The sequence below is a fragment of the Pleurodeles waltl genome, chromosome 5, assembly GCF_031143425.1.
Source record: "Pleurodeles waltl isolate 20211129_DDA chromosome 5, aPleWal1.hap1.20221129, whole genome shotgun sequence".
NCBI classification, from domain to species: domain Eukaryota; kingdom Metazoa; phylum Chordata; class Amphibia; order Caudata; family Salamandridae; genus Pleurodeles; species Pleurodeles waltl.
This window is the reverse complement of record NC_090444.1, coordinates 158,720,116-159,008,473: the sequence shown is the minus strand read 5'-3', so window position 1 is coordinate 159,008,473 and position 288,358 is coordinate 158,720,116. Positions and strand designations below refer to the sequence as shown.

The 288,358-nt window shown below is 44.5% G+C and overlaps 1 protein-coding gene and 1 long non-coding RNA gene across 3 annotated transcripts; both read left to right on the top strand.

Annotated features, from left to right (window-relative positions):
- Positions 1-51,919: 51,919 nt before the first annotated feature.
- On the top strand, positions 51,920-59,547 carry LOC138295503 (uncharacterized). The gene is made up of 3 exons (XR_011203609.1): positions 51,920-52,089; positions 58,088-58,469; positions 59,181-59,547. It is a non-coding gene; the product is annotated as an uncharacterized lncRNA (long non-coding RNA).
- A 28,524-nt stretch (positions 59,548-88,071) lies between these two features.
- Positions 88,072-281,667, top strand: BROX (BRO1 domain and CAAX motif containing). 2 transcript variants are annotated; one of them, XM_069233848.1, is made up of 13 exons: positions 88,072-88,391; positions 112,416-112,558; positions 158,652-158,758; positions 160,833-160,929; positions 169,445-169,540; positions 189,237-189,309; positions 221,149-221,254; positions 221,855-221,944; positions 227,556-227,641; positions 260,477-260,558; positions 265,146-265,296; positions 269,828-269,993; positions 279,442-281,667. In XM_069233848.1, exons 2-13 carry the CDS (start codon positions 112,458-112,460, stop codon positions 279,532-279,534), a joined length of 1,248 nt encoding a protein of 415 aa, XP_069089949.1. In that variant the 5' UTR covers positions 88,072-88,391; positions 112,416-112,457; the 3' UTR covers positions 279,535-281,667. The 2 variants fall into 2 exon arrangements, with proteins under 2 accessions (XP_069089949.1, XP_069089950.1); XM_069233849.1 differs by lacking the exon at positions 88,072-88,391 and having other exon boundaries at positions 112,433-112,558; positions 158,632-158,758.
- Positions 281,668-288,358: the final 6,691 nt, after the last annotated feature.

Here is a 288,358-nt window from a genome sequence, read left to right as displayed (position 1 = left end):
CAGGAGTTGACCTTACATCAAAAGGGATGCAACCATCCTAGCACGAAACCTTGAGATAAGTGTATTAGTCATTTCTACTGGAAAAAATACAACCTTTAAATGAAATAATATGCTTTTGTTAGTGCAAGTGAAAACCACGCAGTTGAATTTGAGACCAGGCGACTAGGCCAAAGCCTCTACTAAATTTAAGCTAAGCATAAAACAGTTTCAATCAAGAAAATCATAAAACACATTTACAATTATGACGGATTACTACATTTGTCAATTCTTCCTGATTAATTAGGCTTGTTTATAATAATGGCAAACTACTCCGTGGGCACAATTTCCCATGTACATTATTTGTCTTTGCTAAAATCACACTACCTTATACGATTTTGTTACATGATATATGAATATATGTTAGTCCTTCTTTTTCTGCGTCATCAACAGTCATTACACATGAAGTGATCCTCACCTCTGACATGAGAAAGAACATGGAGTTCAAAAACAGCTCCACCACCCTCTAGCTGGACAAGGCTAGTAGGCCATGTGCACTTTCCGTAAATAACAAGCCTTTGAAGTCCAGTAAAAACAGGGGGGGGTGGAGTTGAATTGACAGTGACGAGGACGTAACGGACTACGGAGAATACAATTTACTGGTTAATAATATGGCACTATCCCTATGTCCTACGTCCTCACCGTAGACATTAAACATGAGTCATACCAAAGCTTTAACTGGCTTTCAGATAAACAATCATGAATAAGTGACATCTTCACACAGGTAATTTTGCAGAACAAATCACCCAAACTTATTAAAGAGACTACTTATCCAAAACTGAGGTCAAGACCTACCGACCAAACAGTTTTGCACCCAATCCAACACCTTCCATCCTATAGTGTGTAGAGGTCCAAGACACCACTCTACAAATTACAATCAATGTAACCACCTGTACCTTTACTCAGGATGCAGAGACGTGGTCCTACCCTGTTCCCCTCCAGTATCAGTACATCTGATGAAGGATGGGTCAGTGTTACAGTATCACAAATTCATCTGATGATGGAAACGTAAGAGGCTTGGTGACCCTGATATCGCCATCTTTACGACCAATAGATGCCATAACTGCTCATCCTTAGAAGAAGAATTAGGGAAAAAGTTGGTAACAACACCTCCTGTTTCATATGAATTTTGGAAACAACCTTTGAAAAAAAAGGCAGGATTAGGATTTAAATTATTCCATTTTCGATTAGTTTCAAAAAAAGGAAATTTAAAATGTAATGCTGCTACCTACCCTACCCTTCTAGTGAAAGTTAGCACCATTAGAAAGATCACCTACATTGTCAGATACTTTAAATTTACAGAGGCTACCGATACAAATGGGACCCCCACAAAGATTTTTAAACTAGTTGGAGATCCTAAGCCAGTACATAACACACACCAAAGAGGCGAAAGAGGAGCCACTCCGTATCCGTCTTCCCAGATACTGACACTAACATGTACAATAAAGGACAAGGAGGAGAGAGGGTACTTTGTAAAACTCATCAAGGTTCCGTTCTAGTGGGAAAACACGTTGGATTCTTAAAATGCCTTCACCCACTGGCATGCTTCATCATCGGGCTCTATTGCTTCAACATCCCCACAATTGCCAACGTCTGGGATGGAGCAAACAAGGGAGGGGTGTAGACTATACATAACATAAACCTAGGGATCTTCTCCACAGAACATATATACATTAAAACTATCTCATGGGTACCTTATATATTTATTCATGGGTCCCCTAGATAGTGTTAAAAACCTTCTATTATGGTAGAGACACTGGGGAATTATCACCCATTCACCTCTGTCATCTGCTATTGTGACAACATGTTTCGGTCTTTCCACTCTGCCCTTATAGGTCTGACGGCCTTCATCAGGACATTGGATCCCTCTAACATCACCCCGTACCTGATTTTGTATATTATTTTGCAAAAGGATTTGTTGGACTCAATGGTCCCTTACCAGTACACACACACAGGAAGTACCTAAAAAAGAGGAATAAACAAATAAATATGTACAAACATAAAGAACCAACGTGTTTTCACCCATAAGTAATATGCCCTCATATGGCAATCTTATCACCTCATCATAGGCATTGGACCTGGAGAATCCCCCATCCAGATTCTACTCTGTTCACTACTCCATCATCTCCATTGTGACCAACACTCTGTCTCCATGGCACATCACCCAGTCAAAATCAGTGAGAAAATCATGCTGTCGGTGGTGGCTTACCGAGTTTCATTGCCCCTGTCTATAAAACTGGAGTCCCGGTGGGAGTACTTCCCTGTAGTTGCACACTATTACAAAGATCAAAAGACATTGTTTTCATAGCATTTTCGTCAAAGTATTAATTTGGTCTGTGCGATGTAATATGCGCTTGTTCCCCAGAGATCCCAAATCACAGCGGTCCAGTGACCATTAATCATATATTCAAAAGGCTCATGTGTTATTTACCGGATGCCTGGTCATATATCTGGTCTATCTCATGTACCGCTTATAATCATCCACTGTCAATCCCTCGACTGACAGCTCCCGCCATTTCTCTTGTATTCGAGCCATTCAGGTCATATCTACTGGATGCCTGGTTTCCTATTAAATGTGTCCCAAGTACTGCTTATGGTCATCCCAAGCAAGTAACAATGGCTTTACCTTTGGTGTGGAGATTGAAAAACTCCTCAAACGTTTAGCCACTAGTTCTTCATGTGGAAGAAATACCACATCAGCAGTTCTGAAAGCCCTCAGAGCTGCCCATTGGACTCTGAAAATGGAAAAATTGCTAAGTTCTTGTTAAAGCCATCCTGGAGGAATTGCAAGATTTTGTAGAACTATACAGCCCACAGCTGAAACAGAATTTGAAAAACACCTGAGTTCAAAATGTCTCCAGTACTTTGTTTATGATTTCAGTGTAGGGGAAGATGAGATTTCTGGATGATTTCTGCCAGGTGTTGAGGAATCCATCTTCTCTGAAGGCCTACACTCTCAATTTCCAAACTGCGAGAGGCAGCCGTGCCAGAGGAAGGCTCCCCTGAAGTTGAAGCGGAGGAGGAGAAAGAGGAATCCTCCAACCAGTTTCCACTGCCATTTCCTTCAACCAAGGAAATCAGGCCCTTCGTGGCCAGAGTGGTACTACTACCAACACCTTTGCTCTTTCCCTTTTGATTTTTAGGAGGAAGCGTGGTGTTAGCGGAAATTGTGGGAAGACCTACAGAAGTCAGTGATGAAGCCACAGTATAGAACGGGCATTCACTTCCAAAGGCCCAAGAGTTGGAAAGTGAGAAAATAATCTGGGAATTTGTTTGTACAAAAGAGAGGCAAACAAAAGCAGCAGAGGAGTCCCAAAACTTTTGCAATCTTGGCAAGTGTTACTTTTGTCAGAGACATAACTCAAGAAGACTGAAACACCCTACTCAAATTATCTGCTTCCAAATCGCCCTTTTCTCTTATGCAGATCGTTTTGAAAGACAAAAGTTGTCTCTCTCCCCACAACCCCATCTTCGTTGCCAGCAGATTGAAGGCCACAGATTTTGAACCGCCATGTCTGTTCACATAAGACAGAGCTGTCCTGTTGTCAGTCTTTTTCAGCACATTCTGGTGAGTTCTCAGCTCTGAAATCCCAACAGCGCACTGAACATTGGGGACACTTCTCTCCAATTTGAGGATTTGCTCTGCTCCCTGATGGCTCATTTTCTCTGAATTGTATGAAAACTTAAAGTTGCTCCCCAGCTTTATTGGCTGGCATTCCTAGTTATGATCACTGGAGGATCATGATTAAGCAGGAACCCTTGTTCCATTGAAGATTGAATTAGCCACCAAAGAAGACCTGAGTTGATCTGTTCTGTGATTTATATTGTCTCCTCCTGGTAGATACAGGGTGGTTTCCAATATTTGAGCAGATCCATAACTACCTGCCTCAGATGAAGATGAGTCCATGGCACTAGAAAAACACAAGACACCATGTCACTCTGCACACAGAGCCAGAATCTTGCTGATGCATAACTGCTCTCCAGTAGCTGCTGCACTACTAACTTTTGTTTTTCTGTTCTCGTCTTTGGAAGAAAAATCATGCCCAACTAGGCTCCTATAAAAGTTCTGTCCTGTGCTAGGATAATTTGAGATTTCTGAAGGCATTTGAGTAAGCCATGCTCCGGAAGACACTGATGAATTGTTGTCCAACCTCTGAGAATTTCCTACCTTAAAGCAGCCTGGAGAAACCGATTGTCCAGATATGGATAAAGCTTCCAACCTACCGGGTGAAGAGAGGTCACTGAATTATTGAAGCTGATCTTTTCTCAAACGTAAGAACCTGGAACTAGAAATGGTGACCCCCCCCCCCACAGACCAAATCAAAGGAACTTCTGATGAAGACAGAACATTGGCATGCGGAGGTAAGCATCTTCTAAATCCACCATGTTCAGGAAGTCTCCTTTCATGATGAGTGCAATGACATTCTGAAGAGTTTCTATTTTGAAAATAAATTTTCTCAAAAGATTTGTTGATTCTCATAAAATTGAAATTAAAACTGGCCCAAACAAGCATGCTCCTATTAAAGGCATACAAACAGCAACTGACTTTTAAGAAGCATCCGTGCCCCACTCTCTAAGGAACAAATTCCTGCCAGCAGCCATAATAGCACCTTCTGTTAAAACAGAGGCATGAACTACTTGAAAGGTAATATCCAATAAAAACTCTGCCTGTTTTTCAATTGCCTCCGACAATCTAGAGTAGTCAGACTGATCCTAGATTGCCTTAAATAGCTTCTTGATATCAGAAATGAGGGATCGACTGGTATCAGCCCAGTAGATACTAGCTCTTATGGACAAATGTGCTCCAGCATAACTCTTTTTCAGTGCAAAGTCAAACTTTTTGCCTGATAGATCTTTCAGAGTTGTGTCTTCGGAGATCGATGTATGTCCTACCAGACTGGCGACTACACAATCCACAATAAGTGCCTCTAGTATGTTTTCCACCCGCTTGTGCATGAGCATGCCAAAAACATGCGGGTAAACTCAATGATGGAATTTTAACGACCTGCCTGAGAACATTATGTGAAGATGCTGACACTGCATTATCCACAAGTAATCCTATATTACTGCAGATTCTGGTGATGGTATCTGATATTTTCCCTTCATTTGTCGAGAAGACTTCTCCAACTCCTCCTCGGACACAGAATCTGAACAGGAGAGAGGTGAAGGAAACTTGGTTTTGAAGGGAGCTTTTGAAGGAGGCTGACTGGCAGACATAGCCTCTAGAACAATCCTCCTTACTGTATCTTTCAAGTCATCATTCTCCTCATGCTGCTGTTCCTTAGGAGGAGGGGAGTAAGATCCTGAAGAGGAATCATCCTCTACAAAGGTTTTCTTAGCTGAATGTTTCCCCATTACAGCAGCAAGGGAAATTCAAGCAGTGAAACAGTAGCATTACACTACGAGAGCTTCAGTTACAATGTAACATTTACCAAACCAAAGAGACATGCTTAAATAATTGTGCCAAATTCGCCCCTCAGCACGCATGCGTCAGACAGCATTAAATAGCACGTGTGGAGTATAATGCAATACGAATTGCACGGAGTACACCTCAATGCCCATGTGCCTAAGTATTGTAGAGAAAAGAGCCGCACACTCCCAGAGTCAGTGAGACCCACATCAGCGCTCTCTAAATATACAACAGGACAACTTTTTACTCACCTCCGATGCAAGTAAGTACCTGGAATAAGCAACGGACACCCAGAGTTTAATTTGTAAATAAAAATGTGCCGGTGCTCGGAGCTCTCCTCTGAAACATGCAGCTGCTGCAATTAAATGTGCGAGCACGGACTACTGAGGCAGTGTAATCCTGAAGCCAATCTGTGCCTCATCAATACATTTACAGCCACTCCCTGCCCCTCCAGCTCACTCTTGCAGCTTTCTGCTTTCTCCCATTGTGACGCGTTTTCGTTTTGTCTCTTCCTCCGTCTTTCCGAAATGTGTTTTTTGTTCACAGAAAATGCTTGAGGAAAAAGATCAAGTGCCATCCCTCAAAAATAAGTACCAGTGCTCAGCACTGTAAAACAACAAGCACAAATTAAGCACTGAGGACACAACTGCATACTAACAGCCAGTCTCCAGTATCCAAAGTGTTAGAAATGGGGTTTCTGGTTGGCTAGGGTATGCACCTAAGCCAGGCAGAACCTACCCACTCTAGTCAGGGCAAGGGAGTTACACATCCAAGATAACCCCTGCTCACCCCCTTGGTAGCTTGGCACGAGCAGTCAGGGCTAACCCGGAGGCAATGTGTAAAGCGTTTGCACAACACACGCAACACACGTGAAGCAAGATGTACACCACAAAGTAAACACAACACTGAGCTATGTAAAAATAAACTGTATTGCACAAAACATAATTAGACCAAACATTACATGTCAGAAATACCCTGCTACCTTAGCAATTGTCAGAACGTTACACAAGTTACTAATACTCTGCAAGAATGAGCAGTTGTCACATTAGAACACGTAAGTACTCAGGATTCTACAACATAAGCAGTAGTCAGGAATTACAATAAAGAATTATATGTACTTATCATGAACACATCATAAATATCCATAAAAGGAACATTAGAGCACATATGGCAAGTCATAAAAACATATATCAGCATGTCATGCCAATAAATGGAACATCAGCACATATATGTGACATCATAAAAACAGGTCTGTATAACAATTCTATCCAATCCAGTATATGCAAATAAGAATCACGTTATGCTGGTGAGAAAGTACCTGTTTTAGGATGTAAACGGCACTTCCAGTGCCAAGAGGATCACTAGGGGGGGGGCCGGCGGTCCTAGGTGCAAAGCGGGGGCCACGTGTCGATTCTGGGGGAGGCAGGTGGTATGCACCCCCTCCGGTGATGAGTGTTGGGCCCTCTCTTGGGGCCCGTGCCTGAATCAGGTGCCAACACGTTTAGTGGGCCCCTCCTCATCCCTTGCGGGGTAGGAGGGGCCCACTAGAAAACGGATGCCCAAAAAGTTGCCGGGGCATCCGCGCCCCTAAGGCAGTGGCCGGGGGAAAAGGAACTCTCTTTCCGCCCCCATACTTTACGAAGTTGGAGGCAGCCGGCTGCCTAAGTAAAGAGTGGAGCAGGGGCCTCCAATGAGGCTTCCCTCCTGCTCCGTGACGGCCGCACCCGACACGGTGTGAGAGCCGCTCTTCTGCCCTTCCCGGGCTGCTGCGGTGTGCAGGCACCAAGGAAGGTGCCTGCTGGTGCCCCGGGGGGGCATCTTAGAGAGCGATTCACCCCGGGGGCACGGTTGGAGTGCGCTCGCTCCTTTCTTTCTTCTGTTGGTGCCCTGGGGGCACTTGGTGGAGCGTGACGCGCTCGTAGGCTAAAAAACAATCGGGCTGCAGCGGTGATCCTCGAGCCCTGACCAGCGCTTCTCAGCACGGGGCAGGTCTCTTAGCGCCCAGGCCGGGGCGGTGACTTTTAGCAGCAAGGGAGCGCTTTTTGAAGCGCTAGGACACACAGGAGCGGTCTTTACAGCAATGTGCCCTGGAAGCACCAGATGCTATAGGGAGTCACAGGCAAGCGCCCTCCAAGCGCAATATGACAAAATGAAGCACTCCTTGTGCTGGAAAGTTTACAGGGGTCAGGGGCCACAGCACCCTGCTCCTGGATACAAGAAAGGGTGGAGGGAGCACCGGGTTGGCAGGCCCAATAACAAGTCAGCACAAGGGGTGCGGGTGATGGCAGTTTCTCCTAGTGACCAGACAGGTCACAGGTCAGCACAGCAGCAGCAGTCCAAGGTGGTCCTGGTGAGTCCATTCAGCAGCGTCCTGTGTCCAGTCTCAAGTAAGTTTTCTGGAGTCCCAATAATGTCTCTTCATGTCTAAATTGTGGGGGGAAATCCCCTGTACTTATACTCAGTTTACAGTGTGTTTTACAATGAGGAGGAGAGGGTGTTTCAACCAGTTACAACTGGTTCTGGGAGTGCCCCCTTCTCTTCTCCAGCACAGGCGCCAGACATCAGTGGGAGGGCAACCAACCCTATTGTGTGAGGCCAGGGCTCAGCCTTTACAAATGCAGGGGTGCCCTGCCTCTCCCTTCTCTCAGCCCAGGAAGACTATTCAGTATGTAGATGCACCTCTGTGACATCTCCACCTCCGTGTGTACAGGCTGTCTGGAACGTATGTCACAAAGCCCAACTGCCAGTCTGCCCAGACGTGGATTGGAGTCAAGCTGCAAAATACCAGAGTCAAAAGCACAGCTAAATGCTCACTTTCTAGAAGGGGCATTTCTGTAATAGTAATAAAAAATACACCTACACCAGTCAGCAGAATTTCTTACCACCATTACAACCATACCAAACATGCCTACGGTACCCCTCGTAAATCAGACAATACCCCTTACACATAAGGCAGGGCATCTCCAATGCAATCCTATGAGGAGGCAGCACTCACAGCAGTGAGACAGCAGGTTAGGCTGTTTGTCACTACCAGGACAGGCCACCTCACTAGGCACATGTCCTGCCTTCTACATACATGGCACCCTGCCCATAGGGCTAGCTAAGGCGTACCTTAGGGGTGACTTACATGTAGTAAAAGGGGAGTTCTGGGCCTGGCAAGTAAATTTAGATGCCAGGTCCCTGTGACAGAAAACTGCGCACACAGGCCCTGTGCTAGCAGGCCTGATACAGGTTTGAAAGGCTACTTCAGTGGGTGGCGCAAGCAGCGCTGCAGGCCCACTAGTAGCATTTAATTTACAGGCCCTGGGTTTAGGGATACAACTTTACAAGGGACTTATAGGTAAATTAAATATGCCATTTAGATTTAAGCCAATCATACCAATATTACAAGGGAGAGCACATGCACTTTAGCACTGATTAGCAATGAAAAAGTGCTCACAGTTATAACGTCAGCCAACAAGGGTCAGAAAAATAAGGAGGAAAAAGGCAAAATGTCTGGGGAATAACCCTGTAAAAGTGCCAGGTCCAACACAAAGCATATTACAGTGAGAATCTGCTTTCCACACCCTCAAATTTATGCTGTCCATGTTCTGTCCCCTCCCCTCCGTAGCCCTGCACAGAATAAACTCTGGGCACACCGGGGGAGGTCCATGCCCTGGCTGCAGGGACCCCCAACGTCCTACTGTAGTCCCAGTCAGGACATAAAAGAACAGACAAAAACAACTGGGCATACTAGCCTTATATTGTTAGAGGGGAGTGGAACATTTTTAACTTCCTGTCCTTTCTCATGTCGGAGAATGGGCACAAGGACATAGGAATAATGCATGATCTAAAGCATCTGGCCCTGCCATGGAGTTGCGATTTTTTACCCAAAACCATATTTTAAATTTTTTCATGCTTTAAACTTCTTCAACTTCAATGCAAGTGTGTAAATTACATTCATCCAACTTTTGTGTTATAAAGAATCTCATGTCTTCCCAAATTTTGGCACATATGTATATCATGCGCAAGAGGGTCTTCTAGCTTTCCTTTTGTTCTTTACATTCTGATACTTATCGTTTTGACGGTATTGTTACGGTATTGTCATGCGCGAGAGGGTCTTCTAGCTTTCCTTTTGTTCTTTACATTCTGATACTTATCGTTTTGACGGTATTGTTACAAACGCTGGACTATAAACACCTGCATGCACTATAAAATGCGGGACTGCCTTAGCTCATACCTGACATGGGACAATCTGAGAGCTTTGCACTGAACCAGTTCTTCGCCCAGTTGCCAAGATTGCCCCAATTTCATATCGGTAATGTTCACTACTCCTACTCTTCATTACTCGTTCTCGCCACAGTCATTACACCAGGTGGGTGGCTCCTCAGGAGAATTTTAGCAAGCCCTATCCACCCGCCAGGGCATCACATAAGGCATGGCTTACCCAGAATCCTTCCGTAGTATTCAAGCAAAATCAAAGGCTCGTATGGAGGACTCGTAATGACTGTGATGAGGCGAGTAGTACTAAGAGTAATGAAGGCTACCAGTAAGTAATCAGGACATTATCTATGCCCCTTGTCCTCATCCAGTCATTACACCATGGCACATGCCTAATTATAAGCTTCTGATAGAAACACCTTACACAACAAAGGATGCACACCCAGTGGTTTAGTGCAGACTGAAACTCAGCTCAACATGGCTGCACAGGTCAATGCAGTGAGCTCCCCCTACTTCCATATACATCAGATGCTTCACAAGAGCTTCAAGTGGTTACCCTAGAATACCAGACGAACCGTCACAAAAGCCCTCATCAAAAGTGGACTAGACTATGGTGATGAACTCTACACCAGAATCTCCAACCATCTCCTCCACCGACTCCAGACCATTGGGAATGCTGCAGCAATATTCATCTTCAACCTCCTGTCACACTCCCACATCACACCACATCTCAGAGACCTCCACTGTCTCCTAATACATAAATGACATCCCATATGAGTAAAAAAAAAAAGGGGAGGTCTATCATTCTTCTACGTAACACCCAAAACATTGGGTGACCTGTCTCTACATATCAGGGGCTGCTCCTCCTCGCTTCTTGAATTCCACGAGAAGCTTGAGATCTGGCTCTTCAACTAATTCGCCTAGGTTGACTCCTTACACCCTCAGTCCCATGCCTATTCGCCTGCTCCAGCCCCTGGACAGGGCCAGCTATAGGGCGATGTGATCAGTGCAGCTGCACCTGGTGTTAACCTTGTGGGGGTTGGCGGGAACGCTGTTTTTACAGATAACATGTGTCACAGTATCCTTTCCTCGGGATCTGCACGTCGCTGAACAAAAGGCCCACCTTCCGGTGTCACCAACTCAGAAAGCTATTATAGCACAGTGTTATGATGAAGCCAGTCGGGGGGAATGGAATTAGGGTAGGGAACAGCAGGGACAGAGATCTGAAAAGAAAAGGTTAGAACAAGTATGCATTTACTCATTCATAGAAATATAACTCATCAATAGACTCTTGACTCAAATGCATCTCCGATATCTGATGGAGACCCCTTTTGAAATGAGAGCAAAGCCCCTTCTTTGAATCATGGAACAAGAATAAACGACGACCTCAGAACCAAGAGATGGCAAGAGCTTTGGACTATGATTATACTCAGAATATAAATCCTGTATCATCTATGCATTCATAACATAAACCTTTGATCATGACCTAGAAAATCTCAAAGAATTAAATATGCTTTTCACATATTATGCTTTCCAAAAACAATGAAAACTATGATTTGCTTATCTCCAGAAATACTTTCACATTCACAACTATAAAGGCCGAAAAATGTTTACTCATTGAACTTGAAGCGCTTTACTTATAACACCAGAAAACACTTTTACTTGTCTTGCTCGAAGCGCTACACTCGTTATGCTAAGGGGGCGCTTTATTCATGTGCCCTGAATCACTTTGATTGTTGTACCAAGAGCCTTTTACTCCTGTGGATTGAAGCGCTTTGATTGCAGTGCCAAGAACGCTTTTCATCTGTGAACTGAAGCCCTTGAATTGCCGTGCCAAGAGCGCTTTACACCTATGGACTGAGCGCTTGAATTGCTGTGCCAAGAGCGCTTTACATCTGTGGACAGAAGCGCTTGAATTGCTATGCCAAGAGCGCTTTACATCTGTGAACTGAAGCGCTTGAATTGCCGTGCCAAGAGCGCTTTACACCTGTGGACTGAAGGGCCTGAACTGCCGTGCCAAGGGCGCTTTACATCTGTGGACTGAAGCGCCTGAATTGTCGTGCCAAGAGTGCTTTACACCTGTGGACTGAAGCGCTTGAATTGTCATGCCAAGAGCGCTTTACGCCTGTGGACTGAAGCGCTTGAATTGCCGTGCCTAGAGCGCTTTACATCTTTGGACTGAAACGCCTTTGATCATCGCGCCAAGGCCGCTGTAACCTGGAAACTGAAAACGCTTTGCTCGTTGTGCTAAGGGGCGCTTTACTTCTGGAAGTAATGACTTCCTCCAAAATTGAAGTCATCAAGGCCTTACCGCTACGAGTACGACCTACTCATTTTTTAATTCACCACGGAAACAAGGATACTTCGATCAGATGCCACTCTGCCATGCAGGAACTCTGCTCTTCTTTGAAGATCCCCCTCGAGGTCTGACTGCTTCGAAGTCTTCAAAATAGTGAGCAACGTGCTTGGTTGTGGCTGGGCTTTATAGGCCTGCCACACCCCATGATGGCTGCTGCCTCTAAAAACATGGGAATTGTAGTCCCTTCATGGAATAGCACTGATAAGTGCATCTTGTCCACCAATGTCCTGAACCTGCAGCTCTATGAGCTTTGCCACAGGGCAGACGACGCTGATGGCCACCTTTGGAGCAAGAGGGGAAGACAAGTGGTGCGCAGAAAGCTCCGCAGAGTCTGTATCATTTCCAGGACACCAAGGGCCAGATGTAGCAAAATTTTGCGAGTCGCAAATGGCCCGATTCGCAATTTGCGACACCGCAAAATCGGAAATGGGATGCAAAAATCGCATTTCCGAAGTGCAAATTGCGATGCGAGCAATTACCGACTCGCAAAAATAGCGACCTGATTTAGCGACCAGCAAATAGGAAGTCGCAATTTGCGAGTCGCAAATCATATGAAAAAGCCAGTCGCAAATTGCGACTAGTCGCAAAAAAGCCCATTTTGCATACCCAAATTACCACTAAGTCAGAGCAGGTGGTAACCAGAACCAAAGTATAAAAGGAGACCCAGAAGGCATCTGGGTTACTCAACATGGCTGAAATATATGTGACAGCAAGGAGGAGGAGAGTCCACGCCGCCCAGCAGAATAGGAGGAGGAGCCAGAGACAGGAGAGGATATACAGAACCAGGCAGACACTTTTCCAACAAACTGAGGAGGAGATTTATGACAAATACAGACACAGCAGTGCAGCAATATTAGAATTAATTGAACTACTCAATCCGCAGCTTCAACGCCAGACAATGCGCCGCAGCGCCATCCCCACACATGTGCAAGTGCTATGCTCACTACACCTCTTGGCCTCGGGTAGCTATCAGGGTTTTTTTGCAGTGGCAGGTGGGGTATCCCAAAGTGCACTCTCACGATTCCTCAGATGTTTCCTAGATGCCATACTCACACACATGTCCAGATATATATACCTACCCATGAGGCAGAAATTAACCCCTTAGCTGCTGGGCCTTTTCCCCCCCAGTGCTGAGCCCTTTTTTGGCTATTTGGGGTAGTTCGCGCTTAGGGCTTCATAACTTTTTGTCCACATAAGCTAACCACGCCAAATTTGCGTCCTTTTTTCCAACATCCTAGGGATTCCAATGGTACCCAGAGTTTGTGGTTTCCCCTGGAGGAGACCAAGAAAATAGCCAAAATACAGTGAAAATTTCGTTTTTTCCAAAAAAAATGGGAAAAAAGGGCTGCCGAAGAAGGCTTGTGGTTTTTTCCCTGAAAATGCTATCAACAAAGGGTTTCTGGTGCTGAAATCACTATCTTCCCACCTTTCAGGAACGGGCAGACTTGAATCAGAAAACCACATTTTCCAACACAAATTTGGCATTTTACTGGGACATACCCCATTTTTACTATTTTTGGTGTTTTCAACCTCCTTCCAGTTAGTGACAGGAATGGGTGTGAAACCAATGCTGGATCCCGGAAAGCTAAACGTTTCTGAAAACTAGACAAAATTCGGAATTCAGCAAGGGGTCATTTGTGTAGATCCTACAAGGTTTTCCTACAGAAAATAACAGCTGAAATAAAAAAATATTGAAATTGAGCTGAAAACAACAGCCATTTTTCTTTATGTTTTACTCTGTAACTTTTTCCTGCGATGTCAGATTTCTGAAAGCAATATACCGTTTTGTCGGCTGGACTCTTCTGGTTGCGGGGATATACAGGGCTTGTAGGTTCATCAAGAACCCTAGGTACCCAGAGCCAATAAATGAGCTGCACCCTGCAGTTGGTTTCCATTCTATACTGGGTATACAGCAATTCATTTGCTGAAATATGAAGAGTGAAAAAGAGGTATCAAGAAAACCTTTGCATTTCCAAAATGGGATCAAGATAAGGTTTTGAGGAGCAGTGGTTATTTGCACATCTCTGAATTCCGAGGTGCCCATACTAGCATGTGAATTGCAGGGCGTTTCTCAAATAGACGTCTTTTTTACACACTCTCTTATATTTGGAAGGAAAAAATGTAGAGAAAGCTAAGGGGCAATAACACTTGTTTTGCTATTCTATGTTCCCCCAAGTCTCCCGATAAAAATGATACCTCACTTGTGTGGGTAGGCCTAGCGCCCGCGACAGGAAATGCCCCAAAACACAACGTGGACACATCCCATTTTTTGACAAAATACAGAGCTGTTTTTTGCAAAGTGCCTACCTGTAGATTTTGGCCTCTAGCTCAGCCGGCACATAGGGAAACCTACCAAACCTGTGCATTTTTTAAAACTAGAGACCTAGGGGAATCCAAGATGGGGTGACTCGTGGGTCTCTGACCAGGTTCTGTTACCCAGAATCCTTTGCAAACCTCAAAAAGTGGCTAAAAAAACAAGTTTTCCTCACATTTCAGTGACAGAAAGTTCAGGAATCTGAGAGGAGCCACAAATTTCCTTCCACGCAGCGTTCCCCCAAGTCTCCCGATAAAAATGATACCTCACTTGTGTGGGTAGGCCTAGCGCCCACGACAGGAAATGCCCCAAAACACAACGTGGACACATCCCATTTTTTGACAAAATACAGAGCTGTTTTTTGCAAAGTGCCTACCTGTAGATTTTGGCCTCTAGCTCAACCGGCACATAGGGAAACCTACCAAACCTGTGCATTTTTGAAAACTAGAGGCCTAGGGGAATCCAAGATGGGGTGACTCGTGGGGCTCTGACTAGGTTCTGTTACCCAGAATCCTTTGCAAACCTCAAAAAGTGGCTAAAAAAACAAGTTTTCCTCACATTTCGGTGACAGAAAGTTCAGGAATCTGAGAGGAGCCACAAATTTCCTTCCACCCAGCGTTCCCCCAAGTCTCCCGATAAAAATGATACCTCACTTGTGTGGGTAGGCCTAGCGCCCGCGACAGGAAATGCCCCAAAACACAACGTGGACACATCCCATTTTTTGACAAAATACAGAGCTGTTTTTTGCAAAGTGCCTACCTGTAGATTTTGGCCTCTAGCTCAGCCGGCACATAGAGAAACCTACCAAACCTGTGCATTTTTGAAAACTAGAGACCTAGGGGAATCCAAGATGGGGTGACTCATGGGGCTCTCACCAGGTTCTGTTACCCAGAAACCTTTGCAAACCTCAAAAAGTGGCTAAAAAAACAAGTTTTCCTCACATTTTGGTGACAGAAAGTTCTGGAATCTGAGAGGAGCCACAAATTTCCTTCCACCCAGCGTTCCCCCAAGTCTCCCGATAAAAATGATACCTCACTTGTGTGGGTAGGCATAGCGCCCGCGACAGGAAATGCCCCAAAACTCAACGTGGACACATCCCATTTTTTGACAAAATACAGAGCTGTTTTTTGCAAAGTGCCTACCTGTAGATTTTGGCCTCTAGCTCAGCCGGCACATAGGGAAACCTACCAAACCTGTGCATTGTTGAAAACTAGAGACCTAGGGGAATCCAAGATGGGGTGACTCGTGGGGCTCTCACCAGGTTCTGTTACCCAGAATCCTTTGCAAACCTCAAAAAGTGGCTAAAAAAACAAGTTTTCCTCACATTTCGGTGACAGAAAGTTCTGGAATCTAAGAGGAGCCACAAATTTCCTTCCACCCAGCATTCCCCCAAGTCTCCCGATAAAAATGATACCTCACTTGTGTGGGTAGGCCTAGCGCCCGCCACAGGAAATGCCCCAAAACTCAACGTGGACACATCCAATTTTTTGACAAAATACAGATCTGTTTTTTGCAAAGTGCCTACCTGTAGATTTTGGCCTCTAGCTCAGCCGGCACATAGGGAAACCTACCAAACCTGTGCATTTTTTAAAACTAGAGACCTAGGGGAATCCAAGATGGGGTGACTCATGGGGCTCTCACCAGGTTCTGTTACCCAGAAACCTTTGCAAACCTCAAAAAGTGGCTAAAAAAACAAGTTTTCCTCACATTTTGGTGACAGAAAGTTCTGGAATCTGAGAGGAGCCACAAATTTCCTTCCACCCAGCGTTCCCCCAAGTCTCCCGATAAAAATGATACCTCACTTGTGTGGGTAGGCCTAGCGCCCGCGACAGGAAATGCCCCAAAACTCAACGTGGACACATCCCATTTTTTGACAAAATACAGATCTGTTTTTTGCAAAGTGCCTACCTGTAGATTTTGGCCTCTAGCTCAGCCGGCACATAGGGAAACCTACCAAACCTGTGCATTTTTTAAAACTAGAGACCTAGGGGAATCCAAGACGGGGTGACTCGTGGGGCTCTCACCAGGTTCTGTTACCCAGAATCCTTTGCAAACCTCAAAAAGTGGCTAAAAAAACAAGTTTTCCTCACATTTCGGTGACAGAAAGTTCTGGAATCTGAGAGGAGCCACAAATTTCCTTCTATCCAGCGTTCCCCCAAGTCTCCCGATAAAAATGATACCTCACTTGTGTGGGTAGGCCTAGCGCCCGCCACAGGAAATACCCCAAAACTCAACGTGGACACATCCCATTTTTTGACAAAATACAGAGCTGTTTTTTGCAAAGTGCCTACCTGTAGATTTTGGCCTCTAGCTCAGCCGGCACATAGGGAAACCTACCAAACCTGTGCATTTTTGAAAACTAGAGACCTAGGGAAATCCAAGATGGGGTGACTCATGGGGCTCTCACCAGGTTCTGTTACCCAGAAACCTTTGCAAACCTCAAAAAGTGGCTAAAAAAACAAGTTTTCCTCACATTTCGGTGACAGAAAGTTCTGGAATCTGAGAGGAGCCACAAATTTCCTTCCACCCAGCGTTCCCCCAAGTCTCCCGATAAAAATGATACCTCACTTGTGTGGGTAGGCCTGGCGCCCGCCACAGGAAATGCCCCAAAACACAACGTGGACACATCCCATTTTTTTACAAAATACAGAGCTGTTTTTTGCAAAGTGCCTACCTGTAGATTTTGGCCTCTAGCTCATCTGGCACATAGGGAAACCTACCAAACCTGTGCATTTCTGAAAACTAGAGACCTAGGGGAATCCAAGATGGGGTGACTCGTGGGGCTCTGACCAGGTTCTGTTACCCAGAATCCTTTGCAAACCTCAAAATGTGGCTAAAATAACACGTTTTCCTCACATTTCGTGACAGAAAGTTCTGGAATCTGAGAGGAGCCACAAATTTCCTTCCACCCAGCGTTCCCCAAAGTCTCCCGATAAATATGATACCTCACTTGTGTGGTTAGGCCTGGTGCCCGCGACAGGAATAGATCACACAACGGTCAATGTTGGTCCTTACGTGAGGCAGCTGTTGACCCTGGGGTGATCCATTCCTGACACAGGCACTAGGTGTAGGCACTCAAGTGGGGTAGTGTTTTTATCAGGACAGGTGAGGAGTCACTGGGTGGTAGGAATGTTGTGGATCCCAGCATATTCCTGTAGTTTGTGTGACAGAAATGCAAGAAAAATTGAGGTTTTTTTCCAACATTTCAGCTTTGCAGGGTATTCTGGGTAAGAAAACTTTGGGGAATCCACACAAGTCACACCTCTGTGGACTCCCCCGAATGTCTAGTTTCCAGAAATGTTTCGGTTTAGTGTGTTCCTCAATATGGCCGCCGAATCCAGGACCAAAAACACAGGTGCCTGCCTTACAAAACCAGTTTGTTTTGCCATAGATAATTTTGATGTCTCCACAATATGTTTGGGTGGTGGAATTTGGGGCTGAACTAAATTGGGGAGCTCCCAAGAGAGCACTCTCTCTCTCTCTCTCGCTGCTTGCCACCGCACTCACCTGCTCTCTGGGTTGGCCTAACCCACTATTACCCAGTTGCACGAACAGCTTGCGAAGGGACAGCAGGACTGTCCTCATCACCTCCCTCATAATGTACTGGAAGAGGAGTTATCGAATGGGACTCCTCTGACTGAAAAAGCACTCCCAGAGTCTGCGCCATTGTCCTATCCCTCAGATGCTGTCTCAGTATCTGATGTCTCAGTCTCTGATCCTATGTCAGAGCGGTCCTCTATAACCCGAGTGCAGGCAGCAGTCATCCATCAGGATGCCATCTCTGCTATTGGCTAAACTGTTGCTCTAAAACACTAGCCTACGTAGACAGTCACAAAATCGATGGCGTGTGTGAGATACGTGCAACAGTAGAGGCCACCTTACCTGCGCTTCTTTCCTCAATCAGCACGTACTTTCAAGACACTCAAAAAACACCTTGTCACATACCATTCGTCACAGTCTTTAGCACCTCCTGCGCCCAGTCCAACAATCATTATTGGTGCTCCCACTCCCTCCTCCTCGGATTCCCTCATTACCACCCAGCAAAAGTGCCCTTCATCTCTCCATAGCCGCCCTCCATCCCGCACATACATTTCATTGGTATTATAGCGCAGGTAATGGCTGACTTTACTAATGTACTCAGCTATTTACATAAAATACAGATTTGCTCTTTGCAGTAGGCATATAAACCTTCTGCGCTTCTTTATGGCACTAAAACTGCCACTAGACAAGTCGGACCCTTTTCCCCCCAGGGAAACCACACACATATTGACAAAAGTGATATATATTTGACAGCCAACCACCTGAAACTCAACTCAAGCAAAACCGAAATAATCCTCTTTGGCCCACACAAAAACACCTGGGACCCCTCATGGTGGCCCACCACGCTAGGCCCTGCACCCACCCCGCCAACCACCCACGCAACCTCAGCATCATCCTAGACTCCTCCCTCTCGATGACCCAACAAATCAATGCTCTCACCTCCTCATGCTTCAACACACTCCGTATACTGAAAAACATTCAAATGGATCCCCACAGAGACCAGAAACACTGTCACTCACGCACTCATCAGCAGCAGGCTTGATTACAGAAACGCCCTCTACGCCGGCACCACTCTAAAACTCAAGCGCAAACTACGCGCATCCAGAACTCAGCAGCACGACTCATCCTCGACCTCCCCCGACACGAACACATCTCTTCACACCTCAAATCCCTCCACTGGCTCCCCACTGACAAAAGGATCACCTTCAAGATCCTCATCCTTGCACACAAATCACTCCACAACACAGGCCCTGCCTACCTCAACGAGAGTCACCTTCCACACCCCCACACGAAACGTCTGCTCAGCTGACCTCTCTCTCGCCTCTGTCCCCCGCATCAAACACACCACCACCGGGGACAGATCATTCTCCTACCTTGCACCCAAAACCTGGAACGCCCTCACAACCCACCTTCACAAGACCCAAAACCTACTTCTTTTCAGGAAGGGCCTCAAAACCTGGCTTTTCGAACAGTGAACCTCCCAGCCCCTTTCCCTCCCCCCGTTCCCCCCTCCAGTGCCATGAGACCCTCACGGGTGAGTAGCGCGCTTTATAAATCTTTGATTGATATATATAGATCTACCTCTATATATATATATATATATATATATATATATATATATATCTATCTACATAGATATATCTATAGATATATATCAATGTACATAGATATATCTATCTACATAGATATATATATATAGATCTATATATACATCTATTTTTTTTAGTTGTTGTATGGTTTCCTTGGGGGCCAAAATGTCCCCCAGGGAAACCCTACAACATCTAAAAAAAAAGAATTGCCCCCACAGGGGGTCACCCTGCCCACGGGCGACCCCCTGTCATTTTTTTTTTCTTTTTTTTCTTTTTGGGAAAAAAAAAATCCCCTGGGGGGGGCGTGATCACGCCCCCCCCCCCCCCCCTGGGGGCACCTACCTTTTTTTTTAATAAAAAATATGCCCGGGGGGGCGGCCCGTTTTCCGAGGGGGCCGCCCCCCCAAAGTGTAATCCCTGGCATCTAGTGGTGTTTCCTGGCCCCCAATCGCTGCTGTGCTGCGATCGGGGGCCAGGAAACACTTTCAGAAGGCCTCGTAAGAAAGGGGAGACTCTCCCCTTTCTTACGAGGCCTTCCCGAACGTGGGAAAGGCCGTTTTCCCCATCAAAGCAGGAAGCGGCCGCAAGGCTGCTTCCTGCTTTGATGGGGAAAACACCTTTGAAACGTCAGCGCGCCTCGCGGCGCGCTGACGTCACAAAGGGGCGGGTGGGGGGTGGGGGGGAGACACGGAAGCTTCCGTGTCTCCCGGGGGAAGGTTAAAAAAAAAACAAATCCTCGGGTGCGACGCACCCGAGGATTTATTAATACCCTTCCTGGTATCGGCCACTGGTCGTGACCCGCACCAGGGAGGGTGTGCATCAAAAAGGTTAACAGCACCAAGTTGGACTTCTACAGAATTGCCGACTTCCCCCATGTTATAGGGTGTGTGGATGGGACACATATACAAATTTGCCCTCCTGCAAATCTGGAATATCTGTTCCGCAATAGGAAATGTACCCACTCACTGAACATCCAGGTGGTATGTGACGCCCATAATGTCATCACAGACATTGTAGCCAAATTTCCAGGGAGTACACATGACTCATACATATTCAGGCACAGTGGGATACACCAACGCCTAGAACGTGGGGAGTTTGGAGACGGATATCTATTAGGTATTGCTGAATACACCCTGAAGCCATACACACAGGTCACTGTAGAAACCATCCATGCCCTGCTAACATTGCTTATTTTTGCCAAACAGGTGACAGTGCATATGCGCTAAGACCATGGATACTTACCCCGTACCTAACACCTGGCACTGAGAATGAGAGGCGATATACAAGACGGAGGTCCTCATCCTCGGACCCACCCCCTCCGCCTGGGACGACTCCTGGTGGCCCACCGCACTAGGAACCCCACCGACACCGTCCGACCACGCTCGCAACCTGGGCTTCATCCTCGACTCCTCCCTCACTTTGTCTAAACAGGTCAACGCAGTCTCCTCCTCCTGCTACAACACACTCCGCATGCTCCGCAGAATCTACAAGTGGATCTGACAGAAACAAGAAGAACAGTGACACAGGCCCTCGTCAGCAGCAGGCTGGACTACGGCAACGCACTCTACACAGGCATCCCAGCAAAAGACCTACTACGCCTCCAACGCTTCCAAAACGCCTCCGCCCGGCTGATCCTCAACGTACCCCGCCACAGCCACATCTCCCACCACCTGAGAAACCTTCACTGGCTCCCCGTGGCAAAAGGATCACTTTCAAGCTTCTTACCCACGCTCACAAAGCGCTCCACAAGACCGGACCAGCCTACCTAAACAGCAGACTCAGCTTCTACACCCCCACCCGTCAGCTCCGCTCCACTAACCTCGCCCTCGCCGTCATCCCCCGCATCCGAAGAAAGACCTCCGGCGGCAGATCCTTCTCATACCTCGCCGCCAAAACCTGGAACACCCTCCCCACCAACCTGCGACAGACTCAAGACCTACTCACCTTCAGAAGACTCCTCAAGACCTGGCTCTTCAACCAGTAACAACAGCTCCACCCCCCCACACCCCCCCCAGCGCCTTGAAATCCTCACGGGTACGTAGTGCGCTTTATAAATCCAATGATTGATTGATTGATATAACAGTGCACATCGGCGGACCAGAAATGTCATTGAGAGGACCTTTGGACTGTTAAAGGCAAGATTCAGATGCCTCCACAGAAGTGGAGATGCGCTCCAGTATGCCCCAATAACAGCATTCAAGATAGTTGGCTCATGCGCAATACTACACAACATTGCCACCAGACGTGGGCTACATCTCACCCCTGAAGACCCAGATTCGGAGGATGAGGAGCAAGAGCTACCACATCGCCAGCCTGGAGATAGAAGCATTGCAAATCAAGGCAGACAGAGACGGGACCACATTGCAACCCAATACTTTGGAAGGTACGTTGGAACTGTCACCACACTCACTAATGTCACACAAAAAGAGCCCAGTTGTGTAGTGGAACAAACAAAACTGTTTAATTTGTGAACCAAATGTCGAAATAACATAACTGTCTGTAAGGGGCTGCACATGTCCACCCTTTATGAGGACACATTAACTGCATGTGCCTCACGAGTCCTGCTGTGTTCTGGCCTACACCCTCCTCCTGGTTCGCCCAGCATGGCTCGTCCCTGGTGGGTCTGCTGACCCCTGCCATGCACTTCCACTCCTTAGCACACGTGAGTCAGTGGCTGACACACTGCTAATAGTGGACCCCTCCTCACTGTCCTGAGGGGTCTCACCCGTGCCCCTTGCCACCTGCCTGGCCTCCAACATGTCCACTGCGTGGCTAATGCGGCCCAGTCCCCGTGCCACATCCCCTGCAAAGTGGCCCCGTTCGACCTGCAGACTCACGGTCCGTCTTGACAGGCCTGCAGTGTTCGTGGCAAGACGGCCAATGGACGCTGCCATGCAGTCAAATCTAGTAACTAGGTGGCGCTCCCGGCGCCTTGCGCTGTGTCTATCAGCCACCAGTTCGTCAGTAGTTGGCGGATTGACTGTGTAAGTTCGCTCACATTGTCATTTAGTCTTGTGAACTGTGAGGTCACATCAGCCAGGCCATGTGTCCTATTATTTTCCAGTCTGTGCAATGCACCTGATATTATCCGTAATTGCCTTGTTTGCAGGCGCTGACCGGTAAGGAGGGTTGCCTCGACTGCAGACATTGCTGCCTCCCCTATCTCCTCCTGGGGCACCGTCTGGACTTGGCATCTGCGCCTGCGACGCGGTTGTGCTGCTGGCTCTGGATGTCTCACTGTGTGGCTGGGGCCAGGGGTCGTGTTTTCTTCCTCCATGTCCTGTACTTCTTCTGGAGGGGACTGTGGTGGTGTCGTGCTGGGCCCTGGAATAGCTGCTGCAGCCTCCTGCACTGCCTGTGGCCTGCTGTCTTCTCCCTGGATGGTGTGGCTGGTGGGGGTGTCGTGTGGGAGACCTGTGGGACATAGGGAACACACTGTCAGTCTCTAACATCTGTTGTATGCCTCATAATAAACATTTGCCTATATGCTGACTACTGTACTACATTGCCCATAATGCACCATTCTGGTGGTTGCTAGTCTGGAATGGAGCTAGTCTGGTTGTGCCTGCTGCTGTGTACTGGGAGAGTGTGGATACTGCATTTGTAGGTGTACATGTATATTTCATGGTGCTCACTTTTGGATGTCCCTTGCTCAGAAGTGTCCAATGCTCCCATTCCTGACACAGCCTCAGGCTCCAGTGTCTGCTCCACCAATTCCTCCATGGCTGTGGGTGGTGGGATGGTGGATGGGCCTCCTCCTGTGCCCCTCATTTCCCTGAGGCGCTCTGCCACCCTCTCCTTTGTTCTGGAGCGCAGGTCGTACCACCTTCTTTTTATTTCATCCAGGATTCGGTGGCTCACCCCAATGGCATTGATCGTCTCCTGGATTTGCAGCCAGATCTTCCTCTTCTCAGTGTCTGGGACACTCAGGGCTGCCTTGCCAAAAAGTTGGTCATGGTGCTGGCAGCATTCTTCTGTTAGCACCTCAAGTTCTTTTTCTGAAAACTTGAGTTTCCTTTTCCTTCCTGAACTGCCTGTGTCTTCCATGGTAGCAGCAGCTCCTCTCTCCTGGTAGTTGCACAGCAGTTCGAAAAGGGTGTGGTCCTCCCTCCTCCCAGGTGTATTTGATGACTTCCTGGTTCTGATGTCATCAGCAAGAGCCAGGAAGTGTTTTTCCAACTGTTTTGCTGCACCTGCATGCAATTTGCGGGCCAGTCGAAAATTGCGACACTTGACTCGCAAATTGCGAGTTCGCTTTTAGTGAGGTCGCAAAAAGTGACCTCGCTAAAAGCGGACTCGCAATCTGCGGTACGACATCATTTGCGAGTCGCAATTTGATGTCGCTTTTTTTTCTTGGATCCCATTTTGCGAGTCGGAAATTGCGATTCGCATTGACTCGCAATTTCTGACTCGCTAAATTTTTCCTACCTACATCTGGCCCCAAGTACCAAAGGGAAGACCCCCTATATTTAGAGTCTAAAATAGATCGCACCTCATACTCCCAATGACCTTGGACTAATAGAGGAGCAGGTTGTGTGACGCTTGAAGGCGAAGCAGGTTTAAGAAGCGAAGTGTGAAACACCGGATGAATTTTCAAAGACAATGGTAATTTTAGCTTATATGTTACTGGGTTTACTTGTCGTAGTACTTCATAGGGCCCTATGAACTTTGGATGAAACATATTTTTATTTTTGAATACAAAGTTTTTCGTGGATAACCAAACTCTATCTTTGTTTGTATACTGAGGACCAGGCTGGTGTTTTTTGTCATATTGCATTTTATATTTTTTCTTTGCTTGATGAAGATTTGTTTGCAATTGTGAATGTACCAGTCCATGACTGCTTGAGTGGTTTGAGTAGAGGCAGGTAACATAACTGGCAAAATGTGCGGATGACGCCCATATAAACCATAGAAAGGAGTTTAGTTTTTTGAAGAGTGGTGAGAGTTATTATAAGCCAGTTCTGCAAGCCACAAAAGATCCAGCCAGGTTTTAGGTGACTTTGTTGCGTAACAACGTAAATATTGTTTCAGAGTTTGGTTTAGTCTCTCTGTTTGACCATCTGTTTGTGGATGATAACTAGTAGACAAAGTCAAATCAATTCATAAAGCTTTGCACCATTGTTGCCAAAAACGTGCAGAAAATTGTGTTTCTCTATCAGAGAGGATAACTCTTGGGAGTCCGTGAAGATGAACTATATTTTCTAAGATGATAGTCGCTAAGGTGTCAGAAGTTGGGAGTCCTTTACAGGCAATGAAGTGACCATACTTGGTAAGGCTGTCTACTACCACTAGAATGGTTGTAAATTGTTTTATTTGAGGAAGACCAGTAATAAAATTCATAGAGATATGTTCCCATGGATGATTGGGAACGGGTAGAGGTATCAGGAAACCTTTGGGCTTGCTATGTTCGCTTTTGCATCTTGTACATACTTCTCATGATTGTAGCATTTGCTTAAGGTCATGAATGAATGTAGGCCACCAAAAATACCTTTTCATGAGTTCTATTGTTTTTTGAGGACCTGAGTGACCTGCCAGAGGATGACTGTGTAACCAATGAAAAGCTGTCTCTCTTAACTCCTCTGTAGGCAGGAATACGCAAGATTCATGTAGAGGTAAGCCTTGTTGAAGAGACCTCTTGGTGTCTTGTTGTAGCCACTCTTGCCACTTAGTAATGTGAAAACGTTTACGTATGAGATCAAAGAATTTCTCGGCAGCTAGTAAACACAACACTTTTGAAGGCGTTATAATAGGCATGGGTTTTTGTTCAGTAGGTGTGATTGAAGAATCTTGTCTAGCTAATGCATCGGCCTTACGATTATCTACTCCTGGTCTAAAAGTCACTATGAAATCAAATTCTGCAAAGAATAGCATCCATCTTAGTTGCCTAGGAGTTAGTAGTCTGGCAGAACTCATAAATTGTAAATTTCTATGATCAGAATATACAGTTATGGTGTGTTTCGCTCCCAATAGATAATGTCTCCATTCTTTAAAAGCATTACGAATTGCTAGTAATTCCTTTTCTGCTATGGTGTAATTCTGTTCTGCTTCATTCAATGTTCTTGATGCATATGCTATCAGGTGTAATTGTCCAGTTTCTCGATGTCGTTGAGACAGGATGGCCCCAACAGCAACATCAGATGCATCGGCTTCCACAATGAATGGTTCCTCCACATTAGGGTGAGCTAGAATGGGAACAGTAGTAAAGGCGTTTTTTAAATCTTGAAAAGCTTCCTCTGTCTCCTGGGACCAGTTAAAAACGGCCTTTTTCCTTAGCAATTTGGTGATTGGTGCCACCTTCTGGGAGAAGTGATAGATGAAGCGTCAATAAAAATTTTCAAAACCCCAAAAACATTGAATATCACATACTGATTTTGGTGTGGACCATTCAGATACAGCTTGAATTTTTCTTTCAGTCATTTGCATGCCGTCAGGTGTTAAAATGACTCCTAGAAATTCAACTTCTTTGGTATGGAATTCGCATTTACTTATCTTACAAAACAAATTATGTTTTTGTAGAGTTTTTAATACCTTTTTAACATGTTCTTCATGTATATCTTCAGAATTTGAATAAATTAATATATCATCAATATAAACGATGACAAAGATGTCTGGATATTCTCCCAGAACATTGTTTAGGAACTATTGAAAGGCTGCTGGGGCATTACATAGACCGAACGGCATCACTAGATATTCAAAGAGGCCATAACGAGTCTTAAAAGCCGTTTTCCACTCATCTCCCTCTCGAATTCGAACTAGGTGATAAGCACCTCGTAAGTCAAGTTAGGTATAGATAACGGCGGATTTTACCTGGTCTAACAAGTCTGGTATGAGAGGTAGTGGATATTTATTTTTAACTGTGATCTTATTTATCGCTCTAAAGTCAATACAAGGCCTCAAATCACCATTAGCTTTAGGTACGAAAAACAGTGGAGAAGCCGCTGGAGATCGTGATGGCCGAATTAGCTTGTTGGCTTAATATTGATCAAGGTATTCTCGTAGGACTTGATTTTCTTTCTCTGATAGTACATAGATTCTACAATTTGGTATATTGGCACCAGGTACAAGGTCGATCTGACAATCGTACGGCCTGTGAGGTGGTAATGAGCTTGCTTTCTTCTCACTGAAAACATCAGTATATTCTGTAACTGTGATAGACTGTGTAAGTTCGCTCACATTGTCATTTAGTCTTGTGAACTGTGAGGTCACATCAGCCAGGCCATGTGTCATATTATTTTCCAGTCTGTGCAATGCACCTGATATTATCCGTAATTGCCTTGTTTGCAGGCCCTGACCGGTAAGGAGGGATGCCTCGACTGCAGACATTGCTGCCTCCCCTATCTCCTCCTGGGGCACCGTCTGGACTTGGCATCTGCGCCTGCGACGCGGTTGTGCTGCTGGCTCTGGATATCTCACTGTGTGGCTGGGGCCAGGGGTCGTGTTTTCTTCCTCCATGTCCTGTACTTCTTCTGGAGGGGACTGTGGTGGTGTTGTGCTGGGCCCTGGAATAGCTGCTGCAGCCTCCTGCACTGCCTGTGGCCTGCTGTCTTCTCCCTGGATGGTGTGGCTGGTGGGGGTGTCGTGTGGGAGACCTGTGGGACATAGGGAACACACTGTCAGTCTCTAACATCTGTTGTATGCCTCATAATAAACATTTGTCTGTATGCTGACTACTGTACTACATTGTCCATAATGTACCATTCTGGTGGTTGCTAGTCTGGAATGGAGCTAGTCTGGTTGTGCCTGCTGCTGTGTACTGGGAGAGTGTGGATACTGCATTTGTAGGTGTACATGCATATTTCATGGTACTCACTTTTGGATGTCCCTTGCGCAGAAGTGTCCAATGCTCCCATTCCTGACACAGCCTCAGGCTCCAGTGTCTGCTCCACCAATTCCTCTATGGCTGTGGGTGGTGGGATGGTGGATGGGCCTCCTCCTCTGCCCCTCTTTTCCCTGAGGATTCAGTGGCTCACCCCAATGGCATTGATCCTCTCCTGGATTTGCAGCCAGATCTTGCTCTTCTCAGTGTCTGGGACACTCAGGGCTGCCTTGCCATAAAGTTGGTCATGGTGCTGGCAGCATTCTTCTGTTACCACCTCAAGTTCTTTTTCTGAAAACTTGAGTTTCCTTTTCCTTCCTGCACTGCCTGTGTCTTCCATGGTAGCAGCAGATCCTCTCTCCTGGTAGTTGCACAGCAGTTCGAAAAGGGTGTGGTCCTCCCTCCTCCCAGGTGTATTTGATGACTTCCTGGTTCTGATGTGATCAGCAAGAGCCAGGAAGTGTTTTTCCAACTGTTTTGCTGCACCTGCATGCAATTTGCGGGCCAATCGAAGATTGCGACACCCGACTCGCAAATTGCGAGTTCGCTTTTAGTGAGGTCGCAAAAAGTGACCTCGCTAAAAGCGGAACCGCAATCTGCGGTACAACATCATTTGCGAGTCGCAATTTGATGTCGCTTTTTTTTCTTGGATCCCATTTTGCGAGTCGGAAATTGCGATTCGCATTGACTCGCAATTTCCGACTCGCTAAATTTTTCCTACCTACATCTGGCCCCAAGTACCAAAGGGAAGACCCCCTATATTTAGAGTCTAAAATAGATCGCACCTCATACTCCCAATTACCTTGGACTAATAGAGGAGCAGGTTGTGTGACGCTTGAAGGCGAAGCAGGTTTAAGAAGCGAAGTGTGAAACACCGGATGAATTTTCAAAGACAATGGTAATTTTAGCTTATATGTTACTGGGTTTACTTGTCGTAGTACTTCATAGGGCCCTATGAACTTTGGATGAAACATATTTTTATTTTTGAATACAAAGTTTTTCGTGGATAACCAAACTCTATCTTTGTTTGTATACTGAGGACCAGGCTGGTGTTTTTTGTCATATTGCATTTTATATTTTTTCTTTGCTTGATGAAGATTTGTTTGCAATTGTGAATGCACCAGTCCATGACTGCTTGAGTGGTTTGAGTAGAGGCAGGTAACATAACTGGCAAAATGTGTGGATGACGCCCATATAAACCATAGAAAGGAGTTTCGTTTTTTGAAGAGTGGTGAGAGTTATTATAAGCCAGTTCTGCAAGCCACAAAAGATCCAGCCAGGTTTTAGGAGACTTTGTTGCATAACAACGTAAATATTGTTTCAGAGTTTGGTTTAGTCTCTCTGTTTGACCATCTGTTTGTGGATGATAACTAGTAGACAAAGTCAAATCAATTCGTAAAGCTTTGCACCATTGTTGCCAAAAACGTACAGAAAATTGTGTTTCTCTATCAGAGAGGATAACTCTTGGGAGTCAGTGAAGATGAACTATATTTTCTAAGATGATAGTCGCTAAGGTGTCGGAAGTTGGGAGTCCTTTACAGGCAATGAAGTGACCATACTTGGTAAGGCTGTCTACTACCACTAGAATGGTTGTAAATTGTTTTATTTGAGGAAGACCAGTAATAAAATTCATAGAGATATGTTCCCATGGATGATTGGGAACGGGTAGAGGTATCAGGAAACCTTTGGGCTTGCTATGTTCGCTTTTGCATCTTGTACATACTTCTCATGATTGTAGCATTTGCTTAAGGTCATGAATGAATGTAGGCCACCAAAAATACCTTTTCATGAGTTCTATTGTTTTTTGAGGACCTGAGTGACCTGCAAGAGGATGACTGTGTAACCAATGAAAAGCTGTCTCTCTTAACTCCTCAGTAGGCAGGAATACGCAAGATTCATGTAGAGGTAAGCCTTGTTGAATAGACCTCTTGGTGTCTTGTTGTAGCCACTCTTGCCACTTAGTAATGTGAAAATGTTTACGTATGAGATCAAAGAATTTCTCGGCAGCTAGTAAACACAACACTTCTGAAGGCGTTATAATAGGCATGGGTTTTTGTTCAGTGGGTGTGATTGAAGAATCTTGTCTAGCTAATGCATCGGCCTTACGATTATCTACTCCTGGTCTAAAAGTCACTATGAAATCAAATTCTGCAAAGAATAGCATCCATCTTAGTTGCCTAGGAGTTAGTAGTCTGGCAGAACTCATAAATTGTAAATTTCTATGATCAGAATCTACAGTTATGGTGTGTTTCGCTCCCAATAGATAATGTCTCCATTCTTTAAAAGCATTACGAATTGCTAGTAATTCTTTTTCTGCTATGGTGTAATTCTGTTCTGCTTCATTCAATTTTCTTGATGCATATGCTATCAGGTGTAATTGTCCAGTTTCTCGATGTCGTTGAGACAGGATGGCCCCAACAGCAACATCAGATGCATCGGCTTCCACAATGAATGGTTCCTCCACATTAGGGTGAGCTAGAATGGGAGCAGTAGTAAAGGCGTTTTTTAAATCTTGAAAAGCTTCCTCTGTCTCCTGGGACCAGTTAAATATGGCCTTTTTCCTTAGCAATTTGGTGATTGGTCCACCTTCTGGGAGAAGTGATAGATGAAGCGTCAATAAAAATTTGCAAAACCCAAAAAACATTGAATATCACGTACTGATTTTGGTGTGGACCATTCAGATACAGCTTGAATTTTTCTTTCAGTCATTTGCATGCCGTCAGGTGTTAAAATGACTCCTAGAAATTCAACTTCTTTGGTATGGAATTCGTATTTACTTATCTTACAAAACCAATTATGTTTTTGTAGAGTTTTAATACCTTTTTAACATGTTCTTCATGTATATCTTCAGAATTTGAATAAATTAATATATCATCAATATAAAGGATGACAAAGATGTCTGAATATTCTCCCAGAACATCGTTTAGGAACTATTGAAAGGCTGCTGGGGCATTACATAGACCGAACGGCATCACTAGATATTCAAAGAGGCCATAACGTGTCTTAAAAGCCGTTTTCCACTCATCTCCCTCTCGAATTCAAACTAGGTGATAAGCACCTCGTAAGTTAGGTATAGATAACGGCGGATTTTACCTGGTCTAACAAGACTGGTATGAGAGGTAGTGGATATTTATTTTTAACTGTGATCTTATTTATCGCTCTAAAGTCAATACAAGGCCTCAAATCACCATTAGCTTTAGGTCCGAAAAACAGTGGAGAAGCCGCTGGAGATCGTGATGGCCGAATTAGCTTGTTGGCTTAATATTGATCAAGGTATTCTCGTAGGACTTGATTTTCTTTCTCTGATAGTACATAGATTCTACAATTTGGTATATTGGCACCAGGTACAAGGTCGATCTGACAATCGTACGGCCTGTGAGGTGGTAATGAGCTTGCTTTCTTCTCACTGAAAACATCAGTATATTCTGAATACTGTGATGGCAGATCAATTTCCTTCTCAACTGCAGTAGCAATAGAGTGTTGATGATTTCCTCCTTTGTTTCGTCTTGATTGAAAATATTTATTTGCACAAGAAGAAAAAAGCAAAACTGGTTGCGCCAGTCTATGCAAGGATTATGTAACATTAACCATGGCATTCCTAAAATAAAACCATATTGAGGTGCTTGGATTATATCAAAGCAAATTATCTCATAGTGGTTCTGATTCTCATCATCTTTGCAAATCATTTGTATTCGTGAGGTTTGTTTAGTAACAGGACCTCCTGCCAACTCACTACCATCAACTGCATACACAACTTCTGGGACCTTTTTCTTGACACTGGGTATATGCAAGTCTAGTGCAGTTTGTTGGTCCACAAAATTTCCTGTTGCCCCTGAATCAATTAGAACTTGTACATTATGGCCCTCATTACAACATTGGCGGTAAAAGCCGCTTACAGCCGTGCAGAAGACCGCCAACACACCGCTGCGGCCGCGGAAATCCGCCACAGCTATTATGACCCACAGCACGGAATCTGCCAAAATTCAGACACCCACACAAGTCCGCCACACCAAAGGTCAGTGATAAACTGGCGATAACAAAACCTCCACCGTCACGCCAACAGAAATACGCCCACACTATCACGAACCCACGCAGGGGTCTTTCAACTGCAGTATTCCATTGGTGGTACACACCGCCGCGCTCAAGATACACACACTTTTACAAAACACAGCCACATTGGACAATTCAAAATACACACACCTGATACACATACACACACCACTCCCACACACCCAATACAATATAAAACACACACCCACATCACCCACAAACCCTTACGACAAAAACACCGAAAGAAGGCCAGAGAGAGACACTACAAACTACTACCAAGCATCCACAGGCACACCGGACCATCACCCACATAACTTCCACGCACCTCACACAACACACCACTACATATCAGCACATTTACCACCACACACACCACCCCACACATCACCCACACTACCCCATGGCACGGCAAAGACACCCCAGGTTCTCGGAGGAGGCGCTCAGGGTAATGGTGGAGGAAATCGTCCGGGTAGAGCCACAGCTATTCGGATCACAGGTGCAGCACACCTCCATTGCAAGGAAGATGGAGCTATGGCGAAGAATAGTGGACAGGGTCAACGCAGTGGGACAGCACCCAAGAAATCGGGATGACATCAGGAAGAGGTGGAACGACCTACGGGGGAAGGTGCTTTCCGTGGTCTCAAGACACCACCTTGCGGTTCGGCAGACTGGCGCAACCCCCATCTCCTCCCCCACAACTAACAACATGGGAGGAGCAGGTCTTGGCGATTCTGCATCCTGAGGGCCTCGCAGGAGTAGATGGCGGAATGGACTCTGGTAAGTCAAATCTTAACTATTACATCCCCCACCCTACCTGCATGCCATCACATACCCCCACCCTCACCCCCATCACTCCAACTCCTCACAAATGTCGCAACATCACAAACCACACATCCCAACACCAAGCCCTGCATGCAACACCAAAGCATGGATAGCCATCACCAAAGCATGCCCACTGCACATACCCATACACCCCCCAAACCATCATCACACAAGGTCCCACACAGGAATGCAAGCACTGGGGTACACGGTCACCCACCCATTGCACACCATGGCACACACAGATGTAATAAACATCCTTTTATACCCCTGCAGGACCCCTACCCAACGTCACCGGACAGGAGGGTCCACACATGTCCACACCACCAACAGAAGAGGCCCACAGTGATGACAGCAGCTCTGTCCAACTGGATCTAGATGACCAGCCCGGCCCATCGGGGACCTCGGGACAGTCGGTTCCCATCACACAGTCACAGGCCACTACAGAGCTTTCCCCCTCTGAAACACCAGCACAGCACCCAGCCAGCGGGCCCATACCTCTGTCCCCAGGACACGTCAATCAGCAGTGTGTCCACCACTACAGGGAACCCAGGCTAACCCACCACCTCAACAACAACAGGGACCTGGGGGCAGTGGCAGTGGGCACACGGTCCAGGGGACGGAGGCGCAGGAACACAGGGGAACTGGGAGGGCTGCTGTGCGACAGGCGAGGACGGGCCCAGGGAACCCACTCTCCACAAGGCCCTCTCCTCCATCATGGGAGCCTACCACCACTCCCAGGAGACGATGACAACAGTACTGGTCAAGTTTCAGGAGACCCAGCGCCTGCAGGAGGAACAGTATATGGGCTTCAGGGAGGAACTCAGAACCATCAATTCCACCCTGGGCACCATCGTAGGGGTGCTGAAGCAAGTATTCAACACCAGTAGGGACAATGTGGCACAACAAGGGGCCCCTGACACTAGCATGGACGATGAACTGCCCACCACCTCCGCCGACGCTAGTGGACAGGAGGCACCGCCACAGGACCACCACACCAGCACCCCACCCCCTGCAGAGGGAGAACCACCCCGCAAACGATCCCTGAGATCCAGGACAAGACAGAGAACGATGCCAAGACCCCCGCCAAGAAATGAGACCACCCTGAATGTCATCCTTCTGTCCCACTTTGTCACCCTGTCCATCCTTAAACTGCCAAAGCTCCACTTCCTATGCCCATTTGGGCAATGCACCTGTGAGACTAATAGACTGGACTCTACCATGGACATTCCTCCACCATTACCCCTCACCATTTTCCAACCCCCTCCAATATTGAGCACTTAAATAAACACCATTGAAGCACAAAACAATCTGGAGTCAGTCTGTGATTTTGGAATAGTGTATTAGCAAAAAGCTCTTTCAATTGTAATGTCAACATACCTATGTCACACAGCTCTAGTCCATAAGGAATCAAAGCAGATGTCACATCTGTGAAATCATAAGGGAAAGTGACAACTCAGTGACCATACACTGGGTGAAAACGACAGACAGTAGAGAGGTAGTAGTGTTAAAGTACATGTAGTAGGCAGGTTTGTATTCTTACCTGTGTCTCACTGGAAATATTGCAGGATCACTGAGTTCCTGTTGTCCATGTCCTCTTCTTCTGCTTCCTCGTCTTCACTGTCCACAGGCTCCACAGCTGCAACAACACTGCCATCTGGACCATCCTCCTGCAGAAAAGGTACCTGTCGTCGCAAAGCTAAGTTGTGAAGCATACAGCAGGCCATGATGATCTGGCACACCTTCTTTGGTGAGTAGAAGAGGGATCCACCTGTCATATGGAAGCACCTGAACCTGGCCTTCAGGAGCCCGAAGGTCTGCTGTATTATCCGCCGTGTTCGCCCATGGGCCTCATTGTAGCGTTCCTCTGCCCTTGTCCTGGGATTCCTCACTGGGGTCAGTAGCCATGACAGGTTGGGGTAACCAGAGTCACCTGCAAATGGCGAGGGACAACTGTTAGACACACACTAACCTGTAGGGATAACTCCAGACCCAGACAACCATTCCCACTGTCTTGCTTCCAGGTGCTCACCTAATAGCCACACACAGTACCTCTGGAGTTGACCCATCACATAAGGGATGCTGCTATTCCGCAGGATGTAGGCGTCATGCACTGAGCCAGGGAACTTGGCATTCACATGGGAGATGTACTGGTCTGCCAAACACACCATCTGCACATTCATGGAATGATAACTCTTCCGGTTTCTGTACACCTATTCACTCCTGCGGGGGGGTACCAAAGCCACATGTGTCCCATCAATGGCACCTATGATGTTGGGGATATGTCCCAGGGCATAGAAATCACCTTTCACTGAAGGCAAATCCTCCACCTGAGGGAAAACGATGTAGCTCCGCGTGTGTTTCAGCAGGGCAGACAACACTCTGGACAACACGTTGGAAAACATAGGCTGGGACATCCCTGATGCTATGGCCACTGTTGTTTGAAATGACCGAATTTGCAAGGAAATGGAGCACTGACAGCTCCTGCACTTGAGGGGGGATTCCTGTGGGATGGTGGATAGCTGACATCAGGTCTGGCTCCAGCTGGGTGCACAGTTCCTGGATTGTGGCACGGTCAAGCATGTATGTGATGATCACATGTCTTTCCTCCATTGTCGACAGGTCCACCAGCGGTTTGTACACCGGAGGATGCCGGCATCTCCTCACATGTCCCAGCGGACGGTGCCTATGAAGGACAAAAGCGAGCACAGAGTCAACCAACTCAGAGGTACGTACCCACAGCTTACACAGAACACAAATCCTAATCCGAAAAGTGGCCTGTATGTGTGTTGAGTCTAGGCCTAGGTATGTGTGACGCAGTTAAAAATGAAGCCATGTGGGCCCCTGAAATGGCGGCTGCCTGACCTGTAAAGTGGGACAATGGGATATGAGGTAACTCCACTGGCGTTGTACACCGTCGCTGTAGGCGGTCGAAGACCGCGGCGCAATGCTGCATTGGTTAACCTTGGACCCTATGGGTCCCAGAAGCCAATGACGATGTATGCCGGCTGTGACGGTACGCACGCCGTGGACGTGACCGCCATTTTCTATCTGTTCAATCACTCGATACCTGATCTTCGACAGGAGAGGACCTACACTGCAAGTGCTGCTATGAACTCGGTCTGGAAGAGACAATGGCTCGAGTGTCTGGGGAAAGGGCCCCTGCCTTCACATTGGAGGAGTTGGAGAAACACGTGGACGGGGTCCTCCCCCAGTACACGCTACTCTACGGTCCTCCAGACAAACAGGTAAGTACACTGGGAGCATGCTGTATGGGCTATGCCTGTGTGGAGTGGGGTGAATGTAAGATGGGGGGGGAGATTGCGGGCTGCATGAAATGACGGTGAGTGCATGTGCCACATGGCAAGGGTAGGGATGGGGGCCAATGACTGTGATGGTGCAGTTGGTAATAAGTTTCTCTTCCCCCTGTACAATTCATGTAGGTCAGCGGCCACCAGAAAAAAGATATTTGGCGTGCCATCGTCAAGGACGTCCGGACCCTGGGGGTCTACCACAGACGGAGCACCCACTGCCCGAAAAGATGGGAGGACATTCGCCGCTGGAGCAGGAAGACGGCGGAGGCTCAGCTGGGGATGGCCTCCCAATGTGGGAGGGGTGCCCGTCGCACCATGACCCCCCTGATGTTCAGGATCCTGGCGGTGGCGTACCCGGAGTTGGATGGGCGCTTGAGGGCATCACAGCAGCCACAAGGGGGTGAGTATACTCTCATCCTGCTGATTTTGCGCGCAGTGGAGGTGTCTGGGTGGGGGAGGTGGGCTGTGGGTTTCCCTAGGTCAGGGCGAGTTTAGTAGGCAAGGTCCCTCCGTAAGGCAGGCCATGTGGCACCCCACCCCACCTCTGTAGAGTGCCAAGTACACCTAGTCATGCCCCTGTGTCAACCATGTGTGCAGATGTCGTCCATAGCCTTGTAGCCATTTCTCAGGGATTGAACAGTAGAGCCCAAGAGCACGGCGTAGTGCAGGGGGCTTCTGTGTCTGTCGTGTCCGCCAACTGTAGCGGTAATGCATGCACTGAACATGTCTTTCTTCTGTCGTCCCCCCCCTTTTTGTGGTCTCCCTGTTCTTGTGTGCATTAGCATCATCAGGTGGAGGAGCAGTGGCACCGGAGCACGAGGGAGCTGCATTCCACATGGCCCTGGAGGGCGAGACAATGGACTCGGAGTTCACCAGTGGGACGGAGGGTGAGGGGAGCTCCACGGCAGGGACAGGAGCTGACACCAAATCAAATCATCATCAAATCATAAATATTTATAAAGCGCGCTACTCACCCGTGCGGGTCTTAAGGCGCTAGGGGGAAGGGGTTACTGCTGCTCGAAGAGCCAGGTCTTGAGTAGTCTCCGGAAAGCGGAGTGGTCCTGGGTGGTCCTGAGGATGGTGGGGAGGGAGTTCCATGTCTTGGCCGCCAGGTAGGAGAAGGACCTCCCACCCGCCGTGGTGCGGCGGATGCGAGGGACGGCGGCGAGAGCGAGGTTGGCGGAGCGAAGAGGACAGGTGGGAGTGTAGAAGCTGAGGCGGCGGTTGAGGAGTTCGGTTCCCTTGTTGTGGAGGGCGTTGTGTGCGTGGGTGAGGAGTCGGAAGGTGATCCTTTTCTTGACCAGCGACACGGACTCGTCCTCTGATGGCAGCTCCCTTGTGGTGGCGGCAACATCTGTGCCCCCCGCATCTACAGGTACAGCCGCCACCCCCCCTACCAGCACCGCCCTCCCAGCAGACCCTCAGCCTTTGCCCCGTGCCCGCTCACCCAGGAGGGTGGGCATCACCTTCGCCCCAGGCACCTCAGGCCCTGCCCCAGTCACCCCTGCTGCCCTCAGTGAGGAGGCCATTGACCTCCTCAGGTCCCTCACTGATTGCAGCCATTGTCCCTGTCTCTAGCCTCTCCCCTCCAACTTCCTCCACCCAGACCCAATCCCCTGTACCCCAGCCTATCCCAAGCACACATTCAGACCAGCATGCACACACGTCAACACACACAGGAAGCTCAGGCAAACATAAGCACCACACATCCCACAGGCACTCATGCAAGCATTACACACATGCATACACACAAACATCCACTGCCTCCACTGTGTCCCCCTCCTCCTCGTCTCCCTCCTCACTCCCAGTCTCGTCTACACTCACACTCTGCATGCACTACATCTACAGCCACTACTGCCATCACCAGCACACACACCACCACACCCCGCTCACGTGCAGTCACCACCCTCACTACCATTCACACGTCCCCTGTGTCCTCTCCCAGTGTGTCTGAGACGCCACCTCCCAAGATACACAAACGCAGGCACGCACCCACCCAACAGCCACCCACCTCACGACAGCCTCCAGCGCATGCACCTTCACCCAAAGTCACCAAACGAACACCTCCTACAACCACAACCTCTTCCTCCGCTCCCAAACCCCTCCAGCTACCCGTCCCAGTGTCTCCAAAAAACTTTTCCTGTCCAACCCTGACCTCTTTCCAACACCTCCCCCACCCCATCTGTCTCCTAGGGCCCGACTCTCCAGGTCCCAACCTAGCACCTCAGCCACAACATCTCCGGGACCAGTGGTGCCTGTAGTCACCGGAACCTGGAGTGCACCGGCCACCAGGGCAGCCAGTGTGGCACAGAGCCACAGCACGGACAGTCCCCCACCTGTCAAGCATCAAAAGTTGGCCAGTGCCCGGTGGGAGAGGGGGAAGACTCCAGCCACCAAAGCCGCTCCCAGGGGTCCCGGTGGGAGTGTGGAGTCAGCTGTGACACCTTCCAAGGTGGGGAAAGGCCACAAGAAACCCGGCAAGTCTGGGAACAGCAGCACGGCGGAGGAGACCGCCATCATCCCCGCTGCCCAGGAGGCCACCGCCATCATCCCCGCTGCCCAGGAGGCTACCGCCATCATCCCCGCTGCCCAGGAGGCCACCGCCAGCACCTGCCCTGCTGCCCAGGATGCCACCGCCAGCACAAGCCCCGCTGGGCTAGAGAGGACCGCCAGCACAAGCCCCGCTGGGACAGAGAGGACCGCCAGTACACGCCCCGCTGGGACAGAGAGAACCGCCAGCACAAGCCCCGCTGGGCTAGAGAGGACCCCCAGCGCAAGCCCCGCTGGGACAGAGAGGACCGCCAGCACAAGCCCAGCTGGAACAGAGAGGACCGCCAGCAGCTGAGTCACTGCAAAGGAGCCCGCCGCCTCAAGCACTGCTGAACAGGGCACCGCCGCGTCAAGCACTGCTGAACAGGGCACCGCCAACTCAAGCACCGCTGAACAGGTCACCGCTGCTACAAGCACAGCTGAACAGGGCACCGCCGCCTCAAGCACAGCTGAACAGGGCAACGCCGCCTCAAGCACCGCTGAACAGGGCACCGCCGCCTCAAGCACCGCTGAACAGGGCACCGCCGCTACAAGCACCGCTGAACAGGGCACCGCCGCCTCAATCACCGCTGAACAGGACACTGCCGCTACAAGCACAGCTGAACAGGGCACCGCCGGCCAATGAGCGCCAAGGGCACTGACGCTACTGAGTCTGTCGCAAGCAGGATCAAGCACTCTGGGCACAGAGCCCCCTCCAGAACCAGTGGAGAGATACATCCACTACCTCTGTCCTCAGAAGGATGAAACACTCTAGGCACCAGGCCCCCTCCAGAACCAGTGGAGACTGTCATCCACTACCTCTGTCCTTAGCAGGATGAAGCACTCTGGGCACCATGCCCCCTCCAGAACCAGTGGAGACTGTCATCCACTTGAGAGACTGTGGCATTGCACTCCCCAGGATGGAACAGTGGGCAACCCACCCACTGTATAGACTTGGGAGACTGTGGCTTTGCACTCCCCAGGATTGAACAGTGGGCAAACCACCTACTGTATAGACTTGAGAGACTGTGGCTTTGCACTCCCCAGGATTGAAGAGTGGCCAAACCCCCCACTGTATAGACTTGAGAGACTGTGGCTTTGCACTCCCCAGGATGGAACAGTGGGCAACCCACCCACTGTATAGACTTGAGAGACTGTTGCTTTGCACTCCCCAGGATTGAACAGTGGTCAAACCACCCACTGTATAGACTTGAGAGACTGTGGCTTTGCACTCCCCAGGATTGAACAGTGGGCAAACCACCCACTGTATAGACTTGAGAGACTGTGGCTTTGCACTCCCCAGGATGGAACAGTGGGCAACCCACCCACTGTATAGACTTGAGAGACTGTGGCTTTGCACTCCCCAGGATTGAACAGTGGGCATGTGGCCCTCTCCTGGATTTGGCGTCGTGCACTCAACCGGCTGAGGTGCCCCCCTTTCCCTCCCCCTGAGGTGTCTGTTTTCTTGCTCTCTGATGCCCCTGCAGTGTTCTCTCCATCATGGTCGGGGATCTTGTGTTGGCCTCGCCCATACCGTGTGGGCCCAGTGTTCCACGGACTTCATTGGAGCACTACCTGGACTTCTAAGCTTGGTGTATATTTTGTTTTTGGTGTAGATATATATTTTTGCGTACTTGATTTTAATATATTACAATGGTTACACTAATTTCCTTTTGTCTTTGCATTCTTCCAGGGGGGTGGGGGTGTAACTATAATGTATAAATATGTGTTAGTGTGTGTGTTGTAGTGGGTGAGGGTGGGGGTGGGGGTGTTGCGTGTGTGTGTCCCTGTTTTTTCCCTCCCCCTCCCCTGTGTCGTAAGTCAGGATTCACCGTTGTCTTCGCCGCCGGCGTTTGTGCTCCTGGTAGAGGAGCAAGAAGATGAGGGCTGGCAGGATGTGCAGCTCGGGTTCCATGGCGTCCGGATTCCTCGTGGGGTGTGTAGAGGTGAGCGTTTTCCCTTCGAAGTCCTGTTTCCGCCGTGTTTTTGTCCGCGGTGAATCCGCCCCGGAAAAGGTGGCGGATTGGTAGGTTGTGATATTGTGGGCAGTACTTTGTCTTCCGCCTGTCTGTTGGCGGTGACCGCCAAGCTGTTTGTCTGTACCGCCGTGGCGGTCGGAGTGGTAAAGTGGCTGTCTTTGTTGGCGGTTTCCGCCACGGTCGTAATTCCATTTTTTTTACCGCCGGCCTGTTGGCGGTCTTACCGCCGCTTTAACACCATCCGTCAGGGTTGTAATGACCACCTATGTCTTTTTCCCCGCACAGTCATTTGTACTAAAATTCGAAAATGTTTGAGATAACGATTTGTGCAAGAGCACACTGAAGGGATTGTCAATTTGCCCAAGAGGTCCCCTTCGTTTTTTCTTGGGCACTTTAGTTTTCCTGTGAATTTTCCAAAGCAACCGCTATCTTTTTCTTTGTCACAAATGTTGGATCAATTTTACCTTTGGGTTTCTTTTGACATTCTTATACGAAATGACCCTTTTTTCCACAATACAGACACTGACCATTTTTTCGTCGCATGTCTTTCTTCTCTTTGGTCAGTGGTGGGCGGACAGTTCCGATATCCATCGGTTCTATCATAGGATCCGAAGACAATTGAAGGTGTCTGGATCTTTCCATTCGCCAATTGGGTTTTTCCCATTTTTTCCTTACTCCTTTTCTTTCAGAAAGTCTGTGATCTATCCGTAGGGTTAGATTAATTAAATCAGTGCAAGTTTCTGGTTGTGGTTCAACTTGCGCCAATACATCTTTTAGTTCGTCTTTTAGCCCTTGATAAAATACTGCTGACCTTTTTTCCTCAGGCCAAGCGGTTTCCACTACTAACCAGTTGAAGTGTGACAAATACGTTATCAGGTCTATGTTTCCTTGACGTAATTCTAGTAGCTCTTTGTCTGCAGACATAGTTATTGCGTGTCTGTCAAAAAACCTTTACAAATTCCTCTACAAAACGACACCAGTTATATAAAAGAGGACTGTCTAATCAGACTAATGGTACTGCCCAAGTAGCTGCATCACCATTCAGATATGATATAATGAATGCGATTCTAGATTGTGCATCCGGAAAGGCACTAGGCCGACACGTAAAATGTAGTTCCACCTGTGTGAGAAAAATTTGAACCTTATTGGGGCCTCCAGAAAATCTCTCTGGTGCAGCTAAAGGAATCTGTGTTGGCACATTCACAGCTATGTTAGTAGGTGCTGAAGGCGTATGACGAGACTCAGATTCTGAACCATCCACCTTACTCTGTAACTGAGTTACTTTATTAACCAAATCAGCTGCAACATTTTTTGAGTCTGTCAAATCCCTTTGCATCTGAGTGACTACTTGCATAAGGGCATCTAGGGTGGCCATTTTGCGCAGCTCACGTACAGACCAAGAGGAAAGTATAAAACTCATGGACTCACTATTCTGTCACAGTGTCCTTTCCTCTGGATCTGCACATTGCTGAACAAAAGGCCCACCTTCCGGCGTCACCAACTAAAAAAGTTATTATAGCACCGAGTTATGATGAAGCCAGTCGGGGGGAAGGGAACCTAGAAAATCTCAAAGAATTAAATATGCTTTTCACATATTATGCTTTCACATTCACAATTATAAAGGCCGAAAAGGTTTTACTCATTGAACTTGAAGCGCTTTACTTGTAACACCAGAAAGCGCTTTTACTTGTCTTGCCCGAAGCGCTACACTCGTTATGCTAAGGGGGCGCTTTACTCATGTGGCCTGAATCACTTTGATTGTTGTACCAAGAGCCTTTTACTCCTGTGGATTGAAGCGCTTTGATTGCCGTGCCAAGAGCGGTATTCATCTGTGAACTGAAACGCTTGAATTGCCGTGCCAAGAGCGCTTTAAACCTATGGACTAAAGCGCTTGAATTGCTGTGCCAAGAGTGCTTTACATCTGTGGACTGAAGCGCTTGAATTGCCGTGCCAAGAGCACTTTACATCTGTGGACTGAAGCTCTTGAATTGCCGTACCAAGAGCGCTTTACATCTGTGGACTGAAGCGCATGAACTGCTGTGCCAAGAGTGATTTACATCGGTGGACTGGAGCACCTGAATTGTCTTGCCAAGAGAGCTTTACATCTGTGGACTGAAGCGCCTGAATTGTCGTGCCAAGAGCGCTTTACATCTGTGGACTGAAGCGCTTGAATTGCCGTGCCAAGAGCGCTTTACACCAGTGGACTGAAGTGCCTGAACTGCTGTGTTAAGAGCTCTTTACATCTGTGGACTCAAGCGCCTGAATGGTCCTGCCAAGAGCGCTTTACACCTGTGGACTGAAGCGCTTGAATTGTCGTGCCAAGAGCGCTTTACACCTGTGGACTGAAACGCCTTTGATCATCGCGCCTAGGCCGCTGAAACCTGGAAACTGAAAACGCTTTGCTCGTTGTGCTAAGGGGCGCTTTACTCCTGGAAGTAATGACTTCCTCCAAAATTGAAGTCATCAAGGCCTTACCGCTATGAGTACGACCTACTCGTTTTTGAATTCACCATGGAAACAAGGATACTTCGATCGGATGCCACTCTGCCATGCAGGAACTCTGCTCTTCTTCGGAGAATCCCCCACGAGGTCTGACTGCATCGAAGTCTTCAAAATAGTGAGCAACGTGCTTGGGTGTGGCTGGGCTTTATAGGCCTGTCACACCCCAAGATGGCTTGGGATTTGTAGTCCCTTCATGGAATTGCACTGATAAGTGCAACTTGTCCACCAATTTCCTGAACCTGCAGCTCTATGAGCTTTGCCACATGGCAGACGACGCTGATGGCCACCTTTGGAGCAAGAGGGGATGACAAGTGGTGCGCAGAAAGTGCTGCAGAGCCTCGCAGCAGAGTTTTGGGAGGGACCTGGACCGCGCATGGTCTTATTCCTGACAACATGAGTTTTAATGCACTGCTGCAGAGTTCCTTGTGTGTCCAGCAGTATTCAGGCAATATTAACAATATCAAGATAATGTTAGTGATTAATTTCCTGCTGGAGAGAGATTGAGTTTTGTCTATTGGCAGTTTTGACTCATCCTAAAGTAGCCCAGAGGAATAATGTGCCAGCTGCAAAGAAGACGTACCATGCAGATCATGGAATTGAGTGTGGGTGAACTATGAGCAGCATTATAAAAAGATTAAATGTATGTCAAAGAGCAGCTATAGAGACATGAGCATACTGTTGGAGGGTGGTATTGGGGGAATTTGTAGAGAAGGAGGTTATTGGGGAGCGGTGCCAAAAAGATTGTTGCACCGTGCGTCACTAGTGCCTACCCGGTGATAAGCCTTGATTTACAAATCTACATAACATAACAACATAACATAACACGCTGTGAAAACAATAATGGTTAAATCAATGTAATTCACTGAAGAACTAAGTTTAACACCTCCCAACCAATTTTTTTGTGCAGTGCAGAACCTTACTCTCTCTCGTAGTATCTCACAAATATATAGTCTGAGGACCATATGACTGCTCTGCAAATCTCCGGAAAAGAAACTTGCTGGAAATCTGCCCAGGAGGCATTCACACCCCTTGTAGACCTTCCCTCAATCAAGTCACCTCCAGAAGAGCCCTGCTAGGCCTGCATGATAGTATCCTTCAATGAACTACTTAATTTGCCTCTAGTTGCAGTACTGCCTTGTCCTGCCTGCCCAAAGGTCACAAAAAGTCAATCAGTCACCCTGAACACTTGAGACCTGTTAAAATAAATGAAAACGGCATGTTTAACATCCAAAGAGTGAAGAAATGTTTCCTCTTCTGAGGAAGAAGAGAGAAAGAAAGAGACCTAACCTACAAAAACCTAAAGGAAGAGTTGACTTTTGGAAGAAAAGAAGGATACAGTCAGAGAATGACCCTACCCTCAAAATATCTGAGAAAAGGAGGATGACCGAGTACAGCAAAGTTACCCAGTCCTTCAAACAGAAGTGATAGCCAACAGAAAAAGAACTTTATAAGAAATAAATTTCAACTCAACTCCCTCTACAGGTCTGTAAAGATCTGAGAACAGTGCGCAAATAAAAGTAGGAGAAGACTTCATCATAGGTCTCGAAATAGAGGAACTCCTAATCCGAGTATCACTTTCACCTTGATGTTCAGTAAACTCGATAGTCTTTCACTAAAAACTGCAAGACTAAAGAGAAAGGGCAGGAAGATGCCAAGATATCATGCTGAGAACACCATCTGTGGGAAATATCCCAATGTCCATAGTAAGCTTTGAGCATCAAAGGCTGTCAGCAACTCTGAATGGTCTCAACCAAAACTGCCTGGGGACCCTTACTAAGAAGGCCAAGAGAACAAAACATAGATGTTGAGGGCAAGGAGTCTTTAAAGGAGACAGAGTTCACAGGAGAATCAAGGGAGGAGAAGTCACCATTCTGTGTGAAAGAGGAAAAAAAGATCTTCTTGGCCAGAACAGGGCTACTGGTATCACTTCTGCTCTTGCCCACTGAATTTTCATCAAAGTTCTTGTGATTAGAGGAAATGGATGGAAAGCATAGAGCAGATTATGTGGCCAATTCACCAGGAAAGAGTCCATGCCCCATGCTCCCTCTTCTAGGAATTTGGAAGAAAATCTCAGAACCTTGGAGTTGCTCCTTGAAGTGAACATATCCAGAAATGGATTGCCAAACTTCCTGCCGAACTGGTGGAAGGTCCTGTGAGACAATGACAGATTAAGCAATGAAACAAATGGCCTGCTGATATTATCTGCTTGAGTGCTGTTCACACATTTGATATGAGATGCTGTTAGACTCAGAAGCTTGGATTCTGCCCAGCAACCAATCAATGTCGCCACTTGAATCAAAGTCTTAGATCTGATGCTCCCCTGATGGTTTGTGTAGGGAATGGAGACCGTATTGTCTGATCTCACCAGCACAACCCTTTACCTGATGAGAGCCAGGAAATGCATGAGTACTCTGTAGATCACCATGAGTTCCCTCCAGTTTGACCACCTCTTTTGCTCCAACCATGATCATTTCTGCTGATATGACTTACTGAGACATGTGGCTTCCCAACCGATCTTGCTGGCATCTGTGGTTAAAACCAGGGGTTGTTCCACCCACATTTTCATAACCTTGATAAGGTTGTGCGTATCCATCTACCACTCCAGCTCCTGTTTATCCTGACTGGAGAGAAGAACTAAGTGATCCAGACACAGACTTTGGGAGTATAGCTTGTGTAGATGCCAAAGTAAAGGACACAGATGTAGAAGTGTCCAGGAAACTATGAACATACATGGTGCCATAAGCCCCTGTACCTTCAGACACAGCCGGAACCTCTGTACTGGAAAGGAACAACTTGATCAGGCTCTGCATACATATGATCCTGTCTTGAGGAAGAAAAATTCTTGCCAAATCTGTCCTGAATATGGCTCCTGTGAATCTGATCTTCTGGAAGGGTGCCTGCTGATAATGGGAAGATTGAGGAGACGGCCCAGTCTGTTCAATACTCCCTTTGTGTGTTCCAAAAGTTCCAAAGTCTCCTAAATGAAGAATGCATTAAGATGCCAGTTGTTGCGACAAGGGTAAACTGGAATCTCCTGTATATGAAGATGAACTACTGGAGCCATAATTTTTATAAATACCCTGGGAGATGATGTTATGCCACAGTCGAGGACCATAAACTGCCAATGATGACTCCCTACTGCAAATCCCAGGAATCTCCAATCCTCCTTTGCAACAGGAATATGTAGATAGGCATCCATTAAATCAACTGTGATCATAGAACTTTCAAATGGAATTAATGGGACAATCCTCCGAAGGATCTCCATCTTGAATTTGACATCCAGAATAAGGAGATTCAGATTCTTTAAGTCTATTACCATATGATATCCCATGGAGGATTTCTTGACCAGGACCAGGAAAACAACTGAATAGGTCCCAAACCCAAACTCCTTCTTTGGTACTGGACGAATCATTTTCTTCTGTAGGAGAGAAGCAACTTCCTCCATCAGGGCTTGGTGTTTGATGCATCTTGGGAGCAGTGGTTTGTATCATTCCTGACAAAGATGGAGGAGACTGCAATTCTGTCTGATAAACTCTCTTGAAGATGCTGACAACCCACTTGTCTGAGGCTATCATAATCCATTTGAAAAAAACTGCCTTATCCTTCCTCAGACCTGTTAGGGGGTCTGCCCCCGGCATAGTCAGGAATTCTGCATTTTGGATCCTACATCCACTTTCTGTTTTCTGAAATACCAAAACGAAGATTCATGTTTGTCCTGGAGACCGGAAGAAGAATCAGAGGTTTGCCTCCTCCAAGGCTGCCTTAAAGACTTCCATTGAGATGACATGGAAGTCTTAAGCTCTTGTTTATTAAAATACGCGGAGTGCTTTCTCTCCTTGGAGAGAAAATGGAGTATTCCTCCTCCAATTCTGCTCCAAGCATTTCTAGCCTTTGAAAGGCATCTTTAGGGGTATTGTTTTCTAGACTTCATCAGTATTCCAGCCTTTTAAATACATATTCTGCCTGCCCAAAATAGATGCTCCAGCCACAAAAACTGAGGATCTAACCAAAGTCTGAAAAAACTCAATCTTCTGTGACAATAATTCTATAAGAGGGAGACAATCCTTTTCTTCTTATGAATAACAATGTAAAGTCTGCAATCAAAGATTAAGCTATGTACGTCCATTAACTCCAGTTCTGAGCACAATCTAAGATCCAGAGAAAACTTTCTTTAAGGAAGAGTCCAATTTCTTTTCCACTAGGTCTTCAAGTCTATTCTCTTCTGCCATGGAAGAACAGCCCACAAAATGGCCACAACGGAATCTAACTAGACAGAATTCAGCAAAACATTCTCAATATCTTCCAAAGGATAAAGTTTTGTCATGAATCTTGGCAGTGATATCTTCTCAGGATTGTTCTACTCACTTCTAATGACAGCCAAAATAAATTGTTGAACTGAAAGACCCACATTATGAGGTTTGCAAAAGTGCTGCAACAAATTGTCCTGAGAAGAGGAAGGCTTTTCCACCACCAGAAACCCTATGTTCTCCCGAACATGAGAAAGAATATCCTGCAAAAATATCCTTTGACATATATTTCCCTTGAGATCTAGAGAAAGCAGATAATTCTCACTGTCTGAAGACATGTCTGATGCTGAAAGGGATTTCCAATGGACTTCTGAACATTCACCTTGGAACTCTACTTCCCGTAATCATCTTTAAAAGCCTTCAAAGTCTCCAGGACTATTCAGTGAATTCTCTCCTCCTTATCCTCCACTCCACCCTGCAAATGTCTCTTAGGGGTCAGAGAAGAGGTCTCTTCCCAGAAAAAAGAGGGAGACCTAGAAAGATAGATATGATGCCTGTTGGAAGTATGCTTCCCCATAGCAAATTTCTATAATGACTGGCCCTGGCAGCAGATAGGCACAGAAAAAGGCAAAAAGTACTCAAAAATTCCTTTAAATATGCCCCCAAACACAGTCAGCAAAACAAGGCTTACCTGCCTGCAGGCCTGCCATTAAATAATGTCCAAAAGATCTCCTTACACCAGTGGCGGCTGGCTTGTATTTACAATGGGGGGTGGGGGAGGTACAACAATAATAAGATAAAAAACAGCACTTAACTTACAGCGTCCTCCTCTCCTTGCGTCCTCCCTCCTTTCCTGGAAGCTCCAGCACGGGACCCAGGAAATTGCACTAACCAATCCTAGTGCTGCTTTCATGCTAGGAAATAGCATGAAATCAGGATTGAAGGGAGTGGCCTCTCTCAGTGCTCACAAGAGCACTGGAGGCCTGTGCTTTCTCTAACCCAGCTGTCTTAAGACAGTTGGGTAAGAAAAGTTTAAAGTGCGCATGTCAGGCTGGCCGTCACAAGACGGTCAGCCAAAGGGGCATTCACACTTAGTGCACAGCTCCCTGCTGCCACTCAGCAGCAACTGCTCCGCCCTGTCCTGACACACAGCTCAGGGCGGGGTGCTGAAAAATAAAATGGTAATATATAAAGTTTATTACCATTTTATGTTTCAGTTCTGGGGTGTTTTTTTAGTGGGCAATGCTCCTCTGCGCTCGTGGAGGGGCCATCCCTACCTTACCCCCAAAACACGAAAAAGGACGTACATATTCAGATGCCTCAGACTCCGAGTATGTGCACACCCTGTTGTTTTCCCGATGTGGCCACTAATTTCCTGCTTCCTGAAACTGACATCAGAAGCAGGAGGAAAATGAAGGCACAGAGATGACATATGCCCCCACCACAACATGGCCTGAATTGCACCCTGCTCCGTGGCCCGGACTAGGAGTCCTACAGCAGGACGTGCCCCATGGGCAATCATTACAGTTGATGCAGGTGCCATTGGCATGTGGCGTTTGCCTCTCGATCCTTGACCGTAATGGAACGGAATTACTCAGTGATCAAAAGAGAGACCTTGGCTGCTACATGGGCGATTGAGTATTTTAGAACCTATGTGTAGGGATGCAAAATTACTCTTCGCACAGACAACAAACCACTATTAAGAGTGTTATTGCCGGGAGGTATAGGTATGGTCTCAGCAAGATTGGCCAGGTTGGCAGCTCATCTGCAGGAGTATTGGATTGATGTTAAGTATATTCAGGGTTGGCGTAATGTTAGGGCAGATTGTCTGTCCCGCCTACCACAAGATTGGCAAAAAGTAGATAGAGAGGGAGTGCAAGAGTGTGAGGAAGAAGGAGCAGTGGCACGTATTAAGGATGCATTAGAGTGTACTCAGGGCACAATTTCTTAAAAAGAATGGTGTAAAAGTATGGAAAATGATGTTGTTATGAATGGTGTGGTTAAACTGACCAAGGAAGAAGGGAGAAGAGAGAGAGTACACTTAGGCCCTCATTATGAGATTGGCGGCAAATGCCGGCCACAGCGACAGCCGCCAACACACCGTCGCCGTGGCTACTGACCGTCCATGCCATTATGACCGTAGCCGAAATTCCGCCAGAAGGCTGGCGGAATTCCAGCGACAGTCATGGTGGCGGACGGCAGTAAGGTGGCGCTTCTGGCAGCAGCAGCGCCACGCCAGCAAAACACTGCCTACCGTATCATGTTCCATGATACGGCCTGGCGGTGTTTTGCTGGCAGACGCTGCTGCTGGCAGCAGCGCTGCGTCCCGTCTCCTGCCAGAGGACCCCCTGCAAGCAGGTAAGTCAGGTGCTCCGACAGGGGAAGGGGGTGTTGTGTGCGTGTGTGGGGGGGTGTGTGACTGTGTTTGAATGCGTGCATGCGTGTGTGTGTGTGTACGTGCATGTTGTGTTGTGTGCTTGCGTGTGTGCCAGGATGTATGTTTGTAAGTTTTGCAGTGAGTGTGTATGTATGTATGCATGCGTGGGTGAATGTGTGTATGCATGTGTGTATGGGTGTGTATGTATGTGCGTGTATGTGTGTATATGTGGGAAGGGGGGGTCAGGAGGGAAATGGGGAGGGTGGGGCAGGACTTTGGGGAGGGGAAGAGGGCGGGGGACACCTCTATCAGTGCCAGGGAAGGAATTCCCTGGCATTGATAGTGCCTACCGCCATGGTTTCCGTGGCGGTACAGAAACCACGGAAACCATGGCTGTGGTGGGGTCAAAATGCCATGTCGTTACCGCCGTGGCGGTCGGTGTGTTGACTTGGCAGTTTGGCTTTGGCCAAACCGCCAGTGTCATAATAGTGGAGGTAGGTACCACCAGCCTGTTGGCGGTAATACCTCCACCATAGCACCGACCGCTGGGGTCGTAATGACCCCCTTTGTGTTCAAATACGCCCATTTGTGAAGGTGTTGGAGGAGTTGTCATTGACATCTAATAACATTGGGCCAGACGTATCATCAAGGCCCTTTGCGAGTCGGAAATAGCGATTTTTAAGAAATCGCTATTTCCGACTCGCAAAGTGCCATGTATCACATTTGCGATTCGGTAATAGCGATTTATTAAAAATCGCAAATGCTATTACCGAATCGCAAATTGCGATACCGGCCCCATTCGCAGCTATGGGCCTGTTGGCCCATATCTGCGAATTTCTTTCATTTCCAAAATTGCGATTTCTGAACCAGAAATCGCAATTTTGGAAATGCAAAAGTCCAGGGTGCTGGGGGCCTAAGGCCCCCTCTGCTGCACCCCAAAAATGTTTTGGGGGACATGTAAGGTGCACACATGCCAAAGGGGCATGTGTGCTTTACATGTTCAATTTAAAAATGCATTTTAAATGCATTTTTACATTTTGCACCAGGTTACCACCTGGTTTCATTTCATGGTATTTTGCATGTGCAAAATGCCGTTCTGCGAAATATCGCAATTTGTGATTTTTTGCAGCATCGCCTTGCGATGTGGATTTTGCGAATCGCAAATTGCGACTCGCAAAACCAGGTTGCAACGCAAGAAATCGCAATTTTAGCGATTTCTTATTTGTGGTCTGCGAATGCCTTTCATGCATCGCAGACCACTTTTTTGCACTCGCAAACGGCCGAATTTTGCGATTCGCACCGTTTGCGAGTGCAAAAAGATTTCATACATCTGGCCCATTGTTTTGAGAGGTGACAGATTTTTTCCCCCCGAGGATTTAAGACTCAAATTGTATAAGTTAGCACATGAGAGTCATTTAGGTCAAACCCTAACCAAAGAAGATTGAGGGAACATTTCTGGTGGCCAGGAAATGTATAGATTGTAAGGAGGGTGAAAAGAGGTAAAAGGTTGGGAGACAAAGTGTTGTTGGAGTGATACCAGACTCTGGGAAAGCGTGGCACACAATGTGTATGTACTTTATTGGCCCGCTTGGAGGAGTTACCCCGAATTTGAGATGTGCATTGGTTATGGTGGATGTCCATTCAAGATGGTTGACAGTAAAAAATTTAAGGGAGATCACTACCAGTAGTACAATTAGAGCGATGAAAGAAATATTTCTGGAGAAAGGGCGTCCTGTAAAAGTCATTACAGATAATGGGACACAATTAACCTCTGTCGAGATGGAAAGTTTTTAAAAATCGTGTGGGATATGCCATTCTCACACTTCCTTTTACAATCCACAAGCAAATGATATAGTAGAGAGGAGTAACTGCATGGTGAAAGGTATCATCCAAATGGCATTGAGTAGTGGCAAAGATGTACGTGATATGATGAATGACTTAGTTTGGGCATATAGAACGACTGAGAACGTGGGGAAAGGTAAAATACCCTTCATGGTGATGAAAGGCAGGGAGGCTGGGACAAAATTTAATCCCTCATGGATTACTATGTTTATAGAGAAGAGGGAGGTATTCAAGGATAAAGGGGGAGTTCCCACATCAAATGTTGGAAACATTTTAAGGAAAGGCGATTTTGTGAAAATGAGATCTGGATGCGTTAATGGAGGTCTTACGAAATTTTGTGTACCATATAAGGTGGGGAAGTTCACGATTGTCATGTCGTGTTGGAGAATGGTCAACGAAAGGAAAGTTGCCTTTTATAGTAGAGGGGATGAGGAGAGGGATGGTGACATTGATGGTGAAAGTGGTGGGGGATGCAACAGATTTTTACTCACATCAGATGAGGAGTTGTTAAAGGACAATCACGTTTTAAGGGAAAGTGATTGTCAGACATCGAACACCGGTTGTGATACCTAAACGTGTGGTTTGGGTCCTAGATGTCAGGGGTGTTTTTTTCATGAGGGCGTAGGGGCTCCGCCCAGGCCATATTTGCTATCTTCTATCTTGTTTATATTATTATTTTCATGGTACAGTACGTGTGTACAGGTTCATCAGGCAGGGTCAGGCAAGCTTCACTGGCACATGTGCTTAGTGCGCATGTGCCACTTGTCGCAGGTTTAACAGGGCTTACATTCTCCTAGCCCTGGTCCTCTTTGGGCTTCTACACCATAAAGCCACACCCCTCTGTGATGAAAGGCATGTTTCGCTGATTGAACACAGCGTGGGCGCCTTAGGCTTAAGCCCTGTGCTGCCCAAGACTGTGTGTCAATCAGCAAGGCTGTCAGAGGGCGGGCTTCATATTAAGCTGGCGCTTCTTTATGACACAGTTCATTCAAGTCCACTGACTCTCCGCTTGATCAGCAGGAGCTGTGACATCATGTGGGGCCCACGCGCTGACATGGAGGCAGCAGATGAAGACTTGGCTAAGCACCAGCCCCGCTTTCCTTGACATAACGTTGGAGGGCCTGCTTGCAGCTTGGAAATGTTGCTACGCCAGTACAACTACCATGGTATGTGGCTTTACACTTATAAATTGAGATGTTTGTGTTTGTGAATTGCCCCGTCTGTGGGTGGAAGACAGAACGTGAAAATGAGTGTGTGTTCTAGGTTTTGGTGTGCTGTAGTCAGTGGTACTGAGTCCCATTGTTATGTCAAACACATCTATATTGTTCTGAGTGGAAAATAAATGAGTGACAGTCTGTGTGTATCTGAGTGTGTGGGTGTTACTCTTTGGGTGTGCGTGCACGTGTTACTGTGTGTGTAGTAGCTGAAGGTTAGTATGTGTGTGTATTTGCCTGCGTGCCTGCCTAAGGTCACAAGTCTCAGCGCAGATTCTGTATATCTCTGTGTGTGGCTTCTGTGTAGGATAGAGTACGTGTGTGTTAATCTGTGTATGCGCATGCGTGTTACTGTCTGTGTATGTGTTAGCATGTGTGGGCTAGTATGTGTCTGTGTGTATTTGCATGCGCGCCTGCCTAAGGTCACAAGCCTCAGCACACATCATAGATACCTGCGTGTAGCTGCTGTCTAGGATAGCGTGTGTGTGTTGGTATGTCTGTGTCAAAGGGGTTGTTGTTGTTGGTGGTGGTGACCGGTGTTTGCCTGGGAGGTCATCAGGGTTACCCAGTCAATTCTTTGGTCTCTTACCAGGACCTGAACAGGCCGAGCGGGTCCGTTGAAAGCTCAGAAGCCATCCTGCTCGACGAATATGTTTAAAGCACAGATGCACTCTTGCCTTCTAGACTGGCTCATTTCTCGTCTGGTGTCACCTGGTGCTGAAATGCCCACCTCTTTCCGATCCCTCAGACTGGGGTGTACTTGTGGGTTTCATTTCAACCCCCCTTTGGTGTGTTTAACTAGGTAAAACAGCAGCCTTGTTTCTGCCTGCAAGGGAACGTTTCAGGACATAAACTTTCTTAATGTGTAAAATGTTCGAATCCGGAAGATGGGAGTTAAATCATTAGTTATGTCATGGTAATCCGGGTGACCTGTTTCTGGTGGCGCCGCTCATGGCACTGGAAGTAGTGCTGACCGTCTATGGCTGTCCAAGGAGGGGTCTGTGCATGTCCTTTCATTAGTCTCCTGTGTCATACAGCACACACACAGTCTGCCAGCTGTCATCTGTGGACAAGGGGCACTGGTGACTTGTGCACATCCTTGAACTGTTGGACACAGTGACGTGCCACCTCTGCCTGGGAGCGTCCAGCTCCCCCAGTCCCATACGTGCAGATGGGAGCCAGCTGCTTCTGTGGACTAGGGAATCAGGTGGTCTCTGCACATCCTTTCACAGTTGGACACCGTGGGAGCCAGCTTCTCTCTGGCATAAGGGACAAGACACCTGGCATTTACACGTCCTTGAACTGTTGGACACACTGACGCGTCATTTCCTCCGGGGGACATTAAAACTTTTCCAGTATTATAAGTGTAGAAGGGAGCCAGCTTCTCTCTGGGATAAGGGACACAACACCTGGCATTTACACGTCCTTGCACTGTTGGCCACATTGACGTGCCATCTCCTCCCAGGGACATTAAAACTTCCCCAGTATTATTAGTGCAGAGGGGAGCCAGCTCCTCTCTGGGATAAGGGGCATGCATGGCCTTTGCATGTCCTGGCACTGCTGCACACACTGACATGCCATCTGCTTCAGGGGACATTAAAATTCCCCCCAGTTTATAACTGCAGAGGGTAGCCAGCTTCTCTCTGGGATAAAGGGCCACGTGACCATTGCATGTCCTTGCACTGCTGGACACAGACATGCCATCTGCACCGGGGGACATTAAAACCCACCCCGTACCCTGCCTGGGTCTGGCTTTTTCTGTACCCTACAGGGCACAGGGCTCGACCTCCCAGTCTCAATCCTACCCCTGTGTGGCACTCCCTCCTTCCCTTCCATTAGGGATCCATGAATGAATTCACCTCTTCCAGCATCCATTCCATCCATCTTGCCATCAAAACTATTTATTTGACCATCCGTTCATTCATCAATCCATGCCATATTTCAATTCACCAGTTTGTCCATCCTTCCACAACACCATCTTTTCTTCTATCTAATTCATCCATCCACCCCTTCCTTCCATTCGCCCAACAACCTCATCCATCCTTCCATCCATCCATGACCCACCCATTCATTCATTAACCCATCAACATATTTTCTTATTCATTCATTTCAAACACAACCATCCCCTCACCCATCCATCCACATCACCAGTCATCCATCCATACATAAAGACCTGTATGCATCCACCAATCCATCCATCCACAACTGGCAAATAACACTGATCAATTTCTGAACAAATGAATGCATAAAACGTTAAGGTATTCAATGGTAGTGATTTAGTTCCTGTTTATATTTCGCATGTTTTACTTAATCTTGCATTCCTTAAGAGTGCTCACTATTTCCAGGATGTTGTATTTCTGTATTTTTTGTGTAGCCTATTTCTATGTACAGTGCATACTCTGAACTAAGTTGCCCTCAAGCATTTTTAATGGGCCACCATTGAGAGTTCTGAAGCAAAGGCTGAAGGCACTACGAATTTCTCACAGTACCTGTCAATGGGTCTATGGCCTCTCTACTGAACAAACAGAGTAACAGTCACTTATTCCAGTTGCAATTGTGATTCTGTGCAACTGTGTGCGAAGGAGGTGCACAGTTACCAAAATATTGAGAAGGCAAAAGTAAATACAAATATAGTGCTTACAGGCGAGTTGGTGTGTTTGGGGGCTGTGAAGTGAAAGTCCCTGATTATACCGAATAAGCAGCTACCTACGTCATTATCATATGGAATCTCTTTATTGATGTCATAATAACATTCACAATTGCTTTATTAACCTTCTTGCTTTCAGATTTGCTTGAAAATGTACCATTTGCCCACTCTTCTTTCAAACATTTCCCAGGGGAGAACCCCCCCCCCACCCCAGCCCCTCTTGTGACGGTCGGGCTCACTCACTACGCATGCTCACCACTGGGCACTCATCCCGCACTATTATGCCCCACCACTTTCAAATGTCACCAGCCGCCATTGCTAGATGTCAGAAAAATCCAAGATATTTCCAAGATTATATTATGTAATCTTTTGTTATGCATTATGTGTGTTAATGTTCTTATTTTATATTCTAATTGGTACTTTTGTTTTATTTGTATAAAGGGAGTGGATATGTTGTATTCATGGAATTGTCGGCACGCTCCTCATGCCTAGTGGACGGTTCTGTGGGCAGTTATGGAACAGCTGACATGGAGCCAGACACTAGCAAAGGAGTTCTGATTTTTTTCTGCGTCTGCATGAACCTGCATTAAACGCTGTGTCAAAAATATACCGGATCCGACTATTTGTTACCTTACAACATGTTACTACAGACCGTGTTAGATTTTGGTTAGTGCGCTGAACTTTCAGGTGCATCATTATCAATATTTACTTGTAACGTTTCAATGTCACCTGTTGTCTCCATCAAAGCACTTGGCAAACTTTCATCCGTATAAACATTGTTTAGTTATTCTTTGATAAACCAATCAACACATTTGCTTGTATTTTATGGTTTGTCTACTTTGTAAACGGAAAAAAAAGAAATTGCTGCTAAGTAGCAGTAATGAGTGTAGCACACTGAGGCACAAATAGCTCACATAGGGCCAGATGTAGGAAGCGTTTTGCATGGTGCAAACACCGAATTTCGCTGTTTGTGCCATGCAAAACGCACATCGCGATGCTCATTCCCATTTTGCGAGTCAGTAACCAGGTTACCAACTCGCAAAATGGGAATGCGACTCGCAAAAAGGAAGGGGTGTTCCCTTCCTATTTGCAATTCGCATCCGATGTAGAATTGCTTTGTGACCACGAACGCGGTTGCAAAGCAATTCGCATTTAGCACCCATTCCCAAAAGGGAAGGGGTCCCCAGGGGACCCCTTCCCCTTTGTGAAGGGCCCTGAAAACATTTTTTCAGAGCAGGCAGTGGTCCTATGGACCACTGCCTGCTCTGAAAAAATTAAACACAAACGTTTCATTTTTTCGTTTGTGTTGCAACTTGTTTTCCTTTAGGGAAAACGGGCTGCAATACAAAAAAAAATCTGTTTTATTATCAAAGCAGTCACAGACATGGTGGTCTGCTGTCTCCAGCAGGCCACCATCCCTGTGAGTGCTGCGAATCGGAAGGGGGTCGCAAATTGGGACCCACCTCATTAATATTAATGAGGTGGGTCTTTGCGACCCCCTTGCGATTCACAGATGGTGTCAGGGACACCATCCTGCATCCGATTTTGCGACTTGCAAATTGCGAGTCGGCCAGACTAGCAATTTGCAAGTCGCAAAATCGGATTTTCCCACATGTTAGTGCATCACTAAAACCCCCTGTTGTTCGTTGGAGCTTAAATAACTGTACCCCCTCAGCTAAGCACATCAGGTCCATGCAGTAGGCGCTCAACCAGCTGAGCCGTTCTGTAGCTTCAGACACAATGCCTGTGCAAGTCCTTAATTAAGGTGTGGAACAGTGGGCCTTTCAGGTGTGTGTTTAATGTGCACAGCCCAATGTAATAAATCTAGGCTTGGGCACAGACAGTGAATTCTCGTTAGCGCTGGAACGGGAACACAAAAAATGCTTTGGGCTGATAAGGAGAGCATTAAGCAAGTTAGATTTCTTTCCTGATACTGCCCGATATTTTGGCAAATATTTGAACTGAGGTCAGTCCAAAGGGAAATGCTTTGGACAGATAAGGGGAACATTAAGTAAGTTAGAGATCTTTCCTATTACCGCCCGATGATTTGTCAGACAATGAAACTGACTTACTCACAAGGTCGTTTTGGTCCCTGGGTGTTATCTCTACGAGGTGGTACCGTTTCTGCCTCTCCTGTGGCAAGTATTCTGCATCCGTGTTTACGCACATACAGATTGAGACTATGGGCCAGATGTAGCAAAATTTTGCGAGTCGCAAATGGCCCGAATCGCTATTTGCGACCCCGCAAAATCGGAAATGGGATGCAAAAACCCCATTTCCGAATTGCAAATAGCGACGCGAGCCATTACCGACTCGCAAAATTTGCGACCCCATAGTGCGACCCGCAAATAGGAAGTCGCAATTTGCGAATCGCAAACCATATGAAAAAGCCACTCGCAAATTGCGACTAGTCGCAAAAAGCCCATTTTGCACACTCAAATTACCACTAACTCAGAGCAGGTGGTAACCAGAACCAAACTATATAAGGAGACCCAGAAGGCACCTGGGTTACTCAAGATGGCAGAGATATATGTGATAGCAAGGAGGAGGAGAGTCCACGCCGCACAGCAGAGGAGGAGGAGGAGCCAGAGACAGGAGAGGATATACAGAACCAGGCAGACACTTTTCCAACAAACAGAGGAGGAGATATATGATAAATACAGACTCAGCAGTGCAGCAATATTAGAATTAATAGATCTACTCAATCCGCAGCTTCAACGCCAGACTGTGCGCGGCAGCGCCATCCCCACACATGTGCAAGTGCTATGCTCACTGCACCTCTTGGCCTCGGGTAGCTATCAGGGGGTCATTGCTGTGGCAGGTGGGGTATCCCTAAGTGCACTCTCACGGTTTTTCAGATGTTTCTTAGATGCCATACTCACACACATGTCCAGATACATATACCTACCCAGGAATGAGGCAGAAATCAACAGCACCAAGTTGGAATTCTACAGGATTGACAACTTCCCTCATGTAATAGGGTGTGTAGACGGGACACATATACAAATCTGCCCTCCTGCAAATCTGGAATATCTGTTCCGAAACCGTAAGTGTACCCACTCACTGAACATCCAGGTGGTATGTGACGCCCATTATGTCATCACTGACATGGTAGCCAAATTTCCTGGGAGTACACATGACTCCTACATTTTCAGGCACAGTGGGATACACCAACGCCTAGAATGTGGGGAGTTTGGAGATGGATATCTCTTAGGTATTGCTGAATACACCCTGAAGACATACACACAGGTCCCTGTGGAAGCCATCCATGCCCTGCTAACATTGTCCATTTTTGCCAAACAGGTGACAGTGCATATGCGCTACGACCATGGACACTTACCCTGTACTTAACACCCAGCAATGAGACTGAGAAGCGATACAACTGAGCCCATAGGAGGACCCAAAATGTTATAGAGAGGACCTTTGGACTGGTGAAGGCAAGATTCCGATGCCTCCACAGAAGTGGAGGTGCGCTCCAGTATGCCCCAATAACAGCATTCAAGATCGTTGGCGCATGTGCTATACTGCACAACATTGCCACCAGACGTGGGCTACATCTCACCCCTGAAGACCCAGATTCGGAGGATGACGAGCAAGAGCTACCACATCGCCATCATGGGGCTAGAAGCATTGCAAATCAAGGCAGACGGAGACGGGACCACATTGCAAACCAACACTTTGGAAGGTATGTGCTACCTGTCACCACACACACTAATGTCACACACAAAGAGCCCAGTTGTGAAGTGGAACAAACAAGTGAACCTAAATAATTATGAACTGAACTGTTGGTCAGGGGCTGTAAATGTCCACCTGCAATGAGGACACATTCACCTCATGTGCCTCAATTGTCCGCAAGTGCATAGCTCAACTCCTCCGCCTGGGACGCCCAGCATGGCTAGTGCTTGGAGTGTCAGCAGATCCCTGACGTGCACTGCCACTCCGCAATACCCTTGTGTCCGTGGCAGAGGCACTACTGACGGTGGAGCCCTCCTCACTATCTTGAGGTGTGTCTGCCGTGCCCCTAGCCACCTGTCTTGCCTCCATCATGTCCACAGCATGGCTAATCTGATCCAGTCCTCGAGCCACATCCCCTGCAAAGTGGCCCAAGTCTACCTGCAAACTGACTGTACGGCGTGAGAGCCCTGTTGTATTGACTGCCAGGCGGACGATTGAGGCAGCCATGCGGTCCAAACGGTGTATGAGTTGCCGCTCACGGCGCCTTGCACTCTCTCTCTGACATAAGTTCAGTTACTAGTTGAAGGATGGAGAGTGCAAGGTCACCGACATGATTGCTCAGGCTTTGGAAGTCTGTGTGCACCTGTGCCAGCCCTGTGGTGAAATTCCGCTCCATACGCTGCATGGCCCCTGATATAACTCTCATCTGCCTTGTTTGCAGGCGCTGACCACTGATGAGAGCTGCCTCGGCGGCGCACATGGAAGAGTCCCCTACATCCTCCTGGGACACTGCAGGGACATGGACTCGGCATCTGCGACGCGGTGGAGCACCAGGGTCCTGTTGTATGGCACTGTGGCTGGGACCGGGTGCTGGGTCGATCTCCCCAGTGTCCATTGGTGCAGCTGGAGGGGACTGTGGTTGGGTGGTGCTGGGCCCTGTAGTGGCTGCTCCTGACTCCTGTGCTGCCTGTTGGCTGCCTTCTGCACCCTGGACGGACTGGGTGATGTGGATGTCTTGTTGGAGACCTGTGGGACATAGGGAACACACTGTCAGTATCTAACATCTGTTGTATGCTTCCTAATAAACTGTTGCCTAGCAGCTGACTACTGAACTACATTGCCCATAATGCACCATTCTGGTGGTTGCTAGTCTGGAATGGAGCTAATTTGGTTGTGCATGCTGCTGTGTACTGGGTGGGTGGGGATATGGCAGATATGGGTGTACATGCATGTTTCATGGTACTCACTTGTTGATGTTCCTGGCGCTGACGTGTCCAGCTCTCCCATTCCAGCCACTGCCTCTGGCTCAAGGGTCTGTTCCACACGTTCCTCCATGGGTGTGGGTGGTGGGACGGTGGATGGGCCTCCTCCTGTGCCCCTCATCTCCCGGAGGCGCTCTGCCACCCTCTCCTTGGTCCTGGAGCGCAGGTCGTACCATCTCTTTTTGAGCTCTTCGATGCTCCTGTGGCTCACCCCTATGGCGTTGACCTTCTCCTGGATGTCATTCTAAATCCTCCTTTTGTCAGTCTCTGGCACACTCAGGGCAGCCCTTCCAAATAGCTGGTCATGGTGCTGGCAGCATTCATCTGTCAGCACCCCCAGTTCCTTCTCTGAAAACTTAAGTTTTCTCTTCCTGCCAGCGTCCTCCATTCTTGCTGCTGTTCCTCCTGGTGCTTGCTCAGCAGTTGGAAAAGGGTGTGGTCCTCCCTCCTCCCAGGTGTATTTGTAAACTTCCTGGCTGTGATGTCATCAGCAAGAGCCAGGAAGTGTTTTCCAGACTGTTCTGCTGCACCTGCATGCAATTTGCGGCACAGTCGCAATTTGCGACACCCACTCGCATTTTGCGTGTTCGTTTTTAGCGAGGTCGCAAAAAGCGACCTCGCAAACAGCGGACTCGCAATCTGCAGTGCGACTTCATTTGCGAGTCGCAAAATGAAGTTGCTTTTTCTTGTTGGATACCTGTTTGCGAGTCGGAAATTGGGAGTCGCAACGACTCACAATTTCCGACTCGCTATTTTTTAGCTACCTACATCTGCCCCTATGTTAGCACTTTTCGTGGTTTATGTGACTTGAAGCTGCAGACATATTTATGTGCTAATAATCAGGTGCCAATGGCGACCGAAGGTTTTGTGGCTTGGTTTGTGTCACCTGCTTTTGTCAGAGGGGGGTTTTATGTTGCAAGGCGTTGATAACGCCAGTTCAAGTGAAAGCCAACGCTCCTGAAACATCATGTAAAGATGACGTTTAAATGTTTACAACAAGAAGCAGAAAACGAACAATAGAAACGAGGGGAGCATAATTGTGTACTAAATGCAGATAAAACATAACGAAAAGGACAATGTAAACAAAACATCATGGGGTAGAGGCGTAACTGCCAGAGCTGCTGCCTTTGGAGCTGAGGATCCAGTTTCAAGTCTTTGGTATCGGCTCAGCATCCCTTGATCCTGGGCAAATCACCTACTAGGGCCAGATGTATGAAAGCTTTTTGCATTCGCAAACGGTGCGAATGCCCATTTGCGAATGCAAAAAGCCATTTCAGAATGTATTAAAGGCATTCTGAAAGCAATTTTAAGGAATCGCTACAATAGCGATTCCTTAAAATTGCAACCCTGTTTAGAGAGTCGCAAATTGCGACTCTCTAAATAAGAAATCGCAAATAAGGATTCCTTATTTGCGATTTCTAAGCACATGTAAGAAGCAATTCCTTAATGCGAATTGGGCATTAAGGAATCGCTATTTACCACCAAGCTGAACTTGGTGGTAACCATGTGCAAATTTTAAAAATGCATTTAAAATGCATTTTTAAAATGTATATGTAAAGCATACATGCCCTTTTGCCATGTGTGCACCTTACACTTCCTAAAAACTTTTTGGGGTGCAGCAGAGGGGGCCTTAGGCCCCCAGCACCCCGGGGTTTTGCATTTCCAAAATTGCGATTTCCAGATAAGAAATCGCAATTTTGAAAATGCAAACAAATTGCAAATATGGGTCTACAGGCCCATAGGTGCGAATGGGGCCGGTATTGCAATTTGCGATTCGGTAATAGCATTTGCGATTTTTAAGAAATCGCTATTACCGAATCGCAACTGTGACACATTGCATTTTGCGAATCCTAAATAGTGATTTCTTAAAAATCGCTATTTCCGACTCGCAAAAGGCCTTCTTGGTACATCTGGCCCCTACTCCCCCCATGCCTATCGAAAAGGAATGTGTCCTTGTGTAACGTAACTGGGTCTCATGTAAAGCGCTCCAATACCTTCGGGTCAAGTCCACGCTATAAAAAATGGCTATAACTAAATAAATAAAAGAGTTGAAGCAGCAACCAAATCAAAATGTGGATTCAAAATGTAACAAGGCCCTGGAAAATCTAACGTGGCAAAATACGCTAAAGGCGACCCTGGATATGGACGTACCAAGCAGGCAGCATGATTATTATTGTATGTTAACATAATTCATATTGTTATTTATAACATTGCTAATGTGGCAGCCTTCATTATTACAATATTCTAATGAACTGAGCCATGGGCTGCCAACATCTGTACAAAAGCAGTGGGACGGCAGGCTGCAGAGGCGGAGTGCAGGCATGCTGGCATTAGGAAGAACAGCGCTTCTTTATCAGATGCGCTAGAGCACCAGCGTTGATGCCACACATAACATAATGAACAAGCGGAGTGGTTTTAGTAATAGGTCTTCAGAGATAGCCAGGCGAACGATTCCAGGCGCAGGTGCATGTCTAGATAACGGATCCAGCATATTAGATGGGAAGTGAAGGGACAAATATACGTTACATGCAACAAGAATTTGGAACTGGATCTTGGAAATGTTTCAGTAAAGTGCCATTAACTACTGGGAGAGATATAGGACAGCATCCAGCCATATTACGGCAGTAGTTTGATCGGTATGTCAATTTGGACACCAACATGTGAGGGATGGGCTGTTAACTAGAATATTGATGATAACAACCTCATATATCCTGCTGCTGTGCTGGTAGTCAGTATGCCGAGTAAGATTTAGATGGTTAATCTGGCAGAGACACTAACTCACTGTTCAGTCCAGGCGCAGTTGCACAGGCAGGCAGCTGCTGGGGAGCATCTGAGCACTCTAACAGAAGATCTAGTGTGGGACATGTGGTGCTGTGCTTACATTGTCAGATTAACTGCAATCCTGATAGCAGCAGGAGATTTCCCCTTGTAATGCTGTGTTTTACTAATAATCTCCAATGATAGCTAGGGACATTAAACACAATAACAATAAACTGGTGTGCTGAGAAGTACCAGTTAGCATTTCAAGGTAATTGGCAGGTATGCCGGGTATACTTTCAGCCATACTTTTCTCTGCAGCGGAATGTCTGCATGCACAGGCTCACAGGCCACCCTGGAAAAGTTAACAGAAAGAAATATTTGTACTTACATGTGCGAGCTGTCATGGGCGTCAGTTAAGCAGATGTTTTGGTTTGGTGACAGTGTGTTGCACCGATCCTCGAAAACAGGTATCTGACTGTCCCCCCGTTTTTCTTTCTTGTATGACATCTGCGAGTGGAAACAACGTACCAAGAGGCCGAAGAGGATCCCTGAATGCCCGGGCATAGCTGTGAGGATGGAGCGGAGCACTTTCGGTGTGTGTGGGGGAATATAACCGAGGGAGCCCAGCATACTTCTCCCTCCCTCAGCCACAGCTATTATTGCTAAACCAGCATTTGATTTTGTGTAAGGGCTTTCCCCGTTAACAAGGGAGTAACTGCTGACAACTCGACAGGGACCATCAGTCATTGTATAAGGATACCGAGAGGAGGGTAATCTAGGCAGCAGGAGAGGGCTGCGTGCACACGGCAAAGAATAAGTTGGAACTTTAGGACTTCCCCAGTCTATAATGATCTTAAGATCACACAAAAATGGGTCAGTAGGGTATAAATACATCCCTTTGTATCAGCCATTTCCATCTAGGGTGTAACTTTAAATCCTGAGCTTGGGCTTCGCCTGGCACTCCTTAATTACAAGGGCATATGGAGGAAGAAGGTGTATGACACATTGGAGTCCTTCTTTATCTTATGTAACATTTCCCATACACTGATTAATCAATATAGACTCTATTGTCTCTATATAATACACAGGTGACAGGGAGGGCTCAGACACCCTACTGGGTTACGAGCTGTGGCAGAGATGAGGAAGCAGGGTCATTGGGGTTTGGGAGGCACCACCATCACTGAAGCTGACCCCTGGCAGCAGCCTATAAAGCCAAGTCTTAATACTTAAGGGCAATGAAGTCACTACAAGTTAAACAAGCATTTACAATGCATCGGGTCTCGCGTTTGCTCGTGTTAGAGCCGATCGCGTTGTAAACTCCTAACCCGACTTTTCACCTATCGGGCAAAAGTGCATTTATGCACATAACCCGAAAAAGTGAAATCAAGTAGGTAAAGCGCTCGACTTCTGCCAAGCGAGATCGGGCTCGTAAATTAGTTTTAAAAAAAGTCCACCAGCCGGATGGAAAACAGCGAGCCTCGCATGTTTTCTGTACTTGGTCGCTGCGCTCGAGGAGGGCTAGCCACCGGAAAAGGCATGACCTATGCGTGCCTTCGACTAATGAAAGCAAGCCGATTTAATTAGGGAAGCCCACGAACCAATAAAAAGCACTGACGTGAAGTTGACAGGGCTCGGAGCCCTTTTCTAAATACTAAAGAGTCTCCCTGCTATACGCATGCGTGAGCGCATGCAAAGCAGGCTCGACCCTAAAAAGGAGTGGTGATATCCCATGCAATATGTAACACTCCCCAAATGACTAACAGTACTAACGGGAGTGACCTGGCCATTGAAGGCTTACCTCACCCACAGGGATAATTACCCCTAGCTCTCACATAATAGGGTGATTTGAGCAGAAAGGGAGCAATGAAGAGAAGTGAAGGCAGTATCACAGATATCACCCATGTCTCCTGTAATGCAATATTAACAAAGGCTTGGGGCCCCGACCGCTTCACGCGGCTCCGGGAGCATAACTGGGTGTGGTCCAACCCTTTAATATTGGTATGCCTGGGCAGGGGAGAACGGTCCCCAATAAAACTCATTGGGGTGAGGCAAAAATAGGTCGGTTGAAGTACCTGAGAGGAGGATGGAACACAACTAGTTCCGATAAGCAGGGGCAACAGGAAAACTGAGTATTAGGATCACCACATGCCTGATAAGGACAACTGCTGTTGGTTATCTCCTCCTTCTAGCCAGGGATAGGGCACTGGGAACAAAAGCAATGGTCCCTGGTGCCGCGTTCAGGAGGTTATATTCTGCCATGTGGACAGCCAGGGTTACAATGGGGGGCCCTTGGTTAGGCAGCTTAGCCAGGCCCGTAAGGCCTGCTGCTGAACAAGTACCAGTCACCAGACAGAATACAACAGTCTTTGTTGAGGCCAGGACAAGGTACCTCAGCCCCAAAGATCCTAGAGGCATTGAGTTAATCTAAGCTAATGAGTACAGGCTCACAAGAGAAGGCAAAAGTCGGGAGACCACTGCCAGGGTGGGGGAGACAGCACCTGTAAACAGTTCTGTAAAGCATAAAAGCCCCCAGTAGGCTGTCAGAAAGGAAGGCATTGCCATAACAGTGATCTTTGGGAGGCCTTATGGCCGGGACACTGAGCTACACTGTTGAAAGTCAGACTAGAAAGCCGAGGGTGGCATTGAAAGGAGGAAGAAGGAGTAAAGGATGAAAGGGGGAGCCGCCCAGGGACGTGAGCCCCACAAGTGGCGTGGCAGTAAAAGGGGTACGTTGGTTGGTAAAGGAGGCACACCGGAGGGCAGTGTGCCAGGAGAAGACAACTTACCTTGAGATGCCTTACAGCAGGGTTAGTAGGCCGACGGGGGAGTAAGTGGAGCACGGCACTCGCAGCCCGAAACTCCCTGTTGGCAGGTCACAAAATGGACAGACAAGGTAGGGAGTTGAGCCTAACAGCAGTAAGAGACTACTCCCCTCATGATCAGAGAAAGGACCAACATACGACCAACAAAACTTTATGACCCTAAAAAGAGGCATGGAGAATGGCCTCAACAGCAAAAGGTGTCAGAAATATGATGAGCAAATGACAAGAACTTGATTGATATATGGCAGAGATGATTTAGGACATGTCAATCATTGATGTTTATAACCTGTCATGGATCAGAGCTTTAGGATCTTGTCAAAATGATTTTTACATGGCAGAGGTGATGTATGACCTGTCAACACCTATCGACCGTAATTTATGGCCTGTCTACTAATTACGATTTATGATCCTGTCAAGAACAATGGGTGGCACTCAGAATGAGTTATGACACTGTAATATTGTTTTATAGTGTTGTCATTGTAATTTGTGACTGACTACTGTGAATTACGAGGACAAGGATGTAACGTAAGAGTCCATGCATGTGATAAAACTACGGCCAAATATTCCCACAGAAAAAGGCAAAACACACAGCAGTGGTAAGTTAATTAATGGATGTATATGTAACATTGTATGAATTGGAGTGGGCCAAGTGTGGGTGTTATAGCAGAGACCGCCCCCAAAGGGGGTATCAGGTGCCGGCACAATAACAGCTGCCGGAGACCTGGAAATTACTGGCTTCAGTCACCGTAGTGGCAAACTAACACAGGGAGGGGTATCCCGCTCCCCCCTCAAGGGGAAGAAAAGAGCACCAAGGTTTGAGTGAAGATACTGGGCCAAAGAGAGCCCAGTAAGGGCAATTCATGTTTAAACCCCCTATAGGGGGACACCACCGCACCCTCAGCTGTGGCATGGGGGTTAAAAGGACTGCGCTGCCCCACAGAAGAGACCTTCTGGTGTCTCCTGGCGCCCTGGGGCCATCGCTCCAGACCCGCAGGAGTTGGAGGACTCTGGCTCAGATATGTTTGAACCTGAGGGCATTTACCACCCCAGGTCATCGGAGTGGCGACCAGAACGCAAGGTGGCTGAGTATGTAGCTGGTAAGATCAGGCAACCTCTGCACAAGGATGTTAGGGTCAGTCTTAAGGCAGAATGTCCGCGTCCTACATTACCGGACAAGGTGGCGGCCACGCCAGACATTGACCCGAATATGTGCACTTTTTTCACCAGGACAAGCTTCTGGATGTGTTAGGACCCCTAACACAAATTATCCAACTGGCAGAACACGCCAGACGTACTGACACCCCTTTGCCCACGGATGTCGTGGCTGGGTGGGCCCAGAGGGCAGTTTGTCTTCTGGGTAATGCGAATTGCTCCATCTCGGCGGAGAGGCGCCGCTCCCTTTTTATAATAATAGACCCCAAGTTAGGGGAGTTGGCCAATTCAGAGGCAGGGGCAATCGCCCAGGGCAACTTATTCAGATACCCTTTTGTGAAGGAGTTGGGTAAATTTGTCCCCACCTTTTCAGCTCTGGATAAGGTGCAATCATCCATAAAAAATATTTTTCCCGGCAAGGTTTTTGGAGGGGCCGGACAAGGGAGGTGTCGCTCCTCCTGCCATCTCTCCCAACAAGGCTCCAGTTCCTACGGCTTCAGGAACAACGGCTGGCGAGATGGTCGCCAGGGTGCCTTCTTCCCCATTCAGGGTAGAGGGAAAGGCTGAGCCGGCATAACCGGCCGCAGATTGGCGAACGCCCCAGGAGGCCCTTCTGGTAAGGATTACCCTTTCTTCCCCTCAATGTATAGGAGGGAGACTTCAGTTATTCAGACATTCCTGGGCATGTATAACTTTGGATTCTTGGGTGTTGCAGAGTGTGTCAGGGTTCCACATAGAGTTCTGGGGAACGCCGGTTCAGGAACAGCCTCCAAGACCATTGATTTTCTCAGCTGCGAAATCGACCCTCATAGATACAGAAGTCCACGATCTTCTTCGGAAAGGGGCCATCCTTCTGTCCTTTCTTCATCCCAGGGGTTTTCTGAGCAATCTCTTTCTTTTCCAGAAGAAGGACAAAGGGTTTCGCCCAGTTATCAATCTCAGGGACTTCAACGAATGGGTGGTCTACCGGCATTTCAAGATGGAGGGCATTCATATGCTCAGAGACCTTCTCCTTCAGGGGGACTGGATGATCCGTCTGGATCTCAAGGATGCTTATCTGACGATCCCCATTTTCCCCCTGATTGCAGATTCCTGCAATTCCTTGGAGGGGTCAGGTTTTCTAGTTTACGTCCCTCCTGTTCGGCCTTTCTTCGGCTCCGTGGTGTTTCACCAAACTGCTCAAACCAGTGGTGGAATACCTTCACTCTTGGGGGATCCGTATAATAATTTACCTGAACGATATCCTTCTTATGGATCAGTCTTGGTCGCAACTCTTGTCCAACGCGACCACGACTGTTGCTCTCCTTCAGGATCTAGGGTTTGTGATAAATCAGCAGCAATCAGAACTACTGCCATTGCAATCGATGATATTTCTGGGTTTCCTCATAGATTCCCAGTCAGCGACCCTCAGTCTTCCCTCTGCGAAGATCTCCAAGATCAAGAAGGAACTAATAAAGGTTTTGAGAAGCGACAGAATATCTCTCAGACAGCTAGCCCATGTAGTGGGCTACTCTCATCATCGATCCAGGCCATTTTTCCAGGCCCTCTTCTTTATCGAGCGCTCCAGCGCCTGAAGGCTCATCACCTCAGACACGGCCTCACCTACTCCGAGCTCATTTTTCTTACGCTGGAGGCGAAAACTGAGCTTTATTGGTGGCTGGAGCACATGGAGGCGTGGAATGGCAGGGCCATTTTGGGGCATCCCCAGACCCTGTCATAGAATCAGATGCCAGCCGACATGGCTGGGGAGCCCGATGCGGAAACGTCTCCTTCGGGGGTCGGTGCACCTCACAGGAACTCAAGTTGCATATCAATTGCCTGGAATTTTCGGCGGGTTCTTTTGTAATCAGGTCGATGACTCGGAACAGGGTCTCTTGTGTGGTTCTCTTGAGGATGGACAATGTGTCGGCAGTGCAGGGCATAAATCGCCTGGGGGGCACGCGTTTGAAGGCCCTTGCAGAATTAGCGAAAGAGTTTTGGCATTTTTGTCTCCAACATCAGATTTCAGTGATGGCGGAATATCTTCCGGGATCCCAGAATACACTAGCAGACTGGAACTCCAGATTTCTGGGAGACTCCAGCGATTGGCGCCTGGACTGGGTAGTCTTTGAGGCACTCATGGAGTGATGGGGACCATTCTCAGTGGACCTTTTTGCATCCAGATGGAATGCCCAAGTGCTGACATACTTCAGTTGGTGCCCGGACCCCGGGGCATCAGCAGTGGATGCTTCCCTTCAGGATTGGGAGAATCACTCGGGGTACGCGTTTCCCCCATTCGTTCTGATTCCGAGAGTGGCGACCGAGGTCCGTCGTCAGAGAGCTACAGTGGTCCTGATAACCCCATTGTGGAGATCCCAGGTATGGTTTCTGTCCCTGCTGGAGCTCTCTTGCGATTTCCCCATCCTCCTTCCGAGCTCTCCATCGATTCTCTCGGATCCTCTGAGACAGTTTCATCCCCTGGTCCTTCAAGGTCACCTCCCACTAGTTGCGTGGAACATTTCCAAGCTAGTTGGGAAGACGGATGACTTTCACAGGAAGCTCGGAGTCTCATCAATCAGGCCTGGGCTCCGGGAACTTGTAAACGGTACAAGTCTGCGTGGCATCGATGGGCTCGTTGGTGTTTGGGAAAACAAATCTATCCCATGGGGGACCACATTACGGATGTCATAAATTTCCTCACGGAGTTGGCGGAATCGGGTTTGTCTTATTGTTCTATCAATTCCTTCAGGTCAGCAATTTCGGCAGGCCACCCCCCTCTCCACAATCGGCTATTGGGGGAGCATCCTTGGGTGTGCAAATTGCTTAAGGGTATCAGACTTTCTAAACCCCCAGAGCCTAGGTACTTGGAACTGTGGGATGTCAACCAGGTCTTACACTTATTATCTTTGTGGCAGGATAACCAGTATCTTTCTAAGAAGGAATTGTCGGCTAAACTAGCCATTCTACTGTGTCTTATTTCTTGCAAGAGGGTGTCTGATGTCAGGGCATTAGATGTCTCTGCCAGGGTTTTTTCCCTGGAAGGGGTCACATTCATTGGTTCCAGAAGGACCAAGTGCAATATCAGGTCGGTAACCTATCCAGCTTTTCCTCATGCTCCGAAACTTTGCGTAGTATATTGCCTCAAGGCTTATGAGGAGGTGATGGCTGAGCTTCGGCCTCCCGGGGAACAACATTTGTTGATTTTGTTAAAGAAAGCCTTTAAGGCAGTATCATCCCCTTTCATAGCTAGATGGGTCAGATGGATTTTGGCAGAGGCAGGTATTAACGTGTGTGTATTTGGCGCACACTCTACTCTGGGTGTTATGGCCTCAAAGGCTATCCAGGTAGGCGGCAGGTTGGAGGATATCATGAATGCCGCAGATTGGTCATCGGAGTCGACTTTCAAAAATGTTTACTGTAAACCTATTCATGAAGCCACCGGGTTGGTGGTAAGTAAGCTTTGAACACGCATAATCCTCGCCTCCGTTCCTGCCATAGAATGAGAAATTTCCTAGCTATTGTGAAGGAAAGTTTCAATTCTATTAAGGACACTGAGGCGAGGATTATCCCTCCTGTCACATGGAATGTTTCTCCCATCCAGGACTTACACAAGATGTCTACGTTTTCTGGTGGTATCTATGTTTAGAACTTTGATATTGGAACTTTTTTATTTTTTTTTGTCCTCATTCAACCCCGCTTACTGAGCCACCTCTTAGTTCCTGTAACCTTCTCACCCTCTGACCAAGAAGAGAGACTCGAGTCAAGGGATGCACCTTTGTATCTCCCGGTCTGCCTAGGCAAACCTGCAGGAGCATCAAACGGTGGCTAATCATTGGACTAAACCGAGAAAACAACCAACCCAACATCGCATAGACACAAAGTGGCAGATATTAACAGGAAAACAGATTCAAACTACACCCTCCCATTCTAATAATGATGACCACAGTTCTACGTTTCTCTTAAAGCCCTGCACATTTAGATCCATATTCGCCGCACGAAGAACTGCATTAAACCCATCTGTATAGCTCGGAGGGTGCTCCTTCATCCAATTTTTGCAGATTTCATTCCGGCCCAACACAATTACATAAAACAAGAATGAGCGATTAGCTTTATTCACCCTGCTCCATATACCCTCATCCTGAAGCTGCCCAAATATTATCAGTGGGAGTGATACATTAATTTTCCAGCCTAGCATAGATGATAATGCCCTGAAAACCTCCTCCCAAAACAACCGAATAGCGGGGCAATCCCAGAACATATGTATATCCGTTGCTCCTGGCTCGCCACATTTCGGACATTTAATCACCTCCCCCTTCTTAAACTTGGCAAGTTTTGCCGGAGATATATACGCTCTGTGTAGAGTATAAAGATGGTTTTTCCTTAATGGGGCAGGCTTCACTACTTCATACAGATTCACAAACGACTTCTTCCACCATGACCCAATCTTGACGCCTGACCTCGCCTTGCCCCATAGCTTGTTTGGTAGGACAAAATTCTCATCAAGAGTTTCTAATATTTCCCAAAACCAAACCGCCAACCTCTTCACAGGTGCCGAGTCCGCCAGATCTAAAAAAGTATCCTCCAAAGCATTTACCACTCCCAATCCCCCCTTAATTCCTTTTTCCCACTCTCTTATCTGTAGATATTTTAACCTGGACAGTGATCCATCCGTTATTCTTACCAAATCATCCCAAAAAAGTAAAATACCCTCTCGCGCAAGCTCACCCCACCTTTCCACACCTGCCCTTTTGAGTGGCAATGCTAGGATATCTTGACAGCATTCTGGGGTGCCCGGGGAATCCCAGATAGGGGCCTGATTGCTGTAATAGTGAACACCCAACCGTCGTCTCAGCTGATACCAGCTCCTTGCCATTCCTTGCAGTACTTTTAGTTTAACTTTTTTGAAACATTTAGGGTCGCCGAATTTAAATAGAAAAGACTTTGAGGCCCCTTTCACAGATAAAACCATTGCCTTATACATTCTGCCCACTGCTGAACCGTCTGGGGACAGAAACAACATCCTTGATTTTTTAAACAAGAAAGCCTACGCATAATATGTCAAATCAGGTAGAGCCAGCCCTCTCTTTTCCCTTCTTCTGCATAGTTTTTTCCATGATATCCTCGGCCCCTTTGAATTCCAAATAAAACTACTTATTGCTTGCTGCATTTTATCCAGGTATCTCTTATGCATTGCCAAAGGTATAGCTGAAAACACAAAATTCCATTTGGGCAGAATAAACATCTTAATTAAATTTATCCTCCCGAGAATCGTCAAAGGGAGATATGCCCATTTTTGTAGCATAGCTTTACATTCCAGTAATAACTTTCGTGCGTTCCTTTCCACTAAGTCCTTCAAATTTTGGGTCACTAAAATGCCCAAATACCGTATTTCCTGCTTGTTTGATATTGACCCTACTTCCATATTCCCCTGCATAGTTTCTGTTTTCCCCACATTAATCCGATACCCTGATATCCTTCCTGATTGTTCGGCAAGATCTTTAACTGTGTTAAAAGCTAAAGGCAGGTTATTAGTATATATCAGTAAGTCGTCTGCATATAAAGAGATTTTCTTTTCCCAGCCATTGGAGCAAAAGGGCGAGATAAGAGGATTTTGTCTGATTTTTCTAGCAAACGGCTCAATATACAGATTAAACAATACAGGCGACAGGGGGCAACCCTGCCTAGTACCTCTTGAGATTGTAATGGGGTCCGTAAGTTTCCCATTCACCAGAATCTTAGCACGAGGTGATGTATAGATCCGGTCAATAACCCCACAAAACTTAGATCCTAAGTTGGCCCGCCTCAAGACCGATTTCAAAAAGTTCCAATTTACTTGGTCAAAGGCCTTCATTGCATCTAAGATAATAATTGCCAATGGCGACCCAAACGTTGTAGCCATATCTATTGCCCCGATCAGTTCAAAAGTTAATTCATGCAGATATCTGCCTCTAGAAAAGCCTTTTTGATCCGGGTGCACTAAATTATTCGCTATCTTACTCAGTCTATCCGCTAGAATCTTAGCTAGCAATTTATAATCGCTGTTCAGCAATGATATAGGCCTGCAAGAAGCACATTTCGCTGGATTTTTATCCGGTTTCAAAATTAAAGAGATCACCGCCTCCTTCCACGAAAGAGGAATGTCATTACCACATTCCAGAATCCCCCCAAACAACTCAGTCAGTACTGGGATAATTGAGTCCCCTAATACCTTATAAACTTCCACTGGGATACCATCCGGGCCTGGCGCCGTCCCCGATTTACTACTAATCAAGGTTCTCCTAATTTCCTCAGCCGTTATTGGAGCATTCAATGCTTCCCTCTCCTGCAACGATAAACCTAAAGATATATCAGCCCCCATCCAATCCGTTACCATACCTTCATCCACCTCTAACCCCTCCGAATATAGTTGTGCAAAAAAGTTTCGAAAAGCCGATTCTATTGCTGCCTCATCCGTACTTTTTTCTCCTGAATGCTCCATTTCAACCTCCTTGATGTAGTTCCTGACACGATCTGTTTTGCCTTTCCAGGCTAACAATTTCCCCGCATTTCCCCATGTTCAAAATGAGCCAATTTGCTTGCCTCCCATTTCCTTTGAATTCTTCCCTGTAGTATCTTCTCCAACTGGCTTCTCAACCCATCCAAGCTGTCCCTCAAAGCCTCGGTCTCCCCTGCTTCTATTATTTCGACTATATGTTTTCGCATTTCCTGCTCTAGCGCATTAATCTCGTCTCTCTGCTGTTTATGTTTCTGGATGGAACTACTCCTTATCTCCCCGCGAATAACTGCTTTAAACGTATCCCATACTACTGATAAAGGTGCGGAGCCCAAATTTACACTAAAAAAAAATTCGGATTCCTTACGCAGCTTTAACAACACCTCCTGATCTAATAACAAGGACCGATCAATCGTCCACCGATTACTGAAACTTGTCTGCCGAAAAATCATTTTTAACACCACCGCTGAGTGATCTGATAAATGCGAGGGCAGATACGCTATATTCTTCACCTCCTCTCTCAGACGTGTATCTAATAAAAAATAATCTATTCTAGAGGCATGTCTATATTTCTTATTAAAAAAAGAAAAATCCCTGCTATTCCCCACCCTTTGTCTCCAGATATCGCATAGGCCAAATTCCTTCATCATCCTCCTTAAATATTGTTGCGACTTAGGCGTGCCTCGTGATTTGCAGTTATGCCTATCCAGCTCATTGTCTAACACCACATTGAAATCACCCATCAAAATAACCGGGTCCGAAAATTCAAGAAGCTGGGAAAAGAGATGCTTTAAAGATTCTATATCGTCGCAGTTGGGGCCATAGTATCCTGCTAAAACCAGATTACGACCCCCAAATTGTATTTTGACTATCACCCATCACCCATCGCCCTGCTATATCTGATCTAGATTCCAAAATTGCCATACCCCCCTGCTGTGAATATTTAACTAAGATTGCCACCCCTTTATTATGATAGTTGTGTTCTGTACATGAAAATGTTTGAACCCATCTCAGCTTTTGTATTATATTAATGCACTCCGCCTTTGTTAAATGCGTTTCCTGCAAAACTAAAAATTGCGCCGTAGAATCCTGCAGATACTGTAATATTCGTTCCCTTCTTCCTCGCACCCTCAAGCCATTAACATTCCATGAAAGGATTTGCAGTGATATATTCTGCACCCCCTGCCTTCTCTCCCTACTAGCTATTAATCAATCTTAGGTAACAGATGACTGGGTTGAAAGAGGCACTACTTTTGACTTTTTTCCCACTCTCCCTCCCCAACCCTAAACCTACCTCCCTCTCCCCGTCCCCTTCCCCCCCCTACCCCACCCGTGGAGAACCCCCCCCCCCGACTAAGGACCATAATGATCCAAATTTTAGAGCGCCCCGTGTTCCTGGGAGAATTTCAACATTAAACATTAAACGCAACCTAATTCGGTGGACTGCCCTTTTTTTACCACTACCAATAACTCATCAGCCTCACTTATATCTCTGATATTGTACATTTTGTTATTGTACATGACCCTGAGGAAGGCTGGAAATTTCAACTGGGCCGAGACCCCCAGAGATTTGAAAATCTCCAAACGTTTCCCCAGTTCCCACTGCCTATCCATAGTAACCCTGGATAGATCAGACCTAATCTCAAAAACAATATCATTCACTCTTAAAGACTTTTGTTTCAATGCTCTAGATAAAATCTTTTCTTTCATCTGGTATGACAAAAAGTTTATCAAAATTTTCCGAGGTCTACTGCTGTTCATTCGCAGCTTAAAGGGGTCTCGATGGATTCTCTGAATTTCCTTCCCGATTTCCTCCTCAGTCTCCTCCAGATCCACCGCTGACTTGATTAGTGATACTACAAAGGCCTTAAGATCATTCCCTTCTATACCTTCAGGCACTTTCAAAAGTTTTAAATTATTTCTTCTTGAATAATTTTCCAGCTGCTCAACCCTGTTTTTTAAGGCCTGTTCGCTCCCCTTCAGTGTATCGATCTCACCCTTATGCTGTGCCAATTCCTCCTTCATACCCCGCTTCTTCCAGGGCCTGTGTTCTTTCCATTACGCCATCAATTGTCTTTTCTAAATTAGCACAAACCTCTCTTATCTCCCCTTGATTTACCTCTGAGTTCGCAAAACCTTTTTTTACATCCTCAGAAATAGACAAAATTAACGCCTCCAACGAAGAACTCAGTGAAGGAGAGATAACAGAAGCGGTTTGAGGGGGTTCCACAGCTACCGACTTAGTCGCGGAGACTTGAACCTCTGCGGGCATAGCGTCTGGGATCTGAACTTGCACTGGGGCCGTCTGTTCTTCTCCTGGCAGGGGCGGGGGGGGCCTCGCCCACCCCCTGCCCTCACTGGCACCATTATCCGACTGCCTGGCGGTAACCTCCATTGCCACTCTGGCCTGCCCAGGGGTTAGCTTAATTACCTCTGGTCTCACTTTAAAAAAAGACCTTAGGGAGGGCGTTAACTTATCTCTCCCCTTAAGCTTGCTTTCCCCCACCTTCCTCACCGCAATCCTTCCTCCTTCCCCAGCTTTAGATTTCGGATTTTTTTTGGCTGACCCCCCCTTGTCTCCCTTCTCCTCGACACTCGCAGCCAAATTGTCCCGAAGCCACTGATCAGTCCCCTCCACTGTTGTTAAGAAAAGCGGGGGGGAAGGGAAATCACCCCCACACTGCATCACCGTTTTTCTCCTAGCTCCCTTCTCCAAATTTTCTTTAGATTGTACTCCTTGCCGCAACTTCTCGGCTGCTGCTCCACCCGTTCCGCTGCTGCAGCTGCTGCTGCCGCTATTCCCCCGAAGGGGAATTCGCGCCACGCCTTTCCGAGCCCGGCGCAGCTCCAGCGCGGCCCGGCCCGGCGCCACCAGACAGCCCCCGCTGCCCTCCAGTCTGCCTCAGACTCCAAACATTGCGGCGCGCACATCCGTGTGCCTACAGCCGCAATCCGCTCGGCAGCCGCGTCCTGCCGCGCCCCCCAGGAACCGGAACCGGAAGCGCCCTAGCGCGCTACGGGAACTCCGCAGCCCGCCATGTTCTCCTCCCCTTTGGATTTTTTCGATATTGGAACTTTAATGACTGGTTTCTCTTATATGTTATGCCTTGCATTTCTTCATAGGATTTGGACATCTCAAGTGAGTTTACATGCAATGTTTTGTTTTCGATTGTTCAATTTTTTCTTGATTTCGATTTTTTCCTTCGTTGAATATATGATCTCATTTTCGTAGGTTCGGAGATGACAACAACCTGAGTGCGCTGAACTTTCCCTTCACAGTGAAGTCGGTGAAGTCGGGAGGCGGCTAAGGATATTTATATCACCGTCGGAACTGCTGTTGATTGGACTTTGGTCATCATGGGAACGTTGTCCCATGGGAAATATAGTTTTCTGTTTGTTTGATCTTTGAACTTGCTGCATTTAATAAAAATTGAAGAAAGACGTGCATAATCCTCGCCTCCGTGTCCTTAACAGAATTGAAACTTTCCTTCACGATAGCTAGGAAATTTCTCATTATAAAGAAACCTAAGATATAGAAAAGTTTGTATGTGAATGATAGTAATTATTTTCTATATATTTATTTGCTTTTTTTTTTCGAAGGAATGGGGAAAAGGGGTGTATGTTTTCTGTTAGGGTTTTAAGTTGTATTTTTATTTTAAAGGAAGGGGATGAGTAGTAATTAGTATTTATTGTTTGTGTTTCCACTAAGTACAGTTGTAGAATGCATAGGATGTTATGTGTTCTGGTATTTATGTGATGTAATAGAATGCAGTGGGACAGTAGCAGATGGTGCATAGCAGAGGACAAGCTGTGCAAATCCTTGTATGGAGATTCATACATTAAAATACATTTGGATTATTCATCTGCATGATCGTCTTCACTACAGGGTGTTTATCTAAAGTGCTCCAATACCTTTGAGTCGTGTTTGCGCTATACAAAAACTGCTGAAAAGTGCACAAAAAGGTTAAAAAAAAATCTTAACATAAGGAATGTTGATCTATAATAATCTGTGCTCACAACAGAGTTTACCTGACAATTGCCTTTACTTAGTTTACTAATCGTTAATATTTAAAAATTATCTCTTTTAATATAGTACTTCTTAGTGCCGTGCTATGATGCAATATATTGATGTCAAAGCTTCCACATGCTAAAACCATCAACTTTTTGAATTCTGAAGGGACGTTATCATATTTTACGTAATGTTTGGTCTATGATGAGAAATTTCCTAGCTAACGTAAAGGAAAGTTTCATTTCTATTAAGGACACGGAGGCGAGGATTATGCAGTTTCTTTCTTCACTCTTTATTAAAACAGCAGGTTCAAAGTTCAACAAAAACATAAGAACCACAAATCCCATGAGTCCGTAGTCATGGCAACCATAGTCCAATGAACACTGATAATGCTGACAGTATAAATGCCCAAAGTAACGTCACTCTCCCTCAACTTCACTGCAAAGGGACATCTGTACATCAAGTGGCCCCTGTCTCTGGTCCTATGAAAGATTATAAAACATTAGACCACCACAAAACAGGAATCCTAAGGACTTAAAATTTGAATTCAGATAAGAAAACATGTTGTAGCCATCAGAAAAAAATAATCTGTAGACATATACAATACATTAATTGAAAAACCAAGTGCAAGGTCCATACACCTGAGGTATAGAAAATGCAATGTAGATTGTAGGAGGCTGTCCTGGCTTATAGTGGGTATCTTGTGGTACTTCCACCTTGTGCCAGGTCCAGTTATCCCTTATTAGTAGAATAGAGGTGTTTCTAGCAACTTAGGCTGTTAGAGGTAGCTATGGCAAAGCAGCTTAGGCTGAACTAGGAGACATGCAAAGCTCCTACTACACCACTTATATCATATAGCACAATATCATAAGAAAACACAATACTCAGAGTTACTAAAAATAAAGGTACTTTATTTTAGTGACAATATGCCAAAAGTATCTCAGAGAATACCCTCACTTAGGAGGTAAGTAATATACACAAATTATATGTACACAAACCAGAATCACGTAAGTAACAGTAAGAAAAGTAGTGCAAACAATGTAGAATCACAATAGGATGCAATAGGTAGACATAGGCCTAGGGGCAACACAAACCATATACTCCAAAAGTGGAATGCGAGTCACAAATGGACCCCAGGCCTATGGGAGGTTGTAGAGGGTCGCTGGGACTGTGAGAAAACAGTAAAGGTGTCCAAAATATCCCACCCCAAGACCCTGAAAAGTAGAAGTAAAATTACCCTACTACCCCAGAAAGACACTATAGTCGAGATAGGGGATTCTGCAAGAACCACAACTGCTACCAAAGCACTGAAGACGGATTCCTGGACCTGAGGACCTGTAAAGGAAGGAGACCAAGTTCAAGAGTCACGCAAGTGTCCGGGGGGGCAGGAGCCCACTAAACCCCGGATGAAGGTGCAAAAAGGCTGCCTCCGGGTGGAAGAAGCCGAAGATTCTGCAACAACGGAAGGTGCCAGGTACTTCTCCTTTGGTTAGAAGATGTCCCACGGCATGCTGGAGCATGCAGGAGTGTTTCTACGCAGAAATACCGCAAACAAGCTTTGCTAGCTGCAAGAGTTACGGTTGAGGATTTTGGGTGCTGCTGGGGACCAGGAAGGACCAGGATGTCGCCCCTTGGAGGAGGAGACAGGGGGGGGCGCTCAGCAACTCAGAGAGCCCCCGCAGAAGTAGGCAGCACCCACAGAAGTACCGGAACAGGCACTTAGAAGATGTGAGGACAGCGGTCGACTCAGAGCCACAAAGGAGGGTCCCACGACAATGGAGTCCAACTCAGCGAGTTGGGCAATGCAGGACAGAGTGCTGGGGACCCAGGCTAGGCTGTGCACAAAGGAATCCTTGGAAAAGTGCACAGAAGCTGGAGCAGCTGCAGATCACGCAGTACACAGGATTACTGTCTGGGGTAGGAAGGCAAGAACTTAACTCCACCAAATTTGGACAGAAGGGACACTGGACTGTGGGAGATACGTGGACCCTGGCTACTGAGATAGGATGCTTGGCTACTGAGAGAGGTAAGCACCTATCAGGAGGGGTCTCTGATGTCACCTGCTGGCACTGGCTACTCAGAGCTGTCCATTGTGCCCCAACACCTCTGAATCCAAGATGGCAGAGGTCTGGCACACACTGGAGGAGCTCTGGGCACCTCCCCTGGGAGGTGCTGGTCAGGGGAGTGGTCACTCCCCTTTCCTTTGACCAGTTTCGCGCCAGAGCAGGACTGGGGGATCCCTGACCCGGTATAGACTGGCTTATGCAGAGATGGGCACCATCTGTGCCCATCAAAGCATTTCCAGAGGCTGGGGGAGGCTACTCCTCCCCAGCCCTTCACACCTATTTCCAAAGGGAGAGGCTGTAACACACTCTCTCAGAGGAAATTCTTTGTTCTGCCTTCCTGGGACCAGGCTGACCAGGCCCCAGGGGGGCAGAAACCTGTCTGAGGGGTTGGCAGCAGCAGTAGTGGAGACCCCGGAAAGCAAGTTTGGCAGTACCCGGGTGCTACTCCGCCGTGACTGATATCTGGTGCACCAGGCAAAAGTGCCAAAAATCCTTCGCCAAGTCGGGCAGGGCCCTTGACCGAGTGCCCTCAAGGCGGTTGATGTACTACACCGCTGACACGTTGTCCACCCAAAGGAGCACAACACAAGAGACCTTGTCCCGAGTCAGGGACTTGATCGCAAATGAATCCACTAGGAGTTCCAAGCAATTGATATGCATGCTGAGTTCCTGAGGGGTCCACCGTCCCCCGAAGGATAAATCCCCGCAGCGGGCTCCCCAGCCATGAAGACTGGCATCCGACTCTATGACTAGGTTGGGGGAGGTACCAAAGATGGCCCTGCCATTCCATGACTCCATGTGGTCCATCCACCACTGTAACTCCATCCCGGCCTCCAGGTTGAGCAAGATCATTTCGGAGTAGGAGAGACCCCGGGGAAGGTGATGAGCCTTGAGGCGCTGGAGAGCCCTGTAATGAAGTGGGCTTGGAAAAATGGCCTTAAGCGATGAGGAAAGTAATCCCACTACTCTGGCCAGTTGACGAAGTGAAATCCTGTCCCGTCTCAAAACTATCCTCAGCTCCTTCTTGATTTTCGCAATCTTCTGGAGTGGAAGACTCAGGGAGGCTGCCTGGGAATCTGTGAGAAAACCCAGAAAGACCATGGACTGCGAGGGAACCAGCTCGGACTTCTGGTGGTTGATCACAAACCCCAGATCCTGCAATAACGCAATAGTCATGTTCACGTTGGATACGAGTTGGAATTCGGACTGGTCCATCAAAAGGATATCGTCCAGGTAAATGATGAGGCGAATCCCCCGAGAACGGAGGAATTCCACCACCGGTTTGAGGAGCTTGGTAAAGCACCAAGGGGCTCACGATAGTCCGAACGGGAGAGAGGTGAACTCGAACATCTGACCTTTCCACAGAAATTGCAGGAACCTGCGGTGAGGGGGAAAGATGGGAACCGTGAGGTACGTGTCCTTGAGATCCAGACGGACCATCCAATCTCCCCGTAGTAAGATATCCCTCAGCAGATGTATGCCCTCCATTTTGAAGTGTCGATATACCACCCAATTGTTGAAGGAGCGAAGATTGATCACCAGACGAAAACCTTTGTCTTTCTTTTTGACCAGGAAAAGATTGCTGACAAAGCCTCTTGGGTGGAGAGATGCAGGACATATAGCGCCTATAGCTCTTGGACCTCCGTGTCTATGAGGATGGAGTCTGATGCCGAGAAGACTATAGGCCTGGGAAGAACCTCCTGAACCAGAGTCCCCCAGAACTCTATGTGGAAGCCTGACACCGTCTGCAAGACCCATGCATCTGAGGTTAGACGTTCCCAATTTCGTCTGAATAAACGCAGTGGCCCCCGCCCCCCCAGTTCTTAAGGGAAAGAAGGGGTAATCCTTACCTGAAGCTCCTCCTGGGGCGTTGGCTGCTACTCTGGCTCCTCTACTCGATCTGCCTTTTCCCTTGCCCCTGTTGGGGAAGAAGGTTCCCTGGCGACCGTCTCGCAGTCAGTTTGTCGGTAAGAGCCAGGGCCTTGTTGGAATTGACAGCCGGAAGAGCGACCCTTTCCTCGCCGAGTCCCACCAAAAACCTTTCCGGGAAAAATATTTTTTATTGATGATTGGGCCTTAATAAAGGGCCGAAAAAGTGGCCACGAATTTGCTGAGCTCCTTGACAAAAGGGTCTCCAAACAAATTACCCTGTGCCACCGCCTCTGCCTCTGAAGATGATAACTCCCCTAACTTGGGGTCTATCTTAATAAGCAGGGAACTGCGCCTCTCGGCTGAGATGGCACAGTTGGCATTGCCGAGAAGACATAACGCCCTCTGGGCTCATCCCGCCACGACATCCATTTGGAGAGGTGTATTTGACAGTTTGGCACGTTCTGCCAATTGAATAATTTGGGTTAAGGGCTCTACGACGTCCAGGAGCTTATCCTGACACGCCCGCCAAGACTTGTCTATCCCTTTCTTAGGGTCCTTAATGTACTTTGCGAAGAAAGTACACATTTTTGGGTCGATATCAGGGGTGGCCGCCACCTTGTCGGGAAGAGTAGGTCTAGGACTTTCGGCCCTCAGATGTGCCCGCACCTCTTTGTCAAGAGGTTGGAGAATTTTACTCGCCACATACTCCGCCACCTTCTGATCCGGGTGTCATTCAGACGAGCAGGGATGATAGATTCCCTCGGTTCGAACATGTCCGAATCCGACTCTCCCGGGTCCTGCGAATCCGGAAGGGAAGCGCCAGGATGCCAAGGACGACCCGTTTCCACCTCCTCAACCGAGGAAGAGCCTCCCGCAGAATCTCCAACCATGCCCAAAGATGAACCCATAGTTAGGACCAATTTGTGGTGAAACTTGTCACCAGTAACACCGGGTATGAAGCCCTCCCTGGAGGGTAAATGCAGCTGCGCGCGCGCACACTTACTGGGGAGCGCGGCAAAAGGCTTGACGTCCCCAAGGTGCCCTGCTGCACGCTTGTGCGATTTCTTGGGGGAGGCCTCACGGGCAACCCCAGTAACCCCAAGCATGCCCGGCCCTTTAGAGACCTGTTCAGCAAGCTGCGCCATGCTCTCCTTAATAGGAGCAAAAGCCTGAGCGATGGCCTGCGACAGGAAGGCATCCACCCCAGGGGGAAGGACACGGTGCGAAGGGCCCTCGCCAGGGAACATGAGGGAAAAGAAGTCTTGCTCCTGGGTGGGTCCTTGTAAGGACAGGAGAAAAACGCCCCAAAAAACTCCAGGGGTAGCCCCTCCCCACACTCCTGTCAACTATTGAGCCTATCTAGGCCCACAAGCCTGAAAGAAAAAACGGACGCACTTGCGCGTGTGCCCGAGGCTTGTAAGAGCGCACTTCCCGCTCTGGGTGCAGCCAACCGCAATGCAGTATCAAGTGGGGGATTGGAGGGGCGGACTGGAGCCAAACTCCTAAAACGCCCCTAGCGTGTTAGGAAATGCAACACCAAGCACAAATTGACTCGCGCATTGCGAACACAGAGAAATCTGTGACACAGGCCTGACGCGTCACTGAATGAAAATGCGCTTGGGCTGTCAAAACCTACCGGGCGTGTAGCAACAGCATTGTGTTGTAATGTTATTGTAGAGCGCGCTCGGGAGGGGCGCGTGAGCTCTGGAGGAGCGCGAGCTCATGACGGTTCCGATGCCGGGTTGCCACGGAGACGAGTCCGTGTTGCAGTGGCAGTTACGGGGAGCCGGCAAGAGGGAAGCGCTGATCCTTGTCATTGAAATAAACTCTACATCTATCAACTTTGGCTTAACTTGGTTATATTACTACATTTTGGCGACGAGTTGCTGGCTCTGGAAATCAGTGGCAAGGCATCAGCAGATGTGAACTACGCGTGTTGTAGCTCTTTGACGGCGTTGCTCTCATTTTAAAGGTAACGAAGGCTGTGTTCATTACCTGTGCAGGTTGCTGAAGATATCTTGACTGCCTCGAACGAGAACTAATTTTAGAGGGAAGTACCCAGTGAAGAATTTATCTAGTGAAAGGATTAAAGGATTATAAAAGGAAAATCCAGAGAGATATTAGATGAAAGTAATAAGGAGGAGATTTGAAAGTCTTGAATGCGATTAAAGGTACAAACTGTACATTGATCTAAGAAATATGGATATGCCAACAATCACAGCACCTCCTCCATTCTTGTCAATACCAGGGCGGCCAGCAATAGAGTGGGAGGAATGGCTGGACATTTTTGATAATTACTTAGAAGCCTTGGATGGACAAAGATTCCGCCCTAGTAGGAAAAAAGCTATTTTATTAAATGCTTTAGGAAAAGAAGGTCAACACATTTATAAATACCTGCCAGATTTACAACTTCAGGGTGACGAAGTAGAAGTGGATGTGTACGCAGATGCCAGGAAAAAATTAGATTTAAGATTTGCTAAGGCTCAAAATGTTGTGATGAGGCGACACAAATTTTATACTCAACCTCAAAGAGATGGAGAATCGATAGATGATTTTATATCTAGGTTGAGAGAGTTAGCGGTCAAGTGTCAATTTGGTCAGATGGAGGATGAAATGATTCGTGATCAATTGATCGTCCAATGTAAAAGCAGGAAGATACAAGAGAGGTTATGGGCAGCAAGGAATCCTACTTTGAAGGATGCAGTTGACTTGGCCAAAGTTGTGGAAGAATCGGAATATTGTATGAGAGCAATGGAGAAACAGGAGACAAAGGATGAGGTAGCAGCTATAAGCAAGCGACAGGACAGTTTTTCAAGCAAAGTCAGAATTGGCAACAGTAAACCTATAAGAGAAGCAGAGAGTAAAAGATGTAACAAATGTGGAAGTTTCAATCACACGTCGGAAGCAAAGTTTTGTTTTGCTATTGGGAAGGAGTGTAGGAAGTGCGGGCTCAGGGGTCACTTTGCAAGAATGTGTCAGGGTTTGAGGAGAAATAAGAACGTGGCAACACTCTTGCAAGAAGAGGTGGATGATAGCCTGTGTGAGACAAATATAAGTTCAGACAGGATATTGGCTGTTGGGGATGAAGGATGGAAAAAACAAAGACCCAAGGCACAATTTGTGATTCGAGGAAAACCAGTTGAGTTGATGGTGGATTCCGGATCCTTATATACCATTATTCCAAGAAGTTTGTTCACTTCTGAATGGCCACAAGTAAGATTATTGCCTAGAGATATAAGTCCTGGAGGATATCAAGGCGAGAAGATAGATCTTATTGGTTATATGATGGCTGATATCAAATTTGGAGGAAGAAGCACTAAAGGAAAAGTGTATGTAGCTGAATCGGGTCCACCAATCCTGGGATGGATTCATCAATATGATCTTCATATCATCATCAATCCTCGAGCTAAAACACAAATATTGGTTGTAGAGGAAGTAACATTACAAGATATTCTCAGAGAGGCGAATGATGTTTTTCGAGAGGAAATGGGGCAACTAAAGGGGTATTGTCACAAAATTAACCTCAAAGACGGTGCAATTCCTGTACGACATAAAGTCAGGAGAATACCAATATTGGCTAGAGGACAGGTCAAAGACTTGATAAGAGAAATGCTGTTTTATGGAGTCATTGAGCCTGTTGAGGCATCAAATTGGGTATCTCCAGTTGTGATAACGAGGAAGTCTGATGGAAAGCTTCGTTTTTGTGTTGATTTGAGAAGCTTGAATCAGAATGTGGTGATGGACAGTTTTCCTCTACCTAACATCAATGAACTTGTTTTGATGCTGAAAGGGGGAAAGTTTTTTTCAAAATTAGACTTGAAGCATGCTTATCATCAAGTAAAATTACATCCTGAGTCAAAAATCTTGACAACATTTATCACAATGGAGGGCACGTTTCAGTTTACCAGAATGCCTTTTGGTTTGTGCTCAGCCGCAAGTGTCTTTCAGAGAGTGATGAATGACTTACTCAAAGAAATTCCGAATGTCATATACTTTCAGGATGACATACTAATTTTTGGAGATACAGTGGAAAATCATAATTTGACTTTGAGACTGGTTCTAGATAAAATTTTAAAATCAGGCTTAACACTGAGAAAAGAGAAGTGCATATTTTTAGCCAAGGAAGTGGAATATCTGGGTCACACATTGTCGCAAGATGGAGTGAAGCCAAAGAGAGATTTATTGAGAGCCATCAAATTGGCACCATGTCCTGTGAATAAAGACCAGTTGAAATCGTTTTTGGGATTAGTAGAGTACTACTCCAAGTTCGTGGAGAATTTTGCTTCGAAGACGGAGGATCTTAAAAAATTACTGAGAAAAGGTGTGGTTTTTGATTGGGGCACAGCACAAGAACGGTGTTTTGAATCAATCAAGAAGGAAATTTGTGAAGCTGACATTCTGGTGCCTTTTGATGGGGAAAAAGAATCGATTATTACAGTAGATGCTAGCGCCACAGGTATTGGTGCAATTTTATCACAAAAACAGGGTTCAAAGGAAAGTACAATTGCGTTTGCATCACGTTCTTTGACACCGACAGAGCGCAACTACTCGGTAATAGAGAAGGAGGCATTAGCTGCGACTTGGAGCATGGAACATTTCAGAATGTACATTTGGGGAAAACGATTCAAGTTGCGAATCGATCACAAACCTCTGGTGAAGGTGTTGACCCCAGGTGGAGCTGAAAAAGTTTCTTCTAGACTGATAAGACTGGCTGCGAGGTCTCAGGAGTACAATTATACTGTAGAGTATATACCAGGATGGAGAAATGTACAAGCTGACTGTCTTTCACGCCTATCACAAGACTGGGAAATGTTGGATGAAGAGTATGGTAGTATTCAAGCGTGTGAGGATCTAGTTGCAAGTGTCGGAGATGTAGTGCAATGGTCATTGGGAGCATTAAGTAAAGAGGAATGGTGTCAGGCTATGGCATGTGATGAGGAGATGAGGGAAGTGATCAATATGATTGTGAGTGGTAGACGTAGAGAGAGTACACTGCCAAAAAACTTATGGACGTATGGTAAGATATTAAATGAACTCTCATGTGTGGGTGAACATATTGTTGTTCGTGGCGAAAAGTTTGTTCCTCCTGTAAGTGTGAGGAGGAAATTTTTTGATATTGCACATGAGGGACATTTAGGGCAAACGTTGATGAAGAGGAGACTCAGAGAAAATTTTTGGTGGCCAGGGATGGATGATGACATTGTACACTGGGTGGAGAGATGTGATGTGTGTGTACGCAGTGAAAAGAGTCTGAAAGTAGGCAAACAATCCTTGATGGGTCACATTGAGGATCCTGGTCAAGCATGGCATACGGTATGTGGAGACTTCATTGGTCCTTTAGGTGGAGTAAAACACACGTCTAGGTTTGCATTTGTTTTGATTGATGTTCATTCGAAATGGATTATAGTGAAATTTATGTCAGAGATAACCACAGCATCTACAGTAAGAGTTTTGTCTGAAATATTTAAGGAAGAAGGATGCCCGGTATGTTTGGTGACGGATAATGGTACGCAACTTACTTCTCATGAAATGAGAGAGTTTTTATTATTGATGGGTGTTAAACATTCAAGAACTGCATTATATAATCCGCAAGAAAATGGAATGGTGGAAAGAGCCAACAGGATGGTTAAGGGGGCTATACAACAAGCACTGGCTAGTGGCATGGATGTAGAAGGTATGGTTGCGGATGTAGTGTGGGCATATTGCACCACTGTTAATGGTGTTACTGGATGTTCACCGTTTTTTATGATGCGGGGTAGAAGGTCGAATTCTAAATTGACTCCGTTTTGGTTGAGAGAACTTGCTAGCAATAATACAGGAATATTTGAGAGTGAGAATAAATGTGAGAATTCTGCAGATGGTAAAAAAAATAAGAGCAAAATTTGGCCGGGTGATTGGGTGAAGGTCAAGTCTGGGAGAATTGTTAGAGGGTTGAATAAATTCCAAGGGCCATTTCAAGTCAAGGAAGTTCATCCTTTGTATGTGATTTTGAGCAATGGTGAGAGATGGAATCTCAGGAGAGTGGCAAAGTGTAATTATACAAAAAATATGAGTGCAGAAGATAAGATTGGTGAGGGATGCAGTGGATGTATGTTCGATGATTTTGTAATGAAACCTGTTGCACAGTATTCAAGTGGTACAAGTGATGTGCTGCCTGGTTGTATGGAGGATGGTGGGATGAGACAACAAGAGTTTAGTGAATTCAGGAATGAAGTTGTGAGGGAGAGACCACATAGAGTTAAGAAAGCACCAGCGTATTTGGCTGATTATATAAAGTAAAAAAAATAAAAATATTCTATTTTATTTTCAAGTATGGTTAAGGTAGTATCTGTGTTTCAGTGAGTTACTGTTTATGTTGTTAATTCATCAAGTTTTAATATTCAATATTGTATAAATTCAGCTTAAACAATGAAAGGAAGAAGATATGTTGTTATGTTATTGTAGAGCGCGCGCGCTCGGGAGGGGCGCGTGAGCTCTGGAGGAGCGCGAGCTCATGACGGTTCCGATGCCGGGTTGCCATGGAGACGAGTCCGTGTTGCAGTGGCAGTTACGGGGAGCCGGCAAGAGGGAAGCGCTGATCCTTGTCATTGAAATAAACTCTACATCTATCAACTTTGGCTTAACTTGGTTATATTACTACACATTGCTACAACAATGATATCACCAGATACGTTATCAAGAAGCGAACGCTAGCAAACTTCAAATACACACAATCAAGTATGTCAGCAAAAAAGGCTTGGAGGCAGAAAGGCACTTATCTGTCACTGGAGCAGTGAAGAAAGAGGGAGTGTGACTGTCACTTTTGGCATTTATACTGTGGGCATTATCGGTGTTCATTGGACTATGGTTGCCATGACTACGGACTCATTGGATTTGTGGTTCTTATGTTTTTGTTGAACTGTGAACCTGCTGTTTTAATAAAGAGTGAAGAAAGAACTGCATAATCCTCGCCTCAGGTCTTCATTGAATTTAAATAGCAGACATTTTCAGGATTAGGCTCGGGCCGGGCTCTAAAATCCGAGCTGGTAAAGTTCCGTTCATGCGATGCTATGATACACTGTTTTCTCCAGTATTCAAGTACAGGCAAAGGCTTGTCATCCCGAGGGAACACCATTCCAAGATGGCCACCTTATTGTTGTCCAAAAAGACGGGGTGCACAGTTAGCTTGGATTCTGCTGTCCTTCTTCTATTTTTGCTGTTAATAATGGGAAGCGCTAGTTTGGCAAATAGTTCGGACCTCCGTTGCGGGGAGCCGTAGGAATGTGGTTAAAGCCCAGGTGTGGGCGGTAACCTGTTGTCCCACCAGAGGTAGGCGGGGCGTCCAAGCCCATAGAGTGACGTCACACCAGCTCTCCCCGGAACCTTCAGAACCCAGGAAGTGCAAGTTTGCCAACAGCACTGCCCCAGAACATCACGGGATACAGCAGCGAGATCCGAGGACTAGGCTGCGGTTCTCGTCGCAAGGCACCTCACTTCAATAGCACAGTCAAAGGAAGAGGATACCCACGCTCCCTCTTGTGAGTAAAATTATGGAGATTTCAGTTTCGTTTCCACAGCTAAGGTATCCGTTTCGTGAACGTATCTTTATTTTCTGTTACCACCCCTTGTCAGTTATATACACTATCTGATGCGAAAATGTTATTTAATTGATGTTCCGAGCAAGGGTTGCGAATGGGCATTAATTATTTAGAGGTATACCGTTATATCACAGTGTGGCTTCTTTACATCAGACATATTTTCGAACATCACTGCTTTGAAAATGCCATATGAATACATGCAGGATTTGGTCTTACATTGACGTTGTGATTTTTTTGAAACACAATGAGTTGGAGTTGAAGTTCACCCCCTGTGAATTGACAGCTTTCATATATTTAAGACCGAGTTTTATTTTAGTGTCGAAGTCACCTGCCCAAAGTTTCTCACCTCTCCTGTTTGTCATTCATAGCTGCCGCTTGGCACTGTGCCATGTTTCTGATCTCTTTGTTCGGCACGGGACTTGCAGTACTTTCTGTCGCGTATAGTTTAGCATTTCTCATTCATATTCTCAAATACCCAAATTGTTGACTATTCAACTAGCACAGGTTATACATGCTTGATATGCTTCTGAGCCGCGTGATAGTTGTAGTGTTGGTCCGATATGTGCGTATCTTCTGTGTTATGCAATAATAGTTATTACATGGTGTATTTTTATTGTGAGTGTTCCACATCATGTAATACAATGAGTATATTTTCATACATGCAATTGGACGTGTGCCAGGGAAACAGTAGCACCTTTGTCCAGGACTTCAGCAAAACTGGCCGTACAAAATTGTGTGCACGGAGGTTTGATTTCACAGTCTGGTAAACAGCGCACCTGTTATGTTTATATGTAAGTATAGAATTATTGTTATGCGAGTTAGAACTATTGTATTAGCGCGTGGTTGTTGCGTGTCGGCATTCTGATTCAGGGGAGGTTGGAGATCGGAGTCGGCGAGATACACGCAGCAACCACAACAGTTTTGTCAAGCCTTTATTAATTTGTATCTTAAAATGCCTATACACACTTTAGGAGCGAAATAATTATTGAGTTCCTTCAACACATTCTCAAATACTTTGGTGTCCCCACTGCCACCAATCTTTGTCATAGATTCATATACTTTTAGTCCTTCAGGTCCCACAGAATGTAGACAAATCTTTTTCTTCCTCTCCGAACTCATTTTTCCTTCCTCGTCGATAGTCTCCAAGAAATTTAGAAAGTACGATTTCCATTCTGTCCATTTCATACATGGACTCGCTCCTGCTGGCCAAAAAGCTTGTGGGGGTTGAAGGGAAAATTGTTGTGTGGCCATCTGAAAATATTATTATGCAAAAGCTGTGTACAAAGGAATTTATTCAATGACGAATACGTAGTACTGTATGAAAATGTCACAAATAATGAATTTTTCTTTCATTCAGTTCCCAAACCTGTAAAACACCAGTATACCAATAATCTGTAAATTGTGGGTGAATAACTGTCCTAGTTCCTCTGCTCTGTATCAGGTGACACGCTCTTTCCTCTGCACTGCTTCTAAAAAGAAAAAGAAAAAAAAAGTTCCGTTAACCTCTTAGCTGCTGGAACTTTCCCTCCCCCTCCCCCACCCCAGTGCTGAGCCCTTTTTTGGCTATTTGGGGTGGTTTGCGCTTAGGCCTTCATAACTTTTTGTCCACATAAGCTATCCACGCCAAATTTGCGTCCTTTTTTTCCAACATCCTAGGGATTCTAATGGTACCCAGAGTTTGTGGTTTCCCCTGGAGGAGACCAAGAAATTAGCCAAAATACAGTGAAAATTTCATTTTTTCCCAAAAAATGGGAAAAAAGGGCTGCCGAAGAAGGCTTTTGTTTTTTTCCCTGAAAATGCCATTAACAAAGGGTTTCTGGTGCTGAAATCACCATCTTCCCACCTTTCAGGAACGGGCAGAGTTGAATCAGAAAACCACTTTTTTCAACACAAATTTGGCACTTTACTGGGACATACCCCATTTTTACTACTTTTGGTGCTTTCAGCCTCCTTCCAGTTAGTGACAGGAATGGGTTTGAAACCAATGCTGGATCCCGGAAAGCTAAACATTTCTGAAAACTAGACAAAATTCTGAATTCAGCAAGGGGTCATTTGTGTAGATCCTACAAGGTTTTCCTACAGAAAATAATAGCTGAAATAAAAAAATATTGAAATTGAGCTGAAAACAACAGCCATTTTTCTTTATGTTTTACTCTGTAACTTTTTCCTGCGATGTCAGATTTTTGAAAGCAATATACCGTTATGTCTGCTGGACTCTTCTGGTTGCGTGGATATAAAGGGCTTGTAGGTTCATCAAGAACCCTAGGTACCCAGAGCCAATAAATGAGCTGCACCCTGCAGTTGTTTTTCATTCTATACTGGGTATACAGCAATTCATTTGCTGAAATATGAAGAGTGAAAAATAGGTATCAAGAAAACCTTTGCATTTCCAAAATGGGCTCAAGATAAGGTTTTGAGGAGCAGTGGTTATTTGCACATCTCTGAATTCCGGGGTGCCCATACTAGCATGTGAATTGCAGGGCATTTCTCAAATAGACGTCTTTTTTACACTCTCTCTTATATTTGGAAGGTGCCTACCTGTAGATTTTGGCCTCTAGTTCAGCCGGCACATAGGGAAACCTACCAAACCTGTGCATTTTTGAAAACTAGAGACCTAGGGGAATCCAAGATAGAGTGACTTGTGGGGCTCTGACCAGGTTCTGTTACCCAGAATCCTTTGCAAACATCAAAATTTGGCCAAAAAAACATGTTTTCCTCTCATTTCGGTGACAGAAAGTTCTGGAATCTGAGAGGAGCCACACATTTCCTTCCACCCAGCATTCCCCCAAGTCTCCCGATAAAAATGGTACCTCACTTGTGTGGGTAGGCCTGGTGCCTGCGACAGGAATAGATCACACAACGGTCAATGTTGGTCCTTACATGAGGCAGCTGTTGACCCTGGGGTGATCCATTCCTGATGCAAGGACTAGGTGTAGGCACTCAAGTGGGGTAGTGTTTGTATCAGGACAGGTGAGGAATCACTGGGTGGTAGGAATTTTGTGGATCCCAGCATATTCCTGTAGTTCGTGTGACAGAAATGCGAGAAAAATAGAGTTTTTATTCAACATTTCAGCTTTGCAGGGTATTCTGGGTAAGAAAACCTTCTTACAAGGCCTTCCTGAACGTGTTTCCTGGCCCCCGATCGCAGCACGATCGGGGGCCAGGAAACACTTTCAGGAAGGCCTCATAAGAAAGGGGAGAGGCTCCCCTTTCTTACGAGGCCTTCTGAAAGTGTTTCCTGGCCCCCGATCGCAGCAGAGCTGCGATCGGGGGCCAGGAAACACCGCTAGACGCCAGGGATTTCACTTGGGGGGGGTCGGCCCCCTCGGAAAACGCCCCCCCCACCTGCGATCGGGGGCCAGGAAACACTTTCAGGAAGGCCTCCTAAGAAAGGGGAGACTCTCCTCTTTCTTACGAGGCCTTCCCGAACGTGGGGAAGGCCGCTTTCCCCATTGGAGCAGGAAGCGGCCGCAAGGCTGCTTCCTGCTCCGATGGGGAAATCAACTTTGTCACGTCAGGTCACAAAGGAGCGGGGGGAGACACTGAAGAGCGTCTGTGTTTCCCTGGGGCAAAAAAATAAAATCCTTGGCGAACCCGAGGATTTATTACCCCCCTCCCTGGTGTGGGCCACTGGTCGTGACCCGCACCAGGGAGGTAGTGCGGGCGTCGGCCAGTGGCCGACGCCCGCATGAAGGGGTTAAACACTCTTCCGGATAAACAAGGTGTTGCCAAGGTTCATTCTTTTAATCAACTTGAATACGTCCGATCACTTATTACATGTGAATCCAGACGCTCGAGGTGTGGAATGGAGAGCACAGCTTGAAGGTCGCTCTGCGTAACGGTAACGCTTCTTCAATATTTTTCCTTGTATTAATTTAAAATGCAGTCCATACATAAATTACACGTCTCGGCAAGCCTTATTGGTGTTGTGCGCTTTAATTCCAGCGTAGGGTAAGATCTTGCGCTCAAATTCCCATGTTGGAAAAGATCTTACCGGTACCGCGCACACCTTTTCCTCCGTAGGTTCGTCGTAGCTCGTCGCCAATATTGTAACATTGGTGACTTCGTGTTTTTTAAATCTTGCTTTATTTGTAAGATACAAATTAATAAAGGCTTGCCAAAACTGTCGTGGTTGCTGCGTGTATCTCTCCGACTCCGATCTCCAACCTTCCCCGAATCGGAATGCCCACACGCAACAACCACACGCTAATACAATAGTTTTAACTCGCATAACAATAATTCTATACTTCCATATCAACATAACAGCACCTCTGCGTAATCCACACAGAGAACACACCGCAGAGTTCCTTCCCTTTTCACTTGATTTCGAACACGTTGCTGGTACAAGGATGTAATAATGGATATGGGCTTCAGCAATAAAATATCGCTTTTACAAAAAGGATTAAAACCATTGTGGTTACAGTGTTAAACAATCTACCATCATAGGTGGTGAGTGGGAGCGCATATGCTACACTGGGCCACTTTGGCAAAGCTGTGCTGATGTTAATGGGTATTGAACAGGGTGTACCAGAAATTTGTGGGGATACGTAAACTGTTTTAAAAAAAATAAGCTCACTTTGATGATGCTGCTGCTTGTTTTAAGGCCTCTGTTCCGCAGTGCACAGATTGGAAGTGTGTAAAATCAGTTATCAATCAATAAATGTCTTACCGCATGTGCCGTTAAGTAGATGGCACATTCATTTGTGATGTAGACTCATAAGGGCACACTCCTCAGTGCTGCAGTGCAATGGGTCTCGCGGTTGTTCGAGTTAAAGCTATTAGCATTGAAAATTCCTAACAGGACTTTTCTTGCCACACAAACTGAAAATAAAAAGTAAAATGGCTGACACAAGCAAGCTAATTCAAAGCACTACAGCCGCCGTGAGTGCGAAGGGGAGACACAAAAGGAAAAAGAAGTTCGCTCGCAGTCAACGTTATCGGCAAAAGTGCAATTATCCATGTAAGGCGGTAACAAAATCACCCCAAGGAGGGACAAACTGAAAGCATTTACCAATGATAAAAGATTTTTGAAAGGCAAACCCATTAACAAGTGATAGTGATGGGTGTGCTGTGGGCGTGGTTAAAAGCCCAGATACATACCAACACGCTGGAAAAGCAGCGCTTGCGTGCTGCTGTGCTCACCCTAAAAAGCACCCAGGCCGGCATGCAAGGTCACACGTACGTTGCAACAATCATAATACATGTCACTTTGCCTTGTGTGGAGAACGCCACTACAAATGTCACCTTCATTACTGTTTGATAAGCACATTTTTTAAATACAATTTCTCACCTTCAACCGTGTTAACGACCTTCCCAAGAATGTTAAAATGCTATTTTGCAGAACTGTACATGTTCAAGGTTTCACCTAGTTGTCTTAGCAGAATCATAATATGTAGCAATATTTGTTCCAGTATAGGTGGCGTCGGTGAGAAGCCTCAGGTTATACAATTCTAACAGACTATCGAATTGTATTCTCTTGCAATTGTTCCACTCTATTTAATTCTGATTGTTTTATTCTGTGGAAACTGTGCACATGTGTCTGAAATCCCTTGTTCAGAACCCTATACAAGTATGTTCTTTTTAGATGTGTGACAGTAATTATTATACTAACTAGGAGGAGATTTGAGCTTGTTCAACATAAGTACGAAATAATTTTCTCTATAATTATTATCCGATTCAGAGACATTGCCCTTCACCATCTTTTAACATGGACGTCTCACAGATTCTGAGCTTAACTTTCTTACACCACAAGCCAAACCTTTTAAGAAGTGGCAGTTTTTTTTTTTTGTTTTTTTTTTTTAATTAAATTTGAACAACTCACGTTGAGGAGGTAATTCCGAAGAAAAAAAATGCTCTTGCATTGCTTGAATCCTGGAGGGGTATCGGTGTACAATTGGATTGGGGGGACCCCCCCAAAAACTAGAAATGAAGGAGATGTATTTACTGATCTAATAAACAATTTAGACTCCTACTACTCATCTGCTGTATGTGTATCAGCAGAACGCTTTGAGTTATTCCAGCATAAATAATGGAATTCACATGGCACAGTTAACCTGGTTTCAGTCGTAAAACAAATTAGCAATAACACGCCGCTTTGGTAACTTTTCCCTGATGAATGCATAAGGCACTAAATTATCAGACATTCAAATGAACCACAGTATTCTAAATAGGTTATGGTAAATGGTCAAACGTTGTTGAAAGAGATGATGGCTCTTATACATAAAGCTGAACTTACTGGCCAAAGCAGAGTTGAGTGGCAACAGCAAGGAGTGTAAGGATGTAACCATAAATTGAGAAAAGGAAAAAACACAAAATGTGATTGATGCAAAAGTATGGAACAAAATGACAGTCCTTGTGAGGTTACAGTGGTTAAAAAGAAAAATGTCAATGATTTTGACAAAAGATAGCAACACTCCGAATAAATGTCACAGATTTGAAAGCACTGACCACCTTTGTGCAGCAACAAAATGCCCAAATATACCGAAGAAGTGTTCTAGTTGTATTGTATTGTTATTGGACATTTTGTTGTGACATATAGGAAAACAATGTATGGACAGGAAGTCAAATATATATCTGAAGAACAACAGAATAATTCTTCATATTTCGAGTTTTCAAAGGATGGTGACTGAAAAAGTGCTTGAGTTGTTAGAATGAAGGCTTTTGACATTTGAATTTAAGAATAGACTCTCCGAAGGGAAATTGTTTGCCACGGAAAAGAGGCCATTTGTTCTGGGTTGAATTTGATGGATCAAGCATCACTTGATGATATATTTGAGAGTAACAGCCCAGAGATAGTGTTAAGTATGAAAGAGCAAGTGAAATAACATGACAGAAGGTAAGGAAGGAATTTCCAAAAGTTCTTTCAGGCAGTATTGGAAACTTAAAATAATTTTAAAGTGAGATTCTTTTGAAAGAAAGTGTCAAACCATGCCTACAAAAGTGTTGAAGTACCTCTGTGGTAATCAGAGTTAAAGTTATCTGAGAATCACGTACATTGCAAGCTTCAGAGGTGATAGACCCTGTTTGCTTATCCAAATGGACCTGCTCTACTGTTGTTGTCAGACATGCCTATGAAAAAGTGAGACGTTTTGTTGACCATATGTACCTGAATGACAAACTATTGATTGATGTGTTTCCCTTTTCCAAAGATTAATGAGTTGTTGGCTAAAACAAAAGACATCAGTTTGTTCTTCAAACCTGATTTGCCCGCAGCATACCAAACAGACACCGTGATACCCCCTTGGGGTGTTTCCAGTTTTTAGGGATGCTGTGTGTTAGGTTTGACAAATTCAGTTTGCACAATTTTTTTTTAAGGGAATGCAAGAGTTGGGCAGAACCAAGACAGATATGATGCTTAATTTTGGAGAATGAGGTGTTAACAGCAGGCAGAATACAATACATGTAGGTTTGTGATATACCTAGCATCAGTTGTCATGGAATCAAACCAAGACCAGGTGCCCTTATATTTAAGATAAGAGTTTCATCACTTCAACAGATATTCAGGAGCAAAGCGTGGTATGTTGGATGTGAATGGCAGGATCGGAGATTTTCCCAAGTTAATGGTGACTTCTGACAACAGGCCAAACCGGACTTACTCTTGCATAATGACACATAAGACAGCTGTGGAGTCTTACTATAAAAGGTCATGTCATCTCCATAAAGGGACACCATAATAGGCGGGATTAAGGGGAAATAGCCCTAACAACGCGGCTCGTGTCACGTTGTCACTTTACAACGCGGCCTGAACCACGAATGCGTCTTTACAACGCATTCCTTTATCACTCAAGTGATTACAATGACTTGCCTCAGGGAAGTGTTGTTGGACTGATGTTGGACTTTAAGTCCAACACTTTCCCTACTGTGGCGCTGACTGGAGTTGGAATAGTAAACTATACTATTCCAAAGTCCAGCATTTTCCCCAAGGCAAGTCGTTGTAATGACTTGCGTGGTAAAAGAATGCGTTGCAGAGACGCATTCATGGTTTAGGCCGCGTTCTTAAGGCAGGCGCGCTAAAGACCTGCGTTGTTCCGACACACAACCGGGCTTAAGTATTGTATAGCATACTGGGAATAGTGTTGCCAAAGTCTAGCAGCAAACAGCTCCATGGGCAGAGCAAAGAGAGAGGTGGCACCCCTGCCTCGTACCCTTAGAGATCACCAGAGGCATTGGTTGGTCCAGCTTTAACAATGTGACAGTCTCTGCCTCCCACATATGGGGCAGAAAACTCCCAGTCATCCATGCCTCCTCAAAGGCTGCTAGTAGCTTAGGGACTAGGATATCCACATATCACTTATAATATTCAGCAGGCAAGCCACCTGAGCTGAGTGCCTTCTATGTGGGGAGCTCATCCATCACCTCTCAGCATCAGCGCGCTGGATTGAAAATCATAACCAGCTCTTAACGGGGGGGGGGCTAGGGACATCACTACAGAAGGATGTTGTTCCGGAAGTAGAAACTCACGACGGAGCCGTGGTGCGAGCTGGGGCAGAGCCGAGCAGAGCAGAGCCGTGCTGCGAACCGCAAGCTAAGTTGAGCAGTGGGGAGAGGAATGCCTTCTGTGCCCGTGGTCAGACCCCCGTTGCAGGGGGCCACGGAGTGGGCCGCTGAGGGGACAGGAGACAGGAGGGAGTGACGAAGTAAGGCAAAAGGGCTGAGGGGCGGTGCGATGTGCAGGGTGTAGTCATGGTGGTGTGGGGGGCTTGGGGTTGGAGAAGTGTCAGGCCGGGTTTCCCTATGTGGTCACAGGGGGGGTCTGTGGTCTGTGGCCTCAGGACAGGCAGTACTGACCCGGCGGGGCGCTTTGTGGGCTCACTTACTTACTCACCCACCCGCCTGGCTTGCTGTCGCACTGGCATTGGCATCTGCGCCCTGCCTCCCTCCTTGCTCTCCCGGTTCCTCCTGTTCAGCTCCACCCTCTCTGCCTCCCTGTCCTCGCTCATTCACCTCATACGCCCGTCCTGCGTTCTACCTCTCGATCCCCCGGGCTCTGAGTCCCAGAGCTTCCCAGATCCTGGGCTCCTGATCCTCCTGAGCCTCCCCGCTCCGGCTAGCCAGGTGGTGCCATGAGCAGTAGGGACAGGCTGAGGGGAGAGGGCAGCGAGGGTGGTTGGTCAGGGCAAGTGGCGGAGCAGGAGACCTCCTGGTCCTGCCCAGCCCTTGACCACCCCACCATTGTCTCTGCCCCTCGGTGCTCCTGCAGCTCACCAGGCCTCTAGGTCCCTTACATTGGACTCTCTGGCCCCAGGCTAGACGCTGCAACCCGGAGGCAAACCTAATCCTTCTACTGCTTCAGGGGACAATTCTTGGAGCACCTATATATATTCTTTGGCGTGCAGGCGCCAGGTGACAAGCGAGTGCGGCGACTGTACTCAGCCATCACTAAGAGTGTGCCTCAGCATCCAAGGAAGCGGCCCTCCTAGGGTGGGTGTGGCTTGCGGACGGCTGGCGAGCCCCACTTGCCAAGCCAGCAGCATTAGTGGCACCGTTATATATCCTCCAGATATTCTTCAATCTCCACCTGACTCTGTCCTAGTGAAACCCAGTGTCCTTACGAGCGACAGTTTCAACAGTTGACCGTCAACTCCTTTGCGCTACCACTTCCATTACCTCCCCCACCTCACCAGCAGAAGCCCATGGGGATCGCATGAGGCAAATAAGGGAAGGAAGAGAAAGGAAGGGGAATGCATGACCATATGGTCAGGCAAAACAAGAAAGGCGCCCCCCCAACAAAACGGCAATGGGAAAAAGGAAGAGGAGACCTCAGGCTCCGGACAGCCAACACGAGGCACAGAATGTCTTACCTCTTATCGAGATTGAGTCAGAGCCAGACCAGGAAGGGGAAGGGGAGCAGCCCATCTCCAGACTTCATGCTGGGCACAGTCTGGAACTCAAAAACAGCCTGGAACAATCTAAAAAGCGTTGCAACACTAACCGAAAATTTATACCAAGTTCTCCTTTCTAAAAAAAAAAAGGCGGACCCGCCCTCCTCTCAAATAGCATTGATACACAAGGGTTACAGCACCTTTTAATCCCGTTAATCCTTACAAACACAGTAGATAGCTCTCCATCACGACTTGACTCTACTGCAACGGGGGTTACATCAAGCCTAAGCCCTGTTCAGCCTTCCGTAACCAGCACAACCTTGTTGCCCCAGGGGCAACCTGTGACATTTATCAGGGCAGAGGTGCCTGAGGAGCCCAGGCAGGCTCCAGTGAACCCATGGTGGGATTCCCCCAAACAGAGTGCGACCCACCAATTCAATCTAATGCTTCGTGGACTGAAATTGGCGCAGCCCGTCTTAATCAAAAAGGAGGACCAGCTGCCCACAGACGCCCTGGCCACACCCTTCGCTCCAGATGCTGCTTGCCAGGGAGCCATAACAAACAAAGGATCTCAGCCCCCCTCCCCAACATCTCTCCCAGCAAACACGAAAACAGAGGGCCTCAGCCCGGGGGGCGGATGAAGAAACCTTATCCTACCTAAACACGCAAGAGTGGGAAGATATGCTTGTTGCATACTCCCAAGATTCCCCCTCTGCTACTCGATTCACTTTAGATCCCAGCCAGCAGTTTTCTGATGACTAAGCAAGGACCAACGCAACCATTCCCCCTTTCAGTCGCCCATCTCCCAATGACTGCGCAAGGATCAGAGCAAGCACAGACACGTGCTGCATCACCAACTGGCCAGGACCCTGTCACAAACCGTTACAACCCGCATACGAATTGCGCCTGGGTCTCCCTGCTCAAAACCAAGCAGCTACTAGTGGAAGCACGTTCAGCTAACTCTGCTCAATACCTTGGCAGTATTCGTAGCTGGTATTGATGAGAAATTAGGTGACCTCCAATCCCTTTTCACGCACTCGCAAGGAAACCCCAGGCGCACTCCCATGAGTTGCTCATATGGGCCAATAATAGACAAACTGTCCACATTACCTTCCATGCTCTTTAACCTCTGTGCGGGGAGCCTCCAGTCATCACTCACACTCGCACCCTTCATCCGACCTTTCAACACATGTCCTGGAAAAAAACTATTTGGATCCTCCCAAGACCACAACCATCAGCCTAGGTACAAGAAGCAATGACAGGGCAAATGGTTCCAACCAGGCAACTCCTGGAATAGCAACCCCCTGCAATCTGACTTCAACAGCTACTGCCCCTGAACTTTTAAAGAACCAACTCCCAACCGACAGCCCTGTGGATGTCAACGCCATGGTGAAAACCAACGCCAAGCAGAGACACACTCAGCTGAGCAAAGGCTGCAAGAAGGGAACCACAGGGATTGGAGTGGATTTGGCAGCTGACCCCAAACTAAATATACCCGACATCTGGGCCTCCAATGAAGCTACGTCTTCCGGGTCACCTGCTCCAGCAACAACCTCTGAGGACCCACCCTTAAATGTGGCGATCAGGCAGAGGAACGCAGCCACAAACGTTCACCCTGGCCTACAGAAAGGGCAGGCAATGCTTTGGTACTGCAATTCCAGCAGCCCCAGTGCACCGCTGTGGCCCCATCTCCCGGCAGTTACAGTCAACCTGCACAAGCATCTTCCACTACTCCCTTCCCTGACCAGCTAATGGCCCCTCCGCCACAGGACCAGCGCGCAAGTATTACACCTTCAAGCCCCCACACACCAAGCACAAGTGGGGAACTCTACAACCATCAGGCCCAACAACTCCTGGAATCTGGGAAGGGACTGCCCCCTCGGGAACCCTCTGCATCTGCCGCAGGAATTCAAAACTCGACCAGATCCCTCAACCACTAATTCGTTAATTTTCCATCCTCACTACAAATCCAGAGGATCTGGCGATATCTTGAACAGGGAAAATATTCTTCAGCTACTTTCACACATCCCCTCTACAAGCGGCCTGGATTCAACTGATCTCCTAGCAGTAGAATTTCTCCACCCAACTAACGCTACAGCCTCCGAAGCTACTATGGCCACATGGAAGACAAGATGAATCGCCCAAACAATCTTAGGAGAAAATTCAACTTTCGAACATTGGGGCACCAGTATTACCACGCATCAGGAGGCTGGCTACCCAACCCCTTTACTAACATCGGGTCCTGCCTTTGAACCAGACCCCCAGCGCAAGGAAACACGCTCCATTCTTAGGAGCGCCCAGGGCTGCTTCCTTGTGTCCTCAGGCTCTCCTCTACTGCTAGAGGCGACTCCCGACCGAAAACTTCCCCTCAACTTACTTCTCTTTAAACAACAACATCTTAAGGTGGTTTTTAAAAACAATCAACAACTGCAACAGGCAAGGGTGACAAACCTCAGATAAAAAGCGGAGCCCTATATCTTCAAAGGAGATCCTCTGCATGTGTTCTTGGAATGTAAATGGCCTCCTTTCTAAAGCTTTGGACCACGACTTCATCCGATACATCAGCACCTTTGACATTATACTAATGCAGGAAACTTGGCTGGATGAACCATCCCACTTGCAGGGCTATATGTGCTTCATCACCCCAGCAATCAGGAAGGCGAAGTATGGTCACCGGCAAGGTGGCCTGGCCATTTACGTCTCTTTAACACTATTGGTCAGAGTCCCCCCCTTGTGCTCCACCTGCTCCTCTACCAATATCGTGACAATTGCCGCCATGACAAGTGTGCCTACAGGATAGATAGTTCTCATAAACACTTACCTCCACCCGAAACTAAAATCTAGTGATGCCAACAATCTAGTGGCTCTACTTGAGAATTATATAAGCAGTGGTGGTGTAGCCGATACGGCCAATATCATTGTCTCAGGTGACTTCAATCTGCAACTGTTAGGATCCTCCACAGATGAAACCTCAAATGCCCTTTCCAGCGCTTGGGTCCTTCCGAAACAGGGGGCCAACAAACACGGCTGTCCCACGAAGATCAGCAGGTCTTTGCTCAGTGGCTTAGAATTGTTTCAGCTAAGAGCCCTGAACAGTAGATTTATTGAGGACTCGCCTCCAGCAGCAGCATACCTTTCCTCTACAGCTTCTACCACAATTGACTACAAGTTTATCACCCTATGTAGGAAGTTGGCTCTGTATGCACTATTTCAAAGTAAGGAATAGTATGCACAGAGTCCAAGGGTTCCCCTTAGAGGTAAGATAGTGGCAAAAAGAGATAATACTAATGCTCTATTTTGTGGTAGTGTGGTCGAGCAGTAGGCTTATCAAAGGAGTAGTGTTAAGCATTTGTTGTACATACACACAGGCAATAAATGAGGAACACACACTCAGAGACAAATCCAGCCAATAGGTTTTGTTATAGAAAAATATATTTTCTTAGTTTATTTTAAGAACCACAGGTTCAAATTCTACATGTAATATCTCATTTGAAAGGTATTGCAGGTAAGTACTTTAGGAACTTTGAATCATTACATTAGCATGTATACTTTTTACATAAAACACAATAAGCTGTTTTAAAAGTGGACACTTAGTGCAATTTTCACAGTTCCTGGGGGAGGTAAAGTATTGTTAGGTTTCACAGGTAAGTAAGTCACTTACAGGTTTCAGTTTTTGGTCCAAGGTAGCCCACCGTTGGGGGTTCAGAGCAACCCCAAAGTTACCACACCAGCAGCTCAGGGCCGGTCAGGTGCAGAGGTCAAAGAGGTGCCCAAAACACATAGGCTTCAATGGAGAGAAGGGGGTGCCCCGGTTCCAGTCTGCCAGCAGGTAAGTACCCGCGTCTTCGGAGGGCAGACCAGGGGGGTTTTGTAGGGCACTGGGGGGGACACAAGTCAGCACAAAAAGTACACCCTCAGCAGCGCGGGGGCGGCCGGGTGCAGTGTGCAAACACGCGTCGGGTTTTCAATGGTTTCCAATGAGAGACCAAGGGATCTCTTCAGCGTTGCAGGCAGGCAAGGGGTGGGCTCCTCGGGGTAGCCACCACCTGGGCAAGGGAGAGGGCCTCCTGGGGGGTCACTCCTGCACAGAAGTTCCGTTCCTTCAGGTGCTGGGGGCTGCGGGTGCAGGGTCTTTTCCAGCCGTCGGGACTTTAGGTTCAGGCAGTCGCGGTCAGGGGGAGCCTCGGGATTCCCTCTGCAGGCGTCGCTGTGGGGGCTCAGGGGGGACAACTTTGGTTACTCACGGTCTCGGAGTCGCCGGAGGGTCCTCCCTGAGGTGTTGGTTCTCCACCAGTCGAGTCGGGGTCACCGGGTGCAGTGTTGCAAGTCTCACGCTTCTTGCGGGGAGTTGCAAGGGTCTTTAAATCTGCTCCTTAAAACAAAGTTGCAGTTCTTTTGGAGCAGTGCCGCTGTCCTCGGGAGTTTCTTGTCTTTCTTGAAGCAGGGCAGTCCTCAGAGGATTCAGAGGTCGCTGGTCCCTTGGAAAGCGTCGCTGGAGCAGGTTTCTTTGGAAGCCAGGAGACAGGCCGGTAAGTCTGGGGCCAAAGCAGTTGTTGTCTTCTGTTCTTCCTCTGCAGGGGTTCTTCAGCTCAGCAGTCCTCTTCTTCTTGTAGTTTCAGGAATCTGATTTCCTAGGTTCTGGGGAGCCCTTAAATACTAAATTTAAGGGCGTGTTTAGGTCTGGGGGGTTAGTAGCCAATGGCTACTAGCCCTGAGGGTGGGTACACCCTCTTTGTGCCTCCTCCCAAGGGGAGGGGATCACATTTCTATCCCTATTGGGGGAATCCTCCATCTGCAAGATGGAGGATTTCTAAAAGTCAGAGTCACCTCAGTTCAGGACACCTTAGGGGCTGTCCTGACTGGCCAGTGATTCCTCCTTGTTTTTCTCATTATCTCTCCTGGACTTGCCGCCAAAAGTGGGGGCTGTGTCCAGGGGGCGGGCATCTCCACTAGCTGGAGTGCCCTGGGGCATTGTAACACGAAGCTTGAGCCTTTGAAGCTCACTGCTAGGTGTTACAGTTCCTGCAGGGGGGAGGTGTGAAGCACCTCCACCCAGAGCAGGCTTTGTTTCTGTCCTCAGAGAGCACAAAGGCTCTCACCGCATGAGGTCAGAAACTCGTCTCTCAGCAGCAGGCTGGCACAGACCAGTCAATCCTGCACTGAACAATTGGGTAAAATAAGGGGGTATCTCTAAGATGCCCTCTGTGTGCATTTTTTAATAAATCCAACACTGGCATCAGTGTGGGTTTATTATTCTGAGAAGTTTGATTCTAAACTTCCCAGTATTCAGTGTAGCCATTATGGAGCTGTGGAGTTCGTTTTTGACAGACTCCCAGGCCATATACTCTTATGGCTACCCTGCACTTACAATGTCTAAGGTTTTGCTTAGACACTGTAGGGGCATAGTGCTCATGCACATATGCCCTCACCTGTGGTATAGTGCACCCTGCCTTAGGGCTGTAAGGCCTGCTAGAGGGGTGACTTACCTATGCCACAGGCAGTGTGAGGTTGGCATGGCACCCTGAGGGGAGTGCCATGTCGACTTAGTCATTTTCTCCCCACCAGCACACACAAGCTGGCAAGCAGTGTGTCTGTGCTGAGTGAGGGGTCCCTAGGGTGGCATAAGACATGCTGCAGCCCTTAGAGACCTTCCCTGGCATCAGGGCCCTTGGTACCCGGGGTACCAGTTACATGGGACTTACCTGGATGCCAGGGGTGTGCCAATTGTGGAGACAATGGTACATTTTAGGTGAAAGAACACTGGTGCTGGGGCCTGGTTAGCAGGGTCCCAGCACACTTCTCAGTCAAGTCAGCATCAGTATCAGGCAAAAAGTGGGGGGTAACTGCAACAGGGAGCCATTTCTTTACACCCTACCACTATTCAAACAAGAGGCCTACTAACATCTAGGCAACAGGAGTGAGAGCGACCACTGCCAAATCACTCAATCAATCAAATTAATTAAGCGTGCTACTCATCCGGTAGGGTCTGAAGGCGCTGGGTGGTGGAGGGGGGTTTACTGCTCAAAAAGCCAAGTTTTGCGGTGCTTTCTGAAAGTTAGGAGGTCTTGGGTCTTGCGTAGGTTGGTGGGGAGGGAGTTCCAGGTCTTGGCGGCGAGTTGGGAGAAGGATCTGCCGTCGGAGGTGGTGTGTTGGATGTGTGGGACTGTTGTGAGGGCGAGGTCGGTGGAGGAAATATCCATCAACCTGGAGATAACCAGAATGGAGGAAACAAATACTGCACATATAACAACTTTAACCACAAACTGCAAACTGGTCAAATGTGGGCAATCAAACATGGATCTTGTCACCGTAGCAGCAATGGATCTTGCACTTGCACTTGAACTAGAAATAAACAATGATAGTGAAGTGGAGAAATGGGGACAACTCACAACCAGGCTTAGTGGAACTTTTGCAGAGCCAATCACGGACAGGCGACTGCAACCTCCCTCAGCCTTAACACACTTGGCACATGCCCACAGGACAGCACTATGATACGCAAAGAGAAAAATTAACTCCAGTGTAAGGCGTTTCTGTGGCAGCCCTGGCAAGCCAGATCTTCTGGCAACCTTACGGCATCACAAACAGTCACTGAACAAGCTAAAATGGGCAATCAAAAGGAATCGCAGTGAAGACTTGTGGGCCAAGCTACACTCGGACGCAAGGAGCAACAACGGCGCATGCTTTTGGCATACAATATGCAACCTTACACGCCCATATCACGGCGACATTCCATCGCATATACAAGAAGCTGTCTGGGCCCAACATCTAGGAGTCCATTTCAATGGCCAGACATTATTCAGCATGGCCACACAAAGCACAACTTTGCCAGGAACTCTTCTCCCACATATGCCCTCTTTACAGACCACGCTTATACTACTCACCGACTCTATTTACTCTAGTTACTATAAAAAATCAGATAGCCAAGGGCAGGAGAGAAGGCGCCCAGGGCCCGAACTGACTTCCGCCTGCAGTCTTCAAGCATAACAGCCCCTTCGGGGAAAAGATTTTTGAACCTCTCTACCTGGAAATAGGTCTGACAGGAACGATCCCACTGTCTTGGAAGGGGTCCATAATCTCCCCCATTTTTAAAACTGGGGACAGGTCGCTCCCCAATAGCTAACACCTGATTGCCCTAATTGACATTGAAGCAAAGTACTTTACAGGTCTGTTACTGGATCATCTGCATGCATGGACTAATGAAAAATGAATGATCCCCATGATCCAAACAGGATTTTCCAAACAGACTGGCACCATCACGAACATCATGGCCATTGCCCTCTTAATCGACAAAGCTATAACACTAAAACGAAAACGTCAGCTCCATCTATGCTTTGTTGACATTCGACCATGAGACCAGGAATCTGTTGTGGAGGAAGCTTAAAACCTGGGGGCTTCCATATCCACTCTTACGCCTGCTACTAGCCTCCCACTCAGATACATGGGTCCAGATAAAATTGGGTACAGGCACTCATCTCTCAAGGCGGATCCCTACTACCAAAGGTTTAAAACAGGGTTGTGTTTTGGCCCCTATATTGTTCAATCTATATTTAGCAGACATGGTGGGCTCACTCACCCACTCAAACTCGCACCCCCCAAAAATCTTGGACTTGGAACTACCGTGCCTTCTGTACGCTGACAACCTTGTGCTGATCAGTCACATGGAAATAGGCCTTGAGAGACTATTAAACGAAACTCAACATTATTCAGCCACCAATGCCTTGAATTTTGTGCATCAAAGAAAAAGCCTAATAGGAAAAAGTGCTATGGCCAGACTATCTTTAAAAAAAAAAAAAAAAAAACGTATCTGAATGGGCCTTCACACAACCCCCTCCTAAAAGTGCTAAAAGCCAACAATAACATACAGGATTGAAGTACAAAGAGGCAGGGATCTCGACATCTTAAACCTCGCTGTGAGTAAAGTCTACCAGATGATATTCAACATCCCCAGATTCACCTCCCCCACCCAAATGAGACTAGAGTTTGGCCTACTGAACCAATCCCTGGTACGACGGGGTGCATCTAGAGCAAAGCCTGTGGTGCCGCCTTGGACACTCTCAATTACTATATGTGGCAAGAGCTCGAACGTAAGAACACCTCCTCGTTCAGAATCCACTTAGATGATTCACTTAATAAGACCGGGCTCACAGACCTTTGGGGGATCCCAATCCCGCACAGCTCCTTTAAAAAAGCAGTTGGGAAATCAATTAGGCTTCAGTCACTACTGGAGGACAAAGCAGCCTTCTCACGGAGGTCTCATGCATGAATGACTTTGTACACGTCTCTGGCACCACAGTCATAACTAGGCCAGGGTTTCTCGAGGCGATTGGTCTATTACCACTTGCTTCAAATGCAGCCCCTTGGCTGAGGGACGTAACCAATTTATCATCTATCTGCCGTCTGTGTGGCGAGGACACGGAAGATCTCCTGCATGTCCACTGCTCATGCAACCGTCTTGCACTGCAACGAAAAGCCCTACTAAAGAACAAATTCAACGAAAAAGGCATACAGTCACGGAGACAAGCAGTGATGGCATGCTTCGCACCTGGGGACCTGCAGCTGAACTGTGCCTTAGTGACGTTTCTATCACTGTTGATGCAAAAGCCACATTTAACAAATTAGCACCTTCCTGTGACTCACGAGCTCATAAGGAGAACATATATCAAAACGACTGGGGAACGTGCATAATTCCTTGATGATGATTAGCAATGCATTTTAAAAGTGTTTGTTTCTTTTTACCCTTTTTACTTTTGTTATGGTTTTAAGTAACTAAACAATAAACCTTTTTTTACTTACTTACCATCACCTCTCCCATCTCTTCCACCAGGAAGAGGCGTCTAGCATAGCTCAACCATCCCAAGGCTGTGTCTTTCTGATATTCGCCCACCTGTGAGGTGCAGCGTACTCACATAGAGGCCCTGAAAATATTGCAAGAAAACAGTCAAAATCTGTGAAACATCATGGCATGTCTGCCTGTGGTCACCTTCAACCTTTAAAGAGATATTGGATTTGTGCCGTGAATGGGACTTAGGAGTTGTCAAGACCACAAGATTATTTTTTTTTTAATCCCAACAGTTGTGTTTTGCGTATAATAATACTGACATTTCTCAGCAGGAAATGTTCCTATGAATGAGGGAATCAAAAGTGTTGTGTAATGTATGGTATTAAATTCATGCATATACCAAATATTACTCCTCACTGACACTTTGGTTTGGCTTTGCAGCCTATTAATAATGTATATACTTATTTCTCATACCTATTCATAAAGGGTAGTCTAAAAAACCTAATTGGATTTTAGTGTTTTCATAAATTGTTGAACAGAAGCTCTTCTTCCAATGAGAATGTACCCAGCATGATGACCCAGAAGGAAACGGGAATTGCACAGTACACTTTACCTAAGTTTTAGTCCCATCTCAGTTATTCTCTGGGTTAATGAAATCCCATGATAACTAGCAGTCATGAACATTTGCTTTGTATACTCCCGGAAATCTCACATTTAATTCTGTGTTTGGCTGTCCTTGTGTTTTATAGGAGGCCTTCTGTTTTCATCTGTCGTGTGTGCAGCAATTAACTGAATGGCAGTGACCTCACCCGTTATGAGTCACAAAAAACCCTTGATTATCTTACTTGTGTTCAAGAAGCCACTCACTGTATTAGGTATAGCATATACAGTTGAACTACTGCTATTTTAAAGATTCTTCTGTTGTAGTATGTAATGTTTGTACCTGTGTCCGAGGGCGTGGTACTTTAATGCTTGGTGGGAAGGATGAGATATGGTAGTATTTGTAACCTTGGACTTTTTGTCCTTTATGAAGCATTAAGAATCAGAAAAAAAAGACCTACTTTACACCACATCCACTTATGTGGTACCTCATGTAAAGTAATATTGGGGCAAAGGAGACCTAATGGGGCAAAGCTATTAATAATGCAGTTTATCATTATCAGTTGTGGTTACCTAAACAGACTATCTATTTCTGAGACCCAGTTCTCCAACTTATTGAAGAAAAATCTGGTAACTTCACTCATCAGCATGCCTGATCTGCTTCCCACAGACCCAGCCAGTTATCACCTTTTACCACTTTACCCAGGCTAGCTAGAATTCAAGACAATGAAGTCATTAAATAGTTCCAATCCTTTCTGAATCTTCATTTCATATTACTCCCAGTTCAATCTAGTTTTATATCCCTACATGTGACTGAAACAGCTCTAATTGAGTTTTGGGATGCCCACCAGGCCTTCATTGATGAATGGAATTATTCACTTTTGGTAATGTTAGAATGTACTGCTGCATTTGATAAGATGGATCATTACATCCATTTGTATAACCTCTACCACAGTACAGGCCTCTAAAAACTATAAAATGGTTCTCAGCCAAAGAATGAAGCCAATGGGTGTTTTTTTTTTGTCCTGACTTCAAGTCCAGTGACCCATAGCACGCCACAGGGATCTCCTTTTCTTATTTAGTATGTCTTTATTAGTTTTCACAAATATACACACACCAAAGCACGCATAAGGGCTACACTATCAAACTTGCAAAAGCAAGGTCAACTTATCAGGATAATTCCTGTGCCATAGGGAACTCTTGTCTCCAACTCTATTTAAAAGTATTGATGACCAATTGTCTTGGCTTGCTAATGATCATCCAGTATCTGTAGAATGTATGCTTGAGGTACCAAATTATATAGAGGGTCTGTCAAGATCCAATATCAGGCAGAAATATACTGAGCCTGCTAAATATCATCCAAAATTGCATGATATGATCTTTTTTTCCCCCTTTTTTTTCAACTAAATCAGTCTCAAGATGAATAGATACTCTTCGGAGACAAAATAGATATTCTCAATCAAATCTTGCGAACTCTAACATTTATGGCATCTACCTAAATCCTGCTGATAAGGTGAAAGATCTTGAGGTGTTATGTGAAGTTGACTTATCCTTTAAATTCAGTGATAAAAAACTGTCACTTTTCTATTAGGAAACTCAAGCCAATTCTGCCACTGTTAGCTGAAAAAGCATTAATTTTACCATACATTGCCTGGTAAAAATGTCTCCATGTCTTGTGCCCTGTTATTGCTGCACTTAAATCAAAAATTGACCTTTCATAAAATACCTCGGACAGTCATAACAAACTTCAGAACTCTGCTCCGTATGACATCAAACTGTCATCTTCACTGATAATCTTAAGGCAAAAAGTAAAGTCATATCTGTTTGATAATGCAATTTATAAGAACATAACCAAGAGGCTCCTTGGAGTGGTGGGCCCTTTAGAATTGTCAATTAATCAAGCACCAAAAATGTTTATACACCACACGTAAGACTCGCATGTCTGTCTATTCTTCATTTAGTTATATTGAGAATAGAGATATAAGTACTTCTTAGGGTTCTGAGACCACGTTCAGCATATCTGGCCATCTTTTTTATCAAGTATGAATCTTAAGGCATTTTCATTGCCACCTGTTGGTGTGAGGACGTCCCCAGGAAGATCTAGGTTCTCAAAATGGGAAGCCGGGAGGAAACAGACGAAACGGGTGGTGGGCCCGCCCGTCACCAGGTCTTAATCCCATATGGCTCTAATCATCAGCCAGCTCACCTCACTGCAACAGTGTTAGTAAAGTACCCCACCTTTCTCTCTAACCATCTTATCCAGGGAGTCCACATCATCCCAACCTTTTTTGCGTGGGTTCGATTAGAGTCCATCTGGTATACGTAGGCTACCCTGCCAGTTAGTGAGTTATTGTAAGGGAAGGCAAGTTGGTCAGCCATAATTGAATTTGGAGTCCATGTGGTTCTAAGGGGAATATTATGTCTTCTGCGAATTGAGTCTTAGGGGGTGTTTACACACCTTGGTCTGAATTACACAGAAATTCATTGAGCATGCTTAGCCTTAGTACACATTAGCGGTCTGAAAAACGAGGTGGGTACTAGTGTTCTAATTCATGCGTCAAGCACAAGTTATAATAAATCCTTTTACAACCAAATGGTATTTTAGAGTATCATGGACTGCAGAGAGGTCTAGAAGAATAAGAAGGCAACATTCTCTATTGTCTAGGGTGCAGTGCGCACCATCAGCATCTATAGTGTGGCAGTTTCATATTGGTAGCTAATAATTTTGGGTGATGTAGTTCCTGAAGTAATATTTGCAGCACTTCTCTGTAGAGCAGTGTTCGGAAAGTAAGAACCTGTTACAAGCAAGAAGTTGTTGAGGTCATCACTGTTTATTGTAGTGTTTTTGGCAGAGAAACATAATGTGGCAATTTTGAGACAATTTGTGCTATTGCCTAGGTTTGTACATTTACCTAGTGATAGGGATTTGTTAGCTAAGCTTGGCTAATACGGGTAGATATAGGAAGTGATTGATTTGATGGCTGTGCACTGTCTAGAATATTCCAAGGATCTGGGAAGATGAAGATGAGTGATATGTGACTGTACTGGATCTACATAAAGAGTCTGTTTTGACTGTTCTATTTTCTATGCCTTCGAGTCATGGTAACCATTTCTAAGGTTGCAGAGGCATTATTCTTTACATTAAGATAGTTTGTACTGTTGTTTAGTGTTTGAAGTAGGCTGGGGCAGACTAACCAAAATGAAGGTTGGATAACAGTTTTGATGGTCTGGGATGGATGGAGGTGTGTCTCAGTGGGGGAAGATATGTTTGGATTGCAAATACCTGGAAGATGGAGATAGAAAAATAAAAGTGTATGGTAACTTGTGGCAGCTTGGAGAGCTTTTGCTTGGATTTGTTTGACCTTGCATATTTTGAGGGATAAGTATATACAGTGATAATGGTGGATATGTGTCCCCTATAATAGGAGGTTGAGCTTGTAGCTATCGCTTTCATAGACTCCATCTTTGAAGTCATCCGGGACGTTTTTATTAGAGAAGGTTTAGCTTACACGTTGGTCACAGATAAGGGTGTGCAGTTTGTCTCTCATGAAATGCAGCTGTTTTTGCAGAAATGTGAGATAAATCATTGAGAAAAATCTCATTAAAATTTTCAGTATAATGCTTTAGTGGAATGCATGAATCGTTTGGTCAAGAGAACTATACCAATGGCAAAAAGAAGGGGACCCCTTCTATCACTTTAAAATGTTATTTTCCCTGTTGGGAACCGAGTCCCAATAAACAAAATGTTGGCTGCAGCTCTCCTCCTAGGTTGTGGCCAGTCAATCAAAGCATTGCTGTTGGCGCATGGATCTGCAATTCCGTCTGGATCTGCAGAGGATCCGTGTCTCTAGATATACATAAATCTTTTTGCTTTAATAACTCAAAGAACACTGAAAAGATTTACACCAGATTACAAAAGAGATCTTTCTGGACCAAGATCTAGCTTTCTGTCAAATTTGGTGTAATTCAGTTCAGCAGTTCGGGCTGTAGTCTTGTTTTAAACCCCCATGGGAAAATTGCATGGGAAAAAATGCATTTTGGGACCCCACCCCCCTTTTTCTCGGCCCCCGCTTGACGAATCACCACAGAATTTTACAGGCAGTAGCTGAAGTCACTGGCACACTAGTTTTGAATTTTTTTGTGAAAACTTGCCAAACCACGTCAAAGTTATTAGCAAAACAAAAACACTTTTCCTATGGAAACTAAGTCCTAACTACAACTACCTACTGGCAACCGCCAGTAGGAGATAGTTTTATATATATATATATATATATATAGTTACTATGTACTAATGGGTAACACACACTAACAGCTAGCTACTAAAACTAACAGAAATGAAAGGCTTATTTTTTTAAAACCTCAGTAGCCACACTGATCAGCTTATAAGGGATGGAGAAGTCACATCCGGTTAGAAATTGGTAACCCCTTTCTGACTTGCCAGCCTTTCCAAAACACAAACCCTAAAAGAGACAATGCATGTCGGAATTATAAGTGCTTTGCTTGTTGTGAAATTATTATAGCTTAATATCTGCTCCATATTCAAATAGGTATGCAAACTGAAATTGGGGCCTTCATTTTGAGCAAATTTAAATAACTTCAACATGGTGTATAACTTTGTATTCTACGTGACCTCTGTATCCCATACAATAACCCAGCCTAATTTATTTTTCAACTATGTACAAACTAAAGCTATGTCAAGTAGTAAAGCATGTATTGTCAGGATTATGTTAATCTAAAATTGTGCAACATTTTCCTTTGCAACAGTGACTGCGTCCAGATTATTTCCAGAGGAAGTCATTGAGAACAATGGCCCATTGGTTTCATCGTAACCCACTGAAGGCAACAGCTCCTGTTACTTTCAACCTTTATGGTGTTGCCTCAAGCACAGCAGCTTCAAAGATATGTGGGTAAGTACAGTGACTGATGTAAACTAGAGAGGTGACAGGATAGACGGGGCAGTTCTTGAAGAAGATAAAGAATATAATGGATTGGGGTAGCTCACAAGGGTAGGGTTTGGGTGTGACAGTCTTTCAAACAAAAAAAAAAGTCAGATTTGACCTTGGAATGCTTTGTTACATGTCTCTTTTATATATGTTTTAATGACTTGGAAAAAATGCACCCTATATAAACGATACAGAGCTATCCAGCTATAGAGTTTAGATCTTTTTTTGGGAAACAATTTTTGTTGTTGTCCAAGAACACCAAAATCACAATGCCATTATAACAAAACAAGACTGCCTGCTTTTTATGTCGTATCACACATACATAATTCGGATAGTATTTTTTTTTTTTATCTGCCAAGTCTGAAAATTATTCTTTAATACCAGCCAAAGTATCCCTCATAGTTTCTTGTCTCTGTTCTCAGTGTCACATTGATCACAGTTCTCCGGCATTACCATTTGTCCTCCAATTCCTCATCCACCACCTGAGGTTGGGTGTCAGGTGGTTCAATAAAATTGTACAACATCTGACCCCATGCCTGCAGGACATCCTTTTTTTCGTTCATCTATGCGCACCAACTGCATCCTCCTTTATTCCAGTAGGGCCCACTTGCACTTTGTGCCCCCATCTCAATGCTAGTCGCTCACAGCATGTGGGCATTATATAATGATCTGTCTCTCTGCCAGCACCAGATAAAGTGCCCCAAAATTGTATCTGATCCTCCTGACCTCCCAACTGCATCATAGCAGTTCATTGGAGGACCTGAGGCTGTGTCATCTGAATTGAGCATGTCAGGTTGGCTGGTGTTTTCACTGTGGCCAGCCTGACATGGGCAGTTCAGGCTTCTGCAATCAAAGCTGAAAGGCAGTTAAGAAGCAGAGGCACAACCCTGTAGGTCTCCGATGGAGCAATGTGTTTGTCTGATCCAGCCAGTCCTAGCACTACTTTTATGCTGTTTAGCATTGTAAACAGCAAGAGATCAGTGCCTGGGTTGGCTTTGATGCTATTATCAAGCAAAGAAGCAGTGTGAGGCAGGAAGAACTTCAGAAGTATTTGCAGCTGAGCTGAACATGTGCTGCAGAAAGTCACCGAAGGTAAGTTTATTTTTAAAGGGTTTTATTTACTGTTTGATGTGCCACACCACTTTTAAAACCCAGCAGCTGCCACTGAGCACGAGGCCCTCGCCCAGATGTTATCAGTCAACCCTTCTTGTATGACTGCATTCCATTTTACCTTAGCTCGCAAAAGTCTTCCAACCCTTTCTGAACCAGGGCCACAAACACGGTGAATCTTAGCCTACTTCCCTCTTCCAGAGCCAGCAGCACACAGAGCAGCCCCAAATAGGAGTCCTTTAACGTAGTTTAGATTTTGATGCTCATTAAAAAAAACAAGTATCTGTTCATTCAGACAATGACTAGATACTGACTCATAGATGGGGCTGTCCTCTGTCTCCGTTGCTCTTCGCTTTGGCGATGGAGCCGTTAGCAGCCGCGGCGCGAGGTGGGGGAGGAGGCCAAGGTGTAAGAGCGGGAGGAGGGAGACACCAAATTGCCTTATATGCCGACGACCTGCTGATTTTTTTGGGGGGGATATGCAAAGAGACCTGCCTCGAGCCCAGCTAATGCTTTCTCCGTTCGGGACACATTCGGGACTGGGTGTGTTCAGTATAGGGAAAGATGCGGAAGACATTGTAACGCAAAGGTTAATTAGCTTGAGCAGTGTAGATGAGTGTAATGCCTGTTGAAACCCCCTCCCAAACATCGTGGAAAAGTTCAAGATATTATTTTCAAGCTTGTTTGTGTAGAAGACTCCGTCTCAACCTTGAGAACGAGAGTACAGGGAGAAGATGGAATGAAAACAAAGGCTGGAGAAGGGCAGAGGAGCCAAGTACTGATAACATAGCTAGAAAATGCCAGAATGAGATAGAATCCAAGCTTCGAGTTATTTAAGCACTGAAGTGTGGGTGAGGGATTTGGAAGCTCGCAGATGGAACTGTGGAAGCTGCCATGGCCGAGCGCTGCCTCCCTGTTTGCTCGTGGTGCTTGAGGGGGAGAGAGGTCCAAGCAGGCGGTAGAGAGCTTCCCAGCATGTGGACTAAGTTAAGTTTCCACACAGGGATGAAAGGCCTTTGTTTCTCTGCTCTATTATTATGACTGATTATTTATGCTTGCACTGTGTTTATAACCTGAAGTATTCAGCTTGTTTATATTTTGCTTTCTAAATCTCTTAGTGTGAACTGCTACAATAACTGAAACATGCATTTTGGTGTGCAGTAAATCAAAGCTTATCTGAAATATTCAGTTCGTTTATATTTTGCCTTCTGAACATCGTAGTGAGAGCCTGTTGCAGTAGATGAAACATGCATTTTGGTGTGCAGTAAATCAAAGCTTATCTGAAGTATTCAACTCATTCATATTCTGCTTCCTGAATATCGTAGTGTGATGCATTTTAGTATACAGTTAATCAAAACTTATATCTGTCAGTGAACTCTTTGCTTATATATCTCTATATATCTATACATAGATGCTCCTTGTAGTGTACATATATATATAAATAAATAGATGCTTTTCATTGCTATTCTTATTCTACTACTGTTAATGTGCTAAATGCCTACATTTTACCTGCAATTCTAGTAAAGCTAAATTGTATTTCTAATTGGCGTGTGGCCCTTTATTGAGCGTCCTTATTGACTTATACCGAACAGGTGTCAACCAGTCACCTGGATAAGACAGGGAGTAAACTGGGACAATACCAGGTTGTTCCCGTTGAGGCCTGCGGCTGTGGCCGCGCCCCCTTATGAGCTGGGTATGGTCCAGTGGGAACCGCAATACCTTTCTTATTTGGGAATTAAGGTGTACCATGACCCGCAGGACATCCTGGAGGGGAATGTAGGGAGAACATTGCAATCCATCAGGGCTAATATGGCCTTTTGGCAAACATTGCCATTGTCCGCAGCGGGTAGGGTAGCGCTTCTAAAAATGAAAGTCCTGCCTAGGCTACTATATCACTTTACAGTCTTACCGGTGTGGATCCCCAGGGTGACCTTTAGGGAATTGGAGGCAATAGTCATAGCATTCCTGTGGGGTAACGGCCGGAGGAGAGTGGCTTTGCCCAAACTCCAGAGACAGTCCACGGGTGGAGGGCTGGCGGTCCCAGACTTTGAAGCCTATTACTTTGCAGCACAGCTCCAATGGCTTACACAGTGGATAGCAAGCAGAACGGACCCAGAGGTAATAGTGAAACCATTTACCCCTCCGTGGGCAAGGTTAATGGAGGTGTTGTTGGGGACCTGAAACAGCAAGATGGAGGACTCCCCTGAATTTAAGGTTTTGATCCAATGCTGGACAAGCTGTTTACGTAAAATTAAGATAAAGACCCCCTACTCCCTGGAGCTACCTCTGTTGTCCTTTCTAGCATTGCCCCATCGGGGTGGCTGGGATGGGCTCCAGACCTAGGTGGCGGCAGGGATTCAGACAGTGGGAGCACTGTTTTCTGAGGGGACGATGACAACATTTGAAGCCCTTAGAATCGAGTTTGATTCACAGAGGGGTCATTTTCTACTCTACGGCTCAATAACTGCTAGCATTCGGTGGCACTGGTGGGAGGGATTGAGAGAGCCCCCAACGCAGACAACTTGTACTTACCTGGTGATTTCCGCCGGTAGGCTCAAAGCGGTGACAAATTTATATGGCAGGAAACGGGCAGATAAGACCCTTACATTAACCCAACTTAGACTCAAATGGGAGAGAGATCTGGGCACCGATATTCCTGACAAAGGATGGGAGCACATATTGGAGGGCTTCCCCAAGATGACTAGAAATGCTAGATTTAAGCTCATTAACTTTTATGTGCTGCATCAGGCTTATTTAACCCCTGGTCAAATCAGCAAGTACTTTGGATCGGACGGAGCGAATTGCCCTAGGTGTGGGTTGCCGGAGCAGAATTCAGGCACATGTTTTGGGATTGCCCAATTTTAGGAACGTTCTGGGAGGCGGTTACCCAGTCAGTGGCAAGCGCAATAGACAAGGAGATCCCCTGTACAATAGGCTATTGCTTGCTTGGGTGGTTTCCACATACGCCCAAGACGAAAGCTACAAGCAAATTCCAGGACTTGCCGTATGTGTTGGCTAAGAGGGAAATAGCAATGACCTGGAAAAGTCAGACTGGACCAAGGATATCACAATGGAAGAGGGAATTGAAAAAATGGGCTAGGAGCAAGTGGACGTTCTCCTCAGAGAGGTCAAAAGAGGGATGCGGCCACCAGATATAGCACAGGGATGGGAGGTGATAATGGAGGCCCTGAAAGAAGAGTTCCTGACTGACCTGGCCCTATGACCGAATGACTGAATAACAGAAAGTAGGGACCTGATTGTGCCCCACCTGTTGGCGGACATCTTTACTGATAGGGAACCTGACCCTACCACATATAAGTAGAGGACGTACACATCTGACCATACCGCATAATGCTAACCCCGCAACAAACTTTGACTCACTACGGGGGAGGGAGAAGTTGGGGTGGGTACAGGGGTAGAAGTTGTGTAAGACTCTATGGCCCCAGTTTTGTAGGGGATCTGAATTGTATGGATTGAGTTGAACTATTGTATTGAAACCAAAATGTCTGATGTATGTTGTATGGTAATACGATAACATGATTAAAAACCTGAAACTGCAAAAACAATATGTTTACCCCCCCCCCAAAAAAAAAAAACTAGACACTTATTCATATTTTATAGAATTGATTTTGATATACTTTGATGAACTGAACTAAGTAGTTTATCATTTGGAGACAATGTACCAAATAAATGACTTGATTTATTGAATAAATAACATGATGGCCAGGTTTTTGTACGTTGCTTAATACTCATACACCTCATACTAGTCATGTTAAAACGTGAACACTGGGTTAAAAACTGTAAGCAACTGATGATTTAAGCAGTGCATGGGCATGTAAACAAGGGTAGATATGATATTGTAACTTCCAATGTCATCTTTGCATTGTGCCTACATGGCAAAGACTGAGCGTAAGCTCCAGGGCTACACAGCTCAGACACTGAAGATTTATTTATTAATCAATTGTTGATAATTTACTCATGTATTAAATTTTGAGAATCCATTAACGATTTAAGACTGGCGGCAGATAGCAGGGACTGCTGATTGTTGCAGATGTTCTTATGAAAAACGAATCTGTGAGGCCTCTAGAATAAGGTTGATTATTTGAGGGGTAATTGGTGAAAACAACAGAAGTAATGAAGTGCCATCTCACTACAACAGAAACACGAAAACATTACCCTTCATGTACTACATCTCGTGAACTATTGAAAGGGTTGATTTGTTATTCGCTAGGGGGGTTTGCAATTCTATTTTCTTGTTCAGAAGGCATATCAATAGTAAAACTGAATATTAAGAACTATTTATTTTTAAAATATTTACCCACAGTTGGCTGTTGTATGGTCCATAAATGGGACTTATATTGCATCAACTATGTGAACGTGTTGTTTTGGAATACCCCCTTACCCCCTCCCCCATGGCTTCAGTGGATGGGCCTCATGGCTCAGGCCTCGTGAGCCCGATGTTCTTTGCCTGCCACCGATATCTTTCATTTGGTGTTGCCTCGACATCCTTTTGGGATGGGGTGGGGCATGTGACTTCCGAAGGGCTGGAACGCCACATTACTGTGGGTCACAGGATGGCCCTTTTGGCTCTCCTGGAGGAAGTTGAGGGGCCGAGAGCCAAAATGATCTTTACAGGACTGGCCTCCTTAGTGGCTAAGAGGGACATTACCAGCAATTGGAAACAACCACAACTCCCTTCTCTGGCAGCTTGAGGGAAAGAAGTTGATTGGTGGGCATGCCAAGAAAAAACTATTTATGAGGCGAGGGGGTGCCCCAAAAGCACGATTAGATATGGAGTGGGTGATGGACATATCTTGGGCTACCTTTTGTAATGAGAAAAGTTGCCCAATGTGATTGATTTTCTTTTTTTTATTTTTTTTATGGTGCATTCTGACACTATGGTGATGAAAATGTATGAGTATTGGTGGATGATGCCTTGCAATACTAAACCTAATACGATTTGGTTATTAAAAAAACAATGAATACACTGAAATGTCCAGTCTTGTCAAAGGTACATTGTAGATGACCTGGCATCTTTTAGGAGCCAGGGCTCTATTCACTTCTCACTCTAGGACCGTATTTCAACCCGCCCCCTAACAAAACATCCAGGAATGGGCAAAGACGTTCCCAAGCTCGTGGTGATGAACGGACGGGGCACACATGGCAATTACGGGATGGAGATGAAGTAAAAAAACAACAATTTTAAGGCTAAAGATACTGAAAAGGAAAAAAAAGTATCGGATCAGCTCTTTGGTTTCCATTTGTGATATTCAGTGGGCCCCAGTCAATGAGAATAATTAAAAGGGAGCCACTTCTACACACACAGGGCTAAGGAGTGACAATCACATCTCCTGTGTCATAGGAGGAGATTCAAGGTGACAGCGACACATATATGTTGGAGGCACATCTGCATACCTCTGCTATTAAACTGGCCAGTCCACAGATGATGAGCTGAGATGAAAACCAACGGGGCTATAAGGAGTAGTACAGCTGGACTGAAACCCTCAGCCATCAGCTTCTTCACATTTGGAGCTGTGGCAAGAGAGCTGATGAACAAAGAAATTCAGAAGAGTAGCAGCAGTTGCTTGAGCACAAGTAGAAGTCTCCACAGTGCCATTGTCACGTAGGCTCTCATTATACTAATGAGACTACTGGATTTTTGGGCAGCAAGATCGTTCACAGTGTGGGGGACTAAGTCTGACCCAAGGTGAAGGACTCTTGTCACCCCAAATCCGGGTAATGCTCAAGCTAACTGGCAGTGCCTCATCTCTCCCGAAGGGAAGAGACAATTGGGCATCCGAGTGCATGACATCTTAGTGCTTCCCAGGGAAGTCGTGGTCACTCAGGTCACAACCAGTTCTCTCGTACAAGGTGCGGTCTCATATATAAATGACCAAGGCAGTTTGAGTTTTAAAGATTGCTTTAATTAAACATCTGCATTTTGGATAACAAAGCGTGAGCCGCAATAACCAGAACCATACAACACAGTAGGATTGAAATAGTAACGAGGAGAGTGAAACATAAGAATAAGGCTATCATATTGCAACTAAATTATGTTCTCTCTAAGTTCTATTTTGAGCACAGCATGTGAAGCTCTAAGCCTGCCTTTCTGGTTACCCCGGGAGGACATCAACCCTCATACCTGAGCAAAGGCCTGTGATCTGGATCAGCATCTGCAACAGGGCAGTCAGCATCTAGTTGTGGGTTCCTGGTCGGAATCTCCCTCCTACGTGTACCAGGACTAGAAAGTGTTTTTATAGCTGGTGTTCTAAGAAACGTCCCTACGTAAGGATGTGAACTTTCTACGAACCATAAAGACTAAACTTCTACCACATCTATCGGCAATGTACCAGACTGTATCCTTGACTGAAGCACAGAGCGAGCAAGAATGTATTGTTTGAGAACACAGTGCTGAAGTAAGCTAAACAGTGTGATAGAAGGAAATAAAACAAGACCGTGAAACTGGTTATTGTAAAATAACAGTGCAAGGCTAAATAAAATGCATCTAGGGCAAAGTGCAAGGCCTAATACTTTAAGCAAGCGTGCAGAAAGCTACATTAAAAATGGCTACACTACACCCTCCCCTTGTCGGTAGAAAGTGGTTTAAGCCAAAGCTAAAAATGCCCTAAGTTAAAAGATGATTAAAACCCTACCAAATTTCAACAAGTTAAGAGGACACTAAAGCATATCAATCCTCAATTTAAAAAAATGCGCATGCGGCAAAATGCCAAATTCATATGACAGTGTCAATTTAGAACAAATTCAGTTCAAACAGTGGTCATGGAAAGCAGGAGATTCTCCACTTCGGCAGATGACAAAACCGGAAGATCCACACCAAAGACTATTAGGGAGTAGGTGTGTTACAAAGCCCCAGTGTCAACCAAGGCGGCATCCCGTGCAGAGCCTGTAAATGAGTTAATATCAACTTCCTCCAGGAAAGGGTATCTCGTAAGCAGCTTCTTGAAGAAAACGCAGCCGCAGCGTGCATGTCTGGTAATGAGCCCTCATCTGGAACATCAACAGATCAGCATCAACCACTGGGGGGCGCTGCTGTGAGAGACAGGCGTCTAGTGCATGTTCAAAAGAGCACCAATGGCACCGAAAGACTGGCTGCACACAATCCAAAACCGGTCTGAATGACAGAGACCAGTCACACCCCAAATGTTCCAGGAGTATTGCTCCAAAGTGCTGCATCATGCGTTCACGACACAGCTGCACTGATGGGAGCGCCCACATTCGTCCTTGTTGCGGCAGGACAGCCATTGTGGAAAAACAACAGCAACATCAAAATGACGGCTAATAAAGCCAAAGTTATTGGAAATCCCCAAAAAATGCGTCCGAAAATTGAATGAATAGCTGAAGGTATTAAGCCAAATATGGAAGAGAAGGTGTGAATAAAACCAACACCAACGGCTTTGAAAAAATTTGCTAATCCAGCCGTGCTGGACGCATTAAATATACGTCCCACGAGTTCACCAAAGTGGCTCGGAAAGTTAGTATTTAACAGGGACTGTATTTCCGCCGATGGCCTTGCCACCTGAAGTGCGTAGGTCTCGCGTGCAGATGTAAGGGCCACATGCTTCTGAAACAACAAAGCCTTCTGTCTACTTAACTTGTCGAAATTCACCTTGGAAGTAGCAATGCGAGGCCAAATATCCGCTACCTCCCTAATTTTAGTGGGGGGAAACAACACACTCCTGCAGCAAGTAACGACCCTAGTGACCAAAACAACGTAAACTATTCCGGCCCGCATGCCACAACAGTCTTCACTATTGAGAAGGACGTAGCTGCCGTTTGAAAGCACCTGGAATGTGCGTTTAATCAAGGGGACCGCAACTCCCTTCAGATAGCAAGCCAAGTTCGCAACCGAGGCATTACACGCCCCATGCAAGGACAGCTGCTTACAAACCATCGAATGGCTGACCGAAGTCTCGCATTCACTACCGCTAAGAAAGACTTCTTTCATACCATTGAGACATTTGTATAAGAAGGGAAGCTCCCACACCTCATAGATGTAACGATCTCCCAACTTTTCATATCTGCCTACCGGGACATGTTTCAAACAAGAAGTGAATTGTAATGTAGAAATAGGCAGATTAATAACTCTGTGTATCAACCACTCTGCAGAGGGAATCTTGGCCACAGTAAAAGGCAATCTTTCCAACTTTTCAATGTTGAGCATGACATAAGTCGCCTCCTTCTTAGCCATTAGTTGTTGTTGTTGTCGCGTTAAATTAAAGGAAACAAATATTTCCTGGCACTGATGTGCTGTCACGGAACGTGACCCGCCTTCAATGTCTGAAGTGTCCAACCCAGCTGCATAATGGACCTGGTCTGACTCTGTCCATGATATGAAGAATCAACAAAGAGAGGGACTGGGAGGTTACTGGTCCAGTGTACGGTCTCCCTAATACCTAAACATACAAAAACAAGTGTACACTGTTCCAAAGACGAAGAAAACTAGGGGGACAATAATGTTCAGGAGCAAGAGCCCTCACACATCCAAGAGGATGTCATGCTTCATCATCGGGTAGCTCCTCGTCAGACCGGCGCTGCAATGTCTGACGGGCTCCCCGTTTAGGGGGCTCTTTGCCGGAGATCTTTATAGGTGGCTGCCGTAGTAGAGGGCACTGCAAGACCTAGTGTCACGGTCAGGCACTATTCCTGGCAGGAGAGTGACTAATAAAATTAGTTCCCAGTCCTAATGGGGCAATTAAATTTAATAGATCGAAAGATAAGACTGGGACCAAGATTAAAAACATAAGGAAAGTGTAATGTGAGAAATAATGCTCAACCACTTTCTACCTAGTGTTGGAGCTGGAAAAATTATCGCAGGTCTCCTAGGACATGGTCAACGATTGTCTATCGGAATCGTTTGCCTCTTCGACTACTGACTTGTCAGGTCCACATAAGCTGATGTGTTGGCTTAAAGATATGTATTTTGCTTTTCCATGGAACTATCTGTGACTCTTATTGACTATGCTAGCATTTTTTCTTTGGATTAGGTTCGTGATTTCTTTAAACTGGTAAACATCTTCATTTTCATAGACAGTATAATATTGCAATTCTGTCATCATTGAATCTACTGTCTTCACATCCCAATCATCAGATACAATGCCTGGTATTACTATATCATTCATAGATAACTTTAGGACATACGGTATTTGAACTATCTCAGTGGGACCGTATATATCAAACATTACTTTATCCCACACAATCCCATCCGGAATTGGTACTGCAGAAATGTTCACAAAGGACAAGTCTCTTCGGAGCCTATGTGATGAAAAATGTGGTTTCAACACCTCCTCCACCTGTTCAACCACTGATCTCTCAGGAAGAAAATGACCATGTATCAACAGAAAAAAGGAAATCACAAACCTAATCCAAAGAAAAAATACTAGCATAGTCAATAAGAGCCACAGATAGTTCCATGGAAAAGCAAAATACGTATCTTTAAGCCAACACATCAGCTTACGTGGACCTGCCAAGTCAGTAGTCGAAGAGGCAAACGATTCCGATAGACCATCGTTGTTCTTGGCAAAGTAACCAGAGGCAGTTTGTGCAAAAGGCTTCGCCATATTCAATGGAGGAGTTGGTGTTTCTCGCGGTGGTACACTGTAGATAGCACCATCCGTCACGTCAGTAGTCACGGTTATTTGTTGTCAGTGGAACTAATGTGAGATCATCATCCACCCTCCCCAAGCTCGGAGAGGCAGCAGTGTTGGTATAGATAACTTGAAGAGGAACATCTTCCCCAGTAGTGAGAGGGATTCGGGAACTACTGAACGTTCCTCTGGGTCTGCTGTGTAGAATCGGCTACATGTTGCAACTTGACATTGTCAATGGAAACAAAGTGATTTTCTTTGGCACCTGGCAACGGTGGTAAAATAACAGTTCTCGTCCCGTGTATCCCCAACACAGGGACTGGTGCACGATAAGAAGGACCAAATTCTTTTTTCACTGCGACCTTTTCACGCACAAGATCCCCAACTCTGGGAATCCAGCCTGTAGGTGTTACTGGCACATCCTTAATTCCTGTGGAGGCGGCACTTTTAGAAGAGTTATCTTCACGGAACTGCTGTAATTCCTGCAAAACAGTGACACGATCATTTATGTCAAAAGGCGTTTCTGCCGCCTCCACACCAGGACCATCAAGATCCGGAACAAACATTTGTGTTCCGAACAGGCACTCATATGAAGTATGACCCCCCAGGGACCTTCTAGGCAGGTTATTTGGTGCTCTCTGAACTCCATACAGGTGGGTTAGCCAACTACGACCCGTACCTAAGACTCTGGCTGTTAAGGATTGCTTTAAATCGCGGTTTAATCGCTCCACGACAGAATTTCCCTCTGGATGAAATGGAGACGAGTACTGGAGTTGGACCCCCAACGAAGCCATGATGTCCCTGAATGCCCCTGAGGCAAAAGCAGGGCCCTGGTCCGAATGGAATGCCGCAACTGCATATTTACCGACAAAGACTCGCAAATCTTTAATAACAGTCCGAGCGTCAGCCGAGCGCTGTGGCCACACCCACACAAATCTGGAGCAAGAATCAACAGCGACTAGTATATATTTGTATGCACTATCTGGTGTTAGTGGACCACAATGATCCAAGTACACACATTGCAACGGTCTGTTGGATATTAAGAGGGGTGTCTCCGGCGGGCACCTAGCTGTTGAAACTTTAATTTGTTGACAGATGTCACAAAAAAAGACATACTGCTTAGTCTCTTTATATAGACCAGGCCACCAATAACGGGCCTGCAATAGCGAAATTGTAGCAGTCACGTCAGCATGTGCAGATGCCACTCCCTCATGCGCTGCTTTAATCAATTGTGGTCTTACATTTCTTTTGGGGATGTCGCGTACACCTATGCTAGGAATTTTAACTTCAGCGTTCAGCATACTTCCCATGAAATATTGTTATTTATGAGAAAATCCTTTAGGATAAGGCGTGCCATCAACCGTAGCCTTTATGGCAGCCATAATCTCTGTGTCTGGTTTGGAACTCGAATGAGTCACTGCAGCTACAGTGGAAACTGCCACAGCCGACTTTGCGGCTTCATCAGCCACGGTATTTCCAGCAACGTGTATTCCAACGCGCTGGTGTCCAAGTGTATGTACAACATGGACTTTGCGTAGCGTCTCTTTCAGGTCTGCTACCTTCCCCCACAGCAATCTGTGTTTTATGGTGTTGCCTTTTGAATCCCTGAACCCATTCAAGCGCCAGTAATGTAGATATTCATTAAAAGACTGGACGCAATAATACGAATCACAAACAATCAGTGTGAACTGCGTCGGATCTGTATGTTCTAGTGCCATTAGTAGAGCTTTCAGCACAGCTAATTGTGGCGTATAATCCCCTAAGGTCTGTGTATAAGTATGTTCGGGGCCGAATTTCTCCCCCTCCATATAGCCGCTCACGCAGCTGAATATTGGTGTTTTGTCCCAATCGCCGGTTGCGCAGAGCCATCGGTTTACATGTCTACTTGATATTGATCAATAGGCAACGTGTCAGCGAGAACCGGATATTCAACTTCATATTGCAGAAATTCCTGAGTTTGTAACTTTGGGTCAAAAATGTAGTCTACATTAGTGGCTGTTAAAGACGTAGCCCATTGTATCCATTGCCGGTGAAGTGCTTTTGCGTTCGGAACGCCAGCTTTTGTAACAGCCTCGAGGGCCGTAATAGGAGAAATGACAATAATGCGTTTTCCCTAGTCAAGAGGTCTTTCTTTAATAACAGCCATCTGTACAGCAATAAGAATTTTCTCTGTGGGTGCAAATCGTTGTTCAGCAGCCGAATACAAGTGTGACTTGTATCCAATCGGGACTGTCTCACCTTCATTAAATGTGACATAAGTAAACCTAATGGCCCCAGCTATCACCCTGATGACCAAATGCGTCTTATTGTCCCATGTGTGTAAATGTTTTGCTGCTAGCATATCTGCTTGTAACTCCCGAAGGGTATGTGTATGTTCAATTGTCCAGAATTTGCTTGAAAAATCAGGACGTATTAATTCATATAATGGTTTTATGCGTGTAGCATACTCAGGAATGTATGTTCTGCCAAAATTTAGAAAGCCGAACAATGATTGGAGTTTCTTAATCATATTTGGTGGTTGCAATTGTGCACACTTTTCTAAAAATTGTGGCGCTAGGCTCTTACCTTCATTCGACAGCTCATATCCCAGGAATATGATGCTGAGGAAGGCAATTTTAGATTTCTTGAAGTTAAATTTGTAGCCAATTTTGTCAAACCCTACAACAATGCAGGCTACCCGTCTTAAATGTTGTAGCAACTCGTGATCCGTGAGAGAGATATCAGCCACATATGACAACGCTTCAGGGTCTAACTTGTGTAAAATAGCAGTCACACGAGCCGCAAACAGTCCTGGGCTGTTCTTATACCCCTGAGGCAAACAACAGATTTTTTTCTGGGACCCTAGTGCGCTAAAGCTGGTTAAATCCCTGCTTTCAGGTGCTATATTCTGGCAGAAGAATCCATTTGAGATATCCAAAGTCGTTTTATATTTTTTCCGCACAATGTTGCTCATTAGTGCAGAGCTATGTGAATTTTGTATAGCATGTGTGCGTGTATGTCAGTTCAAATGTCTGTAGTCTAAGACTATTCTATATGAATGGTCCGGTTTAGCTACAGGGAATAAGGGATTATTCATCGGTGGGACACAGGGTTCAATTACTCCCTGGTATTCTAATTGTGTAAGTATTTCTCTCACCGGTGCCCTTGCTTCATGTTCTATGGGATACTGCGGTTGTGGCTGAGGTTCACCTTTAATGGGAATGACATGATATGGGGAATCCCTATCCCACCTTACGTGATTTCTATATAAGGCAGGTGCCTGTGCTAGAGCCCATTTGATACAATAGGACTCTGCAAGTTCCCCTGGAAGGGGCGAGAAGGATGGTTTAATAACCTCCTTCCCAACTGGGCAGGTGCGGACAAAAGCAGGCGGCCAATCTTGTTCAGCCAGCAAGATGTCATATATCTTAACTACACGATCCCAAAAGATTGCGTGTATAGTGCGCTTAATGTCTCCTTCCAATTGTAAAGTCACTGTGTACACCCTATCGGGTTCGGAGACACGCGTATCTGCTGTTTCAACTTGTATGAAGTCATCAGTTGCTTTCACCTCCAGATGCTCTAGAAGATTCCGGCGAACTATTGTAACCTCTGCTGCGCTGTCTAGCAGTGCTAGTGCCCATGTCTTGTTCTTCAAGAGAACTCTCTTCCTGAGTGGCATGTCTAACTGAGACTGCCGCCACCTTTTTCTTTTTAAACTGTTTTTGTTGTATCGGTTTCTCTTCCTTCTTGACAGAAACCTCAGAAGAGCGTTGTGATTCCTGTCTTGGCAGGGGTGTGGAATTTATTAAAATATCTACTTGTCCAGGGGACAGGTTGCTTCTCAAATCTACTTGTCCTGTAAAAAGATCTACTTGTCCCTTTGGTGCCATGTAGTGTGGCGACAAATTATGGCAGCAATCTCATTATGTAAGTGCTCTGATAATAGCCTCTCTGATTATGCCAGGGCTACTACCATAGTATGGCTTGAATACTTGCAGTTTCAATCCCTACTGTAGCAATTTCCTTATTTTGCCACCTTTCTGCAGATCTGCATAGTGGGGCTGGAGGAAGCAGTAAGCAATAGTTCCAGGGCTGGAATGCCTTTGAGTCTGCAAACCTACTAACCTGCATGTTTTAAAGATTTTTACCAGCTTCTCTCTAATATTTTCCCATAATAAGAAAGGTTGGACATTTACTCCTGACAATGGCAGAATTAGAACTTCTTCCAGGGTTGGGAAGAAAGTGGCTGGAGGGAAAATGAACTTGCAAATGCTCAATAGATTTTTACATGAGCAAATCTACACATCGTATTTACCCATGCTAAAATACAGTTCACAAATATTTTATAGGGGTACGACATATACCATGGGTGCACTTTTGTGACTTTCTTTAAGAATTTGGGGCCACATGTAGGTAGGTTCAGATTTGCGACCTGCAAATTGATAGTCGCAAATCCGAATGTAGGATGGTGTCCCTGACACCATCTGTGATTCGCAAGGGCTTCGCAAATGCCCACCTCATGAATAATCATGAGGAGGGTCGCAATTTGCGACCCCCTCGCGAATGGCGGCCCTCACAGGGATGGTGGCCTACTGGACACAGCAGACCACCATGTCTGTGACTGCTTTTCAATAAAGCAGGTTTTTTTTTTTTTTATATTTTATTTTTTTAAATGCAGCACGTTTTCCTTAAAGGAAAACGAGATGCATAACAAAAACGAAAAATGAAACGTTTTCGTTTCTATTTTTCAGAGCAGGCAGTGGTCCACAGGACCACTGCCTGCTCTGAAAAAATGTTTACAGTGACATTCACAATGGGGAAGGGGTCCCATGGGGATCCCTTCCCTTTTGCGAAAGTGTTAGCACCCATTTGAAATGGGTGCAAACTGCGATTGGTTTGCGTTCGCGGTCACAAAACAATCCTACATTGCAATGCGAGTCGCAATTAGGAAGGGAACACCCCTTATTAATTGCGAGTCGCAAACTCGCAAAACTGGGTTTGTGCATCGCAATGTGCTTTTTGCACGTCGCAAACAGCGAAAGTCGCTGTTTGCGACATGCAAAAAGCTACCTACATGTGGGTCTTGGTCCCTAATTAGGTCTGGAGTTAACAAAGACATTTTGTTTTTATTAAACTTCTATTTCTCTCTCTTTCGGCTGGCTTTACTGTGAGTGATCGCATTCGGCTCTTCCACAAGGAGCATATTGCCACACAAAGTAGTTTTGTTCAGTGTCAGGAACTACAGGGGCAATCAGTGACGTAACGAAACTGGAGGGTGCCCCTTTGCAAAGAACATGGAGGAGCCCCCTCTCCAGACTCACTCGGGGCAGGTGCTGTGCTGAAGTGGCCCCCTGGAGGGCGGGTGCGGGGCCTTTGTTATGCTGCTGGTGGCAACGTGTGCTTTTAGAGTTCAAAAACTTTTTGGGGGGGTTTTGCCAGTGTTTGTTACAATGTTGAGGTCCTGGTAGCTCCCACAGCAATAAAGTGTTACAAAAGCCATGTCAAAACAAGACACGCACTGATGAAACTAAAAGACTTATAAAAATATGTCAGATTAGTTGGCTTTGTCAGTGTTTGTTTATTTTCATGCTTCCCATAATCGTGTTGAAAATGGTTACACTGATTTTCCATTAGAAATATTTTTGGGAAATACTAGCATGCATCAACACATTTTACTAAATGACACTTCATTTGCATCTAATCAGAGAGCATTCTGGGAGCATTATATTTAGCCTCATAGCCTAAACTTTTCAAACATGTGTATACAGTTATTTTTTTTTTGTACTGGAACCAACGTCATTAGTGAAGTGTGACCTTAAAACATTTATTTACAGCACTCACCCTAATAATGAAGGCTTTCAAATAATGAACCATAAATACAAGTTCGAACAGCATTATCTTTTGGAAACACATTACCTCAACTGCAGAGAGTTCCACTCTCTGTAAACAGGAAGCCAAAGGGTTTGTGCTGCAGGGGGTTGGGCCTACTTGTCCCAAGGACAAAGTAAACATAAAAACTTGTTGCCCTTGACCCCAAACAAGATGTCCCGGGCGTCGGGCGATAGGAATTCCACATCCCTGCTTGGTTTCACGTACTCTGTTCTCCGCTCTGACCGCCCACCTCTCTCATTTCTCTTGTCCGATGAGTCCTGAAAGGAACGAGATTGGCGTGTATCAGTATATTGATATCTATCAGGCATTTTTATATTATCTCTATTCCTTAAATTATACCTAGTCTGCAGGGTCTCCGTACGTGGAGATTCTCCCCTTTCTCTTTTTAGGTGTTTTTTTTTTTCTTGCAGCGCTTCTTATTACCCTCAGGTTGCTGTTTAGCATTTTCTTTACTAATTTTTCCCTGAAATTTGATTTTTTGTGGTCTAGCCCCAAGGCTGTCTCGACCGATACTGGAATATGTTTCCGCTATTATTTTAGGCAGTTCCCGCTCCTGATCTTGTTGCGGGACGTCACGAAGACGCATGCACACTGCAAGTGCAACTGCTTCCCCTTTAAGATTGTTTAGGATTATTGAAGAAACTGTGGCAAAGTTGCCCATCAGTTGCATTCCTAAGTCTAAGGCCGGGGCTGCCCCGTATTCTCCTGAATTTGTTTAAGCACTTCCGGTAGGTTGGCCAATGTCGATGTACCGTGTGCCGTTGTATAGAGTGCAGCAAACACCGTGCCCCATGTATTACAATGTTCTACTGTGGGAACCATCCCAAAGGGTAAACGCATAGTTCGTATTCTATGTTTGTCCTGAGGTCCCGTATGGGGAAATACCGCCTCCAGCGTATTCATTTTCTGTGCCAGCCAAAATGAAGCCTCCTCCCGTTTTGCTGGGACTTTACCCATAATAGAGTGTACAGTCTCTGGGTTTATACCTGGTGTTACTGCATGTGGTTGTGCTGGAGCAGCACGCGCTGGGTTTGTATTTAGTGTCTGCATCACAAATTGTACTAAGCGTCTATATGTAGCCGTTAAGTCTGTATACAAACGCCGAACTTCAGCCACCTCCATATTTGCTACCACAGGATGTGGTGTATATGTGGCCAATAAAGGCCAGGTAGGACCATCATTACTTAGTGGACCTAACCTTACTTGTAATATTGTATGGGGTAGGGCACCATCAAGCCAATTATTATGTTCTTGAAAAGATAGAGGTATGTCTAAGTACGCGTACGCCCTGTACTGCCCAGGTGCGTTTGCAACTGTATATGTGTGAAATGTATTTGTGTTCCCATCAACTGCTGGAAATGTGACCCAAGAGTAAAAAAAAGTTCTGTTCTATAGGCTGCGTGGGCGGCCACCACAAAGGTGACTGGACCACCCTGGATCGTAAGACCATTTGCTAGCCAATGTGCTGTGAGTGGTTTTCTCATATTAAGAGCTATTTGTATTACCTGGGGATTCGCCATTAGAAAAACAGCGAGAGTTCAGAGAAGGCACACCAAGAAGGGGTCTTTCCTTTTAAGGTTCAAGCTTGAACAACCATCCGCTGTAAATAGGTTACCTATACCGCGGTGGTGGAAATCGTCAGTGCCACGGACGTCTCCACTAAAGGAGCTGAGAAATCATTATATTATATGAGACCGAGATAAACTGGTGGACCCGAAAATTAGAGCCAGACCAAACGTTGGCGGCGCCTTGTCGCGTAGGCTCTCATTATCCTAATGAGACTACTGGATTTTTGGGCAGCAAGATCGTTCACAGTGTGGGGAACTAAGTCTGACCCAAGGTGAAGGACCCTTGTAACCCAAAATCCGGGTTATGCTCCGGCTAACTAGCAGAGCCTCATATCTCCCGAAGGGAAGAGACAATTGGGCAGTCAAGCGCATGACATCTTAGTGCTTCCCAGGGAAGTCGTGGTCACTCAGGTCACAACCAGTTCTCTCGTACAAAGTGCGGTCTCGTATATAAATGACAAAGGCAGTTTGAGTTTTAAAGATTGGTTTAATAAAACAACTGCATTTTAGATAACAAAGCGTGAGCCGCAATAACCAGAACCATACAACACAGTAGGATTGAAATAGTAACGAGGAGAGTGAAACATAAGAATAAGGCTATCATATTGCAACTAAATTATGTTCTCTCTAAGTTATATTTTAGCACAGCATGTGAAGCTCTAAGCCTGCCTTTCTGGTTCCCCTGGGAGGACATCAACCCTCATACCTGAGCAAAGGCCTGTGATCTGGATCAGCATCTGCAACAGGGCAGTCAGCATCTAGTTGTGGGTTCCTGGTCGGAATCTCCCTTCTACGTGTACCAGGACTAGAAAGTGTTTTTATAACTAACACGCCGGTGTTCTAAGAAACGTCCCTACGTAAGGATGTGTACTTTCTACGAACCATAAAGACTAAAATTCTACCACGTCTATCGGCAATGTACCAGACTGTATCCTTGACTGAAGCACAGAGCGAGCAAGAATGTATTGTTTGAGAACACAGTGCTGAAGTAAGCTAAACAGTGTGATAAAAGGAAATAAAACAAGACCGTGAAACTGGTTATTGTAAAATAACAGTGCGAGGCTAAATAAAATGCATCTAGGGCAAAGTGCACAGAGGCCTAATACGTTAAGCAAACGCGCAGAAAGCTACATTAAAAATGGCTACACTACACCATCAGATACCAGAACCACCACCTTAAAAAAAGTCAACTTCTCCTGTGTCTGTTAAAAACACCGAATTGCTCTTTGGTCATCTGCCTCTGGTTAGGACAGAGATGCTTATGTAATCTAAAATAAATCCTACCTGCTTCATGTCACTTAAAGTGAAAGCCCATTTCTTCCTTCCCTAGACAATTGTTGCTAACAAATGGTACCAAGCCGCATTTTACTGAACATTTTGAGACTACATTAGCTTAAATTCATAGCATAAACAGGCAGTGCTGAGGCAAAACTACTGACATATTTCAGGTCCTACCACCCACAAACAATGTTTCATTGCAGCGAAATAACTTGTTTTTACTTTCTGTCCCCCTCTCTCCTTGCCCCTCGATTATCAGCCACCCATCTCAGAAAGCAGTCTTTCTTCATGTGATTGCCCACAGGGAATGTTGACCTCTGATTACTTATTTGTAAATGTTCTTTTACCTTAAAATAAACGCAAAATGCATCCTTCCCTGGATCACTGTATTCCTACAGATCCAAATGAACATCATCATCGCAGTCGGGTTTCTATCAATACTTCAGCTCCATAGCATATCCTCTCAAAATGATTAGATTTGACTCTGCCTCTGCTCTGCATGAAGACAGTACATCCCACAATTTAGAATTGCCTAATGTACAGCAGGGTTTAGGGTCAATGCTGGTGTCTAAGCAGTCCTCTGCAGTTTTTTTTTGTTCAACCTTTGCTTTCTGATCTCCTCGCCAAACCTCTATTAACTATTGCAAAATGGTCATAGATTAGTCACTCTTAGCATGTAATCGTCATTCTGAACTTTGTCATCAAATCCTTGGTTGCCTTCTCTAAAATACCCACAGATAAACCTTTTGCTGTCATACCAGCACATTCTGGTGTTTCATCATCATTAAGCAAGAACCAGCACCTCAACCCACACCACAACCTTCTTCAGTCCTAGACAAAGACCAAAAAGTGCAGGGATCCTAGGGCACAGATTCTTTCCAGAACTTGTCAGTCTTTCAGGGAGAGCAATTCTGCCTCAGGAGCAGCATGCTGTTGTCTCTAACATTGTTAAACTGTAAATTAGTGAAAAGCTGTGTACTCCAGTAGTTCATGCTGTCTTCATTCTGTGTTTGCAAAGGCAGCATTAGAAGCCTTTCTAACATATGCCACACTCCTCATGCTTTTCAGATGCAGTGTTTGTGTCATCCAGCAAGAATGCAGAGTTCAGCAGTGTTGTTTTTCTTTTTTTTTTGTGACAGCCAGGAACCAGAAAATAATCAAAACAAGATGAAAGGCATTAGGTAATATCTTAATAAAAATGAATACAAACAGAATTCTAAAAGGAGGGACCTTAATGACAAGCAACTGGGCTTAGTTTTGGTGCTTATATAGACACCCCATTACTGATGACAGTACCTTCCAAACCTCTTAATCACCCACACCTGAAAAATACACAGGTGGATGCGCACCTCATTTCAGAATCTAGTAAACCCAACATAATGCCACATGCATTGCCGTCAATAGTTTCTTTACAGTCTTGATGAATGAACTGAAATATATATGCCCTGTCCGCTTCTAGTCGGGGACAGGCAGCCCTCCTGTACACCTCATCCCTCCATTCTTTACATCAGGAAAGGCGTCATAAATCATCCCACCCACCCCATGATGGAGGCTGAGTGGAGCATAGCAGAGTCTGAACAGTATACACTAATGCAGTTATCTGAGATGGCAGAGCTCAAATGTGAAATACAGAATTGCTAAAGAATTGATCACATCTTCAGATGTGATAGGACTACCAAGAAGTTATTGCTATTTAGAGGACTGTTCCTCCTATGTGTGAGTTGTAATAAAATATGCATACTGTAAAGAGCATGTTAAAAAAAAAAAAACAGTTATTCATACAGTTTTTATTATCTGGATTCATTTGTCTAATATATTATTTAACTATTACACTATGCATTTCTAAACAGTTTTAAAAATGCCTTCCTGAGCAATAAATCTTCATATGGTTTCAACACCCCATGCCTTTTCTGAGACCTGTGTCTAGAATATCTGAAGACCGATAGGAAGAGCCAGCTACTGCATATTGTGATATCCCAAGATAGGCCTTGCAGTTTGTGTAAACTTTTTACTGCTTGGGCATATTGTGGTCTTCTTTCCAGTGTTCCCAAAAGAACATACATTTGGCTTCTGACACTCCTACTGAAGGAAAAAGGCCAAAAAAAGAATTATGCCATATATTGGTTCTCCAGAGTAAGCGGCTCCAGGTGCTCAAAACTGGAATTGGTTTAGCCATTACAAACTACTGCTATTTAATTTGAAATTAGACTCCATGCAAGGAGGTCCTGGCAGCTTTCCTTTAACTTGACAGAATATTTCTGAACCCATATTTTCTTGGCTTGTTGATTAAAGTTTACTCTTGTCAGAAACAATGAATTGTTTGCAGCAAACTTGCAACATCCGTCATGATCTTCGGCTCCATCTAAACTATGAGTAGTGGTTACCTTTCAATTCAACTGAACCAGTAGCTGGGCAGTTTCTGCACTCAGGGGTGGCATAAGTGTATGCTTTGGAGGACAGAATGTCTTCTGTACGCCATAAATGTAATCTGCTTCATGCGATATCTCACCCAGCGACTATGCAAATGTCATCTCTTCTGTGCTTCATAGCATTGTGCATATTTATATTTTGACCCCAGTGAGACTTCTGTAAGAGTGCCTAAGGACCCAGTAGTGCCATCAGTTTCAATGTCTGGGACAAAAGGCCATGCCAAGTAGTTCTACAGTATTTCCTCAGATTATGGCAGAAGAACCTATTCGAGGAGTACCATCATATTGCCACCTCCTTATCAGAAGATCTTGACCAACTGCTGTAATTCACTGCACACTACACAGTAGATCATTTAAATGTGCCAGAGCTGACAGCGCCCACCAAGCTCTGAAATCCTTCATGGCCTCAATAACTTTAAACTCGCTCCCTATTCAGGTAGTTGTAATACCACTAGGTTGGTAACCAATATTCCCAAGCGAAGCACACTTTTTTGTCCATTTTATTTTTCTGCCCCTTGAGCAAAGTTGGGGCTGATCTGCTGCTGCTCATGAATGTGCACATCAGAGCAACTTTCCCTGCAGGAAAGTCTGTGTGTCAAATGCACATATTTGCAGATACTTACAAATGCATTTACAAAGGAGTTTTTGACACGGAGAGCCGGAGTGAAAAATCAATGACCAAAGGTCTGTTTATTTTTGCTGCAGCAAAGAGGACAGGTTTACCACTGGCATCCCAGGCCCGAAGTAAAGTGTGCTAGCATAAAGCGTTTAACAGTGATATTTATACTCATACATCAAAGGATACATAAAATGTGTAAATAATGATATACGTCATACAGATATTTTAAGGAGTTAATCAGTTTCCACACACTGGTTCCATTCCCAGCTTTGTCCTTGCCTCCCTTCTGCAGCTGCCTGACTCCCCACATTCTTGAGACCCTTCAAAGGATTACGTGGTTCAAAGGTATAGATATCAGCCTTTCCCTCCCCAAAATACCACAGCCGAGGTCAGTTAGTTATTTGAACACACAATTATAATGAGTACAGTGCCCCAGTTAGGGAAAGAAACCAGCTGCAAGCATATGGCGTGGAACCAGGCTTATTTTACCTAAACAAATATACATAAGATAACATATGTGATAGACAGTGCGTTCAGAGACAACAAAAGCTCAAACTTACACGTGTAAAAGAAACGAAGCAATTCAAAATGGATTCTAACAATCGACCCTTTTTGAGTTTTTTTTTTTCTTCTGAACATAATCAACGTTTGAATAGTTCTAAATTTCCTCATATATGTTGAATTTTACTCCTACTTCATTGAAACTTGCATTCATGGGGACATAAACAACCGATGGGTATGAGCAACCAGTATCTGTAGTGAGGACAGTGGGGTCAATAGCCATTAGGGAATTTATCTCTTCTCTCTGCATCATAGCTCGATTGGTTTCTAGTATTTTCACTGGCGGAAGTTTACACAATTTTAAACAGGAACAGAGAGCAGGTAAGCACTGTACTAATAAACAACTTAATACAATAGCTATTATTATAAAAAGTATGTCTTTAAACAACCAGCCCCACCCCCCAAACCAAGACCATAACCATGATAAACTCCAATCGCCTCCTTCATATTGGCCCCCCTTTTCAAATACCTGTACTGCTTCTTTTATTTTCCCAATATCCAATTCTATCTCTGATGACTTGTTGACAAAATAACAGCACTTTTGCTGGTACTGATGTTGGATTAAAACACATACTCCTCCTTGTTGTACTGTAATCAAGTCTAGGGCAAGCCGATTTTGTATCGCCAATTGGGCTGCAGAGTTTATCTCTATCTGTATACTTCCTATGGCCTCCCTGGTGGCATTAAATGCAATGGCTAATTCAGCTGACATGTTCATCATTGCCAGTTGTAAATCGAAAATTCCAAATCCGGGAATAAGAACATGTAATACTTGAAATACCCAGTTCTTTCGCTCCTCCAGTATGGGTGTCCCTCGTTTGTACCTATGTGCAAAACTCCCCATGTTAAGGGGCTGGGAAGATGATATATTTGATATCACAGTAATGTTGGGTGCCAAATATGCCAGTGAACATATCCCTTCCCAGTTTAGAGGTAGTACTTTATATGCAGTTCTTCCACATACGAAGTACATGCCTCCCTGGATTTGTGAATTTATAATGCTGTATTTTATTCGGGGCAATCCTACACCCTCTGGGGTGTCATGCTCAGAATTATTGCAATATTTGTAATCTTCCCAGATTGTATTTAGCAATGATACATTTGCCCAGGGTGCAACATATGAACATCTAGCCGTCCAGAGGGGGCCAAGGAAAACCCGGGACAATATTACAGGTGAATTTTTCCCATTTCTATCTTGTTCTCTGGAGGGATCATATAACAATCCTTCTGGATCTACTAGAATCTCATTTTCTCCCACAGTCAGGTTCCAATAATTTACAGTGTAATTTTGATGAGTCCCATTAATTAACGCTGTCCAATTTCTGTCTATTTTCTCCTCTCCTTCAAGATCCCAATTCCCTGTTTTTATATCAAATAACAAAGTGTAAACACACTGTTCAGGAGGGATCTTTCCCATGTATTTTGCCTCTGGGTTTTGCCCATAAAAATAGGTACCAAAACATATGGGAAACATTTTAAGTGTGGCATTCTCTCCAGGCATCGGGGAGAGCTTGTATTCTGCCTGGGTATTAGGGAGCACCGCACACCTAGGGTACCATTGATATTCTTGTTGGTCACATCTCCAAGTGGTATTTGGTACAAGACACACTTCCCCTCTTTCATATTCGCTTGGTGATACTGGTACTTCATAAAGGCCTATAGGATCCTCGGGGTGTCTAGACAAGTGCCGGCAAATCCAGCAGTCAGTGAGACTTAATGTCTCCGCTAATTTTCCATGAACCTTTATCAATGGGTGTAAGGTAGGATTTTGCAACAATGATGCAACACCACTGGACATTATACATATTAACATAAGGGTCACTAGGTACTTCATTGTTGTTTTGTAGAAATAGTTATAAGGCCACTTTTCCCTATTCTCTAGAGGGATATTTGTCCTGCCAAATGGATATATTTTCATAATTTTATTGTGCTCTCCTCCTTGGTCCTACAACCTTTCTATGATACCGTTTTACTCGTCTCAACCGCCTACGCGTGTTCAAAAATATACCCACACAATTACCAAATATGTAAATGCAAAATATTGATATCACTATACTAATAATCATATACGTATAGATACAGATAAGTAAATTTTCCTTCAATGTTCACACCCACTAGGGTTCAGCACCGCCGTGCTTTCCACTCTAGCAGTTAGGCTGCACTGGTTGGTCCATGAACAAGTTTTTTTTTTTTCAAATACAGGACAATAGATGTTGGCTTGATCCTAGGTCCCTTATCTTCTCCTTTTCGAGTTTTAACTCCTGGTGAGTCTCAACTCCCAGTGAGTAAGTCGCGATACTTCAAAGTTCGTCTTCAGTATAGTTTGTCAGTTTCGTTCAGTGTCTCAACAAAAATGAGGGCGGAGGCCAGCAATTTTCAACCAGATCAGTGATGTGCTTGGGTATTAAACAGAAAAAGGGCACCTTTTTTTTTTTTACCGCTGGGACTACAAACCGCACCAACCCTAATGGCTGGCCGCTTCCGTAAAACTGGTACTTGGTTTTTTTTCTCGCCAGTCACAGAACTGTTAACTCCATTTACCCACTGCTTGAATAGCGTTGCACAAGCTGCATCCCACTATGCTTGTGTTCTCGTTGAGACAATTGTTCTGACCAATGTTCTGGTGTCGTTGCACAGGCTAGTCACCCGTGTTCATGCTGGAAATTTAGTCATCACAGTCATTTACAACCTCGTCGCCCAAGGTGTGCGTAACAACAGTGAGGATAGCTCGTTTTAATGCTGGTACATCAATGGCATCGGAAATGCCGGTGGCGGTGAAAGCGGGGAACTGTATTTCACGAAGGCAGGCGTGCCGTATTCTGCTGAGCAAAGGATTCCTTGGCCATTCAGAAGAGACCTCAGTTTGCAATTCCAAGCTAGGAGCTATCAGGGTGATGTAAATGTAGCTTTTCGTAGAGGTCACCACCTTACGCACCTTCAAAATTCTGTTCATTTGGATGGGCGAGGACGATGTATCGATGAGTTTGTTGATCTTCAAACAGCAACTCTTCGTCACTGGGCTGCTGTGACACCTCAGGAGCAGAAGTAGCACTTGAAACCTGTGGAGGTGTTTCCTGTCTCCCTACTTCGCTGTAATCAAGAGACAATGGTAATTCTGCTGTTAGAGTACTTTGTAGTGGAATTGGTGCACGCTTACAGTGGCTAGCATGTATCCAGTTTTTCCTTCCTTCCACTTTCACCGCTGTCTGTGTTGCAAGCAGTACCTGGGCTGGCCCCCGCCACCTGGGATGAAGACTGTTGGTTCTTTGAAAATTCTTTGTCATAAGCCAATCCCCTGGCTTAAAAGGGTGACCAGGGCCTTCAAAAGGAGTCGGTAGGCTGGCCTTGACCTGTTGGTGGATCAAACGCAAATCTTTAGTCAATTGTTTACAGTAATCTACAAACAAAGGATATTGCACTTCAGAAAGCTTCTTTGGTCGTGGTACCCCCCAGATATTGGCTGGCCTCCCCATGACAACTTCATAGGGGGATAATCGTGACTTGCTACTGGCAGTCATCCTGATGGACATTAATGCTAGGGGCAAAGCATCTGGCCATTTTAAGTTGGTCTCAGCACAAATCTTAGCTATTTTGCTCTTCAAGGTGTAATTATACCTTTCTACAAGGCCCGCTGATTGTGGGTGATTTGCAGCATGAAATCGATGTTTGATGTTAAGGGCGGTACAGACCTTCTCCATTACCTCATTTGAAAAATTACTGCCATTGTCACTCCAGACTAATCGTGGCAATGCGTATCTAGGAAAATATTCTTTTAGTAATATTTTGGCGGTAGAGAGGGCACCATTGTCTTTTAATGGGTAGGCCTCTATCCATTTTGAAAACATGCATACTACCACTAACACGTATTTCAGTTTGTTACACGGTTCCATGTGGATAAAATCCATCTGTATAGCTTCAAAGGGGAGATCAGGAGGGGCAAAGTGGCCAGGGGGCGTAGGGGTCCCTTTTCCTGCATTGTGCACTGCACACACCATACAACTTTTAACCAGGTTATTAGCAGCTTTGGATATCAGAGGATTACTCCAAACATGGTCCAAAGTTGTCTTGATGCCTTGGGCACTGATGTGTGCAGGACTGTGGGCCATAGTAACCATAGCGTGTACATAACAATTAGGTAACATCCATCTTCTTCTGTCTGTGTCATCTGTGTAACAACCCTCACTATCTAGTCTACCGTTCTTCTCCCACTGTTCCCTTTCCTCTGCTGTTGCTTCTGCTTGAATATCTCTCACACACTGCATGGTATTTTCTAATACTTCGTACTGTGGTTCTCCCTTGATGCTACTCTCAACATATGCATTGTCAACTGGTGCTCGTGCTGTTGCTTTCGCTGTAGCATCTGCAAAAGCATTTCCTCGTCCTATATCATCAGTAATTTTTTTGTGGGCACTACACTTAATGATTGCGACCTGACGGGGCAGGCTGAGAGCAGTCAAAAGTGTCACAATCAAGTTGCCATGCTGAATGGTAGTGCCACGTGACGTGATAAAGCCTCTATTCGCCCAGAGTCGCCCAAAATTATGAGCTACTCCAAACGCATATTGGCTATCAGTGTAGATGTTAACACTAAGATGTTCACTTATTTCACAAGCTCTGGTGAGGGCAATTAATTCTGCAGCCTGTGCCGAATTTTGCGGGATTCTATGAGATTCAACCACTGTTTTGACTGTGGTGACGGCATAGGCTGCAGTGGTCGTACCATCTGGTAACTTGAAGCAAGACCCATCTACAAACAGCTCTCCCTGTGGGTCAGATAGGGGAGTGTCTGTTAAGTCTACCCGTCCCTTGGTTTCTTCCTCAGTGGCAAAAATGCAATTATGATCAAATTCCACATTGTCCTGAGGGAGGGGTAGTAACGTAGCTGGGTTCAAGACATTGCACCGCTTCAAAGTAATATTTGGACTGAACAATGTTAATTCGTAACCCGTTAGACGAGCACTGGTGAGGTGCTGCGTCTGTGTCTTGTTTAACAAAATATCAACGGCATGAGGAACCATCACAGTGAGCGGATTGCCACCAACAAACCCTTCACTTTGTTTCACCGCAGCTGCTGCAGAAGCCACTCCTCTAAGACAAGTAGGCAAAGCTTGCGCCACAGTATCCAAGGTGGAAGAGAAGTATGCACAAGGGCGTTGTCTCCCACCTTGGTCCTGTGTCAAAACAGACAATGTACAGCCATGCTTTTCATGCACAAATAAAACAAATGGTTTGCTGTAATCCGGATTACCCAATACAGGAGCAGAGCACATCGCCTTTTTTAATTCTTGAAAAGCCTCCTCACATTTGTCAGTCCAAGGTACAGGAGAGGGCACATCTGAAAGTGTCAGAGCAGTCAATGGTTTTGCTATAAGTGAAAAATTTGGAATCCACTGTCTGCAAAAGGATGTAAATCCCAAAAACGCTCGGACTTCAGAAGGGGTGCGTGGTGCAGTCATTGTATGAACCAATTTAATTCTGTCTGGATGTAATCTCCTTCCCTCCTTAGAGAGGAGGTGTCCTAGATAGGTGACCTCCTCTCTACAATACTGCAATTTTGGAAGGGACACCTTATGGCCCAGAGGTGCTAAATGATGTAATAATGCAACAGTATCAGTCTTACATTGTGTCATGGAATCTGAGGCAATTAAAATATCATCAATGTACTGCAACAATGCAGAGCCTGAAGGTGGATTGAATTGGTCTAATTGACGTTTAAGACATTGACTATATATGCTCGGGGACTCAACAAATCCCTGTGGAATTCTTGTCATCGCGAATGATCTTCCAAAAATCGCGAAGCTAAACAAATATTGAGATTCTTCGGCAATTGGAATGCTAAAGAACGCATTCTTCAAATCGATTACGGTGAAAAAACACGCAGAGGGTGGAACCATGGTGAAAAGACTATTCATGTCTGGGACCACGGGAAACTGGGGAATTACTATTTTATTAATTTCTCGGAGATCAATAACTAGTCGATATACTGTGTTATCAGTAAATGATTGCTCACCATCTAATCTATTAGCATCATTTCGTTTCTTTACAACAGGAAGGATTGGACTGTTACATGGGCTGCTCACTATTTCCTTTATGACACCTGCATGCACAAGATCAGATATGACTGCCTTGAGCCCTTTTTCGCTTGATTTAGGTAATTTGTATTGAGGAACACGAGGTAACCGGGCACCTGGTTTGATTTTTATTACAATAGGGTCGATATCCATAATGCCTACATCATTCTTGCCTTTGGCCCATAAGCGAGGGTCTATTTCCTTTAGCTCTGGGGGTAAGTTGTATTCCTGTGAGAACATGCACCGAGTTGGGGAAACACTATCCATAGTTACATAGACACCATCCATTGAACAGTGAATAACTGCATTTAATTTCTTTAACAAATCTAATGCAAACAAGTTTTCATTGCAACCTGATGTTAAAGAGAGTGGCGTGTGTACTGTAAATGGGCCTACAGTTACTCTCATAGGTGTTGAGATGGGGCTCACCACGGGGATTCCAGAAATCCCAATTGATGTGGTATGAAGCCCAGACAGGGGAGCCCCGGGGACTGCAGAATGTGCAATAGATGTTCTGGTGGCACCAGTATCTAGAAGAAACTTATGGCCCTCTCCTTCGATTTTTACATCAATGTAGGGACCATTTTGATCTACAGGAATACTTACTCGCCCCTGGCCCTGTCTGTGGCTGTCCTAATAATTGTAGGATTCAGAAAAGAAATCATCAGCATAATATTGTCGTTCAAATGCATTGTCAAAAATATTAGTGTTACGCGGGACCTGATTCTCATTCTGCGAATTCTGATCAGTTCTACCTCTTCCTCGTCCTCGTGCATTACCTGCCGCGTTCCCTCTATGAAGTGACATACTTTGTCTTCCTTCCAGTAATGGGCAAGTATCACGCCAATGTCCATCCTGCTTACAGTAGGCACATTGGTTGATATTTAATCGGCGGTCTTGGGGTGGTGCAGATGCACCTCGGCCTCGACCCCTTCCCCGTCCCCTTGGTGGGCCACCCCTTTGCTGAGGGGTTGTATCCCGCTGAGGGTATGCCTGCTGTAATAATACCTTTTTCTTCAATTCTTTTACTGACTTCTCATTCTTTTCTAATTCTTCCTTGTACCTGCTCTCATAGTATTGCGCCATCTGCAAAATCTCTGCCTGTCCCTTCGTCATCCACGAACTCTCTGTTGCTTTTAATTTTTGTGATATTTCAGGTAGAAGGCCATTAACAAAGCGTTCTATAAATAGTGTGACACCTGTTACGGTGGCGAGGTCTTGACCGCTAAAATCTATGAAAGCTTGTTCAATTCTAGTAAAATAATCTGGGACATCTTCACCTATTTTCTGTTTATAAGTGGCAAGTTTTCCCCAATCCACAGTCTGAAGAGGTATAACAGTTTCTAACTTAGTCAATATCCGGTTAGGTAAATCTAAAATATCCTGATGTGGCAGGGTTCCTGGTGCCCTTTGTGCTTCTCGTGCTTCTAAACCCCCCCATGTATTTCCCAAAGTAGGGGCATCATCTACTCTTCTAATTTTATGCCAAACTTCAGGACCCAATAAAACACCAAAAAAATAGTCAATGTCTTTGAGTGTCATGGTTGTGGTGGAAATGGCAGTTCTAAGGTCCCGATAGAATCCAGCTGGATTCTTTCGAGGGTCTGGCAAGTCTTTCTTTATAGCCATTACCTCCTCCCTTTTCCATGGTATATGGACAAATTGGGTCACCGGCCCGGGAGCTGGTCGTCCGGCGGCAGCTGCTGCTGCAACTGCAGCTGCAGTGGGCATATCAGGGTGCACTTCCCTCATTGGGTACCCCTTGTCATATCTATTTAGAACATCTTCCCTGGCTATGACACAAATGCGTACTCCCTCATTTATGCTGTTACTATCAAGAATACAAGCCAGACTGTCCCGCCATAATTGGTTTAATTCTTGTTCATAAGGGAGAGGGGTAGAATCTGTAATACAAGACTTCCAATCCCTCTCCAATTTTTCAATCATATACAGCAGTGCTAATTGCTGTCCAAAATGTGACATCTGTTGTATTGTGTCCATAATATCGGTGTGGGTGTAAATAGGATGTGACATCCAGTTCTCTGACTGATTCTTGATAACCCGTTTTTCCCTATCCCCAATAGTGGAGTGAGTACTAGGGGGCGAAATCGACTTAATAGGTGTGCTCCATATGGGTGAAAGTGAGTGTATGGCTGTGCACTGTCGGCGTTGTTCATTTGGGGTATTAGGGGCAGGGAACATTATTTGTAACCTTGCAGTGCTGGCTGGTAGTGGTGGGGCAGGTGGTGGAGGGATTAGGACTTGGGCTATTGGGGTAGCTTGGGCTAGAGGCTGTGGTGGTTGTGGCACATGCTGCTGTAGTGGTGCACCTGGATTTCCCAAATTGTGTCCTTGCCCTTGCTGCTGTTGCTGTGCCCCCATGATAGGTTGGGCTACTGCAGGGGGTGTGTAAGGTGGAGGTGCAGTAGGGCTATTATCTAATAGCTGTAGCATTACCTCATCTTCCTCTAATGCATGTTTGGTTTCTGTTGGCTTTGATACATAACTTCCCTCCACCTGAGCCCTATGGACTCTATCTTCAGATTCAATCCCTTTCTGGGTTTGGGACTGGTGATAAAGGGCGGCCTTTTGCATGATGGTTCTCCTATTTTCCCTCTCTATCAGTTTATCTGATTTAATTTTTCTTTTATTGGCTTCCATTTCCCATTTTCTGTACACCTCAAACATATGTTGTCTAGCCTTTTTATGAAACAAACATTCCTGTAGGTAGGTTAGTTTCTTTAAATCAAAAGACCCATCCTCTGGCCACTGGAGGTCAGGACAATGTCTAGTATATCTGTGCCATATGCTATTATACAAATTATTCTCTAAACCATAATCCTTTAACATGTCCCACCCTGGTGTTCCCTCTTTTGGGATCGGTTGCTTTTTATCTAAACGTGGCACATGATTTCGGCGAAAACAAAGACATAACCCTTGCCAACATTTCTTATTTCCCATATCTAACCTTTTAAATTTTCAAAAGACAACACACACACCAAATCTCAAAATGCAACATGTACCAAAGAAACCCTTGTTCAAATGTGCACCAAAGAAAACCTTTTTCAAATGTGCACCGAAGAAGAAAAAAAAAAAAAAACCCTTTTTTCAAATATTTACCAACTTACAAATTGCTCCAGGCCTGGGCAAATTACTCAAACAAGAAAAACACGTGTAATACAAATTGTCAAATGGTACCTTGTACAAATGCAAATTTACCAAGAACTAATCATTCCCAAAAATGATAAGTTATCCAAAAACAATTATTCTCTCAAATGCAAGTTAAAGCAGACAAATAGCCAGCGAGGAACAGTCTTACCTGACTATCTGCTTTTTCCTGGATTTCTCTCCGGCCGCCCGTGTCAGACTAATCAGTCAAGATAAACACCGATGTTTTCAGGGACTTCGCTGGGACATCATGCGGGGAGAGGCCTGTCCGGTGGATAAGATGCAGCTGCTTTGAAACTAAGTCTTTGTGCAGGGGCCCCTGGAATCTACACCTCCGGAACGGCGTCCCCCCACTGGCAGCACGTCTCTTGACAGAGCCACTGAAGATATCCACTGGAAGGTCCCTGTTCGGGCGCCAAATTTGTCAAATGCACATATTTGCAGATACTTACAAATGCATTTACAAAGGAGTTTTTGACACGGAGAGCCGGAGTGAAAAATCAATGACCAAAGGTCTGTTTATTTTTGCTGCAGCAAAGAGGACAGGTTTACCACTGGCATCCCAGGCCCGAAGTAAAGTGTGCTAGCATAAAGCGTTTAACAGTGATATTTATACTCGTACATCAAAGGATACATAAAATGTGTAAATAATGATATACGTCATACAGATATTTTAAGGAGTTAATCAGTTTCCACACACTGGTTCCATTCCCAGCTTTGTCCTTGCCTCCCTTCTGCAGCTGCCTGACTCCCCACATTCTTGAGACCCTTCAAAGGATTACGTGGTTCAAAGGTATAGATATCAGCCTTTCCCTCCCCAAAATACCACAGCCGAGGTCAGTTAGTTATTTGAACACACAATTATAATGAGTACAGTGCCCCAGTTAGGGAAAGAAACCAGCTGCAAGCATATGGCGTGGAACCAGGCTTATTTTACCTAAACAAATATACATAAGATAACATATGTGATAGACAGTGCGTTCAGAGACAACAAAAGCTCAAACTTACACGTGTAAAAGAAACGAAGCAATTCAAAATGGATTCTAACAGAAAGTCTGTGTCATGCCTGGCTACAGGATCCTCATGGTAGGTAGGGGCCAGGCACAGCTACCCTGTTGGGAAAGTTTCTTTGAACACCACTGTCATGGTCTCAGCTTTGTAATTTACTTATTGACGAATTGCCATGAAGGTATTCCGTTGGCCAGCCCCTGACAGTGCTGGGCTGTCAGTAGCAACTCTTCTAGATGCCCTTGTTTTATCTTTCGTGAATCATAGAAAATATCTGCATCTTCCATTTGACACCTCAGATTCCAGGATTCAGAAGGACAGAGAAAGCAGAATGAAGAAAACTTCAGCTCCAGAGAGGAATGAAATCTGAATCCAGCAAACACCTGTAAAGAATTCAGACAGCTCAAAACTGCAATATTTTGTAGAGGAATGTGACTAACAAGAAAAGGAAAGCAGGTAGTGATGTTACGAAGCACCATGTAGCTGTCCAGCCCTATTTTCAAAGGCAAAAAGATCAAAGTGACCTGGAACAAGAAATAAAAAAGAAGTAATATCCCTCCGTTATACAGAGGGAGTACTCCTAGAAAACAAATCTAGGTAGAGTTGTTTTCTAAATAGGTAAACTCAATGTGGATTGACAGGAAATAAGTGTATGAATTAAGATTCAATTCCTCCTCTCATACATGACTGTCACATTAGTAGAGGAAACCTGACCTTTCACTTGGAATCAGAAGTGAGGTAGGAGGCCTTGAGGAAAGAGAAGGCTGAAGAAATAATGACGATGACCCAAAATACAGGTAAGCAGTCGGAATCAGCGCAATTGTATCACGTCTTAATAAGCATGACAGTCTGTTCAAGCAGTCCACACTCTTCCCTGTGAACTGCCAAAACGGATGTACAGATGTCCAAAATAAAAATTCTGTGAGCTTTTGACTCAGACCTTTTCCAATGTTAGCACTTTGCATGTCTGTGCAAACTGTCCTTATTCAACCTCCTGAACTGCAACCATAGATCCCGCTTCACAATACACATAACACATCTGCATGAGTGGCAACCTTTCCTAATATGGGAGGTACAAGAATTATTTTTTCCTGTGCACTTCCCAATGCATAGAAGAAGGAATTCTTGATTTACAGGGCATTATGCCTGTGTTTGTCCATTTTTTTTTTTTTTTTTTTTTTCCTCAAACCGGATCAAGCGAATTTGGAAACAGCCATTTGCTTGCAGTTTTGTATCGATTTTATTGCAAACTGAAAAAAACATAATTTCACCCACCCGTAAATACCACAACAATATATTAACTGCCTAAGCAAGGAGGAGCAATATTCAGAATCCAAAGGAAATATAAATCTCATCCATCAGTGCCATGGTTTGTGCAGGTTTTAGCTGAACAACATTGTCATTGTAAGCAATTAGAACGGAAATAGCGGAAGGCCTATAATTTGGAGAACTTGCTTCATTTCAAAATGACCCTAAAAACCTACCATCCTATCATAGTCAAATTAAGGGAGCTAAAAAATTGTACTTCCTCACCCAGAATGTGGAAGCGCGAACCAATCAGGAAGTCCTCTTTAAGATTTCCAAATCCTTCCTCCAGTCAAAAGCATTGGTTAGGGACATTCCGATCCCTCAAATGCTATGAAATCAAGTTTCTTCATTCTTAATAGAAGCTAGTCAACAATAATTTTTGACCCCCGTACCCTTGATAAATGATCCGGTGGTGGTTATCCCTTTGAAGGCACAGATGGAAACTCTGACTGCCTTCCGGAAAATCACTAATGACACCATTAGTGTGCTAGTGCATATATCTAAGTGATAAATTGTTCACAAACCTTTTATATATAAAAGGAAAGGAACCGGAAGGCAATGTAGCAAAATATTAAAAAACTTTAAAGAGACTGAACACACCCACTGCTCCTTATAAGAGGGCAGAAGCACCACATCATGCCTCAGAGTGGCAGTTGCTACATCCTCTTTTCCATCTCTTGTGCTCAGTATCCCTGAGCACTTGTGCTGCTCTTTCCTGTTTTTATGGAGTCCGAATTTTTTCCAAACAAGCACTTTTTTATTTCTCCTACTTTTTATTGATAAAATAAGCTTTTTGTGAATGGATTATTCATTCTTCTGCCTTTTGTTTTCACATGCCTCGACTTTTTGTAAAATATCCCAAGTATAGGGGGAAGAAAGTAGAGATGTGGGCATTGTGGTGTCGCAGAGGGGGACATTACTGAATACCGCCCTATCTATCAAGAACTGCCCAGAAGATGATTTAAATGACAGGGGAAGACAGGAGGCTGCCGGAAGACTCCAGGAAGCTGTAGAGAAATGCTTCTGTTTAGTCAACCTGAGAGAGGGACTCCTTCCACTGAGACCTGTCCTTTTTAAGTTGAAAAGTGAGAAATAAATACATTATCTATTTAAATCTGCATTATTTTAACTCACTACAATAGATTCACATAGAAATTGTGGGCAGTACACAATAGTTGTGTTTGCTTTATTTAGTCTGATTCTGGCAGACTCTGTTTTTGTGCTTTTTTAACTTCAGCTTTCCAGCTGTGCCATGTCCTTCCTTCACCTCCCTCTATACCTTCATGTTCAGGAACTGGGATTGTTTTCCATTTGGTTGCTTCAGTGTGTCACAGACTTCATTTCCATTTGGTTGCTTCAGTGTGTCACAGACTTCACCTTGGGCCATCCGACTTCCTCGTTCTTCGTAGGGCAAAGGGCAGAGAAGCATCTTTTTGTTTGGGCCTGTTAGGTCTTGATATTCACCCTCTCACAAGCTCACTGACTAATAATACTTTGATAATAGTTCCAAAACTCCATCACTAGCTGGTCAGTCTTTGATAACATCATCTGAACAAAGACTTCCACAGCCTTCCTTCATGAAAGAAAGTTGTATGGAGGATGCCACAAATGGATTCTGCCAAATCCAACAAAAGATCTCAGGAGAAACACAGAGAACAGGTTAACAACCCTAACTACAAGCTAACTCTGTAATACCATACTTTATTCTACGATCCACAGTCAGAAGGCTAAAAAGACCTCACTACTTCTGTTGCATTCGTAAAGCAACATTCATAAAGAAGGACCTTAACAAGATAATCACATAAATCCCAAACCCAGAATGAACAACCTCCACACAAGATTTATGTAATTTGTTTGCTGACCATATCATTTCTAGAGTCAAAGGCCTGGAAATCTTGAGGATATAACCAAGAAGGTCTTTCAAGTAAACTCACACATCACTTCAAACCTTCAACCCATGCCTCAACACAATCTACTATCCTTCAGTTCTTCTGTTTTCTGATGACTTCACCAGTCCCACAGAAACCTGATACACATCAGGATCGCCAGTGGACCACTATCCAAACCTGCCTACGTCAAGCTTACTGGGAAAAAAACAACAGGAACCAATCTAATGCTCACATCTACCTATTGCTTCCCCTGGGCGAACTGATTTACCTCCTGGTTTTTCCTTGCAGTTAGCAGGTTGTAAGACATCATTGCTGTGATCAGAAGGCTCACTAGTTTATATTGAAGGGAATAATCCTATCTTCTACAACCAAACAGCACTCTGCCCACGGAGGAGCACCTAATCTACTCGTATTGTGGCATTCCAAGACATCAAGACTACGTTAGACTCTAATTGAGTAGATGTACTGCTGCTATAGCATCTATCTGCTGCTTTTGATTTGATCCATCATCCCACTTTCCTCAGAAGACTCAAATGTATAGGAACACAAAGCACTGCCCTTTGCTGAATTACTTCCTTCCTCATTCTCTCTCTTCTACCCTTCTGCTCTCACCTTTTTTGCTCAACTACAGAAATACCGTAAGGATCAACAATCACTTCCTCCAATTTAACATATACTTTACATCACTACCAGAGCGAATTTTCCACTTCAACCGCAGCAACTACAGGGACGACATAACTATACTAAAGCTTCAATTTGATTTAGGATTATGGACCACTGCAGGGGTGTGGAATTTATTAAAATATCTACTTGTCCACGGGACAGGCTGCTTCTCAAATCTACTTGTCCTGTAAAAAGATCTACTTGTCCCTTTGGTGCCATGTAGTGTGGCGCCAAATTATGGCAGCAATCTCATTATGTAAGAGCTCTGATAATAGCCTCTCTGATTATGCTAGGGCTACTACCATAGTAGGGCTTGAATACTTGCAGTTTCAATCCCTACTGTAGCAATTTCCTAATTTTCCACCTTTCTGCAGATCTGCATACTGGGGCTGGAGGAAGCAGTAAGCAATAGTTCCAGGGCTGGAATGCCTTTGAGTCTGCAAACCTACTAACGTGCATGTTTTAAAGATTTTCACCAGCTTCTCTCTAATATTTTCCCATAATAAGAAAGGTCGGACATTTACTCCTGACAATGGCAGAATTATAACTTCTTCCAGGGTTGGGAAGAAATTGGCTGGAGGGAAAATGAACTTGCAAATGCTCAATAGATTTTCACATGAGCAAATCTACACATGCGTATTTACCCATGCTAAAATACAGTTCACAAATATTTTATAGGGGTACGACATATACCATGGGTGCACTTTTGTGACTTTCTTTAAGAATTTGGGGCCACATGTAGGTAGGTTCAGATTTGCGACCCGCAAATTGCGAGTCGCAAATCCGAATGTAGGATGGTGTCCCTGACACCATCTGTGATTCGCGAAGGGCTTCGCAAATGCACACCTCATGAATAATCATGAGGTGGGTCGCAATTTGCGACCCCCTTGCGAATGCCGGCCTCACAGGGATGGTGGCCTGCTGGAGACAGCAGACCACCATGTCTGTGACTGCTTTTCAATAAAGCTGTTTTTTTTTTTTTGTAATGCAGCCCGTTTTCCTTAAAGGAAAACGAGTTGCATTACAAAAACGAAAAATGAAACGTTTTCATATCATTTTTTCAGAGCAGGCAGTGGTCCGTAGGACCACTGCCAGCTCTGAAAAATTTTTTACAGTGACATTCACAATGGGAAAGGGGTCCCAGGGGGACCCTTTCCATTTTGTGAAAGTGTTAGCACCCATTTGAAATGGGTGCAAACTGTGATTGGTTTGCGCCCGCGTTCGCAAAACAATCCTTCATTGCACTGCGAGTCGCAATTAGGAAGGGAACACCCCTTCCTAATTGTGAGTCGCAAACCCGTTTTGCGATTTGGTAACCAGGTTACTGAATCGCAAAACTGGGTTTGTGCATCGCAATGTGCTTTTTGCACATCGCAAACAGCGAAAGTCGCTGTTTGCGACATGCAAAAAGCTACCTACATGTGGGTCTTGGTCCCTAATTAGGTCTGGTGTTAACAAAGACATTTTGTTTTTATTAAACTTCTATTTCTCTCTCTTTCGGCTGGCTTTACTGTGAGTGATCGCATTCTTCTCTTCCACAAGGAGCATATTGGCACACAAACTTGTTTTGTTCAGTGTCAGGAACAACAGTGGCAATCAGTGACGTAACGAAACTGGAGTGTGCCCCTTTGCAAAGAACATGGAGGAGCCCCCTCTCCAGACTCACTCAGGGCAGGTGCTGTGCTGTGCTGCAGGGGCCCCCTGGAGGGCGGCTGCGGGGCCTTTGTTATGCCACTGGTGGCAACGTGTGCTTTTAGAGTTCAAAAATGTTTTGGTTTTTTTTTGCCAGTGTTTGTTACAATGTTGAGGGCCTGGTAGCTCCCACAACAATAAAGTGTTACAAAAGCCATGTCAAAACAAGACACGCATTGATGAAACTAAAAGACTTATAAAATTATGTCAGATCAGTTGGCTTTGTCAGTGTTTGTTTATTTTCATGCTTCCCATAATCGTGTTGAAAATGGTTACACTGATTTTCCATTCGAAATATTTTTGGGAAATACTAGCATGCATCAAAACATTTTACTAAATGACACTTCATTTGCATCTAATCAGAGAGCATTCTGGGAGCATTATACTTAGCCTCACAGCCTAAACTTTTCAAACATATGTATACGCGTTTTTTTTTTTTTGTACTGGAACCAACGTCAGTAGTGAAGTGTGACCTTAAATCATTTATTTACAGCACTCACCCTAATAATGAAGGTTTTCAAATAATGAACCATAAATACAAGTTCGAACAGCATTATCTTTTGGAAACACATTACCTCAACTGCAGAGAGTTCCACTCTCTGTAAACAGGCAGCCAAAGGGTTTGTGCTGCAGAGGGTTGGACCTACTTGTCCCAAGGACAAAGTGAACATAAAAACTTGTTGCCCTTGACCCCAAACAAGATGTCCCGGGCGTCGGGCGATAGGAATTCCACATCCCTGCCACTGACCAGTGCCTCCTAGTGTAGAAATTTGAATGCAAACTTATTACCTCTAACTAAACAAAATCCTTCTTAAATGTACCAACTATCACGTGGACACCACCTGGTCAATAGAGTTCAGTTTACTTACTAAAGCATCACTCTGAGTAAGAAAGCTAAGTATGATCATGGATATGAACCTCTGACTGATGAAGTGAAATATGTTATAAAGACATAATTTTACTTGATGAGATGCCTATGTGAAATCTTTCCTGATTCCAACAAAATATACAAGCCATCATAAACCCAGTATACTCCAGTGTAGATTATGCCAGTGCTGTATATCTTGGAATCCTCTTCTAGGTGATTCAGAAGCTACAGAGAATCCATACTCATCTTGTTGGCAGGCCCTTAACCCTAACATCAGGTCATGTGCCTTACGTACATTACATTCTGTATACTGGCTCCCTGTGACAAGACATATCAATATTCAAAGCACTGTGCTTAGTTCATCGTGCCATTCATGGCTCAGGCCCCTGTGTCCTTCAACAAAAACCTTGAATACGGCAATTATTTTACACTTTTCTTAAACCAATCATACTTGAGCACAGGGACACTGTTGTACAAAGTTTAAAGGCGGTCCCAGACTTCATGTACTTCCCCCCAGTACCTGTCAATCTGCAAACAACTCCCAGCTCAACCCTGCACTGTGACAATGGATGCCTAGGATTTTGATGCACATAGGAATGCTTCACGACCTGATCATGGATTTAAATCCATATGTAAATGATGAGGTACTGTGAAAAAGCAGTTTAGCAAGTTTACCAACCATTCAAAAATACTAATTTTCACTATCTCAAAAGATCTTCAATTGTCTTTAAAGTGCAGATTAACACAAAATAATTGATTTATGCAAAATTAAGACGATGAAGACGTAACACCTAAACCGTCTTTCCACATTGTGAAATAGTGGATGTATAAAGTCATTTTTCATAAAGTAACATTATGCACCTTGTTCACAAAATTAGATGTTCTACCTTTCACACATCACCGCAAATAATATAATCATTTTGACAGTTTTGAGTTTGGTGAGCTTGTCTAATGACATTTCAGCTTTTTTTCAGTCCTGTGTATGCATCTTATCTACGGACCCAGATTTCAGTGTACCTGTAAGCCTCTTAGGGTTGACTCCTGTGGGATGTTTCCTGCCTTTGACTAACTCAGGTGGGGTAAAACCCATAGAATTATGTGGCAAGTAATGATAACACCACAGCAGCTTGAAAATGTGCCTCTCTCTACAAAGAGAAGTTTTCCTTGCCAGTTCGATACCTTCAACCACAACCCTATTAAATCTTTCGATAAGACCTTGGTGGGAGCATAGGCAGCTCATGACCTTCTTGGGAAAGTAGTCCGAAAGCTTAAGGGAAGTAAGTTGCCCATCATTATCAGGAGTAATGGAATTTGAAATACATTCGGTATGACTGCACATCAAAAATTCTAACCCAGATTCAGAATTGTGATCAATCAACCATTTGAGTTTTACCTATTTGCAGGGATGTGGAATTCCTATCGCCCGACGCCCGGGACATCTTGTTTGGGGTCAAGGGCAACAAGTTTTTATGTTCACTTTGTCCTTGGGACAAGTAGGTCCAACCCTCTGCAGCACAAACCCTTTGGCTGCCTGTTTACAGAGAGTGGAACTCTCTGCAGTTGAGGTAATGTGTTTCCAAAAGATAATGCTGTTCGAACTTGTATTTATGGTTCATTATTTGAAAACCTTCATTATTAGGGTGAGTGCTGTAAATAAATGATTTAAGGTCACACTTCACTACTGACGTTGGTTCCAGTACAAAAAAAAAAAAACGCGTATACATATGTTTGAAAAGTTTAGGCTGTGAGGCTAAGTATAATGCTCCCAGAATGCTCTCTGATTAAATGCAAATGAAGTGTCATTTAGTAAAATGTTTTGATGCATGCTAGTATTTCCCAAAAATATTTCGAATGGAAAATCAGTGTAACCATTTTCAACACGATTATGGGAAGCATGAAAATAAACAAACACTGACAAAGCCAACTGATCTGACATAATTTTATAAGTCTTTTAGTTTCATCAATGCGTGTCTTGTTTTGACATGGCTTTTGTAACACTTTATTGTTGTGGGAGCTACCAGGCCCTCAACATTGTAACAAACACTGGCAAAAAAAAACCAAAACATTTTTGAACTCTAAAAGCACACGTTGCCACCAGTGGCATAACAAAGGCCCCGCAGCCGCCCTCCAGGGGGCCCCTGCAGCACAGCACAGCACCTGCCCTGAGTGAGTCTGGAGAGGGGGCTCCTCCATGTTCTTTGCAAAGGGGCACACTCCAGTTTCGTTACGTCACTGATTGCCACTGTTGTTCCTGACACTGAACAAAACAAGTTTGTGTGCCAATATGCTCCTTGTGGAAGAGAAGAATGCGATCACTCACAGTAAAGCCAGCCGAAAGAGAGAGAAATAGAAGTTTAATAAAAACAAAATGTCTTTGTTAACACCAGACCTAATTAGGGACCAAGACCCACATGTAGGTAGCTTTTTGCATGTCGCAAACAGCGACTTTCGCTGTTTGCGATGTGCAAAAAGCACATTGCGATGCACAAACCCAGTTTTGCGATTCAGTAACCTGGTTACCAAATCGCAAAACGGGTTTGCGACTCACAATTAGGAAGGGGTGTTCCCTTCCTAATTGCGACTCGCAGTGCAATGAAGGATTGTTTTGCGAACGCGGGCGCAAACCAATCACAGTTTGCACCCATTTCAAATGGGTGCTAACACTTTCACAAAAGGGAAAGGGTCCCCCTGGGACCCCTTTCCCATTGTGAATGTCACTGTAAACATTTTTTCAGAGCTGGCAGTGGTCCTACGGACCACTGCCTGCTCTGAAAAAATGATATGAAAACGTTTCATTTTTCGTTTTTGTAATGCAACTCGTTTTCCTTTAAGGAAAACGGGCTGCATTACAAAAAAAAAAAAACAGCTTTATTGAAAAGCAGTCACAGACATGGTGGTCTGCTGTCTCCAGCAGGCCACCATCCCTGTGAGGCCGGCATTCGCAAGGGGGTCGCAAATTGCGACCCACCTCATGATTATTCATGAGGTGTGCATTTGCGAAGCCCTTCGCGAATCACAGATGGTGTCAGGGACACCATCCTACATTCGGATTTGCGACTCGCAATTTGCGGGTCGCAAATCTGAACCTACCTACATGTGGCCCCAAATTCTTAAAGAAAGTCACAAAAGTGCACCCATGGTATATGTCGTACCCCTATAAAATATTTGTGAACTGTATTTTAGCATGGGTAAATACGCATGTGTAGATTTGCTCATGTGAAAATCTATTGAGCATTTGCAAGTTCATTTTCCCTCCAGCCAATTTCTTCCCAACCCTGGAAGAAGTTATAATTCTGCCATTGTCAGGAGTAAATGTCCGACCTTTCTTATTATGGGAAAATATTAGAGAGAAGCTGGTGAAAATCTTTAAAACATGCACGTTAGTAGGTTTGCAGACTCAAAGGCATTCCAGCCCTGGAACTATTGCTTACTGCTTCCTCCAGCCCCAGTATGCAGATCTGCAGAAAGGTGGAAAATTAGGAAATTGCTACAGTAGGGATTGAAACTGCAAGTATTCAAGCCCTACTATGGTAGTAGCCCTAGCATAATCAGAGAGGCTATTATCAGAGCTCTTACATAATGAGATTGCTGCCATAATTTGGCGCCACACTACATGGCACCAAAGGGACAAGTAGATCTTTTTACAGGACAAGTAGATTTGAGAAGCAGCCTGTCCCGTGGACAAGTAGATATTTTAATAAATTCCACACCCCTGTATTTGGAACATCAGTCAAAATGAGGGCATTGATCTTACTCCCAGACCACCCCTCATATGGGCCTTGGGAAAATCAGGAACGTGTACATTGACAGTAAATGTTTTGAGTGTTATATCTGAATTGGCATATTGACTATATGAGCTCCATGAGGCCAAGCTACCACACAGTCAGACATGCACTCTTGCAGTGACTGGTCACCGTTAAAATCAGACAGCCTAGATGAACAGTCTGTCCTAACAGTAAATGCATTTTTAATATATGAAATGGATAAATTGTATTTGTACAGTATGGCTGGGGTTCTAGCCAGCCATGAAGAAGCATTACCTGTGCTTTTTCAACATGGCCAAAAGAGGATTGTAATTAGTTCTTATGGTAAATGAGCATTCACAAATATACATCTTAAAGCATTCTACCCTCTAGGCACACCAGATTTTCTCTTTCTGTTGTGCAATATCTTGACTCTGTTTCAGATAACAACATTGATGCAAAATCAGTAGTCACTTGGCTAGTTGGCTGACTTGGGTTTACTAAAGACTGCCCCTGAACCATTTGTACTGGCATCAACCGTTGTGCTACTTTTAGCTGTTTGAGAAAAGGGACTGAGTGGTGCAGCTTTGATAAACTCCCGTTGGAGCGGACCAGATGTTTCGCCCTGTTCATGTGACCAACAGGTGCGCAGCAGAATGTGTCTTCTTTTTTAAGGTGTCCTCATAACAGAGGTGCAAACATGGAAAAAATACATATTAACCATGTATGAAACACATACAGACCTTAGTAAGTTGATCTTTGTTGGGGGGGGGGGGTTAACATAATTTCCCTTGATCACATTTTTCTTTTGGGGGGGAAACAAATCCTTTAGCAGAAATCTTGTGACCCAAACCCTCAACCCCCTTAGCCAAAATTCTGGATTTTTCCAACTGCAAAGTAATGCGCCTGAAGAGTAGATAGCAGTATCACCATATAACAGAATGCCCTGGAATGCCACCGCCCCTTCAGTAGTCGCAAACACAATGTTAGTTTCTAAAACTACAAAGTGGCAGAAGCCAGTCCAAATGGAATTCTGGTATATCTGAAGATCCCATCAGGAGTAATGTTTCTAGTACTCCAGCTGAGGCCTCACTCCTTGCAAGGAGTGGCTTTGTCTGCATTGTGTGCTAATTTCTTTCTTTGGTTAAGTATACCAGTAATGCTGGTTGTGCCTTTACATTACCTGCAAAACCCTGTCACTGCACTGGTGGCTGGGCTGAGTAACTTAGCCTTTGCTGGTGAATGCAGAGGACCATAAGTTCTAGCATTCGACTCACTGGCTTATTTGAAACGTGCCACCACTGGTGCTTGATGCACAGCAAAATCTATTTGGAGACACACTGAGTTCACTCTCATGACATCCTGGGAACAGATTGATCTGACTCTTGTGGGTCTACACCTGGGATTTATTTCAGGGGATCTGCGTCATAATGAATATGCTAAAAAGAAGACATAGATTTATGAAGAAGTGTTTGAGAAACTCTGATAATTACAAATGTATTTTAGGTCAGATAGACCAGTATGGGGAAACAATCATAACTGACATTAAAATAAGGAAATAACTGACAAAATAGTCAAACCTCTACACTGATCAGTTTTTATCTCTAACCTAATCCTAACACCAGTCCTAGCCATGACCAGCACCCTGGGCCACATGTACGAAGACTTTTTGTGGTTGGAAACAGGCGATCTGGCCGTTTCCGATCCCAAAAATGCTATTAGGTATGTACAAAACACAATTTGCGATTCTGTAACATGTTACCAAATCACAGTTTGTGTTTGCGATTCGGTATTTGGAAGGGGCGTGTTTAGGGCGTCCCATCCAAATACCGAATCTGAGTTGAATGTAAGACTTTTTCGCAACCGAATTACGGTTGCAAAACATTCATATTTTACAGATGCCTTGAAGGAGGTGGTAGCCCATTCACAAATGGGAAAGGGTCCCCAGGGGCAGGCAGTAGGCAGGACCACTGCCTGCTCCTAAAAGATGAAACTTCAAGTTTTCATTTATTTCTTTTTCTTTTTAAACACATCCCATTTTCCTTTAGGGAAAACGAGCTGCATTTATTTTAAAAAATTGCTTTAACAAAAAGCAGTCACAGACATGGTGGTCTGTTGACCTCAGCAGGCTACCATCACTGTGATGGCTGCAGTTCCTAATGGATCATAAATTGCAATCTACCTCTTTAATTTCTATTTGCGACACATTTTAAATCGCTAATGAAACTCAAAAGAGTTTCATACATTAAGAATAACGATTTCCGAATGGAGACAATCGCAATTAGGAAATTGGTATTCCTAATGTTAGTACATCTGGCCCCCAACCCTAATACTAGCCAAGGTCCTCTGTAAATGTCTGACTGTAACCTTACAAAACTTAGAAAAAATATACATTTTTGGCTGTCTTTCTTCTTTATTCCAAGACAAATACAAACCTGTTATTACCTTTCTTTTCCTTACTCCTATTTGCTTTGTTATTATTTATTCATTTTCACATAATGGTGCTTTATTCTGTAAAAACAGAGACCATGATAAGAGATTTTAATTGACAAGTTCATCTTCCCTTTGCTGAATTTCTTACAGACCTGCTTTGACTTTTTTAGTGACTTGAGAATAACACGAGCACGAATGCTTGAATTGTTGACGGACACCAGCTGTAATGTTGAAACAATGAAAAATGCATCAGATTCTTACTTCTCACTACTGCAAGGTAAGGGTGTCCTCGACGTACTTTAAATGTGCAAAAAACAATTTAGATTTTATCCAGGAGCTCATCTCACTTCTCCTCCTTTTTATTTTTTTTTATTTTTTTTTAAGTCCTTTTTTATTCAGATAGTTTTGTGGTGGCATTAGCTCTACATGTATAAGCACTTGCTTGAGTTTGCAAAGTTAATAAAGGAAGGCCTCTTTCTCCTATATCACTACTTAAGATTCAGGAAGGAGTACAGAACTAGCTATTGACAGGAATTTGTCTAGCGGACATCATAGCAAGAGATCTTACAAACCATAGCGGGCGGACCCAAACTGTGCCGGTGATGAGACCATTCTAATCACAGCCTGTATACAGTGGCATGTAACCGGAGATTTCACTGTTAGGTTGGCGTGTTAACAGGGTTCAGGCAGGTTTGCTCATATTTTTTTAATATTCTGTATTGTTTTATGAGTTATGTAAATAATGTAACCAAGCATACATCTGTTGTAATCAGAAGAAATGTACAGTAGTGCAGTAAGCCTATACATAAAAAATATAAGCTTAATACAACACCATTTTGTTAACAATCTCCTGAAAAGGTTTGCTTATTAATGTGCTTGTCTGTACAGTCTAACATTATCCAGAATTCCTGGTGCTCCTCAGCATCCTAGAGTTCCTCGCTTGTACCCTGGTCAGTGTAAAACTTGTAACAGCAAAGTATGCCTATGGGTTCGGTCAGCAAAGTTAAATGCTTACTTGACTGTTTAAGTTCGTCCCTTACCTGATAATGGTTTGTTAATTTGTCATCAACATCCAAAACATCTGTTGCGCCTGTCGGCCTCTGTGACATACACAAGAAGCATACAAGTGGCACTGTTATGTCTCCTGGTTTTTCACTCATCCCATTTTTCCCCTCATTCTGTATGATTGATGTGCGTGGGAGGATTGGGATTCTCTGCAGCATTGTAGCACTTCGCTCAAGCTTGACTGCTGTTTCCTTAGTGAGAGTCTTGAAATATTGGGTAGTTTTTGCATGACTTGAAAATTCAGAACCCTGGAAACATCTTGGATGCATGTGGGGACATGTAACTGAGCATGGCGCGTTGGTCCCGTTATGATTAGCCCATATCCTGTATCTAAAACGCGAATGAAGTACAGCATTGCAGAGAAAATAGATGAAGAATCCATTCATTCCAAGGCTATTTGTTTGAAACATTTGTGGATATAGATTTGTTGTCTCCTTTTGTTAAAGAGAATAACATCCAGACTGCTACCAGCCTCTTTAAACAGAAGACCCATTGAAATGTGAACCTTGTTTTCATCAAAATAATAGAAGGAAAGTTCTTCCCAATTTTCCCAATTTCTGATCTTTGATGTATGCACAAATCAAAATAAAATTCTTCTCAACTTTCTTAGCTGTGAAATAGGGTAATTTTATTGTGATTTGTTGCAGATAACAGAAGGCTTGCTTAACATAGAGCAGTGAGAACTGAAACATTAGGTTTTTGTGGATTTATTTATGAGCAGGCCTACTTTGTTTAACAATTTTGTTGGCTTCCTGAAAGTTTTAATGTGGAAGTGACTTTCTGCCCTAGCTTGTTCTGCAAGCACCATAGACTAATTTGTTTTTCTCCTTGAATTCTTTAGAAAGGCACAAACAACTTTTTGTGTTACTCTTTAAGATGGCGTATAATCCAGGTTCCTCATAAAGGAAGTCCTGGAGTGGTATGTAGTGCACCTCCTTTTCAGTTTGGACTATACGTCTGGTTTTATTAAAGATAATTCATTGGACCCAGAAGAGGCAAGTCCTGTTTACCTGTTGTACGTCTTCTTGTAGGTTTATGCTTACCTGCAGTGGGCTGCTAGTTTGGGATGGCCTGATCATTTTGTTACGAGTAATGTGCCTTCTCTCTTTACCATCTCAGAAGCTTCTATTTGCTGGATGGATTTTATGTCCTCCTTTTTACTGTATGCTAAATGATTTGCCAGGACCAGGTTATGCAAATTCAAAACAAGTCATCAGTATAGAGTAGAGCCCAACATCACTCTGTGGCAGTTTACCGTACCTAAGTTAGCCTTCTCTCTTTTCTAGGCTTCATTGTTGCGTTGGACGGTGGTACTCAAGACAACAAACTACGATTTATTCAAAATTTCAAATGGACTGACACTTTGCAGGGAAATGTTGCAAGGTAGGTGGCAACTATAGGAAAAATCACCAAGTTCAGATTGGTTTGGAGCACCGGTTGTGTGCCTCTGCCCATGAAGCAAATATGTATGTTACTAGACACAGACTTTATTCAAAATTGTTCATCTGTTGTTATTACTGATGACATGTGAAATTATTTCTAACCATTTCTTAACATTTCATCATATCTTTTTGCTGGGAGGTGTTCACATTACCATTTTGCTTGCTCCTTTTTGGGTCCTTGCAGGCTTTGATGTCTTACCTGTCAACTTGTGTTTTCATCTCTCTTATTATTGTATGCAGACTGTATTATGTTGTTATTTTACCATTGTTGACAGTGGGAAGGCTCTATGATTCATGATTGGGCAAGCCCCAAGGAGGTCTAGATGCCCTGCCCTCCATCAACAATGGTGATTAATAGCACATTGCACTAAGTCGACTTCCATGTGTGGTTTATACCATGCTGATTTGTCATGTACATTACTTATAAACAAAGGTATCTACCTATAGCCAGAGCACAAGGTTACGTTTTCATTGAGACCATATTTCAGTAGCATGACTTTGTGAGGTTGACCCTCTTTTTTTGTATTATAAGGTCATTCTAGCCTTCTCATAGAAATTGATTCTCATAGCATACAGATAGAAAGAGGCCTTATTACTGGAGTGTTTACAGTCATAAAGAAGGGCGCCCAAAACCTATTATAAATGTTGCATCCTATTGCCTTAAAAACACACGGGGTGACTTAACTCTTGATTGGAGAGATTCTAACCATAATTCCTGCTTCAGTGGTGCCATCAAGTTTTCTTTAAAAAGCCAGGAAAAGCATTTTTAGTGATCATTCTGTAGAGCGATGTGCCAGCTCCTGGAGCTTTCAGAGGAAGAGTTTAGTGTCACAACATACTACTGAGAATGCTGTGAGTCAAGTGAGGCATAGGGCCCCATTTGATCTGTGGTGAAAGGTGCAGATGGTATAGTGCCTTCAATGGTGTTTGTGACCTGATCGTATTGAGATTTGGGTGCCTAAATATATACATATTTAGGCACCCAAATCTCAATACGATCAGGTACGTACGTTTTGCAAGAGAAATACTGTTATAATGTTAGGTTTCCTAAGTCAACACTTAGTGCATTGTTCAGAAGAAGCAGTGTTGGCTATGGAGGAAAAACAAATACTGCATACAGGTATAGTACAGTGACTTACGGGACCAATCTGCTGTACTTAAGGTACGTATGGGGCAATGTCCAAAGCAACACCAACAGGTCACCTCGTTGGCCCTGGGGCGGCCGAGTGCAGAGGTACTTTTCAGCGTCGGATGCCCAATGTTAGTTAATGGGGATCGGTCCGGTTAAAAAGAGGCTGCAGGCTTGGACTGGGAGATAAGTCGGACTGAACCAGTGAGTGGGCTCAGCTCTCACGATGCTCGGGGACATGGGGACACTATAGGTCCTCCTCTCCACTGGCCAAGGGTGGCCATTGCAACTGTGTCCTTACGTGTCGGGTTTTCATCTCTGTGAGTACTCGTGGTTGAGGGAGCCTGCAAACAGAGACTGCAGATGGCTTTGGAGGCTGGGGAACCACACTGGCACTGTTGGCCCACTTCAGCTCGGGCTAGACGGCACAGGTGTAGTGGTGCTTTCTGGTGTCCAGTTTTCAACAGTCTGAAGTCCTTGCAGTTCTCTTCGGGTGCCTGCAAGATGCATGGAAGAAGCTCTGTTGCTCCACAGGAGATCCTGGGTCTTAGTTGAAGGCAGGCAGTCCTCCTAGTCTTTTCGAGCATGACCGCTTGCAGGACAAGACTGCTTTGGTGCAATTTTGCAGGAGCAGCAGGCAGTTCAGCGGGGAAAGTGCCAAGCGAGTTGCTTCTTCGTCAGTCTTTGCTTTTGCAGCTCTTGAGTGTCCTTCTTCGTATGTCAGCAGAAATTTGATTTCCTGGTGCTAGGGGCTCCCCTAAAACTGAATTTAGGGGAACGTAGGGGAGTGTAGGGTAGTAGCCAATGAGCTACTTACCCCTGGGGTCATTATGCCCCTATATGACAACTGTGGGAAGTGGGCATAACCCTGTCGCAGAGTTCTAGTTCTGACAAGATGGCAGACTTTCAAAAGTTGTGTACACTCCAGGCAGCTCCCATTAGAGGTTGACTGAACTGAGAGGTGGGAACGTAACTCTCGCTACTAAATTTCACGCCTGTCCAGGCGCCAAATGGGGCCTGTGCAGAGGGTCGGCATCCTCTCCTTTGAGTAAAGCCAGATTTACATACCAAGGACAGAGGGCTTCTTTGAAGCCCCCTGCCGTGGAATGCGAATTTGCAGGTCATCCTGTTGAGAGGGGTGTGCTAACCTGTTGGCCCGAGAGCAAATGCTCTCACCCTTGGGTCAGAAACCTGTCTGGTGGTGGCAGGCTAGTTAGGTCTAGTTAGCCAGCACACAGGTAAATTGTAGGTTTTTCAGGGAGGCACCTCTAAGTTGCCCTCAAGGTGCAAGTATTAAAAAATCCATCGCTGGCATCCATGAGCGTATATTAATACAAGATGTTTGATACTAAACATCCTTGTTTTCAGTGAAGCTATCGTGTAGCTGAGGAACCCGTATTGCCCTTTGTCCAGCACATGTTCTTAAAATGGATTGCCTGTTAACTCACTATTTCTGAGAAACAACAAAGACTTAGCAGGGGCATACCTGTTCTTGCAGATATGTCCTTACCTGTAATATAATGCACCCTGCCTTAGGGCTGTAGGGGTGACTTACATACATCGTATGCAGATGCTTCTTGTATCTATAAAGGGGCATAAATGCATTCCAAAATCACACACTCACTTATTTCCTAAAACAACTGTGTGAACTCTGTGCAAAAAACACATTATTACCAGTTGTGCGAAAAAAATAAAAAATAAATCTACTCCAGTTTCATTTAACAACATACTTAACATCACTAAAGAAATAAGACATATGCAAAGTCCAAGCATCCCAAAACATATTCGAAAAAACATCAGAAGATTTGAAAAAATACATTAGTTAGTCGTTAAAAAACATACAGCTCTACCATGTTATGTCACGTTCCAGTTATGGACTAATCATCACATTCAGTTATTCAATGTGGGCAGATTGTGGATAAAAATAAAAAAAAATCAATGACTATTTTTCAGAATTTAACAGTGACATAACATAGTGGATGTGAGTGTCTATTTCTTCCATTGTAGCCTATGACCAGAGACAATTTATTTTGTGTATTCCTAATTAGATTCATAAATACTTTCTTTCATTAGTCGGAGATTGTTTCATTAATTGGCACTAATTGCCAAAGCAGTAATCAAGTCTTTATATTCTTACATCATTGTGCACTAACCACCCCCTTACTTATGAGTATAAGGTAGCCTGGCCCTGATGTGTGTATCAGACTACATTACTTGGTATGTCACTACACCTTCCTCACTCCCACTCCCACTCTGTTCTCTCTTCAAGTCCCCTCTCACTGTCTTCCTCCCTCTCATGCCCTGCCTCTTGTACCCCCTCATTCTTATCTGTTCTTTCACTAGCTTTTACTTTCTACCTTATTTCCCTGACTTTTGCCTACTCTTGCTCCCCCCGCGTCTACTTTTTAGTCCTCACTTCCCACTTTCCCCCTCCTCATCTCTCACTCCCTCTCCAACTCGGACTTTCTCTCTGTAGGAAGCTAGCTCTTTATACAATATATCATAATGGGATATATGGTGCAAAGAGTCCAAGGGTTCCCTTACCAGTGGACATGGGGTTGCTCTAGCAATCCCAAGGTGCACTTTTAGAGGGTCGTGTAGTCCAGCAGCCTTAGGCTCATCAGAGAGGAGTGTTAATCATCTGCAGTAGGCACACAGTCAATAAATGACACACAACTCAGTAAGGAGATCCATACCAATTTACAAGAATAGCAAGTATTTTATATGTATTTAGGCACCAGAATCTATACGATCAGGCAAGTACATTTTGAAAGAGAAATACTTTTAGGTTTCCAAAGTCGACAGTACATTTTTCAGATGCTGCACTGTTATCCTATGGAGGAAACACAAATACTGCATTCAGGTATAGTACAGTGACTTACGGGACCAATCTGCTGTACGTAAGGTATATATAGGGCAAGGTCCAAGGCAGCAGCAACAGGTCGCCTCGGGCGGCACTGGGGCATCCGGGTGCAGAGGTACTTTTCAGCATTGGGTGCCCAAAGTTAGTCTATAGGGATCGGTCCGGTTAAAAGGGGCTGCAGGCTTTGACTGAGAGGCCAGTTAGGCTGAACCAGCGTGTGGGCTGAGCTCTCGCAATGCTTGGGGACACCTTAGGTCCTCTTCCCATGGGCCTGGGGTGATGGGTGCAGAGGTTTATTTAGGTGTTAGGTTTTCATCTCCAGGAGCACTCACGGTCACGTTGGTGAGTCCACAGTGATCAAAACCAACGTGGGCTTTGTCTCTGGGGGCTGGGTGACCATGCTGATTCCGTTGGCCCTCTTCAACTCAGGTTGTGTGGCACTGGTGCAGTGGTGCTTTCTGGTGTTGGGTTTTCAGTGGTCTAAAGTTCTCGCAGTTCTCTTGGATGTCAGCAAGGTGCAGGGAGGCAGCTCCTGGGCCTTTGTTGAAGGCAGGCAGTCCTTCCAGGCTTTTGGAGGCACAACAGCTGCAGGACGCGGCAACTTTGGCAACGTTTGATGGGAGCAGCAGATAGGCTGGCAGGGCTGGTTGCAGCTCAAATGCTTCTTCCTCAGTCTTTGCTTTTGCGGCTCTTGAGTGTCCTTTGTAGGTCAGCAGGGATCTGATTTCCTGGTGCTATGGGCTCCCCTAAATACTGAATGTAGGGGGTGTTTAAGGGGCTGTAGGGTAATAGGCAATGGACTACTTACCACTCAGGTCACTACACCCCTTTTATGACCACGTTGTGTGGGAAGTGGGCATAACCCTGTACCAGAGTTCCTAAATCTGCCAACAGCAAGATGACCGGTTTCTAAATGTTGTGTCCACATCAGACAGCGCACCTTAGGGGTGGGACTGACCTGAGGAGTGGACACACCTCTAAATACTACATTTCCTGCTTGTCCAGGAGCCAAGTGGGTCCTGGGGCAAGGGGTCAGCATTGCTTCTTTGAGTGAATCCAGATCTGCATACCATGGGCAGTGGGTTTCTTTGAAGCGCCCTCTGATTTGGAAGATTCACAGGCCATCCTGTTTGGTGGGGTGTGTAAACACCTCTCCCAGAGCAGGCTTTGTTTATGACTGCCCAAGAGCAAAGGTTGTCACCCTTAGAAGTCAGAATAGTGTCTGATGGTGACAGGCTGACTAAAACTAGTCAGTCTGCACACTGGCAGTTAGTAGGTTTTCTGGATGCAACTCTAAGGTGCCCCCTGGGTGCATGTATTAATAAATTCATCACTGGCCTCAGTGAGGGTTTATTAACATGACATGTTTGATACCAAACCCATATTTTCAGTGAAGCCATCATGTAGCAGGGGAACTCGTAGTGACCACTGTCCAGCACTTGTACTTAAAAATGGCTTCCCTGTTCACTCACTATGTCTAAGTGACCAAGACATAGCAGGTGCATACCTTCCCTTGCAGATATGCTCTCACACATAATATAGTGCACCATGCCTTAAGATTGGAAGGCCAGTTGTACGGGTGACTTACATATATAAAACGCAGTGTTAGGGTACAGGACACACAGGCTGTTTTCACTTTTAGCTGCAGCAAGACACACAGCCTGCAATGGCAGTCTGCATGTGTTGGTGATGGGACCCTGAGGGTGGCACAATACATGCTGCAGTTCTTGGGGACCCTCTTTGGTACCAATGCCGTACATACCAGTAGGTACCAGGATTACCACTTGCTAGGGGCTTACAGGGGGACCATGGTATTGTCAATTGGGAAACAAATGCTCACAGTTTTAGGGAAAGAGATCTGGCACTGGGAACCTGGTTAGCAGGGACGAGTTCACTTTCAGTCAAAATTGCATTGAATACCAGGCAAAATGTGAGGATGCCCATGTGAAAAAGGGCATTTACTACACTCTCTCTCTTCCAATCCCACTGTCTCCCATTCTGAAATTCCCTCTAGTTCTCATTTCCTCTTCCTTGGTACTACTTCACCTCGTTATGATGTACCCATTACCAGTTCTTTTAATTGTTGCATTGACCATCTCGTTTGTGTTGTCACTTATCGTTCCCTCTTACTAATCAACACTGGTGAATCTAGCACTTATAGAGACTTGGAAGCTTTATAGTAATGTGCACTCTGTTCCCCTGCAGTAATGAGCACTTGAGACTCCTGATTTTTGGATTGGCACAGTGAATGGCCGCCGGGTTTTCTGGCACTATTTGACACTTAGTGCCCTGGCTCCAGTCGGCATTGTCAATAATGTATGCTGGGGACCCTTACTTTTTTTGTACCATCAGCTCAATCAGATGCTAACACTAAAGGGCACCATAACGCTAATGGATACTATGACACTAACAATGTTTGGTACTAGGCCCGCCTGCAGTAATGGTCTGTGACTGCCCAGGAATTAATGAGCACTAGATACTCAGGCACCAGTGCTCACTAGGAAGACTGGTATTTGTGGGTAGAAAGGAACATGACATTAGCCACTTTGGATTTTTGCAAACATAAACCCAAGGTAAAGACACTAATATGAACCCTAGCACTAATTCCTAGACATTCTTGCATTAGTGTGTGTTGGCATCCTAGTTCTAATGTGCATTATACATCTTGGCACTGATGGGCATGGAAGCCCGTCACTGGCTAAATGGACATTGGTATTACTGGGCATTGAGGATTAAGTATGGATTCTTTACAGGGATGATCTTTGCAAATGGCTTAGGCTTCCAGTGTCTAAGTATGTTGCACCTATGACTACAGTAGCACTTGAAGTGATGTTTCTTATATTTTGAGATTTAGGGAAGCAGTCCCTACTAATGTTACACAATACAAAGGTTTCACTGTGACAGGCTGCAGTATTATATGTGAACTGTACATTTAACAGGCAATTGAAAAGTAATAAACATACAATATAGATTTACTGATCAAATACAAAACAAGAAAAGCACCCCTTATACTAAATATAAATCAACCTCTTAGATTTTGGAAATGTTGCTTTAAGGGAATGGGTTTTTGAAACCTACAAATATAATATATGGGTGTGCACAAGTCACATTCAGCTTGGAAAAGGTACTTACCAAATGAGCAGCATTCGCTCAAAGTTCATAGTTAAGGGATGCACAAATGCATGCTTTTTTGGTAAAAAGTGAGCCGACACTGTGTTGGAGCTATATAGGATTTGTCGCATAGCTATGTTATACTGAAGGGTTGACCAGTGTAACTCATTCAGGATAGGAGCAATATGATCACATTGTTGACATTTTCCTATGTGGCAGTTGTGTGAAGGGTACATTTAAGAAGAGCCAGACAAGCAGCAGGAAGGCCTTTGAGCTCCAGCCTTGAAAGAAGCATCCTGAACAGTTTTTCTGTAGGCAACCAGAGCAATGAGTAGTTTAATCCTTATTTGCAGCTCTGATCTGTAAACACAATCTCTAGTAATTTAATTGATGTGAGCCTTAAATGAGTCATAAAATGTAATAAACCCTGATTGGACGATATCTCTATCTTGCATCTCCTCAATCTCCAAACAGCATGTCTCATCCTTAAGTTCTAGTTTAAGAAAGGTACTTTGTTATGTTGATTTGTAAACACTAAGGTCTTCCTTACAGCTATCAGAGGTTGTAATTTTGTAACTGATAAATAATAAAACCACTGGTAATGGTATTACTGACTGCTCAGTTACTGCACCTTTCAAAATGTCATACCTTGGAATCGGGATAGCATGTTTCTAGTGCATGTTTTCCCTTGATCCGATGAATTTATATTCAGATTGTGCACTATTTATCTGCTCACATCTAGACTAGTTGCTCACCAATTTGTGTGAAAACAGCAGATTGTGCACAGATCGAGGTTTGAATGAGGCATGTAAAATAGGTCCAAGAAGGAAGGCCAGGAAATCTTGATGTAAAGAAGGAATTCTTTATTTAAGTACATCCGTAGGAGAGACCCCATCCACAACCAACCAAGAATCAACTGCGTCACAGTTTCCCTTAGTAACCGCAACACATTCTAATTATGTTGAAGCACAGCATAGAAATTAAGGTTCTACATCATAACCTAGTTACAGAATTATTCTACCTCAAACCCTAGATACAGAACACCACGAGGCCCTAAGCATGTGTGTAGTAAATCTGTAGTATTAGATTAGGAATATTAGATGAGTGTTTGAATTTACAGAGAGGTGTGTCTACACATTACCTACTCCTGCATAAGGACATGTTGTAGGTATTAGTTTTGCAAACAATGTACTGTTACTATTAGTCTTTGAAGAGTTTGAGGATTTGGGCAACAGCTGTGGGAAAAGTCATGGACCAAGCACATGAAATGTTATCCCTATGTAATTGAAGACCTCTCCGTTCTCCATTCCATCAAATTTTTGTTTTATTGATTGTACTTGTTTTGTTTTATAGTGCCCAGCAGGATGCTGTTTTTGAACTAATTTCCATGGCATTCAATGTAGCTTTATGGTACACAAAGTTTGCTTCACGATTGGCTGGAAAAGAAGAGTGAGTATTCCCCTTTTGTGATTTGTGTTTGTGTGTGTTTTTTGTCTTTATTTGAGATAATGATTGATTGACATGATTCTGGATGTGACCAGCTCTGTCAGTTCTACCAACTGTGCTAAAGCATCCAATGCATGTCTAAATATGTTACCAACACATGCATGTTCTCTTATTTTCAGTTTGCTTCAGTCTAAAGGGTAATATGCAGCAGCACTTTGTGGATGGCACTGTAGAGTATCAGACTAGATTTAGTGTGTTAGAAATGTATAGTAGGCCAGCCCTTTCCCAGCCATTTTACTGTGCACTATGTGACCAGATATGAATATACCACAGCTTTGTTGACAAGACAAGAAAAGGCAAACTGTGCCGGAGCAAGAGGCCTCTTTGTAAACTGAAAGAACAGCCGATACTCTGTAAACACCCAGGTCCTGTCAGCACCATCACATCACCCCTTTTGAAGTCTGATGTCGCATTTTCTGAACACAACCTCAACACCTTCTTTGACTATATGGGTTGGGCTACTTTTTTCACCATTGTGCCATTTCATGGAAGCATCATTGGCCTACCAACAGACCCACCATGTTGGTGGCTAAAATTAGTAAATCGAATATTCCCATCTTGCACTTGTCAGTTTGCCAATTTGAGATTGTATCATGAGATGAGGATTTATACCATAAACTATCAGATATTCTCATCAAAACCTTCAAGTCATTACTGAAAAAAGAGGCACATATCAAAATGAACTTTTGACATTCACTGTAAGTAAAACTTTGAGAATCACTATTTCATTACAAGACCAGAGGCTACCATTATGCATGTTGGTAGCCCTCTAAAACAACATTTGACATGTGTTCAATAGGTTTACAATAGTGTTTAGCAAAAGTGACAGCATTAGACAAATTGGCTGCTTCCATAATGTCCTCAGATGTTCCACCCTCCCATAAGGCCTGGTTGGGCATGGCGCCTCCCAAAGAATGTGCACAGAGGTTTTGTAAGTCAACAACAGCTTGATGCATAACACATTTCACCAACCTAGCAATAGTTGATGTGGAAACTTCATGAAGGGGTTTAATAAAGGAAGGAGATTAGTAATTGATTAACACCATCAGGCCAAAATTCAGTCATATGGGAATCATATTCCCTCATGCAATCAACAACACATAGGGGGTCATTCTGACACTGGCGGTCATGGACCGCCAGGGCCAACGACCGCGGAAGCACCGCCAACAGGCTGGCGGTGCTTCCTGGGCCATTCTGACCGCGGCGGTAAAGCCGCGGTCAGAAAAGGGCAATCGGCGGTTTCCCGCCGGTTTACCCCTGGCCCAAGGAATCCGCCATGGCGGCGCTGCACGCAGCACTGCCATGGGGATTCTGACCCCCTTCCCGCCATCCTGGTCCTGGCGGTAAGAACCGCCAGGAACAGGATGGCGGGAACGGGTGTCGTGGGGCCCCCTCACAGGGCCCCACCATGATTTTCAGTGTCTGCCTAGCAGAAACTGAAAATCGCGACGGGTGCCACGGCACCCGTCGCACTCCAGCAACTCCGCCGGCTCCATTCGGAGCCGGCTTCATCGTTGCTGGGGCTTTCCCGCTGGGCCGGCGGGCGGCCTTTTGGCAGTCGTCCGCCGGCCCAGCGGGACAGCCAAAATGGCCGCCGCGGTCTTTTGACCGCGGTGCGGTCATTCGGCAGTAACCGCATGGCGGGCGGCGACCGCCGCCCGCCGCGGTTAGAATCACCGCCATAATGTTTTGCAAGTAGCAAACCTTGGATAGAAAATAGTATCAGACATTGTTTTTATTCTTTTGGTAATATCAAGATGACCCCAAGGGGGTCATAAATTCTGTTACTCACCTCCAAAGCTTTGACATCTGAAACTCCACAACAAGAAATTAACCAAATTAAATTAAGAACACGACAAACCAAAACGTTCTTCCCTACACTTCTACCATTAACCATTCTGTGACCAGCAGAAAGAGCAGCTTTGTAACAGTTAATAGTCCTATAACTTACACCCTTATCAAACTGAATTACCAGAAAGTTAACCACCTCAACTATAGGAGCCTCCAGGGGATCCAAGTCCCTTTCCAAGCACCAGCTTACCCAGATCTTCCAGATCTCTTTATATTTGGATCGAGTTCCTGAGGCCCAAGACTCTTAGAGGAGCGCCGCAGCTCTTTCCGAAAGGTCCAACACCTCAGAAGGTCGCCTGACACCTTCCATGCAAGAAGGTTCTAAGTCCCTGTCTGTACTGGTGGGTGTTCCCTTCCATCTATGTTTTTCAAGAGGCCCTCCGTGGCAGGAAGGATAAATTGAATGTTGCGAGCGAGTTCCAAAGCCACTGGAAACCACGCTTGTGAAACCCAAAACAGGATTATTAGAACAAAGGGGGCATTTCTCCTGTCTCGCCTTCTGAATAACTCTCTGGATCATTGTGAAAGGTGGAAAGGCATAGGTTTTCGTTCTCTTCCAAGTCTGAAGGATTACGTTCACCTCCAGAGCACCTGGATCTGGCATCCAGCTGCAGCACTTCTTCAGTTGAAAATTCAGTCTGTTCGCAAATAGATCTAACTCTAATGGATCCCAGATTTGGAATATTTTCCTGAAGTACACTTTGTTCGGCTTCCAATCACTGTAATCCTTCAAAAATCTTGAATTCCAATCTGCAGAAACATTCGCCTTCCCCGGCAAATATTCTGCCCTCAAGCTGATTTTGGGTTCTAGACGGAAAAGCCAAAACAACTGCAATAAATCATTGTCATGAAAAACACATTATTTACCTCTTACTTTCTTGTTGTTTTTTTTATTTTTTATTTTAAATGAAACCAACCACAGGGGAAGGTGAGGGAGGGATAATGTTAGCCTCTGTGTCTTTAATGAAATTCAGATTCTCTTAGCATAAAACTTTGAGAATCGCTATTTCATTACAAGGCCGTAGGCTACCATGATGCATGTTGGAAGCCCTCTAGTACCACATCAGTCATGTGTTCAACAGGTTTACAATATTGTTTAGCAAATGTGGAGGCATTAGACTAGTCAGCTGCTGTCTTCAATTTGCCACTTTTCCAGAGGGCTTGACTAGCCATGGCACTTCTCAAGGATTGTGCCCCATATTTATTTAGATCAGCGCCTTCTTTGTGCATAGTACACTTCACCCATCTTGCAATCATTGCTCTTGTCACTGCTCTGAAAGGTTTTACTAAAGAAATCAATAACTATTTTACACCATCAGGGTGAAAATAGTTCACACGGGGATTGTATTCTCTCATGCAGTCCACTACACACAGTTTCTTGCATGAATTATATCTAGGATAAAAAATGGTATCGGACATAGACTTAGTTATTTTAGTAATAATTTCAAAGATAACTCCAAAGGGGCCGTAAAGTCTGTTACCTACCTCTAATGCCTTAACATCAGAAACTCAACGTCAAGAGATCAGACAATGTAGTGAAGCAAGCTTCATAGTAAGTCTTTTTGTTTCCAAGTACCTATTACCCGGCCAAGCGGAAAACAAATTGGAAATCAAATTTACGTCCCGTAGAGTCTGATATCTAGGCAGTCTTCTCAACCTAATGCTCTTAGGTACTCTGCATACTAATAGGTGTTTTCCAACACTCCTGCCATTAATCAAGCCATGGCCCGCAGTTATTGCGGATCTGTAGCATTTAACGGGCCTAAAACTTAAAACGTTGTCCAACTGTTCTACTAGGAAATTAACAATCTTAACTACAGGGGTCTCCATGGGATGCAAGTTCCTTTCCATGCACCAGCATACCCAGGATCCCCAAACCCCTCTATATCTGTACAAGACACATGGGGCCCATGAATCCTGTAAGAGTTCCTCAGCTCTTCAAAGGCCTGACATCTCTGAAGATCGCCTCACACTTTCCATGCAAGAAGGTTCCAAGTCTGTGTCTGCACCAGAGGATGTTCCTCTCCATTTATGTCCTTCAGAAGCCCTCCCGAAGCAGGAAGAAAAAACAGAATGTCGCAAGCTAGTTCCAGGGCCATCGGGAACCATGCCTCTGAGGTCCAAAATGGAGTTACCAGAACAAGGGAGCATCTCTCTTTACTCACTTTCAGAAGGACCCTCTGTATTATTGCAAAAGGAGAGAACACGTATGCATTGGCCCCTTTCCAGCTGTGGAGAAAAGCGTTCACTGCTAAGGCTCCTGGGTCTGGCACCCAAGTGTAGTACTTCTTCAGTTTAAACGTCAGTCTGCTGGCAAATAAATCTGTTTCCAGTGGACCCCAGACTCGGACTAGTATACTGAAACTACACGTTCAACTTCCAATCGCTGTAGTCAAAAACCTTGAATTCTAGTCCACAGAAACATTTGCCTTCCCAGGCAAATATTCTTCCCTCAAGCTGAATTTGTGCTCAAAATTATAAAGTCTAAGCTTCTTGGCTAAATCGGCCAGATCCTCTGATCTTGTACCTCCCAAACCATTTATATATGCTACTGCATAAACAATGTCCATTTTCAGAAGAACTGCCCTACCTTGTAAGCAATGCTTGAAACACATGCGGTCATAAAGACCGGCTGTCAATTCTAAAAAGTTTATATGATGCGACCCCTCTGTGTTTGACTATAATCCACCAGTTTCCTATTAATCCAAGCGTGCACCCCAACAAGTTCGACTTGCATCGTACTCCAAAATCAAGTCTGGAGAACAACCAAAGATTGCTTGCCCATTCCAGGCCTCCAAGTTCTCCAACCCCCAAGTCAGTTTTATCCTTGCCTTGTGTTCTAAAGATACTGTGTCTCCATGCCATAAACCTCCTTGAAGAGCTCTCGCTTTTATTCTTTGCAGGACTCCATAGTGTAAAGGTCCTGGAAATATTGCCTGAATAGAAGAAGGCAAGAGACCTAAAGGTCTCACTAGTTCCCTCTGTGTAAAAGAGTCTTGTTTGAGGATGTGTCCCATCTCCCTTTAAATCTTTGTTATCTTCTTTAGAGGAAGGAGTAGAACCATATTCATTGTATTTATTGTGAAGCCTAGGAATTCTAGAGAGCAAGAGGGGGGATAAGCTATTGACTTTTGCTTGTTTACTATAAAACCCAACTTTCCAAAAGGGACATGACCATGTCCAAGTTTTTCAAAATTTGTGACTGGCACTGAGACATGTTTAGGATGTCATCGAGATATACAATCATTCGGACTCCCGTCTCTCTGAGGTAGGAAGCTACTACTATCATTATGTTGGTGAAACACCAAGGTGCTGAGGTAACTGCCCCATTTGCTAACATATATTCCACTCCTTTTTCTACAATTTCTTGTTGATCCATCCTCCTGATATTGCTCTTGGAATGACAGATTGAAAGGGTATTTCTAAGAAATCTTTTCTGAAACCCTGAACCATTTGTAGGACCCAAGAATCTTGAGTGATAGACTCCCAAACACCGTAAACAGAGTTTAAGTCAGCCCCATACTCTTCCCTGGGAAGAATCAAAAGGAGATATTATTGTACTCACCCTGAAAACTGGAGGAACTTTGGCCATGAGGTCTGCTTCCTCTAGTCCTTTGCTGTTGCCCTCTCTGGGGGTAGAAGGTGGGAGCCCCTCCACCTTGGTAGCCTCTTCTTTGTCTGAAGTTTTTTAATTGGGACCTCTGGAAACCCGGTCAGGTAGAGAGTTCCCCTTCTTTGGAGAGCCGTGAAGATAGCGACATATTTGCTTAAAGTCTTTATCATGTTTTCTTCAAAGAGTAGCCGCTTGGGGTTCTCTGAGGGCTCTTTTCTGCTAAATCTCTCAGTTTGGGACTAATTTTAGGACGGCTTTGCGACTCTCTGCGTTCAAGCCGGCATTTGCATTCCCTAGTAGAACCATTTCATGCTGGCTCCAGCCCCAGAGAAGATTTAAATCTATAGGAAATCCATTTATATAAGCTTCTTCAGACATGTCTATCCTAGCAGTGGGTCCAACAACATCTAAGAGGCGATCCTGACAAAGCTTTAGGGATCTCTTTAGTCCCTTTCTGGGATCTCTACCTATTTCGAAAAGGAAAGTAATGACTTCAGGATCAAGGTTCAGTGTAAGACAGACCTTGTCATGTATGACCCGTCTTGAGCATTCCGCCTTGAGTACATTGCATATGTCCTTTTCTAAGGGATTTTTGATCCATCTCTTGATAAAGTTGCTTACATGCACAACAGGCAACCACTTGGCACTCCTAGGGTACCTAATGTTGTGGTGTTGTGGGGAGAGGACATCTCTTCCCCCAGAGGGTTTTTAATAACGTCTTTAGAGTACGAGGGGATTGAATAATCTTTGAAGAGGTTGTTGCCATCAATATCCTCTTGATCAGGATCAGCCACATATTTGTCATAGATATCTCCATCATCAACTTGGTCAGTAAACTCAACATCTTGAGTCTCCAATAGTTTCGTGCCGCTATGGTCACCCAAATCAATTGTGCCACCTCGGACACCTCTTCTATGCTGCATAGGGCACCACTCTTCTTGATGTGTTAAGACCTCCAATCTTTTTTGAGGTGCTTTGACCTCCCAACAATGTGGCGAGTAAAGACCCTATCTCTAGGTGCTTGGTTTTTGTCCTCTTTTTAAGCGTCTTGTTCGTGGTGTCGGGCTCTGTCTCAGAGATGGAACCATTTTCGATTTCGGATTCTCTGTTAGATCTCTTCCTACTCATGATTTGGGTAATTGTTTCGTGTACACACGTACACATCTCACGTTGTATCAATTTTTTGATAATTTTGTCTCTAATCCTACCTTCAGGAACATTGGGACAATCTATTCTTTTTTGAGACATGGTGCGCAAAGTATTATATCTCAAGCACCAATATATTAAATAAATAATATCTTCTCTAAGTAACCATGTAATATAATTTTTAAGAAATGTGTCTCGAAAATGCAATTGATATAAAATAATTGGGTTAAGATAATGGCAGAGGAGTGTCAGATGTGAGACACTGTAACTGTCAAAACGCATATGACGCATTAGTGTCACCAGCAGCAACGTTGGGGTAATTGTACCCTAGGCCTCACATCCCAATCTAGAATGGCGGCAGTCTCGCGATGATACTCCATCGTTGAACGTCTCATTAACTGGAGAAGCGCTTGAACGTATCTGTGTGGGCCCGCAGTAAGCCCAGCCAAACCGGTGGCAGCGCCAGATCCGCGGCTCCCGTGGCAGGCAAACAGCGTTCAGCGTGCACTGCTTAGAAATGATAACAAAACACCAGTCCGGTGTCTGGGTCCATTACAGCTGCGCTGTACAAACAGGTAAATACATTTAAAAAAATCTAAGTGTTTTCATAAATTGGAAACCAAAAATCAAACTGCAAACAAAACTATTCTGAACTACGCTTAGTTTGAATATTGTGATACCAATAAGTTAGATAGTACAATAATATAGAGCAAACAGTAATTATCAAGTTAAATAATAAGATAAAAAAAACAATTAACAAGGAGAGCAAAGTGCTACTTATCTTGTCAGGAGCAGCATTCAAAAGAGGAAGATTGCTCTATACCTGGACTGGTTATGTGTTGCCAATGTTCTGTTCTAGATTGTTTTATGATGTAACAAACGTTTGGGTGATGTGCAGAGTGCCATTAAAAAGATTGATGTATAATGGTAGCCTCTGGTCTTGCAATGAAATCAAAGGCGATTGAAATTATAATGGAATTAAGAAGTAAATATAATGAAACATGTCATACTAGGACGGTTATACAATGGGTAAAGGATTTCCATAAATTGAAAACGAGGAGAAATAGGTAATTGCTAAAGATATGCAAATAAAGATTAAAACAGTATAATACAAGGAGTCGAGTAAAGTGCTACTTATCTTATGAAGGAGCAGCATTCAAAAGAGGATAATTGTTCTATGCATGGACCTTTTATGTGTTGCTATGGCTTCGTTATAGATTGTATTTCTTTATTATGTAATGTACTTTCAGGTGCTTCTGTGTGGAGTAGCATTAAAAGATTAATGCATAACGGTACCCTCCGGTCTTGTAATGAAATTTCTTCTCTCCTCTGGCAAATGCACCAACCCTTGGTTATCCCCAGAACATTCCAAACCTTCCTCCTCCCATAACCAAATATCTTCACACAATACCTTCAAGTCCGCCAACAATTCCTTTCCACTTCCAACTCTACATCTCGCCTAAAGTCTAATCTGACACACCTGGCAATAACTCAGTCTTGCAGAATTTCTGAGACACTCCGCCACTTGCAAAGGCTATGAAGAAACACTTTACCTTTTAGTTATTTGCCCAACTTTCTTACCCTTCTCCTATTCACCTTCCTTCAAACCAACCTCTGTAGCTCCATGTTTTGTAACAAAGCATTTTTTGTAAAGCTGTTGAGCCTTCAAAATATTTTCCTTAAAAACCTCTGGAGACCATTCCACTTTTCTCACCTTGTCCATCCATTCCAAATTGTCCTTTATAAACAGTTCTCTACTTCTTATCACGGACTAAACCCTGTGAGAGAAGGTGTTAAGTGGTAAGTCCAAAACATCCTTCTGGTATCAGTTTCCCACTTCTTGCCACTCATTTAATAATTTAATCGTTCCTTCAGCCACACAATTAAATCATTCAACAGCAGTGTTCCCTGAAGGCTGGTACACATAAGTACTCACATGGACCACTCCATTCATTTTTAGAAGTTCTTCAACCACAGCAGCTTTAAATTGTGGTCCATTGTCACTCAACAATCTGTTAGGTAACCCTTCCCTCAAGAATACATTGTCCAAAAATTTGTATTACAGAATCCGATAATGCTCTTGACACAATCCCAACTCCACCCACTTAAAGAAATAATCAATCAAAACAATCACATATTTTGTCTCTTCCTTTGTAGTCTGACCGATTGGACCCAAAAACTCCACTGCAGCTACCTCGCAAACCATCTTAGGGCATGCCGTGGAAATCAGAGACTGTCTCAACATATGTAAACACTTTTCTGAATTGTCACATTTCACACAATTCCTAATTTCTCTCTCAATATCCAGATACGTTCCAGGCCACCAAAACAAAGTTTTTACCCTCCACTTGGTTCACACAATTCCAAAATGCCCTTCATGACACAGATCCACTATTTTCTTTTTCTGAACCTGAAGAGACCACATCTTCTCACCTCTCTTAACAAAGTCACTATCCACACACAATTCATTTCTTACTTTCCAAAATCCCTTTATGGTCTCTGGGCAATTTTTTCCTCTTCTTCCATCCATCCTTTATTAACAATTTAACTTTCTTTAAATCATCATGTTCATAAGCTTTCTGCCCACCCCTTATCAGTTGATTTCAACCCATCTTCATCCACAAAAGTTACCTGAAATTATCCCATTCATTCCATGGCAACTCTTTAAGATTATGAGTAGCAAACTATTGTTAAAGCCGGATAAGGACCCCACTTGCTGTAACTCCTTCCGCCCTTGCATTACTCAATAATGCCACAAACATTTGTATTCACATGTTGGGTCTCCAGATTGCATACTGTCTGACTGACAACCTCCCTGCTACAGGCAAGGTTCGTAGCAAGTGCGAAATCTGTGATAAAACAAGATTACTAATACATCTTATTAACATAGCAACTAATGGTCCTTCTCTTTGTTGATGTGAAGTAGGCCTTCACTAAGCTTGACTGGTGCTTTTTATTAACAATTCTTGCAAAAACATCCATAGGGCCTGTAATGATCTCGATCATCAAAGCAAATTGTAAATAGTCCTTAACCGAAATCAGAAGAAATGGAGAGCTAGCACGATGCATCCATCTCATAAGGGGAATGAAGTAGGGTTGCCCCCTTTCGCCCCTGATCTTTGCCTTTTCCATGGATAACCAGATACAAAAAACACAATGGAAATCTGGCAATAAAGAGACTAACAATGAAGGCAGACTCAAAATTGCTCTCTTCGCCGAATATGTAATATGCTTCCTAACGGACACAGCTGTTTCTATTCTTATCATAATAATAGAGCTAGAGCGATTCTTGAGGGCTGCAAATCTTTTGGAATTCGGTCTCAAGCTTCAAATCAGGCTGACAGAATGATCTAAACCTTTGCAAAAGCGACATCAAACCAGAACACATCACAGGCTTCCAGTGATTATAAGAATTATTTTTAAGGTCCTCTTCAATGTCCACAAAACCTACTAGTGGAAAGGTCAAAAATATTTGCACGCTCCAGCCCTCACAACCTCGATTTTCAATAATCTGGAAACTTCTTAACTGCAAACTTCATCACCCAATGTTAAGTCAAACACAGATACTTTAAGGCAAGTCCTTTGGAATCCATAGGGCAAGCTAACAAAGCTTTAAATGCAAACGTAAGACCAAAACCAAACTAAATCCAGTTCATAAAACGTTTGAAGATAGAATTTTTCAAACATTCCTACAACTGAGCTCTCAAAGCAATAAAGAGGTCGTGATCAGAGATCGGACAAGTTGTCATCTCACTAATTAGACTCCAGGATACTTGCTCAATGCTATGCTTTTAACTCAGAGGAGACATGAAGCGCTCTTTATCACTCCATAATAAATAAATACACTAAAGCATCAAAGCAAGTGTCTTCGAGTCTACATTTGTGTGTTAGAAGGGACAACTCATACCATCTTAAGCACTGTAATATTCTTCTTCAACTTCCACATCAACTAACTGAGGAAGGTACGTTAGTACAAACATGAGATATGTTTGACAGCTTTTGAGCTCAACAGAAAGTCTATAGATGAGTACTTTTTTCCTTGTCAAACAAAATAAGTAAATAATGTTTTTGTAATCTACTGCCCTTATTTCTGCAGAGAGATTCAGACCCACTTTCGGATGTTTATGTAGTTTTACCTACCTTAGCAGAAATTGTAGTCTCATTATAGCCAAGAATTTAAAATGGATTACTATCAAGACTTTTCCAAGGAAACACAGGGAACTATTGTTTTTTGATTGGCGACATGAGGGAGGCTTCTCTTGTAATCTAACATTCTCACTACTGACAGTTATTATTCCTTTTACCGCTAAACCCAAAACCTGGCCTTTTATCAGCAGAGAATATTTTTAAACCTTTCTGTTGTCGGTTGTCATCCAGGTCTTTTGCTTGGCCAGCCTTCATAGTTTCCATAGCCTTTACCACCTGTTCCTCATGCAGTATTGGCAGATACCTGGCCCATGTCATTCCTTAGGGTCCCATTCTTTCTCCAAGGACTGTGCATGACTGCTTCACAAATGATACTGCCATTGTTCTCAAATTGAACTATAGAGGAGAAGAGGAATCTTCCTGTTTCGAGTTGCAGAAGTTCACTGGGAGCCCTAAATCACTACACATGACAGCTCTTTGCACTCCGTTGCGTTCACAGAGTGAGATGCTGGCAAGGAGTTGTGGAGCCACCACTGGCACTTCAACAAACCATGACCAGCTTTGGTCTCCTCGGTCCTAACCCATACCAAAATGCTTTTTTGAATTTCCAGATGAGTATGTAGCTGGAGCTTCTTTCTTATTTTTCTGGCCAAAAATCTTCCAAGAATCTCTGTCCAGTTTGGATGAACTTTACTCAGAATTCTTAGGGATTAGCCAGTGTATGATATCACAGTACATCTCAGAACCCCAGCTGACATCAAACAAAACAACATTCCGGAATGCCTATTGGTAGAAATGCAACCCTGGGTGCAGAGAACAGCTTTTTCCTACACACAAGATTGTAGGAAGCTGGCTCTTTATATAGTAGACCAAAAAGAGGTACCCTGTTTAAAGAGTCCAGTCAGACCCCAAAGAAATTAGGGGCACTAATGACACCCCAAATGCTCTCTTTTGTGGTAGTGTGGGCTAGCAGTTAGGCATATCGGAGGGTAGTGTAAGCATGTATTACACACACAAAGGCAGTAAGTAAGACACACAATCAATAAAGAAATCTGACAACAATTTATAAACATAACACGTATTTACATATATATTAATTTAGATACCAAAATCATCTGAATCAGGTGAGCACTTCTCGAGTTATGAATTTCTACAGTTTTCAAAGTTGACAGTGCAATTCTTGGGTGCGGTAATGTTATCTTATGGGGGAAAAAACGTACTGCATTCGGGCACTTAACAGCGACTTAAGGGACTGTTCTCTGGGATTAAAGGTGAGTATGGGGGAAGGTTCAAGGCCACACGAATAGGTCACCTCAGGAGGCTCTGGGGGGCGTCTGGGTGCAGAGGTGTGTTACGGTGTTGGGCATCCCATTCACTTCCATGGGCAACTGCCTGGTCAGGAAGAGGCTGCAGGCTGGGACCTCAGGCCCGTTCGGGGAAACACACAGGGGGCTCAACCCTCGAGGTCCTCTGGCATGTAGAGACACCATTGGTCCACTTCTCCTCGGGCTGTGGGGCTTGGGTGCAGTGGTGTCTTGGAGTCACATCTGGTGCTGTACTCACTCGCTGTTGGATGGGGGCCTGCAGAAAGAGGCTGCAGGCGGCGACTGAAGTCCAGTCTGGGCTCTGGTCCCATGATACTTGGGGACATCGGACACCTTTGTTCCTCTTCTCAGGCTGGGGTGGCCGGGTGCAGAGGTGTGCTGAGGCGTTGGGCTTCTGTCACCGGAGGCACTCGCTGTTAGAGTACAGTTTTGCTAAACCAAAGGGTGGGCTTAGCTTTAGATGGCTTCGGGACCCTGTTGGCACTGTCACCTCCCTCAGCCTCGGACTGTGGGGTGCGGGTGCAGAGGCACTTTGAGGTGTCAGGTGGTGGAGGGCAGAGGCTCTCTCTTTGTCTTGGTTTCTGCAGAAGTGGGGCAAACAGGACAGCTGGCCCACTCACAATGTGGGTCTCACTGTCACTGAAGTCCCTCGACGTGCAGGTCGGTTTTCCTTGGCGTCGGTGCCCGATCTGGACACAACAAGTCTTGGCTGCTGCCAGAGGTTCAGTACCCCAGGTATCTGTATTGCTTTTTTTGGTGCCTGCAGCTGCAGGGGTGTAGCTCCTCTGCTCCAAGGGAGTTTCTTTGGCAGTTAGCAAAGCACTCGAAGCCCTCTGGGTTTCTTGGAGTCTGCACAGCAGCAGGATGAGTCAGTTGCACCACGAGGGAGCAGGCAGGCTGGCAGGGTTGGTGCTAAGTAAGTCGTGCTCCTGGGTTCTCGGGTCAGCAGTCTTCTTTGTGAAGGGTAGTAGCCAATGGGCTATTTACCCCTGGGATCACTATGACCCCTACATGACCACTTCCTTTGGGGAGTGGGCATCACCATGTCCCAGAATTCCTGATTCCACCGCACACAAGAGGGTGCAATCCCTAGCCCTAGAGGTGTGTCCAGCCTGCAAATGTAGCACGCCTCCTTTGTAGCTAATTTTCCAATCTGTCAAGGTGCCTAATGGGCCCTGGTCAGGGGATGAGTATCCCCTCACCTCTGAGGGAAGCCAAATTCGCCTACCAAAGGCTGTGGGCTCTTTGATGCTCCCTGCCTTGGAATGCTAATGTACAGGTCATCCTGTTGGAAGGGGTGTACAACACCCCTTGCCAGAGCAGGCTTTGTTCCTGACAGCCAGAGAATGTATGCTCTCATCCCTGGGTGTCAGAAACTCATTGGTGGGGACAGCCTGCTTAGAACCGCTTAGAAGTAGGTTTTCAGGAGGCACCTCTTAGGTGCATGTATTAATAAATCCAATACTGGATTCAGTGTGGGTTTATTAATACGAGGTGTTTGATACCAACAAAATAGGTTTCAGTGAAGCCAATATGTAGCTGAGGAACTCTTTTGACCAGTGCCCAGTACATACCTTAAGATGGCTTCACTGTTCACTTGTACTGTTGGTAATTGAACTGGCCAGCACAGGGGCATATCTGCTCATGCAGATATGTCCTCACATGTAATATAATTCACCCTGCCTTAGGGCTGTAAGGCCTGCTGTAAGGGTGACTTACAAATATTGCATGCAGTGTTAGTGGACATGGCACACAAGTGTGTGTCATTTTCTGTTTTCACTTTTTAGAGCACCTTGTCAAGCAGCCTGCAGTGGCAGTCTCTATGAGTTTGATGCTGGGTTCCTTAGAGTGGCAGAAGCTATTCTGCAGCTCTTAGGGACCCCCTTTAGAACCTATGCCAAAGTTACCGGAGTGCAGTTTTAAAGCGTATGGTTTTTTTTCAGGTAAAAATACTTATGAAACAATTAAATTAAGATGACAAAGATAAAAAAGAAACCTAAGAGAATGGTTTAAAGATCGTAGTTAGAATTCCTCAGCACACTATCTGCAAAATTATTAAAAATTAAACATAACATCATAATCACAGCACTTATCAGGCCCCTTTACCAAACACCTACTTAGATGATACGTAATTCATGGTTTGCAGGTTCCATTTCTTTCAAAGTTTGCAAAGGAGCAAACAAGGTAACAGAAAATGATCCTCAGTTTCTTCACCTTGGTTACAGTAGTGACAGAGCACCTTGTAAGCACAGCTCTTTATACACAAGCTGTAGACTAGTATTCACCTTGGACACTTTTCAGCATTCCTCCTTAACTGTTGTACCCAGTGCTGCTGCCACCTGCTGCCTGTATTTCCATATTGTAATAATAGAGGGAGCTGGAAGTAAGAGAAGTTTTTTCAGTGCAAATACCCGGTCACTTCTAAATAGTTTTGTGTTTCTGTTGTTTATGTTGATAGTGGAAAACATGTTCTATTTTTTGCCTCCACTCAAACATTTTACTGTTAATGTAATTTTTTTTGTACACTATTTTTAAATTTGGGAGACTCGTGTCCGCCGCCTTCATCTCTTCTGTTGCTACCCTCTCTTCTTTTACCCATTTTTATAATTTGTAACTTTGCTTTGCCTCAATCATTGCTTCATCATTTCTTTATATGGTGCTTCTTTTCTCCAAGTACTTGGCCTATGTGCGAAGACCCAGTCTTTGCTCCATTTGATTGTGAACAGTGCTATTCTACTCTATCAAAGGAGGCACTTTAAGATGGTTTGTCAGCCCAGCAAATATTAACAGCTATAGAAGAACTGGATTTTAATGTAAATATTTTAGTGTGAGTAGCCCCACACTGTGCCTTGGTATAGGCAGCCATAAGCCATGCATCCTATTAAAAGATGTTTACTGAAGAGAACTTGGGGGGGGGAGGAAACAGGAACCATAGAACAGTGTCCAATTAGAACATAAAGCTTCTCTTTTTATGTCCAGATTCCTAATACACAACCCCTCCTTCACCTGTTTTGTGCTAAGGCAGGTGAATCTGCTACATTTCAATGTTGTATGGTGACAGTGGCAGTATGGATGGTATCCAGTATGCTCAGACTCCACTCAGGAAAAAATGAAGTTCTGGGGTTTGAAGGCTGTTATTCAGTATGGACTACAGCTTGAAACTTTGTTCCCCTCTCGATCCTACATGGCCCAGACTTGTAATCCAGGCAGATATTATCTTCTTGCCTGGATTACTGTAATGCGTACATTAGATTTTCCTAAATATTTGACTACCTCAATACAGATGGTGCGCAACTCTGCTGCCGCCACAGTGTATAGGACTAGAATTGAACTTTAGATTGACTGAGTGACAAAGAGGATTATTTTTAAAGCAGCACGCATGACTCCTAGAACTGTAGATTTTCAGTGTGTTCCCTCCAGACGTTCAAGTTATGCTTCCCTCCACAGACTGATCATTCCTCACTTTAGAAGCAGAGCATTGGAACAAGCTGCCACTTAAACTTCAGCTACTAATTAACCATCTTAGTTTGGGTAAGCAGCTTAGGGCCTGTCTAATTTCTCATCACGGTGACATTTGTGCCTGTTAGAAAATTTTCTGAGAATATCTGGTTATATTGCAAACTTTTCTTAACATGTCAACATCGGCAACTTATCACAGCACAGAGTAACTGTTGGTGGCTGTTAGAAATTGGGTCTCTCGTTTGCAGAGATGTGCACCCTGTCCAAGCAGGGACCACAATCCTTGTCACAGTAAGTCAGATACACACCCTAAATTAACCTGAGCTCCCACATCCCCTCCCAGTAGCTTGGCAAAGAGCAGTCAGGCTTAACTTAAGAGGCAATCTGTAAAATATTTGTGCAGCACTTATTTACAGTAACACAGTTAAAGACGCCACAAAAAGAGTCCACACCCATTTTAAAAAATAGATATTCGTCTGATTAAAACAGAACTAAAACAACAAAAATACAATGAGTACTTCTTACGTTAGAAGTATGGATTAAAATATATGATGTAAATACCCAGTGCCTGACAATAGGAGTTTAAAATAAATCTCCAGTGCTTAACTTAATTACCATCTTCCTGGACTGGGTTCCAGTGATAGATCCCTCCAGGGAAACGTTAGCCTTTATGGATGCTACAGGTCAGAGGGCTGGGACCCCCAGGCATTAATGTAAAAAGATCCTTAAAACGGGCCCATTGGGACGGGCGCACTGCATCTATCTCATCCACTTAAAAGCAAGAGCGCAGTACATCCACCAGGACTGCGGGGCCCTTACTTTACAATGCTTTACTCTACCGCTCGGTGACAGTGTTGCTGTGGGGCTTCGGAGCGTTACTCTCCTCTTGTGAGTCCGCGCCAAGCTGGAAGGCGGGGTCACACTGTTGCCCTGGCAGTGCTTCAAGCCGGAAGGTGGTCGTAAAAGGTGACTTTGTTGTTCCGGTAAGGTCTAAAGCTAGGGAATACAGGTGGAAGGTGATGTGCTGTCATCAATCAGGACTCTGCTGCGCTTGGCACTTGAAGAACGGGGTCGTCTGATGCGAAAATAAAGGCACTGAGCCCAGCTGACGATCGTGCAGCGCCGGCTTCCCTAAATATAATTATCTTGATTCTCACAAAGCAAGGCCACTGGTTCTCTTGGAATGAGCTGTGATGGTGATGCAGTGAAAGCATAGCTAAGTCTTTTATGGCTTTGAGACTTCGAGAACAGGGGGCAAGCCATCAAGCCCTTGGTGAACTTTAGTTGCAAGGATGTAGATTGCGAGTTCAGTCTCCCCTAACTCCAGATCAGAAGTAGCAGGCAGCAGGCCTACACAGCAAACCAAGTGACAAAGTGACAACCCCTCCTACAGCACATCACACAGCAAGCAGTAGGCCAACACAGCAGTGCAGTTCTAGAGTGGCACTCCCTCCTGGCAGCACAGCAGTCCTTCTTCCTGGCAGAATGCCCTTGATTCCAGTAGAGTTCTGATTTGGTGGGGTTTGGAGTTCAGTACTTATACCCAAATGTGCCTTTGAAGTGGGGAGACTTCCAAGAGACCTTTGAAGATCACCAGATCCTTGCCCCTACTTCCCTGGGGCCAGACACTCTACAGGGGGTACACAGCCCTTTGTGTGAGGAGACGCAATGCCCTATTCAGGTGTGTCAGCTCCTCCCTCTCATCTAGCCCAGGAAGACCTAGCAGCCTGATGATGGGCCACCAGGATGCAAATGCCACACCCAAGCTCCCTTTGTGTGTGACTGTGTAGAGGGAATGCACAAAGCAGCGCTGTTATCTAATCCAGACATGTATTCAGAGACAGCTAGAGGCACAGAATGATTTTAAAGTAAGAGAATGCCAACTTTCTAAAAGTGACCTGTTCATCTTTACAATTTAAAATCCAACTTCACCATAAGTTGTGATTTTAAATTGTGAGTCCAGAGACAAAAAACTCCATAGTTCTATCTTTTCCCAATTGGATGTTAAACTTAAAGGATGATCCAAGGTAACTCTAATGTTACCTTATGGGAGAGATAGCCCTTGCAGTAGTGAAAAACGAATTTAGCTGTTTTTCACTACCTGTACATATTAAACTAAAAAGTAAGTGTCCAGCTCTTTAGAAATACTGCACCCTGCCCTTGGAGCAAAACAGGGCCTACCTCAGGGGTGACTTATATGTAATAAAGAGGAAGGTTTGGGCTTGGCAAGTGGTTTAAAACTGCACACACAGGCTGTGCAGTGGCAGGCCTGAGACATGTTAGAAAGGCTACTGTAGTGGGTGGCACACTCAGTGCTGCAGGCCCCCTAGTAGCATTTAATTTACAGGCCCGGGGCACATATAGAGCAGTTTACTAAGGACTTACAAGTAAATTAAATATGAAAAATGTGATTAAGCCAATGTCACCATGTTTTAGAGTACAGAACACCTGCACTTTAGCACTGGCCAGCAATAGTAAAGTGCCCAGAATCCTAAAATCAGGAAAAATGAAGCAGGGAAAACAGAAAGGCAAAAGGTTAGGGGAAACCATGCCAGGGATGCCAGGTCTAACAATGGCAGACATCCCTTCTCCTTATTTTCTGGCTTGGAGGCCTGGTGATTAAGCATCCCTTATAAACCTTTTAGGGAGTATATGTGGCCTTTTTTTGGTGTATGGATACCAGACATGTAGAGGTTTACAATAGGTTTGGGTGTTCCATAACCACTTATGTGAACTGTTAATCTCAGAATGTCTCAGAGCAACCAATTTGGAGAACATCTATTTTTTGGAGCTCAATATCATTTCCTGAATTCATTTTTTAATTCTGTATATTTGTATAAATGTATCGGCTAGAGTCAGATCTCACTAAACATAATTAACAAGCACAGAGACCTCACTCACATGAAGGGTCCTCTGCTCCTGTATGAACTTTTCAAAAATAAGCATCCTTTACAGAGTGACATATAAGTGAATAGGTGGACCAATATAATTATTTCACTGGGTCTTCTAAGTGAGTCCACCAAGGGTCACATTTTCTTTGTTTTATTTTTAATTGTGTCCAAACAGAATGCCACCAAACTCTGTAACCAAATATAACAAAACAATATATATTTACAATTGTTAAATGTGATAAGGAACTTCTTCATGGGACAAGGTTCAATGTTCTTTTTAGGCTGATCAGGAAAACTCACAAAAATGGTAATTCTGAGATTTTGTGTGATATTGTTTTATACTGAAATTACTTTAAGCTCTCTTACATGGAATATATACAAGTATGTGTTATATGCAGTTTCTTAATTGAGAGGTTAAGCATAAAGTGAACACAAAAAGGAGTTGAGGGCAAGATTCATAGCTTCACGCACATGCATGTTTTGACCTCCCTCAATTTGGGGTCAGCAAATTAAGGATTTAATAAACTGCACTGGTTTATTGATCATTTGTTTTATTAGTTATCCATATTTGTACCTAATTGAATTCTTAAAGCATGTGGAATTTATCTTGTGCCGATGATGGGAAGGTGTATTCCCACTATCCAAGTGGGCCTTAAAGAAAACTCCAACAGAACTTCACTTCTACCCCTACTCTCCTGCACCAACATTGCGCATGTGATCTCCCAAGAGGCATTTATTTCAGATGTTGATTGGTAACAGTACCTACCAGCTTCAATATTTGATTTTAGGGCCTCTTAATCATCTGCATCAGTTGAGCACCAGGTTTTGGAAGGATGTCATTGTGGCATCTAGGGAGAGACCTAACATCAAGGCTATCAGTTGTGGCTAGCTGACAACATATTTGATAAATATCTCCCGTTGTCAACTCAAAAACTTAAATGGACTGTCCCAGAGAAAATGCCTAGGTTGCTGTTGTTCGGTGTAATGGAGGAGATAGAAATAGGTTTCATTTGTATATTTTTGTGCATGTTCCCCTTTAATGCTGGGTTGGTAACATGTGATTACTAGTTATTCCCTGATATTATAGGGAGATCCTCACTTGAAAGAGTGTGAAGCCTCAAAACTAAGTGCTGTTTGTGGTTTTCTCCATTATACAGTTAGAAACTTTCCCACTAGACCTGTGTCTGAAACTAAATTTACTTTTTCAGTATTACAGAAGATGAAGCAAAGGAGGTTCACAGAAGCATGAAAGTAGCAGCTGGGATTTTTAAACATTTGAAGGTAAATTTCACTATAAATGGGTACAGGTCAAAACATTAAGTACTGTATTTTTTGGAGTATCAAACTGGAAAGATGGCATCTTACCTCCAATATCAGATTTTTTGTGAAAAGCTTCTTAAATATTGCTAACTTGCTACAAAGACAAAGAAATTGCCTTATCGATGGTTGAGACCTATTGTCCTTCCATGTAAATATTCCCATTCTTCCTGGTCTTAGTTATTTCCTGCCCTTTTTGAATTCCTCTGCCGTGGGTGATTTGAATCTTAAATGATATTCATATGTAGCTGCTGTTGCATTTAGAATTATTTATTTGGGAGTGTTATTAAGACTGGGATGATTTGCTTTCTTCACACTATAGATGTTATTTTTTTCCTAATGTTTGTCAGTGTCTGCACTGCAATGCTTTTCTCTGACTGTGAGGGATTCAGTATTTATTATTTACAGATTTTACCACATCCCAGACACACCATGTCCAATCATTGGGTGGTTTCAAGCAGACTGAAAGGTGGGCTGTGTTGTGAAGTATGAAAATTGAGATTGGACAAAGAATCCTTTGTGCCGCCACCTGTTTGTTGCCGACTCTCCACTACAATTACCCATTAACACTGTTTTGTTAAATGTTCCACAAAGTTGTTTTCTTTTTGGAGCTGACCCCAGATATTTTCCATCTGACATACAGTGTGTACCCTCGCAACTTCTTTCTCTAACATATCTTGATGCTAGGACCACTCATGATGAAGAAACTGGAGCTATTCCTTCAGGGACTTGAGGCACCAGTAGCAGTAATACACTTTTAAACAGTGAAACCCCTATCCATTATTTCACTGTTTAAAAGTGTAAACATCAAAGCAATATTACATTTTTCTTCTTATTTGTTGGGTGTTTTGTGGCGCACTAACATGTCTCCTTTAGTAACTTCGGATTCTACCCCCCCAGGAAGCTAAACATGGAGTTTGTACTGAGCTATGAAATATTCTTTAATATATTTTTCTAGACTGACGTAAAATCACTATGTATTCTGGGTGTCTTCTTTATAGCAGAAAGTAACCACCGCAGTATCTGAAGAATTAGAGACTTGGTTTATGAAAGTAGTCTCCATAAAGTCCTAATGCAGGCCTTCGGTGGTTTCCAGCTTACACAGCATGACAGCTCTCCACACAAGGTCTTTAGCATGACTTTAAATCAGCCAGGCTAACCCAGGCTTAGGGTTGAGTATTCTGAAAATTCACACACTGAGGCCACTTTATGCCCTCTTTATAGAAAATGGGCTTTTGTGGCTTGTGGGGGGAATGGGGAGGGGTTCATTGTGCTTTTACCTTACAGGGAAGGCCTAAAGCTCCTGATAAGGCTAAGTGGTGTGACGTGATGTGTGCTGTTTAAGTCATAAACCTGTACAACGCTTTTTAGAGCAGAAGGGGAAATGCAACTTGGGTATTAGAGGTCTGACGTTACTTCTTTCTGCCAGTTTAGTGTATAAAAATTGCCTAATTTTAAAGAGTGCTCCATAGAGGCAGTTAAACATATAAGCACCCCATACCTTTTGAGGAAAGGGTACAGAACTGCAACTCAGTGCCTAGCTCTTTGGTTATTAACATATGAACTTACTCTCTTGATGTTTAAGAGTCTCAGGGCATCACCGTGAACCACTTCGTTCAGACATTCTCTCCTTCATTCTCCTGTGATCAAACTGCACCCAGAGTACACCAAGTCCTCACAAGCATAGCACGCAACATTAAATCAGGAGATGGAGGTGGAGAGCATTCACGATCTATTATACCTAAAATACACCACCAACACTTGACTGCTTGCCCAAATCTCTGTTTCCTAGATGAGTCTTAGGCATATGTTTTAAAAAATACTATCTATGCCAACACAGAAAGTGACCATTACAGTGTACCATTGATTACAAACTTTAGATTCATTTTCTATGTTAGTATTCTGATTCTGCACCACCATTTGAGCAATATGAGTGTAGTTTTCAAAGGTTTGCCACCGCAGGGTAATTCTCCACACTTTTGCAAACTTCCAGCTCTGTGGCCAGTGACTAAAGATGGGACATGCTGACAATTGGTGTCAGACTGCTCCTTGCTTGCCACTTACCAGAGAAGGCCCTGTTGATGTGGGATTCTGTCCCCCTGCATCCACCCTGTTGAGAGGAGGGGCCTGACATTGTGGGTGTTGGAAAAGCGCTTCAGCTTCATCGCAGCAATGGACACACTGATAATTACCGTCTATGCCCGTCCGGAGCCGGACAAGGCTGGGCGTGGCCATCCCCCTTGCATTTGGTTGCTGATAGCCGTTATATGAAGGTAAGCCTTGCTCACTATCACAAGGAAGGGGGCAAAGAAAGACAAAAAGAAGATTTTTATTATTCCAAACACAGTTATCGAGGTTTTCAGTCTTGGTATTGCATATACTCTTTACCTCTCAAAGATAATGGGCAAGAGGAAACTGCAGGGTCCAGGGCCCATAAAGGTAACTAATGGGCCTCCTCCTGTTCTATCCAGTACTCCACCCATTGCCAGTTACTTATCCACAGTCGTGGGTGCTTTAGATTCTGAAATCAACAGGGTGTGAAAAAAAGGATAGATGCTATTAGAAGACTCTCACTGCCCTTAATATGCGCACAAGAGCCTACTGCTCAACATTCTTTAATTTCCGAGGCAAAGCTTCCATCTAATGCCCCCTTGGACATGAGCATGGTGTCTGGCGCGGTTTGTACAATCTTGGACACTCTCAGTCCACATGTGTCTGGTGATTCACCAAGTGGTCGCGGTGATATGGCAACACCCACTGATATTTTACCCATGGAGTCCACAGCACTGGTTGTCCTTAGTCCTCCATCTGATTCACCTCCACTAAAGCGGAGCAGGCAGAATAAGCAACCATCTATTAAGAAGAGGACTTGTTTCCAGCGGTCAAATCAGGGCACCCAATCTGTCTCTTCTGGAGCGCTGATTCTCAGGGAGATATACTGACTCAATTTGGTGGGTTAGTTAAATTGGTAAACGTTAAACTGTTCCGAAGGTTAGAATTATTAGTTTCCATCTTTAACAAAAATACCTGTTTGAGCAGCTGGAACAGGATTTGGTAGTATTGCATGGTCACCAGTCTTCTAACTCCAATGGAGATTCTTGCTCAGCGAGCAATGTTCCCCCAATGACATCAGGGTCCACTGCTACCCATCTTAAGTCTGCTTCTGTTTAGCTTTATCAGAATGGTGACGTCATTGTGGATCTAGGCCATGTTCCTGATGCATCCACTTCTAATTATGTTGACTTGCAATCCAGAGTGGCTCCTATTAGGAGAGTAAAACCATCCATTCCAAAGTTGATAAATGGGCGCCCTGTTCAACCGCATCTACGTCTCCACCCCCCCCCCCAGAGTCAACTCCCTTTGTCATTGTGGTAGATCAAGTTCCTGCCCTTTCTAATGATGAGTCTGAATCGGAAAGTGCCCTTAAAAATAAAGTGATGCATTGGTTTAGATGTAAAGTGGGGAGAATCTCTGCTCTGCCATATGAGAGACTAACCATGTGGCGGGTAGCGAGCATTGGTCATCGTCAAGCTCTAGTGGGTAGTGATAGTGTGGTTATTAATTTCAGATCATCAGGTTTGGTGAGGAAGCTTTTGTCATCTTAGTTTCCTGGCAGATACCCATGGTCGCATGTTGGGATACTTCTATCCACTGGTAAGGGGATCAAATGCAGGCTCATGTGTTAACACGGCGGTTGCCCCCCCCCCCCCCCCCCCACCCGCCCCCCCTCCCCCAATGACGGGCGTATCGTCTTTTGACCTTCGCTTTCATAATCGATTTACTCCCCTAAACAATCTGGATGAGAAAGATTGACCATCACTAACGAAGGAGCTCTCTGATTCGCCTACTTTTTAAAATCCATTGGCTTCTGTTTCAGCCATGAGAGGAGACTGGGAACCCCACCCCCTCACGAACAGCCTCATCTTTTAAATAGTTCTACGACAATCACTGACAGTTTGGTGAATATGGCAAATTGGGGTCAGGGGTGAAATTGGCAGCCTGCTGATAGTAACTGATCCCCCTTTAAAAATCTTATCTTGGAATATTGCAGGGAAAAAAAAAAAGAGGACTGGTTGGACTTTGTGAATGGGCATGACTTGATATGCTTTCCGGAAACTTTGTCATTATCAGACTTTCACATCAATGGGTAGCAATCTCACTGCAGTCCTGCTATAGCGGCTCCATCAGGTTGAACGAAGGGAGGCTTGGCCGTCCTTATCTTGAACAAATGCAGTAAGGCAAAAGTTAAAAAAAACAATTATAGTTTTTCGCCCTGGTTTCAATTAATGTTAATCTCTGGGCTGGGTACTGTAGATAATCTGCTAGTTAATTTCTGCCATAACGTATTTGACCCACGTGTTATGCAAGTGGCTGATAGCGTTTATGCAGAAATGGCGAGAGCTAAAGCATCTAGTAGTCCACTTTGTATTTTGTGGGTGGGGGATTTTAATTGTACTTTATGCAACTTTAGTAACGCCAGGTTCTGTGGTATCAAAAATGAGGTTGGGTATTCCATGACACATTTTATGCACACCCAATATGGAGATGTCCTAAACAATATTATGTTTGCTATGGATCTGGTTTTTGCGTCTGATTGTGTAAATGGGGGGTCTTACCCAGCCCCGACCTTCTTGAGTGGGACTAAACCAAGTGTTATAGATTATAGCCTTAGAGTCCGCTGTAGCGGGCTATACCGTCCATTAAAGGCCCGCTCCAGCATTAAAGGCCCGAGCCGAAGGCTAGGGGCTTTAACAAGGGATTGGGACTGTAATTGCCAGTATAGCCCAGCTACGAAGGGCTATAAGGCTATTAAAACATTCTGCTACTAGAGGGTAGAATGTTCTAACAAAGCCCTCACTTGGCTCCCCCTTCAGACTCACCTAGGGCTCCGTAACGTCTTTGTTCACAGCTGTTGCTGTGAACAAAGAACATTTGAATGTTGACGCTCCAGGCTTTAACCAGTCAGTAAAATCCCAGAGCACTCCATTGTCTCCAGTGGAGCTCCCAACATTCCAATGTTCTAATTTATGTTAACTTCCAATATCTGTAGTCCGTGAGTTACTGATTTCAGTGTTACTCATATTTGTGCGGGCAACCACAATCCTTTAGTTGTCCAGTTAAGCATGAAACTTGGGGAGGATCCCATGAAATTTAATCCAGAACCAATGAAGTGCATCTTAAATCAAGGAATTAGAGTAAAATGTGATAGAATGAATCCTCTTGCGCTTGAAACTAAAAATGTTAAGGGAGACCTTAGCTTGATAAATAGTTGTTTATTTGAGGAGACTACCCCAATGGTTTTGGCTAAAGATTTTGAGCTCCTCTGTCTAGCGGTATCAACCGAGCTAACAGACCGATCCATTTCTTCTTGCCAGCCCTTTCGCTAGTTTCATAGTACGTGTGGTAAAGCCCACACACAACAAAAAAATGCTCTTCACACAGTTCCAAGAGTTAGGGGCCTGGCAAAGGCAGCTCATAGGCATTACAAGGCCACATTAGAAGCTGGGAAGGTAGAGCTCAAAACCAAGGCATGGTCTGGCCTTTTGGAAGACGGTTCCCTTTTGGGATTCACAGACATTTTGGGAAGTAGTTAATCGCCCATTGTTCACTGAGGGCCTGGATTCTAAACTTGGTTGTTTGAAAAATGCATCACCCTCTCTGTGCCAGCGATCAGACATTTTTAACCCTTCAAATGCAGTGCCAAATTGGGAGGAAGTGGACTTTTATAGACCTGCTGGTCTTGCGCAGGCTAAACAATTCAGGGATTCTATCTCGGTTAAGAAGGTAGAAGCAGGAATAGCCCAGGGCACCTGTAGGAAAGCCCCACGACTGATTATGGTTCAGTTAGATCTTTTTTAAAATAATCCTGTTCTTTGGGCTCCTATCCTTACAAATATTTTTACGGCTGTGGTTTTTGGCCCTCTTCCCGCTACATGGATACAGGCCCCTGTTGTCCCTATTTTTTAAAAAGGGGATAGAAATGATCTTGTATGTTATAGACCCATCTCGCTGTTAGATGCCACCGTTAAGGTGTTAGGTAGAGTTCTTTCAGCTCGCCTAGAGGTATGGGCTAGTGAAAATTATATATTTTCAAGGACACAGCACGACTTTAGACAAGGTCGTGGAACCGTAGAACAGTGTCTAAACCTACCTTTAACCATTGGCAAGTATGCCAAGTCCATGAAGTGTTCATTGCATTTGGCCTTCATGAACTTGTCGTCTGCTTTCGATACAGTAAATCGAAACAAACTTTAAAACCTGATGAAGGGAATGGGGGCAAAGGAGCCCCTGCTTAATCTGCTCTAGAGATTACACCAGAATACCACAGTGAAGATTCAGTATGGCTCGAATGGTGATAACATAATCTCAAGCCATGGGGTATGACAGGGCTGTACCCTTACCTGTTTCTTGTATACTTAAAGGGTCTAGAAGCTTCCCTCCAGCAAGATAATTTAGATTATCCTAGGGTGGGTGATTTTGCCATCTCAATGCTCCTTTATGCTGATGATGCTGTCCTCCTGGTGAGGACAGCTAAGTTTGCAAAAAGCTCTTGATGCTTATGTACATTTCATGGTTACAATAGATCTGAAAGTAAATCTCAAAAAATCTATAATGGTTTGTGGGCCAAAAAAAGGTAAAAATACAATCTTTCTATATTCAAGTAAAGTTTGTGGACAAAGTTACACATTTTTCATATTTGGACTTTCTTTTTAATAACCAGTTGAAATGGAAACCGCTTTTATCACTAAGGGTCCAGTATGCTAATAGGGTGAAGGAAGGCCTTTTTCGTTTCCCTGCCAAACTTGCCCAGAAACCGGTCAAGGAGATCATGACTCTGTACAGAGCTAAATGTACTTTGGTTGCAATGTATGGGGCGGGTGTTTGGGGATATGTTGATTGTTCGGAGCTACAACTTGTTGAGAATGCCTTAGTTAGAAGACTATTGACTGTTCCCTGGGGTTCGTCCACCTCCTGTCATTCAGAGGTAGATTTGCAAAATCGTGAGGACCACATAGCCTTAGCTCCTATGCTTTTATGAGTTAAAGTGTGGTGCACTCCTGAACCTGATTTTTCCAGACAAATTTTATGTGATTGTTTGTCTACATGTAATGCTGAGAAAACTCCATGCCTTAGATATGTCAAACACGCTTTTGTCGATTTAGGCTTGAGTTCCCTTTTTAATGATCCGATCCACATTTTACCACCAGCAAAAGCTCAGGGAAAGGGTAGGGGACAGTCAGCATAGACCAACCTGTAGACAGCGATTTAATGCTGAACATATTGATTATTCTCCTACACCAGTTCTGCAATTTTATTTGTTGTCTGTTTTAAAAACTCAGTATCCCTTCTATCTGTCTAGATTGTGTATGGGCACAGTGCATTTCTTATTAGCCTTTCGCTTACAATGTGGTTGTGCAAAAAATCTTCAGCCTTGCCCATGTGATAACACATCACATGAACCTACTGTCAACTTTTTGTTATTTTGTGCACTTTATCACTCGTTAAAAAAAAAAAGGCCTTTTTACTCCCACTGTTTAGACAGTTTAGGCCCAATTCGTATATTGATGGCCTCAGAGTTTTACTTTCCCTGGAATCTCAAGAGTTCTGTAATGCAGTTTTAAATTTAATCAGGCGGTACTTTTAATTAGGAAACGTTATGGTTATTAATGGTCTTGAGGTTGGTATTGTATTTCTTTGTTTTTATCTGGCATTTGGCCTAATTTTCTTAGTATTTCTTTTAGAGCCCTGGCAAGGAGTTGAATGGGGAGATTTATTTTTATCTATTGGTCTCACTGTATTTATTAATGTTGTCAGTATTTATTCATTGTATGCTTTTATGATTTAAAAAAAAACGAATAAAGTTTTATTGACTGACTAAAGATGCCTTCATCCTTCAGACAGAGAACTATTGAGATAATCTGACTTTATCACTAATTAGGCATCAAGCAATAACTGATCCATGCACTTTGTGTTGTTACTCAATCGCACATTATACCATGGTACACGGCTACTTAGAAGGCCTAACAATAGATGTTACAATTGAGAAGTTGAGGGCATACTAATTGATAATGTAATCTCAGCTTCTTATGCTCTAGTGCCTGCATTGTAGGGTCCACTTAAGACTGTCAATTAGCTCTGCTTGTACTAAAGCTTAAATTCTAGCACTCCAATGATATGGAACCTAAATAATATATAATCTGGTGAAGGCGTTCTACTGAGTCATTGATTAAGTGGTTGGGAGGATAGCTGGGGGGAAAGATGAAGAATGAACCATCTGTCTTTCTGACTAGTGAAATACAATGAAACTTGGAAGCAAGTTCAGTTGTCTGGACATAAAATGCCAGAGTACTAAAGCCAGTCATCCAGTGTGGTTGGTTGAAGTCCTTTGAAGCTCAAGCACCGGTCACACATGAAATTTCTTAGCTGTTCTCCATCACATTCCTGCCCTGGACATGAGGCCAAGTGCTGCAGTGTGGCCTGTATTAAAAAAAAAAAAAAAAAATGACTAGTCTTACGTATTGGTATTCTGTTGTACCGTCCATGTACAATAAATTCTTGTGATTAAATTTTGAGGTTATATAGAGTACATTTGTGAGGCTGCCAAGTCAGTAATGACCTTAATCTTGTCTAAATTAAGTTAAGATAATACTGTATATCAGAGAATTCATCTGGGATTAATGCGGAAATTGTGGTATCTGCAAAATGCTGGAATGTGGGCATTGTTAGTAATGTCATACTGCAGTCCTGCAACTCATTTGTTCACTGCTTTGGCTCTTTCTCCTGGAAAAGGTACCTTTAATTTGCTTTATATGACACATCAGGTAATTTGTCAACATCTCGGTCAAGGCTCAAAGATCAAGAAATGCTGATCGGTGCTCTTATTTTTTCAGTCATGATGGCATAGATCTACAGTGCTCCCCCCTAAAAGATCAAATCCGTCCGGGGCAACCACAGTTTTAGAGGCATGTCAAAAATCCACTTTTCTCAACCATTGGTCAAAATTATGTGCTTATTGTACTTGTTTTAGAGAGCTTTATATGTTTAAGCGCCAAAGCTTTAATGTTGAAGACTAGCACATATAAAACAAATCTCTAGCATAACATGCTCTCTCTCAGAAGATGTGGCAGAATATCTATACGTGCTGAATTTATATCCATTTAGAAAGATGTCTGGTTCTGTTTTTCAAATATACAGCACACCCTTTTCCATACCTTCAACCAAAATTGTAACTGCAAGGTACTTGAGTTCAGCATTGAAAGCTAGGATTAGCACAGCCATTTTAACCTATGCACTAAGGCTCTGAAAAATATCCCTTTATGTATTAGAAACACCACAAAGGTACTTCAACTTAAGAAAGAGTTTAAGATGCGCCTCTTTAAAGAATAATGAATCACAGTGCATTAACAGGTCACAAAATAGCCACGTGCCATATTACTTGTCTTTATTCCTGTCTTTGACATTGTACATCATTCTGTTATATTTTGGGTAGGTTCACACTATAGAAATGCCGCATACGTGCATACAGAGTTGTTCATGTAGGTTTAAAGATGCCCCTTAGTGTTTTCACTGATCCCTGAACCGTGATGACAGCACAGACTTCACTCAGTAGGATTGATCCAGATGGCTGATCATTGCTCTAGCAATTTAATAGGCTGTTTCCGGCCTCTTGATCGTTTTGGGAAACCTTTAGACTCTGAAACTCTGTCTATCTGCCTAATTCCCTTTGCCCTTTCAAGGTTTGTATGAAATTCAAGTCACATAATCTACGTTTTGAGACAAAAACCTGGAGAAAACTCTTACATTATAAATATGTTACAAAAATATTAAAACCACAGATGAGTGCAAAGGAAAAAAGGAGTCGCAAGTGAACAGCTTCCTTTACGAAAGCAATGAAGGCAATACCTGGGCTGCATGAGGAATGAGAAAATAGGAATTTCGGAATGGAAGGAGGAGAGTGAACAAGCAAGAGAGGATGATGGGGTGAAGGAAGCAAGCTGTGGTAGCATTTCACTTCACTCGTTGTTGGGCTCTGGATGCAAATTTCCAAGGTTTTAGCCCTTTCTGGACAACAGTTTGTAAAAAGGCATCTTTGTCAATTAAATGCCAGTTAAGCATTTTTATATTACCTTTCTGTTCTATTAAGATTGCATTATAATTTTGTCCTGTTCTTTAGGAAAATTATTCTCCATATTCTAGTATAAAAAAAAAAATAACAATATGCAGCAACAGTGATCAGAAAAATATTCCTTTTCATTGTAAGCAAAATGTATTGAGAAATGTTACTTTGAACCAAGAATACTATTTACCTCAGCATTTTTTGTTGCTTTTCTGAAATACCGGTTTCCAGCTGTCTGATTAACAGACTGAACAATTGATTTATATTTGGACGGTAATGGAAAATGTACGACACTTTAGAGGATTACTATTCCTGTGAGAAAGGAAATGCCAACAGTGGGTTTCAACCAGATTGACCACTGCAATCAGAGGGCTTTCATCAGACACTTACATTTTAATTTATACGAAATACCAAAGCTGGAGCTCCTTCTGATCATCTGTCTTCAAATGTGAGTCCATTCCGTAATGCCGGCAGAAATGTGCTACCTAGTCACTTGGTAGCTTCTGTGTGAGCTCAATGAGTGAAAGAATTTCTCATGTGGTGTTGTAGCAATTTATTTTCGCTTCTGACAAGTCTTCTTTCACCCTGAAGGAGCCAACAGCCAGTTGCCTTCAGATTGCGTTGTTTAACGCTTCTAATACTTTTAATTTGAGCAATCGTGACCTCTGTGGGGAAAATGTAAAACTGATTCACATGTTGCAGAGTTCCTTGATTCCATAGGGATTTTAGGTCTCTCCCCGCATGTTGCTGGTCTTAAATATACGGTGGGACTCACTGTTGAGATCTGGTCTACCTCTGGCTTGGTTTTTGTCAATACTATACTCCGATTGTCACAGTCTGACCACTCTGCCAACCCTTTTGCAATAAAAGGTGCAGATGTTCCCTGCTGAAGAGTAATTCCTTTACTCATGCTGTAGGGTAACATATCTCTTCCCTTGATACTGAACCTACTACTGAATGGAACGATTGTTGTGTGGTTGGAAAGAACATATGTAAAGTGGCCCTTTGTAAGCCTCTTTAGCAAAGGTATCCTGGAAAACCTATGTTTCCTGGGTCCAGTCGGGAACCTGCATAATTAAAAGGCAAACTTAAGCCAGCAGAACAAGGCTAGAGGTTCAATGGCGCGCCCAAGGGGAAGTCAACTCACAGAAAAAACATTGAGAGAGAAGCATAAAGTTCTGAAGGAAGTATGTTAACATAGTACTGAAGGAAAATAACACTACTAAAGATGTTTTCTCTATTGTCAAAGAGCTGAGGGACAGAGTTGGGCTGGAAACCAGTGTTCTCACATCTAAATCACAATGTAATAAATTAGCGTTCTTTTTTCATTTTAAAATACAAACTACATTTCTTGACACAAAAAAAGTAAGTTCAACTTGTTGCTCACGTGATGCACAAAACAAGGCCGCTTTCTGTAAAACAAAGCAAAGCCTTTTTCCCCATCAGTGTAGTAGTCTGTCTCCCAGATGAGCATATGCCCCATTGAGCCTCTGTAAAAATATGGTAATGTAGTTGTACCACTTTGTGTTACATAATTGAGATTTTCTTAGCGTTAGTGAAAGAGAGCCTTTATTTGTTAAAGACTGAGAGGCAAGTATTGTGCTGTCTTTACTTGCTATTTATTAAAATAGCAGCCAAGAAAAAAACACAACTCCCAGCATGCTTAGTAACAGAAATACAGAATGCTGTCATAAAGAGTTAAGAACCAATCATTTCACAATAGCCCTATAAATATATTGACTAAGAGCAACCAGTCCTCTTTTCTTGCTGCTTGCAGTCAAGATAAGTACATTTCCCTATATATATATATATATATATATATATATATATATATATATATGTATGTTCGATGGCATGTGTAGCTGCAGATACACATGCTGTGCATTATCCTGCCATCTAGTGTTGGGCTCGGGGTGTTACAAGTTGTTTTTCTTCGAAGAAGTCTTTTCGAGTCACAGGACCAAGTGACTCCTCCCTTTCGGCTCCATTGCGCATGGGCGTCGACTCCATCTTAGATTGTTTTCTTTCCGCCATCTGATTCGGACATGTTCCTCTTCGCTCCGTAATTCGAATCGGGGAAACTTAGAAAATCATCGAAATTCGTCGGTATTGTTTGCGTTCGGGACCGGTTTAGTATCATCACATCGGCACCGACAACAATACTGCTTCGGCGGCCCTTTGGGGCTTCCGCACTTAATCAAGGCCTGGTCGGCCCGACCACACCTGTCGACAAAGAACTAATGGACCGGGCCCCTTTCCGTTTCTGTCCGAAGTGCCACGCCAAGTATCCTTACACAGACCAGCATCAGGTCTGTAACCTGTGTTTATTGCCCGAACACAGAGAGGATACTTGTGAGGCCTGCAGAGCATTTCGATCCAAGAAGACCTTAAGAGATCTACGCGCAAGACGGTTACAGATGGCGTAGAAACAGTCACAACATCTCAACGCCGAGGAAGAAGAGATGCGGCTATCCATCCAGGGTTCGGATTCGGATGAATCCGACGGGGATCGACCACCAACGGCGGCACAAAAAGTGAGTACACCTGCCCCGTCCCACTCCCAATGTCAGGTCAAGAAACAAAAGGCCTCGGGGACGCCGCTGCCGGAAGGCCATGGCTCAACCCGCAGAAAAGACGGTGACCAAGTAACATCGGCACCGAAAAAGGCCAAATCAGTGCCGAAGCCTTCCGACTCTGGTCGAGAAACCGCCACCGAAAAGAGTCGGTATCGAATAATCGAGACGAGTAAACCTCGAAAAAGCCTCTCGGAGCCGAAACCGACAATCTCCATCGGGGTTTCGATACCGAAAAAAACGGCTTCGGAGCCGAAAAAGGCATCCTACACGGAAGAGCAAGGGCTCTCTCTACAGCTCAATGAAAAGCACAGATTTGAGCAGGAACTGGATTTAGAAGAGTATGATCAAACTCAGCAAAGGCTAGAAATCCAGAAACATACAGGGAAGATACAAACTATCCCTCCGCTCAAGTCTAAAAGAAAACTAACTTTTCACGAGACTGAGATGCAACCAAAGGCCAAAGTGGTTAGAGAAAGGTCACCCCCCCCACAGTTCTCACCACAAACGTCCCCACTTCAATCACCACAGTTGTCACCAGTGGGTACACCAATGGCACAGTCACCCACACATACTGGGATGACTCAAGACGATGCGGACCCCTGGGATCTATACGACCCACCAGTTTCGGACAATAGTCCAGAGTGTTATCTGACAAAACCTTCGCCGCCAGAGGACAGTACGTCCTACATGCAGGTACTGGCCAGAGCAGCAACATTTCACAATGTAAAAATGCACTCAGAACCAGTGGAAGACGACTTCCTGTTTAACACTGTGGCATCCACGCATGCATCGTATCAAAGCCTGCCAATGTTACCGGGCATGCGTAAACATGCACAACAGGTTTTCCAAGAACCAGTGAAAGGGAGAGAAATCACGCCAAGGGTCGAGAAGAAATATAAACCGCCCCCGTCAGACCCTGTGTTTATTACACAACAGATCCCTCCGGACTCAGTGGTCGTGGGGGCTGCAAGAAAATTGGCTAATTCACAGTCATCAGGGGATGTGCCACCCCCTGATAAGGAAAGTCGTAAATTTGACACGGCTGGGATAAGAGTGGCATCGCAAGCAGCCAATCGGTGGCGAATTGCCAACTCACAAGCCTTCCTTGCCCGCTACGACTGAGCACACTGGGACGAGATGCAACACATCATCCAGCACCTCCCCAAAGAGCATCAAAAACGTGCCCAACAAGTGGTTGAAGAGGGACAGGGCATATCGAACAACCAGATCTGCTCTGCAATAGACTCTGCTGATACAGCGGCACGAACTATAAATTCAGCAGTAACATAAAAGGCATGCATGGCTGCGAAGTTCTGGGTTTAAACCAGAGATACAGCAAGCGGTATTGAATAGTCCGTATAATCAACATCAACTATTCGGCCCGGAAGTGGATACCGCAATAGAAAAAATGAAAAAGGACATGGACACGGCCAAAGCCATGGGCGCGCTCTACTCCTCTCAATACAAGGGAACATTTAGGAAACCACAATTTAGGGGAGGGTTTAGACAGCAACCCTCAGAACCATCCACCTCCCAAACAAAACCCACTTGCCAATCTCAGTACCAGAGAGCGGGGTTTCGTGGTTCCTACAGAGGACAGTTCCCAAGAGGAAGAGGAAATTTCCAGCCTGCCAAGCAGACCCCTCGTAGCAAGCAGTGACTTCAATGTCACACTTCCCCAACACATATCACCAGTGGGGGGGGAGATTAACAAAATACCACCACAATTGGACACACATTACCACAGACACGTGGGTTCTATCAATTATCCAGCATGGTTACTGCATAGAGTTCACAAGATTCCCTCCAGATGTTCCCCCAAGAACGCACAGAATGTCAATACAACACTTAGACCTATTACAAATAGAAGTCCAAGCACTACTAGCAAAAGAAGCCATAGAACTGGTACCTTATCACCAGAGAGGAACAGGGGTTTACTCCCTGTATTTCCTCATCCCAAAGAAAGACAAAATGTTAGGGCCTATTTTAGATCTCAGAACACTGAATCTCTTCATCAAATCAGATCATTTCCACATGGTAACGCTACAGGATGTAGTCCCTTTACTAAAACAAGGGGAATACATGACAACACTGGATCTAAAGGATGCGTATTTTCACATACCCATCCATCCATCTCGCAGGAAATACCTCAGGTTTGTAATACAAGGCAAACATTACCAATTCAAAGTGTTGCCATTCGGAATAACAACGGCCCCCAGGGTATTTACAAAATGCCTAGCTGTAGTAGCAGCTCATATAAGGAGAAATCACATGCACGTATTCCTGTATCTAGACGATTGGCTAATAAAAGCCAACACTCGACAACAATGTCAAAATCACACGCAATATGTAATAGGTACTCTGCACAAACTAGGGTTTACTATAAATTACCAAAAATCACATTTACAACCATCCCAAATACAACAATACTTGGGAGCAACACTCACCACACAAAGAGCAATTGCCACTCCAAATCCACAAAGAGTCGAATCGTTTCAAAATATAAAATCAAGCATGCAATCAAAACAACAATACACGGTCAGGTTTGTGATAAACTACTAGGCATGATGTCCTCATGCATAGCTATTGTCCCAAACGCAAGACTACACATGCGGCCCTTACAACAGTGCCTAGCAAAACAATGGACTCAGGCACAGGGTCAACTCCAAGATCTAGTGTTGATAGACCGCCAAACACACTCTTCGCTTCAATGATGGAACCCTGTAAATTTAAACAAAGGGCGGCCTTTTCAAGACCAAGTACCTCACGCCATTATCACAACAGACGCCTCCATGATTGGGTGGGGAGCACACCTCAACAATCACAGCATACAAGGTCAATGGGACAGTCAACAAAAACAACTTCACATAAATCATTTAGAACTGCTAGCAGTCTTTCTAACACTAAAAGCCTTTCAGCCCCTTCTAGCCCACAAACATATCTTTGTCAAGACAGACAATATGACAACAATGTATTATTTAAACAAACAGGGGGGGACGCACTCGTCACAACTGTGTATCCTAGCGCAAAATATTTGGCACTGGGCAATTCACAACAACTCAGTCCAAGGGCAGTGCTCTGTGGATCAGCTGGTCAGGGATATTTGCTTACGCTTTTCCTCCTCTCCCGCTCACTCCTTTTCTGGTCAACAAACTGAGTCAAAACAAACTCAAACTAATACTCATAGCACCAACGTGGGCTCACCAACCGTGGTACACCACACTGTTGGATTTCTCGGTAGTACCGCACATCAAACTACCAAACAGACCAGATCTGTTAACACAACACAAACAACAGATCAGGCACCCGAATCCAGCATCGCTCAACCTAGCAATCTGGCTCCTGAAATCTTAGAATTCGGATATCTAAACCTCTCAAAAGAGTGTATGGAACAAGCAAGAAACCCCACAACAAGGCATTGTTATGCTAATAAATGGAAAAGGTTTGTTTTCTACTGCCAGGCTAATCAAATTACGCCGCTAAACGCCTCCATACAAAACATTGTAAGTTATTTACTACACTTACAAAAAGCAAATCTTGCTTTTTCTTCCATTAAAATCCATCTCACTGCAATATCTGTTTATTTGCAGATTACACATACAAAATCGCTTTTTAGAATCCCAGTTATCAAAGCCTTTATGGAGGGACTAAAAAGAATCATACCCCCAAGGACACCACCAGTACCTTTGTGGAATCTTAATATTGTACTAACACGACTCATGGGTCCACCATTTGAACCCATGCATCCTTGTCAAATCCAATTCTTGACTAGGAAAGTAGCCTTTCTAATAGCCATCACTTCTCTACGAAGAGTTAGCGAAATACAGGCATTTACTATCCAAGAACCCTTTATACAGATACATAAACATAAAGTGGTTCTCCGTACAAATCCACAATTTTTACCTTTTCATCTAAACCAAACTGTGGAACTCCCACTCTTCTTTCCACAACCAGAATCAGTAGCAGAAAGGGCATTGCATATATTAGACATTAAAAGAGCGCTAATGTATTACATTGACAGAACAAAACAATTTCGAAAAACAAAACAATTATTCGTAGCTTTCCAAAAACCTCATGCAGGTAACCCTATATCCAAACAAGGCATTGCCAGATGGATAGTCAAATGTATTCAGACCTGTTACCTTAAAGCTAAAAGAGAATTACCCATTACTCCAAGGGCACATTCCACTAGGAAAAAAGGCGCCACAATGGCTTTTCTTGGTAATATACCAATGACAGAGATTTGTAAGGCAGCCACCTGGTCTACGCCCCATACATTCACTAAGCATTACTGTGTAGATGTGTTAACAACACAACAAGCCACAATAGGACAGGCTGTACTGAGAACATTATTTCAGACAACTTCAACTCCTACAGGCTGACCACCACTTTTGGGGAGATTACTGCTTTGTAGTCTATGCACAGCATGTGTATCTGCAGCTACACATGCCATTGAACGGAAAATGTCACTTACCCAGTGTACATCTGTTCGTGGCATGTTGCGCTGCAGATTCACATGCGCCCTCCCACCTCTCTGGGAGCCTGTAGCCGTTTTAGTTGTATGTAAATTGTAAATATGTAAATAAATATTCCTTTAATACACAATATGTACATACATTTCTACTCCATTGCATGGGCACCTCTAGTATTCTTACTTTACCAACTCCTACCTCACTCTTTGCGGGGAAAACAATCTAAGATGGAGTCGACGCCCATGCGCAGTGGAGCCGAAAGGGAGGAGTCACTCGGTCCCGTGACTTGAAAAGACTTCTTCGAAGAAAAACAACTTGTAACACTCTGAGCCCAACACTAGATGGCAGGATAATGCACAGCATGTGAATCTGCAGCGCAACATGCCACGAACAGATGTACACTGGGTAAGTGACATTTTCCATATACATATATATATATATATATATATATATATATATATATATATATCTTTACAAGTCAATTATTAGAAGTATCCTTTATAGTTATGTTGCTATAGATAATAAGGGTAACCTTCATCCCCCGGGATCTTTCTCTTACTTTTTCTTACCCAACATTCTTCTTGATGCGTGAGAGCAGTTTTCTCCTCCGAGTTTCACTGCTGTTTGTTTCCTCAGACCACAGATTTGCTGTATGCTCCCGCCGATCAGCATGCACTTCCGACCTTTTTCTGTGTTCAGAGGTTGTGCACACCTGCTAGTGTACGCGAAGCCCTCCGACTCAATAGGCCTTTGCGTCTGCATTGTCAATTTGCCGTGCTGCCTTTCGCCCAAAGCCCGCCCTGAGCCCACCTTTTTTGTTTGAGACACTCCTTACGGCCTGCCTCTCCTTTCAGGTTATGCCCCTTAGCCTTCTCAGCTCCTATGTTTGTTGCTCGTATTCTCATCGCTTTTTCTCAGGTAGAGGTACCTGAGGAATAATGGAACACCAGTAGTCATCAGAAAAGAGGCAGAAGTATGAACAGACTACATAGAACTCAAGAAGTCAGAGTGACTGCTATTCAAGTGGTGGCGACTCTCACCCAGGACCAGAGCAGGGACAAGTCCAGGTCACCCCTGAAGCTCTCTACTGCAGGGACCTGACTCCAGTCCTTCCCAGCCTGCACAAGTCTGCCCCGCTGTGCTCACCATCAGTGGGTCATCCTGACAGTACTTCATGCCAGCCGTCTGAGCATACTATTGCAGCATGTTCAGTGCTACTGTATGTTCGCTTACTCTGAACTGGTCCACCCGTGGAAGCTTGGGAAACTCATGCATACTTCCTCTTTTGAGCACCCTTGGGGCCTCCGCATAGCAGTACATGCCAAGATGGGAGTCACCCATACTGCCTCCCGTTCCTTTGCACTTTACTGTCGCACGGCATTTTGTGGCCTTTTCCGCCTATGGGGCATAAAATGGTTTGGATGGTTCACTTATTCTGCATGACTGTTTATGTGTTCATGTTAACCTGTTGGTTGTTATAGTTATACAACTCCATACAACATGCAGGTTTGCAAGCCCACGCCCTACAATCCTGAAGTGACCGCATGACCACCAAATCCCCCTCCACCCCGTGAGTCCGACTGACACCCCCTTGCCTGGACCTTGGGGTACACATCACAACCGCCCCACCCAGACCAGCCCCCGTTAAAACCCTTGCAGGCCAAGTCACATCTCCTACGTCACTCAAATCATCGACTGCTCTAACTGCCTTATCATGGCTCCCGTTGATATATGCAGAGACTCCCTTCTCTGGATTATCCTTGACCATGGTGCCCCGGCCTGTCTCTGACATCTAGGGCCGCCCCCTCCACATGAGCCTTCCGGCCTCCCATCCCGCCTGGAATGAATACTCCCACCCCATTCATTCCCCTCCCCCCCAACCTTAGCGCTGCCCTCCCACGTAATGACTTATACGGCCGCCCAGTCAGATTGGGCTCCACTGCTCTCACCTCCCACTATTTCCACATCCACGCCCTCCCCATCCACAGGCTGGAGACCTGTTGTTGTATGCCCTGGGACATGCTGGGAGAGTCGCAGGGGCTACTCTCACTTAGGTTGCGGTTCCTCGATTCGCCCCTCCCCACCCGAGGGGTGTGATATAACCCCTGTCGACCATTCTACGGCACGATCGTCTGGCGATCCTTTCTCACTTCACTCTCTGTAGGCTGCTCCACGCCTGCCCCATGCTATGCCCCACTACAACCACTGTCTTCGATTTCCCCCAGCCTACCCTAGGAATTCAGACCCTTCCTGGTGGGACATTGCAGGTTTTTTTTTATGCATCAGTCTTCCTAATTATACGGATGGCCATCCCGCAATAGGTGGCACGGTTACCAGCATTTTACTCTGTCACCTTCCCCCCCACTGCAACTACCCATATGAGGGCATGTTTCGCGTGAGCAGGCACACGTTGTGATTCGCAGCCCTTCGAGGGGACATTCATGTTCCCCTTACACTAGCCCTGAGGTTTCTGCTGTCCTAGACAAGGCCCTTTGCGTTCTTTGCTTTTACTATACACTACCCACCCTATATCATGCCTAGAAGCTACATTTGGGCCCTCTTTCCCTACTCGTCCGTGCTAAGATCTATATATTTATGGGTAGGATACTTACTCGAGTACCTGCACATACATCTGCTGCACCTGTCCTCTTATATCTTACCTATTGCTCCTCAAAACAAGGACATCAGTATGTGATCTCCCCTCTGCTCCGCCCTTACCATAGATTCCTCCAATCCTCACCTACCGCTTGCCGTCCTCCCATGTTATGGTTGGGGGCCTCCAGTGTGCGAGCAGAGCAAGTTTAGACCTGCAGATAAGTTTCTTGCTTCATACCAGAGTTTCCCCCTCTCCCCCCCTTGCTTCGTAGTTGTCCTTTTGCCCTTTCCCTCTTCTCCTTCCACTTGCCCTCTTCTTCTTTTCTTCCTCTCCCTTTCACTGGATTACCATCTCGCTTACCCCCAATAGCAGCGCCCTCTCCCTCTGTGACCGAGGGGCCCCTCTCTTGTGATGTCATACCTCCTCCACCCCTCCCTTTCCCCACTGCCTTTTCGATTGGACACCCCCATCGTCCTCCCTAGTTCAATCATACCCACTATCAACAACATTCTTCTCAGGATCTCCCATCATGTCCACATTGTCTATGATCTCTTGGTGTGTTAATGGTCCCACCAAGTACATTAAACAGAAGAAGGTACTGGCCTACCTTCAATCCCAGAGAGTGGACAAAGCTCTGTTGCAAGCAACTCAACTTTCCTCTACTGAATCCGAGACGCTGTGCTGCGACTGGGTGGGCCGGGCCATATACAGTAGCTGCCCAACAGCTTTGACCCCAGACTTAAGCCTGTCCAGGGAATGCGAAATAGCGAACCTTATACGCAGATTCTTGCCCCTTACCGTTCTCAAAACCTGGACAGACCCGAATGGTCACTACATCCTTGCCAAACTCAGGATCGGCGGCCATGTGATGTGCTGGTTCTGTTTAGGCCCCAGTGCGGACTTAACAATCCTTTTTTCTGCAATTGTCGCCTTCTCACGGAAATCAGGGTTGTACATTTACTTCTGGGAGGTGACTGGAATTTGGTGCGCAACCCTGTTATGGATCGCACAGGTCCACTAGACCACTGTAATGCGGCCCACAGGGCCCTTATGGATGATATCATTTCGGATCATGGCCTGATGGACAGTTGGCAGCTTGCACACCCATCAGAGCTGGAATACACTTTCATGTCACTAGTACACAACACCCATTCCCGGCATTACTATTTTCTGATAACCCCTAGGACAGTGGCCCACATCACGGACTCCCATATATAGGTGGCTGCTCTTTCAGACCATTCTCCCATCCTCCTCCCCCTTGATTTGGGACTTGCCAACCCGGGGCGCAAGCCATGGTGTCTGAATATCTCCTATTACCGCACACCACAGGGCAAAGCAAAACTTAGATCTCATGTTGCTACCTATTTAGAATACAATAGAGACTCCGTCACATCTTGTGGAGTTCTGTGGGCTGCATCCAAGGCGACCATTCGAGGCCAACTGATGAAAGATGCGGCCATAGCAAATGCCAAAAGGTGCACACAACAAGCAGATTTGGAGAAGGTGATAACGACTCTCACACACCAGTATACCACAAAACCCTCCCCCGCCCTTCGTTGTCGACTTGAGAGGGCTACAATGGACCGCAACGCCCCCTTTTCCTCTGAGGCGGAATATGCCCTCAGTAGACTGAAGGGTCGCCACTAAGAACACGGTGAAAAGGCGGGCTGCCTTTTGGCAGCACAACTGTGCCAGCAGGAGGCTGCTCTCGCCATTCCGGCCATACGTTCCTCGACTGGAGATATCCTCAGGCACCCCAGGATATTTTTAATAAATTGCAGCCTTCTACAGATCTCTCTATACTCAAGGAAAATCCTGCGCAACTGTCTGCCTTCTTAACAAATGTCTCCCTACCTACTCTCAATGACGACGGCAGAAGCCTACTGGAGGATGAAATAAGCAAGGATGAGATTGCCCAGGCAATTGCTAGGTTATCCTATCATAAAGCACTGGGTGAAGATGGATTCCCTGCAGAATTCTACAAGTGGGCCGGAGAGGACGTAGTCACTTCTCTACATGAGGCCTTCCAAAATACGACACATACTGGCACCTTAGGTCACAAGGCATCCATAACCGTCCTCTCCAAGCAGGGAAAAGACCCCCTGCTTTGCAAAAGCTACCGACCCATCTCTCTCTTGAATGGGGACATTAAGATTCTGGCAGGTGTATTGGAGGCTCGGTTACGTAGTTATCCCTTCTCTTATCCACCATACGGTAGTAGGATTTGTGCCCGCCCGCTCATCTGGAAGTCAACTCTGCACTTTGGCGCATGCCTAATGGTCAGCAGGGAACCTGCAGGACGAGGCCCTCGCTCTATCCTTAGATGCTGAAATGCCTTCCATAGGATTGAATGGTGGTATCTCTTCGAAGTCCTGAAACGCTTTGGCCTGGGAGATGCTGGCTTTATGAGTCACTAACCGCGTCTGTGAATTGCGGAGGTTCCCTATCGGATCTATTTCCCATCAACTGCGGGACCCGTCAAGGCTGTCCGCTGTCGCCTTTATTGTTCATCCTGGCCGTGAAACCGCTGGCCGCCACGATCTGTCATACCATGGGTATATTGAGAATCCAAATCCCAGCCGGTACTTCGACAATATATATATATATGCGGTTGACGTCCTATTTACTCTCACAAATCTCCCATGTTCAATCCTGATCCTACAGGACATCCTTGCAGATTTTGCAGCCTTATTGGGCTATAACGTAAACCGTGACAAAAGCGAGGCCTTACCCATCTCCCGGGTCACCACCAAGACGTCCATAGCGTGCCTACTGATACACTGGACACCTTCCTGCCTTAAGTACCTGGGGATCTATATCAGCAGATGTCTGAATCGCACGATTATAGACCATCTCGATCCACTGCTAGCGCATGCATGCTTAGATTTTGCCAGATGGTCTCACATCGGCCTTTCCCTTTGGGGGGAGGGCTCAGGCAGTACGCACAGTAATGGTACTTCTTTTTACCTATGGCTTGGGTGTGCTCCCCTTGTTGACACCCCTTCATCTCCTGCGCTCCGTAGACAAAATCATATGCTCCTTTGTCTGGGGATCTTCCCGTCCTCGCCTTACCAAAGCCAAATTAATGGCCCACGGCTCCTTTGGTGGCTTGGATCTGCCCTCTCCGTAGCGATGTATGCACTCTCACTACACCTCTAACAATTAGCGTATATGCTCCCCGGGATGAAAGACCAGTCGCAGTGGGTGCAAACGAAACAGACCCTGCTAAACTGTCCGCGGGGTGAGTCCCCCCTCTATGGGGATGGGAAGTCTGGAACACTACTCAGCAATCCCATGGTGCTAGCCATGATACAATCCTGGAAACGCATCCACAAACTACTCGGAATGGACCCTCACCTCCATGAATATTCCCTGCTGTGGGGTAACACCAAGCTAAGAGTTTTGGGGAAGATGCTTGATGTCCTGTGGTTGGCATCACCCACCTAGGCCAGATCCTGACAGACGGAAATTTGAAGTCCTTTGCCATGCTCCAAAAGGGATTTAATCTCCCATCCCAGCAAGCCTGTAGATATACTGCTCTCCAACACTGCCTCACCTGTAGCTTGGGACCCTGTCCCTGGTGTCCTCACCAATGGCCTCTTACCTTAGGACCTGGGGACACTTTTGTGGCATGATGTCTGGCATCCATGCTCTTTTGATCTGCCACCTTTATTCCTCATCTCTTCTTCACAACCTCAGAATCTCCTGGCAACTAGAACTCCAAATGGAATTCAAACAGGAAGACTGGGCAGACCTCATAGAAGCCCGTGACTGTGGAGCACGGGAAGCCCGGATGAAATTCTGTCTATTTGAAAAGCTCCACAGTTGGTATTGGATGCCTGGTAAACTGAAGATGGCGGGTCTCCTGCCTCGTGCACAGTGTTGGTGTTGCCCCTACACTCACTGTGACCTCCTGCGTAATCCTGTGTGATAGCCCATCAGTTACATCCTATTGAGACGCGGTGGGATGTACGTTACGAGAAATACTGCCACTGCCGGACCCATTGCCACGTCCGTTACTGTTCCTCCACGATCTCACAGGCTCCCCGGATCTAACACGTCTCCAAAAACATCTCCTTCACACAGCACTCACCACTGCCAAACTCTGTATTCTTATACAGTGGAGATCCCCTGTACTCCCCACGCATGAGGAATGGCTGTTGACAATGTATCAAACGGTGTCGTATGAACGTGTCATTTACGATCTGCAGGATCAAGCGGAAATATTTTCCCACACGTGGGTCCCCTTTATCCAAGCTGAGGTACACCCCCAGTAAAACATCAGTCCCCACGCCATTATCTGCCCTTACCCACCCCTCCCCATCCCCCTATCCTCTGTGACCTCCTCCTTCCGACCTTGTCTGCCCCCTACCCTTTTGTCTTCCCACCCCCTCCTCGGTCACGCACACCTGTGTGAACCCCCACATCCCTTCCTCATAGTCGTTCTCCTTCTCCCTACCAGTGCCTCCACTCCTCTCAACTCTATCCTTATCCTCGTCCCGAACCCCTTTCTTCCTCACTCTTCTGTCTTTGGTTTCCTGTATCCCACGTCCTATTCTGCTCTTTCTCCCAATCTCTGCTATTGGGACCCTATCCCATCTCCCCCGCCTGGTCCTTGATACCTCTACGGCGCTAGGGATCTGTATCCCTTGCAGTGAGATTCTGCCATGTACGGTTTTCCATACTGTCCTTTCCTTTCTTATACTACGAGCATTAATTTGCCATCATATTGATATCGATACTCTACATCATAAACTGCGGACCCACCCGCCTTTTTTTCCAGCAGTACTCTCAAGGCCATCTTCATTTAGTGATCTCTTGCGACTCCCTCTCTGCTCTTCCCTTCCCTCCTATATGCCCTCTTTCACCCTCCCCAATAATGATGACCTATTTGGACCACGTATGGGACTTTGGTCCTTCGACCTCCAATGTCCCTGTACTCCCCTGCATTGGCAGAACGTACCCTTCCTGAACGCTCGCACCGCCTGTCTGGCCCAGGAGTTATATTACCCCCTCCTTCCCTCATGCCTTTCCTCCTACTAGTAAAGGCCCTCCTGGTCCCTACACCGGGAAGGGGGTTATTTGTCCTCTCACTGCCTTGACGGCCAAGTGCTATATCTGTATACATCACTACTGTGTATGTATAATGTTGTTGATGTTTCCTCCAAAGGGTGCCACGAATGTCCTTTTTTAGGTTAAGCATAGCAGCGCACAAGCACTGCTTTTCCGACGTCTTGGTATCTATGTGGGCTTTTAACCACGCCCACCTCACGACCATCACTTTCACTCGTTCGTAGGCTTGCCATTCATAAATCCTTTGTTATCATTAGTAAATGCTTTGTTTGTTGCTCCTTGGGATGGTTTTGTTACCGCCTTGGGTACCGACCCTGTTACATGGATAATTGCACATTTGATGATATGTTTGACTTTGAGCAAACTTCTTTTTCCTTTTGTGTGTCTCCTTCACGCTCATCGCGGCCGTGGAAGTATGTATCGGCTCGCTGTTTTACTTTTCATTTTCAATGTATGTGGCAAGAAAAGTCCTGTTAGGAATTTACACCGCTAATAGCTCTAACTCGAGCAAATGTGAGACCCATTTCATTGCAAATGTTTTTTTTTTTTTTATATACATCCGTGGTATTATGATGTTTAATATTTTTGTCAGATAAATAATTGTGAACAAAAGATGCTATGTGGAATGCTACATTGGAATGCTACCTTCTAGCCTTACATTATGGGCTCACCTCCCTGCAATTAGGATTTAACATTTTGTATATCCAATAAATTGAGAACTCAGACTATTCCACAAATCAGTGCCATACCAAGGCCACATTTTAAGGCCCTGGACTCTATGGTTATGTCTTCCCAAACACTAATGGCATAGTGTTATGCGAATAAACACTGCAGCAGTACTTAAGCTGCTTGGACTCGAGTAGTTATAATAAACCAGGCCATTTAAGCAAAGTAGATTGGCTAGCATTTCTAAAAACAAAAGCTTATAAAAGGATAAACGGGCCATGGCTTTTTTAAAGAATCTAGATCACTTTGATCCCATCCAGCCTAGGATCCTATACACAGGAAATACATATTCTTGTTAGTTCCTAGTGCTAAACAAGTACGTAGAGGAGGGAGATCCTTTTTCTGTGTATTGCCTAAGATGCCGAACAAGCTGCCTCTTGAGGTGAAAACCTTACTTGGTCTAATTTTTTAAGGAAAAAAATAAAAGGTTGGGTTTTTACAATGAAATCTGGTCAGATTCCATTAACTTTATTGTTATGTAGACTTCATTTCATTAGTGCTAGGAAGAACTGTGTGGTATTATTGCACTCATTTACTATTCAGTTTTGTGGGACAAAGCTGACATTCCCACAGTGTAATTCTTTGTGAATACAAAAAATTTAAATGCCCAGCGTATTTGGGGCACATTGTGGTTTGCAAAGGAGTTTGAGACTCGCAGTCTCTGCATTGTGTCTCCTTGCAATTTGCAAGAAAGAGGTGGCTTGAAAGGGGTTCTTCACCTTCTGGAGAATTGCAAGGATAGGTGTCTATTCTTTGCAACTGCAGTTGCTGACTATAAGTGGGATATTGACATCTCAAAAGGCATAACATTCAGTTGTAAAGTGTAAGCTGACAAGCCAGCTTCAGGTGGGTGCAGATGTGGTTTTAGTGCCCCAAGTCTATTTGCATTATGCTACATTTTAAGTCAAGCGTAAACGTTCAACCTCTTTTAGACTTTTAAGTATACTTCTTCTGTGGGCTTCCAGCTATTTAATTTGTTAGTTTCAGTGTAATTTAAAAATCCTTGCTTGCCAGTGGTCAGTCATGCCCCTTTGTCCCTCCTTTTTCTGTGTGGGAGCAGGGACAAACTACTGTATAATTACGCTATGTTATGTTTATCTGGTCTGTAAGGGACTTTTTTTTTTTACTTTGTTTCCTGCTCCTGTCCAGGGAAGTTTCCCTTTTCATTTGCCGAACATTTTTGCTCTGAGTTTAGCTGTAAGCAAAGCTATAAATAAGGCTGTTATCTTGGTCCCATTTGGAGTTTGCGGGCTCTCTGCACCCTCTCTCAGCTGCCTGGCTCCCGCCCTTCCTTGGCTTGGATTTTCTTTACCAAGTGTGCCTACCTGTGGTCCTCAGGGCAGAGGATCGCTTGTAATTGCTTATAGCCTAGGCACCCAGCTCTACCAGGGTTCTGCAATCCTTAGAGATGGTGCCCACTTCTGCTCCATACTGGGATCCCACTCGCAGCTCCATCAGTTCAACTCAGTTTACACACTCCAAGCCCTCAGCTGTACCAGTGCCAGAACACCACATATGCTGTCTGCCAGAGCACCTCAGTTCATAAGTCAATACACACTACTGTTCCAGTACTGGGACCTCGGGCACAGCTCCATCAGTGCACCTCAATTCACACACTCCAAGCACTCAGCCGTGCCTGTGTCAGCACCCACATACGCTGTCTACCAGAGCACCTCAGTTCTTAAAATCGGTACACCCTGGGGTTCCAGTACTGGGACCGTGGGTGCAACTCCATCAGTCCATCTCAGTTCACACACTTCAAGCCCTGAGTCGTGCCAGAACCCCACACATGCTGTCTGCCAGAGTACCTCATTTCTTACAGTCAGTACATTCTCACCTTCCAGTACTGGGACCTCAGACGCGGCTCCCTCAGATCTACCCCAGCAAGGTCACTTACTTTCCTATACTGGGACCCCACTCACATACAGTTCTGTTACAGAAGCTCAATTCAAATATTCAGTCCCACTGCCAAGCCAATACTGGACCCAGAAGAGCAAAACACAGCTCAGCTAGTGCACCTCAAGTCTAACATCCAACACCACTGTTGATGGGAACCACCACAGCTCCACCAGAATCCATCAATTCTAACATTCAGTATACATTTCTTCTCAGTACTAAGGCTCACATACACCCCCCTTGCTTCTGTGTTTCAGAGGCAAAGCCACTCCCATGCTCGGCCATACTCGCAGCTTCACCAGGGCACCTCCAGGCTAACACTCAGCAACACTGGCACGCCAATACTAGGTTCCACATATAGCTCTGTTAACATAGCTTACTTCTGACCTTGTGTGCCTATTACTATTCCAGTACTGCAGCCCACATACAACTCTGTCAGTGCACCTCAGTCCTTTCCTGCACGCCCCTTTATTCCAATACCAGGAATTACACAGCGCTCCGTTTCTCATTCCTTACCCGCTGCCTTTCTGTTATTCCCGCACTGCACCGGGACACAGGTCTGTCTATACCTCCAATTCTGATCTGAAGTGCCCCAGTATTGCTGTATTGGGGTACACCTACAACTCTGCTAATGCACCTCCTGCTGTTCTGCAGTGCCCCTTGCTGTTCCACACTCTGACTTTTGTTTGAGGACGTGGGGGAGCCAATGAAATCTATTCTTAACTGCCATCTTTATTTGAGAGCGTCCATTTCACCTATCTCACTCCATTCTTTCCTTTACTCTGTTTTCTCTCAATGTTTTCTTTCTCCCCCACATTTCTCTTTCCAACTCTTAAAATCCACGCGTTAAGTTTTGCTCTTTCTTTCAACTGTTTATTTCTACTGCCCCCCCTTTTTTATTTCCCTCTTCCTCTTTCTTCCTCCTCTTTCAAACTCGCAAAAACTTGCTTATTTCTTTCCCTTGTTTTGTTCCTCTTTTTTTTTCTTCATCAGGCGTTCATACTTTCACAATTTTTTCTCTTCCCTTCATTCTTTCTTTCTTTTTTATTTGCTCTTTCTTTTGACTCAGTATCTATCCTTTCACTTTTTTTTAAAGATCTTTCTTCCTTCCTTTTTCTGGTGTTTTTGTTATCTTTATTTGTCAATTCATATTTTACTATGAATCCCTCTTTTTCCGTCTGTATGTGGAAGCCCCAAGTAACTTGTCAGGATCTGAAATGTCAAAGTGGTTTTCCCATTCTGTGTCTGTGGGATATGTGTCAGTACATAAATGCCCTGGTTCTTTCGCTGCTTGTTTCTCTCACCATCTCTCTTTTTTTCTCTAATGTTCATTTTTCTCTTTCTTTTCACAGTTCTTTCATTATTTTTTTCTCTTTATCTTTCGTTCGTTAGCTTCCTTCGCTTTTTTCTTTTGTCTCACACGTTTGCTCTATTTCTCCTCTTAGGTGTTTTCATTTCCTCACTCTTTCTTTCCCTTCTTTCATTTCTTTATAACCCATTCCTTCTTCCTTTTGTGTGTTGTATTCCTTTTGTTTCTCTTTTTCTATCCCAACCTCTTTCTCTCCTGAGTTCAGTTCTCAATGGAGCAACAGGTGCAGTGGCACCGGGGCCCAGAGACCTACAGACGTCACTCAACTCTAATTACTGCTCTATTTTCCTACCAAAATTCCAGACAACCATTTTCTTTTTCTTACTCCGGGTCCCATGACACCGTTACTACGCCTCTTGTCCTCTCCATCTTTACTCCTGACTTCCTCTTTCATTTCACCCTCCAATCCGTCCCAAATTATATTTTTGTTATGGTGTTTTGAGCATTGCACTCTAATGGCAAAAGTTTATTTCTGATAAAGATTTTATGATAAATGGATATGTTTTAAGATAGAGGAAGAAGGTAAATGGAAGTGCTTTAGTTAAATGCTGGTCCACTGGAATTTCATGTCAGGAAAAGATGAAATTATGAGGCAGGTTGACCAGTTTATGTGGCAAGAGAAGTTCAGTCATGAATTTACAATGGCAATAGTTCTAACTGAAGAAAATGCTAGACCTATTGCATTGCAAATGGCTGTTTTAAATATTGCAGCTCGTTTCCACTTAGAATCCGGGGCTGCCATGTTGGCAGGGCTGCTGTACCTCACAGGCCTCCATCCCTGCACTCGAAGGTACTCAGAAGGAGTCACAGACAGAATCCTGCCTCATCAGTATTAATATTAATTTATTGAATCAGAGTTTCTGCGATTCCTAATTAATGTCATTTTTGTACTGTGACAGATTATTACACACGGCACAGTACAAAAACATTATCAGCTCTTTTTTGAAGCTGCTCAAAAGTTGCAGGTGCATTGTGAGTTATGTAACCTTTACTCTGCGGATTTCACCACGCAAAATGCAGCAAAGTGCCACAAAGGTAAGTGATTCCCTGTGGATTTCACCTTGACCATGTGGCACATTACTCTGCAGGTAAAGATGCAGGTAGAGGTCAAGGGAAAGTTGGAGTCATTTAGGGGCAAGGGTTATTTTAGGATTTAAGGAGGGGGGCTAGAGGTATAGGGGCTATGGGTGAATTTAGGGTGAAGGGGTGGATAGTAGTAAAAGGGGAAGGGGTGGTTTTAGGGTTTCGGGAAGGATATAGTGGTAAAGGGATGTAAGGGTGAATTTAGGGCTTATGGGGTAGGTAGTAAAGGGAATATAGGTGGATTTAGGGTAATGGGGTGGGGTAGACTCTTGAGGTTAAGTTGTGGGTAGTGGTAAAGGAACGTAATGGTGATAGTGTTTTAGGGTGGGTAGAGCCCTTAAATGGCTGTTAAGAACCTAGGTGTGCATCTGGACCAATCCCTCACCATGAAAGAACATGTTTTTTACACTACTGGGATTTGTTTCTACATTCTGTGATTGTTGAGAAGGGTCTTTCAGCTCCTTCCACTCTCAGCATGGAAAATACTAGTTCAAGCTCTGTTATGAGGCGCTTGGACTATGAAATGCGATATTGGCTTCCATTAATCAGACTTTACTATCTAGACTACAGGTTGTGCAAATACTGCTGCGTGCCTTATCTGCAATCTCCCTGCGAGGACATCTTCTGCCCCTCTTACGTTCCCTGTATTGGCTGCCCATACGGAAGAGAATTTAAAAAAAAATTGTTGCATGGCTCACAAGTAGCTTATTTACTACTTATTGTCCAGTAAGAACCTTATGCCCCTGCGATAAAATGCTGCTCACTATCCTGCGGAAGAAAAAGTCTCGATCTGGGGTCAGATCCTTATCATATCTGGCCCCCTTTTACAGGAATGCTTATCCTTTACATATTCACCAGTGCTCAGATCATACCAAATTTAGGAAACTACTTAAAACGGTACTATTTTAATTCTTTGTCACTGCTCTGTATCCATAGCCTGTAGTCTGTATGGCACCTCTGCAGAGATACCCCTCAGGGGGTGATTCACGCGCAATATAAGCTAAATTAACATAACATATCACAATGGCAAAGTTTAACTCTTCTCTCAACTTGAGTTTAAAGCTCAGTAGATAAGAGATGACACTAATTCCCGTACAGATACAAGATGTATTTTTTTTTTTATTTTGAAGCTTTCTAAGGCAGTAAATTGCTAAGCTTTGAAGGTTCAGAAATTCTTTATAACTTCCAAGTTCTTATGCACTTTGGTAATTCAGATGTGGTTTTGTTCCTGTATTATTGTCATTGTGGGAAAATATCTTAATTTGATTTATGGTTATCCAGTTGTAACTGTCTGTAGCAGTATCACCTTGCAGACGTAGGGGTTGCCCCTGGCTTTGTGTAGCACGTAACCTTAATTCTGTATGGCAAAAAATGGTCTAGAGCTCAACCTGGAGAAAGAAACATTCCAGCCAAAGAGTTTGGTCATCTCTTAAGGCAGTTTGCTCAAAAAGGCCAAAAGGTGTTACCCTGAATCCAACATTATTTGAGAGCAATATTTCTTTTTGCAGAGCATCATTATATCAGATTCACTAAACTAGTTGACTTTCAAAATTCAATTTATCACAACATCTTTCCCTCGTCCTCCAGCATTGGTGCATTTGATACTTCTTTTTCTGAAGCCTTTTCATAAATGCTGAATTTCCAATATGCTTGTTGTTTGTGGTTCCAGTTGTAGACCTAACGCATCCACCCCCCACACTACATTTACTCGTAAACTCTCAGTATAAAACAGGGGAAGGTTGTACTTTTGTTAAATAGTTTCAGACATGCAAATAATGTGAACATTTGATTTCTAGGAGATTATTTGGGGGCTACAAGTGGAGTGTTAGAAACACGTTTCATGAACAACTTTTTTTACATTTTTAATTTTTTAATCTGTATTCGTTTTGTCCTAGGAAAGTCACATCCCAAAACTTCTCACACCAGTAGAAAAGGGACGTGATTTGGAAGCCCGAGTGATTGATGCCTACATTGTCCAATGCCAGGCTGAAGGTCAAGAAGGTACTTTATTAATTACCTTTTAATTGTTCTACCTTGTCCTGATACCCTTCTGCAGTTTTTGTTCTATTTAGGAGTGCATTCACCACACTACAGTAATGCACATTTCCACACTGATGGTCCTAGACCATCTGAGCCAGTGTCGACCATTGTCCATGTAATCCAAGCACTTATCTCAAACAAGAATTTAATTCAGCTAATTTAACAGCTACAGTGTTGAAAGTGTGTATTGTGCTTTCTCTCTAAGATTAGCTGCAGTGTGGGGAGTTCATGTTGTAGCCAAATGCTACCAAATTAGTACAGATGTATTCTTATTTTAGAAGCCTGGTACCTTGGAGTTGTGTTTGAAAGAACTAGATATGATATTTAGTTCAAGCACCAATAAGAATGTTTGCAGTGTTCTTGTTGTTTAGTATCTGTATTTCAGCCTATCTGACTTTGTAAAGACAATGTTAAATGAAAGATTTGTACAAATATACTAGATCTTTTTAAAGTTACTTTGTGTTAGACATTAATCCAGTTTTTTTGTAATATGAAGTAATAGGTGTATGCTGATGAGCTGCGCTTCTAAGGTTAAAATGTTTTTCAATCTAAATTTTATAGTGACAATTGCAAGGGCAATTGAATTGAAGCACAATCCTGGTCTCATAGCTGCTCTCGCGTATGAAACAGCAAATTTCTATGAAAATGTTGGTAAGTACGCCCCTTAAAACATGTAACATTGTGACTAACAACATTTCATATATGACATTTTGTCTAATTATTTGATACCAAACGCTTGAAGAATGTGGATGCCAGATTGATTTTCTTTGTAATCTGTATTTTCACTTTTCCTTAATACATTACAAAGTACATTTAAAAAAGATAACGCCAAAACTGAGAACAAAAGACCATCAGAGCAAGCATTTACATTTAGTAAATATAGTTGCGTGAAATCATGAGTGTGTTCATGAAGATGCAGCATTAGAAGTGGAATGTAGCAGACTGTCATCCTTTTAGCAAGCCACAAACTATCTCCCATGTCATTCAGATAATATAATTAATTCCCTCGTCATCAATTCAGATGAGTCACTGTTGATTTCTAGTTGCATCAAGGCAGTGGCATAGTGCCACATATTTAATCCAAGACAAGTAATTCAGTGGTGGCCTTCTCATCCACCCAAGCTCAATAACCTTATGATCTTTCTCCACCTGAAGTCAGTTATTTGTGTTACCCTCCCCCAATACTCTCTCGCTCCTCCTTAGTCTTCCAGACAAGACTTTCAGAAAAGCAATGCTATCTACAATCTCAACACTAGCCACTCACATCCTTCCACCATTTTCAATATCCCTTATGCTAACTACCTCCAAATTGGGAATTGCGGGGGCATTTGATACACATAAAATGATCAGTGTTGACTGCAGAATGGAAACTTTCTCCCTTTCATAATCCATATACTTGGGCAAATTCTTAACCATGTTCTTGGTCAATCACTGTAGATCAGTGATGCTGTATTTATGGCCAAAATGTACTGGAGAGCCAAGACTCTAAAGTTTCACCTGTTGGTATTGATTCATTGTCCACATAAGTGGAAAATGAACCAGCAGATACTTCAGAAGGTTTCACTGATTTAGCACCGTTTCTGCATGAACCACGCTCACAAACACACCTGGGTATCTCCTCACCGATATCTGGCCACCAACAAAATAGACAGATTTCTTCTCTTGGTACCTGACATCTCTAAATACCCTTCTTGAAACTGTTAAATAATTATTTTTCAAAACCAAAAGAAGGCTTAATTCTCTCACCTGTACCGAAATACCACACATTTAAATGCCAGTTCCTTCAAATGTCCTTGTAAGTTGCACTCATGAGGCCAACTAAGCTTGAGGTTTCATCGCTTTGCAGTATTGCATGTATAAAAATGAATCCTCTTCCATAATTGCTTTATACTGCTCAGATGCTACCCATTTCACTTACCCCAGAAAACACTAGATGAGATTCAAAAGAAGTTACTGGCTACATAAGTTTCATATCCTTCCCTAATGTCACCCGTATTGTTCACTCTAGAATTTCACACCTGGTCTGTTAGATGTAGGGTTTATATGCTGTGTCCCTGTTATCTGGTTATAGGAAAGCAATTAACAGTTGACAACCTTTTCAAGGAAAAATTTGAGTTGCCCTTTTCTGATGGTTTTCAACTGGATCTGTTATACTGGGAACCTGCTGAGATGGTTACAGAGAAGACAGCAAGGTACAAGATGCATTGGTCACACAGTGTCAGACTACCAAATGTATATCTAAACTGTATGCTCGATTGGGGAAAAAAAACCAAAAACATTTACCAAGCAAACTCTTATTCATTTTCGAGACGCAGTTGGACCATACAACATTTGAAGATGTCTGGATCATATTGTGGTTAAGATCAGCAAAGACCTCCAATTGCTCCTAGTACAAAGAGAATGCTTATAAGATACTTGTTAGATATTATTATGCTCCAGTTAGACTAAAATCTGTGTTTAAGACTAAAGTGTTGGAATGGGTGCTATGTAGCTGGCACAGTGTTACTCATGTGGTGATCTTGTCCTCGTATAACAATGTATTGGAAAGAATCCCTGCTGGATATAAAATAAATAACAAATATAGAACTAAAATTGATCTTTTGGTGCTTCTCTTGGGGGTACGAGTAAGGAATGTTTACATCTTCTCACTTCGAACCCCAAGAGATTACTATCCCATATGCTGCTACCTGCAGATTTGGTCATAGTTTACTAGTTTCCTGGGTGCCTGATCAGCCTGTGGCAAGGTCGGACTGGGGCAGAAAAAAGGCTAGGGCTTCAAAATAAAAGTGCCCCCTATTAGTCACTTTGAAAGCTAAAACAATCACCCTTGTTTGCAAACTGGGGCGGCGTAGACCTTGTTAAGGTACTCAAAGTGTTTTTCTAGGTATAGAAGACTGCATGGATTAGAGATAGCTGCAGTCAGTGTTAGCAGTTAGGGAAATCAATAGTGAAAACCAAGCCCAGCGACCAGAACACCGGCCACACTCTGACCTGTCAGACCACCCCATTGGGTACTGCCTGATTGCCCGATAGGCCAGTCTGACTCTGCTCTGTGGTGGTCAAAATTTTCGAGTATATACACTTTGGAGAGATTGACTACAATAGAAAAGGATACAATGGGGCAAAAATGTGGTGTCGGTTCGTCTCTGATGCAAAGTGGTGGTGACGGTGAGTAGGTGTGATGATGACCCACAGGCAAGCACAGTGACACAGTTCTGCATCACCGTTAGTTCTGAAGCCACATGCAGCGGGATCTGACTCATCAACAGGAATGCATGTGTTGGGAGGCCGTTGCAACCCGAACATATAGATTTGAAGATATATACACACAGTTGATTCACCATTGTTTATCTTTTACCCTTTGATGCTGTTGCCACAAGTTTGCTGTTGGCAAATTCGTAACCATGTTCTCAATCACCGTAGATCCATGATGCTCTATTTATATCCAAAATGTACCAAACAACCAAGACTCTGTGAAGTTTCAGCCATTGGTGGTGATTCATTGTCTTGTCTCTTGCACAGGAGTTGCCAAAGATATACTGTGTGGAACATGACACCATAAGTGGAATTCTTCTGGATTATTTAGGCCTCCTGGCTGCATCTCATAACACTGATCTCTCAACACTTTCAGATGGACTGTAGAATTCCTACCACCACATTCTCTGTGACATACGTATTGCTACCAGGAATAATAGGGATCACAGATAAATGTACCTGTGACTGAACCCCCAACCCTCTTTTCCCCACCCCCACCCATGAATGTGCCATATCCTTCTTAATGACACTTGAGCCCAAGGCAATACACATTTGCATACTTCTGTCAGCATAAAAGACTTCAAAAATACCTAACAATAGCAATTTGGCAATAAGGGCAAATCTCTACAGAAGTACCCTTAAGTTTATATTCCCCCACTCCAGTACAGAAAGTTTGAATCACTGTACAGTCCCAAACTTGGGGCAGGAAATCCCTTTTCTAGTCTTTGCTCCACAGCTGAAGAAAGGGGTGCATGCCTCCTTTTTGGTATGCCACATGTGGATCCTCAGAAAGTAAACTTTATGCAGGTTGTTGAACTGTGCAAAAAGGAAAGATGGCAGTCTCCCTTAGTGCCTTTAGTGGTTTCTTTCAATACTCGTCCACCAACTCCCAAATTTCTGAATCCCATTTTGCATACACTTTTCCTCTGTCATCTGAGGAATAAATGTCTAAATTGTGAGAGAGTTTTTTCTTTCATCCTGGGGCCTTAAGTGTGGTTCTCTGCTTGGTGTTTTGAGTCAAGGAGTGCCTGGGAGGAATGACTGGAGGTACCCTTGCACCGGAAGGCTGCATTTGAAATTCTGCCTGTCCATCCAAGCCTTGATAGGCATTGTATGGTCCAAGTGCACAATGTCCCCTAACTTGGAGACACCAATAGTCCACTACCATAGGGACATTCATTTTGTTAGACTACCCAGTTTTAGTAAGAGCTTCTTGCCTGGCACAATACACTGTAAGTTACGTGAGGAAGTTATTACAGGACCCATCCATAAATCAGTTTTTGAGTTAGATATCTTTGTTGTACATTGCACCTTTTCATCAAGAAATTGACATATATTCCAGAACATATTGGGGTGGTTGTTTGCTGAGCCTTCCACATACCATAGCCTTGTTTTTGATGCAAAAAACTGTCATAGTTCATAATTCCAGCTATGTGATATATCAGTTGTGCTTTTTGTATCCAACAAAATGTTATTGATTTTCAGTTGTTTGAGCTTCAATTGTATATTTTAGGTGGCCTTCTATATTATAAAGTGGACAAAGAATCAAGTACAATGGTATTTCACTCATCCGCCTGCTGGAGGTTATAGAGGGCTCCAACCCACATACCTAATTTGAATAATTTATTTTCCCTGTGTCCCTATTGGCAAGTCCAGATGAAATAGGTTCCTCCTATTTTGGCAAAAAAATGTGCATAAACATGGCTTCTTTCATTTCATATTCTTAGCTTCTTGAGAATATTGTGTGCCTGAGGAAGCAAAAGAAAATGGCTCCTAAACCTGTTAATGTTAGAACGTAGTAGTTTGCTTACAACTAAGTAAACTAAGTGCAACTCTTGTTTTTAGTTCTTCCCTATGAGGCATTATATAGCTGTCTGTAGGCAAAACTTTACTGTAGGCTTAAAACCCACCCTTTGCTTTCCATTGTTTGGCTTTAGTCTCACTCTCATTTGCTTGCTTCTTATTTGAGAGCTTCCCTTCTACTTGTGTTTGTTCCACTCCCAGAGTATAGCCTCTTTACCATTCTTTTGATTGGCTGATCTGTATCCTTCCACTGCTCACAATCATGAAAGTACTTTTTCCTTTTTCTTTCAGCACTCCATGAGAGTGCATGTGTTTCCTTGATCTCTTCCTCAAGTGCTGCTCCCCCACACCCTGAAATCACTACCTCACCCCATGTTCTGTGTGTTGCACTCTCCTATGTGCCCATCACTTTGTTGATTGATTTTCCCCCATACTATATGTTTAGGTATTTTTCTATATTTTTTTGTTTATTCCTAAGGGCCCCTCTGTTCCATTTTTGGCCATTCACGATTTCCCCTTCGACTTCTCATCCCACCTGTTCCTGCCCACCCATTTCGCTGTTACGAGCAGGTTTGTTTTAAATGTACAGTTTTTGGAGTGCCTGACAAGGAATGTTTTCCTGTATTGTTTAATCATATATGCATGAGAAGCTGTGCCTAAGAGCATCTCCAAGAAAAAAAAATGTCCCGTCTGTTCCTGTTGGAGTTTTGTAATTTACTGAATGCCTAAGGTTTCCTCCAACAGTTTACCCTTTACTTACAGTTGTTAACATTTTAGGTGGAGCTAAATACTTATTTCTTTAGTTTCATAGTGTTCATTATTGCATTTTGAGTTGTATATCCCTTTTACTGCCATGATAGTTGTTTATACAATAAAATGTGTTGTGATACATTGATACCCTAGCTGTGAAATTGATCATGTACAGTTTGTGTTTTCTGGGGCATTTGGGTTTGCTGTGGTGCTCTTTTGCCTGTGAATCCTAACATAATCATATCCACACAGATACAACCCATAAACACTATTTCACTGGTTTCTAATTTTTGTGTTTTCAGAGAACAGGATCTCTGTTATCTTACTATCTATGGTTTGACTGTTTCCTTACCGTTAGATCATGAGGATTGAAATTGCAGTCCAAAAAGAGACATGTATGTGCTTATTAAAATAATAAATGTTTGTGTTTATAATTGTGCTTATCTCGTTGTAGATCATACGTTGTCCAGTTTGGACCCAGTCTATATTGCCAAGTGGAGAAAGTATATACAGTTGAAAATATGCTTCTACAGGGCCTACGTGAGTGTTTTATGGAGTGGAAGCTGCTCAGTGTTATTACACATATTTTTCCCTAACCTTTGTTTTGGGGGGGGAGGGAGGGGTAAATACTGAGCATGACTGATGGGAAGAACAAACCAGGCATACATGGTTCTCGTTTGATATTTACAATCGCCCAGCATCATTTGCTGTTCCCTCCAGTTCAGTGCTGAATGAGTGGGACTGCAAGAACGAGTGGTATACGAGAACAGTATTTTGGCGCACAATGCATTTGTTATATGAACTTTAAAGATGAGGAGATAAACCTCACCATCGCCACCTGGCAAGTCACTATGTGGCAGCTGTTCTTTGTTGATTGGTAGGGACATAAGCCCATGCCACCACCAGCCTTAGAGGGTCATCTGTGCTTTTTACTATTTCTGCTTTTCAGTGTCGTCGTAGCCTCCCACGTTTTTTTCCACATGGGTGCTTTTAGCCCTGGCCACAGATTCACAAGGCAAGATTACTTTGTGCCTCCGAAGTCAGATTTAAGGGGCCAGATGTATCATACATTTTGGTAATCGCAAACGGCCCAATCGCCAAAATGCATTTTGGTATGTATGAGTCCCAATTTGCGATTGGGTAACCAAATCGCATATTGGAATTGTGACTACATACCAATTCGGTATTAGGAAGGGGCGTGTCAAGGTGTCCCTTCTCAATACCGAATCGCAGAGGTATGTAGGAATGTTTTGTGACGAAAATGCAGTTGCAAAACATTCATATTTTACCACCTACTTCAAGTAGGTTGTAACCCATTCGCAAACGAAATGTGAAAACATTTTTTAAGAGCAGGCAGTGGTCCCAGGGACCACTGCCTACCCTTAAAAATGAAAAGAAAACTTTTCATTTTTCTTTTTTAACCGCTTCCTGTTTTCCTTTAGGGAAAACGGGACGGGCTGCTCTTAAAAAAAAAAAAAAAAATGATTGCTTTATTTAAAAGCAATCACAGACATGGTGGTCTGCTGAGCCCAGCAGGCCACCATCCCTGTGATTGTAGCCATTCACAATGGGTCGCAAATTGCGACCTAACTCATGAGCAATAATGAGGTCGGTCGATTTGCGAACCGTTGGGATTTGCTAAATGAAACTCCTGGAGTTTCATACATTCAAATAGTGATTACCTACTTGAGAACTGCAAAAAATAACAATTAGGTCATCACTATTGGGAAAAGTGCTACATCTGGCCCAATAGTGTTTCAGTTTCCACTGAAACTCTACCAAATTCCTATCTCTCTAAGCACTGATACCTCTACACACCAACCACATCTGTGGACTGGTGTAGGCAACTGCTCGTTTTGAGTGAGGACCTTATCTTTTGCTTTGCAAGGAATTCATAACAGTGATAATGAAAGGAGAGAAAAGTGAGAAAAGTTACATTTGATATAATATCCTCTGAAATATACTATGCACCATCTAAATCAAGGATTCTCCCGTTGAGTTACAGTTAGTGATGGCCCTCTATATCCCTTAATGGATTTAACACCCTTGCAAATATGTATATATTTAGTGCATAAATTTCCTTTAGCCACCAAAATCTAGGAATCTGAGGAACAAGGCCTTTCCGCACAAATGCATATATATATATATATATATATATATATATATATATATATATATATATATATATATATATATATATATATATATATATATATCGATGGCATGTGTAGCTGGCTGCAGATTCACATGCTTTGCACATCCCGCCATCTAGTGTTGGGCTCGGAGTGTTACAAGTTGTTTTTCTTCGAAGAAGTCTTTCGAGTCACGAGATCGAGGGACTCCTCCCCTTTCGGCTCCATTGCGCATGGGCGTCGACTCCATCTTAGATTGTTTTTTTTCCGCCATCGGGTTCGGACGTGTTCCTTTTCGCTCCGTGTTTCGGTTCGGAAAGTTAGTTAGAATCTCAGAAAATTCAACGGTATTGTTTGCGTTCGGTATCTGGTTAGTTACTACAGATCGACACTGACTTTTGAAGAGCTCCGGTGGCCCTTTGGGTTTTTTTCGATCCCCCGTTGGGGCCTGGTCGACCCGGCCACGTGTCTCTTCAAGGCTGATGGAATGGACCCCATTCTGCTTCTGCCCAAAATGTCACAACAAGTATCCGTATACAGATCAGCACCTGGTCTGTAACTTGTGTTTGTCTCCAGAACACAAAGAAGATACTTGTGAAGCTTGTCGAGCGTTTCGGTCGAGGAAGACATTAAGAGACCGAAGAGCGAGAAGACTGCAAATGGCGTCAGCGCCGACAGGACAAAGGCATTTGGAGGAGGAAGAGGAAAGCTTCTCCATCCAGGAGTAGGACTCGGACGAGCTCGATCCCTAAGAAACGCCGAAAACCATGAGTAAGACGTCGAAACATAAAACTCACGAGAAGACCACAAAAGCCCAGGGGACGCCACCGCCAACAGGCCATGGTTTAACCCGTAAAATAGGTGACCGATCATTGGCACCGAAAAAGGGCACGCTTGTGTCGAAGTCATCCGACTCCGGTCAAGATACCGGCTCACAGCAATCTCGAGCCCGAGACAGCGGCTCCGAGCAAGTTCGGCACCGAGACAGCGGCACCGAAATGGGTCGGCACCGAGAGATCACGACGCCGAAAATAAAGAAAGTGTTGTAATCCCACTGCTCAAACAACAAGACTACATGACAACACTAGACCTAAAGGATGCATATTTCCATATACCAATACATCCTTCACACAGAAAGTACCTAAGATTTGTATTCCAAGGGGTACATTACCAATTCAAGGTGTTGCCATTCGGAATAACAACTGCACCAAGAGTTTTTACAAAATGCCTGGAAGTAGTAGCTGCGCATATCAGAAGGCAGCAAATACATGTGTTCCCGTACCTAGACGATTGGTTAATCAAAACCAACACATTAGAACGGTGTTTACAACACACAAAGTACGTCATAGAAACCCTACACAAACTAGGTTTCTCAATCAACTACACAAAGTCACACCTTCAGCCGTGTCAAACACAGCAATACTTAGGGGCAACAATCGACACAGCAAAAGCGATTGCCACTCCAAGTCCACAAAGAGTACAAGCCTTTCACAATGTAATACAGGTCACGTATCCAAACCAAAGAATACAAGTCAAAATAGTAATGAAACTCCTAGGCATGATGTCCTCATGCATAGCCATTGTCCCAAACGCAAGATTGCACATGCGGCCCTTACAACAGTGCCTAGCATCACAATGGTCACAAGCACAGGGTCAACTTCTATATCTAGTGTTGATAGACCGCCAAACATACACCTCGCTTCAATGGTGGAACAATATAAATGTAAACCAAGGCCGGCCTTTTCAAAGACCCAGTGCCTCAATACGTAATAACTACAGATGCCTCCATGATAGGGTGGGGAGCACACCTCAATCAACACAGCATTCAGGGACAATGGGACTCTCGGCAAAAACAGTTTCACATAAATCACTTAGAACTATTGGCAGTATTTCTAGCGTTAAAAGCATTTCAACCAATAATAAGCCACAAACACTTTCTTGTCAAAACAGACAACATGACAACAATGTATTACCTAAACAAACAGGGAGGAACACACTCAACACAGTTGTGTCTCCTGACACAGAAAATATGGCATTGGGCGATACACAACCACATTCGCCTAATAGCACAGTTCATTCCAGGGATACAGAATCAATTAGCAGACAATCTCTCTCAGGATCACCAACAAATCCACGAATGGGAGATTCATCCCCAAGTACTACACAATTACTTCCAAAATTGGGGAACACCACAAATAGACCTGTTTGCAACAAAAGAAAATGCAAAATGCCAAAACTTCGCATCCAGGTACCCACAAGATCAGTCTCTGGGCAATACGTTATGGATGAGTTGGTCAGGGATATTTGCATACGCTTTTCCCCCCTCCCACTACTTACATATCTAGTAAACAAGTTGAGTCAAAACAAACTCAAACTCATACTCATAGCGCCAACTTGGGCAAGACAACCGTGGTATACAACACTACTAGACCTCTCAGTAGTGCCTCATATCAAACTACCAAACAGACCAGATCTATTAACTCAACACAATCAACAGATCAGACACCCCAATCCAGCATCGCTGAATCTAGCAATTTGGCTCCTGAAGTCTTAGGGTTCGGACACTTAGACCTTACACAGGAATGTATGGAAGTCATAAAACAAGCTAGAAAACCAACCACTAGACATTGCTATGCAAATAAGTGGAAAAGGTTTGTTTATTATTGCCATAATAATCAAATTCAACCCTTACACGCATCTGCTAAAGACATCGTAAGCTACTTGCTACATTTGCAAAAGTCAAAACTAGCATTTTCATCCGTTAAGATACATCTTACCGCAATCTCAGCTTACCTGCAAATTACCCACTCATCTTCACTGTTTAGGATACCAGTCATAAAAGCATTTATGGAGGGCCTAAAAAGAATTATACCACCAAGAACACCACCAGTTCCTTCATGGAACCTCAACATTGTCTAAACACGACTCATGGGGCCACCGTTTGAGCCCATGCACTCATGTGAAATGCAATATTTAACATGGAAAGTTGCATTTCTAAGAAGAGTCAGTGAAATCCAAGCATTTACCATACAAGAACCATTTATTCAAATACACAAGCATAAAGTAGTTCTATGGACAAATCCTAAATTTTTACCAAAAGTCATATCACTGTTCCACTTGAATCAAACAGTAGAACTACCAGTGTTCTTCCCACAGCCAGACTCTGTAGCTGAGAGAGCACTACATACATTAGACATCAAAAGAGCATTAATGTACTACAGTGACAGAACAAAACAAATTCGGAAAACAAAACAATTATTTGTTGCTTTCCAAAAACCTCATACAGGAAATCCAATTTCTAAACAAGGCATTACTAGATGGATAGTTAAATGCATTCAAACCTGTTATCTTAAAGCAAAAAGAGAACTGCCTATTACACCCAGGGCACACTCAACTAGAAAGAAAGGTGCTACCATGGCCTTTCTAAGAAACATTCCAATGACTGAAATATGTAAGGCAGCCACATGGTCTACGCCTCATACGTTTACCAAGCACTACTACGTGGATGTGTTAACAGCACAACAAGCCACAGTAGGACAAGTAGTACTACGAACTTTGTTTCAAACAACTTCAACTCCTACAGGCTGAACCACCGCTTTTGGGGAGATAACTGCTTACTAGTCTATGCAAAGCATGTGTATCTGCAGCTACACATGCCATCGAACGGAAAATGTCACTTACCCAGTGTACATCTGTTCGTGGCATGGGACGCGACGCTGCAGATTCACATGCGCCCACCCGCCTCCCCGGGAGCCTGTAGCCGTTTCGAAGTTGATCTTGAACATTTGTAAATTTGTAAATATAGCACTTTAAATTACATTATGTACATACATGTTTACTCCATTGCATGGGCACTATTACTATAATACACAACTCCTACCTCACCCTCTGCGGGGAAAACAATCTAAGATGGAGTCGACACCCATGCGCAATGGAGCCGAAAGGGGAGGAGTCCCTCGATCTCGTGACTCGAAAGACTTCTTCGAAGAAAAACAACTTGTAACACTCAGAGCCCAACACTAGATGGCGGGATGTGCAAAGCATGTGAATCTGCAGCGTCCCATGCCACGAACAGATGTACACTGGGTAAGTGACATTTTCCGTTCGATGGCATGTGTAGCTGCCGATACACGCTCAGAGTGTTACAAGTTGTTTTTCTTCGAAGAAGTCTTTTCGAGTCACTGGACCAAGTGACTCCTCCTTTTCGGCTCCATTGCGTATGGCCATCGACTCCATCTTAGATTGTTTTCTTTCTGCCATCGGGTTCGGACGTGTTTCTTTTCACTCCGTTTGTTCGAGTCGGAAAAGTACTACAAACTCTCTAAATTCGTCGGTATTGTTTTCAATCGCGTACCATCTATCATTGACACTTCGGTACCGGCGGATACAGATCTCTACTTGCCCTTCGGGGCACCCGCGCCCAACTCTGGCCTGGTCGGCCTGACCAAAGTCTTATCGAAGCCTCATGGACCAGACCCCATTTAGTTTCTGCCCTCGGTGCCACGCCAAGTTCCCTTACACGGACCAACATCTAGTCTGTAACCTGTGTCTATCTCTAGACCACCGAGAGTACACTTGCGAGGCCTGCAGATCCTTCCGCTCGAAAAAGACTCTACGAGACCGAAGAGCGCAAAGGATAGAAATGGCGTTGAGAAGCACTGAACGCCTCAACGCAGAAGAGGAGGCAATGATCCACACCACAGTCTCCAGGGGTCCGACTCAGAGTACGGGTCCGACAAGGACAGACCAATAACAGCGGGCCAGCACATGAGTACGCTTGCCCCGACCCAGTCCAAGTCCAAACACAAGGCCTCTGGGACGCCCCTGCCAGAAGGCCATTGCTCCACCTGTAAAAAAAACTACCGGTGACCAAGCAACATCTTCGGCGCCGAGAAAAGCCACACCAACGAAGCCTTCAGACTCGAGCCAAAGCACAGGCTCCGAAATCCTCAAGCACCGACCCATCGAGTCAAAGTCCTGAAAATCCCTCTCGAAGCCGAGGCCAACGACTACTTCAGGCCTTTCGATCCCGAGGAAACCGGCTTCGGAGCCGAAAAGACACACATATACAGAGGAGCATGGACTTTCCAAGCAATTGAAAGAAAGCCATAGATTTGTGAAAGAACATCCGCAAATGGAGGAATTTGATGAAAAACCGTCCAGAATCCAAATTCATAAAGACACTGGCAAAATCCTCACTGCACCTTCTCTAGAAACAAAGAGGAAGCTGGCCTTTCAAGGACATTTGGACACTGACCAGCCACCGGCTACAGTGCCAAAACCAAGACAAAAATCTCCGCCTCCTCAGTTCTCACCTCACCAGTCTCCTCCTCATTCTCCTCAACTAACTGTCTCTCCACCTATTACCCCCACTGCACAGTCTCCAGTACACTCTGCACAGTCACACCAGGATGAGACCGACCCATGGGACCTTTATGAAGATCCCATTTCTGACAATAGTCCAGAGTGCTCTTCGTCAAAACCATCATCCCCAGAAGATAGCACCTCATACATGCAGGTTCTAGCTAGGGCAGCGTCATATCATAATGTAGCCATGCACACACAACCTCTTGAGGATGATTTTTTATTTAATACGTTGTCCTCAACTCACGCCACCTACCAGAGTCTACCCATGCTTCCTGGCATGTTACAACATGCACATCAAATCTTTCAGGAACCAGTTAAAGCAAGAGCAATCACTCCTAGGGTAGAAAAGAAATATAAGCTGCCTCCTTCAGACCCAGCTTTTATTACCCAAAAGCTACCCCCAGATTCCGTAGTGGTCAGTGCAGCAAGGAAGAGAGCTAACTCCCAGTCGTCTGGGGATGCACCGCCACCAGATAAAGAAAGTAAAAAATGTGATGCTGTTGGTAAGAGAGTAGTATCACAAGCAGCTATCAATGGGGTATAGCCAATTCCCAAGCGCTAATGGCCAGATACGACAGGGCCCACTGGGACGAGATGAAAGACATTATCCAGCATCTCCCCAAAGATCAACAGAAAAGAGCCCAGCAAATAGTCGAGGAGGGGCAGGCAATTACCAATAATCAGATCAGGTCAGCGTTAGACTCCGCAGACACAGCCGCAAGAACTAATAATACAGCTGTCACCATTAGATGACACGCGTGGCTTAGGTCGTCAGGCTTTAACCCTGAAATACAGCAGACTGTTCGTAACATGCCTTTTAACGAACACCAACTGTTTGGCACTCGGGTTGATACAGCTATAAAGAAAATGAAAAAGGACGCCGACACTGCCAAATCTATGGGGGGGGGGCCTTACTCAACTCAATACAGAGGCTCATTTCGAAAGCCTCAATATAGGGGAGGCTTTAGACCCCAAACATCTGAGCCATCTACCTCACAATCCGAACCCTCTTACCAGACACAATACCAAAAAGGGGGGGTTTCGGGGAACCTAAAGAGGACAATTTCCCAGAACTAGAGGAAAATATCAGCCCTCAAAGCAAACCATACACACACCAAACAGTGACTTGATCCACATCTTCCCTCACCACACTTCCCCTGTGGGAGGAAGACTGCAAAAGTTCCACAAACACTGGTTATACCCATCACAAAAGACAATTGGGTCTTATCTTTTATCCAACTTGGTTACTACATAGAGTTCGCACAAACTCCTCCAGATATACCTCCAAAACTACACAAACTCTCCTCCCAACACATTTCAATGGTGCAAACTGAGTAATAGTGACTGTACCTCTAACAAGCCAAAGAGCTTGTACCACATTATCAAAGAGGAACGAACAGGGGTTTACTCCCAATTTCGTCATTCCCAAAAAATACAGAACATTGAGCCCAATACTAGATCTCAGAACTCTCAGTCTTTACATACTATCAGAACACTTTCACATGGTAACACTACAGGATGTAGTCCCATTGTTACAATAACAAGATTTTATGGCAACACTGGATCTAAAAGATGCGTATTTTCACATACCCATCCATACAGCGCACAGAAAATATCTCAGATTTATAATACAAGGAAAACATTACCAGTTCAAAGTGTTACCTTTCGGGATAACAATAGCTCCCAGGGTATTTACAAAATGCCTTGCCGTAGTCGCAGCCTACATAAGAAGACAACATATCCATGTCTTTCCATATCTCGACGACTGGCTAATAAAAGCCAACACTCAAACACAGTGCCAATACCATACTCGTTATGTAATAAACACCCTACACACACTAGGGTTCTCAATAAACTACCAAAAATCTCACTTACAACCAGCGCAGGCTCAACAGTATTTAGGAGCCACATTAAACACTCAAACAGCACTTGCAAGCCCAATTCCACAAAGGGTACAATCATTCCACAACCTATTACCACGAATCCAGCCAAACCAACAGTACACAGTCACATTTGTCATGAAACTGTTGGGCATGATGGCATCATGCATCGCCATTGTCCCAAATGCAAGACTAAACATGCGGCCCTTACAACAGTGCCTTGCAAGACCATGGTCACAGGCACATGGTCAATTTCAAGACCTAGTGTTGATAGACCGCCAAACACATATCTCGCTTCAGTGGTGGAATTCCACAAATTTAAACAAAGGGCGGCCTGTGCCTCACGCCATTCTTACAATAGATGCATCAATGATTGGATAGGGAGCACACCTCAACAATCACAACATTCAGGGACAATGGGACTGCAAACACAAACAACTTCACATAAATCACTTAGAATTGCTATCTGTATTCCTAGCACTAAAAGCCTTTCAACTTCTTCTCGTTCACAAACACATTCTCATCAAAACAGACAATATGACAACAATGTACTACCTGAACAAACAGGGAGGGACCCACTCATCACAACTTTGTCTTCTAGCACAAAAAAATTGGCATTGGGCAATTCACAACAACATTCACCCTGTAGCACAGTACATTCCAGGAATTCACAATCAATTAGCAGCCGGTCTCAGCCGGGATCATCAGCAAACACACAAGTGGGAAATTCACCCCCAAGTACTTCACAAGTACTTTCGCCAATGGGGAACACCAGACATAGATCTATTCACCACCAGCCAGAAAGCAAAATGCCAAAACTTTGCATCCAGGTTCCCACACCCTCTATCCAAGGGCAATGCTCTATGGATCAACTGGTCAGGGATATTTGCTTACGCTTTTCCCCCTCTCCTGCTCATTCCATTTCTGGTCAACAAACTGCGTCAAAACAAACTCAAACTCATACTTATAGCGCCAACGTGGGCACGTCATCCATGGTACACAACATTGTTAGACCTGTCACTAGTACCACACATCAAGCTACCAAACAGGCCGGATCTGTTGACACAAAACAAACAACTGATCAGGCACCCCAATCCAGCAATACTCAATCTGGCAATCTGGCTCCTGAAGTCTTAGAGTTTGGATATCTACATCTTCCACCAGAATGTATGGAAGGAATTGAACAAGCAAGAAAACCCACTACCAGGCAGTGCTATGCAAACAAATGGAAAAGGTTTTTCCTTTACTGCCAACCCAAACACATAACACCTCTTTCCGCATCCATACAAGACATTGCAGGTTACTTAATTCATCTACAAAAATTAGCTTTTTCATCCATTAAAATACATCTCACAGCTATTTCAGCCTATTTACAAAATATACAAAACTATTCTCTATTTAGAGTCCCTGTCATCAAAGCCTTCATGGAAGGGCTAAAACGTATCATACCTCCAAGAACACCACCAGTGCCTTCATGGAATCTCAATATTGTACTCACACGGCTCATGGGTCCACCGTTTGAACCCATGCACTCGTGTCAGATTCAATATCTAACGTGGAAAGTAGCATTCCTCGTTGCAATCACTTCATAACGAAGAGTTACAAGCATTCACTATTGAACAACCCTTTTATACAAGTACACAAACATAAAGTTGTACTTCGCAAAAACCCAAAATTCCTACCTAAGGTCATCTCACCGTTTCATATAAATCAAACAGTGGAAATTCCAGTCTTCTTCCCACAGCCAGAGTCAGTAGCAGAAAGAGCGCTCCATACATTACACATTAAAAGAGCTTTAATGTATTACATTGACAGAACAAAATCATTTAGAAAAACTAAACAGTTACTTGTCGCATTCCAAAAACCCTATACTGGTAATCCTATCTCAAAACAAGGCATAGCCAGATGGATAGTAAAGTGCATCCAAACCTTTTAGCTAAAAGCTGAAAGACAGCTATTAGTAACACCAAAAGCACACTCCACCAGGAAACAAGCATTTACAATGCATCGGGTCTCGCGTTTGCTCATGTTAGAGCTGATCGCGTTGTAAACTCCTAATCCGACTTTTCACCTATCGGGCAAAAGTGCATTAATGTACATAACCCGAAAAAGTGAAATCAAGTAGGTAAAGCGCTCGACTTCTGCCAAGCGAGATCGGGCTCATAAATTAGAGAAAAAAAAGTCCACAAGCCCGATGGAAAATAGCGAGCCTCGCATGTTTTCTGTACTTGGTCGCTGCGCTGGAGGAGGGCTTGCCACCGGAAAAGGCATGCCATATGCGTGCCTTCGACTAATGAAAGCAAGCAGATTTTATTAGGGAAGCCCACCAACCAATAAAAAACACTGATGTGAAGTTGACAGGGCTCCAAGCCCTTTTATAAATACAAAAGAGTCTCCCTGCGAAACGCATGCGCGAGCGCATGCAAAGCAGGCTCGACCCTAAAAAGGAGCAACAATGGCGTTTCTAGGAAATATACCAATGACAGAAATCTGTAAAGCAGCCACTTGGTCAACACCCCATACATTTGCCAAGCATTACTGTGTAGATGTGTTAGCAACACAACAAGCCACAGTAGGAGAGGCTGTACTAAGAACACTATTTCAAACAACTTAAACTCCTACAGGCTGACCACCGCGTATGGGAGGAAAACTGCTTTGTAGTCTATGCATAGCATGTGTATCTGCAGCTACACATGCCATCGAAAGGAAAATGTCACTTACCCAGTGTACATCTGTTCGTGGCATGTTCTGCTGCAGATTCACATGCACCCTCCCTCCTCCCCGGGAGCCTGTAGCCGTTTAAGTTACATTTAAATTTGTACATATGTATATATATCTCTATTCCATTGCATGGACATCTCTTTCTTTACACTCTATCACTCCTACCTTACGCTCTGCGGGAAAACAATCTAAGATGGAGTCGATGCCCATGCGCACTATCACCGAGAGGAGGAGTCACTCAATCCCGTGACATGCAAGGAGACTTCTTCAAAGCAAAACAACTTGTAACACTCCGAGCCCAACATTAGATGGCGGAATATGCACAGCATGTGAATCTGCAGCACTATATGCCACAAACAGATGTACACTGGGTAAGTGACATTTTCCATATATATATATATATATATATATGTGTGTGTTCGATGGCATGTGCAGCTGCAGATACACATGCTGTGCATTGTCCTGCCATCTAGTGTTGGGCTCGGAGTGTTACAAGTTGTTTTTCTTCGAAGAAGTCTTTTCAAGTCACGGGACCGAGTGGCTCCTCCCTTTCGGCTCCATTGCGCATGGGCGTCGACTCCATCGTAGATTGTTTTATTTCCGCCATCGGGTTCGGACGTGTTCCTCTTCGCTCCGTAATTCGAATTGGGGAAACTTAGAAAATCATTGAAATTCGTCCGTATTGTTTGTGTTCGGGACCGGTTTAGTGTCATCACATCGGCACCGACAACAAAACCGCTTCGGCAGCCCTTCGGGGCTTCCGCACTTAATCAAGGCCTGGTCGGCCCGACCACACCAGTTGACAAAGAACTAATGGACCGGACCCCTTTCAGTTTCTGTCCGAAGTGCCACGCCAAGTATCCTTACACAGACCAGCATCTGGTCTGTAACCTGTGTTTATCGCCTGAACACAGAGAGGATACTTGCGAGGCCTGCAGAGCGTTTCGATCCAAGAAGACCTTAAGAGATCGACGCGCAAGACGGTTACAGATGGCGTCGAAACAGTCGCAGCATCTCGACGCCGAGGAAGAAGAGATGCGGATATCCATCCAGGGTTCGGACTCGGATGAATCCGACGGGGATCGACCACCGACGGCGGCACAAAAAGTGAGTACACCTGCCCCCTCCCACACCCAAGGTCAGGTCAAGAAACAAAAGGCCTCGGGGATGCCACTGCCGGAAGGCCATGGCTCAACCCACAGAAAAGACTGTGAACAAGTAACATCAGCACAGAAAAAGGCCAAATCAGTGGCAGAGACTTCCGACTCCGGTCGAGAAACCGGCACCAAAAAGAGTCGGCATCGATTAATCGAATCGAGTAAACCTCGAAAAAGCCACTCAGAGCTGAAACCAACAATCTCCATCGGGGTTTCGATACCGAAAATCCGGCTTTGGAGCCGAAAAAAGGCGTCCTACACGGAAGAGGAGGGGCTCTCTCTACAGGTCAAAGAAAAGCACAGATTTGAGCAGGAACTGGATCTAGAAGAGTATGATCAAACTCAGCAAAGGCTAGAAATCCAGAAACATACAGGGAAGATACAAACTATCCCTCCGCTCAAGTCCAAAGAAAACTGACTTTTCAAAAAGACTGAGATGCAACCAAAGGCCAAAGTTGTTAGAGAAAGATCACCACCCCCACAGTTCTCACCACAAACGTCCCCACTTCAGTCTCCACAGTTGTCACCAGTGGGTACACCAATGGCACAGTCACCCACACATACTGGGATGACTCAAGACGATGCGGACCCCTGGGATCTATATGACCCACCAGTTTCGGACAATAGTCCAGAGTGTTATCCGACAAAACCTTCGCCACCAGAGGACAGTACATCCTACACGCAGGTACTGGCCAGGGCAGCAACATTTCACAATGTAACAATGCACTCAGAACCAGTGGAAGACGACTTCCTGTTTAACACTGTGGCATCCACGCATGCATCGTATCAAAGCCTGCCAATGTTACCGGGCATGCTTAAACATGCACAACAGGTTTTCCAAGAACCAGTGAAAGGGAGAGCAATCACGCCAAGGGTCGAGAAAAAATATAAACCGCCCCCGTCAGACCCTGTGTTTATTACACAACAGCTCCCTCCAGACTCAGTGGTTGTGGGGGCTGCAAGAAAACGGGCTAATTCGCAGTCATCAGAGGATGCGCCACCCCCTAATAAGGAAAGTCGTAAATTCGACACGGCTGGGAAAAGAGGGGCATCGCAAGCAGCCAATCAGTGGCGAATTGCCAACTCACAAGCCCTCCTTGCCCGATAAGACCGAGCACATTGAGACGAGATGCAAGCCATCATCCAGCACCTCCCCAAAGAGCATCAAAAATGTGCCCAACAAGTGGTTGAAGAGGGACACGCCATATCCAATAACCAGATCCCCACTGCAATAGACTCTGCTGAAACAGCGGCACGAACTGTAAATACAGCAGTAACAATTAGGAGGCATTCATGGCTGCGAAGTTCTGGGTTTAAACCAGAGATACAGCAAGCGGTATTGAATATGCTGTTTAACCAACATCAACTATTCGGCCCGGAAGTGGATACTGCAATAGAAAAAATTAAGGAGGACACGGCCAAAGCCATAGGCGCACTCTACTCCTCTCAATACAGGGGAACATTTAGAAAACCACAATTTAGGGGAGGGTTTAGATAGCAACCATCAGAACCATCTACCTCCCAAACAAAACCCACTTACCAATCTCAGTACCAGAGAGGGGGGTTTCGTGGTTCCTACAGAGGACAGTTCCCAAGAGGAAAAGGGAAATTCCAGCCTACCACACGGACCCCTGGTAGCAAGCAGTGACTTCAATGTCACACTTCCCCAACACACATCACCAGTGGGGGGGAGATTAACGAAATACCACCACAATTGGACACACATCAACACCGACACGTGGGTTCTATCAATTATCCAACATGGTTACTGCATAGAGTTCACAAGATTCCCTCCAGATGTTCCCCCAAGAACGCACAAAATGTCAATACAACACTTAGACCTATTACAAATAGAAGTCCAAGCACTACTAGCAAAAGAAGCCATAGAACTGGTACCTTATCACCAGAGAGGAACAGGGGTTTACTCCCTGTATTTCCTCATCCCAAAGAAAGACAAAACGTTAAGGCCTATTTTAGATTTCAGAAGACTGAGGGGGTTATTCCAACTTTGGAGGAGGTGGTAATCTGTCCCAAAAGTGATGGTAAAGTGACGGATTTACCACCAACCGTATTACGAGTCCATTATATCCTATGGAACCTGTAATACGGCTGGTGGTATAACCGTCACTTTTAGGACGGATTACCACCTCCTCCAAAGTTGGAATAACCCCCTGAATCTCTTCATCTAATCAGATCATTTCCACATGGTAACACTACAGGATGTAGTCCCTTTACTAAAACACGGGGAATACATGACAACACTGGATCTAAAGGATTCGTATTTTCACATACCCATCCATCCATCTCACAGGAAATACCTCAGATTTTTAATACAAGGCAAACATTACCAATTCAAAGTGTTGCCATTCGGAATAACAACGGCCCCCAGAGTATTTGCCTAGCCGTAGTAGCAGCTCATATAAGGAGAAATCACATGCACGTATTCCCGTATCTAGACGATTGGATAATAAAAGGCAACACTCAACAACAATGTCAAAATCACACGCAATATGTAATAGATACACTGCACAAACTAGGGTTTTCTATAAATTACCAAAAATCACATTTACAACCATCCCAAATACAACAATACTTGGGAGCAACACTCAACACGCAAAGAGCAATTGCCACTCCAAGTCCACAAAGAGTCCAGTCGTTTCAAAATATAAAATGAAGCATGCAATCAAACCAACAATACACGGTCAGGTTTGTGATGAAACTACTAGGCATGATGTCCTCATGCATAGCTATTGTCCCAAACGCAAGACTACACATGCGCCCCTTACAACAGTGCCTAGCAAAACAATGGACGCAGGCACAGGGTCAACTCCAAGATCTAGTGTTGATAGACCGCCAAACACTCTTCGTTTCAATGGTGGAACCCTGTAAATTTAAAAAAAGGGCAGCCTTTTCAAGACCCAGTACCTCACGCCATTATCACAACAGACGCCTCCATGATTGGGTGGGGAGCACACCTTAACAATCACAGCATACAAGGTCAATGGGACAATCAGCAAAAACAAATTCACATAAATCAGAACTGCTAGCAGTCGAAACCCTGTAAAATTTTTTTAAAAAAGGGCAGCCTTTTCAAGACCCAGTACCTCACGCCATTATCACAACAGACGCCTCCATGATTGGGTGGGGAGCACACCTCAACAATCACAGCATACAAGGTCAATGGGACAATCAGCAAAAACAACTTCACATAAATCAGAACTGCTAGCAGTCTTTCTAGCACTAAAAGCCTTTCAGTCCCTTCTAGCCCACAAACATATCCTTGTCAAGACAGACAATACGACAACAATGTATTATTTAAACAAACAAGGGGGGACGCACTCGTCACAACTGTGTATCCTAGTGCACAAAATTTGGCACTGGGCAGTTCACAACAACATTCGCCTGATACAGTATATACCAGGCATTCACAATCAGCTAGCCAACAATCTCAGTCGAGATCACCACAAATCTCACGAATGGGAAATACATCCCCAAATTCTAAAAGATCACTTCTACCACTGGGGGACACCAAACATAGATCTGAAAACGAAAAATGCCAAAACTTCGCGTCCAGATATCCACACCCTCAGTCCAAGGGCAATGCTCTATGGATCGGCTGGTCAGGGATATTTGCTTACACTTTTCCCCCTCTCCCGCTCATTCCTTTTCTGGTCAACAAACTGAGTCAATACAATCTCAAACTAATACTCATAGCGCCAACGTGGGCTCGCCAACCGTGGTACACCACACTGTTGGACTTCTCGGTAGTACCACACATCAAACTACCAAACAGACCAGATCTGTTAACACAACAGAAACAACCGATCAGACACCCGAATCCAGCATCGCTCAACCTAGCAATCTGGCTCCTGAAATCTTAGAATTCGGATATCTAAACCTCTCCAAAAGAGTGTATGGAGGTCATTAAACAAGCAAGAAAACCCCCAACAAGGCATTGTTAGGCTAATAAATGGAAAAGGTTTATTTTCTACTGCCAGGCTAATCAAATTACGCCGCTAAACGCCTCCATACAAAGCATTGTAAGTTATTTACTACACTTACAAAAAGCAAATCTTGCTTTTTCTTCCATTAAAATCCATCTCACTGCAATATCTGCTTATTTGCAGATTACACCTACAAAATCGCTTTTTAGAATCAGTTATCAAAGCCTTTATGGAGGGACTAAAAAGAATCATACCCCCCAAGAACACCACCAGTACCTTCGTGGAATCTTAATATTGTACTAACACGACTCATGGGTCCACCATTTGAACCCATGCATTCTTGTCAAATCCAATTCTTGACTTGGAAAGTAGCCTTTCTAATAGCCATCACTTCTCTACGAAGAGTTAGCGAAATACAGGCATTAACTATCCGAGTTATACAGATACATAAACCTAAAGTGGGTCTCCGTACAAATCCAAAGTTTTTACCAAAAGTCATATCACCGTTTCATCTAAACCAAACTGTGGAACTCCCAGTCTTCTTTCCACAACCAGAATCAATAGCAGAAAGGGCACTGCATACATTAGACAATTAAAAGAGCGCTAATGTATTACACTGACAGAACAAAACAATTTAAAAAAACAAAACAATTATTCGTAGCTTTCCAAAAACCTCACGCAGGTAACCCTATACCCAAACAAGGCATTGCCAGATGGATAGTCAAATGTTTTCAGACCTGTTACCTTAAAGCTAAGAGAGAATTACCCAGTACTCCAAGGGCACATTCCACTAGGAAAAAAGGCGCCACAATGGCTTTTCTTGGAAATATACATATGACAGAGATTTGTAAGGCAGCCACCTGGTCTACGCCCCATACATTCACTAAGCATTACTGTGTAGATGTGTTAGTAACACAACAAGCTACAGTAGGACAGGCTGTACTGAGAACATTATTTCAGACAACTTCAACTCCTACACGCTGACCACCGCTTTTGGGGAGATTACTGCTTTGTAGTCTATGCACAGCATGTGTATCTGCAGCTACACATGCCATCTAACGGAAAATGTCACTTACCCAGTGTACATCTGTTCGTGGCATGTTTTGCTGCAGATTCACATGCGCCCTCTCACCTCCCCAGGAGCCTGTAGCCGTTTTAGTTGCATGTAAATTGTAAATATGTAAATAAACATTCCTTTGATACACAATATGTACATACATTTCTACTCCATTGCATGGGCACCTCTAGTATCCTTACTTTACCAACTCCTACCTCACCCTTTGCGGGGAAAACAATCTAAGATGGAGTTGACGCCCATGCACAATGGAGCCGAAAGGGAGGATTCAAGCGGTCCTGAGAGAGGTCAATCTAGGCGCATAGAGAGCGCCCGCTTTTGATGCAAGTCTGACTATAAGGGGACGCTCCCTCTCCTGGACACCGGAGACCAGTAGCCTCCTGTGATAGGGTCCTCCCCAGGTATTTCCTTGGCAAGGTAGGCCCCGCCGCCCACTCGGGTATCACCCACTTACTATTTCCTACACTATTGTTATTTCATGATTTAGCACTCATTGAGCATGAATAGCAGGGATCCTTCGCCCTGATGAATGCCCCAAGACCTTCCTAGGCTCTTTTTTTGAGGGGAGAAACATGTTGGCGTCTTCCTTTTAGATTGGTGACCCAGTGAGTCATTGCTCTCACATTGGTGTCCCAGTCTTCTTTTTAATCACACCAAACAGAACCTTCCATTAAAAAAACTCACATAGGTATCTTTTTAGGTGTTTTTATTTCTTAGTCTAGCTGGATCCCTTTTCCAGAACCAGAAATTATTTACGCACTCCCTCCTGTTCTTTTAACAGTGAGGTTGAGTCCGCCCAGGTGGCACTGTCCTACCTGGGTGGGGCTAGGTGGTCATATGATGAAGCATGACACCATAGAGTGTGTGAGACCACCTAGTCCGTAAAGGAAATTCCCCTCCCAGACCATATACCACAATCCACACGTCTCGCCTCTAGTTGAGGATTACGAGGGGCCTAGTGTTATAATTGATATACTAGTGATTCGCCCCCGTTACAAGAACCCTGTACTCCCAGTTGTGTTTTTGCCGAAAGGGAGGAGCCACTCGGTCCTGTGACTCGAAAAGACTTCTTCGAAGAAAAACAACTTGTAACACTCTGAGCCCAACACTAGATGGCAGGATAATGCACAGCATGTGAATCTGCAGGGCAACATGCCACGAACAGATGTACACTGGGTAAGTGACATTTCCATATATATATATATATATATATATATATATATATATATATATATATATATATATATATGTTCGATGGCATCTGTCGCTGTAGATACGCATGTTCTGCAATAGCTCGCCATCTGGTGTTGGGCCGGAGTGTTACAAGTTGTTTTTCTTCGAAGAAGTCTTTCGAGTCACGGGACCGAGTGACTCCTCCTTTTGTCTCCATTGCGCATGGGCGTCGACTCCATCTTCGATTGTTTTTTTTCCGCCATCGGGTTCGGACGTGTTCCTGTCGCTCCGAGTTTCGGAACGGAAAATTAGCTAATTTCGGAAGATTTTCGTCGGTATTGTTGCGTTCGGGATCGGTGTACTTAGATTCCACACCGCATCGAAGATCGAAGAGCTCCGGTGCCCTTCGGGGTAGTTTTTCGATCCTCCGTCGGGGCCTGGTCGGCCCGACCGCGTGCTGAAGAACGCCGATGGAACGGACCCCGTTCCGTTTCTGCCCCAAATGCCACAATAAATACCCCTACACAGACCAACACTTGGTCTGCAACCTGTGCCTGTCACCTGAGCACAGCGAAGACACCTGCGAGGCCTGTCGTGCGTTCCGGTCCCGAAAAACACTCCGAGACCGTCGAGCCAGAAGGCTTCAGATGGCGTCCGCACCGACAGCCCAACGGGAGTTCGAGGAACAGGAAGAGGAAGGTACCTTCTCGATCCAAGACTCAGACTCCGAAGGATTCGACGATACACAAACCGTGAGTAAGACGTCGAAATCCACTCAGAGGAACATTTACAAGGCCCAGGGGACGCCACTGCCACCAGGCCATGGCTCGACCCATAAATTCGGTGACCGACCGTCGGCACCGAAAAAGGCCCAAACAGTGCCGAGATCGTCCGACTCCGGTCGAGACACCGGCACGCAGCCTTCTCGGGACCGAGAAAGTGCTGGAGACAAGCCTCGACACCGAGATGCCGGTGTGGACACGGCTCGACGCCGAGACAGCGGCACCGAAACAGATCGACGCCGAGAGGTTTCGGCCCCGAAAAGGAAAAAAGTCACCTCGGAGCCGAAAAAACACGCAGACAAAGTTTCGATGCCAAAACAAACTGCAAGCGACCCAGCTTCAGGCTCTTATACAGAAGAGCACTCGCTAACCTCCCAAATGCAGAAGCATAGGTTTTTGGGGGGCGTGGCCAAAATGGCGACCGGGATGGTCGCATAATCTGTAGCTCCGATCCCGGCCCGTGTCTATCATCCTACAACAGGCGCCCGCACCATCGACCGTGCGAGACGCCGCATGCTCTTTCTGGGGCGTCGTCACTGCCTCACTTAAACCCGACCGGGGTGCTCCGGGAGCCAAGAAGTTGGCTGCGGTCCTGGGAGCGGCCGACGAGTTCAGCGGAGCTTGGGCCTCGCTCGCTGGAGCCGTCGAGCCGTGACGCCTCCTGCATCATAGCGACCGCGCCGGGAGCCGCGGACGGGTTCCCGGCGCCCTGAGATTTGACCCGGCTTCCCGAGGAGGGGGGTGGGCTCCGGCAGCGGTGAGTTGGTGCCTGCACCCCTGATCCGGGGCCGCGTGTCTGGAGCGGCGGCCCTCTCCGTGGGCCGTGAATAATCTGATGCGAGCTGCGCTCCCGGGGGGAGCCAGCTCGCTCCACTCGCCCCGAATAATTATTGCCGTTGGGACAATCGGCCACCTTGGACTCTCGAGGCTGCCACGCGAGCCTAAACTGTGATCCCCAGGGAAAAGGGTGTGACCTTGACTCGTGACACTACACCCAGGGCGGCAGGCTGAAAACACCCTGTGACACTGTGTAGGCGTTCCCTGGACCAAACCTGGACCAACAAATAGCTAAGAAATAAGGAGCAAAGACAACTGGGGAAACATAAAATAATACAAAAAAAAAAAAAAAAAGAGAAAGAAAAGTCAGGACCACCAAAGAAAACTGTGCCCTACTAGTCCCAGCCTTCATGTAGCAGCACAATAATAAAAAGGGACCCCTCCAGCAATAAAACACGCAACAGGGCACAACATTATATCCAGCCGCAGCGTTCCCCGCAGCGCTCTAACCAGACAGGCCTGAGGCTCTTTATTATAAAGTGTGTACATCACGCAGGCAAAGTACTACTGTCTAGCCCTCACTACTCCAAACAGCGCTGTTTGATCCCAAGTTAAGGGCCCTACTTCTCTGCAACAACGCGCAATCGTAACGGACACGGTGCTCCAACATCCGAATGAGGAGTAACTTATCTACCTGACACGTAGCAAGATTTCCACTTTAAAGGAACAAACCTTTGCATTCCTAACCTATCGAAGTCACTTAAAAGACAATTGCTAACAGCAATACCGCCACGTAAATAATCAATGGGCAAACCAAAGGCCCCGCGCGCACCTTCTGGGAATATGGATGCTGGTGCCCCTCCACCAACTGCGGAGACCTCGGCCACACAACAAGCGCTACAAAAGATGGAAATAACACTCCAAACACACACAACGCAATTTGAAAAGATTTTACAAGCTATACTAGACACCAAAATTACCCTGGAAGCAAAAATAGGCTCGGTAATCGAAGATGTTAACATATTGCGTGTAGACCAACATGCGTTAGCTTAAAAGGTCGCAGGATTGGAAAAAGACACATCACTCCTCTCACCAGCGATAACCAAACTCCAATCGCAAATGGGGGCTGTAACAGCTGAACTGGGGGAACTGAGGCGCAAAGCCGAGGACGCAGAAGGAAGGTCAAGACGTAACAATATCCGCTTCGTGGGGTTTCCTGAGCGTGTTGAGGATCCATGTGCAGAACTGTTCATTGAACAATGGCTAATAGAAACAGTACTGAAGGACGATGTCCCGAAGTTCTTCTCAATAGAACGCGCCCACAGGGTTCCCGGAAACCCCCCGCCACCTGGCTCTCAGCCCCGTCCATTAATAACAAGACTCCTCAATTACCGTGATAGGGACCTCATATTGCAACTGTTTCGTAAAACAGGCCCAATGCGCTTCGAAGGAGCAGACATATCGGCCTATCCGGACTTTACAGCAGAGGTACAGAAAAAGCGTAACTCATTTTTTCGGGTCAAAGAGCGACTAAGAGACCACAACATCAAATACGCTCTGCTGTTCCCGGCCAAACTTCGTATACAGGATGATACCCGCACTCTTTTTTTTACCTCACCAGAAGATGCATGGACTTGGCTTCACGCAAAGGGACTCGCTGACCCGTTAAATACAAGAAACCCCAAAGACAAAAATCACCCTTCTAGTGTCAAACGCAAACCCCGCAGGCAACCAGACACTAAACCTACTCCTGAACAGTCTCGCGTGGAACGCTCTACTACTGCAAACCACTTCCCTCTTCGCCAATGCATCCCCGGGGTCCGTATCGACGCAATCGGGATTAGAATCCGAGCTTGGGGTATTTTCTGACTCTACAGATTCTACTTGTTTCCCCAATCTTACTCCACGAACAGCGGACTACATCTGCTAATGTATACCAGTCTCGGACACAACGGTACATGATATCCTACAGAAGAAGCCACTAATCGCCCGCTAAAATTTACTGCTGCACACTGACCCCGCCTCTGCTTCGTCGCTACCCTTGACTGCAGCAACAGACTCACGGTTGGCCCCAGAAAGCAGCCACTTCAACAAGAACATAACGGGTCGGACCAGCATTGACTTGAACTTACTTATTTGAAACACCCCCGCACCATATGGACCGTTCCACCTGGTTGGCAAGTATTGTATTGTTAAAACCCTTGCCGCAACCACCGTTATTGTTAGTTATAGTTAATGTTATTGTTTTAATCAGCAGAGTCACAACAGAGAGGCATATTTTAGCTTATAGTATTCGAAGTATATGTTATTTGTTTGCTAATAACAAGCACACACTAGGTATCCGCAGTATAAATTGGCTAGGCGCAATGGGCGTGACATACACTATAGATGCAAAAAATGCCGGCCCACCAAACTCACAAAGTCTATACACACAAGTACAAATGATCCATGGCAACCCAAAGACAACAGTATAACCCGCAGTATAAAATACTCACATGGAATATAAGGGGCATGGCATCTCCGCGTAAGCGGCAACAGATACACGCATACCTTAGGAGACATCAAATACATTTCGCCATGTTACAAGAGACACATCTGGCTAAGCCCTCTTTGGAGTATACAAAAGTTAAATGGAAAGGACAATTATATGGCACCACCTTTTCAACATATGCTAGGGGAGTGGCGATTTGGATAGCCCCTGGGGTCCCCTATGTTACGTCCCGCGTACAATGTGACCCAGGTGGCCGATATGTCCTTTTGGAGGGTGCCCTAGATGGGGATCCCATGGCATTAGCATCAATATATACTCCCAATTCAAATCAATGGGAATTTCTACGGACACTTAACAGTAGTAAACTCAATGATCCGGAGATGGATACCATTTGGGGCGGTGACTTTAATTGCGTATTAGACATTCACAGAGACCGCTCTACCCCTCCATTGGATAATACCCTAGCTAAACGTGCTTCACTCGAACTTGCTGAGTGGGCCTCCAATAATAGGCTAAGTGAAATTTGGAGAACTGGCCACCCCACACACCGCGAATACTCTTTCTACTCCCCAGTGCATAAATTATGCACTAGAATAGATATGATATTCGCATCAAAAGACATCATTCCAAAGATAATCACATCAGGCTACCTGGCTCGCACAATATCTGATCATAATCCGCTTCAAGCTACCCTGAGAATGGGTCGCACACATACGTGCATTCCCACATGGCGTTTACAACCAGATGCCCTCATAGATCCTCCTTATCATGCTGAACTAGCTAAATGCCTATCGGATTATTTTGCATTAAATAAAAACACAGCAACAGCGCGCGCCACGGAATGGGACGCTCATAAAGTGGTTATACGCGGCCACTGCCTTGCAGCCTCATTAGGGGTCAAAAGAATGCTTAACAGGGAACTACTAGAGATAGAATCTAAAATGCGCAAGGTAGAGACCGAAGCCACCACTAGCGTGACCTCGCTTGAAACACTAAACTCGCTAAAATCTGACTACAAAGAAGCTGATGCCAGACTCAGCAGACATGACTATAGACATTTTAAAGCCCGGCAGCATGCTGAAGGTGACAGATCGGGCAAACTACTAGCATGGTTGGTCCGACAACCATTACAGTCCTCACCTATAGGCGCGATAAGAACACACACAGGGGAAGTGATTAACACTCAAGCCGGAATCAATAAGTCCTTTCATACATATTATTGCTCCCTATATCTGCCCACTAACCCTCCAAATGAACAACAACTTTCTGAACTCCTCTCATTGATTCCCCAAAATAGGAATATCATTGATAGCGCTGCCACATTGGATGGTCCCATCACTAGCGAAGAACTACGCACAGCTCTCTCTCAAATGGCACGTGGTAAAACCCCTGGCTCAGACGGACTACCAATGGAATATTATAGCTCATTATCCGCTCATCTCCTACAGCCTTTGATCGAGGTATTTAATGAGGCACGAAATAGAAAGCAGTTGCCAGATTCCATGCGCGAAGCATTGATAGTGGTGCTACCAAAACCAGGACGCGACCCACTTGATGTCAAATCCTATAGACCACTCTCCCTGTTAAATACTGACTGTAAACTCCTGGGGAAAATCCTAGCAAATAGGCTACTCCCTTATTTATCAGACTTAATCCATCATGATCAATCTGGATTTGTACCAGGGAGGAACACTTTTCTAAACATAAGACGCCTAATACGTATATTACACAATGCCACAGAAACTGAGGCAGTGGCTGTGGCATTGGACATAGAGAAGGCGTTCGACACGCTCGGATGGGAATATCTCTTCCGCACACTGAAGGCGTTCGGCTTTCAAACCGGTTTCATCAACTGGATTGCCACGCTATACGCAAAACCAACAGCCCGCGTTAAAACGGGCCAAATGATATCAGAGGCGTTCCCCATCGGAAGAGGCACTAGACAAGGATGCCCTCTATCCCCTTTATTATTTGCAATAGCTATGGAGCCATTGGCAATTAAACTCCGCAGCTGGGCAAGCAGATGGGGCATCCGAGAATCCAACATATACCATATTATTTCCTTATACGCGGATGATGCTTTAATATATTTGCGGAACTATACCTCCTCCCTCACAGAAGTTATACAAATCCTGGATAACTTTGCTTTATCCTCTGGCCTATGCGTTAATTGGGCGAAATCATGTATTTTCCCGCTTACCCGTATACCCACTGAGAAGCAAACGTTATTACCACTACACCAACTGACATGGGCATACCAGACCTTTAAATATCTGGGGATTCAGGTCTACCACTCCATGACAGACCTACGCGAGGGCAATTTCGATAGGCTGCTACGCTCAACTCGGGGATCTATGGCATTTTGGAGCTCCCTCCCACTATCACCCATGGGCCGAACGGCCATAGCTAAAATGTTAATATTACCTAGATTTTTATATTATTTCATGGCGCTCCCATTGTCCCTACCACGTTCATTCTTTCATAAACTACATTCCCTGCTAACAGATTTGCTGTGGGGCAGGGACAGACGGAGAGTAGCCCTAGCCATTACACAATATCCACAGGAGGAAGGTGGACTCGGCATGCCGAACTTTGAGTTATACTATGCAGCAGCCCAACTCCAATGGATAACCACATGGCTTAACGAACCACCCACCCCAGAATGTACAGCGATAATGTCTTGTGTGGCACCACAAACGATATTGACATCACTTATGTCCAAACCTCCTTACCCATCTAACAGAAATCCCCTGGTAGAAACAGCCAGATACTGCTGGCGGAGATATGTTCAGGGCAAAACCCCAACTCCCCCTTACTCGCCTGCAATACCTTTGGCTCAGGTACCAGGCGTCCAAGCTCTCTCCCAGCACCATGATATACGGGTAACCAAGACATTGAACACGGGGGACCTGTACTCGTGCTCTAAAGCAAGCCCTTTTGCAGAACTCGTTTCTGCCGGTATCATGCAACCTGGGGCCTTCTTAACATTTAATGCCATTAACAAACTTCTACAAAACTTTTGGGGGCGCAACCTAAATGAACCCGACGAATCCCCTCTACTCACCTCATTACTCACTAAAGGAAATATAAAGGGCAGCATTACTAAATTATATAAAATACTCCTTACAGATACCTGTACTGCTCTGACCCAAGTTAAAAGCCGCTGGGATGGGGTCCTCCCCACACCAGTCGACCAGAAGTCCTGGAAAGCTGCCCTTACCACGATTAAAACTGTATCCCGTAACGTTAGACTAAGATATACCCAATTCAATTATATTCATCAAGCATATCTATCTCCGTCCCGTATCAACAAAATATACCCAAACTCTAAACCAGAATGCCCTAGATGTGCAACCCCTGCAGCAAATTTCTACCATATGGTTTGGGAATGCCGCGCAATACATACTGGCTGGTGCCGCATCACCGAGACGGTTGCAGATATAATAGAAAACACGCTTCCTCCCACACCAGAATCCTGCTTGCTGGGCATACGTCGCCGGGGCAAGAATGAAAAACATACTCACAAGTTTATAGATCTTGCGTTTGTAATATACAAACGATTGATCGCTACACACTGGAAGGCCCCTAATGCCCCACCCTATCACGCTTGGCTTGCAGCCTTACACTGCTCCACACTAGCGGAGGCCCACACTCTAAAACAGCTGCAACTCAGAGGCCAGATACAAGAGGGTGCCGAACACTGGGACCACTTTGTAGTACAAATAGAGTCTAGAGATGATAAATACCCCCCTTGAAATACGTGACATGAACAAAACAGCCTGTAAGTAAATACTAAGCAATCACGAAAAAAAAAAAAAAAAAAAAAAAAAAACATATCACACCTGACGTAGTACCTTAACTAACCTCGCCATATCAGCCCGAAAATGTACAGTTGGATAATAAGCGCAACTTCACCCAGACATGAACACACAAATTGACAGAAGAGGCCGATGCCCTGTTACCCCTGCCCTCGCCCCAATACAAACCATATAACATGCAAACAAGCACTAACATACCTCATGCCTATATAGCTGAATGTTACCGTAGTCACTTAGAATACTATTAAATATACTTAAGTAAAACTATAGATATGCCTACTGCTATTGTTCTAAATTGTTTCAAGTTAAGTTGTATGTCAGTACATTAAAAATGTAACCGTACTGTATGGGAATTACAAGTACGTGCAGAGGCACATGACAAGGGAAAAATGTTTATTCTCTTACTAATTCGAGTGACATGTACGGTTATTCGTGTGATGTGTTTAATAAACAGATTTAAAAAAAAAAAAAAAAAAATGCAGAAGCATAGGTTTGAGGAAGAGCTACAAGCAACTGATGTGGACCATACGCAAAAGCGTATCTTCATTCAGCAGGGGACAGGAAAAATAAGCACCCTTCCCCCCATTAGGAGAAAGAGAAGGTTGGAGTTCCAGAAGGAACAAACACCACAACCAAAAGTGGTGAAAAGAGTTACACCACCACCCTCTCCTCCGCCCGTGATTAACGTTTCACCAGCACAAACTCCATCACACTCCCCAGCTCACACCACCATGAGCCAGGGTGACCAAGATCAGGACGCATGGGACCTATACGACGCCCCAGTGTCAGATAACAGTCCGGAGGCATACCCTACAAAGCCATCTCCACCAGAAGACAGCACCGCGTACTCTCAAGTGGTGGCTAGAGCAGCACAATTTCACAACGTAAGCCTCCACTCAGAACAGGTCGAGGATGATTTCTTATTCAACACACTCTCCTCCACCCACAGCTCATACCAAAGCCTGCCTATGCTCCCTGGTATGCTCCGGCACGCAAAAGACATCTTTAAGGAGCCGGTCAAAAGTAGGGCTATCACACCAAGGGTGGAAAAAAAGTATAAGCCGCCTCCTACGGACCCGGTTTTCATCACTACACAGCTGCCACCAGACTCTGTCGTTGTAGGAGCAGCTAGGAAAAGGGCCAACTCTCACACATCTGGAGATGCACCACCCCCAGATAAAGAAAGCCGCAAGTTCGATGCAGCTGGTAAAAGAGTCGCAGCACAAGCTGCAAACCAGTGGCGCATCGCGAACTCCCAGGCACTACCTGCGCGCTATGACAGAGCCCACTGGGACGAGATGCAACATCTCATTGAACATCTGCCCAAGGACTTACAAAATAGGGCAAAACAAGTGGTTGAGGAGGGACAGACCATCTCCAACAACCAGATACGCTCCTCCATGGACGCTGCAGATACAGCTGCACGGACAATTAATACATCTGTAACTATCAGAAGGCATGCATGGCTCTGAACGTCTGGATTTAAACCAGAGATTCAACAAGCAGTTCTCAATATGCCTTTTAATGAAAAAGAACTGTTCGGTCCAGAAGTGGACACAGCGATTGAGAAACTCAAAAAAGATACGGACACTGCCAAAGCCATGGGCGCACTCTACTCCCCGCAGAGCAGAGGGAATTACAGCACATTCCGTAAAACGCCCTTTCGAGGGGGGTTTCGGGGTCAAAGCACACAAGCCAGCACCTCACAAGCCACACCGTCCAGTTACCAGGGACAGTATAGAGGAGGTTTTCGGGGACAATATAGAGGAGGGCAATTCCCTAGAAATAGAGGAAGATTTCAAAGCCCCAAAACCCCTACTGCTAAACAGTGACTCACATGTCACTCACCCCCTCCACACAACACCAGTGGGGGGAAGAATAGGTCATTATTACAAAGCATGGGAGAAAATCACTACAGACACTTGGGTTCTAGCAATTATCCAACATGGTTATTGCATAGAATTTCTACAATTCCCTCCAAACATACCACCAAAAGCACAAAATTTAACAACACACCATTCCAATCTCCTGGAGATAGACGTGCAGGCACTATTGCAAAAGAATGCAATCAAATTAGTGCCAAACACACAAATAAACACAGGAGTTTACTCACTGTACTTTCTGATACCAAAGAAGGACAAAACACTGAGACCAATCCTAGACCTCAGAGTAGTGAACACTTTCATCAAATCAGACCACTTCCACATGGTCACACTACAAGAAGTATTGCCATTGCTAAAACTACACGACTACATGGCAACTTTAGACCTCAAGGATGCTTATTTCCATATACCAATACACCCATCGCACAGGAAATACCTAAGGTTTGTATTCAAAGGAATACATTACCAATTCAAGGTACTGCCTTTCGGATTAACAACCGCACCAAGAGTCTTTACCAAATGTCTAGCGGTAGTCACTGCACACATAAGAAGGCAGCAAATACATGTGTTCCCATATTTGGACGACTGGCTAATCAAGGCCCATTCGTTCATACAGTGCTCAAATCACACAAATCAGATCATACAAACCCTCTTCAAACTCGGGTTCACCGTCAACTTTACAAAATCCAACATTCTGCCGCGCAAGGTACAACAATACCTAGGAGCCATAATAGACACATCAAAGGGAGTAGCCACTCCAAGTCCACAAAGAATTCTAAATTTCAACACCATCATACAACGCATGTATCCAACACAAAAGATACAGGCAAAGATGGTATTACAACTCCTAGGCATGATGTCTTCATGCATAGCCATTGTCCCAAACGCAAGACTGCACATGAGGCCCTTACAACAATGCCTAGCATCACAGTGGTCTCAAGCACAGGGTCACCTTCTAGATCTGGTGTTAATAGACCGCCAAACTTACCTCTCGCTTCTGTGGTGGAACAACATAAATTTAAACAAGGGGCGGCCTTTCCAAGACCCAGTGCCACAATACGTAATAACAACAGATGCTTCCATGACAGGGTGGGGAGCACACCTCGATCAACACAGCATACAAGGACAATGGAACGTACATCAAACAAAACTGCATATCAATCACCTAGAACTTCTAGCAGTTTTTCAAGCACTAAAAGCTTTCCAACCAATAATAGTTCACAAATACATTCTCGTCAAAACAGACAACATGACAACAATGTATTATCTAAACAAGCAGGGGGGGACGCACTCCACGCAGTTAAGCCTGCTAGCACAAAAAAATTGGCATTGGGCAATTCACAACCAAATTCGCCTAATAGCACAGTTTATACCAGGGATCCAAAATCAACTCGCAGACAATCTCTCTCGAGATCATCAACAGGTCCACGAATGGGAAATTCACCCCCAAATTCTGAACACTTATTTCAAACTCTGGGGAACACCTCAGATAGACTTGTTTGCGACAAGGGAGAACGCAAAATGCCAAAACTTCGCATCCAGATACCCACACAAACAATCCCAAGGCAATGCCCTATGGATGAACTGGTCAGGGATATTTGCTTACGCTTTTCCTCCTCTCCCTCTCCTTCCTTACCTGGTAAACAAACTCAGTCAAAGCAAACTCAAACTCATATTGATAGCACCAACTTGGGCAAGGCAACCCTGGTACACAACGCTGCTAGACCTATCAGTGGTACCCTGCATCAAATTGCCCAACAGGCCAGATCTGTTGACACAGCACAACCAAAAGATCAGACACCCAGATCCAGCATCGCTGAATCTAGCAATCTGGCTCCTGAAATCCTAGAATTCGGGCACTTACAACTTACCCAAGAATGTATGGAAGTCATAAAACAAGCCAGAAGGCCATCCACCAGGCACTGTTATGCAAGTAAATGGAAGAGGTTTGTTTGCTACTGCCATATTAATCAAATACAACCATTACACACAACTCCAGAACATGTAGTGGGTTACTTGCTTCACTTACAAAAATCTAACCTAGCTTTCTCTTCCATTAAAATACACCTTGCAGCAATATCTGCATACCTGCAGACTACCTATTCAACTTCCCTATATAAGATACCAGTCATTAAAGCATTCATGGAGGGCCTTAGGAGAATTATACCACCAAGAACACTACCTGTTCCTTCATGGAACCTAAATGTTGTCCTAACTAGACTTATGGGTCCACCTTTTGAACCCATGCACTCCTGCGACATACAGTTCCTAACCTGGAAGGTGGCATTTCTCATCGCCATTACTTCCCTAAGAAGAGTAAGCGAGATTCAGGCGTTTACAATACAGGAACCTTTTATACAACTACACAAAAATAAAGTCGTCCTAAGGACCAATCCTAAATTTTTGCCAAAGGTTATTTCACCGTTCCATCTAAATCAAACAGTGGAACTTCCAGTGTTCTTTCCACAGCCAGATACCGTAGCTGAAAGGGCACTACATACATTAGATGTCAAAAGAGCATTGATGTATTACATTGACAGAACAAAAAACATCAGAAAGACTAAACAACTCTTTATTGCATTTCAAAAACCTCATGCAGGAAACCCAATTTCAAAACAAGGTATAGCCAGATGGATAGTTAAATGCATCCAAATCTGCTACCTTAAAGCTATACGACAGCTGCCCATTACACCAAGGGCACACTCAACCAGAAAGAAAGGTGCTACCATGGCCTTTCTAGGAAACACCCCAATGCAAGAAATATGTAAGGCAGCCACATGGTCTACGCCTCACACATTCACCAAGCACTACTGTGTAGACGTGTTATCCGCACAACAAGCCACAGTAGGTCAAGCTGTATTAAGAACATTATTTCAGACTACTTCCACTCCTACAGGCTGATCCACCGCTTTTGGGGAAATAACTGCTTACTAGTCTATGCAGAACATGCGTATCTACAGCGACAGATGCCATCGAACTGAAAATGTCACTTACCCAGTGTACATCTGTTCGTGGCATCAGTCGCAGTAGATTCGCATGTGCCCACCTGCCTCCCCGGGAGCCTGTAGCAGTTTGGAAGTTACCTTCAATTATTTATATATGTGTCATCTCAACCTTAAATAGGTGCATACTTAGTCACTCCATTGCATGGGCACTATTACTACAATTCAACTCCTACCTCACCCTCTGCGGGGAAAAACAATCGAAGATGGAGTCGACGCCCATGCGCAATGGAGACAAAAGGAGGAGTCACTCGGTCCCGTGACTCGAAAGACTTCTTCGAAGAAAAACAACTTGTAACACTCCGGCCCAACACCAGATGGCGAGCTATTGCAGAACATGCGAATCTACTGCGACTGATGCCACGAACAGATGTACACTGGGTAAGTGACATTTTCAATATATATATATATATATATATATATATATATATATATATATTATTTATAGACACACTTTATCTCACCCGCCTGCGGGAAAACAATCTAACAAAGGACTCGATGCTCATGGGCAGTATCACCGAGAGGAGTCACTTGATCTTGCAACTCGAAAAAGATTCTTCAAACAAAAACAAAGCTCAACACTAGATGGCGGACGTATGCAAAGCATGTGAATCTACATCACTACATGCTATGAACAGAGGTCTACTGGGTAACTAATATTTCCATATATAAAAATATATTCGACTGTAGTTTGTGATATGTTAAAATGTAGCTGAAAAACATTTCCAGTTACCGAACAGAGTACACTTATTTACACATATAATATGTTGTTAGATGCTTAATATTTTGTGAATTGTATCACTGATTGATCTTTATCCACATAAGATACAATAATCAATTTGGTAGGAATGTGTTGAAAGGTGTGATTTGTGCTGCAACCTAAAAAAGCCTTGTTTTCACGGTTTGTTTTTGATAGGGCAGCCAATACAAGACAATAAGTGGAGCCAGCAACTAAGATCAATAAGATACCAGCTAGCTTGGTGCCTGCTTAGGCTGTCCACGTTTACTTCCTGATGCCACTACTTATTACAGTCAGTTTTGCTTCATGTGTTTTGTGTAGTTGAATTGTTTTATTAAGAACCTGTTTGTCAAAGCAAACCAAGAATTATGTAGCTTTACTTGTGGTTACTTGTGTAAAGTGATTTTGATTGACTGTATTTTTTTTCCACTTAGGCATACTGTTACCATGGACAGACATTGCTCACTAGTGACAAATGTGGAGAGGCAATCCGTTCCCTGCAGGAGGCAGAAAAACGTACGTGTGAAAAAACATTACTGAGTGGCACTTTTTTGCCATTCAGAGATGTTGAGTTATTCAAAATATTAAGATGTTTTACAATAAAATATAATTCACCAATAGTTTATGAAGGTAATGTTTACCAGCTATTTGTTTACAGTGCAGCTTTAAATGTACTACTTATTGCATTGCTATAACATAATTGTTGTCTTGTTGAGTACTTTGTCACGCTGCTTAGTGACAGACTAGTTTTGATCACACTCTGCCAGGTAATTAAAAGTATGAGCCCATGTCAAGGAAACTGGTAACCTTGCTTGTCTAAAAAACAATTTTGAAGTTCTTGTTTTTTGACTTTGTATAAATGTACCATATGGCTAAACCAGTTTATTTGCTGTCTGCATTTTTATCTGGTGTGGTGACATTTTGACCTTTAGGTATTTTGTTTTTAACTTGTTATGTGTATTTGTAATTGTTAGGTGTATTTTTAAAGCACACCATCACCCGCAAGGAGTTCCTGGCATTCAGGATTTGTGTGCCTTGCTCTACCTATGGTAGCTTGGTAAATTGAAAATCCAGGGCTTCAGCCTCTTGTGGAATTCAAGAAGAGAGTGGGAGGCTCTGATGTGGAGTGGGACACCGTTCCAAGCTTTATGAGATGTGTGCGAGTAGGAGTCCTGCGGAGAGGAGGCATCTGGGTGGTTGTGGAAGGAGATGCGACTGTTCATTTAGGTGGGGCCTAAGTTGTGTAGTACATTTGAAAGTGTGTTAGGGGTTTGAAATTAGCACATTTGTCCATTGTTAGCCAGTGCAGCTCCCTGATCTGTGTTCTTTTATAACTCCTGTGTGAAAGGTTTAGGCTGACTCTGGCTGCCGAGTTCTGGATGGCTTGTAGTCGTCTAGTGAGTTGCTTGGTGATCCCATAGAGGGTGTTCCCACGCTCCAACTTGCTGGGCTCGGTTGATTTTACTCTTTTGTTTACACAGTTATTTTGTTGATGCCTTTCTCTGATGGGAGGCAGTGTGGCACCCAGGCCATCAGTACTGCTGTCTTAGTTCAAACACTCTGGTGTACGAGGTTCCTCTGACTAGAACACATTTTGTGTCTTCTTTTTTATGCTTACCAAGGTTTAGTCTGTATTTATTATGTGGGTCTGATATTTCTAGCTGGGTATAAAAAAAAAGGTCTTCAGCCCACCAAAACAAACCTCTCCTTCGGCTTGTACAGTCTAGTACTAGAAAGGGTAACCGCCTTCCTAAAAATTATTTTTAAACTCCGCTCAGCGGGCCCTTACAGGTTACCGAACCAAGTTTGGATAGAAATTTCCAAAACTACTTGCTAACATGCTGCCTGGGACTATCTGGATTGATCATTTAACAACCTACAGCCAGACGATATGTGTGCAAGCACCACACCCCTTTGCTAATTTCAAAAGGTTAACCACCAAAATGGCACCCCAGATATCTTGGCAAGCCGACAACCAGAAAACAGCTTTACTCCTGCACGCCTGGTCAGTTCTAGGAAGCTACATCAAATTAGGCCGTATTTGGTCACAAACATTTGCATGTCAAACCACAGCTCATTTCATTCAGGCTTGGGGGCCCATCGACCTTGGGCTGTCTACCCGCACAAAAAATGGGAAAGTCTAAATAACCTTTGCTGGCTTTGTCTTTCCTGCAAGGAAATACTTGTGCATATCACCTGTGTTTTCCCTTCCCTGCTGAAAGAAAGACAGTCTCTTTAAAAACCTCAGATTCTGGTATTTGGCATCTGCTCCTGGTCTCTCAGCTGAACACCCTTTTTTGGCAGCGAGACTCATGAAATTCATGCAGACCTTTGAGGGAACATTGGATAATCTCCGCCCACCCTGACTAATGCATCTGTCAGGCATTTTCCGGAGTCCATGCCTGGCTGAATACTTCCCATATGTAATGGGCTATTCAGTGAGGCCAGTGAACTGTGCATGTGATTTATGAGGGATCAGTCATAATAGCACTTTACACACCTTATGCTTCTACGGGGCACAAATAATGCTCCAGTGAATCCCCGAGGCCCCCCGGACCATTTTCATGCCCTTTTTAATGGCTAGCACAAAGCGCTCTGTCCATTCTGTAATCTCTTTGGGCTTGAAACCACGCCCATGCCACGTCAGTCACTTACATTGGTTCGTGGGCTTGCCTTTTAAAATCCACTTGCTTTAATTTGTGAAAGGCATGCATACGTCATGCCTTTTTCCGTGGTTAGCCCACCTACACAGCACCGGTAAAGTACCAAAAACATACGGGGCTCGATGTTTTCAGCCTGGAGTCTGGACTACTTTATCTGTTTATTTTTCATGCAGCGCGATCGCACTGCATTTTACATAGCGTAATCGCGCGGATTTTTTTTTTTTTTTTTTTTTTGCTGTACAACGCTAATAGCTCTAACTCTAACAAATGCGAGACCCGTTGCATTGAAAATGCTTGTTTAATTAGATTGAGATAAGATGTGACTTGTGAGGACTCAATCAAACATCACTTTACACAATCATCTCATGCACCTGTTTAGCGAGTACACACGCTCCAACATGCACACTTTGATATTAATATTTTAAATACATTTTAGCATGTAAGATTGTTTTACGCTAGCCATTTTCCAGTGTTTTTAGAATGCAGAATCAGAGAATTATTTTTTTAAAAAGTTTTTGTTGTGTGCTCAAAATCTGTATAAACAGGAGTCTGTAAATGAGGATCTGGGACTCTTCTGAGATCTCTGCTATTGGTGTTTTATGCCACAATTTGTGGCTTCTCAGAAGCACGATTTACTCCGCAACCTACGATGCACAGGGTGTGAAGGAGACCAGCAGTGCACCATTGATTTGCTGCAGTACCCATTCTTAAATCTATATATATTTTTTTAATCTAAAGTCTGGACAAGGACTCTCCAGTCTTCTTGTCTGGCAGCTGGTTGCTTTCATCAGTTTGATATTTGTTTTTTGTTGTTATTCATTGCAAGGTGTTATGATCTTAACCTATTCATGTGTAAGAATAAAATTAAAATTATATGAATATGAGAAAAACTTAAAAGCACAACAGTCAGGGAGTCATTTAGACCTGTGTGCAAACAGTAAATACTTGAAATAACCTGATAAGTACTTATTTCTCCCTTTGTAGGTATTGTGATTTTTAAAACTTAAAACCATAAGCTAATTGCACATGGGAAAATGTGCCATAGCATGTGTTAACATTACTAATGCATAATATGCTTCATTTCCCCATTCTCCAAAAAGTACTACAGTAAAGAGGCATAAAGTTAGCTGAGGCTATTTCCCACATGGGGTTTTACCTTGTAATTTATTTCTGTATTCTAAATCAGAACATTGGTGTGTACCCAAAACAATATTTCAAAGATACTTGCAATTTAAATATATACATCATTAGTATTCGTTTGTTAGCCAAATACTTCTTTGTATGTGCTTTTAATGGAACATATTTTAAATTTTCATGTTTTTCAACACTATCTAGAAGATTGAGAAATATATTTTTTTATGAAAGTAACACATACTATAGATGGATACACTCTATGAAGAAAAATAAAAGGTTAGGCTCTTCAATGTAAATTCTTCAGACTTTAACAATTGGGACAGTTCTTGCTAAATGTAACCACTCTGTGAAAAGTCAGCTTGTGCACAAGGAAAATGTAATGGGTGAGACGCAGTGAAATTAACATAATCTGCTTCTCACAGGTTCTGTTGTCACAGCATTCAGCATATATACTATTTGAAAGAATCTCAGGACAACGGAGAATGAACTAGGGGCATGAGGGAGAGAGTACAGCTCTGCAAGAGAGAACAGTTTGAATAACTATATAGACATCTTCTGTAATTTGAGACACACAAACCGGCTGAGAGATGGGGAGTGGAGGGATACTGATAATGGATTGGGGCAGCCACAGTGGGGAGAGGTCAGAGGGTTGACTGGGGATCTCCTGCATATAGTATCCCAATGTATTAGTTAGCTGACTGTCCACAATAATGAACAGCGGTTACCTTTGCCATAGTCGAGAAGAAACCTGTGGCAGGTGAACTTTAGTTGGTCCTGGCCAATGATGTAACACAAAATCAAGGTAATTCCCTGATAAAATGTGATGCTCATCCCATGAGATCCTCGCCACCTGTGGTGTAATGATCTATCTGCCAAGAACTTTGTATGGTCTTCTTAAAGATCTTGCTTGAAGACAGTGGATCCTCCACAGTACTGCAGGAGCCATCTTGTTACTCATATCTATTAATGTGATGATGTGGTTGTGCATTGAAAGGTTTGCTGTCCACTACATAGCTACATTGATATTAAGTGGTGTGTTTCTAGCACACAAGCTGCATTATTGGCATCAAATGAGAATACTTGAACAGAGTGCAGTATTTTGGAGACACCTACTAATCCTGGTGGCCTTGAAATCTTTGCACAAAACAGTTTTTTTCATTCCCATATAAGCTATAGATATAGTGCACTTTTAAACTATAATATAGTGTATTATTTACCAGTCACATGTTCCTTAGATAAATATTGTAAATAGTATTCGGGGATTCTATTTCTATTTTATGCTTATGCAAAATGCCTTTTTTTCTAGTTTACAATAAAGCAGAAGCACTGTGCAAAGAATATGGCGAGACCAAAGGACCTGGAACTACAGCAAAACCATCAGGACACCTATTCTTTAGGAAACTAGGTGCACTTGTTAAGAATACTCTGGCCAAGTGTGAGCGAGAAAATGGATTCATGTGAGTGTTAATATCTACAGTATTCTTTTTGCTGGTAGTCTTAAATGCACCAGTGCCTTTTCTTTCAAAACAGAGTGCTAGCCATAAATCTCTCCACCCTCATCTTAAGCTAACCATCCTCATGACCTGATCTCCCACAGCTCTTGAGGATGTTGTTCAGATCTTAACTGCATATCAGGTGAAAACTGTTAGACAAGAAGGATTGTTCACTTACAAGTAAATTTGCTGAAATGTTTAAAAACAATTGTATAAAAATTTAAGTTAACAGAAAACAACAATAATGTTAACTATACATAATTTCACCTGCTTGAGAATTCAAGGGCTCATTTTGGAAAAGCTTGATCTGGAATCTTATTTTTCTTAATTTCGGTGGTTTGATAACTCATCCCAAAGACTGTTCACTAGAATACATCACTAACTACACCCATACTGCATGTGTCTGTGTTAGAGATTTTTCATTTAATTATCAGTTGCCAACATGGTTTTTGGAAAATTTTCTTTCAAAACTAAGACTGCATAACTTTTAATAAGTCCCCCTTAAAAACCTTTACACTAACAATGAATGTAGGATTTCCTCAGATTTAGTTTCCCCAGCCTCCTCAGGTTTCATTTTACCTAGCATTTCATAGCTATTCTTTTTTTTTTTTAAATGTCTTTATTTTATTTTTGTTGCAATAAACAATCAGCAGTGAGGGCGTATAACATACACCCTACAACAAAACAGATGGGTAATCAGCAGTCACCCCACCCACAAGGGCAGGCACAAAACTGTCTCTTCAAATTACAGCAGGAAAACAATGCAGTTTCACATAGCAGGAGTACATGCTTGTAAGGGAGATGGGGTAGCATCCTCATTGTCATTGCCAGGCAGCTGTAGTTCATAGTATTTCATCCAACCTTCCCACATCTTGAAAAAATTGTGTGAGCAACTTTTACTGCTATATGTGACTTTCTCTGCTGCCTTCTGCTCTCCACTCACCCACTGTCGGGACCTCCGGAGCATCCCAGTGATGAGCCACATCTCACTTGCCCATCATCAGTCCCAAATTACAAAAAAGGAGTTTTAACCTGGGAAGGTCTACATCCCCAGAGAATATGTCATAGCTATTCTTTAACTGTACACTTTAATATAATGTCATCTGTTACAAATGGTAACTATAGAAAAAATAACAATTGTTCAGTATTGATTATGGAGAATATGTGTGTCTTTCCCTGCACACTGTAATTGGTTCGCGAAAGAGTAGGTATGCATTTATTTTAAGTGGCTCTGGCAAGAACTCCAGATAGCAAACTGTACACAGTGCTTAATTTGAGCCAGTGGTTCCCGGTGCTGGGCACCAGTACTTATTTTTGAGGGCCGGCACTTACTTTTCTGCCTCAAGAATTTACTGCGAGAAAAAGGCACATATGGAAAAGACGGAGAAGGAGAAAAACAAAAAAGTGTTACAAAGGAAGAAAGCAGTAAGCTGCAAGAGTGAACTGAAGGGACAGGGAGTGGCTGTAAATGGATTAAAAAGACCCGAGATGGCTTCCGGATTACGCTACCTCAGTATTTCATGACCGCACATTTAATTGCAGCAGCCACGTGCTTCAGAGGAGAGCTTTGGGCACCGGCACGTTTTTACTTGCAAATTAAGCACTGACTGTACAGTGAAACCTTTGACACATTCTGGGTGGCCCTCCCTCTCTGTCACAGATTAATTTGTTCTTTTAGTGGGGCATCATACAGATAGTCTTGTTACAGTGCTTGATGCTCATAATATGATACATTAATTTGTGCTCTATTTGTAGCCTATGCCAGCCTCAGAAAAAGGTTTGCAGAAAGCAGTATGTTCGTGTTTAGACATTCAAGCACAAAATCTAGGCAATGTCACGTTATGAAAGAACTCTAGTTATATGAATCCATCATAACTTGTTCTCTCACCTGCCCTTCCCTCTTCCTGGTTTAATTGCTTTTCGGGCCTCTAGATTAATCCTTCTCTTCTATTGTTTCCTCTTCCACATTTTTTTAAGATACCGCCTTTTTTGAAACATGGCTTGCTTGTCATTTAGTAGATCAGTAGTCTACTACTACTGAGAGGTGTCATATGCTGATAATATATTGTACACTACCTGTCCAGTTAAAAAAGTCATTGTGGTGTAGGATAATTTATTCCAGTTTGTTTAAATGCTGTGCCTAATAACCCAGTTCCGGGCGCAGAAGTGCTATGAGGAAATGTATAAATTGGCCCTGAATTCTTGTCTTGGGCCTAGCAACAGATACTAAGTTGATGTTTATTGCATGTGCATAGTTTTACCCAAAACACTCAGAACTGATGATCTTAGGATTTATTATTTCTTATACTTTTTGAGATCTGAGTGAAGAACGGTTTGGTACTTTTACAAACCAGTGGGAATCAGTAATATAATTACTGCACTCAGACTGGGGAGAAAACAGTTGAGATAAGTGGGAGGAGCTATTAGTGTTTTCCCGGACTCTCGCTGACTGGCTGATTAGTGCAAATCCTCATATAGTTATGTCCTATTCAATTGTTGGGTCCTCCCATTATCACTGGCTAGTTTCTCTGTGAAACATCAAGGTGTGGGTGTTACTAGAGGCTGCTTCACTTTCTTTGAGGGGGGTTTGCTTCGCTCTGTTCAGGAAAGTCTTCAACCATGTTGAATTTGGCTTTGGGAGATCTCTGCAAGATCTCTTCGTGCAAACAGCAGATGCATAAAAAGGACGTGTTAGTATTTTTTAGAGGTGTCCAGTGCAGGGATGTTAATCTTATCGTTATACCAAAAACTTGCTCTAAGGACTCTGGGATACAGTCCTCAAATAGATATGCAGGAGCGTATTGGTAATTTTAAGCTGTGATCAGTGTTTCTTTTGCCAGGCAAAGAGACTTCCTTTGGGAAGTCTTAGCACTTACTGGTGGAGAGCGTCTTATAACCAGAGGGAACTTCTGATCAGTTGGATACTCACCAGTGTACAGGTTTACTAATATGAAGACTTCAAGAACTACTAGATTTACAGAAACCCCCAGTACTTGTTTTCAAGCTTGCCTGGTTAACTAGGGCCAGTCCAGAAAAACAAAAACCTTAAAGGAGTTACAAGAAAGTCCTGTTTGTAATAAAAGTTCAATTTTAAAAGTTAAAAGTGCAGTTTTGCAGAATTGTTTGCTTTTTCCATCAATATGGATTCTAGAAGACTAGGCCCCCTAGGAGCATCTTTCCAGCGAAGAACCTCAAAAAACCTTTTTTTTTTTCTTTTCCAACACCTTAAAAGCCACTGAGAGAAGTGTGGCTTCAGAGGTTTGTGACTCTAAACATAAACTGCTAGATACAGAATGCTGGTTTGACTCCAAATGAGCTCCAAGAATGGAGCTATAAATGCAGACACCCACGGAATCGCCAACTGGTGTGTGACATCATCACATCAGGTTTCATCTATTGGAAGTCTCTGCATCCCTCTCTGTGTCCCTTGCATTAGATACCCTGAGGGCCTACACAACATTGTGTTGTATGTCTTGGTGCCCATCTTAGACACCCCACTAAACCAATGTAAAAAGTGCAAACATGAAAACTTCGACCAGAACAAACCCATAGTTATTTTCTAATCCAATGTAGTAGAGGATCATTCTCACTTGGTGCTTAGGTCACAGTTGAATGTGAAGGAAGATTTGTTGAAAGCCTTTGCCCTGTTGATTCCAGCACGGTTATTTTCTAGGAACTATATTTTGTCTTGAAATCCTTACTATTTTTCATACCTTTTGTGACCTTTCTTCTACTCAAACTTGGTTTGGACCTTCATTTTATTCATTATATTGTTGTTTGCATTTTTACACACCACTCTGCACACATTTCTTTGTTAAGTTATTTCCTGCTAGCTACCAAAGGTGAGCAAAGAATATCCTCAGAGAAGCCCATTTGCCTGTGTGGGTCCTTTGAATTAGAACAGGGTGGGACTCAGTCACATCTACTACAGGTTTGTGACCTATTTTGCACAGCCTGCAAGTCGGGTTTACCACACAGTCTGTGAAGGAAAATTTGAGCACAAAATATGTTTACAGAATTTGCTTACCCTCTACTTCATCTCTCATCCAGACATCCACAACCCTCTTTGTACTATACATCTTTTGAGTAAAGCTACATACATATGTGTGTGAAGGCCAGTCTTGTAACAAAACAGGCTGTGGCGCTGTGCCTAATACTGAAGAATCCTGACATTCTTTGTACAATTTCTGTCTCTGTCCTATCATTGACCGTGTTGCATAAACTCAGGTGCTGCATATGAGTCAACTTTGTAAGCGTTTTTATTGTTGAAATTAGGACATTTGCGTGCAGTGCTCGTGATGATGATTTCCATTTCACCAGGGTGTACATTTGTTGATACCTTAACCAACATGTGGACAACTCCGCATGTTTATAAGTTGAGGTTCAGTTATTTGCTGTATGACCAAAGTGCTTTGACTAGAAAGAATAGAATGCCTTTACAATGATATACTTTGGTTTTAGGTTACTTTGTCAGTGAAATACTTTTATTTACCAGTTATTTCCAGAAGGTTCCTAAAGAAGCTCCTCAGTTGGAACTAAAAGCCAATTATGGCCTGGTAGAGCCTGTGCCATTTGAATTTCCTGCTCTCAACTCACAGTGGACCCCGGAAGCACTAGCTGGCTTTGACCTCACCAAAAGGCCTAAAGAAGATGAGAAGAATGTAAGAAAACATTTTGTGTTAATATTCGTTTATAAACCTTTATAGTGCATTTGTGTACATTAGAGCAATGTTAATTTATTTTAGTATTTTCTTTTATTGCTAGTACGAAACCCTGAATATTACATTCTATTATTCCTCTTCATTTTATCTTTAGCTCCTCCTTCTGTATATATGTATAGAATGTATTTGCACAAATACATAGCTTGCCACACAAAGCAAATTGTTGCTGTATGCTATATAGCTGTAATTCTTGCTCTCTCTTGCTACTCCGCTCTTCACCCCTTCCACTTCTTCTACCCCCATCCGTTCTACCTTTTGAGAGTAAATATACATGATAACAGTATATTCATTAGGTTGGTTTTCCTGCCATCGTCGAAGCAGGTACAATCAGATGTTTATGATGCCTGCTAATCCAGGCTAATGATACAAAACTGTGGCTGCTTGAGAAGGGCAGGGATAACCTTGCAGTGGTAGAATACACCTATAAAACATTTTCGTCACCGAACAATTTATGCCCATTATCAAGCAGACTGTTCTCCCTATTAGTATTTGGAATTATAATGGTCTTTTTATGTTTATACAATAGTGATCATGCCCTTCATGAGGGCAAACGCTCCGCAAGCATTCATTTAACTTCCTGGACAGTCCATGCCCACCATCAGATGTTATGTTTAAATAATGTAATATTTGTCATCAGGTCTTTTTTCTGTGAAGTCTTCTGTTGCTTAAGGATCGGTTTGCCAATTGAGGCAGTAGATAAGCTCTTTTATATTATTTTGTTTTCTTTTTGTTTTAGTTTTAAATTGTAGGTGCAGGGTTTCTTAGTCAGTTAATTTGATATTTCATCAGGTTGGCTTTTTTTGTCATCAGGTCTTTTTTCTGTGAAGTCTTCTATTGCCCAAGGATATGTTTGCCAATTGAGGCAGTAGATAAGCTCTTTTATATTATTTTGTTTTCTTTTTGTTTTAGTTTTAAATTGTAGGTGCAGGGTTCCTGAGTCAATTAATTGATATTTTATCAGGTTGGCTTTTTTTTGTCAGCAACAGACTACTGTTTTCGGTATTTTCAAGCTGAGTTTCATTTTAACCACAGACCTCAATTCTGCAAGGCTAATAATGTGAAGCCTCCACAAAGCTGCGAGAACAGAGTTTACTGTGATCTGTAATTGTTTCTGCTCATTTCATAGTCTTAACATTCAGTAGTTATACAGCACTTCATTAGCACTTCCTAATTCTACCTGCTTGAATGTGTCTAGTGACAGTAAAGAGAGTATGTGCTCACCTAACAACAGTTTCAACCTTTTGTGAATAAGTGCAGTGCATGTCCAACGTGACCAGTATTTAAATGTTGCTGTGCATGTAACCTTCCACTATGGAACAAAACACAACAGCACTGGCAACCAAGACCTACCACACATCACCTTACAACAGCACACAGAAAGACAGACCTCTGAACATACACCCATCATGGGCTGAATGTGCATTTAACCGGCTATTGAGGCATTCAGCAGCACAGTTACCATCAGCCACTTACCACATATATGTACTAACTGGGCTGTTTGCTTCTGTAACATCCAATGAAATACATAAACAACTGTATACAGGCCTCCAATATTACCCACACCAAAAAGTCACAAACTATGTAATCGGACATATTCTCCCTCCTGACTGTAGTCTACTTTAAAAAAAATCTAATTCTGATCTGAGAGGGATGCCTTTAAAAATAAAACCATTGACTGTTGAATAGTGCTGCATTACCTTACTGATGTTAAACTGTGCACCATACAAGAGTCAAAAAACAATAAGGTTGTTACGTAACCACAGTGGCCAAACAATGATAAAGTTGGGACATAACAACCAGTGCCAAATAACAGCAAAGTTGGGATACAATAGCAGTTTTGAAACAGTAAAGTTGAGGCATAACAAAATGATAGGAGAATCTACTAAATGTGAAATAGAATTTGAGTAGATTGGAAGTGGTTAAAATTCCATATTCCCCCAGTACTTGCCCCCCCTTTTTTCCTAATGTCCAGTACATTCCTGCACTTCCTATTGTTGTCAAAGTTTGTTGTTTGTAGTCTTTTGAATGCTTCTACTGAGACTTTCTCTTTTTCACTCTCCCAGTCTGCTTGACCCATCATTGAAGTTTTTTTGTGGGCCTACAAAATTCAAGAAATCAATGTCATTTTTTTTTATCTAAATGAGAGAGGCTGTTTCTAGCTTTGGACGAATCAAAAAAAAAACCAACCATTAAAAAAAGCTATCTCATTTGCATAATCCCTCACCTTGGGGCTAGCTCCAGTTCTAAATTGTGAAACCAACTGAGTACTTTCCAACAAAGACATTTGCTCTGGACTCAACATCATATGCTGCTGTGAAAGCTAAGATCAAGTCAAAGCGCTGTGCCGTGCACAAATATTCTGGGAGCAGGGACCAGTATATTAGGAACATTTGGCCACATAGAACTTAGAAAAACAATTCTGATTCGCACAGACCCAGCAGCTCTGCCATCCCCAAGTTCAAAATAGTCCCTTGGAGTATATTGCTCACTATTGTGCTATTCTCTGATCAATGAGAGGAATGCCAAACTACATACAATTCAGAAAACTATTAACAATTAATCATTCCAGTCATTTGAAAACTCTAGGCATGAGGTGCTGTACAACCGCACTCCAGTTTTAGTAAACTAAACAAACAATAGTCAGCTTGCTCCCAAGGTCCTCACCCTCTACTGCTGACCATCACATTAGTACACCAATACAATTCATGCTGAACGTGCAACAGCCAGTTAACTCTCTCAGATAATCTAAACTTTGCATGTTTCCACAAACCTAAATTACTCCAGTATTAGAACTTTCATAGACTGCCGTCGATGATGATGAGGTGTAGATCCTAGTCAACGATGACGTCGTCGACGCTGTTCTCATCAACGGTGGGACACTCGTCGGTGAAAAAGCACTCACCATCACTCTCGTCGATAATGAATCCGTTGTCGACGGTACAGTCTTTGCCCCAGTAGCGGATGAGGGCCTTTTGAAAGGCACAGATGGTGGTACAGAGGATGACTTCTTGTGCCTTTCAGTGCTGCTGGCATGACCTCTCTCCCCTTTCTTGGAGGATCTATGAGGAGAAGTAGAGGGGCTGCGGTCCTTATAAGACCCTGAGGAGGTCTTTTCGTGGGCTTTTCTTGACTGCTGTGAAGGAGATCTTGTTTTTGATCTCTCCCTTTTTGATGACTTTTTGTACATTGTTGAGTCATCACTATCCGAATCCGAGACTGGATTATCTCTGTACTTACATTTCTGCAGCCAAATCAATAATCTGCCTTCTCTATCCTTTAGAGTTTAAGAGGAAAAGGTATGACAAACATTACAGTCCTTGGCTGAGTGGTCTGGATAAAGGCAGTATATGCAATCCTGATGAGGGTCCTCCGGGAGGCTGTCTCCGAGGGTAGGTCCCACAATAGGACCAGTGTCCGAGGATTGTCACCTTGAGTCCCAGAGACGTCTTACCCATGGAACCTGTTCTCGAGTAGGGGGTGGGTACCTGTATTACCAGTTAACTTAAGTAAGTGACCTATTCCATGTATCTTTACCAATGATACACACTTTACAGAGGTCTATTTATCTAGTCACGTAGGTCCTGATGAAGCGTCCATGGATCCGGATGGACCAATAGACATGAAACATGTCGACCATAACATAGAGGTTCTTTGTAATTTTTAGGACACTCTAGCACATTTATTTACTTTTTGAAAGGTGTATGAGCGTAATCCTCAACCTTACTTTCAAAACTGTTTTTAACCTTGGTCTTCATCCCTGTTCTATGAGACTGATTAAATGATGAAGTTTATGGATGAATAACCAATTTTAAACCTCCCTTTTTTTTTTTTTTCTTTTTTTTTTTTTTGTGCTTTTGGTGGTGACTCACAGCACCCTTATTTTGCACAGGTGAACTTATCAGTCATCCTAAAAAATCCGGCTGAGAGCCCCCACTTCGGGGTGCCCACTAGGCATTGCAGCGCCGGCCTAGTGAGGAGCTATTCCCGATGATGATGCTAGTCATCCAGAGAGATGCTTGAGGGTTCTCGCTCCTGAGATTACAGGTCTCCCCTGGTTTCATTTTCTATTTTTTCTATTTTTGCTCCTGGAACAGTATACCTTTAATGTGGTCTTCAGAATGTAGTCTCTTTTTACCACAGGTCTTGCAGTTTCTGAATAAACCCTTCTTCTCCTTGTCAGACATGTTGTAGGTCTTCCTGAAGTTAAAAAATGAGCAGTAGTCCTTCCTTATGATCAAGATTCGTTTGAATTCTAAGGCCCTAATTGTGAGCACAATAGAGGATAATGAGATAAAATCATACCCAATGAAATCTGATACCCAGCGAAGCACTAACCCCAATCCTCAATGCCTCCATCGACCCAGCCTCATTCCCAAACACCTGGAAGCATGCCACCATCATGCCCCTGCTTAAAAAAAAAAATCTGCTGACCCAGCCACACTTTCCAACTACAGACCCATCTCCCTTTTACGATACCTGGCAAAGGTCATAGAGAAACTAATCAACACCTCATCGACCACCACAGAAACACCAGCAGCTCAACACCACACAGTCTGAATGTAGGCCCAACCACAGTACAGAAACAGCACTGCCGTAGACATCTGTGTGATATTTGACTGAGGAGAAACAGCAGCCCTCATTCATCTGTACCTCTCTGCAGCATTTGACACGGTCACATACCCCATCCTCTTCAGGGGCCTGCACAAGATTAGCATCCAAGGACCCACACTCCACTGAATCTGCTCTTTCTTAACGGATAAAACATAAGCTGTCAGCCTCACACCTTACTTTTTAGAAGCCCTCAGTCATCTGCGGAGTGTCTCAAGGCTCATTGCTCAGCCCCCCTCTTCAACACATACATTATCCCTTTGGCCAGCGTTATCCACACACATGACATCAACATCCTCTCCTATGCAGACAACATGCAATTCATACTCTCCTTCTAGGACGAGACCCTCAACACAAGAAACAAGTTCACTTCCTGCATGACCAAAGTCACTAGCTGGATGAAAGCCAACTGTCTTAAGCTCACCAACTGGTGGCCGGTGAACTCAGACCAACACCTCAAAATAAGCATCAACAGCAAACCAGAAATGACAGCACAAGTCAACACTATCTCTGCATACTGCTTCCACACACTGAAGACGATAAAGCAGATCTTCAAATGGCTCCCAAGCAACATTAGAAAACCTGTCCCTCATGCCATAGTTATCAGAAATCTAAACTATGTTAACACACTCCACGTCGGGATCACCAAGTGACTCATTGGAAGACTAAAAACCATCCAAAATGTGGCAGTGGGCTTCATGCTCTACCCACTCACACAAAACTTACATCACACCACACCTCAGGGAACTACACTAGCTCCCGATACACAAACATGCTCAATTCAAACTCCAAACACACATTTAAGGCACTCCCACAGCTCAAGCCCCACCTACCTCAACAGACACATCTTTCGACCAAGCACCCAGGCGCCTCCACTCTGCAGGACTCTTACTCACACATATCCCACGCATATACAGAACCAGATCAGGAGGACGGGTGTTCTTTTAGAACACTCCTATAGCACGGATCAACCTACCACTCATAATCAGAGCTTCCTATTCTGTTCTTGAATTCCTCAAGAAGATGAAGACCTCGATTTTCAATTAACATACCTCGGCACCAGGATTCCCTGTGGGTGACACTGAACTTTACACATACTCATAACATAACCCTGGAGATCAGAATTCATCAGGTGCATTTACAGCTTTCGCCCTCCAAAATGGGACAGATGCAGATTTGTACATAGTTGTACCAAAATCTGCATCTACCAGTACTTTTTGGGATTTTCTCTTGGTACATTACAAAGGCATGACCTGCCAAAATTGTACTGAGGCAAATTTCAGGGCTGTTGGTTTTTTTGCACTCGGTAATTACCAGGTACCCCTCAAAATTAAATTCCCAGCACAAAGAGCGGTTTGCGAAGAGGTCAGAATTGTCTAGACCATTGCTTCCCAACCATTTGACTCCTGAGGACCCCCACGGAATCACTACTGGAAGCTGGGGACCCTCAAGCAATTTGTACAATTTAAATTTCAAACATTAAAACTGTAATTCACAATAAAATACACAAACAAGTACACACCAAACAAATACTCAAATTAGTAATGCTATAATTATTTTATATTGAAAACTTATACAAACATCAAAAAAATTTAATAAGTTTGCCATTTCATCTTGGCGACTAACGTTTCAATATTTGGATGTATTTAGGAAAGTTTAATCCTCAGGTCAGAGTCTTCATTTCTCAAGCGATTTCTGTTTTTTTTTTGTAGGTACATAAAATCTGAGAAAACGTTTTCACATAAATATGTGGTGGGAAAAGGAAGTGAAGCCATAAGGATCTCTCATGTTTCCACAGCCTCTCTGTCACATGTAATTAATTTGCTTTATAGCACCTCGCATACCAGTGTAGGATGTCAGAGCACTTTACAGGGGACTACAAGGTGTAGGATTCACATTTCATTAACAGTGGTAGGCTTTTTCTAAGAGTGTTTGGTCTGGAGAAGCACAGACTCAGGATTTAGAACATAACACAGTGGTTAGCGTTGACTTTAATAATAAGAATGTATTTCTACGCAAACAAACTTTTTTTTTTAGAAGCAAAAGGATAAAAGAAGGCTGGGGGGAAAAACACGTTCTAATTTGTCTCATGCAGCTTCCATGCAGCTCTTTGATGACTGTATATAGCTCACTGTGCTAGGTTAGGATTGTAAATTATGAACTGCACAGTAACAAAAGAATCTCTGTGACAAAAGCAGTAACTCACTGTGCCGGGCACATTCAACAATTTTCTTTGCATGCTACAGGTTCTCTGCATCGGGCATTAACCATCTGCCCTACCTTAGATGAGCCAAAACTGCCACTAGACAAAACTCCCATCTCTGGCCAGCAGGAACATTAATCACCAAAGTTATCTTGACGCATTTATTTTCACCAGAAAGCTGCTGGTTGTACAAGGAACTTTGACGTGCTTTTACATCTGCTGCACAAACAAAAACGTGCACATGTTTCTGTCAGGCCCCAGCTGGAGAAGTACCTTTCTGTAGTCCCAGGCCTGCGGACCCCCTGTGAATGTGTCACGGACCCTTGGGGGTCAGCGGACCACAGGTTGGGAACTGCTGGTCTAGCCCTCTTGTAATCAGCCCCTAAAGGTATATTGACTTTTATTCACGTCTTCTGAATGTTGACTAATTTTTTTGTTGTTTAATAAATGATGACAAATTGATTATTTTTGTGTTATTTGTCATACGAGATTAGATTTATTTATTTACTTTTTTTATTTTTGGACTTGGTGAGAACTAAATGTACTTCAGATATTTATTAAAATTCGAAACCATAGAATATTAAGACGGTGTACTTTTTTAAAAATCATGCCAACTAAATAAGTCAGATGTTTATTAAAATTCAAAACCATAGAATATTGAGATGGGTGTACTTGCTTTGTTTAAATCATGCCAGCACAAGACCCCAACTATATACAAAATCTCAGATTGGACAACCCAGTGCTGTAATCGGCTAATTAGACTGTGTCATATGAAGTACCATAAAAAGGCCTGTAGAGCTATCCAAATCTCACAGCATACTGAAAACCATAAACCTGTGCGCCAGTCTCCTACACTTCATCATCCAGCCCTCTGCTGTGCGCTGCATCCCATCACATGCATGATAACCGCACCTCTGTGGTAATCACACAACCTGGATACACTTCCCGCATAGAATCAAAACAAAAAACAGCATCCTTCCAACCATGCACGCTGTATGGTATAGCATGCTACTCATTTAGGCAAGCGCATTCCTTGCCCCGCATGGGGCAGTTCACTCTACAGAAACGCTGCAGTACAATGCAGTCTCCAGCCTGAAGCACCCACAACAGAGGCACAAAGAAGTTTGAGGTCTCTGTAATTGTCAGCTCAGCTCAGCTGAAAGTTTGATCAAAGAAGAGAAAAGGCTGAACCACACCTAAAGGGCCCCTTCATCTTGCACAGCAGAATTTACAGTTCCACTCCTTATTCCTACTATTTACCAAAGGACTGTGCTTCAGGAAGTCTAATTAGCAGCCCCTTTGGTAACAAAGTCTTCATTGAATTTCTAAAGGGAACCCAGTCAACACCCACTATGCTTCATTGTCTTGATCACCACCCTCCAGCCACAGAAGGCTGGCAGTACACTTCCCCTGTCTGGGAAAGCGGTCTTCGCCCTGCATCTTGTGCCCTGCCAAACCAGACACATCTAAGTGGATCCTACTTAGCATGCAATTTGATATTCATTATAAAAGCAATCTAAAAAAAATAATCCTCTAAATCTCTTAACTCTGGCCTGAAACACTGAACGTTAGTTACAACATCTTATTGTCTCCTTTCCTTTTTTATTTCAAATTGTCCGCTCCTTCCCTTTTGTCTACTCCATGCCTCCTCTTTCTGAGCACAGCCTACCATGTCACATGCATACTTGCCCTAATCTCTAATATTGTATTCCTGTACAAGTGCCCACAGCTCATTTACAAGATCACACCCTCTCCTCTTCTGAAAGTCATACCTTTGTAACTTAAAAATATCTAACCTCCTCCTGTGCGTGCTAATCCCAACCATGTGCATGTCTCACCTACCTGCCCCCGCCACCAACTCTTGATCACGTATAACTTCTGTTAATAAAATCCACTACAAATAAACTGGATTGAATGCATGAAATGGCTTGTTTGAGCACACAAGACTAATGCCAGTAGCAAACAATAACCAATAATCCTGGACCACCCACTAACCTTAGGTTCCGGAACAGCATGCAGCCCGGCGTAAAGCACTTCAACGTCTCTTTTACGTGATAAGCATTATAAAAATGCAATTACAATTACAATAAAGCTCTACCATATTCTACTGTGTTGCATGGTGCACCAAAGTGTCCAAAAGGCAATATTTTGGTGCAATGTAATGCACATAAGTTAATGCATACATGTAATTGTGTTGTAGCCCTCAATTAATTGCAAATGTATCCACATAAAGAAAACCACAATGGTATTACTCAAATGCAGTTTGTTATGAAATAGTGTATTGTGTTGAAATGTTTTTTTTTAAATGTGCTTCTGGTTAAGCAATGGCACGTTGACTGTTGTCAGTAGTTACTGATAACTGTATATTTTTTTTAGTTTTAGAATACATGTTTTCTAATATATATTTTGCTGACTAAACTGTAGTGCTTTTTAAATTATTTGTAACTGTATTGTAGTGTATGGTATTCTTGCTAAAGTTAAATTAGTTGCGTCTTTTTAAGTGGCACTAGCTAAACAATGTTGACAAAATAATGCTTGTTTGAATTTTGATGATATATTAATTCTCCGTGTTTACAGGCTCAGGCTAAACCGAAAAAAGAGGAAGAAGTGAAGCCTATGAAAGAACCAGATATAAAAGCTCAAAAGGACAGTGGCTGCCAGATCTCCTGAAAGAGACATTCCTAACTTCTGTTAACATTTCTATGGTAACTGGTCCTAACCCTCTATGTAAAAAGAGACTAAACATCTAGCAATATAAAGGATATCTGATCAGCCAACAAACTCCTGTAAACTGGCACTTTATAAGAAAATGTGGGTAGATGCCCTATTATGCTATATTTATTTGTTAGAGCTTGAGCATGTGTATGCATTTCTAAAAAGAAAAATCACAGATTCAGAGACATGAAAGAAATGTGCTGTCGGAATTATGGAAGCCTGTTTATAGGTTTGACTGATCTTATAGAATAGTTTGAGCATATGACTCCTACAGCAGTTTTTCACCTCAACTCGGCATCTGAAGAGTATGCCACATTCAAATGTAATGTGTTTATTTTAATTTTAACTCTCAGTAGAAGGGCAGTGCAGGGTCCCTGACTTCAAAGCAACCTATGTTCTACATGCAGTTTCTGTGACCTATTTGCAGAATCTATAGCCATAATCCTGACCAAATTGCCAAGTCTTTGTAACTTTTTCTTGCCAGTTTGTTTTTCACTGTCCTGCACAGGGATGCTGGTTTACTATGCAGTTTACACCTATTTTACAACATAAATATATGAAAATGTAGTCTAAAGTTTCTAAAGATCTTCCATGCACCCCAAAGGAAAAAAAAAAAGAAAGCTAGTGTTTACAGTACTATCCTCAACGTTACATCTGCTAAGTTGGCACTACCTAATCGTACACTTGCAGATGATATCTCACTGGTTCCAGAGAGGGGGCACAAAGATTACATTGGATTTCTGTCTTGAATGTATGACGTGTATGCACTGATTTCCATAATTATTTAGCCCTCCAGCATTTGAGCGTATAGCACATTTCTCCTTCCACTGTGTATTTCATTGTCAAGTAAAACTGAGTAAACCTCTGTTCTTCTGCAGTTTAACATAAAGCATTCTATACACTCCTCTTTTCCATTACTCCCAGATGAAAATGTCAAAGTAAATACTTAAGTTTATTGATTTGAAATGAAGCGTTAAAGGCTAAAATACCTAAATGTTTTTCTGCCTTGATATACAGAAAGTATTAGCAATGGAACCAATACAACAAATACCAAAATACCTAAGAAAGGCTTCCTTTTTCACATTGAACCTTTGGAACCAGGTGTCTGCTGTTTGTGTTACCTGAAAGGGGGATTAATATGTTATCACAATAATTTGGCATTTCAATCAGAATTTTTCTGTACTAGGAGAAGGGCTTTCTGTTCTTAGCAAAAGACAAGCATGTGCAAGGCTTGAGCAATATAATGTTAGTCTTTTCTGGAAGTAAGAAAAGTAGGAACATGTTCTTCGTTTTGAATGACTTCTGGCTAACTCCTTATACATGGACACATCGAAAACCACTTTTTTGTTCCCATCTATGAAAACCATCACGCCCCATTCTCATAATTTCTGTATGACTTTGCAGAACTTGTTCAGCTAAATATCTTTATTTGCACCATGTATGGATCAATTTTGTTGACAGTTTTAAATGTCCCTTCACCTTGCATTGTTAAAATGAGTTCGGTATCAAATACAAAGGGCAGGTACATTGTGTCTTTAGTTCGCACTTCTTTGGAATATTTGGAGGCTCTGCTTTTTGCAACCAAGCAAAAACTTCTGTATATTGTTTGTGGGGATACCTTCAGTTTAACTGTATACTTTTGGGACGGTGTAGTAAAAAATGCTTATATTCTGTGTCATCTTTGTATGACTGGTGTTAGTTTATCAATGGCATCACAGCCTGCATTGTGCCAAGTCAATGTACACCTCTTGATCATCACTCGGATGACTAGCATGTTGCCTTGTGTCTCCCAAAGTAAAGGTGTTTGATCTGATCTGCAGGCATAGAGTCTTAGGAAACACCCAACCAAACACAGCCTTAAAGGCAAGCAGGAATGCCAGCTAACACCGCAAGTTATTATAAAGACCTTCATCTTCTTTTAGGTACTGTATAGCGAGGCTGTAGAAATGCAGTTAGGCTACATTTAGTTCGTACTGCAGGTTATAGACTCATACGTTTATGCAATGAAGTCCAAATAGCATTTTAAAAAGTCTTACTGGCGTATTTTATTTTTCACTTTAATCTGATATTAAACAGCCAAAATTTGAACGGTGTCCTACTTCTTTATTGTTTTTCTTCATACATATATGTGCTGTTTTTTCACCTGTAGTGAAAACAAAGGATTACCTGCATAGACATGAAAAATAATTTCCACTCTTATGGTTGTATGACACTATATCTTGGTTTATAATATTAAATTAAAATAATGACATCTACTACAAGTACTGCATTATCAAGGTAAGTATATGATTCCTATTCCTAACTTCCATCTGTGACCTTGCAAAGTAGTGATTAAGTTGCTGTAGTGGATGCAATATTTTCATCATACGTGACACAGTGGTGGAATTCCATCCTTTTATACATTTGTTAGCCCCGCTACACTTGTTCACACTGTAATGGATGTTGGAAATGAAAAACTGACAAAGCTCCTTTACATAATCAAACATCTGTATGTAATAGACAGTTAGGTAGGCAAATGTATTGTCTTATTGAAAATGTATTGTCTATTGTTAGTAATGATGATGAAGTCCACCCAGACCTTAAAGCAGTGAAAGCTCATCCCACAACCTGTCGATATGCATGAAATCTGCCAGGGAAAAGTCAGTGATTGAGGACACCAATAGTGCTCCCATCTACACCCAGTGCCATACCTCAGCCATCCTTTCTGCCCAGAGCTCTGTACGCTGAGGCGCTGAGCCATTAAAAATAACATACTGTCTGTGCTTTCTACTCAATGGGACGATTAGACTGATCCCGCCATGTGCGTGCCAAAGGACAGAGGCCCTATGAAAAGCAAGAAAACCAACAGAAGACAAGATTCAAAGTTCAAACCATGATGGTTTATTTAAAATCAAGAATCCTACCTAAAGCAAAAAGATAATGGGGTGGTCAATTCAAAACCGTTTCAATAATGGTCATAAGTCAAATGAAAGGTCTAAGTCTAAGATCAGCCAAAGGACTGACATGAAATCTGCCTCTGAAGAGAGCAAGAAAAGTCTGGCATACATCCCATAAATTGTACATTTTATAGGTTTAAAACAGCAGAGACCATGCCCTTTGCACGGTGTGAAATGATACCATGGGCTGTAGTAACATTGACAGAAACAGGATCACTCTTAAGCACCCACCTAAAATCAATAACCAAAAATTTCCTTTTACCTATACACTAGAAAATGACATCATCACTTTGCACTTATTCAATATAATGCCCTTTTCAGAAGAGTCCACAGGAACAGGAAATGTCCTTGACTAGTTACAAAAGTAGGTACAGTTAGAACGCAGACTCCTCTAAAACCATGGAAGAATTACATTTCATCTCCGCACAGATTAGAGCATTTCAACTATTTCACCAAAGGAAATAGCACAGTGTTAGAGAAATTGTGTATGCTGCGCAACTTCAAAAGGCCACGTTTCTTCAGTTGCCAGTGCAAGGCCCAGTAAATTAGTTTCTGACGGATACAACTACCTGTGAATTCCTCACCTTATAAATTCTCCCAATGCGCCAGCATTCGACTGACATTTTCTTCCTAGCTCCCCACATCGCAATTGCATGGCTCCACACGCGACTCCATCCGACAATAAGAAGTCCTCACTGGCGTGCTGACGCCAGTTCCCTTTTTTTCTTCCGTGCCTTCGATGCTAACGTTTTTTTCCTGGCTCTCGAACAGTTTCTGTTTCAAAGGCGTTGTTGAGTTACAATTTCTCCACCGAAAAAATCGGGCTTTAAGCCTTGTCATGAGTGTGGGGTTGCATGTTGGTTACAGATCCTCATGAGGACTGCTTGTGGTGCCTAAGCACGGACCACGACGTGGAGGGGTGCGTGTCCTGCCAGTGGATGAACCCGAAGGCCTTGAAGGAGAGAGAGCTAAGCTCTTCTTTGCAAAAGCTAAGAAGGAGCATAACAGTCATCGAAGATCTAAGGCGAGGGATTCTTCTTCGCATAAGTCCTCGAGGTCGCATAAGAAGCGGCGCCAGCACAATTCACGACGCCGTTCTTCCAGTGATCGGTCCCCTCCAAGATGGCACCATACGGCGTGGGAGGTCAGTCCAACTGTCACTCCTCAGCCTCAGAGTCCACAGGCTTCTCCGTCGCCGACGTTGATAGAGGTCTTCGAGTCCCCGGCGGGCCCTCCGGTTCACTTTTCTCCTGTGTCAACTCATGGTCAGGAGCCTGGGGTGCAAGTTTCGGATTCGGTTCAAACACATCAGGAAGAGCAGAGGTTTCCTGCCTTTCCAACTCCGGGAGCAAATCCATCAGCGTTCCTTAATGCTATGTTTAGCATTTTCAACAGAGCTATGGCCCCTGCTGGTGCACCGGCTGGCCCCACGGGTCCATTAGCATTTATGCTGGGTTCACCAGCGCCGTACAAACAGGCCCTGTTTGTACCCTTCTATCCAGGTGAAGGTGCTGGATCGGCGCCGATGATGTCGTCACCCCAGATGATGTTGCCGATGGAGTCGATGCCGGTGCCGGATGGGTCCCGATCGGGCCGCAGTGTCTCTCCACCCTCTCCTCCGCCGGAGCGTCCATCTGCTTTGAAACCGGTGTCGTCAACGTCGGCTAATTCTCTATCGACACCGCGTTTGGAGCCCAGCCTTAGGTCGAAAAGGTGGGCCTTGAGGCTCTTGGAGGAGCAGGAGTATCAGCAACAGCTGTTGGAGGAAGGGGAGATTCCTGAGCTTATGGGTGAATTTCAGAGCCTGAACTCTGCAAGTGTCCTAGATACACCCCCTGAGTGGGATCTTTCATCCCCTGGTGAGCTCACAGAGGAGGCAGTATCTTACCATGCCGTGATAAGAAGGCTGCTGAGTTTTTGGACCTTCCTTTACCAGCATCGGAGGTGAAGACGAACATCTGACTGAGGTGTTGCATCCTTACTCTACGTCTTCTGAGCCCCTTCTCGCTTGTAATGATGCCCTTACTGAGCCCAATCTAGACATTTGTGGGAAGCCTGTCACGACTCCGGCGGTTTTCAGGACTGTGGCTAAGAGGTACAGAGTTGCTCCAGGGGATCTGCAGTTTTTGTCTCAGCATCCATCACCCGAGAGCTTGGTAGTGCAAGCCTCTTGTTCTGCCTGGTCTGCACCTGGTTCATTCCCTGCTACTCTATCAGATAGAGAGTCTAAGCGAATGGAGCAAACAGCAAAGAAGGGTTTCTCCTCGTGCAGTATGGCCTTGAAGTCTGTCAATGCTACCTGTGTGCTGGGGAGGTATATTCATGCCCTGATTGACACAGCAAGAGCTGTTGTGCCAAGCTTGCCTCAGGATGTGCAGGGGCAGTTTGATGAACTCCTATTGGACACTCAAGCGGCGGCCAAGCAGGTTATTCAGTCTGGTTTGGATATGGCAGATTCAGTTGCCAGGGCAATGGGCACTTCAGTGGCGACCAGGAGGCATGCATAGCTTAGGGTTCTGGCTTTTCCACAGATGTTCAGACAACTTTGTTGGACCTTCAGTTTGATGACGAGAAGTTGTTTGGATCCAAAGTCGATTCAGCTTTGGAGCGTTTTAAAGACAGCAGGGCTACTGCATAGTCCTCGGAACTCCAGGCTTCAGCGTCCACACCCTTTAGATCTTTTTGGAGGTTCAGGGGTTTTGGCCCTGGATCCTCTTTTCATGGGAGGCCACAGTCCAGCATGCAGCAGCCTGCCAACCCTCTGTAGGGCTTTTGGGGGGGGGGGGGTTAGAACATGAGGAGCCACTAAGCAGCCTCCCGTCTAATCTTCCTCTGGGGGAACCCATCAAGGAAAGCAGCCCTTGTTTTCTCTCCATCTTGCATCATACTTCTCCCATAGGGGGAAGGCTGTTTTATTTTCTCCACGAGTGGGAGTTAATCACATCAGACACTTGGGTGTTAAATATTGTGGGAAAAGGTTATACCCTTCCTTTTCGAGAGTTCCCCGTCCCATCCCTTCCAGTCATTTGTTTTGTACGAAAGATCATCTCATGTTGCTTCAGCAGGAGGTGCAAGTCCTTTTGTTAAAGGGTGCAGTGGAGTTGGTGCCAGAGCAGGAAGAGGGCCAGGGATGCTATTCGAGGTATTTCCTGATTCCCAAGAAGGATGGTCATTTGAGGCCTATCCTGGACCTGAGGATTTTGAATTGGTTCCTCAAAAACAGGAGAAATAGAAAATGCTGACCCTAGCACAGGTGCTTCTTGCATTGAACAAGGAAGACTGGATGGTGTCTGTCAACTTGCAGGATGCTTATTTTCATATCCCCATTCTGAAGTCGCACAGGAAGTATCTCAGGTTTGTGGTAGGGTTGCAACACTACCAGTTTGCGGTCCTTCTTTTTGGTCTAATTTCCGCACCTTGAGTCTTCACGAAGGTGATGGCATTGGTTGCAGCAGACCTCAGAAGGAAGGGAGTATCTGTATTCCCTTACCTGGACGATTGGCTGATCAAAGCTGCGTCCCCAGCATTCGTGCTGCATCACTTGCAAATGACAACACAGTTGTTGTTCAACCTGGGCTTTACGGTAAACATGCCCAAGTCCCGCCTAGAGGCCTCTCAGTGTCTCCTGTTCATAGGGGCAGTACTGGACACAACATTGAATCAGGCCTACCCTCCACCTCCGAGGATTCAGAACATTCAGGCGTTGATTCCAATGTTTCAAAAGGGAGTGGCTGTTCCGGTTAAGGTCCTATGTCTGCTCGGTTTGTTCGCTTCTTGCATTCTGTTGGTCACCCATGCACATTGGCACATGAGGGCTCTCCAGTGGTGCCTTCGAAAGCAGTGGTTTCAACACAAAGAGGATCTTGAGGAGTCGATAACGATCTCCAGAGACGCTGCAGCAGATCTACAATGGTGGGCTGTGGACAGCAACCTTTCCCAAGGAAGGCCGTTTTGCCTACCACCTCTGGTGGCCACGGTCATAACCGATGCTTCCATTCTAGGCTGGGGAGCTCATCTGGGGGACCTGGAGATCAAAGGCTATTGGTCTCCAGCGGAACAGATGCTTCACATCAATCTGTTAGAGTTACGGGCAACCCGTCCGGCTCTCAAGGCCTTCCTCCTGTCCCTTCATGGTCAGTCAGTTCAAGTCTTGACGGACAACACTACCGCAATGTGGTACATCAACAAGCAGGGAAGAGTAGGGTTATACCTTCTCTACAGAGAGGCTCTGTGCCTCTGGTTCTGGGCACAGGACCATCGGATTTGTATTGTAGCAAACCACCTGGCTGGAGTTCTCAACGTACGTGTGAACAGTCTCAGACGGCATTTCTCAGCCGATCACAAGTGGCGCCTCCATCCAGACCTGGTTCTTCACATCTTCTGGATTTGGGGATTTCCACGGATAGACCTGTTTGCCACTCAGGAGAACGCACACTGCCCGTTGTTCTGCAGCCTCCAGTATCTGATGCATGGGGTGTTAGGGGACGTGTTTCAGATGTCTTGGTGCAACTAGTTGCTTTATGCGTTGCCCCTTCCCCCCCATACCCTTGATTCCTCGGGTTCTGAGGAAGATTCGCCAAGATCGGACTCAAGTCATTTTAATAGCCCCGGATTGGCCAAGAAAGGTATGGTACAAAGACCTTCTCCAAGTCTTACTGTGCCCTCCACTCTGTCTCCCTCACAGGGCAGACCTCCTCTTGCAGTCACCAGGGCAGGTTCAACACCCCCACCTCCAGAGCCTGCACCTACATGCCTGCAGATTGAACAGGGCAATCTGAGTACCTTTTCTCTCCCTCCAGAAGTGTGGATGTTATCTTGTCAGCCAGATGACACTCCACCAAGACTGTTTATGCTAACAGATGGGCAAAATTTGTTACGTGGTGTGGAGAGAGGCAAATTGATCCCTTAAAGGCCCATTTGTCTGATGTTTTGCTTTTTGCCCTTTCCTTGGTGCAGACGGGTTGTGCAGTTGCGACTGTGAAAAGTTATTTATCATTCTGTCGGCCTTTCTTTGCCTTCCTGATTAGCCTTCCTTATTTAAGTCCCCTATAGTTATTAGATTCCTGAAAGGTTTGACTAACAAGTTTCCTCCCACTCCGTTTGTCATGTTTCAGTGGGATTGGAATTTGGTTCTGACTTTCTTAATGGGTTCCCTGTTTGAGCTGAGGTTTTTAGTTTTAAAAACAGTTTTCTTAACTAACGGCTATCATGTTGGCTAGGTGTGTGAGTGAGCTTCAGGCTCTTAGTGTGAAACCTCCCTTTACATCCTTTTCTTCCTAAAGTAGTCACTCCCTTTCATATGGGCCAGTCTATAACACTCTCATCCTTTTACCCTCCTCCTTATCCATCAAAGGAGGAGGGAAGACTTAATTGCTTGGATCCAAAAAAGCGCTCAGTTTCTACACTGAGAGGAAAAGACACTTTTGAGTTGATGATCAACTCTTCATTGGATATGTGGGCTAGAAGAAGGGCAAGGCTGTCCACAAGAAAACCCATTCCAGGTGGGTCATTCTTTGCATAAAGATTTGTTATTCACTGGCAAAGAAGGTTCCTCCTGAGGGTATTAGGGCCCATTCTACCAGAGCTAAGTCTGCCACTTTGGCCTTGGCTAGAGGTGTCCCAGTTTCCGAAATTTGTAAGGCTGCAACTTTGGCTTCCCTCCACACTTTCGCGAAGCATTATTGCTTAGACTCGGAATTTAGGAGGGACAGCCATTTCGCACATTCTGTTTTGCAGGATTTCTTGGTTTGACCAGTCAGGAACCAACCTCTGAGTGTGGGACTGCTTAGGGATTCTATTCATAGGGTGAGTAATCCACAGGTAGTTGTATCCATCAGAAGAAC

Coding starts and splice junctions, on each gene's coding strand:
- BROX (XM_069233848.1), top strand. CDS start 112,458: ATGGCCCATTGGTTTCATCGTAACCCACTGAAGGCAACAGCTCCTGTT. Junction 112,559..158,651: donor GCAGCTTCAAAGATATGTGG/GTAAGTACAGTG, acceptor TGACTTTTTTAG/TGACTTGAGAATAACACGAG. Junction 265,297..269,827: donor GAGCGAGAAAATGGATTCAT/GTGAGTGTTAAT, acceptor TTTATTTACCAG/TTATTTCCAGAAGGTTCCTA.